Below are 280768 nucleotides of genomic sequence, written 5' to 3' on the forward strand. Positions count from 1 at the left end.
TCATTTTGCTGAGTGCTCCTTGGATGGAGCTGCATTGGCCTTGCCCTTGTTGAAGACTTGTTAACTTTGCCAGTGTATCCCACCGCTGGAAAAGTAACTTTTTAGTCCTCCACTAGGCCAGTCCCCAGCCAGCCACAGAGGCCCCCTCACCCCAGCCCGTACGTTCTTGTGCTCAACTTCCTGCCTTTCAGCCAAACCGTCCTTGTCACTCTCCATCCCCAACAGAAGTCAGCAAACCTGATGGCATTAAGATACTGCCTGTCCCAGCTTCACAAACAGAAGCCACTTTAGCACCATCACTGTGCCAGTCTCTCTCACAAAAAGCAGCCTTCCCGTGGCGCCTGGCTGGCTCGGTCGGTGGAGCATGCAACCCTTAGGGTTATAAGTTCGAGCCCCACATTGTGTGTATAGATTACTTAAAAAAATAAAATCTTAAAAAAAGAAAGCAAGTAAAAAACAACCTTCCCGTCTCCTAGTTTGTAAAACCTAGCTTTGCCTTTCCCTGTCGCCCATCGGGATCTGCCATGGACCAGACAGACCTTTAAACTTGGTTGTCAGCATGGCACTTCATCTGTAACTTCCTCCTCCACCAAGCTGATAAACTCAGGCAGGAAAAACTCCAATCAGATCTTCTCACCATCTGGCCTAACACTTCTTTTTTTTTTTTTTTTTTTAAGATTTTATTTATTTATTCGACAGAGACAGAGACAGCCAGCAAGAGAGGGAATGCCAGCGAGAGAGGGAATACAAGCAGGGGGATTGGGAGAGGAAGAAGCAGGCTCATAGTGAAGGAGCCTGATGTGGGGCTCGATCCCAGAACGCCGGGATCACGCCCTGAGCCGAAGGCAGGTGCTTAACCACTGTGCCACAGGCGCCCCTGGCCTAACACTTCTAGCTTCATATTTGCCGTTCCCAAGTCTTTCGTATTTCCTAGATTTCCCCTTTCTGTATCATTATTGGACATGTCCTTCCCAATCCTTGGGCTCTCCTCCACAAACGCAAAGGTACCCTATGTGGATCCTCCTAGGTGCTCTGTGTTCACCATGATGCTTTGCAAGTTTCTCCCACTAGTAGGTAAGGTACCAAGGAGCATTTGAACTCCCCTGGAATGGACACAGGCCAGGCAATACAGCAGCCTTTCAGGTGACCCTTTAAGTATTAAAGTGACTCCTCAAAATACATGTAAACACATATAGAAACCTTAAAAATTTTACCATAAGTGTAAATTGCAGAACTAAATAGCAATAAGAAACTTTCAAAAAGCCTCTAGAGATAGTTTATAAGATTTTTATTTCTTTTTTAAAAATGGACATTAATATTCATTATAAATTTTCATCTAAAAACTCCCAATTTAGTGAAAACAAGACATTCAATGGCACACTAGCAGCAGAAGGGGCTTAACTACTAATCATTTTTATAAAGTCCTATCTGTATAAAAATAAACCCTAAAGAGAATAAAGGTAAACACTAAAGAGAATAAGCTCAACTAAAGTTAATAAGAAACAAGTATAAACATAAATAATACCATATCTTAAACAGGAATCTATGAAAGTCTTACTACATAAGGATTTTCACTCCAAGTAGACAAAATACATACTAATCTACAACTTAGAGGATAGCAAGTTAATAGATTTTCTCTTACTTGAAGCCTAACCAACCTCAGTGACATTTCTGGATAAAGCATAAAGTTAGTACTGTACATTTTAAAAGGAACGGTCCAGTTGTGTGTTCCCGGTGTTTAATTCCTCCTCTTCATTTACAGTACTGGCAGCAGCAACATGCCGTGGATTGTCTAGAATGTCTTTGTCAAATCTGTCTGCTGACTCCTCTTGATCCTCACCTGTATGAACCTCCTCAATGGTCTGTGCCCTGGGTGTGGTTGTTAACAAGTCTGAAAGAGAAATCATCATTATGACTCATTATAAGCACCTGACCCAATCTTACCTGATAAATACAAAGCTCTCCACAAGCTTTTATCAATGTAAAGCTGAAGATTAAGTTCATTTTAACTGGAAAGAATAACAATGTAGTCACACTAATTTTCACTTACGAATTATTATTATCTTGGGTGAAACCTGTTTTATAACACGGTACCTTCACTACTTAACCATAATTCTTATTTTCCCATTTCAAAAGGAAAACTACATTGGAAATTGAGAAAGTATGCAATCTCCTTCATTCAAAACCAATTTGCATTTTTTTAAATATAGTTTTAATAAACTTGGTTGTCTAGTTTCCAAACCCAGTCTGTTTTAAAAACAGCGAATTTTAAGACAGTTTTAAAAGAGAGAAGAGAATGCATCACATAAGCAAACTGACAGCTAAGTGACACAATGCGATAAAAAGTAATTAAGGACCTACTTAAGTCACAGCAAATGGCTCTAAAATCCTCAAAGGGTGCAGAAGGCATTTTATATGTCTAGAAAGTACCATAATAATTAATGTTCAAAATTACGATCCTAAAGATAAAATACAGGGCGCCTCAGCTGGTTAAGCGTCTGCCTTTGGCTTAGGTCATGATCCCAGGGTCCTGGGATATAACCCCACATTGGGCTCCCTGCTGAGCGGGGAGCCTGCTTTTCCTTCTGGCCCTCCCCCCTTGTGGTGTCTCTCTTTCTCTCTCAAATAAATAAATTTTTAAAATCTTTTAAAAAAAAAGCAAGTCACATACTTAAGGAGTCAGGGAAGAATGTACTTTTGAAAGATTCAGAATCAAGTTGAAGTGATTAAAATAATTTTTTAAGAGGTACTCATCTATCCAGAAAACCATCTTGGACTCATTTATTCTTTGAGGATTCCAAATAGCTCACACACACACGCAGGCACGCTCACGCTCTTTCTCAGATATACATAATATATGAGATTTTTCTATTCCTAGAGGAATTTTATTTTACAGATTGTAGAGAAGTTAAAATTTCTAACATGCCCCTGATATATTAATGGTAGCACATAAAACCCAGCATAAAATGTACCATTTCCGAGGGACTGACTATTACTCAGGAGCTTTGCCTGCCTTCTCTCGAAGGCCAGTTGTTTATTTCTCTCAATTCTCTGTTGTTGTTCTTCTGTTAGGCTTCTACTTGACTCAGAAGCAAAATTCTCACTTTCCAGTGAGTTTGTCAAAAAGGGATCTAATTGGGTAGCAGTTACGTCATGGCCAAGATTTTCCCCTTCTTCATCTGCAGTAGAAATGAAAGTTAGTACATCTGTAGTTAGAAAAAGGGCTTAATGCAGCTTTTAGTTAAAAACCAGTTTAAAGTAACAAGGTATCAGAACTGAAGAAACTGTTTCTTCAAATTGCTCTGGGGTGTGATAATGTTCCAAATACCGATGACCCTTGAACAACAGAGGGGTTAGGGATGCTGAACCCCCAGCACAGTCAAAAATCCACGTAGAACTTTTGCCTCCCCCAAGGTTAACTACTAATAGCCGACTGTTGACCAGAATACAAATAACATAATCAATTAAGACATATTATCTATATTAAATGTATTATATACTGTACTTTTAAAGTAAGCTAGAGAAAAGAAAATGTTATTAAAGAAAAGCTTAAGGGGGAGAAAACACATTTACAGTACTGAACCGTAAGAAATCTGTTAAGTGGACCTGCTCAATTTCAAACCCGTGTTGTTCAAGGACACCTGTACGTGCTTGATTCAAACAAGTAAAAGGAATATTTATAAATCATTTTAAAGAGACATTTTAAATAGTCAAATGGAAATACTAGTTTAAAAATATGCATGAACAGAAAGCACAAGTTCTTAGATATGATTAGAAATTATCTTCTGCTTGGGCTAATGAACTTAAAAGAATTCAAACCATATTCTTGCTTTACATTGAACAAAAACATTTTAGTAGCTTGCTATAGTGTCCATATAAAACAGTAATAATTTTATATAAGCTATTAAACTCAGACACAAAATGAAAAAGGAGGGGTGCCTAACTGGCTCAGTCAGTGCATGTGACTCTTGATCCTGGGGTTGTGAATTTAAGACCCACACTGCATGTAGAGATTACTTAAAAATACCACCTTTCAAAAAAAAGTGAAAGAAAAATAAATTTAGAGATCTATAGGCCTATCTCCACGTTAATTTAAAGAACTGTGCTCCCTACATTAGTCCTATTACATTCTTAAAGCCTATATACCAGTTACCTCAAAGTAAGATGCTCCTAACATCCACAGAGATACAGAAAGTAAATATTGCGTCTTCCATTTATATTTAAGAATTCAGAAAAATTGAGCTCACTTAAAGGACAGGCAGTGACAAACTATCATTTATCTATATGACAGTTACTGTGTGGCCTGGATGCAGACAGCTCCACACACAGAAGGGCGGAAGAGCTGAGCCCTCAGTCATTTTTTGAATTTCAGCATACTGTGACATACAGCTGATTCTGATCGCCCAGTTAAGCAGACTGTCTAGTTTTAACACCAAAGCAACCCCAACAAAATGCACAAGTGGTAGCTTAAAATTTTTGCAAAATAACAATATATAGAAAAGAAGTTGGACAAAATAGAGACGCAAGGGAGAACTAAGAAAACAGCAAAGCTGACACTTCACCTTCTCCCTACATCATTCACATTAGAGGGTTAAAAAAAAAAAAAAAAAAGACACCATCTGATCTGACAAGTAGGCAAAAAAAAAAAAATCGTATCACCAAGACCACCATTTGAAATATGAATTTACACACACTAACCTTGTCCTATGTATATACTGTGCCTTGGGGTATTAGCTAATGTGTAGTAAAAACCATCACAACTAGCAAAACATTTAACACAAGACAAACCTATAATTATTCCAGTGAGGTTTAAAAATCCTATGATATTTTATTTTACAACGAAATCCCTTTTGAGGTTTCTTCCTTAACAATGAGAGACAAAAAGCAATACACTTTTCCTTCCTGACATGGAAAAAAAAATGTAGCAAGAAACTAAGATGCATTCCTTTGTCAGGAAATATTGATGGAATACAGAGAGAAAACATCGCTAGAGAGGTTAAGAAACAAGTATTAGAACCAATTATGCAATTTTGGGGTTTTCTACTATGCTTCACCTTGCAGGGTGTACAGGATTCCGAATTACTAATAATGACATACATAAACAACTACTGTTTTTGTGAACCATGAAAGGAAAGATCTCTTCAATAGCATATGGTCTCTTTAATACGTTTTATGGAAAACCAATGTGAACATAACCACTGGTGGAGCTTTGACTGACAAAACTGGGATAAAAAAATGAGAACCACACATGAAATTCACTCATTGCCACATCAACAGGCAAGCGATTATGGCAAACGAGTTTAAGACAAATATTCAACGTGCTACAGGATGCCATCATCTTGGCACACACAAACTAACAGATAAGCAAATACACAATAATTTAAGGGAAATAAGTACTATGGGGGAAAAAAAGGACAGGGGAATCAGGACCGAGGGTGGGAGTATGGTTTTAATAGTGTGGTCAGGGAGACTTCACTGAGTTGATATTTGAGCACAGTTTGAAGGGGTAAGAGAGCCATGCAGACTTGAGGGCAGGAAGGAGGACAAAGGATGTGTTCAAGGCAGAGTATAAGAGTGCAAAAGCCTTAAGACAAAAATGTGCCTGGGAGAGTCAAAGAACAGCGAGGAGGCAAGTAGTCACTAAAGCAGTTTGAGTGGAGAACTGTAAAAGATACATTCAGAGGCAAGGGAGCTGGGGTAAGGAGGAGATACTGTAGGGCCAAGGACATAAGGATTTTGGCTTTTGCTTTGGGTGAAAGAAGGAGCCACTACAGGGCTCTGAGCAGAGGAGCTACAGGACTATGTATCTGTCAAATATTAAAATTTATTTTTTTTAAAGATTTTATTTATTTGAGGGAGAGAGTGAGCCAGAAAGAGAGAGCATGAGCAGGGGGAGGGGCAGAGGGAGAGGGAGAAACAGACTCCCCACTGAGCAGGGAGCCTGATGCGGGGCTTGATCCCTGGCCTCTGGCATCATGACCTGAGCTGAAGGAAGACACTTAACCAACTGAGCCACCCAGGTGCCCCCAAAATACTAAAATTTAACCCCTGATTAACTTTAAAGAAAAACAATTGATTGAAAAAAGGTAGATGATGGGGCGCCTGGGTGGCTCAGTCGTTAAGTGTCTGCCTTCAGTTCAGGGCGTGATCCCGGCGTTCTGGGATCGAGCCCCACATCAGGCTCCTCTGTTGGGAGCCTGCTTCTTCCTCTCCCACTACCCCTGCTTGTCTCTCCCTCACTGGCTGTCTCTGTGTCAAATAAATAAATAAAATCTTTAAAAAAAGAAAAAAGAAAAAAGGTAGATGATAATTTGCTTGTGAACTTCAACAAAAATCCTTGCATTAGTGAATGGGATGGGAAAATGAATACCAAATGTTACATGCAGTTAATGATACTCTACTTCTATTTGGATGAATCTGAGTAAGGTAAAACCAAGATTTGGGGCAGGGAACGACTATCTACAACTGCACCCTGAAATCACTGATCAGGTATCAACCCAAAATTTTGGAAGAAAGAACATATTCAGTAGACTATTAAGCCACATTGCTGTCACTTTAAAACCTCATGGTAATCTTCTAATGAGAATAAAAATGTACATTATTGTGGCTCAGTTGGTTAAGCGTCTGACTTCGGCTCAGGTCATGATCTCAGGGTCCTGGGATCAAGCCCTGGCATTGGGCTCCACATTCAGCAAGGCATCTGCTTCTCCCTCTCCCTGTGCCCCTCCCCTGGCTCATGCTCACGCTCATGCTCTCTCTCTCAAATAAATAAAATCTTTTTAAAAAATGTGTTATTTATCATATCAGTAGTACATGTATTATAAAAGTAAATTAATAAAATGCTCAAAACACCTTTACTGTTGTAGTGCCTTATCCAAAAGATCTAGAGACCATTCTCTTAGGATACAGAGAAGACAGATTCAACAACAAACAAGGCTGTGTGACAGAGGCCTCTTCTATGTACCCAGCATTTCAGGAAACCTGTAATCCCATCGACAGTCCTGTGTTAATTTATGCCTCTGCACAAATGAGTCCCTCTCCAAAATCACCTTTGCCTGAACTTTACTGCTTATCATTCAAAGTACTTGTGATTTGTCCTCTGCTTTCTTTCCCCTTCCCTTGGGTAAAAGCAACTATGCTCTCCTTTGCACCCTACCCTGTGCCCTGTATCTGTCTCCAATTTCAGCACCTATCAGAATAGAGGTGATGTTATGTCTCACTCATTCATTAGTCTGCTAGCCCATGAACCAAGGGGTCTGATCTTACTCATCTTTATCCTTGAAATTCTAACACACACTATGCAGCTCAAAAACTGCTACCAAATAAACTACCTAATCCAGTGGTATGTGCTGTGGAATTTACTGTAGCTATTGATCCCTTTCCATATACCAAATCCTATGCCATCGATACATACCATATCTTACCAAAATATTAAATCTTGGACTATTTAAATCACAATTCTTCACATTTTTAAAAGCAATTTATAAATAACTTGGGAGGATTCTACAGGGAGCCTGTATTTTCTACCACATGTATTGAAAGTTTAAAAAACAAAAATGAACAAACATGTATGGAGCCATCGCACAGAGAATCTGATAACTATACAGACCCTGTCGGCAGGAACCATATGTTTTGATGTGTGTGACTGCCTATGGTTGCACTGTACAACTAACAAATGCAATCAATACCAGGAACAGTCACAGGGTCTTACTGAAGAACTACAGAGATCTTCCTCAACTAAAAATGGGGTTACATCCTGATAAGCCCATCATCAGTTGACAATATCTTAAGTTAAAAATGGATGTAATATACCTCATCTACTTTAAATGTGTTCAGAACACGGACATTAGCCCAGTTAGGCAAAATCACGTAATACAAAGCCTATTTTATAAGACAGTGTTGAATATCTCATGTAATTTACAGAATACTGTACGGAAAGTGGAAAACGGAACGGCTGTATGGGTACAAAACGGTTGTCAGTCTACCGGTCGTTTACCCTCACGATCACGCGGCTGGCTGGGCAGCGTGGCTGCTCCTGCCCAGCATCACGGCAGGGTATCATAGCACACACGCTAGCCTGGGGAAAAAGTCAAAATCTGAAATTCTAAGTATGGTTTCCACTGAATGCATAGCACTTCTGCACCATCGAATAATCGTAAGTCAAACCATTGTTAAGTTGGGGACTATCCATGTACAGGATCTGCACTCTTAAGAGAAATGTAAACTATTTCATCATCAAATTATTTTAATTCCCCAAAGCCACTTTTAATGGTGTGTATGTAGAAGACTACACCTTGTCATTTATTTTCATTAACCGAGCACTACAAAGGATCAATGGGTCATCAGTTCTCAAAGGCTCAACTTCTGTGACTAAATATACTTTTACAACATCTCTTAATGGCACTGCAGGCATGCCTTTAAGAAACAAGTGTCAAACATTCTAGATGTACCAAGGCATTTTAACTCATTCCTATTTACTGTAATTATGTTTACTCAGTTACCCAATATAGAAGAACCCAGTGCTTAATCTACCCCTGCCCCCAACTAGATCTATTTCTAAAAGCAAAAATATTATAAATAAACCTATAGGGGCGCCTGGGTGGCTCAGTCAGTTAAGCATCTGCTTTCGGCTCAGGTCATGATCCCAGGGTCCTGGGATCAAACCCCACGTCGGGCTTCCTGCTCAGTGGAGAGCCTGCTTCTCCCTCTCCCTCTGCCTGCTGCTCACCCTGCTGGTGCACTCTTTCTCTCTCTCTCTCTCTCAAATAAATAAAATCTTTAAACTAAGTAAATACATAAATAAACCTATATTCTTACCATTATTGCTAATAAAATCTTCATGTAAAATAGGCAGGTCAAGTCGAATTCGTTTTAAACAGGTCTGAAAATAAAGATATTTTTACATCTTCATCAGTAACATTTGGGGGAAAACGAGTATTCAATTCTTAGTTTCAAAAAAGTTGTTCTTCAAATAACTACTATCAATTTTTCTTCAACCAAGACAGATTTCAAAATGAAAACGCCCAACAGTGACTTAGCTTCAACTAAAATCCATCTGTGGCACTATTTAACATTATGAATGATATTCATAATAATCTCAATACCTACCTGAACTTCCTTTTTACTTCCCAGGTATTCAACTCTGTCAATAAAATCCTCGAATTGCAGTTTAGGGAATAGCCTATGTGCCCAATGCTCCATGTGTCTGATTAGCGTTTTCAAGTCTTCAGCCTGGCACATAAAAATAAAAATGCTAAATAGAAGACTCATTCTCACAGCTGACCTTGTCAGCAGATTTTAGAATTGAATAGTAATGCCAAAGTCACTGGTGTCATTTTATATTTATAAGGTTAAGAAACTTCTGAAGAAACTTTAAGAAGAAAACTGTTTTTTGAGCTTAGAGGATTGCAGTCTAGAAGAGCACTGGATATAGACTTAAAAAAAAAAAAAAACCCCAGTATGAAAATTAAATAAAAATTAAAAGATAATCATGTATCCTTTTTTTTTTTTTTAAGAATTTATTTATTTAGGGCGCCTGGGTGGCTGAGTCAGTTAAGCGTCTGCCTTTGGCTCAGGTCATGATCCTGGGGTCCTGGGATCGAGCCACATGCCCAGGGGAGCCTGCTTCTCCCCCTCCCCTTGCTCATGCTCTCTCTCACTCACTCTCTCTCAAATAAATAATAAAATCTTTAAAAAAAATTTTTTTTATTTGAGAGAGCGCGCATGCGCAAGAGAGAGCACAAGCAAGTGGAGCAGCAGAGGGAGAGGGACAAGCAGGCTCCCTGCTGAGCAGGAAGCCCGATCTGAGCTGAAGGCAGATGGATAATCAAATATCTTTTCAGAACTGTAAAGTAGTATGTGAAAATAAGCTTTAATAAAATATGTCAAGATGCCTTTTAGGACTAACTAAACAAAATGACAGGCCCCTAAATCATATATAGAGAACAAAGCATTGAGAATTCAAAACTGTGAAAATATATTTAGAAATCCCCAGGGCAAAGTACAAAGACTAGCAACAACAGTTCAAACGTTCTCAGGGCACAATTCCTCTTTATATATGAAATTTCAATTTAATATTAAAATTTTTAAAAATGTAAATGAAAAAGTTTAATAAACTGGACTAATGAATAACAAAATTCCAAATTCCTGGTTTTAATGTAAAATATTTTATTCTTCTCTTAACAGTATTTTAAAGATTTATTTATTGTTGAGAAAGAATGTGTAAGGGACAGTGGGGAGGGCAGAGGGAGAGAAATCCCCAAGCAGACTCCCCACCGAGCGCGGAGCCGGACGTGAGGCTCTCTTGATCTCACAACCCTGAGATCATGACCCAAGTGGAAACGAAGAGTCAGACACTTAACTGAACCACCCAGGTGCCCCTAAACAGTATTTGAAAATAGAATAGTCAAGGGGCGCCTGGTGGCTCAGTTGGTTAAGCGTCTACCTTGGGCTCAGGTCATGATCCCAGGATCCTGGGATCAAGTCCTGCATTGGAATCCCTGCTTAACAGGGAGTCTGCTTCTCAGATAAATAATAATAAAAAAAATAGAATAGTCAAAAGCACAGGCTCTGGATCCCACTATATAGAATCAAATCTCAATCCTGCTACATAATAGCTGTGTGACTTTAAGCAAATCACTTTGCTGCTGTGCCTTCTTTTTCACGTATAAAATGAGAATATTATACACACTTTGTAGGGTTATGAGAAATAAGTAATACAAGTAAAGTGCCTGACACAAAGTATATACTCAAATACTGGCTATTACTGTTGTTACCCGTTCTTTCTAAGAAGCCAATGGTCAACCCTACCAGTAACTAAACATGTAATACTGAGAGACTGTGCTTGCTTCAGCAGCACATATATTATAGTAATACTAAAAGCAAGTGTTATCCTTCTCATTCTGATAATAAAGATAAGTTTGTTTGTTTTTAATTCAATCACCTAAGATTATTTTCCAGTTGTTGGGGGTAGCTGGTCAGTCACCTCACAACATCATGTTAGACCTGAGGGTCACAAAAGAAACACCTAAATACACCTAAATATGTCCCAAGTCATACATGGAGAAAAAAGCAGTGAGGATTCAACATTATGACAAAACAGTAAGAATCTCCAAGGGCAAAGTACAGAAGACTAAATAGCATAAACTCACGAAGCCCACCCTCACCCAGTGAAGAAACACAAAATTTTTATCCTTCATATAAACTCATTTATTTTAATAAAGTACTTATTATGAAAACGATGAAGACTTCATTAAATTCAAAGCACCAATTTCATCATTACAACTTGAAAATTTCAACAAGGACAATGAATTAACTGAGATGGTCTGGGTTTTTTTTTTGTTTTTAAGTAAGCTCTACGCCCAACATGGGGCTTGAACTCACAACCCCAAGATCGAGTCCCATGCTCCACTAACTGAGCCAGCTAGGTGTCCCTCTTTTTTTTTTTTTTTTTTTTTGAGATGGGTATGCTTTTAAAACATCCTGATTTACATTTAGTTTTGTGGCAAAATAGGACACAGACTTCTATTCTCTTCCTATCCAGGGAAGCTGAGCAAAGGTACTACAACTTTTCAGTCTCCCAGCTTTGAGATCTTAGATTTTTTGTTTTTATTTATTTTTTTTTAGGTAAGCTCTACACCCAGGGTGGGGCTTGTATGCACAACCCCAAGATCAGGAGTCACATGCTCTACCAACTGAGCCAGCCGGGCCCCCCTCTTGGGATTATTTCTGACTTCTTATTACCTCCTTATATCCAATTGTCTACAAGTACTACATGTTGTTTATCTCTCTACTACTACCCTATCAGGCTACCTTCACCTTGTTCACCTTCAGCCTGGTAGTGTGACAGTATCTGAACCGCTGTCTGCTTCCAGCCTCTTCCCTCTTTCCCACTACGCTGCATACCACACTAAGATGGTGCCCACTGTTGTATTAACATTACTCTGGCTGGGCTATGAAAGGGGAAGTCTAAGCTCTGCCCTTAACTGTTGGCATTGGACACTTAAAACTCTAAAAATTCCCAGTGCCTGGGTGGCTCAGTCAGCTAAGCGTCTGCCTTCAGCTCAGGTCATGATCCCAGGGTCCTGGGATGGAGCCCTGCATCAGGCTCCCTGCTCAGTGGGGAGTCTGCTTCTGCCGTTCCCTCTGCTTGTGCTCACTCTCTGTCAAACAACTAAATAAAAGCTTTAAAAGAACTCTAAAATTCCATTTCCTTAACTAGATAATGGGATCAACACACCTACCCCACAGGTTTAAGAATTAAAGAATATATTTGAAAATACTTCATAAACTGCAAAGCTCTACAAAGATAACTGCAAAAAATTGTATCTACACTCTACTTTATTCAAAGAGACTTTTAGGGGTGTCTGGGTGGCTCAGTCAGTTAAGCATCTGACTCTTAATCTCAGCCCAGGTCTTGATCTCACGGTTATGAGTTCAAGTAAAGCATGGAGCCCACTTGAAAAAAAAAAAAGAGAGAGACTTTTAAAATATAGATTTAGACAGTGATCAACAGTTCTTAAATGTCTTCATTTTTCAACTTAAATGATGCCTATTACAAATCAGACACATGACAAGATATGTGTCATACTTTGGGGACACTTAAGTGATTGATACAGGTAAAGTCTTTGCTCTCTTGAAACCTAAAATCGCTCTTTAAGGTAGACTAAGTCAATTTTATTCCTAGAAATTATAAAGTACAAACTGAGAGCTTACAAACTTAATTATGATTTTCCTAAAGCCACATAGTGGCAAAAATGAGACTATAAGACATGTTTTCTGATTCTTCAAGTAGTGCCCTTTCCACCACATCTTAGTTTCTCAAGAGATATAATGATAAATGATAGTATTTGTGAAACATTCTGAGATTCCTCAGAACATGATAACGGGCCCACAGTTCTACTGATATTTGAAAGAACAAAGAATAAAAAATCAGACATTTCTTACCTCATGACCTTTACCTTTAAATTTTGCCTTATCAAACACATGCCTCAATGCTGGAAGCCCTCTCTCTGAAATTAATCTGTGAAGAGAAATATGTTTTGAATTTCAGTTTTTCTAGAGCCATCAAGGCCAAAGCAAAATCATAAGCAGAAAAAATATTATCTGCTGAACTGAAAAAAAAAATGTGCCTGGCTGGCTCAGTCAGTTCAGCATTCAACTCTTGATTTCGGCTCAGGTCATGATCTCAGGGTCCTGAGATCAAGCCCCACAGTGGGCTCCACACTCAGTGGGGAGTCTGCTCAAGATTCTCTCTTTCCCTCCTTCTGCACACCCACCACTCTCTCTCAAATAAATAAATAAATCTTTAAAAAAAAAAAAAAGACAAATATCTGATCTCCAAATCATCCCAACTAAAAGTTTTTAATATAAGCAGGAAAAAATAACATAAAAAAAAGAATAAATGTTTAAGGAAATAGTAAATGTACCTCTGAGCATCCAGCTTGGGTATATTCCGTTTAACTGTTCTCTTTGGAGGTACAGGAACAGGTACTCCTCTCCCTGACTCTGGTGAAATAGACCAAGATTTAATATTACTTAAATAATTTAAGCCTCAGTTATAAAATATATCATTCCTATGCTAACAGATGGATAACTGAACACAGGCACTTTCTTCGAACTCTATACAGACCTTCATCAGCTTCAGCTCCTTCACCATCTTCTCTCTGTGGAGAGGCTGGAGGTGGAAAAGGAGGAAAAGTTTCATCTTCCACATGTTCATAATCTGGTAGGTCAATCAAGCCATTCTCCTGTGGCTCCAGCATCTTTTCCTCTACAAGAAAAAAATAAATAAACATGTTTATTCATCTAAGTAGTCTCCCTACCACACGGTTAAGTTCCACCTGCAGGAAAACGCATGTGTTTCCGTCAGTTAAACTGTATTTCAAACCCACGTCATGAAAAGAAGTGGAGGGACGCCTGGGTGGCACAGCGGTTAAGCGTCTGCCTTCGGCTCAGGGCGTGATCCTGGCGTTATGGGATCGAGTCCCACATCAGGCTCCTCTGCTGTGAGCCTGCTTCTTCCTCTCCCACTCCCCCTGCTTATGTTCCCTCTCTCGCTGGCTGTCTCTATTTCTGTCAAATAAATAAATAAAATCTTTAAAAAAAAAAAGAAAGAAAGAAAGAAATGGAGACTAGTTATGGGAAAAAACAACTGGGTTAGAAATCAGAAGAAGTGAGTTCTAACATACATCCTACCACCCAATAACTGCATGATTTTCAATAAATTATTTTACCTCAACTGTTGAGTCTCCCCTCAGAGGGTTTCAAACTATGGTCCAAATGGGTGTGAAATAGGCAGGGTTCAGGTACCTCACCCCCACTTTAACCAGAGCAGCTTTTAAAAAAAAATCTGTTTACATATTCATCTTCTAGTTAAGGTTTCCTTTCACGGAAGGGAAATAATCCTCAGGCTGATAACTTGAAAGAACGCTTTTCAGTACCATTGAACTTGACCTCTTAGCAACATCTGAAGTATTTTTGTTCGCTTCTGAAACACAGTACTTGGTTTTCCTCCCTTTCTGGACACTCCTCCTGGATCTTCTGTGCAGATTCATCTTCTCCTAACCTGGTCAGTAAGCCTTCAAGACTCCATGCTAGGCCCTCTTCACTTCTTGATGCCCATGGTTTTAATAATCATTTATAGACGAATATTTATCTCTAATTTTTTATCTCTATCCTAGGCATCAAATCTGAGCTCCAGATCCCTACTTCTCACTTTACAGCTCTTCAATTTCACAAAGGCAACAGCAACTTCTCATGTACAAAACCAAATTTCTGAATTTTTCCAATTCAGTGAGTGACATCTATCCAGCCATGCAAGTAAGAAACCTGTAAGTCGGGATGCCTGGGTGGCTCAGTCGGTTAAGTGTCTGCCTTCAGCTCAGGTCATGATCCCAGGGTCCTGGGATCAAGTCCCATATTGGGCTCCTTATTCAGCAGGGAGTCTGCTTCTCCCTCTGCCTGCTCTGCGTGCCACTCCCCCTGCCTGTGCTCTTTCTCTCTCTGACAAATAAATAAATAAAATCTTAAAAAAGAAAGAAAGAAACAAAGAAACAAACAAACAAACAAACCTGTAAGTCATCGTTGATACTTCCTTCCCCTATCCTACATATCCTGTCCATTTTACGTCCTACACTTCGGTTAAGTCTTTCAGTTCTCCCTAACTCCACAATCACTTCCTAACATTTCTTCCTTTGGTTACTCCATTACTCATAACCACTTTTGCCTTTTTCAAACCATTCTCCATATAACAGCTAGACTGAAGCTCTGGAAATGTAAAGCCAATCACATTACCACTTAGCTTAAATATTTCAGTAGCTTTCTACTGCTCTTGGGCTAATGATAAAACTCCAAGGCTCTGCCTGGTTTGGCATCTTTCTACTTCTCCAGACTCACTTCACAAACTCTTCATGCGGTCTTCTTTCAGTTTCTTTAAAGAGCCATATCCCTCAGGCCTGAGTCCTTTACTGTTTCCTATCTTGAAGGCTCTTCCCAGACTCCTTATCTCTTTCAGATCTTGACTCTCACCTCCTCAGATAAGTCTACCCCAATTTCCCTGAATTAAATCCTCCTATAATAAACATTCAAAGTGTCAAGTATCAATTTCTTTTTTTTTTTTAAGATTTTATTTACTTATTCGACAGAGATAGAGACAGCCAGCGAGAGAGGGAACACAAGCAGGGGGAGTGGGAGAGGAAGAAGCAGGCTCATAGCGGAAGAGCCTGATGTGGGGCTCGATCCCATAACGCCAGGATCACGCCCTGAGCCGAAGGCAGACGCTTAACCGCTGTGCCACCCAGGAGCCCCTCAAGTATCAATTTCATAGCACTTACCCAGTTTCAATATTATGTTCCACTTCTGTGATTTGACTAATGTTTGTCTTCCATACTAAACTGCAGCTCTAAAAAGGCAAAGACCAGGTGAGTCTCTTTGTGCTCTACCACTGTATCCCCAAACCTGGTTATACAGCAGGTGCTCCATAAATATTTGTTGAATGAAGGAATAAAAATTCCAAAGCTTCCCTCAAACTGTAAAACTAGTACAGCTAGATGATCCCTAAAGTCTCTCCAATTCTAAATTTGCATGACCACAGACACCTAAAAACAAAACAATGTATCAATTCCTGATGATGACCCACCTTATCTTCAAGTAAGGTTCAATTAACCACAGATTTTCAAAATTGGAAAGGCAGGACTAGAGGTCATATAATCTAAAGTAGTTTCCTATCTACAATAAGTATATTCAAGTTAAGTTTAATTCTAGTCAAGTTTCTTTGGGAAGAAATGGGGTTCACACTTTTGACAAGAGCCAGCTGTGAATTTGATGGCAGGGCACAAACTACTATTTGATGGCAGGGCACAAACTACTATTTGATGGCAGGGCACAACTACTATTATGTGTAGCAAGATGCAGTGTAAGGAACTGGCCAAGCACGGGGTGGGGTTTGTCAATACACTGGTGGTGAATAGGGAGCTCTCTCTCTTTCACTTCTAGATGGTGGTTGCATACTGTTTTTAGACACTGAAATTCCCTTACCTTACCCCCTCTAGTCCTCAAACTCTCACAGGAGTGAAATAACAAGTTGAATATCCAAACTCCAATTCCTTCCCAGAACCTTAGGGGTCCAATGTCCAACTTCATCCAAATTATCAAAACAGCAGCCCGAGTCGAAAGGGAAGTCCCGCCAGACTGACTCCATGTCTTCCTTTGCTAGCCACCCTAAAACCACTTTCCCACCCCATTCCCCCCCACCACCCTTCCCATCCCCGCCCCCCCGGTCTCCCTTCAACTTCATTCATTCATTCATCCCACATTCACACGACGCTTTCTATGCCTAGACGCCCCGGTACAGAAAGTAGCCAGGGACGTAAAGGTGGACTGATGCACGTTCCCTCCCGCTAAAAGGCTGGGTTTGGCGAGAGGCGGACCCGAAAGAGAAACGACAGGTAAAAGTGCCCGCCCTCTTCCCCACAGGTCGGGGCCTCTCCGTACCGCTCTGCCCAGGCCCATCTCAGTCTTTTCCCCCAGCCTCCACACTCCCTCCCCGCGATCCCCCAGCACCCGTGCTCTCCGCCCTCCACGCTCGACCGCCGCTCCCCCGCAAGCCCTCCACTCGCCCCGTGCCCGCTCTCACCTCACGCGCACTGCGCCGGCCACAGCGGGAGGCTAGGCGCCGCGGCCAAACCGCGTGGATCGCGAGACTCTGGAGATCCCGCCGCGAGAAGAGGCCTCGGCGTTTGGCGCCAAATCTGCGCAGGGCTTGGGCGGAGCCCGCGGGACCCGCCTCCCCACGGGTGCCGCCCACCCACGTCCGTCCCCGCCTTTCCGGGGTCCCGCCCGCCCACCGCGCCCCTCCCGCCGCTTCCGCCCTCCGGAATTCCTCAGAGGAGGTGAACTTTATTTGCTTAAAGCTCGTTTTTTTGTTGAGCTCTAGGCGTTTTAGACTTTGGGGAATGGTCTGTTTTCTGGAAAACTGGCTTGTGGATGGAGCAGAAAGAATAGAGCCGAAAGAATTTGATAAGAAGCTACCGATTCTTCGGAGTTAATAACAATTCCTTGAACACTGAGTTTTATTGCTTATTGAATAATGAGCTGAGAAGAGAGGTGGTAAAGAGTTAGTGTTAGGAGTGTAGACACAAAAATGTAAAAAATACGTTACCTTTATTTTTTTATTTTTTTGAGTTCAGGGGCGCCTGACGACTGGCTCAGTCGATAGAGCGGGGGACTCTTGATCTCAGGGTAGTGAGTTCAAGCCCCACTTGGTAGAGTTTACTTAAAAAAAAAGTGAGTCCAAATATATTCGTATTTACTTATATGCCCGCACATACACGCAGGTGAGAAAAATAAATATATAACTAATACTTGTGGGGATGGGAACTGGGCATATGGGATGAGGTAGGTGGGGGACTTAACTCTGTACCTTTTTTTTAAAGTAAGCTTTACCCCAAAATGGGTTTTGAACTCATGACCCTGACATCAAGAATCACTCGCTCTACAACCTGAGCTACCCGGGCGCCCCTGCACCTTTTTTGAACATAGAAATACATTAACTATTCAAAAAGAAAAGTTACCTGCAGCAAATACAGCATCAAGATTTGACAAACCATGAAGATGAGTAGTGTTTGCAACATTATTCTCTCTACTTTTCTATAGCTTTATTTTATTGAAATTATAAAAGAATAAATCAAATGTGTGAGAATAAGATAAAATAAATTGCAATATATTATCTAAAATTATGTATACAAATATGTACCTGTACATTTTCCTTAGTTTTATGATTTATTTCTATACATTTATGTAGAAATATGTATAAAACTCATTTATTTATATCTATACATGCAAGATAATATATATTAATATTAAGCAATTAAGAAAATGAACACTGGAATGCCTGACTTGTTCAGTCGGGTAGAGCATGGGACTCTTGATCTCCAGGGTTGTAAGTTTGAGCCCCATGTTGGGTGTAGAGATTACTTAAAATCTTTAAAAAAAGAAAGAAAGAAAATTAACGTTAATTTGAAGGGGAACTATGTCAACTTCAAAAGTCTGAATAACTGAGACAAGAAACATTCTTCCAATTATCTAGATAATAGCCTATATTCCACGCAAATAAAGTAAATGTAAAAGCACTTCAAGAAATTGAAAAGTTATACCTGTCCCCTCACCCACTCCCACACACAAAAGCCCAGAGCAAAAGCTCTGAGGGTTTGAACCTCAGTTTCAACATTTACTACTTAGTGACCTTGGCCTGTGCTTCCATTTTCTCAGTATTAATAACAGAACCTACTGAATAGGGTTATGAGGAGGATGAAATTATAGTACTTAATGTTACTTTTTATTATCCATAAAATTTTTAGAATGTTTGATCCTTTGAGAAAATGTAAAGACCTTGGTAAGTAATTTGTGGGCCCATGTGACTATAACTACCACTGACATATTATTGTCAAAGTCTAATTGTCTTTTTTTGTTCATATGTGAGGAATACTAGAAATATATTTTCCATAGCAATTTTGCCAGAGATATAAAGATAGCTATCCCATGGACCATGTCATTAGCATGCTTTTAAAATAGCTTAATGGTTTTTCGTTTCTTTGGTTTAAAGATTTTCCTTTAATCTCTACAACCAACGTGGGGCTGGAACTCACAACCCAGAGATCAAAAGTCACATACTCGACTGACTGAGCCAGCCAGGCACCCCAAGAGTTTAATGTTTTTAAAAGTGAGTAGTATTTTTTTTTAAGATTTTATTTATTCATTCGACAGAGAGAGAGACAGCCAGTGAGAGAGGGAACACAAGCAGGGGGAGTGGGTGAGGAAGAAGGAGGCTCCCAGCGGAAGAGCCTGACATGGGGCTTGATCCCAGAACGCCAGGATCACGCCCTGAGCTGAAGACAGATGCCTAACGACTGAGCCACCCAGGCGCCCCTAAAAGTGAGTAGTATTAAAGAAAAAGACTATTAAAGAGCAAAGGTTGAGTGTGGAGTGTAAAAGTTTTTCTGGCAAGCAGAGAACCCACCCAGTCCAGAGATGAGGTTTGAAAAAAGAGGAATGGAATACATCTTTTAAAACCAAAAGACTACGAACTATTTCTATCTCACATTAAAAAAGTGAAGTCTCAGATTCTTGTTGATTGGTTGGTGTTATTTGGGCTTAACACTTAGGTGAGTGCTGGGCTGGCTGGTGGTAGTGGTCTGCTGTGTATTTGGGGACTGTGTCTCAAGACGGTGGCATCTATTTGTCCCTGGCTTGTACATGACATGCCCAAGTTGGGATCATATCAACCAACCAGGTCTACATCAGCATTAGCAATTAAGATGGCCAAGGCCAGAAATAATAAATTCAGATCCTATTCAGCTACAAATAACAGAAAAAAAACTAAAATAAACTGAAATAGCAATAAACAAAATAGAAAGCTTATTTGTTTCTCATATATAAGAAATCTGAAGGGGGAAGCCTGGGTGGCTCAGTTGGTTAAGCACCTGCCTTTGGCTCTGGTCATGATCCCAGGGTCCTGGAATCGAGTCCCACATCAGGTGCCCTGGTCAGCAGGGAGCCTGCTTCTCTCTCTGCCTGCCACTCGCCCCACTTGTTTTCTCTCTCTCTCTCCGACAAATAAATACATAAAATCTTAAAAAAAAAAAAAATATCTGGAGGAAATGAGTCCACAGTTGGTAAGGGGTTCCATGGTGTTAGGAATCCAGGCCCCTGTCTTCTTGGGTTTACCACATAAGCATCTCATTCTCAAGTTCACCTCGTCGTCCGAGATGGCTTCTAGAGCTGTGAGATCAAGAGTCACATGCTCTACAAACTGAGCCAGCTGGGTGCTCCTAAGCTTAATCATTTTTTATGTTTCTATTATTTTCTACTATTTTCTTCTATTAATCTCTACAACCAACGTGGGGGCTGGAACTCACAGTCAGCAGGAAAGAGGAAAAAACAGCACTTTTTAAGAACATTTCCCAGAAACTGCATACAATCCTGTTTACATCTCATTATGCAGAATGTAATCACATGGCCACACACAGCTGCAAAGGAGACCGGGAACATAATCTTTACTGCTAGTGGTCATGGCCCAGAAAAAATGTAGGGTTTCTGTTACTGTGGAAGGGGTAAAAAGATGTTGGGGGACATAGCCAACTGCCTCAAGTAACAAAATAGAAATAATAAAATGAATACATTTATTTTTCAAATCTACAATTTTGGAGTATTTCCAAAAATACTAAGAACATGAATAGCTGGTACTTTCACAATAATGCACACAAACAATCCTGAGCATAAGAGGACTATTACATCACTGTGCATTGTGTTACGCCTTTTGGAATCTTTCCTAGAATACATTCTTAAGCCACATTATTAGCTCTACTAAGAACTTAAAAGTCTGACGTGATCAAATCACTTTATTGCTCTGAGTCCGTTTGCCCTTTTGTAATACAAAAGGTGTGAATTAGATGATCCCCAAGGTACTATTTTAATGGAGGACACGGAATAGTAATAAACCAACAGGTACCTCTTGAGTACTCTTTTAGGTAATAAATCAAATGAGTTCATATAAATTTTGAATATGCTATGTTTGGGGACTCCCGTCATTTTATGAGTTTATCCCTAAGATGAAAGTTGAAAACTTACCTCTGCAAGGTTCCTTACTGCTAGATATACACTGGTTGCCCCAGTTTCCGCAAATGAATGAGATTTTAGGTCAGAAAAGGGTGAAGTGAAGACAGAGGCACTGTTTACAATCTGTTCTGACCATCCCCCCCCCATAATAATAATAACCACGTTCCAAGGGCAGCAGGGCTAGAGGTGCTAGTGGTCATGCTCAGCATCTAGCATCAGTGGTGAGAGTGGAAGTCCACTTTTGCTCAGTGGTAGAGGCACTTGTACCTAACCGTGGACTTACTACCACCAGGCTTCTGGGGTCTCCAGTGGAGCAGCAGAATAACACAATTTTGGCATTAGTACTGTGTAGCTCCCAAGCCTAATATTTTCTGCCCACTCAGATTGTGGGAGCCATCTGTATCCTTTAACACATTTCTTTTCTATTTAAACTAGTAATGAGAGGAGACTGGATTCTGTTACTTGCAATGAAGAACCCCAGTTAACACACGTTGACTAATTATAAATGATAAAAGAAAAAAAGACAATATACAATTAAATGCTGATTTACTTGGAACCCAAAAGTTGATAAGCGCTAGAAGAAAGATGAACAAGAGCTGGAGTAATCAGGAAACACTTCTGGAAAGATCCAGAGCTGGAGCAGAATCTTAGAATTTACTCCGATTTGGATATATGTATGGGAAATTGCCCTAAGATAAGGAAAATAATAGAAACATAAAAAATGATTAAGCTTAGGAGCACCCAGCTGGCTCAGTTTGTAGAGCATGTGACTCTTGATCTCACAGTCTTGAGTTCAAGCCCCATGGCGGGCATGGAGCCTACTTTAAAAAAAAAATGATTAAGCTTCAATAAAGAAACTGATCTACTCGACTCAGATTGTGTTGGTGGGAAGAATGAAACAACAAGATTAGGATAGCTGTTTTGAACAGAGGGTTCTCATTATAGATTCTGTTTTTTCATAGCCCCTGAAGATTTTAAATATTATTTGTATATAATTTTTGATACCTATAAAATTGTCATATTCATGTATGTTATAAAATATAACAGTAGCATACACACACCTGTCAACATGCCATCCAACCTAAGAACTATTCCTAGCTATATGTTTATCCCTTCTCCCATTCCCCTGACTCTCCCATCCCACTGAGACCACCACTATCCTGAATTTTGTATTTATCATTCCTTTAAAAACTAGTTTTAGTACGTATGTATGGGCCTAAAAATGTAAGCAATATGTTGTTTAATATTGCTTCTTTTTGAGCTTTATACAAATGATATCAAAATACGTAATCTGCTTAGTCTTGCTTTTCTCACTCCATATTTTGTTTTGTGATTGTTCCATGTTGTTTCAGACAATTGTAGTTTAGAAATTTGTCACTGCTATATATTATTCCATTATCGGATGTGCCATGATTTATTTAACCATTTTCTTGTTGATAAACATTTGGAATGGTTTGAGGGTTTTGCAACTATGAACAACAGTGCTGCTATTGAGCATTTATATATGTGTTTCACATATGCATTCTTAGATGTGTATTGTTACATGTGTATTGATTGTCATATGTATATTGATTTATATGTATGTAAATCAAAGAAGCAAAAACCTTGAAAAGACAGAGTGGGATCCAGGTCATAGAGGGAAGAGATAGGAGGAGACAGCATGTCTCTCCATTCTGATATGAAAGATGAAAAGCTTCGATGTAGGTGTGTTATTAGGTTTGTGATAGGAAGTTAAGGATCAGAGAGGATGACTGGGTCACTCCATGGTCATAGTTTTCCCAGGTAAGGTAAATGCAATGGAAAGAAAAAGGGACAAGGGACTTGAAGTATTTGCAGGAGGTGATGGACATTGGAATCTGCTCTGAACAGAATAATGACAGGAGGAGACTGAGTGAAAACAGAGGCTTAAAGGAAGCTGAGCTCTGGATGCTGCCTCAGTTTGTTTCCGGGAGAGCTCTCGGCCAATTATGGTCAAAGGGTAGCGTGTTGAAATTGATGATATTGAAGGCTGTACCATGCAGAGGCCCAGAGTATCAACTGGGTCTCCCTACTCCTCAACGGTTAAGTACAACTGTCTCAAATCCCCATCACCTCCACTGCTTGTGGATGTTCAAGGCCCTCCCATGATTTTTGTAAATACCTAGTGAGCTCTAGGTCCTCAGGGTCATCTGGGCCTCCAAGAGCCTGAATCTCACATATTATTTCTGTTCTGAAACATTTCAGCTTAGGCCCTTTCTCCAGTTCCAACAATAAAAGTCACTCATTTAGTAGATGTAGACACTCTTGTAGGATTCCTGGAGAGAGGGTTACATTAAATCTAGCAAAACCCTCATCTCCATACCACCTTCCCCACTTTCCTCTCTCCTTCCCATCTCCTCTGTTGTAGATGCTGTCTGTGTTCTGCCTTCTGAAGCTTGAGACCAACTGACACCTTCAGGATAGGACTGGGAGGCAGTGTATGTGGGTGCTCACAAGTTCAAGCACTTATTAAAATACAGGATTTCCCACTGGACAGCAACATGCAAAAGAATGAAACTGGACCACTTTCTTATTCTATACACAAAGATAAATTCAAAATTGGTTAAAGGTCTGAATGTGAGACAGGAAACCATTAAAACCCTAGAAGAGAACACAGGCAGCAACCTCTTTGACATCGGCCAAGCAATTTCTTACTAGATACGTCTCCTGAGGCAAGGGAAACAAAAGCAAAAATAAACTATTGGGACTTCATCCAAATAAAATTTTCTGCACAGAGAAGGAAATAATCAACAAAACTAAAAGTCAACCTATGGAATGGGAGAAGATATTTACAAATGACATATAAAGGGCTGATAAAGGGCTAGTGATCCAAAATATGTAAAGATCTTATAAAATTCAAACTCAAACACCCAAAATGATGTTAACAAATAATGCAGTTAAAAAACTGGCAGAAGACATGAACTGACATTTTTCTGAAGAAAACATACAGATGGCCAACAGACACATGAAAAGATGCTCAACATTACTATCAGGGAAATGAAAAACTACAATGAGATATGGCCTCACACTAGTCAGAATGGCTAAAATTAACAACACAAGAAACAACAGGTGTTGGTGAGGATGCAGAGAAAAGGGAACCCTCGTGCTCTGTTGGTGGAAATGCAAACTGGTGCAGCTATTCTGGAAAACAGTATGCAGGTTCCTCAAAAGGTTAAAAATAGAACTACCCTACAACCCAGCAATTGCACTACTAGGTATTTACCCAAAGGATACAAAAACACTAATTCAAAGAGATACATGCACCTCCATGTTTATAGCAGTGTTGTCAACAATAGCCCAATTATGGAAAGAGCCCAGATGTCCATCAACTGATGAATGGATAAAGAAGGTGTAGTATCTGTATACAATGGGATATTACCCAGCCATTAAAAAGAATGAAATCTTGCCATTTGCAACGATGTGGATAGAGCTACAGAGAATTATGCTATGTGAAATAAATCTGTCAGAGAAAAACAAATACCATGTGACTTCACTCATATGTGGAATTTAAGAAACAAAACAAACAAACATAGAGGGGAGAAAGAGAGGCAAACCAAGAAACAGACTCTTAACTCTAGAGAACAAACTGATGGTGACCAGAGGAGAGGTGGGTAGGGCGGTGGGTTAAATAGGTGATGGGGATTAATGAGTGCACTTGTAATGAGCACCGGGTGTTGTATATAAGTATTGAAGGACTAAATTCTACACCTGAAACTAATATTACACTGTATCTTAACTAACTGGAATTTAAATAAAAACTTGGAGGAAAAAAAATACAGGATTTCACAACAAGAAAGCTTCTCTCCCTAAGAGGACATTAGCACTATCAATTAAGGTAGTAAAATGTTATTCTCCTTCATCCAAATAGAATTTAATGGAAATGAAGAGTGATTAGAAAGTATTCCCAAAGTGGGGTGGAGTGGAAGCAAGCCCTCAGCTATCAGACACACAGAGACCAACACTATTTGGTTTTCATGTCTCATGTTTCCAGTTATTTCTTCTATGTTCCCAATAGTAAGATATTTTGTGATTCTTTTTTTTTTTTTTTTTAAGATTTTATTTATTTATTTGACAGAGACAGCCAGCCAGCGAGAGAGGGAACACAAGCAGGGGGAGTGAGAGAGGAAGAAGCAGGCTCACAGCAGAGGAGCCGGATGTGGGACTCGATCCCATAACGCCAGGATCACGCCCTGAGCCGAAGGCAGACGCTTAACCGCTGTGCCACCCAGGCGCCCTGAGATATTTTGTGATTCTGAAAAATATTTGAAAAAAGAAAAACACTTGGGTTTATTTGACTCTTTCATAATTTTAAAACATTTTATGATCAAATGTCTCATAGAAGCACTCTCACCAGGTGAGGGAGCTGAGGAGCTGTTCTTTAAACGTTTTCATGAGTAGGAGTGTGTTTCAAACATTCAAGGTTGAAGAAGTGTTATTCAAAACATGGAAAAAAATTTCCCTGAGCGCATTCAAATAGCAAAAGTGTCTTAGAACACAAATAACATGAACTACAAAAAGAAAGATCAATAAATTTGACTTCATCAGAACAAAACATTTGTTCTTCAAAGAAAGTTAAAAGACAACCCACAGGCAGGTAGAAAATGGCTACAAAACATACATTTGACCACAGACTTGTATGCCGTATAGCATATATAAAGAACTCTTACAAGTCAACAATAAGACCAACAACCCAGTTCAAAATGGGCAAAAGATTTAAACATTCAGTTCCCCAAAGAAGATACGTGGATGTTAAATAATCAGGTAAATAAGATGCTCAGTATCCCTAGTCGGCAGGGAAATGCCATTAAAACCACAACGAGAGGGGCGCCAGGTGGCTCAGTTGGTTGAACATCCGACTCTTGATTTCAGCTCAGGTCATGACCTCTGGCTTGTGAGATTCAGCCCCACGTTGGGCTTGGCCCTGGGTGTGGCGCCTACTTGAGATTCTCTCCCCCCCCCCCCGCCCCTCCTCTTCTAGAAAACAGAACAAAACAAAACAAACACCCCCCACACAATAAGGCTATGCATCCACTCGAATGGCTAAAACTTGAAAAGACCAATCATACACATACTGACAAAGATGTGCAACAACCGAACTCTCCTCCGATACTGGTGAGAACTGGAAAATAGTTTAAATACTTTGGAAAATAGTTTGAAATTTTTTAAAAAGTTAAACGTACACCTACTGTATGACCCAGCCATTTTACTCCTAGGTATCTACCCAAGAGAATGAAAACATATCCATGTAAAGACTTGTACATAGATGTTCCTTTATTAATAAGAGCTAAAAAACTTGAAACAACACAAATGTTCATCAAAAGGTGAATAGAGGGGCGCCTGACTAGCTCAGTCCATGGAGCATATGACTCTTGATCTTGGGGTTGTGAGTTCGAGCCCCACATTAGGTAGAGATTACTAAAAACAATAAACTTAAAAAAAAAAGAAAGAAAATAAATTGTGGTACATCCATAAAATGACACACTACTCAGCAATCAGTGAACTATTGACAAACACAACATGAGTGAACCTCAGCAATTATGCTGAGTGAAAGAATCCAGACATATAATTCAATTTATATAAACGTCTAGAAAATTCAAACTATACCAGGGCAGTGGGGAGATGAGGAAAGGATTCTAAAGGGGCATGAGGCAGGATGCCTGGGTGGCTCAGTTGGTTAAGTGTCTGCCTTCAGATCAGGTCATGATCCCAGGGTCCTGGGATTGAGTCTTACCTGGGGCTCCCTGCTCAGTGGGAAGCCTGCTTCTCCCGCTGCCTGCTGCTCCCCCTGCTTGTGCGCTCTCTCTCTCTCTGACAAGTAAGTAAAACTTTTATTTTTTTTTTTTAAGATTTTATTTATTCATTCGAGACAGAGAGGTACAGAGAGAAAGAGCACGAGCAGGGGGAGAGGCAGGGAGAGGGAGAAGTGGACTCCCTGCTGAGCCGGGAGCCAGATGCCACTGATCCCAGGACCCTGAGATCATGACCTGAGCCAGAGGCAGACGCTTAACTATCTGAGCCACCCAAACACCCAAAAATAAAATCTTTAAAGGAGCATGAGGCAACTATTGGGGTATGATGTTGCCTTGATTGTTGTTGCCTTGATTGTATTGATGGTTTCTCCACATGTAACAAAAATATTCAAATTTTATACTTTCTCTTTTTTAAAAAGATTTATTTATTTATTTGAGAGAGAGAGCATGAGCAGAGGGGAAGGGTGGGGGGCAGGGAGAGAGAGAGAGAAGCCGACTCTCCACTGAGCATGGAGCCCCATGCAGGGCTCGATGTAACAACCCTGAGATCATGACCTGAGCCAAAACCAACAGCTGGGCACTTAACAGACTGAGCCACCCAGGCGCCCCCAAATTTTCTACTTTCAATGCATGCCATGTATTTTATATGATCATGTCCCAATAGATTCAAAGTATATAAGAGATGTTTTTAAAATCTAGAAGAAAATACCCTCAATAGTATTTAAACTAATTTCATTATACTCACCGAGTTCCTGGTTTTCAAGGGTATATAGCACTGAATTCCTCTTACCTTACGGGAATTGAATGAGTAATTGTTTTTTTTCTCATTGTTACTTTTAATTTTTTGTATGAAAAAACAAACAAACAGAAACAGTGAATGGAAGTACCGCAATTGTTAGGAGGGAAATTTAAAGAGCCACATGAATTAGCTGATTATTTCATTTTGTAATTGTTCTCTCCAGTGGTTTTATTTAACCCTTCAAGGTGAGAATGCTTCTATTTATGTTTACCTTGCAAACTGGTTAAATGGCTTTAAATGAAACAAAATAATTTCATGTGGAAAGAAACCATACAGTTTTTATTGCCGACAAGGGCAGAAAAGTTAACGACAAAAAGTTTTGAGTAAAAGCCTCGGAATGTTCATTTTTTTATGAGAGGGCACCGTAGCACATTACAGATCGAGTTTTTTTAGAAACTTGCTAAGGATTTTTCCTTCTCTAAAATAGTACGATTTCGTAGTTATTTTTACAAAGACTATAGGAAGACATATGAGGATAGATTCTTCGGTTTCAGTGAGCTCTCAGGTAGGTACCTCATTGCTACGGAAAGAGCCTGGGGCTGTTGAAACAGTAGACCTGGATCCTGACCAATATTTGATACTAATTTATAGTGTAACCCAAACTTTTCTGGTTACCAGTCTCTTCTATAAAACAGAGATCACACTGGATCATACTACTTCATCTATGTGCTTCAAGAGATTCTTTACAGGACCTGGTCAGAAAGAAAAGGGAGCGATCTCATCATTCAACAAATATTTATGGATTGACTGTATGCCAGGTATGGTTCTCGGAGCCAGTGATGAGATGGTGAACAAGACAGGTGTCCCTCTCTTCCAGCAGGGAACCAGAAAGTAAGTTTAAAACAAAACAAAACAAAACAAGTAAGATATTAAGAAGAAAATAAAATGGTAATGTGACAGAGAGTGACTGGAAGGATAGTGTAGTAAGGATGCGGAAGTGACATTTGGCTGGATCTTATGGCAAGAAGTACCCAATCAAGCAAAGCGCTAAGGGAAGATGGCTCCATGCTGAGTGAACAAGAAGTACAGAGGCCCCAAGGCAGGAACCAGCAGGTGTGTTCAGAAGGAGGAAAGATCACAGTGGCCAGAGTTAGTGACTAAGGGGGAAAGTAGGATGAGGTGAGGTGTGGAGGCAGCGGATCTGGAAAGTTCTGATAAGCGTTTTGGAGTTGGATCCATTGGTGGGCCGTAAGCAGTAAACTAATTTTCGTTTGTTTATTTTTTAAGCTCCTCTAGTTGCTCTATGAAAAATGGGCTATCAGGATGTCAGAGGGAAAGTGGAGGGCCAGTTAGGATTCTTACACGTTTGGGAGATAGAACTTACAGGCAGGCCCACCCCTGATGTTTGTAGGGCCCAGGGCAAGAGAATAAATGGAGGCCTAATACCAAATGATCACATATGTAAAGGTTACGAATCCCAGGGGAGATCATTAGATAAAATATGTTATCTTATCTTGAAAAATATACTTTCATAACAAGGTGGAAGGCGAAGTTAGGATTCAGATTTCTCAGATTCCTTGGAATGCCATAATGAGATACAGGGATTGCTGGCCGCTAGCCTTCCTTCCTCTGTCTGCTCTGCCTTCTCTTCCCACCTCCAGTTGCACCCCACATTTCAAAGACCCTCACCCAGAGGTACGTGGACATCTAACCCACCAACCAAACTCTGTCTATCCCTTCTCCAAATAGGTTCTTGGCCACCTGCTGGATCTGGGGGAGTCTATGCCTGGGTGGCACCACTCTGTTCTTAGGAGGATGGACAGAAGAGAGGCCCCTGCAGGCTCTGGGAGCAAGCTGTGCACTGTTTGGACATGGAATTCTGGAGTCTTGGGTGACTAGAGAATGGTCTAGAAAGTGGGGGGCACAGGCCCTATGGAGGCATGACCCCGTGGCCCTGTGGACTCCTTACAGTGTAAGAAAGGGTGTGGCCAGACAAGGGCCAGAGTGGGGCCTCTGAAGCTCAGGGCCAGAGCAGGGCTACTTAGTTTTGTGGGTGGTACTGGAAAGAGAGGAATCAAGATGGTTACAGTGGGGCGGGGGAGTGGAATCAAGTGCTTCAGTTCAAATGTTTTTAGTTAGAGGGGCGCCTGGGTGGCTCAGTCAATTGAGCATCCAACTCTTGATTTCAGCTCAGGTCAACATCTGCTATTTGACAAGATACCAAGACTTTTAAAACATCATTAAACTGGAAATCAGGAGACATGTCCCTGTTCTACCCCTAACTAGACATATGACCTTAAAGCATACCACTGAACACTCTGAGGCTGTGTTCCCATTTATAAAAGGGATAAAATGGGGTGATTGGATACCGTGACTTTTATGGTCCAGCTAAAATTCTAAAAGGAACTCAGTATCCCATTCTCCATATGCAGAAGTCACATATCAGATGCCAGTCTAGGATCCAGTTATAAAGATCTATCTATTCAGAGAAAGCACACACAGGGCAAAGATAATCAGCCATTTGGTTTAGTAGTAATTATAATGATACTACGATGCTATCATTATAATAAAAATTACAATACTTTGTATTTTATGAGGCTGTACAGAAAACAATCTGGCGTACTGCAGAGATTCTTTGCTCCTTGGGAATACATACAACTGCAAAAGACATTGATGTATCAATAATTATAGCTCAAAATCTCATAAAATATATATAACCCCTGGACTACATGTCATGCACAGTTCCTTGTTGAAGATGAAACTCTTTTCAGGCAAATTCTCAGCTATCTGTAAGCTGACCGGCGTTTGAGCAAGAGTGTGAATTATAAAAAGATTGCCAGTCAGATGTTAGGATGATTCTGCCTGTGGAAGCCCTGTATACTCTCATCACAGCTCCCAGATCACTGTAGATCAAATGGTCTCTCTCGTTTTAAATTTCCTGCTTATACTCTTTGCAAAGCACTTGGCAGGAAAAGGTGATGAAGGGGTTTTCTACTGAGTAGAAGAAAGCATGAAAAAAAAAGGGGGGGGGGGGAGGCCAATGATGACAAGCATTCAAATGAATGTCCTAGGAAAGAGATTTGTTTAATCTCAGACCAGATTTGAGAAAAAGAATATCCGGGATCCTGGACTGTGATTCCAAAGGAAGTCAAGACTTCCGTTTCCACAGCTGCCCTGTAGGAAGCTGGTATGTCCCCAGTATATCTTCTTTCACTGTGCTACCCAAGGGTGAAAAGCAAAGTAGCACATCTCTCAGATGCCAAGCCAGGGTAAGGTCCCTGCCCCCACTCCCCTCCAAAAAAAGGTGCCGGATCTGACATCCTGTCTGGTTGAAGCCACATCCTTAGAGAGCAATTACATTGCGTCATTCCTCACCTTGTTGAGGCCTCTTTTCCTTTAAATGAAGGGCAAGTGACCATTAAAAGTGGTTCCCAAAATAACCCAGTGGTTTCATTGCATTCGGAATGTCCGCCATCCAGAACTGAGGAAGCGGATGTACCTCTGAAGGGGGAGGGGAGGGTAGCATTACCCTCGGCGCTGTGACCCTTCGCTCTGTTACTCAGTAGCAACAGCTGCCAAACTCACAGGAGCTGAAAAATCTAGACAATGGATTACATTTCTTAGCTATTTATTTAAACCATTTAAAAATCAGCCCCACCCTGAATAAATGAATTATAGGCAAACAAAGTTAATGTTAGTGAAATTAGCGTTTGATAAAGGATCAGAGTTCACTTTTGACTAAAGAGTAGGAAACTGTAGTATTAAAACGAGAAAAAAGTGGAAGGTTGAATTTTTTCATATAGAATAACTTCTATTTGCAATACCTTGGCATTTAATTTTTTTTTTTTTTTTTTTGAGAAAGAGAGCATGGGGGGTAGGTAGAGGGAGAGAGAGAGAGAGGGAACGGTTTTCTTTCTTTGTTTCTTTCTTCCTTTCTTTTCAAAAAAAGATTAATATTAGAGGGAGAGAGAGAGCATGCGCGTGTGAGCTGGGGTAGGAGTTGAGGGAGAGGAGAGAGGGAACCCCAAGCCGACCACCCACTGAGCACAGAGCCCAACCCAGGGCTCGATCTCACAACGCTGAGATAATGATCTGAGGCAAAATCAAGAGTCGGACACTTAGCTGACTGAGCCACCCAGGTGCCCCAATACCTTGGCATTTTTTATTTTGACTCTCCCAACTGAATTTTGCATAAGAGAATAAAAAAAGCTTAATTTGTAAGGAACAAATACGCACTTGCCTCTAAAATAAAGCTCATAAATTGATAAAGTTCATTGATCCTATAACACCAAGCCCATGTGAGTATGGCTAAGCTAAACAGGAGACTCCATAATGTAAACAGAAGTTATCATTCAGCAGTGTATCATGAATGGTTTTGAACTTCCTTTTTATACTTTTCTAGTTTCCCCCCCACACAATACACTGGAATTCGTTATATAATTTTTTAAAAACCCACACAGTTTGAAACAAGAAACACAGGATGTTCAGAAGAGGTAATATTTTAATACGATGAAAGACCTTATTACTCTTTCAATCACAAAAGGAAAGCAAAACAAAACAAAACACATTTTGACCTATTTTCGGGGAGAAAAAAGTTTTATCGTGATTTCTTTTTTTAATCCCAGCTTTATTGAGATATAATTGACATGTGACATTCTGTGAGTTTAGAGTGTACAGTTGCTGATTTGATACATTTGTATATTGCAAAATGCTTACCACCATGGCGTTAGCTAACACCTTCATTCTGTCACATAATTACCATTTCTTTTTGTTATGAGACTATTTAAGATTTACTCTCTTAGCAATATTCAAGTATATAATATAGTATTACTAGCTACAACCGCCATGCTGTACATTACACCCCCAGAACTTGTTAGTCTTGTAACTGGTAGTTTGTACCGTTCGATCAATATCTCCCTATTTCCCCCTCATCCCCGTCTCTAGTAACCACCACTTTATTCTCTGTTTCTTTGAGTTTGGCTTTTTTAGATTCCACCCAGGAGATATCACACAGTATTTGTCTTTCTCTGTCTAACTTATCTCACTTAGCGTAATGCCCTCCTGGCCCATCTGTGCTGTTGTAAATGTCAAGATTTCTTTTTTCTTGTGACTGAATAATATTCCACTGTGTATATATTCTTTATGTATTCATCCATTGACAAACACTTAGGTTGTTCCCATATCTTGGCTATTGTGAATAATACTGCAATGAACATGGGAGCGCAGCTATCTCCTTGAAATCCTGATGTCAATTCCTTTGGATAAATACCCAGAAGTGGGATTGCTGGGACATATGGTAGTTTTATTTTTATTTTTACTTACTTAATTTATTTTTGAGGAACCTCCATACTGTTTTCCATACTGGCTGTATCAATTTGCATTGCCAAAAACAATATCCAAGGGTTCTCTTTTCTCCACACCATGCCAATGCTTATGGCTTGTTTTTTCGATGATAGCCATTCTAACAATATCTCATTGTAGTTTTGATTTGCATTTCCCTGATGATCAATAATGTTGAGGAAATTTCTTTTTCTTTTCTAATTGTTTTATCGAAGGGTAACATACATCCAAAAAGTATGTAAATCATAAATGGAATACACTTGTATAACCTAGACCCAGATCAAGAAAGCAAACATTACCAGCACCCAAAAAGCTCCCTTTAGGGCCGCCTGGGTGGCACAGCGGTTAAGCGTCTGCCTTTGGCTCAGGGCGTGATCCCGGTGTTATGGGATCGAGCCCCACATCAGGCTCCTCCACTATGAGCTTGCTTCTTCCTCTCCCACTGCCCCTGCTTGTGTTCCCTCTCTCGCTGGCTGTCTCTCTCTGTCAAATAAATAAATAAAATCTTAAAAAAAAAAAATCTCCCTTTAACTCACCTGCCTGTTACTCTGCTCCTCAAGGATAGCCACTATCCCAACTTCTAATGCCATAGATTAGGTTTGCCCACTTTGTACCATACATATTTAAGTTATATATTAGTATTAATTTTTTGTGTCTTTGTGTCTAGTTTCTGCTCAACAGGATGTTTGTGAGACTCGTTCGTATTGTTGCAAGTAGTCGTAGTCTATTTTCACACAGCTATAGAATATTTCATTGTAGGAATTTACTGCAATTTATCCATTTATGGCTGATGGACATTTGGGTTATTTCTCTGATTACTATTACAGATAGTGTTACTATGAACATTCTTGTACATGTTTTCCGATGAACATATATATTGATTTTTCTAGGTGTATGCCTAGGAGTAGAATCTCTGAGTCATGGGGTAGAAGTAAGTTCAACCTTAGTAGATATGGTCAAACAGTTTTCCAACTGGTTTCACACATTATTACTCCCACTATTGGGGTGAAAGTCCTCTCCTAGTTGCTCTATATCTTACAACATTTGATATTATTTATCCTTTTCGATTTAGCCAGAATAGTGGGTGTAGTATCATAGTGATTTTTTTCATTGTGATAAAATATACATAAAATTTTACCATTTTGACCTTTTTTAAAAAAAGGTTTATTTTTAAATAGAGAGAGAGCATGTGTGTGTGTGTGCGCGCACATGGTGTAGGGGAGGAGCAGAGGGAGAGGGAAAGAGAGTCTAAAGCAGACTCTGTGCTGAGCGCAGAACCTGACACTGGGCTCAATCTCAGGACACCGCGATCACAACCTGAGCTGAAACCAAGAGTCAGATGCTTAACCAACTGTGCCACCGAGGCATCCCACCATTCTGACCAATTTAAAGTGTACAATTTAGTGGAATTAAGTACTCACATTGTGATTTTAATTTGTAGTTCCCTCATAACTAAGGAAGTTCAGCATCTTTTCATGACTATTGACCATTTGGGTATCTTCTTTTATTATGTGCCTGTTCAAGTCTTTTACCCATTTTTCTATTGGATTGTTGGTCTTTTTCTTGTTCACGTGTAGGAGTTATTTATTTACTTATTTATTTGACAGATTGAGAGAGAGAGCTCACAAGCAAGGGGAGTGGCAGGCTGAGAGAGAGGGAGAAGCAGGCTCCCCACTGAGCAGGGAGCCCAATGTGGGACCTGATCCCAGGACCCTGGGATTATGACTTGAGCTGAAGGCAGATGCTTAACCTACTGAGCCACCCAGGTGCCCCTATGTGTAGGAGTTTTTGTGTATTTTAGACATGAGGTTCCCCCCTCCAACATATGAATTGTAAATGTCTTCTCTATTTTTACCCTTTTTTGAAGGTCAGAAGTAATTGACATTAATAGAGTCCAATTTATTGTATTTTTCCTTTATGATATTTTTGTGTGTGTGTGTCTCATTTAAGAAATCTTTGCTGAGGTACACTTGGCTGGCTCATTCATTAGAACATGTGACTCTTGATCTCAAGGTTGTGAGTTCAAGCCCGAGGCTGGGTGTAGAGCTTACTTAAAACCAAAAAAACAAACCTAAAACAAACAAAAAACTCCCCAAAAAAATCCTCCCCCAAAAACCTTTGCCTACCCAAATGTCATGAAGATATTCTCCAATATTTTCTTCTAAAAGCCTCATTTAGTTCTATAATCCATCCAGAGTTGATTTGTTATGTATGGTGTGATATAGGCGTCAAGACTTACTTTTTCTCATATGGAGAGTCAATTGACCCAGCACCATTTATTTAAAAGATCATCGTTTCCCCCACTGTATTGTGTTGTCATCTTTGTCAAAAATCAGGTGATCAAATATGGGTTTGTTTTCAGACTGTTTATTCTACCCCATTGGTCTACTTGTCTGTCCTTATGCTAGTGCCATACTGTCTTAAGTACTCAAACTTAGATGGATCTCAATATCTGGTAGTATAGATCTTCCAGCTTTGTTCTTCAAGACTGTCTTGGCTATTCTTGTCTCTTTCCCCTGAATTTCTTTGTTGATGTTGTTGCTTTAATAACAGCTTTATTGGGAGATAATACATACATACCATATAATTCACTCATTTAAAGTGTATAATCCAATGGTTTTAATAAATTCACAGAGATGAGCAACCATCACCACAGTCAGTTTTAGGACATTTTCATCACCTTAGAAAGAAACCTTATGCCCTTTAGCTATCATTCTACACTCCCCAGTTCATCGGCCCCACCAAGCCCTAAGCAACCACTAATCTACTCTCTGTCTCTGTAGATTTGCCTATTCTGGACATTTCACACAAATGGGATCGTACAATATGTGGCATTTTGTGGTTGACTGCTTTCACTTAGCATCATGTTTTCAAAGTCATTCATGCTGTAGCATGAATCAGCATTTCCTTCCTCTTCATGGCTGAGTAATATTCCATTGTATGATTATGTCACGTTTTATTTATCCATTTGTGAGTTGATAGAAATTTGGGTTGCTTCCACTCTTTGGCTATTATGAATAATGCTTCCACAGATGCTTACATCTGTGTGTAAGTTTTTGTATGGATATACCTTTTTCATTTCTCTTGAGTATATAGTTAGGGGTAGAATTTTTGGGTCATATGGTAACTATATTTAACTGGGGGAATTCTCAGACTGTTTCCCAAAGTGTCTACACTAGTTTACATTCCCATATTGTTAAAAAAATTTTTTTAATGTTTTTAATTAAATTATATGCATAATAAAAAATTCAAACAGTACCAAGGGCTACAAAATGAAGAGGAAACCTTGCTCTCTTTATATACTGTGAACACCTGGGTGGCTGATACCCTGCTCTGGGCCACCAGGTACGGGCGCTTACTTTGCTCTGCCTGCTTGATACCTTTAGGACTGAATAGGAAGGGGGAAGAGAAGGACTGAATAGTTATTTATTTATTTATTTGAGTGGGGAGAGAGAGAGAGGGAGGGAGGGGCAGAGGGAGAGGGAGAATCTCAAGCAGGCTGCACACCCAATGTGGAGTCCCATGCTGGGAATCCCATGGCCCCATGACCGCAAGATCACGCCCTGAGCCAAAATCAAGAGTCTCATGCTTAACCAATTGAGCCACCCATGTGTCCCTGAATCTACATTTTAAAAAATATGTATGGTGCCTCCTTTACTTTATTGAGCTCTTTATTCTATCTTATTTCTTCAAGTTTCATATAACTGGAATCATTGGTTTAAAGTTTTTTTTTTTTAAAGGGGGGTTTCAAGGCTTTAAAAATATTATCCATCTACTCTCAAAAAAGGTTGCTCCAATTACAATCTCATCAGCATCGAGTACCCATCTCCCTGTACCCTCATCAGATCAAAAGTGTGTATTACAGTTTTATATAAATCTACGTATTTATTTGCCAGTTTGTTAGGCGCAAGGAGTCTCTTGACAAGTTTTCTATTTCCTCACGCTCCCTCTCCTCTAGAAATGAGAAGAGGTCTTTTTCCTTATTCATTTTATTATTTCATCTCCTTCAACGTGACTCGGCCCCAGGAGGACGCTCCAGTCACCGCAGAAGAGGAGACCGCCGGGCACCGGGCCACGTGAAGCCCACCTCTCGGCTAGCTCTGCGAACCAGGATGCAAGACCTCCTTTCCCGGTGGGTCTACCTGAGTGCCTCGTGGCAGCAGAGGGCGCTATAGAGCCAGCGCCGGACCACGCCCCCAGGACAGCGTGCCGCGCCCCCGTGACGTATTTCCGCGTCATCTGCCGCCGAGGCGTGTTCCCATTGGCTATCGGCGAGGCAATAGGGGCGGAGCCCAGTGGGTGTGTGGAAAGCGCAGCAGCCCCGGTGGAGGGGCGAGGCTTCCCTTTTCCCCGCCCCTCCTCCGCCCTCCATTCCCTCCCTGGGACGGCTGCGCGGAGCGGCTGGAGCGCGCTGCCTGCGACGGCTGTACTTTCCGGGCTGAAGCAGGAGTAGGGCTGTGGCAGTGTCGGTCGAGCCTGAGGGACCGGTTGACTGAGGGAGAGAGGGAGGGAATCCCGGCTGCCGCGCTGCGCCGGCGGGGAAGCCCTTCGATTCCCTGCGCGCCAAGGCGAGCCCCGGGCAAGTGGAGCGGGGGTCCCCCGAGACCGCCAGCGGCCCCTCGGCGCTGACGGGAGTACGCGGGGCTCGCCCCTCGAAGGCAGCCCCGGGGCCCGCGGCCCCTACTTGGCCGTGCGCGGCGGGCGTGGGGCAGCTCAGAGTGAGGAAGCAAAAGAGGGGCCGCCCTCCCCTCGGAGTTAGAAGCGCCTTCCCGGGTCCAAAATGCCCAAGAAGAAGCCGACGCCCATCCAGCTGAACCCGGCCCCCGACGGCTCCGCGGTTAACGGGACCAGCTCGGCGGAGTAAGTCTGGGGTGGGCGGCGAGCGCCGGGCCGGGCTGCGGAGGCCCTTGCTGGGGTGTAGGAGCCGAGTCGGGTGTGCGCTGCGCGCGGGGCTCCGCTTGGGTTCGTCACGTACGTCTCAGGCTGGCAGGGGCGAGGAACTCCCGGCCGCCAAGGTATCGGTGACTAAGCACAGATTGTGTTCCTGACTCAGACCAGTCAGTGGACCCACCGGGTCCCGATTTTCCCCCTCTGCCGACCCCTTGCAGTCATCCTTGGCCACTGGCCATTCACTTTCTCCCCCTCAAAGATGAAAACTGGTTCATCCCCCGCCCCTCCCCAGCTGTTTTTCCCAGATCGTCTGGGATCCTGGCCTGTGAAAGGGAGAAGGGAGCAAATGTCTTGGAAGGAATTAAAATCGCATCTGCGTCTCTGAGGCCGGCTCAGGGTGTGGAGTGTGGAGTTGGGAAGAGCAAGCCGCGTCCTCACCTTTGTGCTTGACACCTGTGGGCCGGGAATGCCTCGTTGCGGCCACTGGCTGGCTGGCAGGGGCGTGTGTACACCGATATCCCCGTGGCTTTTCCCTTGTCGACTTCGGGGGCTCCAGGTCCTTGGCCTTCTTCCTGGAAACTATCTTGTCTCCAAGGGAGCTGCTTTCCTCTTCATCTGACCCTTCATTCATTAACAAATCGCTCCTCCCAGTGACTCTCCTGGCTTTCCGTAGTTTACCAGGAGCCCTAAACTGACCTGAGACATGAACACCCATAGCCCTGAAAACCACGCGCACGGGTGCTCCATCTCTGCAGCTTCCAGTGTTGCTCACAAACCAGCACTTTATCTCATGAAACAGTGATGAGGCTGTTTTGTGGGGTATTTCCGAACTCCCACAACTCTTTTTGCATCCTGAGTAAGGGACAAGACTGTGAGGGAGAGAGACCCAGCTAGCTGGAGAATTAACCAGAAAAGATTTGGTTCTTAATCTTTATCTGCACACTGGAGATGTATGAAAGCTAGCTCATGAAATGAATGGAGTAGGCCTGAACCGTCTGCCCTTTGGTGATTTCTATAACCTTCCTTTCTCTCTTTAGATTTTGATAGCCTGGGGACCTACTGGCTTGGTGACTCTGCCCATCCTTGTAATGATCACGAGGCCAATGGTGGGCCTGTGGTGTGAACTCAGCTAGTTTCCTCAGACCTGCTCCCAACAGATGCCCTTCAATACTATAATGTCTCTTTTGTATGATATTGACTTGTACAGGTCCGATTCTATGCAGACTGTCGTTCAGACTTACTGTAGAGAATTTTACCTTTAAAACAAATTGACATCCCCCCAGCACAGGGCAGGACAAGTTTTGACCAGAGTGGCTGGTTGAATGTCATGGCCTGACCATCGTGCTTCTGTTTGATTTGGAGGTAGGTACTGAGTAGAAGTACCTGTTGTCATTCTCTTGTTAATTGTGGCACCGCAGCTGTATTCTTGCAAATGCGAGGAATCTGGGGCGCTCGGGTGGCGCCGTTGGTTAAATGTACTACTCTTGGTTTCAGCTTGGGTCATGATCTTGGGGTCCTGGGATCAGGCCCGAGTCAAGCTCAATGAGGAGTCTGCTTGAGGATTTTTCTCTCTCTGCTCCTCCTGCTCGTGTTCTCTCTCTAAAATAAATAAATCTTAAAAAAAAAAAAACAGGAAAAGAATAAACTCCTCTGGAGTTGGTGGCAGAAAAGTTTGGTGGGGGGGGCGCCTGGGTGGCACAGCGGTTAAGCGTCTGCCTTCGGCTCAGGGCGTGATCCCAGCGTTATGGGATCGAGCCCCACATCAGGCTCCTCCGCTATGAGCCTGCTTCTTCATCTCCCACTCCCCCTGCTTGTGTTCCTTTTCTCGCTGGCTGTCTCTATCTCTGTTGAATAAATAAATAAAATCTTTAAAAAAAGAAAAGAAAAGAAAAGAAAAAAGTTTGGTGGGACTGGGAGATTCTCAGCAAGTGGTTAGAAGGTTGGACTCTGGAGTCAGGCTAAGTTTGAAGCCTGGCTCTGTTACTTGGTGGCTTTGTGACCTGGGACAAGTCTCAGGCTTATCTTAGAGATAAGACTTAGTTAAGGCTTAGTTAGGTTTAGTTTTATCATCTGCAAAAATGGAGCTACTGATAGAACCTACTTACGGTAGTTTGAAGGTTAAATGAGCTAATACATGGTAACCCTTCCGTAAATGTTAGCTGCTAGTGCCTTTGTTACTGGGTGAATGTTGAGAAAGCTGAAGGAAGCTGGAAGGTGATTTCCGTGCATGGTGGTGGATATGTATGTTAAGGTGCCTTTGCTTCTGGATAAGCGAATCGCCGTGATCGCTTAGTTTTTGTGCCGTCTGCATCTACCTCCATGACTCATTGCTGTGTTACAATAGGAGGCATCTTTGTGTAGGCTGCCTGAGACAAACAGGGACTGTTCCCCTACATTTCCTGGCACTAAAGGGAGGAAAGCTGTACACATCTTCATCTTTCATCTTCGAAGTGTTTCTCAAGTAAGGCTGCTGTTCTCGTGATTTCTGTGATTAGACCAGGGCACAGTTGTGAACATTATCATGTAATGTAAACTAAAGAAAAAAAAAATCCATTGACATTAAGGATCTCTTGGTACTCACTTGGCAAGGATACTTCTCTTCTGTGGCTCCTTGACACTTTGGGATTTACCTCTAACTTAGCACTTAACGCATTCAGATGGAGCTGGGTTACATGGGACCTGAAGTTTATGCAAGTTGCCGGGATCCTTGAAGAAAAAAGAGTGTAAAAATACCTCTTTTGCAAATTTTGTAAAAATGTATGAGCATATTGCAAGGGTACTAAGTGTTAGCATGAAATAAATTGGAAATAAGATCATATCATTCCTGTTTCAAATGTTTTCATGGTTCCATTGCAGTTTGAATAAAATCCAGAATCCTGTTGGGCTGTGAGACCCAGAGATCTGCTCCCCCATGGCCCTCCTACCCCCATCTCTTTAACCACATTTCCTGCTGCTCCTTTCTTCCACCATACTAGTCCTCTTTCACTTCCTTCTTGGGATGGTCTGTATTCCCTCCAGGCCCTTGCACATGCTGTTCCCTTTGCCTAGAATGAATCATCCCTTCCTCTTCCCAAGCTGGGAAGGAAGTTATCATCATCTCTACCTAAATGTCATTTCCTCCGAGGTGTTCACAGACCACCTAATCTCTGAAGGAGGTCGCTTTCCCATGTCATCTGAATTTTTTTTTTTTTTTAAGTAGGCTCCACCCTCATTGTGGGGCCAAACTCATGACCTTGTGATCAAGAGAGTTGCATGCTCTACCGACTGAGCCAGCTAGGTGCCCATCACCTGATTTTTTTTTTATGACACTCATTCACTGTCTATAATTTTTTACTAGGATATTTTAAATATCTCCCTTTTCTGTATACAATAAACTGTGAGGTTAGGGCTGCCTTTTTCTGATTCATTGCTCTTTAAGTAGTTCCCGGAATACAGTAGCTGGTGCATAATAAGTGCAAAAATGTTTGAGTAAATCAGTGAGTGACTTAAATTTTGAATATTTGCACAATGTGTTTAACAAATCTTTTTGTGCTTTTTCATTTTTTTCTTTTATTTTCCCCTTTGCTGTCATTTCTCCCTCCCCATTTCCTTTTCTTTCACAGGCACTCACCCACTCTAGGATATTTAATATATGGTCTTATGGTTCCACTCATTTGTTGGGTATGTATACCTTTGGGAGGAAGATGGTACTGTTTTGTGTGTTTCTGTGCTGAGAGTGCTGAGTGCAATTGTGCTGTTATTTTGCCTTGAGAAAGGAGATCCTGCCATTTGTGACAAATGGATGAACCTGGAAGACTTTATGTGAAATGAAATAAACCAGACACAGAAGAAAAAATATACTCCATGATCTCACTTACATGTGGAATCTAAAAAAAGGGGGGGAATAAATAGAAGCAGAGAGTAGAAAGGTGGTTACCAGGGGTGGGGAGGGGGGTGTTGAGGATACAAAGTTGCTGTAGGATGAATCATCCTAGAGATCTAATGTACGACATGGTGACTGTAGTTAATAATACTGTATTGAATACTGGAGATTTGCTAAGACAGTAGATTTCAGGAGCTCGCATACACAAGAAAATGGTAACTGTAAGGACATAGATATGTTTGTTAATTAGCTTGACTGTAGTAATCTGTATGTGTATCAAATCTCATGTTGTACACCCTAAATATATTCAGATTTTATAAAAATTACTGTTGTGCTATAAATATGCCTCAGCTGGGATAGATTAGGTTGTGTTGAGGTTATAACCAACCAAAAAATCAGTAGTTCAACACACTTGCAGGTCAGTGGGAGTCTGTTCATTGGATTCCATTAGGGATCCAGGCTTACGGAGGTTCTATCTCTGAAATATGCTCACGTGAGAAGGGCATCTTGTGAACCACGTTCTGGCTCCTGACGTTTTTGTCCAGAAGTGACACAGGTCACTTTTGCTCTCATTTCATTGGCCGGAGCAAATCACATGGCCATGCTGACCTTCAAAGGAGGGGTGTTCTTGGAAGGAGGAGAACCAGGAATATTTGAACAAAAGCAATGACCGTCCCCCAATTTTTTTGCAGTTTGTCTTTACTTTTTTTTTTTTTTAACATAATACCATGTTTCTGAGCTATTCATGATGCTACATGATGCTATTCATTATTTCTCTTGGTTGCAGAGCAGTCATGTGCATGTACCCCATTTTGCTTATTATCCTATGTCAGTTCCCTTAGAATGAGACAACTGTTTTCAACCGTTTTCTGCATCAAACAGTACAGTCCTTGTGCACGGCTCCTTTTGGACCCTTGTGAGAGTTTCCTGTGGAATGTTCTCAAGTGGGATTGCTTGGTGTACCTTATGTCTCCTTCCACGATGAGGCACATATTTAATCTCTTTGTTTCTGAAAGAACACTTTTTTTTTTTTTAAAGATTTTATTTATTTATTTAACAGAGATAGAGACAGCCAGCGAGAGAGGGAACACAAGCAGGGGGAGTGGGAGAGGAAGAAGCAGGCTCACAGCAGAGGAGCCTGATGTGGGGCTCGAACCCAGAATGCTGGGATCACGCCCTGAGCCGAAGGCAGACGCTTAACCGCTGTGCCACCCAGGCGCCCCCACTTTTTTTTTTTTTAAGATTTTATTAACATAAAACACGAGGCTTGAACTCACAACCCCAGTATCAAGAGTTTCATGCTCTACTGACTGAGCCAGCCAGGCACCCCTTAAAGAACACTTTTAATCTCCATGAGGAGAAGCTTGAACCCTGAGAAGAAATCCCAGCACAGGGCATTTCCTGAAACCTCACTTTTTCGTTGACTTTAGGCAAGTCCTTTGTACTTCCTGACTTTTTGTTTGTTTATCTGTTCAGTGCAAGGGGGGCTTACAGAATCTTGACTTTAATGGCCTACAAGGTCCCACCCCAACAGGTCCTTTGTTTTCTTCCACTGCCCCCCTTACATCTGCACTCCAGCCCCCTTGTGCTCTGGTGTTGGTCTGCAGTGAGTGGGGCACATTCCCGTCTCCGAGCTTTTGCATTTGCCATTCCATCTTCCTGGAAGCTCTTCTAAAAAACGTGCTTCCTCATTGCCTTCAGACCTCTGCACAAATGTCTCTTCACGGAGGTCATCCTTGACCACTCTGTCTAATCTGTAACATAGGTTTCTCCCTGCCTCTGCCCCTTCATTGTGCTCAGTCTTTCCTGTGATAAGTGTTGGTCTGCTGCCCCTGCCTCGCTCATGTGTAAGCTTCACGAAGGTGGGGGCTTGGCTTTGTTCCTTGGTCAGTGAGTAGAACAGTGTCTGCTTCTCAGTAGACACCTGCTGATGAAATGAAGCATTCCTACCCTGAAAGAGTATCGTGAAGATTAAACGAGGTAACTCCTATAAAAGTGCTTTGAAGGCCATAAAGTGCTGAATAGACAGGAGGGTGTGTTGCTTTGCCTTAGTGGCATCCACAGATTTTGGCTTTTGAACTGTTTCACCATAACCCTGAAACGCTCAGACTGACTTAATAGTTGCGTTCAGAGCATAGTTCCTATACAGAAAAGTTAAGACAGATTGATACGCTTTTCAGGGGTCTCTGATGGCCTTTTCTGGGTTGTGTACCATGATAAGTAGGGAGCCTTTAACATGGTTTTAACTCATTCTGTAGTCGTGAACTTGGACGTTTCTGCGTCTTTGTTGCTGTAATAATACTGGTGCTGTCATTTGAGAACAGCTTCAGGTGAATAGTCAGGCCAGCTGAAGCCTGTGTTCTCGGGAAGAATGCCCCTTCTGTTGTTGCAGCAGGTACAGAAGGGGAAAAAGAGTCCTACAGATGACTTCGCCCGTGGCAAGGAGATGTGGGGGACCCTCGTTTGAACATAAACTCTTAGAATATTCTACTTTCACTTACTTGCGCATCTTTGAAAGAAAGGGAGAGGGTACTTTAGTAGAGTAGCTATTGGCCCTGCCTTACCCATCTAGTTTGATTTTTCTCTCTCCCAGTTCACCTGTTGTGATCCGCACTGACCCCTTTACTGTCCTCCCTTCACCCCAGCATACTGCTTCCCACCTCTGTCTGATCTTGCTCACATGGTTTCTTTTGTCTGGAGTGCCCTCCTCCACTTTCCTGTGTGATTGTATTTTTGTTTTGTATTTGTCAGCACACTTTAGCTTCTGTGAGGGCAGGGACCATGACTGTCTTGTGTACTGATCTTTCCCCAGCATCTAGCAGAGTGTTTGAAATGAGTGAATGCTGCCCATCTTTCAAGACCTAGCATAAATCTCATCTCCCATGTATACATGTACATAATTTTGAGATTATGTGGTATTTTCTGAGTAACTCCATGCTATTCTAGGACCTGTCTTCAAGACTTATACTACTACTTTTTTTTTTTTTTAGATTTTATTTATTTATTTGACAGAGATAGAGACAGCCAGCGAGAGAGGGAACACAAGCAGGGGGAGTGGGAGGGGAAGCAGCAGGCTCATAGCGGAGGAGCCTGATGTGGGGCTCGATCCCATAACGCCGGGATCACGCCCTGAGCTGAAGGCAGATGCTTAACTGCTGTGCCACCCAGGCGCCCCAAGACTTATACTACTTCTTAGTTGTTGATCTTGGCTATGTCATTTAACTTCACTGAGCCTCGGTTTTCCTTATTAGTAAAGCAAGGATGATAATGTAACAAACCTGTGAGGAGGGCAGGCAGATGAGCATCATCCAAAATAATGTATATGAAAGCACTTTATGATTACTGGAATGCTGTTCAAAAGGGAAATGTTGTTAATGATGCCACTTTGATTTCTTCCTTCTCAGAAAGCTGTTAATCTTTTGTTCTCAATACCAAACCACAAATGTTGATAAATCATGTTAATTTGGACATTTTATATGCTGCCTCTCTTTTAAAATCTAAGCCAAATCTGTATCTAATCAAGCCTTGAGACCTAACTTCCTGTTTACAACAAATGTAGGGACAGAGGAACAAGTTAAATGACACCAGGAGGAAACCATCAGACAAATCCAGGATGTGGAACATTCTCTGTGACAACTGACCTAGTCTTTTTAGAAAGTCACTGTCATGGACAAAAGTGGGGGGAGTGGTGTGGTTCTAGAAATAATGGACTGAAGAGACATGCCAACTAAATATAACGCATGAACCTCAGGTGGATACTGAATCAGAAATGAAATAGACCAAATGCATTCTTGGGACAATTTGGGAAATTTGAATAGAAAATTATTAATTTTTTAGATGTAATGTATTATTATGTAGGAGAATGTTCTTCATAGGTGATGCGTGAGACTCACTTTGAAATGGTTCAAGAAAAAAACGCACATATACGCATTGTAGATAAAGCAAATGAGGCAAAATGTTCACAGTTGTTTAGTTGGTTAGTTTGTGAGTTTCATTGTTTTATTCTTTCCATTTTGCTGTCTGTTTGGAAAAATTCATAATAAATATTTAAGGAGTACCCAGAGAACCCAAAATTCCTCCTGAGTCTTATGCCTTTTTTTTTTTTTTTAAGATTTTATTTATTTATTTGACGGAAAGAGAGACAGTCAGCGAGAGAGGGAACACAGCAGGGGAGTGGGAGAGGAAGAAGCAAGCTCCCAGCGGAGGAGCCTGATGTGGGGCTCGATCCCAGAACGCCGGGATCACGCCCTGAGCCGAAGGCAGACGCTTAACTCACATTTTCTCTTTCCCCTTTTGTACTTCTGGTCTATGTTGTGTAATGAACATCACATTAAATGCGGTATCATTTTAAAATCATAATGCTTTCTTATTCACTACATGTTCCTTATATGTCTTTTTTCCCTTAACTTGATTAGGGGCCATACCTTTTTGGACCCCTGGGTTTATAACACTGCTGATACAGTTAATCATTATTGGTAGATTGGATAAAACCAAAGAAATGTTTGTTTATTCATTTTTTAAAAAGATTAATTATTTTCGAGGGTGGGGAGCAGGAGAGAGGGTCTTAAGCATATTCCACACTGAGCACAGAGCCTGTCGTGGGGCTGCATCCCACACCCTGGAGATTAAGACCCCAGCTGAAATCAAGAGCTATCAGGTATCTGACTGATTGTGCCACTGAGGCACCCGAGAATAATGTTTAAACAAAGAAACTGGGGTGTCGGGGTGGCTCAGTTGGTTGAGCGTCAGACTCTTGGTTTTGGCTTAGGTCATGATCTCAGGGTCCTGGGATCGGGCCCCATGTGGGGCTCAGCACAGAGTCGGCCTGAGATTCTTTGCCCCTCCCTCTCTCGCTCCTTCTGCTCCTCCCTCCCCTCAAATAAATAAATAAAATCTTAAAAATACAAAGCAAATCAAAAACAAACTGACAACAAAAAACCTCTTTGCTAGCTTTCCTCGGTAGAGTTGGTAGTATTTCCACCACCTCCCCAGGAGGCACAGGTCAAGCAATGGTGCATGTTTCTGACGTGGAGAAAACAAACCCAGAGAACACACAGGCTGGGCAGAAAATGAGGTTGAGCCTGAGAAGAAAGCGTAAGGTCCCAGTTTTGTTTCTGTTTTCTTCCAGAAGCTGCCAGTTCTCAAAAATCATCTTACTGTCTTACTGCTGCTTGATTGTGTTTTTACTTCATGTCCTGTGTCCTGGTTCTGTTGCCCGAAAGCCTGTGAGAGCTGTTTGGAGGCTCCTGTGCTTGTTTGCTGAGTTAACTCCTCCCAGGATGAATGGTGTTTTGTTTTTTAAAGCAGCAGGTGTTCTCTGGCTCCTGGTGCAGGACAGACTGAAAGAGCTGATCCTGCCTTGGATTTCTCAGTGTAGTTCCCAGGGGAGTCCTGCTTTGATGTCAGCAAGGGAGTCAGATTAAGAAGAGGTTCCAAGGGGGTTAAGAAAAAGTGCAGAAGGGTAATGTGACCTCTTTTCCCCTCACCCCTTCTTTGAATATTTGCCTGCTTAAGCACAACTCTAAAAAATTTGAGTATGTTAACACCTTTTAAAGAAGGAAACTACAGGCATTAAACTTTTAAGTTTAACTTTTTTTGGGGCATTCCATTATATACATGGCTGTGATCAGTTGATGAAGTCCCCCTCCAACCCCCCCTCCCCATTTTTACACATGGACATAATCCTCATGCTTGTCATTTATTTTTGTCCAAAGAGTAGAATTTGATAGAGTCTGGCTTTATAAATGATACTTTGTTGATTAGGTGGCTTACAGATTTTTGTTTTTTGAAGATTTTATTTATTTGAGAGAGAGAGAACGCGTGGGGGCGGAGGGCAGGAGCAGAGGAAGAGAGAATCTTAAGCAGATGCCCCCTGAGTGGGGAGCCTGACTCGGGGTTCGATCTCACGACCCTGAGATCCTGAGATCATGACCTGAACCGAAACCAAGAGTTGGGCACTTAACCGACTGCTCCATGCCGGTGGCCCCCTGATTTTTATTATGTACCGATAGTCTGGTAAATGTTTTGAACCATTTTGTTCTGCTTTTAGATTAATTCATACACCAAATCAGAGGCAATGAACCATGTTGCCGCTGTTGTTACGTATTAACAGAATATGTTCCAAAAAAAGATGGAACCAGTTATATTTCAACTGTTTCCTCAAGCCACAGAAAGGGTTTTTTTTCTCCTTTTTTTTCTTTTTTTTTTTTAAGCTCCGTGATTTTTGATAGTTTAATAGGTGGAAAGGGCTCCTTTGAAGGTCCATCTGCTTTACTTCAGGTGTTAGCCAGGCTGTATTTTTGAAATGGGATTATTTTCTGTATTTCATCAATTCCATTTGAACTAATATTTATTGAATGCTTAATGTAATTGGCTCTACTAGAAGCTGTAGGCAGTCGAGTAAGATTGTCTTTGCCTCCAGGGATTTTAAAATCTCATAGGAGGACAGGGAGAGGTCGCAGGGGCACAGGAAGGAAACAAACGGCTGCAGAGTAAGAAAAGTGCCCTGATGTACAAAGAAAGTACTGTCCGAGCTCGTTGAGAGGAGGAAGAAGGCACATCCAGTGGGGGAGATGAGGAGAGCCTTCACGGAAGAGATGACATTTGAGCTGGGTCTTGAAGGATGGCTAGGATTTCCATGGGGGGGGGGCAGGGCAGGGCAGGAAGAGAGCGCAGGACGAGCCACTTGACATAAGTGGGAAAGCCTGGGATGCGTGGAGGAGCCGGCAAGCAGTTGAGTGCACCGATGCCTGGGAGCGGGTCGGAGGAGATGAAGGGGGAGAGGTAGGTGGGCCGGTTTTGTGGTACCCGCTAGCCATTTCGAAAAGTCACATGCAAACTTTTCTTCTCTGGGGATTTTTTAATAGGTATGTCTAGATAGTTTTTATGTGCTTTGTATTTTATTTGTTCATTCATGTCTTTTATTAATCCCTACGCAGTCAGTTGTCTTGTGGTTTGTTGAGGTCAATGTGCTTTGTATTTTAAAATGTTATCAATTATGTGGCTACTGCGTTGTCCCGTTGGCAAGGTTTTCCTTTTATGTTGTGTTAAAAACATCCTTATTTATTGTCTTTAAAAGCATATCTTTTGTATGGGATAGCCCTAGTTTTCTTTAGTATTTAGACCTGTCTCTTCACAACTTCGTGTAAGTATGTGGGTTCTTTTTCTTATAGCCATTTCTCTCTTATATGGCTAGTTCTGTCCCATCTGGAACTTATTAATGTGTTTTGTGTGAGGAACAGGTCTAGTTCTCCACAATGAGTTCTAGTATTGTATAGGTAGATAAATTATATTTAAGAAACTATGTTGTATTTTCAGGTTTACTTTTAGTTGGTCTTTAAGGTATTTTGATGTATTTCTAAAATTGCCTTTTAACTCTTACGTAGTTCTGATAGGTTTTTTTTTTTTAATTTGTTAGGGTTAATGAACACTTTATTACAAAAAATTTTTTTTTTAGGATTTTGGTTTTTTTAGTAATCTCTATAGCTAGCTTGGGGCTCGAACTCATGACCCTGAGATCAAGCATGGCATGCTCTACCAACTGTGCTGGCCAGGTGCCCCTAATGAAAACATTAACAACTTTCCTGGTGTACCTTTCCATTTATTAAGGTCTCTTTTCTCTCGTGTTATAGTTTCTTCTGAATAATTCTTCTGGGTCCTGAATTAATATTTCAAAGGCTTAACATTTTGATGTCATTTTTTTAATGCCATTGTGATTGAACAGTTTTTAATTTGTATTTTCCGTCTTGACCGTGGTTTGATTTGTATGAACTGTTTATATCCTGCAGCTTTGTTAAATTCACTCATTATAAATTTTTTGGTTGAATGTATATGCATTTCTAGATTTACTAGTGTCATCTTTAAAACATAACTTATTTTTTCCTCTGAACAACTTTATATTTTATAGCCATTTTGCATTGCTCTCAATAGCAGTCCTTGTGTCCCAGGGGAACACTATTAAGTATAATGATGCTTCCCAAGGACCTTCTGGGCAGGGAACGTTTCTGCTTTTTCCAAAGAGCCATGAAAATAGGAAGCAGCTGCCTAGCTTAATAGAAGCAGAGCCTGTTTGGGCTGGATGGGACCTTACAGATCCTTTAGCCCCCTCCCTGCATTTGCGAAATGAAACCAGACCCAGAGAGGAGAAGGAACCTGGTGGGAGCTCACACAGCTGGAACGGAGGAGTTGGTTTTCAGGCTTGGATTTTCTTATTGGTGTATGTATTATATGTTTTCATTTGGGATACTTGGAAAGTTTTCCAACCAAGTTTACCCAACACCAAATTTTGGAAACTTTATCCAGTATCGTAAAAAAATTTTTTAAACTAATAATCTGAATTTTATCAAGAAATAATCAGAATTTTTTTCGAGTAATAATCTGAAGCGCTTGAGAAGGCACCCCTCTATATCACCATTCTCTTAGGTGTTTGAGTGAACAGGGAATAAGGAAATGAGGGGAAGAAAGGGTATTTTAATCCAGGATCCTTAGTAGGAGGGCCTATTTTTAAGCTTCATAATGTCAGTTTTAAAAGCAGCGGTTTTCAAAATAACCACAGACAAAAGTCCCCTTGAAATGAATGCCTTTCTGGAATTGACCTATTTTGAGTTTAACTGTTACCAAGAAAGGTTCAGAATCCTGAATGCTCTTATGTGCATTTACTTTTCAGACAAAGTAGAACAATAAGTTGAGTGAATGATCTACGTGGGTTCCAGGTTCAGGTTAAATCTGGGAATATGGGAAGTTGTAAGAAGACATGACTAGCCAATCATATTGTACTTACAGGCTTGTCTGGATCCAGGATAATTATAAGCCCTTCTTTATTGAGTTGTAACTTACATTTCCAGGTTAGTTTTAAAAAATTACACCTTCACCACATTTGAGAGTCCAGAGTCAAAGTTATTTGCCCAATTTGATTTCGTACCATCCATCAGTAAACGGTCCTTCCAGAATGGCCTGTCGGGGGAGGCCTCAGAGGTTAGCAAGAATTCCAAACCAACTGTAAACCTTTTGTCTGGTGGCTTACTGGAATCCAGATTGAAATCCTACCAAAATGCCAGCCTGTATTTCAGCTTCTTCCCCCCAGCCCCCAACAGGAAGAAGGCAGCGGCTTAACATTCCAATAATTATTAATAGAAAATTAATCCTGCTGCTTTTAGGCATTCATTTATATCCACTATAAAACTTGGTCACTGGCGCCGTGGAAAGGTTCCATTCACTAGAGGACGGGCCTGTGGAACACTTGGACCAAGCTTTTTTTTTTTTTTTTTCTAAGATTTTATTTATTTATTCGACAGAGATAGAGACAGCCAGCGAGAGAGGGAACACAAGCAGGGGGAGTGGGAGAGGAAGAAGCAGGCTCCCAGCGGAGGAGCCTGATGTGGGGCTCGATCCCATAACGCCGGGATCACGCCCTGAGCCGAAGGCAGACGCTTAACCGCTGTGCCACCCAGGCGCCCCTGGACCAGGCTTTTAACACATACTAATTTAGGTAGAGACTGGGGCACCTGGCTGGCTCAGTCAGTAGAGCATGCGACTCTTGATCTCGAGGTTGTAGGTTTGAGCCCCATGTTGGGTACAGAGATTACTTAAAAATAAAATCTTAAAAAAATTTAGATAGGGACTGCAACATTTTTTAAATTTTATTGGAACACTCCCTTCTAAAACATAGTCTCTTTTGCCTTGTTTTATTTTGGTAACTAAACTAATGCTGGGTTAGCCATAAATGTAGCTTGTTGCATTTCTATTTCTGAGTATTCTGAATCACCGAGCAATTACAAAATGAAAGGTTATCCTAAAGCGTTTCCAAATAAAGAAACCATAAAATATTAGGGGAAGTCAAGGGGAGAGTTACAGAGGGAAGTACCAGAACCACCAACAGGTGTTCTGGTTGCATAGAACAAAGCGTCAGTGTGGTATGCCATCATGGGGAAGAGTTTTGTGAATTCCTGAATGCTGGTGTGATGTGGCGGGGACACAGGGTGAGCGGAAGTTAGCAGTTCCGGAGGTGCAGAGGACTTGGCTTACTGGCTGGCCTACAGCTGAGGACCTGAATCAATTCCTGAGCAAGTTGCATTCTTGAAAGACAAGGGCTGCATCTGTAGGAGCACAGCTGTTAATCTGTGGGGTAATAATTAAGTACAGGTCCTAGATCAGGAAGGAACAGTAGGATGAAGTCCAAAGACATGAAACTTGTATCCCCGAAGGACACCATAACTGGAAACAGAACTAACATTTATTGAGATCCTGTCTGTTCTATTTGCATGCATTATCTTGAGTTTGCACTACAATTCTGCAAGAAAGGTCCTAATATTCTATTGTATGAATAAGGAAAATAAAGTACATGGGAGTTAAGTAATTTGTGGAAGTTGGCACAGCTAGAAAGTGGTGGGACTAAGTTTAGAACCCAGGTCTGGCCTACTCAAACATCCAGGTTTTTCTCACATGGCTGTCCAAAGATTATGTAAAATGGTAGAGGTCTTTAAAAAACAAAATTTTTTAAGTAAGCCCTACACCCAGTGTGGGGCTTGAACTCACAACACTGAGATCAAGAGTTGCACACACTACCGACTGAGCCAGCCAGGCACCCCTCTAGAGGTCTTTTTAGAGTTGTACTCTCCAGAGCTGGAGCCACTACCATCTGTAGCTATTGAAATTTCAGTGTACTAAAATTCAGTGAAATTTAAAAATGAAAATCACTTCCTAAGTCGCACATGGGAAGAGTTTCAAGGGCCTGAGGCTGCATGTGACTAGTGGCTACTGTATCAGAGAGCACAGATTAGAACATTCCCGTCGTTACAGAAAATTAGTGCCTAGTGGTCATCCAGTTTTATCCTTTTATTTATTTTTGCCTCTTTTTTTTTTAAGATTTTATTTATTTATTCGACAGAGATAGAGACAGCCAGCGAGAGAGGAAACACAAGCAGGGGGAGTGGGAGAGGAAGAAGCAGGCTCCTAGCGGAGGAGCCTGATGTGGGGCTCGATCCCAGAATGCCGGGATCACGCCCTGAGCCAAAGGCAGACGCTTAACGACTGTGCCACCCAGGCGCCCCTATTTTTGCCTCTTATTTTGTGGAGGAGAAAATGAGGGACAAAGGAGGGACGTAACGTGTTCTGTGTCCTATGTCTGGTTAATCTGGGCCTTTGGACTGATTGCCTGGTGGCTTTCCCATGGTTCACACTCTTCCTTTAAAAACGATTAACAGATCAGAAGTGTGCAAGAGGAGTGACTGCCCCACTCTCCCAGCCTTGCCTGGCCTTCAAACTAGATTGTTTCTCCCAGACTGCAGCCCTGTGTTTTCCTAAGTTCAAAGGGCATGTCCGGATTAGTTGCCTCTAGGAAAATGAGAGATGTTTGTTGGAAAGGAATTCCATGCTTAATGTATGAAACAGCACTTTGATTCCCCCTGGTTCGTGCTCTGCCTTCCTACCAAGCACTTTGTAACTGAACTTGCAGCTGCCAGCCATTTGTCTCCCAATCAAGGCCAACTTCAAAACAGTTCAGATGGCAGAGGTAGGTATACTTTGAATAGAAGCAGCTGCTTGTTGATTCGAATGGCTTTTGTGTGAGGGTCAAATAGATTTAGATTATGACTAAAATTACAACAATAGGTTTCAAACTTCTGTGTTAAGATTCAGATGTATTAACATTCATTTAACTGATACTTATTACGTACCTAATATAGACCAGGCACTGAGCTGAGAAATGGATGAAATGGACTTCTGCTGAAGATGGAAAAAGATGCCCGTGTTCCGGGCCAGTCTAATGCATTTTAAAATCTTGCCTGAATTTTATGGTCGGCATTTATCATTCATGTATTTACCTATTTAGTCCTGAAATGCATTGAAAACTCCAGTTTGGATCATTGCTTTGAAGTAAACTGAAGAGTCATGTGCAAATGTCCTTTTAGTAGATGCTGTTAAAGACATTTAAATTATACATGCCAGTGTCTAAATGACAGCCTAAAGTGTTATGTGTGTGCGTGTGGGGGGGATGGGTACGTGGGAACAAAAGGGAGGCATTGTACTGGGGTAATATTTTTAGGAAGCCTTAAATGTGATATTTGATTTCAGTATATCACACTCATTGGTTTAGAAAGTTGTGTTTTAGAAACAAATTAAAGTTTGGGTTTTTTCCCTAAAGAAATGTTAAAGTCACATGCATGAGTATGGTCAGAGATTAAAAACAAGTTGAAGTGATGGCCAGGTATCCAGGAAAGTGCCTGTCTTTTCGGAGAGTACAAAGGCAGAGGTGGAGAGGACATTAAAGATGGCAGGCACAGCTGGAAGGGGTCCCAGGGAGCCCTGATGTCTGGTCTTTCTCTAACTGCCTGAGGTGGTGTGGTGGTGATGTTGGCGGGAGGGTGTGGGCAGAGCACCCAGCCGACTCCTTGTATAGTTTTATAGAGTAGGGTCTCATTTCTAGAAGGTTGGGAATGGGCTTATGAGAGTTTTGGAGTCAACAGGCCCAAAGGGAGGGTGGTCTGAAGAGGACATACTATACCCGTCTCATAGTTTGGGATGCTAGCAGTGCAGCGAAGATCCCAGCTTCCCAATCAGGTTTTAAATAATTGTTTCTACCTCTCCAGGTGTTTCACTGAATCCAGAAATTAACCCTTCTTCCAGAGGGCTCTGGAAGTCTGCAGGCTTGAGAATTGTCAGGCTGCGGTGCTTTTGAATAACAGCGCCTTGTGTAGAGAGAAAGTGAGATCTCAGCTCCTTCCCTGGGAGAGCTGTTAACTTGCCATGTGACCACCCTGTGCCTGCTTCTCTGCAAAGTGGGCTGATGGGAATGCCTTCCTATCTTTCAGGGTTTATGTAATGAGTCCACATGACCATACAGGTCACCACTGAGCACATTTTCAAGCTCACAGTGGATATCAAGTAGATTAAATTTTATTAAACGAATCTTGAAGGTCTCTCTTAGCAGTCCTCTCTTTGCAGATAAAGAATCCAGCTGCAAAGAAGGGCTAAAGGGAGTTGGCCTGGTCACACAGTAGGTTCTACTGTGAATGGGACTTTTGAGTAAGCATGGCCTGGAGACTGTGTGACACAAGAAAAAGGCTTTGGAACCGGCAGACGTCAGTTTGAATCCTGACCCTGCCTCTTACTCTCTTGAGTGATCTTGTGCAAGTTCTTTCACATCCTTGAGTCTGTTTGCATATCTGTAAAATGGGCATAATGGCACCTACCCAGCAGAAAGATTTTTAGACACTCCATGTATGTAAACTGGTTTTTGTGATTCACAGGACTAATGATAAGGACTAGGACTACATTCCTTACCAGGGTGTCTTATTCTCTATCAGGTGAGAAGGAGAGAAAATTCTCACCTTCCAAAGCACTTCCAGCAATGGGGCTCTGCAGCTGTTCTTTATCTAGACAGAGACCATGGTGGGCATACTTGGAATTTTGGGGGAGGAAGCAAAATAATTATTTTCAGGGAAACGGGAGCCTGCAAAAGGTGCCCAGGAAACAACTGCCACACAGCACATCCCAGTACAGACTCCTCCTGGCTTCTCCAGGACCACTGTCTGCCTGGTAAGAAGAAGCTCCGCTTTCTTCTCCAAGAGATTAAAGAGGATTTCCTGGTGTGTGTGTGTGTGTGTTGTGTGCGTGTGTGCACACGTATGCGCGCACATGTGCAGGAATAGGGAGGGGTAGACACATAAAGGGAAGGTAACACTCATGTGGTTCAAGCCAGACGTTGGGGGGTCTGGTCTAAGTGGCTCTTGGGTTCTACTTTTTCATGGTTCCTCCAGACGTCTTCCCCAGTGGGTCCTGGTCTCTGCTCAGACTGTCTTTTGGGGTTTCCCTTCTCTACCTTTCAGTCCATGTTGCAATCCTAATCTTATGTCAAAGCTCACTTTGTAGGTTGCCTTTTCTTTTTTATTTTTTTTATTTTTATTTTTTTTAAGATTTGTTTATTTAGAGAGCGAGTGTGAGTTGGGACAGGGACAGAGGGAGAACCTCAAGTAGACTCCCTGCTGAGCCCAGTGTGGGGCTTGACCCCACAACCCATGAGATCAGGACCTGAGCCAAAACCAAGATGCTTAACTGACTGAGCCGCCCAGGCACACCTCTAGGTCACCTTTTGTGTAAATCTGTCACAGACCTGTCCTCCACCCGACTCCAGGCAGTGGTCATTTTTCCACACTCTAGGGCAGTCTGTGCATATCCCATCACGCTGCAGTTGTTCGTGGAACTCCGGTCCAGTTGGACTGAAATTGGGGAAGCCTGGGATTGTGTCTTATTCATTTCTGTCTCCAGTGCATGGCATGTTCCCTGCCGTCTGGTATGGTGAAATTTTGCTGAGTGACTAACTCCTGACATGGCAGGAAGGGCAGGGGGCAGAAGACACTCCTCTCCAGAGGTCAAGGATCTGCTAAGAATCCCTGCAAAGTCTGACTTTGACTTATTTTGATTATTTTCAGTTTAATATTTTGGCACAAGAAGGTCACAGTGTTGGTAGTAATCATAGCATTTGTTCTGTGAGGCTTTGTATACTCTTCATTTTTTTTTTTTAAATAAAGTTATCTCTGTGTCCAACATGGGGCTGGAACTCATGACCCCAAGATCAAGTGTCCCATGTTCTACCACGTGAGCCAGCCAGGCGCCCCTACTCCTCATCGTTTTTACATCCCTTTGTTTCCTCATTCAACCACATGAGGCATGCGAAATACATGTTATCTTTACTCAACAGATAGGAAACTGATTCTGGTTCAGGGTCTTGTCTGTGTCACACGGCAGCTAAGAGTGCTTGCAGTCCTCTGTACTGCCTTTTCAGCCAACAGCCCCTTCCTTGCCCAGAGGGGAAACATTTGAGAAGCATATAGTAGCGGTGGCCTCTTCCCTATTCTATGGTGTTCCCTCAGCCCCCTGCCTGGCGCAAAGGAAGGCTCAGGGAATGTTTGGAGCTGGATGCGTCAGCGAGCCTCTTTTGCATGCTGAGCTGAACATAACTTATCCCCAGCAAATGTTGGGCTCCTTGATGGATATGTGACATTGGTGGCTGAATATACATGGCACCTGTGGCTTTTCACACTCTCCCCCCACGCCTCTCCAGGGACTGGGATAGGACAGATGGTCATGGACACAGGATTCTCAGCTCTGCATCCTCTCTGCAAATCACATTTGGGGAAAAGTTAAGTTTGTGCAATAATACAATTTCGGTAACACGGTTTCATACAGCCGGTGAGTTGTTTAACACTCTCTGGATAAATCACACTTGAGCAGAACCCATTTGGGAACAGAGTTTAATTTCACTGTGGGTGGCTGTGATTCCCACCCACCAGCCCTCCCACCCCCCTAATAAATCTAGGCTGATAAGGTGAATGCAGCTCTAAGCCAGGCTATTTCTGGGCCCGGGATAGCATTACATTGTATTAATCATCCTTTTCACCACCAACATCTTTCATTCCTTCTCCCCCTGAGGATCGCTGCTTATCTGTCCTTAAATGTTATAGATGGAGAAGACCTTTATAATTCATCCTCCTGGATGTGTGATGAAGGGTTTGAGGCCCAGAGAAGCCAGGCAGCTTATGGCTAGTGAGCGACAGCCTGAATGGAGATCCAGGACCCCCGACTTTTCTCTAGTGCGGGGCTCCTGTTTTTTGCCCCGCCCCACCGCCCACCCTTTCATTCTGTTTTACAGCCAGGGGAGAGTCTGTGTGTTCAGTTTAGAATGAATAAAGGTGCCGGGTTCACTGTTAAATGCCCCCAGCATGGAGTGAATTCATTTCCTCTTAACCCTTACCGGCCCCTCTTGACATATCTTTGGTAAGGGCCATTAAAGTCTTGACCGATTTCTGTACGGTCAAGGGCAGCCTAAGGGTAACCCTGTGTGGGTTTGACTGATAGGATTTAACTTTTTTTTTTTTTTTTAAGATTTTTATTTATTTATTTGACAGAGACAGCCAGTGAAAGAGGGAACACAAGCAGGGGGAGTGGGAGAGAAAGAAGCAGGCTCCCAGCAGAAGAGCCTGATGTGGGGCTCGATCCCAGAACGCTGGGATCACGCCCTGAGCCGAAGGCAGATGCTTAACGACTGTGCCACCCAGGCGCCCCAGGATTTAACTTTTAGGGGGAAAAAAAAAAGGGAGGGATGATAAGAGAATGTAGAGAGAGAGAAAAAAATACTGTTAAATTCTCTCTTAATAGTGTACCTTTTGGGGGCGCCTGGGTGGCTCAGTGGTTAAGCGTCTGTCTTCAGCTCAGGGCGTGATCCCGGCATTCTGGGATCGAGCCCCACATCAGGCTCCTTTGCTAGGAGCCTGCTTCTTCCTCTCCCACTCCCCCTGCTTGTGTTCCCTCTCTCGCTGGCTGTCTCTATCTCTGTTAAATGAATAAATAAAATCTTTAAAAAAAAATAGTATACCTTTTGGCTCGTTGGCTCTAAAAATCACCATGTTTTCATGTTTCATATATGGCAGATAAGACATATAACCCAAGAACTGTTGAAGATTATTAAAACGTACAAAAGGTCCAAGCCTGGAGCTTGAAAAATAATACTTCTGATTTGTCATAGAAGCTTCATTGTTCTATGTTCTCCTGTTAATGGAGCTGGGGTGTCTTGGGAGCTCAGCAACTGGTGTGCCATTGAGTGCTCTCTGGTCCTCCCCTGTCTGGGGGGCATACTCTTTGTCTAAGTGGGAACTTTTGGGAGGGACACATATGCCTGGCCAGCCAGGGGGGCCCAGTCGACCTGTATGGGGGTGATGTATGGAAGCCAGTTGTAACACAGCAGAAGATAATTTTCCTCTGTACAGGATCTTACATGTAGTAGGTAGGTAGTGTTTATTGATTTCTTGATTTAAAAAATATATATACTTTTTTTTAAGATTTTGTGTGAGAGAGAGTGAGTGAGAGAGCACGAGAAAGAAGGCAGAGGGCCAGAGGGAGAAGCAGATTCCCCACTGAACTGGGAGCCTGACATGGGGCTCGATCCCTGGACTCTGGGATCATGACCTGAGCTGAAGGCAGATGCTTAATAACCGACTGAGCCACCCAGGCGCCCCTATCTTTTTCTTTCTCGACTACACAGATCTCAAGTCTCTTTAAGGGGAAAAGAGGAGCTTAATTATGCCCTGCTCCCCTTCTAATACTGTAACCAGCTTCCCCACAGTTACAGACTCTGTTCTGGAACTTAGTGGGCACTCTTGCTTTGTGTTGTAGGAGTGATCCCTAGAGGCAGACCGCTGAGGTTGGAGTCCTCCACCCCTGAACAATTATGTCAATTGGGCTTCTTAAGGTCTGTCATCTCTAGCTTCCTCATGAGTAAGGGTGGGGGTGGTAATAATACCTAACTTGTAGGGTTGTTTTGAGGGTTAAGTGTGAAGTCTTTAGCATAATACCTAAATCATAGTAAGCACTCAATAAAATGTTACCCATGACTTTGTACATTTCCTTTGGGGTTTCTCTGTCAAGTTTATTGCCAGTGTTTGGGAGTCTACCCTCTCCTTTAAGGTTGAAGTACAATATTATCTTGTCCATGAGACTTTGCCTGGTCTCCCTTAGAAAACTTCCTGTGGGGCTGTCCATGAACTACTTGGGAGACAAACCACTTTGTGTGTGGGTGTGGGTGTGTGTTTGGGTGTGAGAGAGAGAGATCTTCATATATATATATATATATATATATATCTGTTGTTTCATTATCTACATTGTGAGCTTTTGGAGACTTACAGTTTTGTCTTGATGGCCCATCTCTAGCCCAGGTCTGGTGTGTAGTAAGTGGTCAGTAAATGTGCAGTGAATGACTGTTGGTACTAGCTTACAGAGCTCATGTGGGACAGGAGATTTGCTTCATTGGGTTTTCCCCGATACCAAATACAATATTATGTGCATTGAGTTTCTCTATAGCTCTTCTTGAATCATTTCTCCTTTTTAAAAAGATTTTCATTTATTTTAGAGAGAACGCGCGGGCGCGCGCTTACACACACACACACACACACACACACACACACACACACACGTGAGTCGGGGGAGGGGCAAAGGGAGAGGGAGAGGGAATCCTCAGACAGACTCTCTGCTAAGTGCGGAGCCTGATGCAGGGCTCCATCCCAGGACCCTGAAATCATGACTTGAACTGAAATCAAGAGTCAGTTGATTTCTTCTTTTTGTCTTTTTTTTTTTTTTTTAAAGATTTTTATTTATTTATTTGACAGAGATAGAGACAGCCAGCGAGAGAGGGAACACAAGCAGAGGGAGTGGGAGAGGAAGAAGCAGGCTCCCAGTGGAGGAGCCTGATGTGGGGCTCGATCCCATAATGCCGGGACCACGCCCTGAGCCGAAGGCAGACGCTTAACTGCTGTGCCACCCAGGCGCCCCATGTCTTTTTTGACTGATTAAGCAAAGCTGGACCATTTGGAGCCCCCAGGTGGGACCAAGGGATGTGGCTCCTGCCAGTAGGTCAAGTGCTTAAATTCAGTGCATGGGATGAAGGAAGTTGGGAGTCTTATCTGATCGTATGGATGCTAGTTACTAGACTGTAAATGACCGTGGTGGGTGAGGATGTCATAAATATACTAGTGGTTTGGGGGCCTGAAGGAGTTAAACTCCTCTCAGAATAGCCCAAGCAGCTCCTAGGAAGTAGCTTCCGAGGCAGGATGTGGCAAACCAGTGTGTAAATGAGCCCGTTCTCCTTTGGAAGAAAAGGAAGTGGGTGGGGAGAAGTGAAGAGGAAGAGCTTGGTGGACAAATCTTTTTATCTGTTGCTGTAAGAACAAGCTTCTCTTTTGAATGCCAGCCAGAGCCTGTAGAATTTTAACCCCACGGGGCCAAGGTCCAAAGAATGCTTAATGATGCTGGTCTTGCAGTGTTCTTGTTTTTCTCCACAATACCTCAAATTTAATATGCAGTGGAGTGTTGTCTTGGTAGGTTTTGTTTTCTAATCTTGATTACTGGTTATTATTTAATGCTGTTTGAGGATTCACAGTTAATGTGAAGTGTCATCACAGTCACACTCTTCAAACCAAGAATCAATTTATTTATTTATTTATTGGCTTTTATTTTCAAGTAATCTCTACACCCATCGTGGGGCTCAAACTCACGGCCCTGAGATCGAGAGTTGTACGTTCCACCAACTGAGCCAGCCCACCACCCCTAACCAAGAGTAATTTAGAAGAAGGTTTTTTGGCTCTTTGATGTGTTTACTTATTTATCTGTTTCAGAACAGGTTCTCACCACAGCCCCTTGTGATACAGGACCAGAGTGTGCTCTCATTTCAAGTTTCAGGGTTAGATGGCCTGGTACCGGCTCTGGACCTCCTGACTTCAAGTTCAGGGTTGTTTCCATAACCTTGGTACCTTTTGTTAAAAGCGTCGTTTATACATTGGAGGAAAATTATTCACGGTGCAATGTGGTGACTAAAAAGAGCCCTCTGGGATTCAGTAAGGTACTAGGAAATGCAATAGGTGAACTGAATTGGTGAGCTTCAGGCATCACCGGAAAAGCAGCCACCACTTGTATATGGATTGAATAGACAGCAGTATTGCAGGTCCGTGCTGGGTTTGGGACTGGGATCCGGGACTATGGATTGGTGTGTGAGAAATACTGTCAGAGGCTTTTTTGAGTCTGTCTTTGGGCAAGGTAATGAGAGTTTAATTATCTGGAAGAGAAGTCTCCTGTGGGCTTCCAAGGATTTGGAAAGCTGAGCTCAGCAGCTTTTAAACTTCAGATTTCTACATCCTGTTTGTCTCAAGGAAGCTAGTATGTCTCCTGAGATGTGCGCAGCTCTTGACTCCACTTCTGTGAAGGTTCCAAACTAGAATTTTTGCACTTATCCGTATGTCTGTTTTGCACAAGCACATTGTAGGGGATTTGACTCCAAAACCACACACTTAAATTGCATCCTGGTCAAATTGTGATGTATCTTAGATTTTTAAATATAAAAAAAGTGTTCTTATGGCATTTGAAATTTTTTAAAATTAAATTAACAAAAATTAAAAAATTAAAAAAAAAATCTTGTGGCATTTTTAGAAGCTAAGCTTGTCAGGCTGCTCTTTCCTGAGCCCTGAACACCCTGAGGCATTCTGGGCTGGTGTGCTGGGACTTTTTTTGTCGTTGTTGTTAACTTAAGATTTTTATTTATTTGTCTTTTTGAGGTGTAATTGACATATAGGTGTGCTGATTGATACACTTATGTGTTGCAATTATGATTACCACCATAGCCTTAGCGAACATCTCTATCATATCACATAATTATCATTTCTTTTTTGTGGTGAGAACATTTAAGATCTTAGCAGTTCGGCTGTGCATTAGGTCTCTAGGACCTATTCATCTTCCACTGCAGGTTTGTACCCTTTGACCAACATCTCCCCGATGTCCCTTGCTTTTCCTCAGACCTCATTCTTCAGCATGGTGTACTGTGCCCTTGGTGGTCTAGCCCCCGCTTACCCTCCGGCCTCATCTGTACCCCCTCCTGGATGGATGCACCTGCTGTCTGGCCACTTGGAACGGTTTGTAACTTTCAGCACCTTTTTATTTGTGCTGATGCCCAAGGCTGGAGTGCTTTTTCCCCCTGCTGCAAAAACTTGGATTATCTTTCAGGACTAAACTTGGATGTTTCATTTTTTCCTTCTCTTTCCCTTCCTCATCTTAGATGGAATGGGGCATCTTATCTCTGTTCTCACAGGCCCCTGTGCCGCTTCACTTTCGGCATTATGATCTGCCTTACCCTGTAGTCCTTTCTGTACTTGTTGGTATCCTTCCCTGTGTTTTGCTTGCACTGTGATACCTGTTTCTTTCATCTCTACATCTTTTTTTTTAAGATCTTATTTATTCTTTGACAGAGAGCACAAGCAGGAGGAGCGGTAGGCAGAGGGAGAGGGAGAAGCAGGCCCTCTGCTGAGCAGGGAGCCCGATGCTGGGCTTGATCCCAGGACCCTGAGATTATGACCTGAGCCGAATGCAAACTCCTTGTGCCCCCCTCCCCCACACCCCCAATGCCTGGTGAGGGCAGGGGCCTAAGTCTTCGTCATAGGCACCTTCCTAGCCTCTAGCACAGATAGTGCCTGTCACACGGTGGGTGCTCTGTGATAAATCTGTATTGCGTTTTCACAGCTGTGGGCGTAAATGGGTATAAGGCAGATGTCTGCTCAACTTCCTTATCTCCTGCCCTCCTCTAGATGGAAACAGTCCTGCAGATTTACATTCTCATGGTCACTTTTGCCTCTGTAGGACCCATGGTTCCCTTTCTGTTTTTTTTTTTTTTCCCCTCTTCTTTTTACTCTGTGTTGAATCAGCTTGTATTCTGGCCCTTTTTCCCTGGTTTCCACCAAACAACAATAAGAATAAAATATACACAAAGCTATTTTCATGCACGCAGATTGGACTGAAGGTCTGGGGTAGGGAGGGTGTATTGCATTATAGCAATAAACACAGCTTAACATCTAGTGGTGTTAACTATCTTTGGTCTTAAATGACCTTTGCCCCTTTGCCGTGGTGCCTCCTTTCCTCTTGTGCCACTTTATAGCCACTCTCTAAACAGGCTTCTCCTATCTTATTCTGTAGCATAAATCGTTTCTCCAGCTCCACCCTGTGTGGTAGTCAGGCCTGCTTCTGCCTGTGCCATGGCTGAGGATCAGGCCCTTTTCACTTTGGGCAAGCCTTCTGGTCCTCTGGTAGACTCTGCTGTGAGGGGGGTTTATTAGCACAAACATTTACCTCTCCCCTTCTTTCAGAAGGCAGAAGCCAGCACAGTTAGTTTTGATTTTAATTTTTGTTCTCTCTGGTCGGTGATGTTACTTCTGCCAGGTAGGTTTTGAGCCTACCAGGCCAACTGCTATTAATTTGAGGGCCTGACTCTGTTTTCTACAGAGTGAGCACTCGTATGGACTTCTAGTCATGGTCCTGAGAGCAGGGTCTGTGCGCATTGCCTGACAGTCCTGTAGGGAGTGGGATTTTTTTCCCAGAGATGATGTGTGCTCACAGGTGAGGTTTGCTGACCCCTCTTGTGGGTACTTTGATTAAGAAGGGCCAAGCTGTCATAAACATGTGTTCGTGTATTTGAGGAAGGAACGGGTCTGGAGAACTGATGATTTCTCCGTGTGGACTAGAATTGGAGACCCATTTTGAATCTGTGTTTCTTCCGACTGTATCTTCCTGCCTTAGCTGTGCTTCTGAGCTTTGGCTCTTTCCCTTGTTGCCCGGGGGACTTGACTGTCCTCATGGTTTGGGGTTATGAGGTCTGAGATGATGGTCACATTGGGTCCTGTACCTTTTTCTCATCGAAGAGCAGCTTGCACTGCTGATGCCCAGAGCAGCATGGGCTATTACTACATAGGCAGTTTCTTCCTTCCTTTCTCTTTTTTTAAGTAGGCTCCATGCCCAACATGGGGTTTGAACTCACAACCCTGAGATCGAGTCGCACGCTCTACTGGCTGAGCCAGCCAGGCGCCCCTACATAGGCAGTTTCTAAAAGGTCTTTGTCTATGTCAGCTTCTTAAGAACAGGGAATGGGTGGGGTCAAATACATGATCTTTCTAAGGCTACAGTCAACCAGCTTGTCCTTTCAGGAACACACCCATTGTGTGGCCACCACCAGACCCAGGGATCCCTTTCTTCCTCGGATGGTGACTACATATTTATTGGACGTTCCACTTGGGTTATCCATGGTATTTTCTCCCTTCCAGTACTCCCTGCCGCCTCCTCTCCACCCTGGCTCCCTCAGTACCTTGGTTGTCTTCTGGCTATGTGAATTTTTACTGCTTCTACCGTGTGCTGGGCAGTGGCCTTTCTCTTCCCTTCCTGTCCCACTTAAAATGACTCAGCCTTGCATGTTCCTCTGAAAGGAATTCCGCTCTGGGTAGATTTCATTTGTTGCCTTTCCAGGAACCTTTTAGTAGAGTAGAGCACCGTTCTTTGCCTCAAAGGAGTAAGTCGCTAACAGGTAAATTTACCTGTGTGATCGCTGATCGGGTGGGGGATTTGTTTGAAGGACATGAGCTCTTTGGCTCATGGTGTGGAGAAAAGATAACTTTTGGAGTTCCAGCCCTACCTAGTCTTAACTGCTCCTGGCCTCCATTTCCATTTCTGTAAAATGGGAACATACGTAATTTTTAATGTTATGAGGATGAAGTGAGTTAATGGGAATAACATGGCTAGCGTTTAAGAATCTCAGGTCTTACCTTCATCTAAATTTCATTCTTTATCAGACAATTATTGTGTCCCTCTTTTGTCCTCACCAATTAAAGGCGTTATTCCTTTTTGTCCTCCATCTTCTGATCTCCCCCGCCCCCCACCGGTCCCCAAATTTCATCACTTTTTTTTCTTTTTTTTTGGTACTTCTTCAGAAGACTGAGCCTTTAGAAATTAATTCATATGTGGCTAATATGAAACAAATTTTGTCCATCGGAGCAGAAGAAACCATAGTCTGTCAGTTCTTTCAAGCAACAATATGACACCCCCTCTCCGATTCAGGATGTTGTTCAATATTTAAGAAGAGTCTGTGTGAGTGGGTGGTCCTGTCACTCCAGAGGTTCCTCTGTGTGGGTGTGTGCGTGTGTTTTTCAGCGTGACTCTCTGCAGAAACACGCATGGGAAGGCAGTTTGTATCATTTCAGAAGCCTGTCTGATTTCAGGGAGTAAGTATTTTCGGGTTTTGTTTGCTTTTGTTTTGTTTATCAAGGGTAGGAATATGTGATTATTTATCCTTTTTTTTTCTTTTTTTAAGTAGGCTCCATGCCCAGTGTGGGGCTTGAACTCATGACCATGAGATCAAGAGTTGCACATACTACCAGCTGAGCCAGCCAGGCACCCCTGTTTATCTTTTTTTAATTAAACCTGTTTTCTTGACTTTGAAAGACGTTTGTTGATTGGCCTGGAAGCTGCTTGACTGAAATTGAGATTAAAAAGAAACACTTGTCCTGACCCTCATTTTCTTTTTTTCTTTTAAGTTATGTTCCTCTAACACTTTTTGCGTATCACAGCCTTAATCTCCATTTTTTACAGGGCAGACCACACTAGAATGCCCTTTCTCCTTCTTTGCTGTCTAAATTTTATTTATCCTTATAGACCCATTCGGGTCTCCTCTCCCTATAAAACTTCCACTGTTACGCCAGGATCTCCTGAACTATAGGGCTGTGTCACAGGCCTCTTGAGAAAATTAGGGGAACTGCAAGGCAGTCTTTGCCCCACAGTCTTTTTTGGGCGTGGTAGTGAGACCAATGGAAAGGAATAAGGGCAGTATTTTTTTTTTTTTTTTTTTTAAGTAGGCTCCACGCTGGGCTCGAACTCACACGAGATCAAAGAGTCAGAGAGTCCGACTCTCAACCGATGGAGCCACTCCAGCGCCCCAAGGCAGTATTTAACTACATTGTACATTTTTGCCAGATTATTTATTACATGAAAACATGAAGGTGCAGGAATTTCATCAGTAGAGTGGGGCTGACAGTGGTGATCACATCATGGTGTTAGATTAAAGGGGCTCGTCTACCTTTAGCAGAATGCCTGTCGCGCAGTACTCAGTAAATCAGTAGGGAGGACTATCAAATTAAATGTTACCCTTACTAACCAATACTGTTAAATACTTGTTTAGCACCTTAGATGATTTCAGCATTTTTTACATTCCACTCTTCAGTGATCTCTGCAACAGCCGTTTTTTGTATTTATTTTTTAAGTAAGCTCTACACCCATTGTGGGGCTTGAACTCACGACCCCTAGACAAGATCAAGAGTCGCATGCTCTACCAACTGAGCCAGCCGGGCATCCCATCCACAACAGCCCTTTGTTTCTCATCGCATTATTGGCTTAAAGTGCCCTTAGCTGCCTGTATTCCTCTCCCTGCTTCACAAAGGGCCTTCTGGTGCCAAAATGCCTGCATTCTCAGAGAAGGCCTGCAGAGATAAAACTGTCCATAAGAGTCTCAAAGGAAAAGGCAGTGAGGATGGGCATACGGTCAGTGGGGTGCACGTGTGGACAAGCTGCAAAGTTGTGTCCTTGGAAAATTGCAGGACGAATCTGGTATTAGGATGAGAACTTTAGCATTGAAAGGGACGGCGTTCTGGGATCGAGGCCTGCATCAGGCTCCTCCGCTGGGATCCTGCTTCTTCCTCTCCCACTCCCCCTGCTTGTGTTCCCTCTCTCGCTGGCTGTCTCTCTGTCAAATAAATAAATAAAATCTTAAAAAAAAAAATGAAAGGGACTTTAAAGGCCACGTAGTTTAACTAGCCTGTTTTACCTGTGAGAACAATTGAGGGGAAAGTAACATGAATAGTTCACAGACTGAGTGCTTTCCGAGTTGAACCCAAGTCTTCTGACTCCCAAAGCCTTATTTCTTAAGCAAAGAGTATACGGCAGCCACTTGTGTGTGTTTTTTTTTCCCCTAGTAGTTTTATGTCCCGTTATGAAAGACCAGCTCTGTGCTGACCCAGAAGCAGCTGATTTCCTACATATGTCACTGGCCCTGGAAGTGGATCTGGGGGCTGCTTTCAAGAACGACTGTGAGACTTTGCTCACCTCTACGTCTGTCAGCAAGCAGAGGAGAGTAGGCGGCCAAGATACGATTTACATTAGCAGCCAGCATCAAGGAAAAGGGAAAAAATACTTCTGCTAAATTCAGTGAAGCACATTATGAACCAGGCAAGGGAGCGGCTGTACCGAAGCATGTCTTCCCACAGCTGCTTAAGAGTCTAAGCCCAAAGCTGGGTTCAGCACCAAGACAAAGCAGAGGTCTATTGCTGGAAGAGGAGTAGGAAGCTTTCTCCTGCCCAAGAATTGCCACGGATGCAAGGTCGTTTTGGTTGCCATGGAGAGGAGGGGAAGTCCATGTTCACAGGGCCTATTTAAGACGAGGCTGGCCCAGGACTGGAGAGAACTTCCCTGTCGCTACCATAGGCACAATGGCTGGCTTCCCGTGCTGTGTAGTTTGAGGCCCATGGTCATTACTTCTTGTCCACATGTGCACCCCACTGACTGTTTTCCCATCCTCACTGCTTTTTCCTTTGAGACTCTATGGATGGTTTTATCTCTGCAGGCCTTCTCTGAGAATGCAGGCATTTTGGCACCAGAAGGCCCTTTGTGAAGCAGGGAGAGCAATACAGGCAGCTAGGGGCACTTTAAGCCAATGATGTGATGAGAAATAAGAGGTGGTCACAGATGATGTGAGAGTGTTATGTAAAAGTCATTGCCCTCAAGCCCTGGAGAAGGGGCACAGGCATGGAGAAAGATCCCACTCTGTGGCCAGGTGTCACGGGACAGTTTAAAGCTGAGGGAGGGGTAGGAACACTGAGACAAAAAAAAAAAAAAAAAAATCTCTGCAGCCCAGGTTCTGCTCTGAGCACAAGATAAAACCCATTGCTGGAGAAATTGGCAGCCTGTGGTGCATGGAAATTACCAGTGTTCACCAGAAAACCCAAACCTAACTTAACTCCCAGCGAATACACACTAACAGCATGACGGAAGAATACGCCCATTTCTAAGCCTAAAGGTGATGTGCCTCAGTCCTTATTCTTCTCTTACAATGTGTACTACTCAGTGCAATATTGAAAGACACCAAATCAAGAGAGAAACAAACCTGCAAGAGATGAGGCCGTCAGTAGAACTAGACTCGGAGATGACCCAGACGTTGGAATTAACGGGCAGGGGCTTTAAAATAACCTGTGATTGTGGACAACATGTGTGACCAAATGAGGAATTTCAAAAGAGATGGAAACAGGGGCGCCTGGGTGGCACAACGGTTGGGCGTCTGCCTTCGGCTCAGGGCGTGATCCCGGCGTTATGGGATCGAGCCCCACATCAGGCTCCTCCACTGTGAGCCTGCCTCTTCCTCTCCCACTCTCCCTGCTGTGTTCCCTCTCTCGCTGGCTGTCTCTATCTCTGTTAAATAAATAAATAAAATCTTTAAAAAAAAAAAAAAGAGAGATGGAAACTAAAGATAGATTAAGTGAAAATGCTAGAAAATTTTAAAAACAGACATCAGAGGTCAACGGGTCTGTCAGCAGAGTGACTGGAGGGAACTGAGGGAAGAATCAGTGACCCTGAAGATAGGTTAGTAGATATTACCTAAATTGAGATAAGAAGTATCCAGACTGAGACACAAGGAGGAAAGGAAGAAAAAGAAATCAGATCACAGCATCCAAGATAAATGTATGTAGAGAGAAGAAGAGATAGACATTGAGAGACAGAGGAGACAGACACTGACCTGACTGGAACTTTTTCAGGAATTGGCTTATGTGACTATGGGAGCCTGGGAAATCCACAGTCTGCACGGTGGCCTGGCAGGCTGGAGACCCATGGCAGATTCGAAGTCCAAAGGCAGCCTGCTTGATAGACTGCCTTCTTTGGGGAGGTCAGTCTTTGTTCTGTTGAGGCCTTAAACTGACTTGGGTGAGTCCCACTTACATTACGGAGAGTAATCTGCTTTACTCAAAGTTCACCAATTTAAATGTTATTCTTATCCCCCCCCCCCCCCCCCCCGCCACAAACCTCGCTTGCTTAGAAACATTCTGAATAGAGTTTGACCAAATATCTTAGCATTGTGGCCCTGCCAAGCTGACACATAAAATTAACCATCACATGTCGCCTTCTGGTTACTGCCCCCACCCAAGAGCATGTTCACTTTTCTACTTTATAACTGCATAGGTTAGTTTTGCCTTTTTTTGAATTTGACATAGATGCAGAAGAACACATACTTTGTTGTTCCATCTGGCCTCTTTCTTATGTAATCCTAGAATTTTATTGCCTAGTCAGTTGAGCAGACCTTCCCAGACTGGCCTGCAGGGTTGAGGGGTAAGGGTATAGAACCCCTTCTCCACCGTGCCGTTTGGGGCTGGCCTAAACTGCACTCCCTAACACTGATGGGCTAGCCTCGGGTGGAGTCTGGGATTGGTTAGCTGTGCCTTTGGCCCTCTCTGCCTTCCCCCTTCAGGCCCATTCTTCTTCCCTCCCTTATACTCTTTGTTGTTTTGTTTTGTTTTTTTAAAGATTTTATTTACTTAAATTAGAGAGGGAGAACATGAGCAGGGGAGGGCAGAGGCAGAGGGAGAAGCAGACTCCCCGCGGAGCAGGGAACCCAATGCAGGACTCGGTCCCAGGACTCTGGGATCATGGCCTGAGCAGAAGGCAGACGCTTAACTGAGTGAGCCACCCAGGTGCCCCCTTCTCTTATACCCTCTGTAACCCCCACATACCCCTGTCCATGGTTTGACTGTAGAGAACCCTAAAGCCAATTCTTCTCTTTTCCCCCCTCACATTTCCCTTCTTTTGAGGATCTTCAGCTTTTCAACCTGAGCACACACTCAGTCTTACTCTGTACTTCCTCAGCTGCTTGTCACATTGACAGGCTTGGATCTCAGAGACACGTAGACGGCTCTCCCCTCCCTTCTCCTCCTCCCCATGTACTTTTTTTTTTAAGGGTGTGGAAACTCGAGTACCAGAAAGGGTGGTAGCTTTCCCAAATCTCACAGGTGGGGGTGATAGAGGCTGAGGATGGAGGGGCTGCAGTCAGTCTCTTGATGCTGTTTGCCCTTGGCTTGGTTCTTCTGCCTGCCTTCTTCCTTGACGTGCCCCGAGAGCATTCCTACCTGCCAGATGTCACGGGGGAGAGAGAACTTCCCAACTCCCTGAGCTCTCTGGGGATACCTGCCTGCCTGCTCGGGGACCCTTTCTCTGCTCCAGCTCGGTGATTCATTGTCATCCTCTGCTCTTCCCTCTCTGCTCCTTCCTGGCAGGGCCTGCCACCCAGACTAGAGCAAGGCTCAGGCTGGTGACAGACCACTGGCTGGTGTTTGTGTGCTGCTGTGGCCCATTTCTGTCTGGGGTGTGGCGGTTTGAAGACCCCTTTCCTTTGCCTAGATGTCCCCTCCCTCCCCCTTAAACCATTCCTTTAGGTCAGCTTCCCATTTCAGTGACCATCAGGGTTGGAGATGACAGTGTTGCTCTGTTCTAGGAGCTGGGAGACCTGCCTGCCGTGAGTAAGCTGTGTGACTTTGTCCTCCCTGGACTTCCGTTTCCTCACCTGTATAATAGTTCCGATCAGGTGGTCTTGAAGGTCCCTCCCTGTGCTCCGTTTTTCTGCTGCTTCCTGATGTAAACCCCCGAGCCACAAATGCAGGGTTCCAGTTGTGGCAGCACGGTTAGGCTTAGCAGATGGGTGGGATGAGGGAGAGGGAAGGAGCCTTCTTGCCCATGGGATCATCCTTTCTCCACCCACTTCATTGTGCCTCCCTGGTGTTTTCAGAACACAAATGACAACCCTTGTTTTTCTCCACATTCCTTGCTCTTCTCTGCATTCCCATTTCAAACCTGTAATCTTCTTGCATCCTGATGAACTTGTGTTTACTGTAAGACAGCCAGGGTGCAGGATTCATGTTGCCGTGAGTTATTTTGCCTCTGCTCTGGTGCATGGGATGATGGGAGACAGACATCACAGCTGGTCCCCGGAGAGGGCTGTGTGTGTGTCAGATATGTATTGTTCTGGGCTCCAGTGTCCTTTCCCGATCCATAGTCCTAGTTTTACTGATTTCAGTTAAAACCAAAGATTGTGCAGGAGACAGGTCCTGGTCCTCTGAGATTTGGAGACGTGTGGTGTGGTTGAGGGGTGACAGGCCCCTCTCTTCCTATTTCCTTTGCTGGAAGCATTTCAGCTTGGGGTGGGGCAGGGCAGGAAGGAGCCTTGTTGAACATCACTGACTCCCCGTACAGGAGGAGCGGTACTAAACACTGCTACGGTTTTGATTGATTTCCTTTTAATGAGTACTGAAAGCCGTTTAGATGCCAGGATTTTCCTTTCGCCTTCAGATAAAATCCTTTGTCTCACATTCTCTGCAACTGTTCTTAAGACACTTTTCAAGGGTTTTAAGAATTGTGACAGGGAAAGGCAGTAACTTCTGGATTCCACTGTTGCTGCCTGGGCAGCTCCTCCTCGTCCTCCAGCCTACTGCACTTGCCCTAACACTAGTTTAGAAGCGGGTCAAAATTCCCTTGTTCCTCCCCGTTAGTTTTCCGTTCTGGTCCTCCCCTGGTGAAAGAAGCATGGAGTTGTGACTCCATTTGACAGAAGAGAAAACAGATATGTATCAGAGTTAAATGAGTAGTCCGTGGTCGCACCGTTGACTACTTTGGGGTAAGAATCTGGGGTTCCTGCTTACTGATGACTTTCGGCTTGGCAGTACTGTTCCACCCCCAGTCATCAGAAGAGCCAGGGCACCACAGGTCAGAGTCTTTGCTGTGTCCCTCTGTGGCTCAGCCTTCTGAAAGCACAAATCAGGAGCCAGCTCCTTAGCTGGTGGGTAGGCGGTTAGAAGGTCGAGCATAGAAGGTCGAAGAAGGAGGAATCCCAGATTGAGTTTTTCTTCCTGAAGGTGGGAGAATTACTTATTTCTACAGAGAGTCAGGAAAATGAGCCGACTCAGCATTTCTTCTTTTCCTTTGCCAGTTGGATGGGGTTTCTTATGGCCGGTCTTACTTGTAAGACAACGTTCGCTTGATGTGCAGGGCAGGCAGGACTGCATCTGGTGCAGAAGGCTCTTTGTGGAGGTGCGCCATCTTCCTGTACGGTCGAGCCCTGCTGTGGCAGATGCCCCACGCTAGGATCTTACCTGGGTCTGCAAGTTTCCTCCCTTGAAAGCACTGAACTTTTTGAACAAGTAGTATTGCATTATGGTTGAAATTAGAGATGCTCTCTGCCCAGGTTTCCATCCTTGCTCTGTTGCTAACTAGCCGTGTGACCTTGGACAAGTCACTGTACCCCTCTGTGCTTGAGTTTGCTCTCTGTCGTGGAATCAGCGCAGTAGCACGTGTAAAACAGTACGCAGTGCTGTGAGGAGAGTGATTTCCTTCTATTCAGTCCTCCCCCCTCCCTCCTGCCTGCTCAGCATGCGTGCGTGTTTGACAGAAGCCCTTGGAGTGGACGGCTGAGCCCTACAGGCAGCTGGAACCTCATTGAGGTTTGAGCTGTGGGGTCTGTCTGCATTTGACAGGAGTCTCCGAAGTTGTCATTGATGGGTTCCTCAGAGTCTGGAAACCTGAAGGTGTGCACGGTGCCCTCCCAGCCATGCTTGTTCCGGGTCCCTACCCCTGAGAGACCGGGGCAGCTGGGAGACGTAGCTGAGTCTTCCAGCAGGTGTGTTCGGGCCGCGTAACAAAATGTCATAGACTGGTTGGCTTAACAGAAAGTTGTTTTCTCAAGGTCCTGGAGGCTTGCAGCCCAAGATGAAGGCGCGGGCGTGGTTGGGTTCTGGAGAGGTGTCTCCTCCTGGCCTGCAGACAGCCGCCTTCTCTTGGTGTCCTCCCTCGGCCTTCTTTGGCGTATGTCCAGAGGCAGGGAGGCCACCTCTCTTCTTATGGCCCCCGATCCTATCTGATGAAGACTCTACCCATATGACCTTATTTAACTTTAACTACCCCTTCAACGTCCTGTCTCTAAACATAGTTTCACCGGGGGTTCGGCCTTCAACATAGGCATTTGAGGGAGGCAGTTCAGTCCATAGCACCAGCCTTCCTTCCCCAAGAGCTACCCGGTGAAGACACTTGGTGAAAACAGCCTGGGGTCCTCTGTAGCCCCGACATGGTTCTTTCTAAGGCATGTTGGATCTTCCCCTAGACCAGGGAGGCAGGGAATCTGGATCTCCCTGCCTTCTTGCGAGTTGGAATAGAGGGTGAATGGAGAGTGGAAGATTATGCTTACTCCTACCCTTCGAGCTCAGCGATGGCGTGTATGTTGGGGGGTGGGCACCAGCCTTCGGATGTGTGATGATGCTCTGTCTCGTCGCCCAAGTCGTTTGTTTAGACTGGGACTAAAATCACATGAAAAAACACAGTGGAAGCTGTCTTTACCACCGTCCCCTTACCGAACTCCCAGGAATAATGAACACTTTTCCTTTCTCTGTAAAACACTCAGCACTGCCCACAAGCGTGCTGAATGCACAGCTCGCAGGCTGCTCTCTGCCCTGCCCACTCGGCTCGGCACCCACGGGCTGAATTATGTGCTTACCAAGAGCCGGTTTGTTCCCAGAGTCATTTGTACGGTTGTGGCTGGTATTGTAATTAAGTAACGTACTTAAATATCAGATAAACTGGTGAAATATGCCTGCTAATGAAGTGGTTTTCCCCCCTTTTGAACGCTAATTAAAAGCTGTGGAAAGACTCAGTAAGCCCAACTCACTTAAAACATGACTATAAAATTAGGTGAGCATTAAGATTTGGGGAAATCCTAAAACTCTTTCAATTTTATGTTGATATGCTGTGTCTGCATTTTTACTGCACTTTAAAGAATCAGGCATTGGGCATGATGGCCAGTGTATCACGTTCTGGTTCACGTAAGAAGGATGGTGTGGGGCTCTTACCAGTGGGATTTTACTCAGAGAGGGCCTTGCCCTACCTACGTTAGAAGATGGCTGAATAAATGGACATTTATATATATTATGCAAAAATAAACATTTTGGGTATATATTTTTAGGATTTCTTTCTTTGATTAACCTGGTTCCTGCCCCGATCACATTAGAGAGAATTTCTGCTGTTGCCATTCAGTTTAGAGCCTGTTTTGATGGTTTGGTTTGATTTCAATGTAGTGGCTTTAGGAAGTAGATTTTATTTTGTGTATGGTGCTAACTTAATAAATCCAGTACTCGTAGGGCTTTTGGAACTGGGTTTTTAAAGCATATGAAGGTGGCTCGTTCTGGATTTTAGCAGATTCTGTGGTTCCTTCTGTAGACTTGCAGCATAGTGCGAGAGACCCAATTTCCTCATTTGACAAATAAGGAAACCGAGGCCTCGAGAGGAGAAGGGTGTCAGTGAGGCGGGGCGTCCGGTGGCAAATAGTGAAGCCCGCAGAGCCACCAATGCATGGAACCTTCCCCTGGGACCCCTGCGTCTGTTCTCCAGTCTGGCCTGGAAGCTGGAAGTGCCCACCACACAGATACTCCTCTGGGGGGACCCCTCTGATGCCGGTTCTGACTCGTGCTCCCCCTTTGGGACAGGACCAACCTGGAGGCCTTGCAGAAGAAGCTGGAGGAGCTGGAGCTCGATGAGCAGCAGCGGAAGCGCCTGGAGGCCTTCCTCACCCAGAAGCAGAAGGTCGGGGAATTGAAGGATGACGACTTTGAGAAGATCAGTGAGCTGGGCGCTGGCAACGGTGGTGTGGTGTTCAAGGTCTCCCACAAGCCCTCCGGCCTGGTCATGGCCAGAAAGGTGAGGCCACTCAAAATAAAAGAAAAAAAAAAAAAAGGACTGAATCAGGTCGGCCTTGGTGAATAGGTGATTGGATTATCTCTTAGAAGATCTGGGGCCCGGGGCCAGTGGGAGGAAGACTGACTTTTCACTCAGTACCTTTTTGTGCTGTTTGAATTTGGAGCTCCTGTTATCTGTCAGATTATAGGATAAACACCCCGATGATGTGTTAGTGTATTTATCCTACCCCCAGACTGGAAAAGAACAGCCAGTGACCTTCCTTTCCGTAGCTTTCTGCGTGCTCTGGAAATAATGCAAGGGTGCCTCTTTGCCATTATCCTGTGCAGGAGAAGCTGCTTTCATTTAGCCAGCCCCGGTGATGTGCCAAACACTGATTTCAAGTTGTTTGCCCTTGCTCCAGCCCTGCGGGTGCTTCCCCCGCATCTCGCTGCAGTGTGACGTCTCTGCTCCCCGCCGTGGCCGGTGGTGTTGGAGCTGGACGTCCCGTCCACTCGTGGGCCTCCTCTTTCGAACACGGCCCCTGCTGTGGCTAGGCCGGGCTCTTCTGTGTTTCCCGGCACACCATCTTTAATCCCCTCCGCATACGTTTGCTCAGGCCGCACCTTCCCTCTTCTGCAACAGTGCTCTCTTCACGACCGCCTCTTGTCTAGCTTTCACTAGCTGCTCCAGCCCACACCGAGAACCACTGCTCCCATGTCCTCTGGCACTCCTTGTCTCTGACCCTGGCTTGCAGCTTAGTCTTACTCAGTAACCATTTCCTACGGCGGCTGTGTCTGTCCCCTGTCTCCCTGGATAATACCAGGGATGACATGAGGGGCACGTAAGGTGGCACTTGAGGCCCTGGCTGACTGTCCACCACCTCAGGCTCCAGAGGTCAAGGGCAATCTCCTGGGCAGCCTAGGTGCGCATACCCAGTTCCCTGTACCCTTCCACTCCCATGGCCCTCAGGTGTCAGGTCCTCAAGGCTGCTTTTCCCTCCTCTTCACAGGTTCTTTTGGAGGAAGCCCTCCATTCAGCTTTGTTCTTGGGAGGGGTGAGCCCCCCCCCCCCCGTTGGCTCTTGGAGCCGAGGCACGGCCGCCCTCCCCTGGTCACCGCTCCTCCAGTACCAGTCCCTGCCCGGATAGGTTGGCACCGAGTACTTCGGTCAGACAGAAACTTGTTAGTTAAAACTTGCCTGTTTCTTCTCTTCCAACCTTTAAGAGCTTAACCAGTGAAGAACATTTCCATCTGCCCATCCGTCCATGCATCCATATGTTTTTCAAGCCTCTCTTCCTCCCATCTTTCTTTCTGCAGCTAATTCACCTGGAGATCAAACCTGCAATCCGGAATCAGATCATAAGAGAGCTGCAGGTTCTGCACGAGTGCAACTCGCCTTACATTGTGGGCTTCTATGGTGCGTTCTACAGCGATGGCGAGATCAGTATCTGCATGGAACATATGGTATGTGGCCACCTCTCAGCCTCTGGGGCGACGGCCTGGGCGTTGGATGGCTCTGGGCTCGTCTTTGGTTTGGGAGGCACCCAGCTGCTTCCCTGTTCCTGTCTGAATCCACATCCCTGTCTTAGGCATCTGGGAAGCCTGACTGAACTTGGAATAACCAAAGACCACAGGCCTCTTTCCACGGCCCCCTCCTCTCTGCAAAGAGAGGTGGCAGCAGTCAGATATCCCTGGTGGCTATGTCCAGAGCACATCTCCCAGTTTTCTTGTCCCCACGATTTTAATAGGGGTAAAATCTGGTTAGTATGCTTTAAATCCATTTATGATGTGCAGTGTTGTGTGCTGGGTACCCAGTTCTGGGGTTGTGGAGATGAGACATCCCTGTCCTCAGAGTCTGTAATCTGCTTTAAAGACAGTCTGGAGGGGTTCTTCGGGCATGCGGGGAACCAATACCACCTGATGCGCATCAGAGAGGGCAAGTGAGGGGGCACTTACGGGCTAATTGTGTGGGTGTGAGCTGCCAGTCTTTATACCGTTAGCTGCCTGGAGTCCCTTCCTCCTCTTCCCGGTGCCTAACAGTAGCAGTGACGGCATCCATGACAATAATAATGCTGGCAATACGGATTAATGTGTTGGGTGCATATCATATCATGTACTATCCAACGCAGATTAATTTTTTATTGTATTTACTCCACAACCTCATTGGATGGGTAGATCATCTGCATTTTACAAATGAGGAGACTGAGGCTCGGAGAAATGAATGACTTGCCCAAGGTCATGCAGCTAGTTAGCGGAATTAGTAGAATTTAAACCGAGGCTGTTGGACCCCAGTGCCCGTACTTTGTTGAATGCACTGGATAGCGACTGGGGCTCTGTTTCCATCCTTGGTGCCAGAATTTCAGAGAGAGAGGCTAGCTTCGTGATCGCTATTTTTTCCTGTCCCCATGAGGCAACAGGGGACTTTGGAATCCAAGATGTTTATTCATATCTCCCTTCTCCACAAAAATCCAAGTAGACACTGTCTCGTTTGCCACTGTGTCTCCAAAGCCCAGAATAGCCCTGGCACACAGCAGGTGCTCAATAATGATTTTGTTTACAGACTGTCACCTTCTCACCAAGACCTCGGGCAAGTTTCTTTCTGATTCTCTGTTTCCTCGTTTTGTAAAATGGCCATTACTCTACCTACCTCGTTGTAGATTAATCTTCGAGGATTAGTGGAAATAACGGAGTCAGTCTGGGCCCACTGACTCCAGGCCTGTCTTCTGCGAACAGTAGTACTCGCTTCATTCTCGCTGGGGCTGACAGCTCGGAGACCAGGCTGACGTGACCGAGTGTGCGCACTTCTGGCTGCTGTGCTCTCAGTCCTTGGGCTGGCAAAGTGACCCTCAGCAGCTCTGCTTCCTTCCTGACCCTGGATCTGCCCTGAGCTCTGGAAAGAGAGCCCCGGTGCCTGGTCTCAGTGAACTCCAGGAGCACCCTCCCCGGGAGCTTTGTTCCTTGCCGGTGCCCCATTATTTTGAACTTCTCCCCATGGTAACGATTGGGAAGTGCCGTGCACACTCTTGCAGGCGTCTGCTGACTGGTGTGGTGCCATGTGGAATGTAGACGCTGAAATGTCTTCTGCGTGCCTGGAAGTTACCGAGAAAGCTCTCGTTCCTCTTGCTTGAACGGGAGTGAAGCAGCCTCTGGGCAGCACGGGAACATTTCTGGTTTGGTCCTCACTCAGTCTTGGGGTGCTGGTATTTTCCCCTTGGGTCTTAGCCTCCCTTTGCTGGGGTGCAGCGCAGGGGGAGGGGGCTGTTCCTTACGCTTTGGGTTTCTTGGGCTCTTTGTGCTGATGATGGTTGGTTTTCTAGCTCTAGCCCCGAGTTTTGGATGAAGATGTGTAACTGGCAGTGGAGGTCCTTGAAAACTAGAAGGGGAAGAGGCTGGAGGTAATGGTGAGAAAGCAGTGACGGGAAAGGCCAGAGGAGCCTTTTTCCTCTTAGGTGTGGCCACAATAATTGACGGCGGGTGGGGGCATGGCTAGACAGAATAGTAATTAGCTCTCCCATTTTCCACCACTTGGCGAGTCCTTTCCATGTTATGTAAATTGTTAATCACATCAGCCCTCTCCTGTGAGACACAGTGTGGAACAACTTCCCCACGGTGGTGGATGGAGGGAATTAGGCCTCGAGAGGCTTCGTTATTAGTCTACGTTCTATAACCAGTAAATGTCAGCTTAATTCTAACTAGTGACTCTAACCAGGTCTGCTTTCTTTAAATTTCGTGCTGTCTCAGGATTTTCTCATCTGTGCAGAGAAATGTTTGGACCAGCTCTTCTCTGGGGGCTCCCCCCGCCGCTAACCCCTCGAATCTCTGTGGTTTGGGGCACTTGTGACCAGTCAGGGTCTACATTAGTTAGCGTGGGTTCGCCTTCACAAACATTTACTTGTAGTGCCTGTAATGTGCAGGGTGCCGCGGGGGCGGCTGGGGGGATGGAGACTCTGCTCCCCAGAGCTGTTCACAGGCTGGATGGCTGTGCTCTAGGGCCTTCTTAGGTGAGGAGTGTCAGTGTGGATGGAAGGGCTTCTGAGCACTGGCTCTGTGTCATCTCATGCCTGCTGTCTTCTGACCCATCAGGTAATTTCCTGAGTTACCTCCACGTTCTGTGTCACTCAGCATTCGCCCTTTGTTAGAGGAACCAGGATACTATTTATAGGGTGAGCATCGTTGAACTCCAGGGTGCTTACTTCAGAGGTTAGGATTAGGCCCCAAACATTGATAGCCAGTGGCCTTTTCCTTTATTCAGAACATGCTGGAACCTGTTCTTTTAGCTTTATGTCGCCTCTTGCCACGTGGAGTTCAGTCTTTTTATTTGTCTTAAATGCACCCGTAGTGAGGCTTCCTCATTCTGGAATCCTTTATTCACTCTGGATTCATAGATACTGATCACAACTTGCGTGCCTCTTGCTCTGTCCTTCCCACCCAGCCTTTCCCTCCAGGAGGACAAGAGGACTCAGGACATGACAAGGGTTAGTTTCCCTTTCTCTCAGTCCCTTTCCAGCATCTGCAGGTCAGTTTTCCGCTCATGGATTTGGCCCTGTGGGCAGGGTGGGGTCTTCCCACATATGCAGATGTCTCTGGAGTTACCCCGGGGAGCCTGAGCCTGGAAAACTGGCCCTCAGAAGCTGGGAGGGTCAAAGCCTTTTGAAGACCAGGCACAGTGTCTGGCACCTGTTGGCTGAAACGTGTTGAGGGGCCGAGTGAAGGAGGCCCAGATGCGGAGGGCACGGTCAGGCCTGGGGCGCCGCAGGAAGAGTTAGGCCTCGGGTGTTCCGTTCCTGGGTATCCACAGGCCCAGCTGGACAGGTCTGCTGATGCTAGTGGAGAGGTCAGAACGCCAGAGACGGGGCCGTGCAGTGAAGCTGCTGCGGCCTGGAGTGCAAGCAGCCACGCTCCAGAGGAGCTTTCTGCTCTAGCCCTGGACGCTCTCACTGCCTCTGCGTGCCTGAGCGGGCCTTCCTGCAGGAGCGCTCCTGTCCTGGCCTCCCCTGACAGGAAAACTCTCTGACTCTGCCAGCAGCCACTTCTCTTCGGGGATTTCTGTTCTGTCTCAGCTTCCACATTTCAAAGGTGTTGTCACGTAGAGCTCTGTTCATGAGCCACCTCCCAACTTCGGAGATTCTTGGCGTCTATGTCACTGTCTCTGTGTGTTCTTTGTCACTCACATTTTCCCCCAACACTTTATTGAGACAGTTGCAAACACAGCAAGGAGTAATGTACACTGTGAAACCCCCGTGCAGTTCTGCAGTCACCACTCTGCCGTATTTGCTTTACCACATATTGCCCACCTAATCCCTTGCTCGCATCATTTCTTAGATGCATTTTAAAATGAATTTGTGTCTCTGGCATCCATTGAGCCCCATCTTCTAAAGCACTCAGTCAGGGGCTGACCTTTGCTAGAAGGAAGCTGTGCTTGCACTGCCCAGTCTGAATTTTTGAGACCCGAGGGGTAAACGGATGCCCCTGATCAGGATAGGAATGCTCCTGCCTTGGGGGGAATAGATTCCTGCTCAGGGGGTAGCTGAGCAACCAGAGAACTCAGGGTTCAGGGTGGATGGTTCTCATGCAGGAGTAAAAGCTTTTGAGCTTTTTTTTTTTTTTTTCCCTCCATAAAGCATTTGTCTCTTCTATAGAAAACCTTCACAAAAGCACCATTGATTTACTTAATAATTAGCTTCTAAAAATAGGCACAATTTCATCAGCTTTAGTCAAGGAAGGCAAGTCCTTGGCAACAGTGAAGTGAAATTAAAAGGTTGTAAGGTGAGTTGCAGGCAGCTCTGGGTAATTGTGACTGTGGTTCATGCTTCCTAAATCTCGCTAATAATCACATTGTTCACACTGTAAGTCTGCTTATAGCTGGGAAGGAGGCGAAAGGAAAGAGAGCCAAGGTTTCTTCCTCTTTAATAGGAATATTCACCACAATCCCCAAGGAAGCTGTGAGCCAGGCTGCCCTCTGTCCTAGGCTGTGGAACCTGAGAACCGAGGGGTTAGCATTTCTACCTCATCTGAGTCAGATTTTTTTTTTTAATGTTTTCTCCTCAGTGCTTCTTCTTCTTCTTCCTCTTTTTTTTTTAAGATTTATTTATTTATTTGACAGAGACAGACAGCCAGCGAGAGAGGGAACACAAGCAGGGGGAGTGGGAGAGGAAGAAGCAGGCTCCCGTTGGAGGAGCCAGATGTGGGGCTTGATCCCAGAACGCTGGGATCACGCCCTGAGCCAAAGGCAGACGCTTAACGACTGAGCCACCCAGGCGTCCCCTGAGTCAGATTTTGACAGAGTTGCTTTGTTACCTAGTTTTAACTGCATGGTCCTCCCTGATAATTAGGCAAAGCCGATCAAACAAAGGATCTGAAACCACATCCAACTGGAAGCAAAAGAGAAATGGCTCAGGAACTTTCTGCACTGGAGTCCCTCTTCCCATTGGTAAAGGAAATTGAGAGGTGCTATCATGTTTCTAGAAGCCTGCTGACTTGGGTGTGGTTACCTGGGCTCTGATGTCCTGATTTGGCCACGAGGGGCCTATGGCATTGTGAAAGCAGCCAGGCTCACAGGGTGACTCAAAACTCAGCCCGGATCACAGCGTGGGTAGGGCTCTTCCAAGGACTCTTGGAAAATAAATGGGTTTGTAGGGGCGTTCTGTTTGGTTCTAGATTAATGATTCTGCTCATGTCTGTGTGGGAATTCTGGCACATAGGATATTTTAGGTTGAATTTCAGAATCTTCCATTGTGCTCTTTGGTTGATTGGCCCACCCACCATTACTTCTGATTGGAAGACAAACCTGTTTGGGGTACTGGTGTGCATCTGACAGGTCACACCTGCATTGCTTTCTTTTCCGTCAGCTTCTGTGATCCAGAGTTGACCGTGACAGAGAGTGATTGGTCCAAATGCTCCTTTCCATAAGCCTAGGATTTTTAAGTGGATAATCTATTTTTAGCATTGTTTTAGGAGACATTTCTTGAGAGGTCTGTATCCCTGAATGAATCTTATTTTCTCAGCTCTTTTAGAAAGAAAGCAGTGTGGTATCTGTCTTAGCCTTTGCACAAACTGGACACTTGGTACTGTTAATTGATTTGTAGATTTAATTCTCCACTTTCATAAAGGAATTCAGTAATTTAAAGAGGAAAACATTTATTCATTGTGGAAAATTTAGAAATAAAAAAGCGCAAAGGGGGCGCCTGGGCGGCACAGTCGTTAAGCATCTGCCTTCGGCTCAGGGCGTGATCCCAGCGTTCTGGGATCGAGTCCCGCATCTGGCTCCTCTGCCGGGAGCCTGCTTCTTCCTCTCCCACTCCCCCTGCTTGTGTTCCCTCTCTCGATGGCTGTCTGTCTCTGTCAAATAAATAAATAAAATCTTTAAAAAAAAAATAGCACAAAGAAGAAACTATCACACAACAAAAATCCCTCATCATCTTACTACCTAGACTAGAAATAACCATCGGTAATGTTTTGGATGTTCTGGTTTTGTGTGTGTACATGAACGCTTGTTTATGTCTGTAAAAGTGGGAATATGGGGTGCCTGGCTGGCTTAGTAGGTTGGGCATGTGCTTTTGGCTCAGGTCATGATCCCAAGGTCCTGGGATCAAGCCCTGCGTAGGGCTCCTTGCTCAGTGGGGAGTCTCCTTCTCCCTCTGCCTGCTTTTCCCTGCCAGTTCTTTCCTTAGCTGCTTTGTCCAGGAATCATTCCTCCTCTGAGCATCTGTAGTGATGTCTGTTCTCCTCATTCAACTGTTTGTTCCCTGCCTTGTATGGTGCAATTGCTTGGTCATAGGGTGGCTCTATTTTTCACTTTTTTTTTTTTTTAAAGATTTTGTTTATTTATTTGACAAAGATAGAGACAGCCAGTGAGAGAGGGAACACAAGCAGGGGGAGTGGGAGAGGAAGAAACAGGCTCACAGCAGAGGAGCCTGATGTGGGGCTCGATCCCACAATGCCAGGATCACGCCCTGAGCCGAAGGCAGACGCTTTAACTGCTGTGCCACCCAGGCGCCCCTCTATTTTTCAGTTTTTAAGGAACCTCTGTACTATTTTCCAGAGTGGCTGTACCAGTTTGTATTCCCACCAACAGTGTAAGGGGGTTCCCCTTTCTCTGCATCCTTGCCAACATCTGGTGTTTCCTGACTTGTTAATTTTAGCCAACAAATGCCATTTTCTAAAGTGAAGTCAGAATTACTTTCTTTTCTACATGTGTAACACTTTTCTTAATAATTTATTATTTTATTATATTAAGAATTATATATTTACCCTTCTAGTTTGTACATTTATTTTTTTTAAGGATTTTATTTATTTATTTGAGAGCGAGTGAGAGAGCATGAGCCGGGGAGGGAGGGTAGGGAGAAGGGGCAGAGGAGCAGAGGGAGAGGGAGAAGCAGACTACCTGCTGAGCAGGGAGCCCGACATGGGACTCAATTCCAGGACCCCTGGGATCATGACCTGAGCCGAAAGCAGACACTTAACTCACTGAACTACCCAGGCGCCCCTGTGCATTTATTGAGGATGGGAACTAGGTCTTTTTTTGTACCTCTGTCCTCCATAGAACCTATCACAGTTCATGACACTTGGTAGGGTTTATGGAATGAATTATTGCTTTCTGTGACATTTTTCTTTTGATTTTATTAACTATTATTTTTAAGGATAATACCAAATGCAAGTTGTGACTTACATGCTGGTGCTAAAATGGCTGACATTTATCGAGCATTTACTGTGGGCTAGATGACGTCCTGAGTGCTTTATACGTATTAGCTTGTTTAATAGCCCTATGATTATTCTAGTAGACTTAAAATATCACCCCCATTTTACAAGTTGAGTAACACGGTCAAAGTTCCCTTGATAGTAAGTGGCAGAGTTGTGGGATGTGAATTTAGACAGTTTGCCTCTAGAGCCTCTGGTCCTAACCGTATACTGTTCTGTCAGTTCAGTGCAAACCTTTTTTTTTTTTTTTTTTTAAGATTTTATTTTTAAGTAATCTCTGCACCCAATGTGGGGTTTGAACTCAAAATTCCAAGATCAAGAGTCATGTGATCTACCCACTGAGTCAGCCAAGTGCCCCAACAAAGCTTATTTTGATCCCTGAATTGGTAGTTGTTTAACGATTTTTTGTACGATTTGAGTTTTTGGTTATTTGATCCCTCCCACAATGTTTTGCATTTCTGTCTTTGTGGTCTGGAACAAATCAAAGGGTACCCTTCCAGGGGGATTTGGCACGTGTGAGATACACTTCCCTGCTGAAGTTTAACACTTGAAAGAATAGTTAGAAACACTGTCACTAAATGGACTGGTGTTCTTTTTCTTAGGATGGGGGTTCCTTGGATCAAGTCCTGAAGAAAGCTGGAAGAATTCCTGAACAAATTTTAGGAAAAGTTAGCATTGCTGTGAGTATGTTGTGCGATTTTTTTCTTCCAAGCCCCTCTCGTTGAGAAGTTAATGAGTTGGCAGGAAATAGACAAGGGAGGAAGATAGTAAGTCAATCAAGGGAAAGTTTATAAGAATAGTAGGGTCTTCTTGCTAGAATTTTCCCTGTCTAGATTCTACATACAATATTCTCTCTCTCTTTCTCTCTCATCAGAACCAGAAAAGTGACTTTCTTTATATTAAAATCTGTGTCTGCAGAAATAGGACAGGGTGTCCAAAAGAATTCCCATTTGCAGCGTGAGAAAGCCTCTTTTTATATTGCAGCTTTAGAAAAAAACTGAATTCGAGCACAGGGGTTTTTCAAGTTGTCTAAACTTGCAATAATCAGTGTTGCTTAAAGTAACTCTATACCATGTAAAAAGGTGGTTTCTTGATAAGACAGGTTAAAAATCGAATAAAAAATAAGGGAAGAAGGCAAATTTGTGACGTTAGATGAAATATTTTCTAGATCATTTTAAAATACAGAGGCCGTCTAACCACCCCCATTTCAGTTTCCCATCTTGTGATATTGTCTTTCCTCTAGGTAATAAAAGGTCTGACTTACCTGAGGGAGAAGCACAAGATTATGCACAGAGGTAAGAAGTTACTTGCTAGTTATTATGTTTTCAATTTTAGCTGAAATCGAAAAGTTGTTGCATCCTCTTTTGTGTTTTGGTGTAAAAACCATTGAATAGTGTTTTTAATCTTTATGACAAGTCTTTGACTAGTTCGTTAGTTATTTAGTTTGAAGTAAGCTTTATGTCCAACATGGGGCTTGAACTCGTGACCCTGAGATCTAGAGTTGCATTCTCCTGACATGCAGTCTGTAGACATTCAGGTAGGTGTGGAGGGATATCTCACTGTGATCTGAATTTACGTCTCCCTAATGACTAATGATGTTCAATGTCTTTTCACGTGCTTATGTGCCCCCCATATATCTCATCAGTAGGGCATCCATTCAAAGGTTTCCTCTTTTCCAATGGGGTTATCTTTTTGTTATTAAATTTTAAGAGATCTTTGTATATTCTAAACAATGCTACTTGACAGATAAATGTTTTGCCAATATTTTCACTTAGTCTGCGACTTGCCTTTTCGCTTTTGTATCTTTTGAAAAGCAAATGTTTTTTATTGAGATGAAGTTCAGTTTCTTGATTTTTCCTTTAGACTTTGTTGTGCCTTTTGTGACCTATTTAAAAACTCTTTGCTGAAACAGATGGCACTATGATAATGTATGTTCTTTCAGAAGGTTTATGGCTGTAATAATATAGTTAGATCTGAGGCCCACCGAGAGTTGGATAAGCACGGGCTCATTTTTGTGCATATGGATATACAGCCGGTGGAGCGATATTTGATAAGATTATTCTTCCTCTATTGAAGTACCTCGGAATCTTTGTCAAAACTCAACTGACGGTACATGGACATGCCTATTTCTGAGTTATTCCTTCTGTTCCATTCGATCTGTTGTGGTTAGCTTCACACCACCACGCCACCACTGATTATCGCAGCTTTATAATAAATCTGGAAATCAGGTAGTCTCAGTGCCCCAACTTTGTTTTTCTTCTTCAAAGTTGTTTTGGCTGTTCTAGCTCCTTTGCATTTCCATTTCCATTTTAGATATAATTTGTCGAGTCTACAAAAAAAAGGTTATTGGGATTTTCAGTGGGATGGCCTTCAATCTACAAATCAGTTCAAGCAAAACCGACACCTGAACAACCCTGATGGTGGCGGGTGCATAACAGCATGAATGCATTTAGTGCCAGAACTCTGTGCTTAAGAATGGTTAAAATGGTAACTTTTATGTCATGCATATTTTATAGTGTTTGAAAAAATACCAATTTTAGAACGTATCACCTAATCTACTTTGGCTCCTAAGCTGGCCGGTCGATTCCCTCAGCCCACCTGACTCCGCGGCCCTCCCTCCTCGTACCTGTCCCCGCTAGCACACCTTGGCCGGACGCACGTGGTCCACAGCCCTATGGTCTCCATTTTTCTGTCCTCTGGCTACCTCAGCTTTTTAATTTTTTCCTAATAAACTTGACAGAGGTATAATTTATATACCATAAAATACAGCCACTTTAGCGGAAGGTCTGCTGTTCGGTAAAGCCGTGCATGCATCTACCACCACATTGAGATAGAACATTTGCACCACCCCAGAAGTACCCTTGTGCTTCTGTTCTTCATTTCTCCTTAGACCCTCGGGCAACCACTGGTGTGCTTTCTGTCACTATAGATTTGCTGTTGCTTTCTCTGTTTTACATAGATGGAAATAGTTTGTACTGTTTTTTTTTTTTTTTTTTTAAGATTTTATTTGAGAGAGAGAGAGGGAAGGAGGGAGTAGAAGGGGGGTAGGGGCAGAGGGACAAGCAGACTGCCTGCTGAGCAGGGAGTCCGATGTGAGGCTCGATCCCAGGACCCTGGGATCATGACCTGAGCTGAAGGCAGACGCTTCACCAACTGAGCCACCCAGGCGCCCCTGTATGATTCCATTTATATAATTCTAGAAATTACAAGCTGATCTGTAGTGATGAAATGTAAACCACTGGTTGCCTGGGGAATGAAGGAAGGGGGGAAGGGAAGACCTAGAGGGGCACGAGGAAACTTTGGAGGGTAATATGTTTATAATCTTGATTGTGATGATGATCACATACATATATTCATCAAATGATACACTTTAAGTATATGGGGTTTATTGTATGAAAGTTACATACCAATAGGGGTGCCTGGGTGGCTCAGTTAAACATCTGATTCTTGCTTTCAGTTCAGGTCACGATCTCAGGGTCATTCGTGGGTGGGATCGAGCCCTGTTTCAAGCTCTGAGCTCAGTAGGGAGTCTGCTTGAGATTCTCTCTCTCCCTCTGCCCCTCCTGGGCTTGTTCTCTCTCTTTTTCTCTCTCAAGTAAATAAATAAATCTTTAAAAAAGAGAAAATTATATACTAGTAAAGCTGTGAAAAACCAAAAAAGAAAAAAAAAGTGAAGTTGCTGAAAACAGTGATAAAGCAAGTTTCTTAAAAGCAACCAAGAAAAGGGACAATCACTTTGAAAGAGGGTTTAGTAGTTTCTTTTAAAATTAAGCCATACAACCAATCCATCAACCCCACATCTCAGTATTGACTTAGAAATGAATACATTTGTCCACATAAAGACTTGTGCACAAATGCTCATAGCATCTTTATTCACAATAGCCCCAAACTAGAACAAACAAAATATTCATCACCAGATGAGTGAATAAACACATTTTGATATATTTAAACAACAGAATGCAACTCAACAATAAAAATGAACAAACTGTTGATACACCTCTCAAAAACATTACGCTGAGTAGAAGAAGCCCTAGACAAAGGAATACATACTGTATGATCCCACGTGTATGTCTATCTAGGACAAATGTAATTAATCCACAGTAACATAGTAAAAAGTAGATTACTGGTTGCCTGAGGGTGTTGGGGGCTGGAGTGGGGATCGCCTTCAAAGGAATATGAGGGAACTTTCTGGAGTAATCAAAATATTAAATCCTGATTTTGGTGACGGGTTCACAGGTGTATACTTTATACAGAACGCGTCAAACTATACAGTTAAAATGCAAAATTGTAGAACGCTTTCTACTTTCTAACTGCGCTAGCTACCATTTTGTCCTTTTTTGTAGTGACAAGAAAGGTATCAATAAGGAGGTACGGTATGACTTGTGTGGGGAGCAGTTTTCCAGCATTATATGGATCTTGATTTTGTTTTTTTTTAAGACCTCTGAATTCCAAGATAGAATATTCTAGTGTACTTGTTTCTAGGAAATAGGAGTAGCTGAAAGGAGAGGAGAAATTAACGTTTCTTGAGCATGGGGCTGTGTTCGAGGGCTGCAAATGACATAAATCTCACTTAGAGGGACCCAAGAGGGACCGTCAGTGTTGTTGAAGGGTTGGTGGAGGAAAGCCATTGTATCATCTATAAAATGGAATCCTCTTGGCTACTCCTAGGTTGCTGTGAGGATTCAGGAAATAACATTCAGAAAGCAGCTAACAAAATGGTTTGCATAGAGGGGTCTAACGTAAATTGCCTTCCTTCTGCCTTTATGTAGTTTGTGAAGAAATTGATACCCAATAAGACTGAATTCCTTTTATGAGCTGGACCTTTGTGTGCTCCTCGCTTTTGCTTATTACTGCCTTTCCTGGGAATGCTTACTCCCCCCCCCCCCCATTCTCATACCTTTTCTAGGCTAAGTCTGCTGGTCTTTTCAGGTATAACCCTGAGGCTTGGGACTCTGCCAGTTAAAGTTCAAGTCTTAAGTCTCTTACATGTGGGTTATATAAACTCTGAGTTATTTATTCGTCCGTAAAATGAGGAGAGTTCATGGCAAAGGGCAGTAATTGCAAATTACACATGTATTTCGTATATTTGTGAGAATTAAAAGGGCTGCCTCACATAAATCATTAGTAAATAATGTTACTGTTTAGCTTAGTTATATTGTTACTATAGTAATAATGTCACTGTTTAGTTCAGACAGCTCTTCCAAGAAGCGTTCCCATGAACCAGCCCCTTCCCAAAGCAGATGAAGTGCTTTGCGTCTGTATTCCTTTGGCAAAGTGTCCGTCCCTTTCTTACTGTGATAAATAATGACTGTTTATCAAGGGCCTGTAATATACCAAGTGCTGTATTATGTGCGTTAGCTACTTTTCTCATTTATTGGTCACAGCGACCTCGGGATAGGTCTCTTTTGCCTGTATTGCACATGTGGAAACTACGGCTCAGAGTTTGTTATTCTCTCACTGGTCTGTGAGTGTCTTCAAGTCAGGGGCCGTGTCTCATTCATCTCTGTATCCCCAGCCCCTAGCATAACAGCAGAGAATGGCTCGCCCTGCAAGGGTTGTTGAACGGGTGGATGTGTGATTAACTTGTTCCAGAACACACAGGAGTCAACAGTGAAACTGGGCCAAGAAGCGTGTCTCCTGCTCCTAACACAGTCATTAATCCAGGCCTGTGTTTTTCTCTTCCCGCTGCCTTCCACGTCCCGTGCTCTGGGTGTTTGATGGAGAGCTCGAACGTTATTTCCAGAGAAAGGAAAGTTTCAGCTCCTTCCTGGAATAACCAACTTGCTTTTCCCTTTTGCCTGGTGCTGCCCCCACTTTCTCAGGAATTTCTTTTCTGGCTCCGCCAGTTACCGCTCTTTGGCATGGAGAGCTGCTCTGTGAGCCAGATGGGTCTCTGGACAGATCTCTCTGGTGGAGAGTTCGTTCCTTGCTCAGCCAAGAAGGGAAGTCACTGGGACTTCTGCTCCAATGTGCGGCGTGCGCAGACAGCTTGGCCTGGCTGTCCGCGTTTCAGACTCCCGCTGTCGTGCGTCTTCTCCAGAAGCCCTGAGAGAATTCACTGGGAGGCCCGGGCTGAGGAAGGGTATTCTTGCACAACGTGATTCCTGAGCAAGAAGAACAATGAGTCGATGATTCCTGGAAACCTGAGTTAGGGTGACAGTGGGACAATCAGTCTCCCTGCCTCTGTCTTTAGGCTTCCTTGGTGCCAGTAAGTTTTTCCTCTGGTCTAAATATATTCTTTTTCTCATGAAATCTAAACTCCGTTTCTTCTCATTATGCCCTTGAGGAGAAATGGGGAAGAATGAGGAGGCTTTTTCTCTGCCTCACATGTTTCTTTATTCCTACTTGTTGATATTGATTCACTGGTGATGTCTTACTGAGTATTTCAGTCAGCTTTTGCTGTGGAATAAACCAGCCCAACACTTAGTAGTTTATTTTTTTCTTTTCCTTTTTCATTTTTTTTTATAAAGATTGTATTTGTCAGAGAGAAAGAGTGAGAGCACAAGCAGGGGGAACAGCAGGCAGAGGGAGAAGCAGACTCCCCACCGAGCAGGGAGCACGATGTGGGGCTCCATCCCAGGACTCTGGTATCGTGACTTGAGCTGAAGGCAGACACTTAACCGACTGAGCCACCCAGGCGTCCCAGCACTTAGTAGTTTAAAAATAGCAGTGTATAGAGGCGCCTGGGGTCTCAGTCTGTTGAGCATCCGGCTCTTGGTTTTGGTTCAGGTCATGATCTCATGGGTCGTGAGATCGAGTCCCATGTCAGGCCCCGTGCTCAGCTCGGAGTCTGCTCAAGATTCTCTGTCTCTCTGCCCCTCCCCCTGCTCTCTCTCTCTCACTCAAATATCTTTAAAAAAAAAAATAGAGAAAAAACAGCAGTGTATTACTCTCTATAATTTTGTGGGTTGGTTGGGCCTCTTGCCTCATGTTTTCACTCATCCTCTGAAACACTAACGCCCTGGCTTCCTTCCACGATGGTCTTGGGGTTGAAACTAGTACTGAAGTAGTAGGAGGGGGTAACCCTAATCAAGCACCATTTAAACCTCTGCTTCCCTCAGGTTTGTGAATGGCCTGTTGGCTTTAAAAAAAAAAAAAAAAAGTCACGTGATCAAGTTAGGCCTGAAAATGTAGCGGGATAGCTTCTGTCTCCTTGGGAGCAGCTACAAAATATTATGGCCACAGTTTCTTCATTCTATCCTAGTGACAAAAGGTCAGTGTTTGAATTCTGCCTGTGCTACTTAATGTGAAACCTTGGGCAAGTTATTTATCGTCTCCACACCTCAGGGGAATGGAGGAAATCGTCTGCCTCCAGGGCTGTGAGGCTTGAGACAATGCCTGCAAAGCGCTTAAAATAGTGCTTGACTGACCTCGTCCACGTATATGTTAATTCGCAGATGAATTAGTAGGTTTTTATGGTTGCCAGACGCTTGTTTAAGCGCCTCAAGACGCGTAAAGGTTCAGAGAAGTTTTTGAGAAGCTGGACCCACACACTTGAGCGGGGCAGGGCCCAGGGCTCCTCTGGTCGGGAGGCTGGGCTGCGTGAGCAGAAAAGCCGCTGCGCTCAGCCCCCAGCTAGCTTCCACCGGTTGCTGCTGCTGGGCCCGGTCGGCCTTCTTAGCCTCATGGCCAGTGTGGGACTAATGTCGGTGATAGAAAACTAGGCACACCTGTGCTCACCAGTTGCTTTTTCGGTGAGAGGAAGAGCCATACTGGTAGTAGTTGGGGGAGACTGACTGTTTTCAGGTGCCATTGAGGTCCTGTTTTTCCAGCTAGGCAGCGGTCTCTTGAAAGTTTTTCATTTATCTTTAGTCGACTGGGTGAGTTGAGGGCCCCTTGGTCCTAGTGAGATACCCTGCCCGGGGCGTGCATGTGGCTGGCTTTCCGACATTTCTGATGTGTCCATGCTGGTGCGAACCAGGTGGTCACCCTCGTTGCTGAAGTGATTTGTCTTTGCTGCCACAGAGCGGGACTTTGTGGGCAGGACCAGGAGAGCTGATGTTCCCAGTGTCTGAAGTGATGGCCAGCTGTTCTGGACTCTTCGTTTTCAGGGAACCGGTCCGCTGTGATCCTGTAGCCGGGGCGCAGGGGTGCAAGAGCACCGGGCTCTGGGGGTTCCAAACAGACCAGGTTTGGCCACCGGCTGCTGACAAAATCCAAAGACAGAGGAGGGACTGGTGGTGAAAAAAGAAAGGAATTTATTCCAGTGAGGCTGACACCAGGAAGATAGTGGGCTAGCGTCTCCAAAGTGCTGAAAATACTTTCAGGTGGGTTTTTTTTTTTTTTTTAAGATTTTATTAATTTATTTGAGAGAGAGAGTGAGCAAGCAGGGGGCCACAAGCCAGGGGGAGAGGCAGAGGGAGAAGCAGACTCCGCAGTGAGCGGGGAGCCCAATGCGGGACTTGATCCCAGGGTCCTGGGATCGTGACCTGAGCTGAAGGCAGATGCTTAACTGACCGAGCCACCCAGGGGCCCCACTTTCAGGTTTATATAAGGAAAATGTGGGACAAAGGTCGGTGGGTACATGCAGATGGGCAATAAAGGTCAGGTTGATCATTGTCTTGGGGTCAGTCACACGGGGTCTTGCTGGCGTCAGGGCAGTCCCTGTTGCTTGAGGGGATAGTTCCCATCATAGGATACTTTGCCCTGCAGGTCTTTTGCCTGAGTTAGAAGATGAGCTGGAAAGAAGAACTTCATCAATTAGAAAGAACAGACTGAGGTCAAGTAGTTGAAGTCCTCTGTGGGTCTGTCCTGGTGTTGTGTAGACATCGTATTCTCTTTCCCTTGGGGGTTCAAAGGGTGAAGCAGCCTGTGTGGCTCAGCCTGGAGTGTATGGTTTGTGGGCTGTTGATCAGGGAGTGGGTGTTAGATCTCTGAGCCCCCCAGGAGTTAAGTTGTGTCTGGAATCTCTGAGTAACGTTCTGGTGTATAGTCATGGGTAGGTACATGCATATGTTCCTCCATGTTTATTTGCCCTTCTTCTGACTGTTGCTTCCCCCATCCAAGGAAAGCAATATTTGTATAATATTCATAGAATACCAAGTGCAAGGTATGAGTGAATCACTACAGAGGGCATAAAGATGGCTCAGAAATGAATTGTGTCCTCCAGGAGCTTGGAGTCTAGTAGGGGAAAAGGGATTCTAAATACATGGTGGAACACAGCCAGTGTCATTTTTTATGCATAAATCGCTACCCTGCCAACTTGCAAATAGAATTTGATGTGATATAATTAGTCAGGATTCTTTGGTTGTGTCAGAAATCCAATGCAAGATTACTTAATCAAAATAGGGAATGTATTGGCGTGGGTTACCTGTTGGAAGGCAGGGATGAATATGGGGTTGAAATGACAGTCTCAGGACCCTGTTACCTCTCGGCCTTACTCCTCTGGGTGTGGGCCTCCTTTACAGTTGGAGTCTTTTCACTGGGGGCGGCACGGACCGCACTAGCCCCAGGCCTTAATGCTCTGTTCCAGAGAAAGAGCTCTGCCCACTCTCCTGCAGGCTTGAATCACTGATTGGCTGTGCTTGGAGTGCCCGCCCACTTCGGGGCCAATCACCGTGTTCCAGGGCCTAGTTAGTCTGGCTGGCCATCTGGGATTCTAAGCCCACACCCTGGCGGCATAGATGGGGCTTCTTGGTTGGCACCCTAGCAGAAACACTTGTTGGGAGGAGCATACCCCAAAAGAAAAGAGGGGTTTTATTACTAGAAGGTGGGGAGGAGGAACAGATGCTGAAAGCTAGCAAATTAGGAAGAAAAATTATTTTTCACTACAAATACGATTAAGCACTGGGTCAGAAAGACAAAAAACTGTTAACAGATCAAAACAATAATTAAACATTTAAGCAGAGGTGGGCAGACGGGTGGCCCACAGGCCACATATGGTCTACTGCCTATTTTTGTAGGGCCTGCAAGCCCAGAATTGTTTTTTAGAATTTTGTGACATGTGATAATTTTGTGAAATTCAAATTTCAGTGTCCATAATGAAGTTTGTTGGAACATAGCATGCTTATTTAAGTGTTTTCTGTGACCGTGTTTGTGCTATAATGGCAAAGGTGAGTGGTTGCTTGTGAAAGAGACCGTATGGCCCTCAGAGCCTAAAAATATTTGCTCTGTGGTCTTTTACAGAAAAAGCTTCCTGACTACTGAGTTTTAAGGGGGAGGTAAATTCCCTGACTGTGGAAACTTTAGAATTTAAGCACAAGACTCAGCCCTAAGGTTTTCAGCCCTGAGTTCTTGGTGAAAACATGATGGACGGCATAGGTAGGAGAGACGGTTTTTCCCTGATCCTGAAGCTTGGAAAGGAATTAACCACAAAGGTTTCGAGGTGGTCTTCCCACTCCCTGTGGCAGGACCGCTTAGGTCTGGTGCACGAAAAGCTGACTCAGGTGGTTAGGCTGTGAGTTGCGGGGCGGGAGGTGGGGGTCCTAAGGATGCAGCCCTGCTTCCTGCCATAAGAGAAGTGATTCCCGTTGCCAGCCTGTCGTTCTTTTTATCCCACTCCACTAATCAAGGTCTTATCTTGAGCAAGACTCTGAAGAGACATTATGTAAGTTAAATTGATAGTTTATACAACCTGTCTGCCTTGCAGTTGCTGGCTGATGAAGATTAATAAATGCCAAGACTAGTTTTAAATGTTGCCTCAACTGGTGTTTCTTTTCCTCCGTCAGATGGGGCAGCGTGTGGCCTGCCCGATCGCTACGTGCCGTGTGGGATGAGTGGCCCGGGCCCGCAGCGCCCTGGCACGGCCGGCCTCGATCTCTGAGGGGCTGCACGGCCCATGGCTCTCTTCAGAGCTAGAGGAGCTTGTACTGGGGGCCGTCCGGCCAGGAGGACGCTCGGCGAAGGTTCCTTCTTGCCCAGGGAGCTGTCAGGTCCGAATGAGTTCCGGCTTCTGCCGAAACTCTGAGAGTGTTTTTGGATCCCAGTCCTGGGGGCAGCTGGGGTCTCCAGAGCATGGCGTGGGTGCACTGGCAGCAGCCTCCGGAGGAACCTGTCCTCAGCCAGGTCAGGGTTTAGACTCCTGACGTCTTCCTCTCGCTGTGGGTACCGATAGGCAAGACTGGGAGTGGCCCAAGTGTGTTTTCGTTCTGTTGTTGTTTTACAGGCTGTTTGTGGCGGACTCACCTGTGGTGCGTTTCTGAATGGCTTCTTCTGTCCTCCCTGCCGGGCCTTTTCTGGTGTCCTGCCAGGCTTCCCTGAGCAGAAGGGCACGGTGGCCCCTGAGGCTGCACAGGGGCTTCTGTCCTGACTGCAGTCCCTGTCTGGGTGGCAGGGGCGTGTCCCCTGCGCCTGCATCTGTAGGCTGCCCTGGGGCGTGCGGGAGGTGGCCGAGCTGCACTCCTGCTTCCTTTCCTCTAGTCTTACCCATCAGTCATGTGGTGACAGCCCCAGGGCGGCAGTGAATTTACAGGAAAAACCGACGCCTTTGAACTCTGTCTAGACTGCTCCACCTTACAGATGGAGAGAAAGTAACAGAGAGTGGCTAATTAGTAGCTAGGATCCAGCATGCTGGTGTCTTGGTGAGAAATGTGAGTCACGTTCTCTCTAGAATTATCTCAGCCGCTAGACCCACAGCGATGGATTATGGCTCCAGATGAGTGTCTCTTAGCTCTTCAAGCGAGGCAGATGGGCCGTTGGCGGAGGGCGAGTGCTTCCTCCGTCCCCCAGGGAAGCACGGTGGAGGGGGCGTGACACGCGCTGAGCTTTGCAGCGAAGGGAGACGTTACGCAGTGGCCGTGTCAGGGGAAGGAATCCCAGGTAGAGGGGACACAGGAATCGTGGCGCACTGGCAGAAAACACAGGAAATAGCGAGTCGTTCGGGTTGCGTAGGCTCCTGCCGGCGAGTGGTGGGAGTCCGGTGAGGAACGCTTGAAGCACTCGAGGGGGGTCTTTCCCAGTCCTGCTCAGGAGCTGGACATGATCATAGACGGTGGGGAACAAGGGAGGACTCCTAACAGGGAAGGAAGGGGAAGAAGAGGGCCCTGGTGCTGTGGCTAAGATGAGCCGGAGGGGGAGAGTGGTCAGTTAGGAGGCCGTGGCCGTGGTCCAGTGAGAGGGAAGGTGGGTCCGAGTCAGGAGAGTAGCTCGGTGTGGGGGGAGGGGAGCAGGTGGGAGAGAGGTGGTCAGGGTTTATTCCGGGAAGCCCCTGGGGAGCAAGGGCAGGTGCTGGTGCATTCAGGTGGGGAGGGGAAGGGAGTTACAAGGCTTGCTCCGTGACCCTTCCCAAGCCGCCTGTGGTGCAGGGGAGCGTGAGGCCCAAGCTCGGGCCGCAGGGCTGTACCTGGTCCCTTTAGGAAAGGCCTGTTGGCCCAGGCTGAGGTAATCCTGGGAGAGCTGTGTCCTGTTCCTTCTCACGTCACAAAGCCTCATTTCTAAGGGAAAGCCGGGGCTGGGACTGCCACTCTCCTCAGTTACAGGTAACTTCCTGAGGAGGACCATGGACCCAGGAGAGCGTGTCTGATTCAGCAGTCTGGTGACCAAGCAAGAGCAGATGTCATTAACCATCACCCAAGATGGAGCCCAGCTTAGGATGCCCAGCACCGCAGAGTGACCGCGTAGCATGAGGCGGGCAACCAGCGTGCGGCTTGATAGCACCAAATTAATGAGAAACAGATGTGGTGGGGTTTTCTGTTTCCATTTGGAAACAGCACATTTCCAGGTTTATCACTGGAGAGAAGTGTCTTCTGCCTGTGAAGTGTGTATGGTGCTGTCATTGGATGGTAGTGGCAGGCACTGAGTCCCTCTTTCTCCCTCATCCTGGCTGCCCACAGAACCTTATAGAAAGTTCCCTCCAGCTCAGTCATCGGCTCCCTGAGTGATCCTGCCGGAGTCATCATCTCTGAGCCTCACCTTCCCCCTTCATGTAGGGCTAATCTCTCCCTTCTCCATCTCCTGGAACTGTCCTCAGGATCAGATGAAACCCTAGGAGCACGTGTGTGTAACATTTGCCTCAAGGCTGTGGTGTTTAAAAGTCCATTGAACATCAATGCTGGCCTCCTAAGAAGCTTCTAGTCCTGACTTGGAGCTCGTGAGTGGTAGAGCCAGGATTCAAACCAGCTGTGCCAAACTCCAAAGTTGGCGGTGCCATTTCCACACCACACTATGTGCCCACTATTAATAATGTAATTTTTGACACCAGTTCATAAGGACCAGTGAATAGGAGGATTCTTGCTGGTTAGTGAACACTAATTAGCTCAGACAGTAATGGAAGCAAACCCCAGGGAGGATGAGAATGCAGCTGTCCTGAGGGATCATGGTGTCCAGGGCCTCAAATGTCATTAGCTGTTATATATGTGTAAAAGATGCCCTTAGCACTGTCATTGGTTTCTCTTCCCGATGTTGACTTTATTCTGTCCTTTTGGCTGACTACTGTGTGGGAAGCATTGTCTCTGGCTTTTGTCTGATTATCAGGGAAGGAAGAGCCCCTCGCCTTCTGTGATAAAATCCTGAGGAAGGACTGATTGGCCTGCTGTGGGTCATGTGCCTGGACCTGCTGGGATCACCTTGGTGGGGGATGGGGGCAGTGAGTGACCTGCCCTGTGTCAGGGCCCGGGGTCAGTGTTTTCTGTGATGGCCACGTGGAGCCGTTGGCTGGCGGGAAGGAAGAACACTTCTCCCAAAGAAGAGTGTGTGGTGTGGGGAGGGCTCTGGTCAGGAGACTCCACAAAGACCGTCCCGTCCATCTGGCTCACATTTGTCCTTAAATCAGCAAACACACTCTGCTAAGTGCCTTTTTATAGGGGCCTGTCCCAAGTTGAGCTAGAAATGACTGATGAGTGGCCTCTTGACCTTCTTTCCAGACTTCTCTGGAGCATGATGGGGACTTGTGACCCAGGCACAAATGGTCATGTGTTACTTTGGTGCAGTCTGGGCCACCATAAATACAGTGATGTTACTAGAAATTCTCTCTCACTTAGCATCTAAAATGAGCAGCTCTCTAGCTCTCTCTACCTTTCCTTTTCCCAGTGTCTTTTCTCCCCCTCTCCTGCTGCTGAGCAGACTTAGCTTTCAGCAGGTCAGAACAGGTTTTTTAGCTAATTTCCCTTTTTTGAATTGTGGAGAAGTATCCAAGTTAGTCAGCGTTGTTTTCCTGCCGGCAGGTGGGTGATTGGCTTTGTGATAGACCACCGATCTGCTGTCCTCTGAATTAGGCTGCAGCCTGCAAAGGGAAATGTGTGCTTGGAGGCAGTTTCTTTATTTCTGTCGTTTTAAAAAGATTTTCTGTATTTATTTATTGGAGAGAGAGAGAGAGAGAGAGAGCGTGAGCCGTTTGAGGGGCAGAGGGAGAAGCAGGCTTCCCACTGAGCAGGGAGCCTGATGTGAGGCTCGATTCTGGGACTCCAGGATCATGACCTGAGGCGAAAGCAGATGCTGAGCCGACTGAGCCACCCAGGAGCCTGGAGTCAGTTTCTTTTAATGGAAAAGTTACGTTGGGATCTTTGGCAAGGGACATCTGTCTCCTTAAGCCTTGATTTCTGTATCTGTAAAATGGGGCTGCTCTGTCAAATATTATTAGGGGGTGATTGAAAATGAGAGACCAAGAACCAGGACCCATAAGCTTTTCCCATGACTGCTCCTTTTTCTTTTCCTTTTGCTGTCTCTTCCCCACCCCCACCCCCGACTTTCTTGAGTATAACCCCTATACCTTTTGCTGTGGCTTTTGTGACATCCTGTTTTAAAAATGTTGACCATTTCTTAGAATGGCAAGTACTAATGAAAACCAAATTCTGAAAAAGAGAAATGGATTCTGAACGCTCCCAGTATTGTCTCATTTAATTGTTAGCATTTGCGAGCCTTTCGGGTCAGGAGACGAACATTGAATTTGCAGAAAGGGGTGCGTAAAGGTAGAAGATGAAAGCATTTCGTAGCTAAGGAATCTCGGGAGGGAAGAAGAGAAATTCAATTGCACTTGGACTTGGTGGCCTGGGTTGTAAGAAGTGGAGCGAGAAAAGTAGCTGCTTGTCAGGACCTGGCCCACGTGCTCCGAAAGTTCCCTGGTTGAACTCCGTTGTTAGGCAGCAGGAGGTGGGAAGCGGCCTCCGGTTCCGGTTCAGCAAGTTTCTGCATGCGGGACAGTGCCCCGGAGCGGAGGAGGACGCGCTCACTCACCCGGAGCAGAGAAGCCTTCTCTCTCCCAACCGGACATCAGGGATTTGTCAATCCCAAGTCCGATCCTGTTCCCAGATAAAGCTTGTTACGTCTATAATGTGAGTGACCCTCTTCCCCAACCACGGCCTTAAAAATACCGAGAGGTGATCGGCCTGTAACACCGTTGGTTCCGGGCGTACGGCTTGCTGATCTGGTGGGTGTATCTGTTGGGAAACGATCACCGCAGTAAGTTGAGCTAATATTCATCGCCACGTGATTACATTTATTTTTCTTGTGATGAAAACTTTTAAGATGTCCTGGCAGGGGCGCCTGGCTGGCTCGGTCATGCAAGTCCTGATCCTGGAGTTGTGAGTTTGAGCCCTAGGTTGGGTGGAGAAGAGTTCTTTAAAAAAAAAAAAAAAGATGTAGTCTCTTAGCAACTTTCAAATGTACGATCCAGTATAGTCAACTACAGTCACCATGTTGTACGTTACATCCCAGGAGTATTTACCTTATAACTGATGTTTGTACCTTCTGACCACGATCACCGGCACCTGAATAATGGCCTTGCTGAAACTTTGGAGTACCGCTCACCATCTGCCCTGTCATCTAGGCTCTGAGAACACGAGCCCGAGCACTGCTGTAGCCTCTGCGGTTAGCTCCGTGCGTCATCTTGGCGGACGCGCCCCTGACTCGGGGCCTCTGCGCTTGTCATCTGTACACGGGGGTGGACGGTGCTTGCTTCTCGCCGTTGCTGAGGGTCAAGGAGGACTGTGCATTTAAAAGGCCCGGCATAGGAGGTCCTCGATGACCCAGAGCTGGTTGTGGTGTCTCCCCAGGCCCATCCCCCCACCCTAGCCTTGCAGCTACATCCCTTCTCCTTGGCTGGGGGAAGGCCGCGAGGGGGGAAGCTGTGCTCCTGGGGAAGGTTGGGTGGGAGAAGGAGGTTACAGTGCGTGGCTAATTGAAGGGTTTGGGCTTTTCTCTGAATGTTAATTATCTTTGCTGTTTAATTGGCTCCCTGAGGTCATGGCTGAGGTAACTGGAGGTGGCTCTGTGGAGACCATGATTTGACATACCCGGGTCGGCCACCTTTCCCTTCTGTTTCTTCACCTTTAGAGAAGGGTTAAGAGGGATCTACCAGGGTTGCTCAGAAGAGGTCATTTGAGGCCTAAAGTTACCATTTAAAAATCTCATTTGCCTTTGTTTCTTTAACCTTTCACTCACTTATCCAGAGTCATCTCACTTTTGGATTTAGCCTTTGTCACACACCAGCCGGAGTCTGGCTTCCAGGTGTCACCCAGCTTGCTTCTCTGGGGCCCTCATTTCTTTTCTCCTCCTTCTGTTTCCCCTGTGCTGCGCATTCCCTCCCCTGCTCCCCTGACCCTCTCTCCTTCATGCCCCATCTCCTTCCATCTTGCGCCCCTGCCCCACCCCCATAGGGAATGCAACTTCCTGTGATATTCTTCTCTGTCAAACAAAATGAGGTTACTCGAATATAGGACCCTTTGGGGGGCTGACGCTCACCTTGCTTCATCTGCCTGCGAAGGACCTTGCCCCCTAGTCAGGCTGACGTTGAGCCTGGCTGGTTGGAAGCATTCAGAGTTGGGAGCATTGCCCTTACCATTATACCCACATGCACTCGTTCTTGTCACTTTTCATGTTCTGTCTCCCCTGGTGATGATGGCCTTGAGGACATGGACAGGAACTGGGTCCTTTTTACTTGTCGCTCAGCTGTAAGTGTTTATAGAGTAAAAAAAATGATCCACCGAATTACTTAATCCAAACCCTTTGTTTTACAGGGGTAGATAATGCCCAGAAATTAAGTTAAAATCATGTGCTTTTGGGGGAAGAATCAGAAGGCTTTGCACAGTGGTTATTACTGGGGCAGAAAAAAGGAGAGAAGAAAATGCTTCATCCACTTAGTTTTTTCATAAAACCTCCTTGTTTGTTTTTGGAGAAGGAGGGCTTACCCGTCCTCATTGTTGCAGGGGCTGAGCAGGGTTGGGGCCACAAACCTTCGCCTCTCAAAAGTTCCCTGGGGAAGCTTGTCAGTCAGCCTGGAGACCCCGTGGATGCTGGATGCTTCCTTCACAATGCAGCCTAGCCCACCAGGTTCTGGGGCTCCTCCCAGCCTCGCCCTCTTGATATTGGGGGGGTGAGAAAGGGAACCCAAGGCCTGGAAGAGGCCTCGGGAAGTAGAGGGGGCCTGGGCCTGTGATTTGAACAGTGGCTGAGGTTGCAGCTGGGAAAGCTGTGGGAGGGAGCCCGATGAAACCAGCCTCCCAGGGCTCTAGGAGGGTGAGTGGGAAAGGCGCACGTTTCACCTGCAGGCGTCAGCACAGTTAGAGGGGCAGCCTGAGCTCAGGGAGGTGGCCCCGGGGGGCCTGGTCGCAGCAGGAAGCTGGAGAGGTGAGGTGGGAGCAGTGGCAGGCTTGGAAAGGCAGGCCGAGAGGCAGGCGCTGTCCCACCTGAGGAGGAAGACAGCACAGGACAGAGGACGGAGGGCAGGGACTGTGGAGAGCAAAGGTGGGATGCCGAGAGGCGGAGAAAGCAATCTGTGTGGACTTGTGCGACATGGACCTCTTCTGCCCCCGGAGAAGAGCCTTGACTGGCCTGGGGCCGCCGGGGGAAGCACGGCCGGCCTGGTGGCTCAGCGCCTTGCTCCGGAGTTGAGTGATCTAGAGGCCCAGGTCTGCAAGCAGCTTCTCGTCAGCCCTTCCAGGTCACCGGGTGTGGCCGTGTGCCGTGCGTGTGGCTCCCCGGGTGTGCCTCCCCCCAGTCTCTGCAGACTCCCAGGCGGTGTTGTTCCCCAGCGGTGGGGGAGGCCGGAGCTGACAGCCAGGGATGGAGGAAAGCGGTGTTATGTAAGTTTGGAGAAGAGGCTTGCTTGCTGTGTGAATGGAAGGATCCAAGCAGTGACCGAGGCCGGGCGGCCCCTCCCGCGCAGCGGCTGCAGCCTGCAGACCAGCCTCCGAGCCGGCAGAGGAAGGAGCACCGGGTGCGGGGCGCCTGGGTGGCTCAGTCGGTTAAGCGTCTGCCTTCCTTCACTCCAGTCGTGGTCCTGGGGTCCTGGGATCCGGCTCCCTGCTCGGCGGGGAGCCTGCTTCTCCCTCTCCCTCTGCTGCTCCCCCTGCTTGTGCTCTCTGTCTCTCTCAAATAAATAAAATCTTTAAAAAAAAAAAAAAAGAGAGAGAATGAAAACCCGGGTGGGAGTGGAGGGGTGGGGGCTGCTCTCTGTCGCGGAGGGAGGAAGCAGGGGTCTGGTGCTGTGAACGGCTCATCAGCTCATCGTGGGGGGCGGCCTGTGAAAGGATCCTTTGTCGCTGTGTGCCGTGTGCTGTGTAAATGCCCACCCCGCACCAGGTCGGTCCTGGGCACCATCGGGTGAGGTCACGAGCGCCAGGACTGCTACCGCCGCATCACGGACAGGCGGGCCGGCGCTAGGGCAGCAGAGGGACGGGCTCAAGGCTGCAGGTGGCCGGGCGGGGATCTGAACACAGGTCTCTTAGGCGGGGCTGCTCTTTTGTTTGAAAACAGGGCCTAACCTGCCTTGGGCACATTCGGGGGCTGAGAGAGCCCCCAGCTTGGTGGTCCAGGTGCAGGGGAGAAGGGCCGGAGCCTTCGGTGGCACGTGTGAAAAGCGGTTGGTGTTGGAGTGGCCCGCGTGTGCTCTCCCCACGGCACCTCCCTCGAGCAGCGTCTCGCAGCCAGCTGTCACCAGCTCTGGCCTGCCGCCTGCTGTCCCCGGCTGCATCCTGAACACTAACCTCTGGGTTCAGGCGTCTGTCCTCTGTTTGAGGAGGGCCACAGCCCTGTGTGGATGGGGACCAGTCGCTCCTCAGCTGGAAGTATTTGTCGGAGCCTGTCCTAATTCTGGGTGTGGGGAAGAAACTGAAGACAAGTCAGTCCCCGACGACCTGAAGTTGACGATCTCCCCATGTGTCTGAAGTGAGTCCACAGGAGGCTGCATGGCCGGAAGTGGCTGAGGGGAGCAGAGTTGGGTCATGTGGGAGGGGGGTGGGTGGGAAGAGGACAGGCCTAGGTATCAGAGAAGGTCTGACTTCTAGTTCCAGCTGCACCCAGTTTTGCTGTGTGACCTGGGACAAGTTCCTAGCCCGTTCTGGACCTGAGACTGAAGGGGAGGAACCAGATTCCCTCTCAGGTTACTTCTGATGTCTGTGTGTAGGAGACACAGGGAGGGCGCCAAGGGGTTGGGAAAGGTCTCGTGTCTGGTGCCATGATGAGGGATGGGTCTTGGGGAGACCACACCAGTGGCTCTGAGTGCGCGTGTGTGTACACGGTGAGTTCAGAGCCGTTCCTTCGCAAGGGTTTTGGAGCCCCTAGTGTGTGCCCGTTCCCGTCCTGGCTCCAGGCTTACAGTGGGGAGGCTGAGCAGGGTGCGTATGACTTGACCCAGCCTCGGGAATGAGGGCTGAGGAGGGCGGGGCAAGGGAAAGATTTATTAGGATACAAGAGGGTTGTTTTTTTTTTTTCCTTTTTCCACTTTACCCTTGGAAAGATACTTACATAGACGTGTTAGAATCTCTTTAAGGATGAATACAAGCATATATCATTTTATTGTGCTTTGCAAATATTGCATTTTTTACAAATTGACATTTGCATCGGTCCTTTGTCAAGCAAGTCTGTACCATTTTTCCAGCAGCATTTGCTCACTTCATGTCTCTGGGTCACATTTTGGTAATTCTTGAATTTTTCATTATCATATTTGTCATGGTCTGTGATCAGTGAATATGCCTTGCCGGAAGCTTAGGTAATAGTTAGCATTTTTTAGCAATAAAGTATTTTTAAACTCAGGTATGTACATCTTTTTTTTTAGACATAATGCTGCTGTATACTTAATGGACTACCGTCTAGTGTAAGCATAACTTAAAAAAAATATTTGAGAGAGAGAGAGTGAGAAGAGCAGAGGGGTGGGGAGCAGAAGGAGCGGGAGAAGCAGACTCCCTGCTGAGCAGGGATTTCCACCACCGCCCCCCCACCCCGGACTCGGGGCTCGATTCCAGGACCCTGTGATCATGACCTGAGCTGAAGTCAGCTGCTTAACCAAGTGAGCCACCCAGGTGCCCCAACATAACTTTTATATGCACCAGGAAACCCCCCAAAATTCATTTGATTCTCTTTATTGTGATACTTTCTTACGGTGGTCTGGACCCGAACCTGCCAGATCTCTGAGGTGTGCTTGTAAAAGCATTCATCTGAGAGTACTGAAAGGAAAAACGATAAAATGGGGGTATGATTCTAGTCATTTTGGCTTATGGGGATTTGGTTTTTTCCTCTAATTCTCTAGATATTCTATAATAGTGTCTCTCTTACTTCTGTCAAAGACTGCCTGTCTGGTTTATGCTTTGCCCCTGGGTATGGCCTGCTTATTTAGTGGGTCTCATTGCTGATGTCTGCCCACAAAACCCTGGCCTGGGAACTTTTACAAGTCCCAGCCTCATTTCCCCACCTGTAAATGAGAACAACTTGACCCTGCTTTGCTCACTTTACAGGGGAAATGGGGAAGAAAAACATTTGGAAGTTCACCTCCCTCTGCAAAGGGAAGGGCCAGTGACCTGCTGGTGATGGGGGCAGCCGGGTGGGAAGTAGGGAGGGTCTGAGTGCAGGGAAAGGGTCGGGGCTGGTTCTGGGGGCACTAACGCGCCTGGGCCCCACAGGGCAGCGAGGGGCTCTTCTGGACTGACAGTCGGCTGCCACTCAGGAGGCTGTTTGGGAAATGACTTCTGAGAAAGTCCATCATGAGGCAGCTCCCAGTCTCTGCCACACATACTCAGAAAACCCACATGCTCTGTGCTTGGTATCACAGTCAAGAATCGAAGTTCGTGCCCCCATCCCAGCTCTTTAGTCTTTGGTCTGTAGCCTCAGCAAGCATACAGGTCTTATTGTGTTTTTCTTCCTCCCTTATGATCCAACCATAGATACTCGGTCTTGCCAGTAAGGGTGACTGAAGCAACAGAGTTTGAAATCGATTATTTATGGTAACTGACCACCTCCTGTGGGTCATGTGTTCAAGTCTCAAGGAGTGGAAATCCACCGACTTTCTGTCCTGCTTGTACCACAGGTTGGCATTTCCTCTCCTGACCATCCTTTCCTGAACCCTGAACAAGGGGGAATAAGGGACCTTGGTGTCCAGTGCTTGCAAGCCAGGGGCTGGCTATGCGATGGCTCCAGGTCCTTGGACTCACGGTCAGGGCTGGTCTGTCTGGATGGTGTTGGCCCTTCCCCTGCCCCAGTCCACCTGTGTCAACTCCCACGTTTTCTGTGTTCTCTCCCCTGCAGATGTCAAGCCTTCCAACATCCTCGTGAACTCCCGTGGGGAGATCAAGCTCTGTGACTTTGGGGTCAGTGGGCAGCTCATCGACTCCATGGCCAACTCCTTCGTGGGCACAAGGTCCTACATGTCGGTATGAGCAGCGGGTTCCATTTCTCATGCATCTTGCCTGGTGGGTGGCTTCCCCCATGGAGCCAGAACCTGAGCTGGGCGATGGGGTGGAGGAGGAAGAAATGAGGGAGGAGGCATCACCGTCCCTCCCTGAGAACGTGGCAGCATCAGCATGTTCTCCTCTCGCCCCCATGCCACGAGCTTCGCGGGGGCAGGCCACGGGTGGCGGTGGGGGGTCGTCTCAGTTGTCCCTTGGTGCCTGGCATCTGGTAGGTGCCCGGGGAGTGCTTGGTGAGTAGGCTGATGTTTGGTTGACCGAATGGGTGGGTGAATGGCTGGTGTGCTCCAGAGAAGGATTCAGAGAGGGGGAAATGGGACTCTGGGTGAGTGCCGGCGTAGAGGGGCGTTAGGGTGAGTGGGGACCTCCATGGAGGTGGCAGTGAGCGCAGGCACGGATCAATCCGAGGGGCAGACGCAGAGGCTGGGGCATCCCAGCTCCCAAGGTATTTTCTGCGTTCTCTTCCACATCCTTGAGTGATGGCATTTGTTCTCTGTGGGTGCCCCGGGAAGTGCGGGTGATTGCTCGCTCCCGTTCTAGAGATGAGGAAAGCCGGATGCAGAGCCTGGATTGAAAGCCAGGTCTCCTTGCCAATTAGTCCCCTTTGCTCAGCACGTCCTCACTTGCCTCTTGGGTCCAATTTGACAGCTCCTTCCGGCCTCCATGTGTGGAAGTTCATGCCCACATCCTCCTTCCTTCTTGCCCGCCCCCTGCCCCCACCTGGACAGCCACTGTCAGCGTGACTCGCCCGGTGCCGGCCCACATTTCCACCCCCTCCACTCCTGTGGCACACGGTCTTTAAGAAACATGAAACCGGTGGGCCCTTCAGCTTCTTCCCTAAGTGTCTGAGAGCCAAGCAGCTAGCGTTCTGGGCCACTCACCTGCCCACAGCAAAGTTCACAATCAGTCAACAGGCCCTGGGACCTCTTGATCCAGGGTAAGTGGTTTGGGTTTTTGTGGTTATGTGGTCAGTTCCAAAATGGTCCAGTGTCGGAGTTAGTGAAAAATCCTATGGGAGATATTAGTGATGTCCAAAAAAACCCGTACAGTGGTCAGAATGAAGATTTTTTTTGTAGAGTTCTTGAAATACATGTGCTATTTCAGTTAACGCTGGGTAAGAATAATGCTTTGTACTGTGTACTTTCCCCTGACTCTTCCTGCCAGTAACAGCCGTATTTGTGTAGCATGCTGCAACATCTAACGTACATTTCCATTCGGTGTCACCTCCTCAGTGACCCCCGTAAGGAGAGCAGCTGTTTTGTGACGTCCGTATTGTCGTCATCATCACCCTCATCAGCTTCACTTCGTAGGCTCGGGATCGTGTAGTTTACAAGTCGCAGAATTGGGACTTGAACTCAGGTCTCCTGACCCTGGATCCTTTGCCTTTTCTACTGTTCATGTTGTCCAAGGACAGTCAGTGAGTCCATGGGGGATGCTGGTCTTAGAGCTCACCTTTCCCGACTCCCAAGGCCGGTGCTCTTTGTACCCACTGCACACTTCATTCATGACCCACGTTCCAGGAACCGCGTGTTTCAGACCCAGATGACAGGGTGAGCCTCGCAGGCTGGGCTTTGAACCAGCTTCCCTGCTCGTGCAAGGCAGTGACGAGGCTGGGCAAAGCGGGGGGCAGAGCCGGAGCCACGGTTGAAGCGGCAGCCGCGGTGCAGGCGGGGCGGGCGGGGGGCTGTTGGTTGAGGGCAGTGAGGAGGCGTGGGTCAGGGCCACAGGAGCCAGCTAGGATTTGGTGAGCACAGTAGTTGGAGGCAGGTCAGAAACCAAATTAAAGCAGTTAGCGCAGGTTCCAAAGCAGATGAAATGCATCAGCAGATCCAGGGCCAGGGCCAGGGCCAAGACCAAGCAGGGCAGCCCACTCCCTGCCGTGCAGACAAGCCTCAAAGGGGCAGGCAGTCCGGAGGCGTCCCCCGGAGCCTCCGTGGGGACTCGCCTCTCCCTCTGCTGCGTGGGCCCGGATTCGCTCACAGGTGACCAGAACTGCGTCTGTCTCTCCCGCAGCCAGAAAGACTCCAGGGGACTCATTACTCGGTGCAGTCGGACATCTGGAGCATGGGGCTCTCTCTGGTTGAGATGGCGGTGGGGAGGTATCCCATCCCTCCTCCAGATGCCAAGGAGCTGGAGCTGATGTTTGGGTGCCAAGTGGAGGGAGATGCGGCTGAGACGCCACCCAGACCAAGGACCCCCGGAAGGCCCCTCAGCTGTGAGTGGCCTGTGCTTGGACTGGGGGCAGGGGGGCGGGGTCCCTTACTCCTGTGGGTTTCTGGAGGGCTGATTCTCTGCACATTGTCTCAAGACTGCCTGTCTCTGGATGCCAGGCTGGGGCCAGGGCGGGAAGCAGAGCAGGGGTCCCAGGTGGGTGTTACCTTACGTTACTGCCAGCATCTTCTCACCCTTCGTTGAGTGCTGGCTGCGTTCCTGGTGCGGCATTTGGTACTTTGTATGCAGTATCTGATTTTTAAAAATGATGACATCTTTTTTTTTTTTTTTTAGGTAGTTTTTTGTGTTTTTTTTTTTTTTGTGAGGTAAACTTCCCACAACATAAGATGCACACTTTAAAGTGTACATTTCAGTGGATTTAGTATATTCTTCCATGTTGTGTGACCATCACCACTGTGTAATTCCAGAACATGTCCGTCACCCTAAAAGAAGCCTCACCTCCATGAGCAATCACTCCCATCTCCCCCCACCCCAGCCCCTGGCAGCTGCTAATCTACTTTGCGTCTCCACGGACTTGCCGAGTATTATCTGATTTTAATAGCGGTCGTGTGTGAGCACTGTTACAATCTCTGTGTTAGATGCGAGGACACGTGTCAGGACTGCACACCGTAAGTGGCCAAGTCTGAGTCCTGGGTACCGGGCGCTGTGCAGCACAGCCTGCCTCTCTGATCATGCGTACTGAGCCGTAAACCTGGTACTTGGAGGAAGATCCTGGCCCAGCCACCGTCTTCTGATGTACTTCCTGCCGGGACATGTGTGACCAGGAGGACCTGGTGTCTGTCCCTGGGAGGCCCTCATGGGAGAGGGCCTGTATGAAGGGAGACACAGCGGATGGTAGTGGGTCACTGGAGGGACTGTGGCTGTGGTCCCTGAGGCTGCCCTGGGACTCTGGAAGATAAAAGGAAGAAACCCAAGCTCAGGGAGATTTAAAACCGGGTCCTTGACTGACTTCGTTACTACCTCATTTACCCCCTCTCAGTGTAAGGAAGAGAAGGGCAGACATAACGATTACCCATCTCCACTGTACCAAATTCACTACTAAGCTGTCAGTGGGTTTGCCTGAGGTCGCAGGCCTTGGCGGCGGCAGAGCCCACACTCCTACCCTGGCTGCCCAACTCTGTGGCCTTGGCTGGTCCCCTCTGTGGTCAGCCTGATCTGTGGCTCTCGTGTCTCTGCTTATCATCCACGACCCTGTTCCGGTCCCCAGGACCCCTGCTCCAATCCCTAGTCTCACATTGGCCAATAACTTCCTGTTTTCTGAGATGTGTTTTTTCTTCATCTGTAGCTTACGGAATGGACAGCCGGCCTCCCATGGCGATTTTTGAGTTGCTGGATTACATAGTCAACGAGGTAAGTACTGCATGGCTTCCCTGACCTTGGAATGTGCTTCTATTAGGGAAAGTCAATTTGATTGGGATACCTGAGTTGGTTGCACAGTGGGGCTTTTGGGGCCCCGAGGGGATTCTTGTAGGGCGTCCTGCTGTTGGAATGGAGTGGTTGGCTGAGAGGCTCCAGGTGTCCCTTCCCCAGGGAACATCCTTGGGTGGCTCTGAGTTTCTCTCCCTTTCTCAGTCAGGAGCCTCCAGGGTGCCCATTCCATTCTTTCTGCTTCATTCACCAGGCCTTTCTTGTGCGCTTCCCGTGGGCTACGTGCGCACTGCTGGGGTCACTGTAGGGATGAGGTGGGGGCCACCGATGGAAAAACAGAAGTCCCTAGTAGTGAAGATTGTTAGCTTCATATGGGAGGCAAGGCAAATACATACATACGTAGGGTAGGGTTTTCCCTTGTAAGTGCCATTAAAAACCAGATGTTAAAAAAAAAAAAGTGTAGCAATAGTATGGAAAATATTCACTATAGACGTGTGAAAAACAGTACAAAGTACTATGTATACTGTGATTGATTCTTTAAAAAATCTTTATAAAATATGTGTGTGCATATAAAGTCTGAAAGTAGTATGAAACAGTGGTTCTGTCAGGGTGATGCAGTTTCTTTTGGCTCCTTGCTGCTGGCTGACTTTGATGCAAGGAGCACACATGATTTGTGTGACACATACACCAGTATGTTTAAACGAAGAGGATCGAGGAAGAGAGCGACCAGCCTTCCAGTCTGGGATCGAGGGGGTGGGAAGCGGCGGACTCCAGCAGTGCGGTGGCACAGAGGAGGGTGGGGCAGGGCTTCGGGATGGGACGTTCGGTGGCCGGGCCCGCACGGGTAGCACGGGTAGCAGGTGAGAAGGGACCGGCTCTGTGAGGTTGGGGACACTGCTGGGGTACCCGGTAAAAGGCATGGTCCTGTGCTCTTCTTCCTCAAGAGACTGGCAGAATAACTTTTCCTACTTCGCTCTAAAACCATACCTCAAAGGGTCCCCTTGTCCCTTACAAACTCAACAGGCACAATCCTGCTTCACCCCAGCAGTTAATACGTCACTGACCAGGGAGGTTAACGGACCTCTCCTTACCGTCCAGCTTTATGCTAAGCACCCTGGGACATGGAACAGAGGTTCAGGATGTGATCTCAGCTGCTGAAGGACTCAAGGAAGGCGGAGGGCCTTGCATCTGTGCTGGTCAGGACGGCCACCCTCTGCTGCTGGGGCCTGAGCTGGGTGGTGCTGGGGGTGGGGTGGGGAGGGAAACATGTCACGGGAGATGGCCTGGCTCAGTAAGCCGCTGCCGGTCCCCTGCTGTGCCCTGCTTGCCTCTGGGGGCCCAGCTGGCTTCGTTACCCCCCTCACAGGTGAGGAAGCTCAGGCTCCAGGTAGCTCAGGTCCTTCCCACCTAGTGCTCTTCCTTCTTTACCACCCACAGTGCCAGCCCCCAGCCCCCCAGAACGCTGAGCTGCGTGGTGGCAGGTGCGGGCACCTCGCAGGCCCCGCTTTGCCCGGCCCCCATCCTACTCAGGACTAGCGTGGCCTCGGGGGACCAAGCTGTCCGTCTCTACCCTTGAATGTTCCCTTTATTCCCCTCAGCAGCAGCGACGGCCTTCAGGGTGGGCCTGCGGGCTGGGTTTTAGTCCCTCAGGTCAGTTGGCCCTGCTGTTCTGCTAAGGCCTTCGGGGTGAGGGGGGAGGCAGTCTCGGATCACCTGTTGATCCGGGCTACCCATCAGCGCAGCGACATCCCGGGCACGGTCTGGGAGCCCGCACACAAGGAAGCGGCACTCAGCCCTGGCACAGGTCCCGCGCAGGCGGAGCGCACGAGCCAGGTGTTCCAGGGCCCTGTCCTGTGTAACCCTGCGTGACCGCCACTGCGTACCCTGGGGAAAGGAGAGCTGTTGCCCTTGCCCGTGTCCTCGAGCTGGTGCCTGCACATGGCTGCATTCCTGGGGTGAACGGCCAGACAAGATCCAGCCTTCTGTCACCTGTTTTATTAACCTTGCTCCACTTCTTCAGGGCTCAGACAAGGGTACATGTTTTATTACTATTTAGGTAGCTTGTGACATGCAAGGGCGCTGTGGGCCTGGGCTGTGCCTGGGGGTCTGCACAGCTCCCTAGCTGCTGCCGCTCGGAATCGCTGGGGAGTCCTCGCCACACTCCAAGGCTTACAGTTGGGAGTATCGGCGGGAAAGGGTCCCAGAGATCGTGCGGCCCTCCTCATCTCAGAGAAGGACAAACTGAGGTTCACAGAGAAACAGTGATTTGTTTAGTCACTAGACGAGTGGGTGGTAGAACACTAATTGGGCCCCAGTTCTAAGTGTGCTTTGTGAGACCAGTGGTTCCAGCCGGAAGACCCCGCAGGCAGCCCCTGCCTCCCTGTACCTGGAGAAGGGCAGCGCTGCCCAGAGGCCTGCAGGGGAGGGAGTTTGTGGGGACTATGGGTGGAGAAGGAAGCCAGGCCTTTCTTATGTCTTGACATGTATTTGCAGCCTCCTCCAAAACTGCCCAGTGGAGTTTTCAGTCTGGAATTTCAAGATTTTGTGAATAAATGGTAAGTCCACTCCTTGCCCTCGGGAACAGTACGCTGGTTTTGTCAGCCTCCCCATCCAGTCTTGGGGAGCAGAGCTCTGCCCTTTTCCTCGCACTTCCAGAGTGCCATGACTTCGGGGACTGGTCGGACTACAGCTGTGGGTAAAAGTTGCTGCTTTTGGCACCTGCTCTGCAGGGACTGGCATGTTGCTTTCTGGACTTCGTTGAATTCGGCAAGCACTTGCTAAGCTGCAGGCGTGCCGGCGTGCTCGAACAGGAAGGCGGAGAAGGCGCGCGCAGTGCTCAGAACCTGCGGGCTGTGGGGAGGGCGGGCACATGGTCTGAGTGATTTGAGCGGGAACCAGTGCCCGGCAGTCTCTCTCATATTTTCTTTCAGCTTAATAAAAAACCCCGCAGAGAGAGCAGATCTGAAGCAACTCATGGTAAGTCCACTGATGTCCAATTTGTACACATCCTTCTGTGAGTCACCTGCCCAGGACTCCCTGAGCCCATTCCCTGCTCCGCCTTGACCCCTGTGCTCCCGCTGCCCCTGGGGCTGCAGGATCCCACACGGCAGCCTCCTGTGTCCACGCAGCAGTGTGAAGGCCGAGCGGAGGGCAGGACGTCCATCCGTTCCTTTGTTCCTCCTAGTGACGCCGTGAGGCACTGAGGGCAGAGCTCCCAGCCCCAGCCCCGGCGGAAGAGCGCAGGCTCAGGGCGGCCAGTGAGGAGCTGAGGCCTCACAGCTGGGGAAGCGAGCAGAGCAGGCTTTCGTGGCGGCAGCTGGCCCCTTCCGTGTGCCCCGACTGCTGCCCCAGCACACGCTCCAGGAGCTCCTTCCAAGCGAAGCTCTGGACCCAGGATTCTTGACCTTTCCTTTTGGTTTTTAACACCGCTTTCTCTCCGTTTCCCTGCACGCAGGTTCATGCCTTCATCAAGAGATCGGACGGGGAAGAAGTGGATTTTGCAGGTTGGCTCTGCTCCACCATCGGCCTTAACCAGCCCAGCACACCGACCCACGCAGCCGGCGTCTAAGTATGTGGGAAGCAGCGAAGCGCGAGTCCCCTGCCCAGTGGTGTGCCATGTCGCTTCCGGGCCTCTTGCCCGTGCCTGTCTCTGTTCAGACGTGCATCTCACCTGTGACAGAGGATGAAGAACACAGCATGTGCCAAAATTCTATTTGTGTCGTTTTTAATATCACTGTCTTTATTCTTCCTGTTCTCTCCCTAAGTGGATCGGCTTTGTGCTTGGGGCTCTTTTGGTGTACGTCGATCACCACACGTGCAGCGTTGAACTACATGAAACCTGGGGGGCCGTGGGTAGTCATTCTTACTTACTGAAAATCGCACTGCTCTTCCCTCACCGTGACTGGCTAGCTGCCTGTATTTTCGGGGTTCTCTGACACTTGGTGGTACTGCATTCTTGCCAGGCGCACCTTCTGTTTGAGTGGGAAGGGGCCTTGGAAGATCTTGACAGGCAGTGCATGTGAAGCATGCTTTGCTGCTATGAAAAAGAACATCGGAAAGTATATATCATGTTATTTTATTATATATTTTTGCTTTTGGTGTAGAATGAAGCAATTTCTATCAAAATCCAGCCAGAGCCCTTCACTGCCATGATAGCCAGGGCTTCACCAGTCTGTCTACTGTGATGATCTGTAGACTTCTGGTTGTATTTCTATATTTATTTTTAAATATATTATGTGGGATATTTAGTGGTTTATGTCTCTTTAAGTTTGAATTAGTGTTTCTAAAATGGTGGTTACTCTGAATGTTACAAATGGATCAAGGCATTAAAATGTATGAGATTTATCTTTCCCCAAATCCAAGTACTGCTGTTATTGTAAACAAGTGTGTATAGTGCCTAAAAATTGTACGAAAATCCTTTTAACCATTTCAATCCAGATGTTTAACAAAGCTAATCTCTTATTCTAATAAATATACTATCAAGTTAAAAGGATGGAAAAAATGCGTCTCCTTTTGTGGTAGGATTTTCATGGTCTCTGGTACACATACACAAGGAAGTCCAGTGAGTTCGCCAAGCCTTACTGTGAGGGCACAGGCGGAGACGGGGAGGAGGCTGGAAGGCAGATGCCACACCGAGGACAAGCCCGGTGCTCTGGACTACTGGATCTTCCCATGATTCCAAGTTCTGGACTCTGTCCAACTCTTCTCTCCACTCGTGTGAATCTTCCAGCTACCTTTCCTGTGGACCTGTGACTAGATCCCATCTCTTCCTGCCATTTCTACCCAGGGAAAAAACAGGAGCCGAGGTGGGGTTGGGGCATCACCGGTGTGCTCCCAGGGGCACCTGACTGGTGTGGGAGCCTCCGCCCAGTCCCATGCTGCTTTGCTCAGCGGTCTCCCCTCTTTCACCAGTGACTTCTTTCCACTTTTCTGGAGAGGAGTGGACCTGGTGCTGGCTTTGTCCTGCCTGTGAGGTAGCAGGGAAGTCACAGAAAACAGAGCCACATCCCAACTGACCACTGATGCCTTTTCTGACCAAGTGACTTTTGGAACTTCAGGGTACACCTGATGCAGCCCGGTTGGCACCTCTTCCCTCATTTTCTTCGAGAGGGCGAGTTATAGAAAACCAAAAAAACCCCATCTTTAGAAACAAAAGGCCTATTTTGTTTTCAAACTGAAAACGGCGCCTGGGTAAATCTCCTGAGGAGGGAGCCCCGCCCTGGACCTACGAGGGCTTGTGATACAGCCAGGATTTTAGATTTTAAAACCGCTGAGTGCTACATATACTGCTGCCTCAGCCAGTCCATTTTTTCTTGCCGGGAGGCTAACCTACACGTCTCAACATCCATTCAGATCGAGGTTTAAGACTCACACCCTGTGTCTTTTGCTAATGGAGAGGATATGACCGAGAAGTTCTCACTAAAATGCGCAAACTGCATCTTAGGAGGAAGGTGTAACCTAGAGTCTGATACCTGGATCTGAATGCTTTCATGTTCAGTGTCTCTTGAGGGGTGTTTTAAATTCTCTATTTACATCCAAAAGTGTGTTACATTTTGAGAGTCAAAAAGGTTTTTTCCTAGTAATTTTTACCAAGAATGATCTTGTTCTCAAGAATGATGTTACCTGCCTCGGTCTTGTTTTGAGTTCCTTATGTCAAATCCCTTCTTAGACTTCCTCTTGCTCAGACAACACCACAAGCTGGATTTTTACAGGATACCCTGTAAGCACCCCACGACCACCTGTGAAAGTGCTGGGGCGGGTAGGAATACTGTCATCTTACCCACAGGACTGAGAGGTGCAAAGAGTTAAGGCAAGCAGCCAGTTAGTGGTAGAGCTAGACTTCAGAGCCAACTTTTCTAGCTCTCAAAAACCCACGCTCTTATTTTAAATAAAACCCCCAAGTGTATAGCTCGATTGCTTTTCATTGCAAAAGCAACTTTCTCACTGTTTTCCAAGAAGCATGCCCATTTAAACTGCTATTTCCTTTAAGAGTAGCTCAAAATAACTTTAATGAAATGCTGATTAATAAATATACTCATGTTCTTTTCTGGAACAGTTACAGAAGAAGTTCTGCTTGAGGAGGGTCTTTGTGTTTGGTCTGGCTTTTCTGTTGCTTGGGTAGGGCAAATTACTTTTATAAAATTAAGCAACTACTTAACTGTATATTCACTGGAAGAGGGCAGTACGCAGAAGTGAATCTCAATTCTAAGTACCAAGTTTTAACAACCGTTATTCCGTAACTGTCATTATTACAAAACCCCAATCTCCCAGGCACAGTGATTTAATGGCACCTTTCCTTTCTAAGTCCAGAAATGGGTTTTAAACCATCCTGCTGTATTTTTTGCTCCAGGGGACGAACTGACCGTTTTCTGTTACTATCTGGAGACCAGGAAGCTGCACGACAGCTCTTACCTGCACCTTTTTCCTAAGTACATCGTACCACGGTGCTGTCTGAACCTCCGCGTGGGCGCAGCCCACCAGTATTCCCACCGCTCCACCGAGAGGTGGCAGCAGCTTGTGCTCTCAGGTGGCCCTCCGTGCTCCTCACTTGTCATCTTTCTCTCCTAGCCCGTGGCCTTGCTCTGCTCACAACGGTTCAATGGCATGCAGATAGCCTTTAATTGGTGTTCTTAAAAGAGGCATTGTTGACTGGAAAGGCTGGCCTGTATTTAAACTCTGCTCTTTGTGCAAATGTCAGACTTTCTCAATAGCATTTTAGAGGAAATTTTCTGTTTTGAGTAAAACTACTAAATCTGAGCAGAATACAGTCACAGCACCACCCATATTGCCCAATGCTAAGACACTGCATCTCTGCTTTTCCATGTCACAAATTTTTGTTAAAGCGCTCTGAAACTTGAGTTCTTGACGGAACCGTTTTCACAACTACACATCCTAAAGTTCTTGCTTCCTTCTAAAGCAGGCTGGGGGCCCATGGAAAGAAAATAGTTTTGAAGAGACGAAGTTCCTGAGATGTAGAAATAATTCCTATAACTAAGCTTGGCTCCTCCTTACCCCGCTTCAGGGGTCTGATTCTTCTTCTTCCTCCTCCTCCTCCTCTTCGGGCACACGGCTCCTCGTGCTCAACTCCAGTGCAGTCTGGTTGATTGACGCTTCGTTGTCGACATGCACCAACATCTGCTTTAGGCAAGGACATTCGGGATTAGTAGGAAAGACACTGGCCTCCGACCAAATTCTTAAATATGTTTTAAAATCAAATCTCAGTTGCATCTTCACCCCCAATATTTATCATCAGGAGGTAAGGCCACTTCCTGTTTCTCCAATTTCTACGCTGACCCCTTACCCCCACCCTCCCATCGCCAAAACGGGAGGGGTGTAAACGCCCTGGATCTGACAGGACGTCACCTCGCCTACAAACATGGCTCCTACGCCAGAATTACGCCGGCCTAGATGTGCTACTTTCAGATGGTTTGAAGTGGCTTAAATACATCTGGGAGAAGAAGTGCTCACATACGGTGTATTTAGAAGAATATTGTACTAGTTTACTTGAGGGCATTAGTAGGAGAAGGAGCTGTTGAGGACTGGAACTCACTTTTCAGCACTAAGCTTTGCAGCTGAAGCTACACTCTGTTAAATCCCAGGCTCGCTTACTCATGAAGCAGTGGAAGTTTTGACAAATGCCTGCAAAGCTCTCCCGCGCTCCCTGGGTTCACTGGAGCAACGACAGAGGTCAGATGACTAGAATGGTGCAGGCAATACAACAGCATCTGATTGATAAAGTGTGACCAGCTGGTAGAAAGGTGGCTGCTCCCTGTCTAAAACAGTGATTTTTTTTTTTTTTTTTAAGATTTTACTTATTTATTTGACAGAGATAGAGACAGCCAGCGAGAGAGGGAACACAAGCAGGGGGAGTGGGAGAGGAAGAAGCAGGCTCATAGAGGAGGAGCCTGATGTGGGGCTCGATCCCATAATGCCGGGATCACGCCCTGAGCTGAAGGCAGACGCTTAACCGCTGTGCCACCCAGGCGCCCCCTAAAACAGTGATTTTGAAATAGCCAGTTTATTAAACGAGAACATTCTTTTTTTTTTTTTTTTTTTTTTTTTTTAAGATTTTATTTATTTGACAGAGAGACAGCCAGCGAGAGAGGGAACACAACCAGGGGCAGTGGGAGAGGAAGAAGCAGGCTCCCAGCGGAGCAGGGAGCCCGATGCGGGACTTGATCCCAGGACCCTGGGATCATGCTCTGAGCCAAAGGCAGACGCTTAACGACTGAGCCACCCAGGTGCCCCTATACTAGAATATTCTTTTTTTTTTTTTTTTTTTTAAAGATTTTATTTATTTATTTGACAGAGAGAGACAGCCAGCGAGAGAGGGAACACAGCAGGGGGAGTGGGAGAGGAAGAAGCAGGCTCATAGCAGAGGAGCCTGATGTGGGACTCGATCCCGGTACGCCAGGATCACGCCCTGAGCCGAAGGCAGATGCTTTAACGACTGCGCTACCCAGGCGCCCCTATACTAGAATATTCTTACAACCAATTCCCTGAATCCTCTGGGCATGATAATGTAATTCACAAAAATTTTTGGCCTCCAGGAAGTATCAGAGCAGAATGCATTTTGCATTCTCTCCCTAGGCCCACATTTGATTCAACTTACATCATGTGACTGTTCAGGTGCAGGCTGAGAAGAGGGCATCTCATCCCCTCTCCTAGAACTAATCATTGATTGGAGGGCTAATTCCTCAACCTAGAAAAGAAGAGGTGAGGACACTTACTATTTCACTGGGCTACCGACACGGGTAAAATTTGCTGAGCATGCTGTCAAAGGCTGGCACCATGAGGAGAAGGGAAAACAGTGTCACCTCTGTGCAGCTCTAGAGGGAAGGGTGGGGCTCTTAATCTTTACCCACATTTTAAGGAAGGGAGCCAAGAAAACCTCCAGCCCCTTTCCCCTGGGTGTACAGGTGTCTCAGCTGAGCCAAGACTTTCATTCCCGTAGACACAGCAGATCTGGGTAGAAAAGCCAATTGTGCCCTTAAAGAAGCAAGGTGTCTTCTGATTCCACAGAGGGCCAATTCCCGAGACTACAGATTTCTACGCAGTAATGAGAAAGTGAAGGCAAGGAGAACGGAAAGTGGAAGTGTTTCCTGGAGCATAAAGGGACTGAGGCTTTAGAGGTCGTTGTCGTCATCATACGCAACACACACCCACTGGGCACTCGTACAGGTACTGGGGATACAAGAACATGAATAAGTGCAGGCCATTACAACCGTCCTCAGGAAAATACTATTTTGATATGTCACAGCCGTACAGTGCTTTTCAGTTTACAAAAGGTCTTCATAACCTGCATCTCAACCTCATTTGCACTTAAAGATCCTGAAAAAGAGTTCTAAGTCGCCCTTATCAGGATCCTCTCACTGGGGCTAAAGAGAGTGGATTAGGGACAGGTATGGGAAAGGGCCCTGGAGCACCTAAATCTCGTCCAGGCCGCGGAGTCCGTGACAGCTGCCAGAAGAAAAGTTATTGGGAACCCTGCGACAAGCCTCTTTCCTCAGGGCCTCGCTTTCTTTCTTTGCACAACGGATCCACGAGTCTCTTCCGGCTTAGCAACACTGGAGCTGTTTCAAGCGCCGAAAGAAGCTAGTAAATGGTGGCTAGCACGTGCTGAAGGAGCCAGGGAGGAAGGGGCCCGGGCAGGGAGAGCCTAGGCCAGCCTCAGGGAGGTCGCACCTGCTCAGCGCGTGGTGGGCGGGGCACCTGCATTTACGGGTGTTGGCCGTGTGGCGGTGGCCTTGCCCCACGTACAGATCGCTGGACCCCAGCCTAGCCCTGCAGGTTCAAGACTCTGAGAGAAGTGGGCCCGCAGAATCAAACACGCTCCCCAGGTGCTTGTCAACCACCAGGTGGACGCCGCCGACGCCTACGGTTCGCGGGGCGGCGGAGTGGAGGGGCGGCGGAGGCGGGGGGGAAGCGGGGTCACCTTGAGCCGGTTCAGCTGGTCGTGCAAGGCCGCCTTCAACCGCAGCAGCGTCTCCTCCTCCTTTCGCAGCTCCTGAAGCCGGCTCAGCATGGCGCCTCCTCCTGCCCGCCGTCGCGCCGGGCGCTCGGTAATGACGTCACGAGCGCCGCGTTCCCGGAAACGGAGCCGCGGGCTGGGCGGGGCTGGCGCCACGTGGGCCACGGCGCTTCCGGCCGGCGTCGGCACTCTCGCCGGCCCCTTCGCGGTGGCCCTGCTTTACCCACCGCAGTCCCGGGTTTTTAACGAGAAAACCCGAGTCCCGTGATCATCAGGAATCTAAAGCACAGGGCGTGAAGCCATAAAGAACTTGGGGGGTAAAAATGGTCAAGTACCCAGTTTCAAACGCTTCTTTTGAGTACTCCCAAGCATCGAACTTTAAATTTTAGTTTTTGCAACAAGTGGCTCTTTTTAACTCCACAAAACCTGCAGATCCACGAGGGCAGAGACCCAACGCAGGAGCATCTAGCACAGAGGCGCACGAGGCCTGTTGATTTTTGCAGGCAAGGATTCCTGGTCACATGAAAGTGGTTCCTAAGCAGCTGTGCAAGTTACAGCAGGAAAATAACGCAGTGCTAACAAATTCAATTGGGACGCGGTGCCTTTAAGTGCTAAGGGACAGAGATCTCTATCTGCAGATCAGAGCATACACCACCCGGATGTGGATAATATCAAAGGAAACAAACCAGATACAAAACAAACCCTGACAAGAGACAAAACAGCCTGGGACAGGTCAACCCTTAAGGTGGTTAAGACACGCTGACAAAACAGGGTAGGAAAAAACCCTCCATGTCCTTTTGGGTACACTTCTCTGCAATATAGTGAACATATCCCTCCCTTTACTAAATCTGCGAAAACCCAAGTAGTTCTGAAAAATGCTTCTGACACTTCCATACTATGGGTCAAAATAACGAGGGTAGCATTTCCTCTAACTGTACTCTTATCACATTAAGTTCTAATAGGCACCTTTGTAGAGTAACCAGCAATTTATTGCAGTCCCTCAAAAATATAGATTCTGCCCTCTTGTGGTACTGGGAAAAAAAACCCCTCTTATGTAATTTGCCTATTTTCCAAGGTGCATTTTTTGTCTTTGGAAGGAGGAGTGACGAGAGAGCGCTAGCCTGCAACAGAGTACAGGATGGAAGAGGGAAAGAATCCCAAGCAGACTCCCCACTTAACCTGGATACTGACACTGGGCTTGATCCTATGACCCATGAGCTCTTGACCTAACCCCAAAACTAGGAGGATGCTCAACCCAGTGAGGCACCCAGGTACCTTGAGGAGTGCTAAATCTTCTAACAGCTTCTGCACATTTGAGAAGTCTTTTAACCACCAGGTTCTCAAAACGTTGTTATTTACAAATTGGATTTATATCTGGATTTATGCAACGTTCTTCTTCACATTCAACTGCATGGATTTACTATAAAGGCAAGGCCCTGCTTTACACCAGACTACAAAATGCAACCAGAAGGCTGGAATTATGGGAGAAAAACAAAAATATTCTAACCAAGATTCAAACACACTCAACAGGTCATGTTTCTGGCCTTCATCGTGGGATCTTTATTCAAAATTAGCCATCCAAAATGATTTGACTTTTATAGAATAAACGTAAGTTTTTAGGCAGCAGGCTTCTCCGCAGTGGGTTTCTTTTCTGTAGGCTTCTTGTCAGCTGCTGGTTTCTTGGTAGCTGCAGCCTTTTTACCCACCACAGGTTTCTTCTGCTTCTTCACACCAACAGCCTTCTTTCCTTTCTTCCCTACCACAGGCTTCTTGCTTGGAACCCCCTTCTCATCTGATTTGGCTTCTAAGGCTGCTGCTGCCTTATCCATACGGAGTTTGTGCTGCAACAAATTAAAGAGAAAAACCCAAGAATCACTTCTTTCTAAAATAAGTTAACCGACCACCAAAAACCAAATTAGCACTCACATTCTTGGCCTGGCGAAGAATGGTGTTCCGGCGCATGGTCTTTGCGTATGGGTTTAGCTTCAACATGATTCTCAGGTTCTTCAGTGGATTCTTCTTCAGGACCCTGCGATGAATCTTCTTGCTATAAAAAGGTACCATTATTAGTATTTTATTCACCTTATCTACATTTTTGAAATAACCAACAATATGAGGCTTTAGCTAGAGTAAGTATCACAACTTTACCGTGGTGCTCGGAGGGCTCTTTGAATCTCTGGACTTTTCAAGATTCTGCTAAGGTCTGTATTAAGCATCTTATGCATGGGAAGGCTGAAAAGAAAAAAATGTTGATTTCACTACCACTGTTCAGAATACCTCACCATTTCACAACATTGAATCTGTACGTAAGGGGATATGGCCACATATCATCATCCATTATTTAGAAAACACGCACACCAATTCCGAATGTAAGTATCCACAGCATGAACATCTGTGTTCAATATATGAACACGAAGAACACTCACTTGTAGTTACTCTTGAGGGAGGCAGCCTTACGCCAAGTGCCATAGAGATCGTCTAACTTGCGGAAAGCACTTTCAGTCCAAATGCAGAAACGTCCCACATGCCCACCAGGAGCAAGTTTCAAAATGTTCAGTTTGCTTACATTAAGTAAAGTAATTCCTTTTGAAGGGAAAAGAGAATTAGGGAGCCTGTAGTTTACATACAAGAAACACAAATCACGTTTCTGACTTATGTGCATCAGGTATCCGAGAACCGTTACTAATCAGGCACGTTCGACCATCTCTGGTGCACTCATTCAGCTGAGAATCAGAAGTTCCACATAATCATGTGTTTCAGAAACACGGACCATAAAGTGGAATCTCATCATAATAAAAGCTGAGGAAGCTTGCATCATACGGGCAATTGAAGTAAGCAGTACAATTACCAGGGATGTTTCTGAAGGCCTTGATGATACCGTTGTCTTCATTGTAGATAATGCACGGTCCCCTGCGCTGGATACGGCGACGGTTTCTCATCTTGCCCTTGCCAGCTCTCATTCGCTGAGAGGCATAGACCTAAAAAGTGAGAACACTTCGTATTTTAAGATATGAACCCTGCAATTGATCTTCAAAGTTAAACTCCACTTTACAGATGATGAAAGGAAGCTACAACAAAGTGCTCAACATTAACGCATAGCCATAAATGGCAGTCAGGATTCAAACCCAAGTCGTAAGGCTTCAGGGTGCTTGTTCTCGCACCCACTGAAGTTATACTTCCAGACATCTCTTGAAATTTAAAAATCTGACAAATTTGTGTTAAGGACCATCAAAATGGAAATTTGTTCATTAAGCCTACCTTTTTGATATCATTCCAGGCTTTAAGTTTCTTAAGAAGCAAAACAGCCTCCTTGGTCTTCTTGTAACCTTCAACTTTATCTTCAACCACCAAAGGAAGTTCAGGAACTTCTTCGATACGATGACCTGACAATGCCAATTAACACCAACAAATACCTGGTTACCCCGAACCTTTTGAAAAATCGAGAAACATTTCATAGAATCCATAAGAGCAAAATAGCATATGATGTGCCAAATCAGAATTTCCACAAATATCATGTGTTTCAGAAACACGGACCAATTAAGTGGAATCTCATCATTTTGAGTTAAAATAGAGTAGGCACATGAAGTTAGAGTGGGAAGTTTTCTAACACATGAAATCACCACATTGCAATTAGTTCACCAGTTATTACACAGTATTCACTATGACTTAACCATAGATCAACGTAGTCAGAATTATTATCTAATAGAAATTTAGTCAGGGACTCTGGGATGAACAGAATCTACATATTAACATGAATGAAATGGGTCAGGTGGGGAGAAGGGAAAAAAAAAAGGTATTTTGTATCATTCCTGTAATATGAAATATACAAACCTTTAGACATGACCAGCGCTGGTAGGGCTGAGGCAGCCAGGGCAGAGCAGATGGCATATCGCTTCTGTGTTGTGTTCACTCGGCGATGCCAACGGCGCCAGGTTTTGGTTGGTGCAAACATGCGGCCTCCACGACACATCTATTATCCCAGTTAAGAATCATACTTCTTAAGAATTTTAGGAATTAAAGAAGGGTTATGTCTTGCTCAGTAAGTATTTTCGTCACCCTTCTGAACCAGCTTACTGACAGCAGGCAACTGTCGCTGAGAACAGAGTAAGACGCAAATTACGACATCATTGCAAGCAAAACTTCCTAATGCCAAGCTCCTATCTGACCAGAACAATGTTTATCCTGGACACTATTAATACGTTGTTCGAAACCGCTAACATGAATAAACCAGGTCCAGTCTGATAAATTCCACAAGAGCTGACCAATCCAGAGTGAAACAAAGGATACATTTCCAAAAGCACCCTGGCCAGAACGGTGAGTCCCACCGCCTCGAACTCTGGGAATTCGAGCCACAGCTCTGCCAGTACCCCAAGACTCAGCACTGGTTTGATGACCTGAAATTGGGAAGAAATACGTTTTAGCTGCTCAACCCTACCAATCCAGGAGTATCATGCATGGCAGCAACAGCATCAGAACATCCAGGAAAATCATGCTGATTCAGAAACACGGACCAATGGAGTGGAATTTCATCACTGCTGTTAAGGTCTTATAACATCAACCCTTGAAAAATCCATACCTGCTAATTCACTGACAGCATATGGCTGTCTGTTGTTTTTGCGCAAGTTGGTGTGAACAAAGTTCACGATATCAGGTCGAATGGGAGCCTTGAACACAGCAGGCAAAGTAACATTTTTGCCAGATGACTCCCCCTTTTCGGAGTACACAGATATCAATGGGCGAGCACACGCCTGGGGAAAAGAAAAAGGTAATTTATATTAACAGACTATAGCAGAAACACTATTCTCACGTGTTATCAACAGTACTTTTTAAAGACTGAATTACAGGAGATTCGAATTTGGGCAGGTAGACAACGCTTAGAACTGAAACAAAGGCTGTTCCCAACACATCGCGTTTCTGTTCCCCACACATCGTGTTTACTAACTTCAATAAATTCTTAAAGGACATTTAGAACCTCAAAATCTACCACAAAATTTATCATTCAACTTTCAACCTAGGCTGTACAAAAGAAAATGATCAAACCATACTGTAAGATTTAAAAATGCTATTTAACGCCACCATCTGAACTTTTACCAAGTGTCAGCAAATCTGGTCTACAACAGCTCTACTTCAAATTTCTGCCCTTGGCCCCCTTCATCCCAAACAGATCTCACGAAACTTACCAGCAAAAATACTGGTCATGTTAATTTTGCTCAACCTTCTCCAAAGACGTACCACCTGAAAATAACCCTACTGAAGTTCTGAGGATGGCCTACATGATGTGCTGGACCTCATCTCCCTAATCTTTTCCAGACATCACTGTCCCTACACTCAGGGCCATACCCCTTCTGCCTCAGAAATAGCTGTCTTCATCTTCAACAGGCTCAGCATGCTTCCTCACGCTCCTTCAGGCCACCTTCTGGAAAGTTTCTCTGATCACTTTAAGGCCCAACTACTGCATCTACTCCCATTGCCCGTGTTCACAATTACTACCATTGAATATTTCTATGTTATTTTGTTCAAATCACGACACAAGCATCACAAACGTTTTCTGTTTTTTTTCACTGAACTCCCCAGGGCACAAAACACTACACAATACAAATAGCAAACGTTATTTGTGGAAATGCAGTGCAAATGACATTAGTCATGCTATGAGCTAAGAATTCAAAGGTTTAGGGGACACTAAGCAGAACAATTTTTAAAGACGTTTGGAAAGCTTTTGTAGAGGCTCTTCTTAGATGAATACATGAAAATTCAGAAAAAAGTGGATATACAAGTCTTTCACAATGTCTCTCTTCAAAACACGAAAGTATTTCTTATTGAACAGCATGTGAAAATACAAGTCCCAAAACTGATTTTCACCCCGATTCAGCCTTAGGCCCCAAGAGTTTGCAAATTGTCAGCAGAACCCATGCCTTCTACGATACAAGGAAAACTAGAATCCCAAAGGTTCCTCTGCACCTGAGAACGATCTGCTGTCGCCCTGTGCTGGGACGCCCACGTTGCCTCTAAAATGGCTGCCGTAAAGCCGCACTACCCAGCTCCGAGCCTCGAACAGACGCCTGACACTCATCTCCTACTCCTCGCTTTCTCGCTTTAAGACTTTATGCCCCAAACGCCTAACCCATTCCTGCCAGAACCCGACAGCAGAGAAAAGCCCACCAGAGAGAGCTTCCACTCACCATCGCGGGGAGAGGAGAGGGCCACGCTCCTCTCAACCCGGCGGCTCCTTTAGGAAAAGGAAAGACCTAGCACTTCCGCTCTATATGTAACCTTCAACTCGTCCGCCAACCTGCCCCGCCTCAGAACCAATCCAGAGACACAAAATATCGCTCTACCTCTGTATAAAAATAATAAATAGCGTGTTATTTCTTTACATGCATCAAACTACGGTATCTACTGACTTCCAAAGCCAACAAAAGCGCTTAGAAACAAGGGACTCCTTTTCGCGGAGTAATCCATAAGGAGGCGTGGCAACTCTCGCGAGACGAAGTGTCTTTCCCCCCCCCCCCCCAACCACTGCAATTTATTTTAACTTTTTCTTACGGGAATGGAAAACTGCTGGGACAGAAAAAAAACGCTGTGTGCTCTAAAACAAAAGATAATTTCGTGGGCTGACAGGGCCTGCCGGGGGTGGGTGGGGTGTAAACGTAGTCCCGGCGAGGGGGTCATGACCCTGGACGTCAGCGGCGGCGCGCAGTTCAGTTTGGCTGTCTCGGGTCCGCAGTCAAGCTGGGGCGTGATGTGGTCCCGAATGAACCGAGCTGCTGAGGAGTTTTACTCTCGTCTCCTGCAGTGAGTTGTAGCCGGTGCTGTTGCCTAGGGTGCGAGGGCAGCACTTCTCCCTGGGCGTATTGCTTGGTCCCCGCTACAAGCCTCTTGGCCCTGCCTTGCCAGTTCTCAATGGCGCGCAAGTTACAGACTGAGGCAGCTTTCCTGGGGTCTGGGAGTTAGGGAAAGTCTGGTTAGCTGCTCCAGTGTGGGGTTGGCCCTGTGGGGATTTGCTTATAGTCTCGTATAGGAGAAAATGTACGTTTATCAATCGGGGTGGAAGGTGACAAGTTTTTCGATAGGCGCTTTATTCTATTCATGCCGTAAATGCACGGAACTTAGGATATGTTAGGGAAACCTCTCAGGATACAGAAACCTAGGTGTTGGCATCCTTCATCTGTTTAAAGCCTTTCTGGTGTGAAACGTATTGTCTCTTCAGAATAATTATTTGTGCTACAGTTGTAATAATAACGTAATAGTGTGTTGGGGTTTTTCAAGTACCTTTATTTCACTGTGCTCTAAGATTTAATTCTTAAAGTGAAGTGCTAGTACAAAAGGGGATTCCATCTAGTTCTGCATCCAACTTTACAATCGAATCCAGCAGGTCTCAAATTTGAGGTTGCACCAATCACTTGGAGGGTTGTCAAAACACAAGATTGCTAGGCCCCATCTCCAGGGGTTCTGATTTAGTAAGCCTGGGTGGGGCCAAAGAATTCTGACAAATTCCAGGTGAAACTGCTGCTGGCCTGACAGGACACTTTGAGAACCACTGATGTGATCTAACCCCTTATTTTCTAAATGCCATAATTTTTCATTATTTATCTTTATTGCTTTTTCCCTGCTTACAAAAGTAGTAATGTAGCACCTGGGTGGCTCAGTCAGTTAAGCATCTGCCTTTGGCTCAGGTCATGATCCCAGGGTCCTGGGATAGAGCCCCTTGTTGGGCTTCTGGCTCTGCCGGGGAGCCTGCTTCTCCTTCTGCCTCTGCTGCCACTACCCCTGCTTATGCTCTCTCTCTGTCAGATAAATAAATAAAATCTTAAAAAAAAAAAAAAAAGTAATGCTTGCCAATTTTTGAACATTATAGACAGAGCACTAGGTTCTTTTTAACTAATAATGTCTTGGATGGCTTTCAGTATGACACCTTATCGATATATCTCATTGTTTTTAACTGCTGTGCAATATTCTCTGCCTGTCTTATGTTTATTTAACCACTTCCCCATTGATACAGTTTTGTTTAGACCCTTTATAGTTCCCAATTATTTCATGGAGCTTTGTCTTTTTCTCTACTTGTAACCACAAAAGTCTCTTTTACTTCTCTTGAGTCCTTTACATGCCTGTGCATCCAGTTGCCTACTGGAAATTTCTACGAGACCTCAAACTCATTATCTGCAAAACCGAATTCATCTTTCCCCAGCAACCTGACACTCTGCTCCAGAGTCCTTTCTCTGAATTAAGAGTTCCAAATCCAAGATTTCCACCTCCCCTCCCCCATTCCATCTAATCACTCACCTGGTGCACTTGTTTCCCCTCTATCTCTACTGCTTTTGTTCAGGACATTGTCACTTATTCACAGCGATTTTCCTAGCCTCCAAGTTTATGCCTTCCATCTCACAGTCAGAGAGCTATTTCCCATTTAAAATCTTTTAGTGGGGCACCTGGGTGGCTCAGTCCGTTTAGTGTCTGCCTTCGGCTCAGCTCATGATCCCAGGACCCTGGGGTCGAGCCAGAGTCGGACTCCCTCCTCAGCAGGGAGCATGCTTCTCCAGAGTCTCCCTCTGCATCTGCCGCTGCCCCTCCCCGCTGCTCATGCTCTCTCTTGTACTGTCTCTCTCTCTCAAATAAATAAAATCTTTAAAAAAAATCTTTTAGTGAGCTCCTCTCGGCTTTCAGGATAAAGTTGTAGTGATACAGCAACATGTCTCCCATTGTGCTGCCACGGCAGCCTGCACTCACCTGTGTTGGAGCACCCTCACCCTGTAGTCTAACTGTTGGCTTACTCTTTGGACTTCCGTCAGACTGTGAACCAGGGACTATGTTTTCGTTGTATATCCTGGACATCTAGGAAGAGTGCCTGCCTGTAATATACATGATTGTTGAATAATTGATTAAATAACATCCCTCAGTTGTACACAAAGGGCAAATATCTTTAAGAATAAATCACCGTCTTGTCCAAAATGGCAAATGTGAATCGTTCAAAGGCCTAGCTCTCCTGTTTTTATTTCAGTAAGTCAGAATAGATCAAATAATAAATGGTATCTGAAACAATTCCATTGGGCTTAGTTAGGTCTCTAAAGATTGTGTCTCTTTCAGAGTGTAGGTCAGACTGATGTGCATTGTGGTATGTTTAATGGTTTATAGTTCACATGCTTTGGGATGACTATTTTAGAACTTTCTTGAATGAAATGATAATTATTAAGTGATATCCGAGAGTTTTGTGCTTACATTTTTAAAAGGAACTTGTTTAACGTTAACAAATTTTCTCAGTTTTTAGTGACAGCTCATAAAAACAGAGGGAGGATAGATGTTTTTATTTTAGCCGTAGAAGTCTAGGACTAGGAACCTTAAATAACTTCTTTGGTTATCCACTGATTCAGTGGCAGATCAGAATCCAGTGATTTTTACTTCCCATAAGTTACATGGTAAATTACATTTTAATAGTAATTGATGATGTGTTTTAGAAGATGAGAGAGTAGAGGTAGGTAACCTGATTTCCTGCTGCCTCTGAGAAGCCTTTGTGCCCAGTTGTGGGCAGCAGTCTATTAATTTCTACCACATCTCTTTTTTCTCATTTTTTTTAAGGATTTCTATTTATTTATTTGCCGGAGAGAGAGAGCAAGCACAAGCAGGGGGAGTCGCAGACAGAGGGAGAAGCAGGCTCCCTACTGAGCAAGGAGCCCTATGTGGGACTTGATCCCTGGACCCTGGGATCATGACCTGAGCTGAAGGCAGATGCTTAACCGACCGAGCCACCCACTAGTCCCTTCTCATATTCTTTTTCTGCTTTTTCCCCCTCTTCCCAACCATGCCTTAGGGCTGCTATGACTACTTTGCACTTTGCTTTTCTCACTGGTGTCATGCAGAGATAAAGTGATAACTACTGAATTTAAATGTCAGAATACTGTAGCTCTGTTTCTCACGTGTAGTTCTTCATTTCAGGGAGTTTGATGAAGAAAAGAAAGGAATCCATAAAGATCCATTTATCTATGAGGTATGAACAATTTATTTCGTTTTCAAATAAAACTCAGTAATCCTAACATTCTGCTTTTTTAAAAGTTGGGTTCACTGAAGTTATTTAGAGTAAATCCCCCCTTTAGCATACAGTTCTATGAGTTTTTACAAATGTATTCCGTCATATAACCACCCCCATGATCAAGATCTAGAACATTTCTGTCACCTCCAAAAAATCTCATGTCCCTTTATAATCAGCCCTTTGTCCCTGGCTTTTTCCAGAACGTCATATAAATAAAGTCACACAGTATGTAGTCTTCTGGGTTTGGCTTCTGTCAAGGAATGTAATGCATTTGAGATTCATCAATGTTTTGTGTGTCTCAATACTTCATTCCTATTTATGGTTGGATAGTATCCCATTTCATGGGTGTGCGACACTTACCCACCCACTTACCAGCTGATGGATACATGGATTGTTTCCAGTTTTTGATAGTTATGAATAAAACTGCTATAAATATTCATGGATTTATTAAGCATCTAATATATGCCCGGTGTCCCATAGCTGAAGTCCCCATAAGGTTTAATCTATAAAATAATTAGTGAACTAAAATTAATTATATTAATTACATGCTAAAAAAACAAATAAGCTGGAGAGAAATATATATATAATACATAAAAAGTGCTTAAAAATCGTTAGGAAAAATGACAACTGTAATAGAAGAATAGACAAAAAACATAAATAAGTAAGCTCAGAAAGAAAATTACAAGTAGAGTTATTTCTTACTGTTTGAATTTTCACTAACCAAACTCAGGAATTAAGTATAGCTAGGTAAATGTATTAATCCCTCCCCATCGGAATTCTTGGTTGATATGTATATTAGTTTCCTAGGGCTGCTGTAACCACAAATTGGTTTGCTTAAAACATCAGAAATTTGGGGCGCCTGGGTGGCACAGTGGTTAAGCGTCTGCCTTCGGCTCAGGGCGTGATCCTGGCGTTGCGGGATCGAGCCCCACATCAGGCTCCTCCGCTGGGAGTCTGCTTCTTCCTCTCCCACTCCCCCTGCTTGTGTTCCCTCTCTCGCTGGCTGTCTCTCTCTGTCAAATAAATAAAATCTTTAAAACAAACAAACAAACATCAAATTTATTCTGTTGCAGTTCTGGAGACTAGGACTCTGAAATGGAGGAGTCAGGAGGGCCACGCTCCTACTGAAGGCTCTAGGAAAGGATCCTTCCTTGGCTCTTCCTAGTTTCTGGTGGTTTCCAACAATCCTTGGAGTTTCTTGGCTTATAGACACATCACTGTAGTTTCTGCCACCGTTAATGCATACCATCCCTGTGTGTCTATGTCTCTAAATCCTTCCCTCCTTGTAAGTACATCAGTCATTGGATTTAGGCACCCCCCCCAATCCAAGTTAATTCTCAACTTGATTACATTTGCTAAGACCCTTTTTCTAAAGAAGGTCACATTCAGAGGAACCAGGGGTTAGGACTTCACCATATCTTTTGGGGACATATTCAATCCACAACAGTACTTGAAACTCAAGAACCTGGTAGATTAGAATAACACAGCATCCTTTGCTTTCTGAACTTGGTATCTAAATGCTTTAGGATCCAAACTGAGAAATGAAATGAATTGAAGTAATGAGAGTTATTTGTCAATGACCAACCTTTGAAAGACTAGTCACCTTCATTAGTAATCAAATAAATGGAAAAAAAAAACCCAGTAACAAACAAGATACTCTTTTTTGCTGTGAGACGGTAAAAATAAATAGTGAAAATACTCAGTTGCCGTAAGTGATGGGGATGCAAATATGTGGGGGCACCATATTTGCAAGGCAATCTGACAAAGTATTCATCTTAAAGTAATTCAAGGATGTCTATTATTATTTGTTTATTAGAGCAGATAACTTTAAAGTGTCCAAATGTTGAACAAAATGGGATTAATTATATGATGGTAGAACCAAAGAACACTTAATGGATGGAAAGAGGTGTATGATACAGAATATCGTATTTTTATTAAGCAAAATCCTATCTAGATATCTAAATACTGAACACATTTTTACTTAAGTAGATTTATTTCTGTGTCTGGAAGAAGATCTCACAAAGTAGATGCCAGCCATGCTAGTAACTAGTGATTATCCTGGCTGGTAGGGTTATATGTGAGTTTTAAAGAAATGGCTTAGGTATCTATTTTCAGACCTTTCTGCAATAAACGTGTTTGCAATTGAAATGAAAAAATACATAGTTCCTAGAGATTGATAAAAGTTCTAAATTCCATAGTACAATCAGAAGAAAAGGTCATATTTATAAAGTGCTGATTATATGGTATGTTATAGTAAATAAAGTGTGAGTCAAGGAAGAGGACGTCGGTGTGATCCTAATCAAAAGAAGGCTCCCCAAGGCAGGGCGCACTTGAGGGAGGCCTTGAAGCATGTGTAGAGGCGAATAGAGCTAGGTTTGTCCAAACATGAAAACCAACATGGCAAAGAATAAATGAAATCTTCTCTTTAGAACATTCTGTCTTGTTCACATTCTCTTTTTTAGCCACTTACGTAGAACTAGTCTTTCTGTGTTTAAATATTTGTACTAATATGCATGTGTGTATGTAACATTGCTTGACATTATCTATTTTTAATAGGCTGATGTTCAAGTGCAGTTGATCAGCAAAGGCCAGCCGAACCCTTTGAAAAATATTCTACATGAAAATGATGTAGTATTCATCATGGAGAAATTGGTAAGGAGTGCTTGGGCTTTGCGCTCGTTTAATTCTTTTTTTTTTTTTTTTTAAGATTTTATTTTTAAGTGATCTCTGTCCTCAACGTGGGGCTCTAACCTGGAGATCGAGTCGCGTGCTCCGCCAGCTGAGCCGGCCGGGCGCCCCTGTGCTTGTTGAACTCCCAGTAGCCAAAATCAGTTTATTGGGAATGATCTCAAATGTGCACACTTTTGTTTATCAGCACGTTAGTGAAAGTGAATTCTGATTCTTTTAGAAGTAGATACAGTGGTGTCCAATAGAAATATAATGATAACTGTGTAGGTAATTTAAAATTTTGTAGTATCCTGATTTTAAAAAAGTGAAATTAATTATCCTACAGTAAAATCGACTTTTTTTCTTTTGTTGGTCCACCACAATCAGGCACAAAACAGTTCCTTCACCCCAAACAACTCCCTCATGCTCTCCCTTGAAAATCCCCCTGGTAACCACTGATCTCTTCTCCCTTGGTGTAGTTTTATCTTTTTAAGAGTGTCGTGAATGGAATCATACAGTGTGTAACCTTTTGAGTCTGGCTTCTTTCACTCTGTATAATGCCCTTTGAGATTCATCCACGTTGTATGTGTATCAGTGGTTCATTTCTTGAAATTGCTGAGTAGATTCTGTGGTTTGAATGTACCACCGTTTATTTATCTAGTCACCCTTCAAATGACATTTGGGCTGTTTTCTGTCTCCGGTGATCATGAATAGAGCTGCTGTAATCATTTTTGTATAGATTTTTTGTGTGAGCATGTTTTTTCTTTACAGTAAATACCGAGGAGTGGGATTGTTTGAAATTAGGTTTAATAATGCTTTTTACTTAGTCTCGTATATCTGATAATACCATTTCAATGCATAGTTAATATAAAGATCATTAATGAGATATTTTAAGTTTTTTCCCCCCGTATTGCATCTTCAAAATCTGGTGTGTATTTACACTTTTCACTGGTCTGGCCCCATTTCCAGTACCCAGTAGCTGCGTGTGGCCAGCGGCTGCTGTACTGAACAGCACAGCATAAGGAGCTATGACTCATGAAGTTCTACTTTAATTTTTGTTTGTGGAACGTAACAGAAAACTTCTTATCTCTTGCATCACTTTATAATTCCAGCCTGAAGCCTTTGTGTTTTAATTATGGTGTTTTGGCAGAGCAATTATAGTGATTTTTACTGAGTGGTGGTAATGCTGTCAGGTTACACAGTTGTTTTGAGGCCAGAACGCATTCCTTTGACTACATTGTTTCCTGAAGTAGATTGGAACAGACTCTAATAGGGGAAAGTGGAGGTACTTTTAGAAGGAACTCTTCTGTTTGTTTTAGGACCCTCGTGCTATCTGGTGAAGGAACAGGGAGCTTTTCATTTTAATGCATACAAAAGCTCTTTTTGAGGAAGGGGGGCAACTTTGTCTTTTATGTTAATGAAAGGGTGTTATTACAGTGCTTATCTATAGTGGACAGATGCTTGGGAAATGATGATAGGTGAGTTATGTGGTTGAATTTAGACTTCTGTTGTGGGGAGAAGGGAAAATGTATGTAGAGCAAAAGTCGAAAAAACGAAGATGTTCAGATGAAGATGAGTCACCTAGGAAAAGATAAGAATGACCCAAGGGGGGGCGCCTGGGTGGCTCAGTCGTTAAGCATCTGCCTTCGGCTCAGGTCATGATCCCAGGGTCCTGGGGTCGAGCCCCACATCGGGCTCCCTGCTCCACTGGGAGCCTGCTTCTTCCTCTCCCACTCCCCCTGCTTGTGTTCCCCTCTCGCTGGCTGTCTCTCTGTCAAATAAATAAATAAAATCTTTAAAAAAAAAAAAGAAAGAATGACCCAAGGGGGATGTGGGAATGTGGGTTGGCACCCTAGTGAGGACGCAGCTTGCCGTTGTGGGAAGGTCCCTGGAATTGGGGCCCTGGCGTTTTTGGATGAGGAGCAGTCAAAATGGCTGTTGTATCTGCAAAGATCAGTAGAGCTTAAAGCATGAATTTTAGGTAGATGGCTATTAAACAGAAGGAAAAAATGACATTTTGGGTACCACCAGTTCTAGGAACTCTTTGAAAAGCCAGGCCTAGAAGGGACTGAGATCTGTGATCTGGCAAAAGAAATTCAAAGTTGAGGAAATATCTGGGTCTGAGACCTATTAAGCAGGCAGAGTATTTACTGCCCGAAGAGCTTAATGGAGAAGATCCCGAGTTTTGAAGTTAGACTGTCTAGATTCAAATCTTGCGGTTGCCACTCACCGGCTGTGATTCTGGACAAGTAAATAAAAAGCTGTTTGCTACCTCGGTTTTCCCATCTATAAAACAGAGCGAAAGGGGCACCTGGGTGTCTCAGTTGGTTAAGCATTTAACTCTTGGTTTTGGCTTGGGTCATGAGCTTGGGGTCGTGAGATCGAGCCCTCTGGGGCTCCATGCTCAGCACAAGTCTGCTTGAGATTCTCTCTCTCCCTCTCCCTGTGCCCCTCCTCCCCTAAATAAATAAATAAATAAATAAATAAATAAATAAAATCTTTTTAAAAAGAGTTAATAATAGTATCTAATTCAGGGTTTTTATGAAAAGTAACAGAAAACTTAGAATAGTAGCTGTTACAAAGTAATGCTCAGAAAATGTTAACTCTTGTTGTTATTGGCAAGGCTGAACTATGTAACTATTTAAACATGGAGATATTAGAAACACAGATTTCAGAACCCTGTAACACCAATGAGAGCTGCTAGTCCTAAGAGGAGTAGATTTAAGCAGTAAGGGCTGTGGCCCTTTGAGTTTTGGGAGTGAAAAATCAGGAGTCTTCTATGGGTTTCTCTTGGTATTTTGTCCTTGGCTCATCATTGTATACATGTTGGAGCACTTCCTTTTCTAGTGGCATCAGATACTTCCTCTATGCATAGCAACTGAGATCGTCAGATTTTTATAGGACAGCAGAAATGCTTCTGATGGCAAGATTTGTTGGTACCAGACTGGTCTGTAGCTGTGATTCTTGCCATCGCCCAGTCATTTGTGCTTAAGGGTTTGGAAACCAGTACATTATGTTCTAACATAGTGAAGAATTGACTGGTGAGTGTTCTTTTACCTGGCTAAATAATTAAAAAATATTTTTTAAGCCTTTGGACAAGGAAGAAACAAGTCATGTTGAAGAACCACAATGTGAAGAGACAGCTATTTCTGATTTCTCTACTGGGGAGAATGTTGGACCACTTGCTTTACCAGTTGGGAGAGCAAGGTAAGTTTTTCTTAGCATCGGGCTAGGAGTAGGGTTGGAGGCTAGGATTTAAATGAAAGTGTTCTTACAAACATTGGGGGGAAAATATGTATCTAGTTCAGGTCCTTCCCTCCCTTCTTCCCCCGCCACCTAGACATGACACCCAAATCTCCAGGGGATAGCTTTACTTGAATAGCCCATAGGTGTCCCAAGCATGACCAAGAAGACCATGTCAGGGTCCCTTTCTCCACTCCCCCATACTGTTCGTTCTTGCTTCTCAATTGTTCTCTTTGTATTTGGTTCCCCTCCAGTCTTTCATCCTTGCTGCTGCCAGAGATCTTCATAAATCACTGGAAGCCTGATCATGTTGCCTCCTTGCTTAAAAATCCTTCGGTGGTTTTTGTTGCGTCATGATACAATCCAAATTTCTTATGAATGACACATAGGAACCTTCACTGTCCAGTCCAGAGCTCTGCCACCAGGGGAGCCATTCCCAGCGGGCGTTTAGAAACATGCAGGGGTACTTTCTGGTTGTTACCGTGACTGAGGGGAGCGATTGGCCTGGGCTGTCCCGCACGAGGAGGAATTATCCCACCCCGATGCCAGCAGTGCCCCTGTTAGAAAGCCTGCTGCCCCCGTCTGCCTGGCCAGCTTCACTTTCTGCCTCCCCGCTGTGTAGCCACTGGCAGCTCTCCCCGGCTGGCCCGCTCACCTCCCCAACCAGAGTTTTTGCCATCAAGCAGTTCTGGAGGATATACTTGTATATAACATTGGACGATAAGGACTATAATAATAATGTTCACAAAGTGACTTTCCTTCTTGATGGTTTTTGTTGGTTTTGCTAGGCAGAAGCTTTTAACATCTTTCTGTAGTTAAATTAGTGTTTTATGGCTTCTTGATTTTAAGTCGTGTTTGGCCTTTTTTCTTTTCTCCCTGACAACTTAAACATTATTTATTGGTGGTGGTTTCTCCATCCAGTGTTTGTTAGGATTTATCCGTAGGCTTATCATTGCCTTGTTTTGCATCTGGAACCTTCCTTTTGGGATTACTGTATTTCCTTTCTGAAGTACAATCCCAGAAATCCTTTGTTGAACATCTGTTGGCAATAAATTAAGTTTTCATCTCTTTGAAAAATTTCAAGTTACATTTTTTGGTAACTTTTAATTTTGATACACTTTCAAATTTGCAGAAAAGTTGAAAGAATAACACAGGAACTTCTGTATACCCTTGACCCTGATTCACCAGTCGTTTACATGTTGCTGCGTCTGCTTTGTCAGTCTCCCTCTCCTTCCTCCTCCTCGTCCTCCCCACTCTGCCGCTTTACATACTCCTATCACCCACACATGGTTTTTTAATGAAATCTTGAGAGAATGTTGGAGACGCTGTGCTCCTTTACCTCTACATACTTCACTGTGGATTTTCTGAGAACAAGTATATTCTCTTACATAACCGCAGAACAATGATCAAAGTCTGGAAATTTAACGGTTACAGTACTATTATCTCATTCACAGACTACTCAGTTTTCTCTAAGTATTCCAGTGACTAATGAGCTCAAGCATCTTTTCATGTGCTTATTGGCTCCTTTTTTTTTTTTTGCCCCAACTTTATTGAGGTATAATTAACATATCCTACCTCTTTCTTTTGCTTCATCTAGCAGCCTACTTTCCCTCCTGCTGACCCTCACCCCCACCCTATCGGACTCCCCGCTTGTGGATGGCTACATTCTTGTCACTTGCTGGGGCAGGCGTCTTCATCTGCCCGGTGTGCCCTTCTCCCACTTCTTCACTGGGTGAAATATTTATGTATTTTGCTGCTCAGTTTCCCGATTTTTGTTTCTGGGATACTGGGGTATTGGGATTTATAATTAGAAACATATTTGGTCTTTGTCTGCTGTTCCTGGCACAGAGTTCCTAAAACCCTTAGAATTTCCTCAGTGAGGAGAAAGAGAAAGGTGTCTTCTGTTATGTTAGTGAGGTGGCTTTTGGGGCGCCTGGGTGGCTCAGTCAGTTGAGTGGCTGGCTCTTATTTTTGGTTCAGGTCATGGTCTCAGGGTCCTGGGATCCAGCCCTGCGTCAGGCTCTGTGCTCAGCGGGGCCTCTTCTTGAGGATTCTTTCTCTGTCTCCCTCTCCCTTTGCCCCTCCCCCTGCTCACATGCTTTCTGTCTCTCTCTCTTAAATAAATAAATCTTTAAAAAAAAAAATAAGGTGGCTTTTGGAAAGCCCCTAGGTAATGCGGGGCTTGGGGGGGTGGTTGGTAGGGTACTAACCCTGTGATTAGAGGGTTAGAACACTCAGCCCTACCCCTCCCTCCAGGGAGGGGAGAAGGGCTAGAGATTGAGTTCAGTCCCCAATGGCCAGTGATTAATCATTTCATGCCTATGTGACTAAGGGTTCATAGAAACCCAAAAGGAGAGTGTTTGGAGAGCCTCTGGGTTGGTGAACAGGTGGCGTTTTGGGGAGAGTGGCTCACTAAGAGAGGGCATGGGCGCTCCGCGCCCTTTCCCCATACCTTGCTCTGTGCATCTCTTCATCTGGTTGTTCCTGAGTTACGTCCCTTTTATAATAAACCAGTGATCTAGTAAGTAAAGTGTTTTTCTGAGTTCTGAGTTGCTCTAGCAAATTAATCTACCCAAGGAGGAGGTTGTTGGAACCTCTGATCTCTAGCTGGTCAGTCAGAAGCACAGGTGGCAACCTGGACTTGCACTTGGCATCTAAAGGTGGGTGGCAGGGGTGGGGGCAGGCTTGTAGGACTGAGCCCTTAACCTGTGGCATCTGATGCTGTCTCTGGGTGGCTAGTGTCGGAATTGAGTTGAATTGTAGGACACCCAGCTGGTGTCAGAAAATCACTTGGTACGAGGAAAATCCCCACACATTAGAGTTGGGTGCAGAATGTTAGTTGGTGACCAGAAGTAGGAGCAGTGTCAGAATCGTAGATACCCTTCATGATATCTTTGGAAAAGAAAACTTGATTGATGGACAGTTCCTACTTCACAATTTATTCTTCTTACTCTTGTTTTCAAGGCAGTTAATCGGACTTTACACCATGGCTCACAATCCTAATATGACCCACTTGAAGATTAATCATCCAGTCGTTGCCCTTCCTCCCCTGTGGGTAAGGTGTGACAGTTCAGATCCTGAAGGGACCTGTTGGCTGGGAGCTGAGCTCGTCACCACAAATAACAGCATTACAGGAATTGTCTTATATACAGTCAGTTGTAAAGGTGAGAGCTCATTCATCTTAACTTTTATGGGGCGGGGTGTATTTATTTATTGGTGTTGTTACTGTGTTGTGGTTTTCACTGAAAACTATTGTGAAGAGGGAAGTGCGCACAGTGGAACGTGTTAGCCACCAGGAACGTGTACGCTACCTTGCAGCGTACAGGAGGTATTCCAGAAACAGATCTCCAAAAGTCTGAACAGGAGTTTATGCCTTTGTTAGTTTTATTTGGGTTTCATTTGGTTTATATGTGCGTGTTTTTGGAAATTTTCATTGGAGGATAAAAAAGTAGAATATAATTACAATGTAATTCCAATCTCATAGTAGATGCTTAATTATATTTTTGTTAGTAGCGTTCTTATTAAATCCCAAAATCAGATTTGTGTCCAATGTGCAGGAAACCGAATCTCTGGGTCACTGGGTTTGAAGCAGAGAAAGTTGTATTATCAGAAATGCAGCGCATTGAGAGGGCAGGGAAGTATCCCCAAATCCGTCTTCCCGACTGAGGTTAGAGCAAGTTTTTTATGATCAGAGGGGTTGAGATTGCATACATATTGATGAAAAGGGCGGGGGAAGCTTGCGACTGTGCTTTAGGAAAGATGGAGCATGCGCACTGAGCAAACATAGGTAACACCTATCCCGTGTTCACTCTGGGCTGGAGATTAACACCAGAACAAGGCATGATTCAGTCCCTGACACCATTTTAGGACAAGGAGAAGGAGCTATGGGCGTGCCCCACGAGCGTGTAGAAACTGGTTGACAGGGGTCTTGGGCTCATTCTCTCGGGTAAGGGATGCAGAGCCTTGCTTGTTCGTAGGCTGGAGCCGTATCAGTTGACCTCGAGTCCAGGCTTCTGCAGAGACAGCTAGTGGATTTGTTGTGGTGCCCTCAGAATTTGAGGGGTTGTCATCTTCCAACTCTAACGGTGTAATTTTGAATTGTACCTTTAAAATTATTTTTTCTTTTATGTCTTATAGCTGATAAAAATTACTCTGTAAATCTTGAAGACCTGAAAAGTTCACATAAGAAAAGACACCACTTATCTACTGTAGGTATTTCTCTCTTCTGCTCACATTAGTTTCTTCAGACTGTTATGGACCTACCTCCCTAGTTTAGTGGTTTTTTTCACTACTAATGTGACTAGATGGGTTTTTTTGGTAGTATCAAAATCTTTGTGTTTATTTTCATTTCAGCTAATGACTAAAAATAGATGCTGCCTTGCCTTTTAGCCAGTCTTTGTGATGAGAAAATTATCTTATTTTTCCATTCGGGATAAAAGTGTGGCGCTTTTTCTTCTGCTGGGAAAAGAACCAAGGTAGCTTTGGTAATGGGCCTCTGGCTGTGTGCAGTGCAGCTAATGGTGGCCGGATGGGCTCTTTTCAGGTAACAGCCAGGGGCTTTGCCCAGTATGAGCTCTTTAAGTCCGCAGCCTTGGATGACACACTTCCTACATCACAAACTACAATCACTTTGGATATTTCCTGGAGTCCTGTGGATGAGATTCTTCAAACCCCTCCACTTTCTTCAACTGCAGCTCTGGTAAGAGTGAACCCTATTTTGTGTTGAGTTTATTCAATGCGGATTTACTTTTAACTTGCTTGTTGCTGGTGCTTCATGCTTCCAGCCCCAGGCCCAGCCCTGCTGGACAGTTCTGAGAGGCCCAGCTTACCCCTGACATCTCACTGGGACAGCCAGTGGAGGTTTGGCCGGGTGACCTCATCTGTCAGTTGCCCACAGTGGCAATTATGTAACTTAAGAATTTTCTAGCACTTAATAAATTCTCTTGAGTTGGAACCCAAGTGAAATCAAAGACTTATCTCTGCTATTCTTAAAAGATTGCAGATATTGGCAACACATGAAGAGCCATTACACTATTAAGGCTTTTCACCTTATATTTACATTTCTAGGACTCTGTCTTAAGTTAATCAGAATTGGTAGCAAAAATATCTGTGCAAAGATATTCCACACAGTGATAATAACTGTGTTTCCAAAATATTAAAAACAAACCTGAATGTTCAATAGGGAAGTGCTTAACATAGATTTTCCTATGAAATGCTATACATTCTTTAAATATCATGCTTTAAAGTGTCTTTAATGGTAAGAAATGCTTATTGTTAAGCAAATGAAAGGAAAATATACGAAATTGTTTATACAGTAGGATCTCAACTATGTTTTTGAAAATTGTGTACACAGAGACCTGGATGGTGTTAATAGTGGTTCCCTCAGGGTGCTGGGATTATGGATAATTACATTCTTAATGCTTTTCTTTTCCTGCAATAGGAATTTACATACAATGGCACTTACTTTTTTTTCCTTTTACCCCCCCCCCACCCTTTTTTTTAAGGTTTTAGAAAATTCCTGAAACTTTGACCTCTGGCTAGGACAGCACATTGTTGGTTTAGCTAGGAGTCTACTGAGCATATTTATTAGGGGGTGGTTATTTTTGGTATGTGGTAATGCTGAGTTTGTCATTGGGCCTTAAGATGTATTTATTTACATTTCTCCCACTTTCTTTTGGAAATTCAGTAGGAAAGGGCAGGAGAGGGTATGGGAAGAGCAGTTGTTCCACATAGGCACACTCCGGTATAGAGAGAGGGGCTGGTGGCATGAGTTTAGGTTACTGTACTGGGAGGGACAGGATCTGTGGCGTCTCTGGGGGTGATGTTCTAAGTGCAGTATTACCCTACTTATTCAGTTCATTAGTGCCTTATGAAATACGTTTTTTAATGTGTGGGGAGTTTGAAATGCAAGTAACCGTGATCATTATGCAGAGAAGATGGGATTTCCAGTGAAAACTGACTTTGGGAACTTTTTAGAATATTAAAGTGGAATCGGGAGAGCCCAGAGGTCCTTTGAATCATCTTCAGAGAGAACTGAAATTTCTCCTTGTGAGTACCCTTCTGGAATTTGTGACTTGCATTAAATTTTATGTTTTCATAAAAATGTTTGCTAATATTGTTACTTGGTTTTGTGTTCAAAATTTGTTCCAATTGTTATGTATTCAGTAGATACTCTCGGCAATTTGGGCAATATGAGTTTACTGCATGGTAGTATAATCTTATATCTTATAAGTTTATAAGATAAGTATGTAAGTATGTAAGATTATAAGTATGTATAATATATACTTATACTAAGATTGTAAGTATATAAGTTATAATCCCAGGGAGCATTAGTTAATTAAGAGCTACACTTCCACCTTTTTACTGAAATATTTGGTTTTTATTCATACAATGGATTCCCCTCTTTTTAGGTGGGTCAGCTGCCAATTTATTCCAAATGCATGTATAATCTGCTTATTAATAACTGGGATTTTGATTCATGCTTAAGATTAGTGAACACGTGTTTCAAGAATTTTATGTCTCAGTGAGTTTTACTCTGTTCTATAAATTGAATCCCGAGGGGGTGCCTCATTTTAATGCAGTAGAAATTTGCAGTGTCTTAGCCTGGTGTCGAGAGCCATTTACGTCCAGTCACTGCCCCGGATTGTTTGTTTTTAACAGCTTTATTGAGATATAAATTACATCCCATAAAATTCACCTGTTTCAAGTGCACAATTCAGTGGTTTCTCATATACCCACAGAGTTGTACACCCGTGACCGTATATGATTTTAGAGCATCTCCATCAGAAGAAACCCCGTACCCATTAGCAGTCATCTCCCGCCCCACCAGTCCCGCAGCCACTACCCTACTTTTTATAGTCCTTTTACCACATTCGTTCATCCACTCATCAGCTGATGGACGTTTCTGTTGTTTCTACTTTTTGACTCTCATGAATAATGCTGCTGTGAGCAGTCTTGTGCGAGTTTTGTGGGACATACGTCTTCACATCTTTTGGATGGAGTTGCTGGGTCAGTGTGATAACTCTGCCTTTAAGCTTTTGAGGAGCTGCCAACCTGTAACTGTTTTCCAAAGCGGCTGTACGATTTTACATTCCTACAGCAGTGTGTTTCAGTTTCTCCATATCCTCGCCAACACTTGCTATTGTCTTTTTATTATGATTATTATTAATTATTTTCTCCATCCTAGTGGGGATGAAGTGGTATCTCATGGTTTTGATTTGCATTTCCCTGATGGCTTACTGACTTTGAACACCTTTTATTAGCTCCTGCTTATTTCTTTAACTCCATCTCACACCCTACTTCTGTTCCCACCGAACCCCTAACCCCGGCCTGCTTATCGTACCTCTGTCCTGTCACGCTGTCACTTTGTGGTGCGTGCATCTTGGGCTGCCTCGTGTGCCCTTCTCCCCCTACCCCATGCTGGATGAGCTCTGTGACATCCTCACCTGGGATGACAGCACTGATCCCCCAGAATGGCTTCTGCTGCCTGTGCTCTGTGTGGTCGAACACAGTGATCGGTTTGCTTCTCTGTCTCCCCTCCTGGACTTGAGTGCCAGGTACTCTGTGTGCCCGCAGCCTCTAGACAGTACCAAGCGTTTCTAATACCTTCACCTCCGATTATTATTTCCCTGTTTGTATGAAACTTGTTTTCTTTTTTCTCTCTTTTCTTTCTGGAAAGCTCCTCTTTTAGGACCCTTCCTGTGGGCTTCCATCACACTTCTGTCCTCATGTCTCTGCCCTTCTCTCTCCACACCCTGGCAGAGAGAGCTTGTCGTTCAGTGATTTGTTTTTCTGAGGGAACTCCAGACTCTCTTCTTCAAGCTGATTCCATTTCCCTTCCTTCCTACTTCCACCAAATTATCTCCCGGTTGAGTAGAGGGCTGTTGCTTCAAACAGTATTTCCAAAATGAAACTTGAGATCTTCTCCAGACTAGATTCCTTACAAATTCATGAAATCTTAGATGTGCACATGGCTATAGTCTCTCCCAAGTTCAGTCCCCGGTATTTCTGTAAATAGCTACGATTTATTTTATTTTTTCCCTATCTCCCTTCCTCTCTCCTCTCTTTCTCTAATACACTCTTCTTTTTTTCCTTTAAGCTTTTTCTCACTGCCCATCTTGGTTAAAGCCCTTATCACCTGCCTCCTAGACCACTCTACTGGTCATTATTGCTTTTCAACAGGGACACTATGGGCATTTTAGGCAGAACCATTCTTTGTGCTTTGGGACCATTGTACACATTGCACAATACTTAGCATCCTTGGCCCCTACCAAACTAAATGCTCAAAGTGCCCTTGTACCCCAGTCATTGTGACACCAATAGCTATCTGCACATTTTTCCAAAGACCCCCCGGGGGTGAAATTGATATTACCTCTATTGAGAAACATTGTACTTTCTCTTTTCCTTAGAATCCATCCTAGTTATTTCTGACATGAATTCTTAACTACTTGATCATGTCCTTTTCCTGCCAAAAAATCGACACTGGCTGTTGTCTTTCATATGAAAAAAAATTTTTTTTCGGGTTTTAAATCTGTTTTTCTTTCTAGCCCCTGTTCCTTCTAATCTCATTTCCCACTGTTCCGTGGGTGATTTCTCCACCACGGCTGGACCTCGCCCAGCCCTCTTCATCTTACTCCCTGCTCCTTCCCTGCCCTGCAGCCCCTGGTTCCCACATTCGAGTGCAGCTGATGTTCCACATTGTTCCCCTGGCCATTCCAGTCTCCCTTTCCTTTGGTGTAGATGTTATATGTACAGGCATATGCATTTATATTATGTTTATATAAACTTCCACTCAGTTTCACGTTTTTTTGTTCCCTGATTATTGCACCTGGATTATCGGTCCCCTTTAACCAAAATTACAAGCATTTGCAGGGCAGGCTCGTTGGCCTGGAATCCTTGGTAGCACTGACGCACATGGTGTCACCTTAGAACACCGTCTTTGGTACCAGACTGCTGGTGTGTGTCTTGGCACTATCAGTAGTGTGTGACCTTGAGCAAGTTACTTCACCTCTCTTGGCCTCAGTGAAATGGGGATGATGGTAATCTCTGCCTGATGGGGTTTTTGTGAGGATTAAATACCATACCACATATAAAACACTTAGAACTGCGCCTGGCATGTGGTTAAACGTTCAAGAAATGTTATAATGACTAATATTATTATTAAATATATTCCTACTGATTAAGCTATGTTTTTTTTTGCTAAAAAAATTTCGGATTTCTTTCTTTTTAATCTCTCTTAGGTTTTGGTTAATGGTTTGCGGACTGGTGTAACCGAGTGGCCCGAGCCTCTGGAAATAAAATCTGCTGTTGAACTTGTGCAGGAATTTCTGAATGGTCCTTGTTTTCCTAACTCACTCTCTGTATATTGTTGATTTTTCTTAGTTGACAGTTTATACTTTTTTTTTTTTTTTAAAGATTTTATTTATTTATTTGACAGAGACAGAGACAGCCAGCGAGAGAGGGAACACAAGCAGGGGGAGTGGGAGAGGAAGAAGCAGGCTCATAGAGGAGGAGCCTGATGTGGGGCTCGATCCCAGAACGCCGGGATCACGCCCTGAGCCGAAGGCAGGCGCTTAACCGCTGTGCCACCCAGGCGCCCCAACAGTTTATACTTTCTAAACCTAAAAATAAGTTGTCTTTTTAGGCTTGGTATTCTTTTTGGCTGGGAAATTTATAAAGCTGTGAGATCTGTCATAGTCGGAGGGACAGATGAATTACTAACAGTAGAGGTCTAAGTAATTTTAATAATTAATACTGAATTTAGATTTTATATACCACAGCTGTCTATGAGATTGTAGGAAAAGAGGGATGGAACAGAAAGCTTTGAGCACCTACCATGTGCCCAACGTTGTGTGTCAGGGGCTTTCAGTGTATCTCAGTTCATCCCCAACCCCTACCTACCTGCCGGGTGTGCATCATACCCTCAGTAGAGAGTCAAGTAATTTGCTAAAATCCCTGGTGATACTTATGTCCTCATTTACCATTCAAAAGTAGGATTAGGATGGAAATAATTTAGAGAGCAGAAAAATAAAATCTAGAGTTAAGAAGCTTTTCCTCCTCTCTAGACTTAAATAAGCTGGATGGACTTGGTGATTCTACAAAAAAAGACACAGAGGTAAGCGATTCTTACCAGTTAGATATATGCACTGAAATAGCTTTTAAAATTTGGTTGTGCTGCTCTCTTTCACGACATACCATTCCAAGTGGATCTGGTGTAGCCAAGGCAGCGTTTTGAGGGTAGTTTTTTGTTGGTCTTTAATGTCAGCACTGGTGATTGTTTTTCTTAAGAACTAATATGTACGTATCACTAATTAATCAACTGCGGGGAAGCAGAAATGACTCTGTCAATATGCTATAAGATGGTATTATTATACTAACATACTATGAGATGGTATGTTAATGTGCCTTTCCTGGTATCATTAAGCTAAATAGGTTGTCATTTGATGAAATAGGAGAATGAAGACAAATGTCATTTAATTATTTTTGCATCGAAGGAAAGTTGAATGCTTGCTTTTAGGCATTATACTTTTACAATAATTTTAGGGGTCCCATTTTTCACTGTCACTTGATTTATATCTCCTCATGAATGAATGAAGGTGTAGAAAATTCATTCCCATCTGTGGATCCCCATTTTCTCAGAGCAGCATTTGAAAGCTCACTGGCCTTAAACTATTCCTTTTCTTTTGTAATAAACTGAGTATTCTCTGATGCTGCTTTTTCAGACAGTGAAGCATGACAGTGCTGCGGTTGACCGCTCCATCGAGTGTCTCTTCACAGTACGGGGGGATCTGGATTTTGCTGAGCAGCTGTGGTTCAAAATGAGTGGTAGTAGGTGTCTGTCATGATTATGAAATAAAATGTTTTCTGTCATTTGTTAGGTTTACTTTTAAGTCTTTGAAAATAATACAGGACTAGCGTACTACTAGTCTTGTGTGGAAGGCTGGTTCCTGTTTTTCTCAAATTCTTTTTTTTTTTTAAGATTTATTTATTTTTTTGTCAGAGAGAGAGCGAGAGTGAGAGTGCAGCAGGCAGAGGGAGAAGCAGGCTCCCCTCTGAGCAAGGAGCCCAATGGCAGGACTCGATCCCAGACTCCTGGGATCATGACCTGAGCCGAAGGCAGACCCTTAACCGACTGAGCCATCTAGGCGTCCCTTCTCAAATTTCCTTTTTTTTTTTTTTTTAAATATTATTTATATATTTGACAGAGATAGAGACAGCCAGCGAGAGAGGGAACACAAGCAGGGGGAGTGGGAGAGGAAGAAGCAGGCTCCCAGCGGAGGAGCCTGATGTGGGGCTCGATCCCATAACGCCGGGATCACGCCCTGAGCCGAAGGCAGACGCCCAACCGCTGTGCCACCCAGGCGCCCCCCTTCTCAAATTTCTAATAATGTATTGACACATACTACTCAAGAATTGTACTAAGATAAGGCAATTCATAGAGTCTGTTCTTTTCTCCTGCCTTGAGTATAAGATGTAGGTGGCTTTTATGTTACATTTATATGAATCAAAACTTCCACCTTAGTGGAATTATAATTATTAGAAAAAGGAAAAGATATTCCTTAATATTGCACTGTGTTATTTTGTGACAGTGAGTTTGCTCTCTTACTTTAGAAATGTGTTAAATCTTTCTTTTTGCCTTTAATTTCTTGCCCTTCCCCCACCCATAAAGTATAGATACTTCTATTTATTTGTGTATCTTTAAGATTGATGATGTATTTGATCTGCAGAAATACCATGAAAGTAATGTTGGACTGACTTGTTTTCCAAGGTGTGATTTCATATCAAGACTTGGTGAAGTGTTTCACGCTGATCATCCAAAGTCTACAACGTGGTGATATACAGCCATGGGTAGGTTTAGTGGTGTGTGTTAGAACACTTTTTCAGCTGCATAGCATGAAGGTTAAGGCATAAGCCTGGAGCAGACTGCCTGAGTTTGAGTCCAGCCCTCCGTCTTTCTTAGCTGTGTAAACTTGGGCAGGTTTCTTTACGTCTCTGTGCTCCAGCTTTCTCATCCGCACAGTAGGGGTAGGAAAAGTACCTATGTCACAGTGTTGTTTTAGGGTTAAATATGTTAGTTCATGTAATGCACCTAGCCCCCAGCTCATAATTAAGTGTTCAGTATGTGTAAGATACTAGTACTGTCGTTCTCATATACTACTGATGAGAGCACAAATTGGGATATTCTCTATAAAGCAATTTTGGATAATGCATTGAGATCCTCAGAATGTATCATACATGCCCCTTGAATCATTAGTTTTTTTCTTAGGATCCACCCTAAGCTCATACATAGGAGAACATGTATCAAGATTTTATGTATTAGAAGAGTCACCACAGTGTCATTTATAGTAGCAAAAAGTTATGAATGATGTAAATTTCCCGTTAATGGACTACGTAAATAATAATGGAGCCACATAATGGCATATGTGATCATTGCTGAAATGATGCTGACCGATGATGTGGAGGAATGCTTACCGCCTGCTGTAGAACGAAAGGACTATACGCTATTGCATAAAGAAAGTAACTTTTGGAGTGAAAAACCCGGAAATAAGTATACCAGAACGTTGTGGCAGTTGCCCCTGGCGCTGCGGTTACAAATGAGTTTTTCCAACTGCATTCTACATTTCTACACTTTATGGATTTTCCACCGTGAACTTGTGCTTTTACAATAAAAAAAAAAAAAGCTAAGTAAAAAAAAACTAGAAACCAAAAGATTCCTCATTTCATAGGAATTCTTTGAAATAGGGTAGCTGCCAATTCATAACTCCAGAACTTGGAAACTTTCCTGGGTGTGCACCGAGCTCCATTGCAAAGCGAAGGCATGTGAGCGCTGCCCCTGACTGGGCCGTGGCGACTGGAGGCATTTTAACCTCTGCTGCTGAGGTTTTCTCACGTGACTTTCTGTGTTTGTGAGACGTTTGCGAGTATATCCCTGCCGTGTGCAATGAGTGCAAACAACACGGAAATCATTCTTACTAAAGCAAGGAAAACGCCGAAGGTTATGCTGGAGATGAGAGGTAACAGACATTAGTGAGAAAATGTCCAGTATTTCAGGTATCTTTAAAATGAAGTGTTTAACATTGGTACACGTGTTCGATCTGTAAGTTCACAGCTCTTCTTGATTTGCAGATGAGCTAGCTAGTACGTTAGATATTGTAGCCAAGGAGCTCCTTCTGACACACCCAGAACAGCGAGGGTGGGAGTTGTCCCGAAGTAGCAGGCGTTCTGTGCAGAGGAAGATGTTCAGTGTTGGGAAAGATGCCCAGTAGCACTTACTCAGCTGGGAGAAAAGAAGTCCTAGTTCCACAGCTTCAGTGGACCAACTGTGTCTTCTCTGTGGTGGAATTGTGTCTGGGGGGGTAAGTTGAACCTCTTCATAGTTGCTTGGGAGTAAAGCAAACCATATAGGAATGACACTTCAGGAATGGACGTGTTTGTAACTTAGGGCTTTTTATTCAAACAGTTGATGGTATCAGGAGACTAAAAATGCATGCTTATCATTTTTAGCTTGTAGTTAATACAGTTTGCTTCTCTTTTGTTTATTGGATTTGATTATGTTTTGATTTATGGCTTTATAATTTTTTTTTTTTAATTTCTAGCTCCATAGTGGGAGTAACAGTTTACTAAGTAAGCTTATTCATCAGTCTTATCATGGAACCATGGACACAGTCGCTCTCAGTGGGACTGTTCCAGTTAAGATGCTTTTGGAAATTGGTCTGGACAAACTAAAGAAAGACTATATCAGTTTTTTCATAGGTGAGTCCCTTTCCCAGCTCAAAAAATTAAAATGCACTTCACAGTCATCAGTCATAGGTATTCTCAGATGTTCTCTTTCTACTTGGCCCTAGTCATTTACAGCCCTGGCTTTGCCCCTGGTTCCCTGTGAGATCAGCACTTCTGTTCTCTGGCTCTTAGTTTCCTTCTTGATAATGATATTTGATTAAATAGAACTCTAGTTTTTGTTTGCTTGTGGTTTGAGTTCAAACATTTTGAGATCCTCCAAGGTTGGTGTAGTAAATAAAAAAACCTTTTTGTGGGGTGCTGTCTTAATACGCAGCACTTGGTTGTTTTTATTAGAGACAAGCTGTGATCGTTACAGAATAGTATTAATACATATTTATGGTGGAACGTGCCAGAAAATTGGGCCATTTCCGAGGAGCTCTTTAGCTTGACCATCCCTGTTATATGTGAGCTCTGAAAAATTTTACTTAGGTTCCTTAACAAGTAACGGACAATACCCAAAGCTTATTTGCATTTATGTATTTTTTCTTGTAGGTCAGGAACTTGCATCTTTGAATCATTTGGTGAGTTTGGTTTTTTTTTTTTTTTTTTTTTGGTTTTTCTTTTATTCATTCTGCCGGCAGATACTGAGTACCTCTTCTGTGCTAGCTAGCCTCTGTCCTAGGACCTAGGAAACATAGATAAGTAGACAAATAAGTAAATAACAGATAAAGTATTCTTTATTTTCATGAATCCCCCCTAGTCATTTCATTTGCCTCTTTTTATTTTAATATGGTTTGACTCCAAACTTTTTTTTTTTTTTAAGATTTTATTTATTTATTCGACAGAGATAGAGACAGCCAGCGAGAGAGGGAACACAAGCAGGGGGAGTGGGAGAGGAAGAAGCAGACTCATAGCAGAGGAGCCTGACGTGGGGCTCGATCCCGTAACGCCGGGATCACGCCCTGAGCCGAAGGCAGACGCTTAACCGCTGTGCCACCCAGGCGCCCCTGACTCCAAACTTTTGACACAATAGTCCTTAAACTTGGAGAAACTCCTTGAAGTCTTATTGAATTGCTAATTCCTGGGCCCCAGTGACTCCATAGGCGTGGGGCTCGAGAATATGTCTTTTAAAACAAGTCCTCTCCTATTTCAAATGATTCTGATGCTTTCCCCTTATTGTATTCATTCCCTGTTACTGCATGACAAATTACAGTAGTCCCCATCTATCCATGGGGGATTTCCACGGGCAGGACTGAATCCTGTGTATACTGTGTCTTTTCCTATACACGCTTACCTATCCTAAAGTGTAGGCACAATCGGAAATTCACAGCAATAACTAAAAATAGAACAATTATAATATACTGTAATAAAAGTTATGTGGTGTGGTCTCTGTCTTTCTCAAAATATCTTACTGTACTCACGGGTCTTGTGATGCGAGATGATAAAATGCCGATGAGCTCGAGTGAGGTGAATGATGTAGGCACTGTGACCTAGCATTAAACCACTATTGACCTTTCAGGGGGACCGAAACTGTGGAAAGTGAAACCTTAGATAAAGGGGGACTCCTGGAATACAAACGTAGAAGCATAAATGAACACAGATGTATTACATCACAGTTTCCTGGGGTTGGGTATTGGGCACATTTTAGCTGGGTCCTCTGCTTAGGGTCTCACAAGGCTGAAATCAAGGTGTCAGCCATCTGCTTGACTAGGGAAAGATCTACTTCTGAGTTCCCTCATTTGTTGTTGGCCGAATTCATTTCCTTGTGGCCCGATGACCAAGATTCCCATTTCTTGGTCCAGAGCCAGTCTCAGGTCTCAGGGGTTGCTTGTGGGTCCTTGCCATGTGGCCTTCTCCACAACATGGTGGACAGTTTGTCTTCAGAGCCAACAGGAGAGCATCTCTAATGCTTCACCTTCTCTTAAAAGGCTCACCTGATTAGGTAGGTCATAATGATGACCAGGTGATAATCTCCCTTTTGATTAACTCAAAGTCACTCGTTTAGTAACCTTATCATGGCAGTAACATCCCGTCATATTCACAAGTTCTAGCCTCACTGAAGGGGAAGGGATTATACAAGATGTGTACTTTAGGCAGTGGGAATCTTGGGGGCCATCGTAGAATTCCACCTGCCATATTTACCATGCAGTATTTCCTTAGGATCTGTTCTCAGAAGTAGGATGGGGTCTGAGCATTTTATGAAGCTTGACATACATTGCCAAGTTTCTCTTTTTAAACGGTTGTACCAATTTAGCAATAATAGATGTGAGTGGAAGCTTATCAATACACTGGATTAACTTCTTGGTACTTGTTACCTATTTTTAGGGGTGGACACTTCCATCAGCCCGGCAAGGGTATTGAAGTTAAGAATTAGCTTGTGGGTTTGCCTGTCATGCCATCTGGAGAGCTTGGTGGGTGGTATTAGTTACCCACTCAGGCCTCCTTGGTAAGGCAGTTCTCGGATTTGTTTTGACCAGAGAATGTAACGGTTCGCTGAGAACATTCTCAGTAACGACTTCACATATAGTTTAGTCTAAAGAATAATAATATTGAAAGGTGGTAAATTCTCTCTGGCTGCCTCCAGTTTTTTTCCCTGTTAATCAAGCATAGTTGAGGTTTAGCAAGCCTAGCACGCTTTGTAAGGATCGTTCTTGTTCTGTAACTCCTATTTTGCTTGCACTGTTTTTCATTCCAGGAGTACTTCATTACTCCATCGGTAGACGAACAAGAGCAGGTGTATCGTGTTCAAAAACTCCACCATATTCTAGAAATCTTAGTCAGTTGCATGCTTTTCATTAAGCCCCAACACGAGCTCCTCTTTGCTTTGACACAGTGAGTATTGCTGGCTTGTTCCCGTCACATAAACATGTATTCTCTTGTGAAATAGCTGGAGCCCCAGGGTGTGCGGTTTTTCTTATCAGTTAGGCTGGACTCTGTACAGCCTGTCTTCACGGTAGCAGAATGGTTTTCAGTCCCTGTCAGAGGAAGGGAAAGCCTTTGGATTCAGGGCTCAGGTTCGACACTTGGCTCTAGCACTTTCTGACTTCCTGAGGGGGGAAGTGTGTTTGCTGCCTTGTGTGTTTGTTGTTGGGGTTCAATGATGGCATGTGTATAAAGTACCCAACACCTAGTAGGTGCTTCATGACTATTTTCTTCTCTTTTCTTTCTGTCCTTCTACGTTGGGGCCAAACGAATCATTGCTAGATCGTCATATGGTAATTGAATGGAAGCAACTGTTATTACCAGACCTCTGTCAACAGCACTGCTGTAATTTTAGAGGTTCTGCTGATCAGTTTGACTAGAAACAGTTTGGCACGATCCTCTTACGTGGGTTGCTGGTGTCTTAGGTGTATTTGAAGCTTCAAATTGGAAATGAGTGACCCATCCGATGGATGGGCTGGGTTTCTCCCCGTGGAAGGAAATGTACCACAGCCTTTCCCGAAATCAGAATTTGTCTCAGTCGTATGCGGAAGAGTTTGAAATTGTTGTTTACAGAATCTAAGATTTATTTTCATTAAAGATGAATAGATAAATGAGTTAACTCTTTAATTCCCCAGAGTCTGAAAACCATGGAGGCTATATCGTCTCTCTCTTGCTTCTGTTTTGATTTTCTTTTTCTGATACCTCTTTCTCTCCACTCATGCCTTTACTTTGGCTCAACTTAAATTATTTTATGTTTGTGAGAAATATGTCTTGTATTGATGTTCAAAAATTGGGAAAAAAATTGAATGAGATTTCCTCTCAGAGTCAAAAACGACGGAACTTTTTTGTCAGGGGGAGGGTGCGTTATTTTGTTTACTTTTGTGGCCCTGAAATTATTCTTTTGTTGTTGTTTTGGTTAGTGGTACTGAATGGAGAGTTCCCCTTATGAGCTTTAGATTACCAGAAAGCCTTTATCTCCAAGGGACATTTTTTTCCAAAAGAGGTTATCGTTGTTGGTGTTTGTTTGTTTGTTTTAGATCCTGCATAAAATATTACAAACAAAATCCTCTTGATGAGCAACATGTTTTTCAGCTGCCCGTCAGACCAACTGCTGTAAAAAGCTTATATCAAAGGTCAGTAATTTAATAATTAAATTATACTTTAAGGAGGGGGTGCCTGGGTGGCCGTCTGCCTTTAGCTCAGGTCATGTAAAAAGCTTATATCAAAGGTCAGCAATTTAATAATTAAATTATACTTTAAGGAGGGGGTGCCTGGGTGGCCGTCTGCCTTTAGCTCGGGTCATGTTCTGAGGGTTCTGAGATCGAGCCCCATGTCTGGTTCCCTGTTCAGTGGGGAGTCTGCTTCTCCCTCTCCCTCTTCTTCTGCCCCTCCCCCTACTTATGCACATGCACTCTTTCTCTCTGTCTCTCAAATAAATAAGTAAAATCTTTAAAAAAAAATTGTACTTTAAGCCTGGCTGTCTTTCCTGGGCAGTTTCTGTGTCCTTTCACTGGGGATCTCATGACCAAGAGCTGCTCCACCTCTGAAACCTTAATCATCTCTGTCCGGCTCTTTGACTGTCATCTGATAGAAGTTGCCCCCTCTCCCAGACCTTTCTTTCGTCTTTTCTCTTTCTACCCGTAGGCCTCTAGTCTTTCATTTTTCTCTCAGTCTGTAATTCCTCCACAGTATAGGGCAGAAAATATACCAGAAGGGAAATGACAGATTGGGAAGGAAGTGATCAGGGTAATGAGGACAAAGTCAAGGGTATGGCTGTGGAAGTGAGAGGGTTTAGGACTGAGGAAGTGTGGGAACTGTGAGGCTAAGGTGATGGATTGGCCATCCACATGGACTCTGACGTTGCCTCAAATGATGGTCTCCCTGGCTCTTCCGTCTGCATGCAATGTACTTGAAATTTCTCTTCTACTGAAGCCCCTCTGTTTATACCCTCCCTCAGTTTGGTTCCTTCTCAGCCAAACCCTGTCATTCCTTGAAACTGCTCTGGCAGAGGTCTCCAGTGACCTCCTAATTGCCAAGTCCAGTGGACAACTTTCTAGTAAAAGAGTGTATTTTAGTCCTTTGTGTCATTAGCTGGCCCACCAATTCTTTCTCCTTATAAGTCAGCACTCACAAGGCTGTTTGGCATTTAACACTATTCCTTTCTTGGACCTGTCCCCTTGCTTCATTTCTGTGACATAGCTTCTGTCTTAATTTTAATTTTTTCTTTCTGGCCCACCACCTCCAAGACCGAGAGTAGATCTCTCTTCAAGTTCTTCCTCTGCGTGCTTTTCATGGGGGTTTTCACCAGAACTCCACCTTCTGCCTCCTTTTCTTCCTACTTTCAGTCTTCCCTGGATGATTGTGTTCATACCGAAGGCCTCGCTTCCACGGTGCTAATGATGATTTGTAACTCATATCTCTAGCTCCTCAGCTTTAGGCCATGTTTCTAGACGCCTGTTAGATGTGAATGCCCATTGTCAGTGTCTTGTAGGTAGTTCTGACCAAGACCCAAAATTTAGAATTGCTACCTGTCCGTCTCTTCTTCCCCTGTGCCTCTCACATTAGGACTTGGCTAATGAGTATGGAAGAAAGGAAGGGAGGCAGGGAGGGAGTGTGGGAAGGAGGAAGGATAGAAGGATGGATGGAAGGAAGGAAAGGAGGGAGGGAGGGAGGAAGGAAGGAAAAGAAAATAACTGGGGCTTTTTTTCCTCTTTGATGTGTTTTCTTTCCTTAGTGAGAAGCCACAGAAATGGAAAGTGGAAATTAGTGGCGGTCAGAAGAAGGTGAAAACAGTTTGGCAGCTGAGTGACAGCGCACCTGTAGACCATCTGAGTTTCCACAAATCTGGTAAAGATGGTTTGTCATCTATTCAGATAAATTCTTCCAATGGAAGAGAAACCGAATCTTTACTGGCACAGTATGAGAGCTCTCATGTTCAGTTTTAAGTAATTTTCCTGAACTCTAGGTGTACAACATATTTATTCTGGAAAAAAACCCCGGAAGAGTGCTTTTTCTCATTATCCTGGGTAGAGGAACTTTTGTTCAAAGAGATCAAGCAATAGGGATACAGGCGTAATAATAGATTATAAGGTTGGGATGCCAACTCATTCTTCTGTGTACTCTTTCAGTGATGAAATTTCTGCCCTAATGTCTTCTCCAGAGGGCTGGAAGAGGGTTGATACTTCTAATGTTCTATCAAAGATGGTCCGTGTCAGTCAGAGAATGTGTGTGGGCCCCGGGTGTGAGAAGTTGGCTCCAAGTATTTTCCTTCAGCAAGCACCTGCAAAACTATTATCTTCGTGTGTGAGGAGTGCATGATGCTGTCCTCTCGTATAGATCTTAAATGGCTGCATTTCAGATATTGCGATGGTTATCCAAAATCAAATCTGATAGTTTTAAGAGAGAATCTGAAAAGATTTCAAAAGCCTATAGTCAGCCACTGCTGGATGTTGAACTGCAGAACTATACAAATAGTTCTATTTTAGAGATTGGTACCTTGCAAAATTATTTCCAGAAAATGTTCTTCTCCCTGAAATGTTTTTTGATTTCAAGCATAATGGAAACTTCTCTGTTCATATGGCTGAATGAGACCAAGTCCTAAAGAAACTGAAAAATTTTCCCGAGAACCATCAGTTAAAATCATGCTGTCTTTTGTAAGTGTGATATGAAACCCGAAAGATATAAAGCTTGAAAATCAACCATATAAAATTAGAAAAATTTCTGCATGACAAAAAGTACCAGGGGCAAAACAACAAGTAATAAACTAGGAAAATAAATTTGCAGCTCATGTTCAGAAAAGGGGCTATGTTGCCTAGTATAAAAAGAACTTTCAAATCAGTAAGAAAAATATATTAATAACCCAATAGAAAAATGGGCAAGTAACATGAACAGTTTACCAAAAAGGAAATTCAGATGTCATCTTCAAAACCAAAGGTGCTCAGCCCCACCTATAGTAAGAGAAATGCACCTTTATATTCCAGAGATACCATCCTTACCCTGTCAGATTAGCAAAGACCAAAAAGTTTGGTGTCCCAGTACCGGCAGGGATGTGAACCAGTGATCAGCCTCACACACTGCCTGTTGGGGTGTAAGACTGTACAGATCCTGTGGAGAGCGATACCCACCAAAGTTTAAAATACATTTTGTAGACCAGTAGTTTTATTTGTAGGGATTTATTCCATACATAAAGCCAGACATGTGGAAAAAGACCTATGAACGACTGTGATGTTGTTTACAGTAGCAAAAGCCTGGAAAAAATATGGAGAATGGAGCATGAGAAAAGATCTGGAAGGATACGATGAACTTTTAACCTGGAGGTGTGGCATGATGGGGGCAGGGGTTGTTCTCAGCTTTGGGGGAACATTAAAATCATTGAGGGAGCTTTTAAAGTCTTCATACCAAGACCAAGTGAATCAGAACCTCTGGAGCTAGTAGTGCCTGGACATCAGTGATTTTCCGCATTGGCCGGGTGATTCCGTTGTGCAGCTAGTTTGAGAACCACCAATTTAAGCATTTTGTTTCTCTACATATGTTGTTTCAGTTTGGTTTGGTTTTTTAAAAGACCTATATTTTATGATTAAAAATAAAGTTTTAAAGCTGTGAACATATGTGATACATTTTTGGAAATGCCGTTTTAAAGTAAGTTTTATTACATAAAGATTAAACCTGTTTTATGAGGAAATTCATGCAAGATTAAACACCTTTTTTCAATGATGCTGAGTAAGTGAAATAGATTAAACGTACCTTCTAGAGTCTTTGATGCAGATTACTTGAAGAGTGAAAGTTACTTTAGAGTTAAAACAATTTATTGATGCATTATTCCAATGACTCCGTCTATGAAAATAAGGAATTTTTTTTTTAGATAGGAATTCTTATGAAATCGTATATTTTTGCATGCTTGGAAAAGCACTCATACTCCATTTTTGCTAGAACTTTATAACCTCTTCTCCGCATCTTACGTTCTTGATGTGTTTATCTAGAAATTATTCAGTCACTTCCAACCCAAAGACCCACTGGTGAAGGAGGCCCTCACTTGTAAGCATCATGGGCTAGTCAAAGACCCAATTGTAGATACTAAAGCCCAGTTATGATTTATTTTTGCCAAACATCATGCGCATTTCAGAGGTTAGACTTCCTGCCTCATTGGACTGAGCACTTAGGTCACCTAAGAGCTTTTCAAGATGTCTCATGTTGTGATACTGTTGAGTAAAACATTGAGATCAAAGGCAGAAAGATTGAGAAGAAGTGTCATGGGAAAGAGAATAGTGATTTGGGGTGAAGGTAGCGAAGAACAGTGTCCGAGAGAGTGCTGCTTGCCCACTGGGCACTCCACAAATGATTGTTGAGAATGGTGAGAACGTGGAAACCAAAATGTTGGACCCATAAGAACGGGGACATAATTTCATCTAAATGTTAATGGTACCATTTATTTCTTAAATACAGCAGTCTTCAGAGGAAAAAATGCATATATGTCTGGCCCTAAGATTAGAAATCCCAAGTAGAAATTGTTTTCTGAAACATATGTTAAGATTGGAAAAAGTGTTTAACCATAGTGGATGAGGCACAAAGATAAAGCAGTAGGTTCCCAATTTAAAAATGTAGAATTTAAAAAGAATCTGCTTTGTATTTTCTTTAATCATGTTTTCTGTACATCAAAGGGTTTACTATTTAAAGGAATCATCCCTACTGGGTTTTGTCTCATAAATTCTAAGTAGAAGACACTTGTCATTCAGATTCTCTCTTGATTACTATAAAATTCAGCAGTATATAGTAGAAAGTCTAGCAGGCTGGTAAGCAGTTCTGGTCTCTGTCCGGTTACAGATGTTTCTGAATTAACACTGAACGGTAGCCTGGAAGAAAGGATGTCCTTCACTAACCTGGTTACCTGCAGCCAGGTGCACTTCAAGTGAAGTCTGCTGCTGGAGTCCTCTGCAAGGTAGTGTGTTCACTTTGTGTTCCCTCCGAATACTTTGTAATGTATTATCTTATGTTTCAGTTTTTTCTACAACAGAGTTGTTGATTTAATCCATTTGGAATATGGATTGTTTTTCAGTCATCACGCAAGAGGCTCACCAGATGTTCTTGAGCAATGCAAGTCTTTAATTTCCTTTCTGCCTTCTGTAGTCAACTTAATAGGTCAGGTTAATCCTCAAACCAGAAAAACAAAAACATTTTTTTGAGTGCTAATGTCTTTGCATTTTAAATCTGTATGTGTGGTAGAGAGTTTGATTTCAAAACATTGATGGGAGAGAAAAACCCTAAACGAGCTTGTCGATTTGACATTGAAAGCAAAGTTCTGTTAAAAACAATTTTACCTCAGCACCCTAAGGTTTTATAGCAGCATTATCAACAATAGCCAAACTATGGAAAGAGCTCAAGCGTCCATCGACTGATGAATGAAGAAAGAAGAGGTGGTATCTATATACAATGGAATATTACGCAGCCATCAAAAAGTACGAAGTCTTGCCATTTGCAATGACATAGATGGAGCTAGAGTATATTATGCTAAGTGAAATATGTCAGTCAGAGAAAGACAAGTACCATGTGATTTCACTCCTGGAATTTAAGGAAAAAAACAACAACAACGGATGAGCACATGGGGTGGGGGAAAATGGAAGCAAACCATGAGAGACTCTTTTAACGTTAGAGAACAAACAGGTTTGTTGGAGGGAAGTGGGTGGGGGAAGGGCTAGATGGGTGATGGACATTAAGGAGAGTACTTGTGTTGATCACAGGGTGTTATATCTAAGTGATCAATCACTAAATTTTACTCCTGAAACCAATATTTTACTGTATGTTTAACTAGAATAAAATAAAAATTTAAAAAGAACAAAACGGTTTTACCCCAGCCCAATTGTAGCACTAAAGCCCCAGATGTAAATACGCTTTTTAAAATGTTTGAGATAGGGGCGCCTGGCTGGCTCAGTCATTAAGCATCTGCCTTTGGCTCAGGGCGTGATCCCGGCGTTATGGGATCGAGCCCCACATCAGGCTCCTCCGCTATGAGCCTGCTTCTTCCTCTCCCACTGTCCCTGCTTGTGTTCCCTCTCTCGCTGGCTGTCTCTATCTCTGTCGAATAAATAAATAAAATCTTTAAAATAAAATAAAATAAAATAAAATGTTTGAGATAGTAGTAACCAAGAGAATTAATGCAACAGCATTTTCTACTGTCTTACTGTTTTTGTGTTTTAGAAACAGTAGAATCAGGTAATGAGTAAAATGCTTCATATCATTCTTAAGCCATGTTTTGTCCCCAAATAAATAGATGTCATTTAATTTTAGCATTTTAGCATCACTAAAGCATGAAGTGGACCTTTATTTTAAAAACCCTGAATATCTAGTTACAGAAGACATATTACATATGTAATATTTCTTTGTGCATTTCACTGAGGTTGAGTTTAGCGCAAGAAAGGTTATGTGTGTGTGCTCACTTACTTGGTACCCGCCTAATGTATTTTCCTAGTTGCTTGATAGAATTTAGAACCTGAAGGGGGGCGCCTGGGTGGCACAGCGGTTAAGCGTCTGCCTTCGGCTCAGGGCGTGATCCCGGCGTTGTGGGATCGAGCCCCACATCAGGCTCCTCCGCTGTGAGCCTGCTTCTTCCTCTCCCACTCCCCCTGCTTGTGTTCCCTCTCTCGCTGGCTGTCTCTATCTCTGTCGAATAAATAAATAAAATCTTTAAAAAGAAAAAAAAAAAAAAGAACCTGAAGGGATTGTTATCTGTAGATGATTGACTCTGTCCATTGTGCATAGGGCAGTGCTAGGATGACAATTATTTCCACATTAATATTTCTGGATAGATTTTAATTTTTATTTATTTCTTTGAAGATCTATTTATTCATTTAAGGGGAAAGCATGAGCAGGGGGATGGGCAGAGGGAGAGGGAGACAAGCAAACTCCGTGCTGATTGGGGAGCCCCTGTTGTGGGCCTCGATCCCAGGACCCCGAGATCATGACCTGAGCCAAAATCAAGAGTTGGTTGCCTAATTGATTGAGCCACCCAGGCGCCCCTGGATAGATTTTTATAAGGAAAAAAAAATCGAGTATCAAAACACTTGGTGCACTATGATACTTTTTTTGCCAAGTGAAAATAGATGCATAACAGACAGCAAAATATTAACATTGACTTTGACAGGTGATTTTTATTTCATTTATGCTTATTTTTATTTTCTAATTTTTAAATCCCAGCACAAGACCAAAAAAAAATTTTTTTTATCACAGAGCCTGAAAACAGAAATATATATAAACCTTCAAAGCAGAGAAAGGAGGAAGAGCCTGGAGATTCTCGAGGAAAGATGAAGCTACAGTTGGGTAACCCTGTCTCAGCTCTGGCTCCAGACGAGGAGCATCAGGAGAACTGCAGAGATTAGTACACACAGGGTGCAGACTGTAGGTACCACGATCTCCGTCACCATCTGCATGTGGCTTAGCAGAGGCTCTGAAATGGGAGAGAGAACACCACGAATGAGCAGGTCATCATTTCTGTGGATATAGGCTCATCCTGAAAGATTCAGCTGTATTGGGAAAAACTTGGCACATGGCGTCATCAGGCTCTGTAATCATTCTCGCTTGCTCTAAAAGAGAACATGGTGAATTCAATGTTTTTTAAAAAATTACTTGAGGGCTTTAAAAATTTTTCGCAAAGTATGGGGTAAAGAATGCCTACATTTAGTTCTTCTATAGATATTGGAATAAAGTCTAAGTGTATGTTATACTTACCATAAATTCATGTGAGGATATTAACAGGCGTGTTCCACGGTTGCTGTAGTTTTCACTGGGGGGTGTTTGTGAAAGAAAAATCCTTGGGAAGCATCTGTAACCTTTCAAAGATGTTATTGTGTGGCTTAAGAGGTGTGGGAGTTCCATACTGAAAGTTTCTGTGGCAGTTCTTGCGTAGTTAAGTAATAATCTTGAAGAGTTGAAAGATAAGCATGTTTCATGTACACGATTATAGTAGTGGACATTTATGTAATTCCCACTTTTAGGTTTTGTGCCTGGCACCCTGGCTACCACGATACATAAGGCGTGAGGCCCTGCTCCCACAGAATTCATAGGCTCAGCAGTACATTCTACATCATGTGTCTAGGTGATAAAATACCAGTTTATTTTGCTTTAAAGGAATATGCCTCCTTAATATTACCTGGTTATTTAGATGGGAGCAGGGCACAGTAGTGTATTGGCCTGTAAAAACAGCTGACTTAGGAAAAAAAAAAAACAGCTAGATTGGTAGGATTTGTTTCGTCTATTACTTTCCACCTCTGATACCACATTAAAGATGGATTCGTTAAGGGGCGCCTGGGTGGCACAGCGGTTAAGCGTCTGCCTTCGGCTTAGGACGTGATCCCAGCGTTATGGGATCGAGCCCCACATCAGGCTCCTCTGCTATGAGCCTGCTTCTTCCTCTCCCACTCCCCCTGCTTGTGTTCCCTCTCTCGCTGGCTGTCTCTATCTCTGTCGAATAAATAAATAAAATCTTTAAAAATTAAAAAAATAAAAAATAAAGATGGATTCGTTAGAACAGGAAGTATATTTCTCTGACTGCCGTTAGGGAAAGACAGAATTCAAAGAAACACATGCTGCGTGCTGGCATTCGGTGATGTGTGGATGCGTCTCTGTTATTCTACGTCTCTGAGCCTCTTCATTCCCATTGCACGAGAACCCTTGCCTTCCGTGAGGTCGGGGACCTTGTCTGGTGTATTGCTGGGCTTAAAACACCCCCTAGCTAAGTGTGCTCAATAATTACTTGCTGAATGAGTAAATATATCTGGAGTGTGCTTTGCCTTTTTTTTTTTTTTTTACTTGAATATGGTTGCATTTTTCTGTCCTTCCACAAAGCCCACTACAACAAAAATAGGTGTATAACTGGCTGTATGATTCAGAAAGAATAAAATTAGGGTGGATAAAATATTTCTCTTTTGTGGTAGATTTTTAAAATGTTATTTGAAGTGCTTATAAAACAGAAATTTGACATTGTTTTAAAGTGAAGGAAAACATTCATTTTTAATTGTATGTTTCGGAGTGATTGACTTCAGCTAGATCCACGTTTTGAGGTTGTGCTTGTCATGTATAATTATGTGCCTTAATTATCAAAGGGAAAAATTAAAATATACTCACCTGCAGCAAGCATCTGGTTGTTGATAGAACAAGTTTCCAAGGCTTTGCGGTACCAACTTTCCACCTAATAAAAACCCACCAGATAAGTAATGTCATCTTAGGCTAATTTTTTGCTGTTCCAAATAGCTTTTGAAATAATGTGGGATTAAAAACATTCAAAGCTGCCTGGAGTTAAATTAGTTAATTAAATACCTATGTGCATCGTTGTGAGGGGGTCAAAACAAAACAAACCAAGGGGCGCCTGGGTGGCGCAGCGGTTGAGCGTCTGCCTTCGGCTCAGGGCGTGATCCTGGCGTTACGGGATCGAGCCCCACATCAGGCTCCTCCGCTGGGAGCCTGCTTCTTCCTCTCCCACTCCCCCTGCTTGTGTTCCCTCTCTCACTGGCTGTCTCTATCTCTGTCGAATAAATAAATAAAATCTTTTAAAAAAAAAAACAAAAAAAACCCCAAAACCGGTCTTTATTCTTGCGGAGCTTACAATCTAGGGCTTTTCTAGAAATGCCAAACTGGTGAATGCTTATGAGTCACTGTTTGTTCCTGGTGCCACTGGGCTCATCCTAAAAGCATGTTGGTAAACAAGTGAGATTTATTTTTAGAAATCGTCTTTATTGAGACATTCTAAATTATGATTTTTATTCCCTGCCATCAATAGCAACATAGAGAATGGATAGAAAAATTTATAGGTAACTGAAAATGTTTGGTGTGTTTTAAAGGATTGCTAATATTAAGTTTGATTATTTTTAATCCCATTTTGGAACTCGTGGGAAAAGAAATGAAAGTTATGGTCATGATACACTTAATTTTCCTGTTTCCATATATGTTGAAGAGTTAAGTAGGCAGTATTTGTTTGCATTAAGACGTAACATTTAGAATAACATTTAACTAGAAGTGTCTACCGACGCTCATAACCTAAAACAAATAGGACTTCTGCATAACTCCAGTTTGCCCGTCGTGCTCTGCAAGTTAGGATTGAATTTAAAGTGAGGACTGAATTTTAAGGCGTGTTTACCCCATTCTAAGCAAATGAGCAAAGAGGTGGCACAAGTTAGGGTAAGAGTCAAAGGCCCATGTTTCCAGGGGCGCCTGGCTGGCTCAGAAGAGCACATGACTCTTGATCTTGGGGTTGTGAGTTTGAGCCCCACATTTGGTGTAGAGATTTTTTTAAAAATCTAGAACAAGTAACATCAATAATTAGTCCTACCTCTCTTGAGTTGGGAAACCCATTGGCAGTGATAATCTTCTTGTAATATTGAACTGACGCCTTTGGGTAGCGTGGCTTATTTCTGTTGTTAAATTCCACGTAGTACAATCCGTATCTATCTGCGTATCCTTTCTCCCATTCAAACTTATCCAACAAAGACCAGGAAGTATACCCTTTTATATTAGCACCATCTTTGATAGCTGCAGAGACATTTTGTTCCGTTTTTAGTATATTTCACTTACTCGGAAAAATAACATTGGGAAGATAATTTTAAATGCATTCATTTATGAGATTCAGAAACAGAGCATTTGTTACCAAACAAGCTATTACCAAATTCTGTCCAAGTTAAGTAGAAATATGTGAAGGCAGTCTTGGTTCGTAGCTCACCTTTTAGCATTTCATTTATGTAGCCCTTAAGGTACTGAATTCTCCACTCATCACATAATTGCGTACAGTGTAATATTTGAGACGCGCCGTTTTCTGTCACATAGATGGGGGGATTGCCGTATTGAGTCTGAAAGTGAGTCATAGGAATATCTTAAAAATTCTGACTTCCAAGTGGGTTTCTGCGTCTGAGGCTCATAGGGGAACGGCGGATTCAAGCCCGCCGTATTCGAATCGAGAGTATTTAGCGATTAGTAGGTGCCGGTTCACACATTTGTTTGGAGGTGAATGTGGACAGGAGCAAGTTCATATGAAAGACTACATTTCTCAGTGAATCAGCATCATCGTAGAGAAAATGTACTTCAGGTCTTGTTCTTTCCCGCATAGTTCATTTCAAGTGAGAAGGGCCGCCAGATAACTAAATGTGGGACGAGAATTTGTAGCTACAGTTCTATACGTTGGGACGGTTACTCATGGTGGGCATTAGTCTCTAAAGCCTATGTGTCTAGTAGCCTCTGAAGTAGAGGGGACTGAGTTTCACTTTAAAACATATGCACCTAAGTGGAATTAAAAACTTCAGAAAATGTAGGCACCTGAGCTTAAGCTGTAAGATCATGAATTGAGGTCAGAAATGTTCATTAGAGGGGCACCTGGGTGGCTCAATCAGTTAAGCATCTGCCTTTGGCTCAGGTTATGATCTCAGGGTCGTGGGATCGAGCCCCACATCTGGCTCTCTGCTCAGCGGGGAGCCTGCTTCTCCTCTCCCTCTGCCTACCACTCTGCCTACTTAGGCTCGCTCGCTCTCTATCAAATAAAATCTTAAAGACAGTTTGGTGTATATATGTGGTTTTTTGGGGCGCCTGGGTGGCACAGCGGTTAAGCGTCTGCCTTCGGCTCAGGGCGTGATCCCGGCGTTATGGGATCGAGCCCCACATCAGGCTCCTCTGCTGTGAGCCTGCTTCTTCCTCTCCCACTCCCCCTGCTTGTGTTCCCTCTCTCGCTGGCTGTCTCTATCTCTGTCGAATAAATAAATAAAATCTTAAAAAAAAAAAGTTTCATTAGGGGCACCTGGGTGGCTCAGTCAGTTGGACTCTTGATTTCAGCGGGGGTCATGGTCTTCTTCAGGTCATGAGAGAGGGCCCGGAGTCGGCTCAGCAGGGAGTCTGCTTGTCCACCTCCCTCTCCTCCCCCAGCGCGTGCTTACTCACACACTCTCATTCTTTCTGTCTCAAATAGTCTTTAAAGAAAAAAAAAATTCATCAAATAGCTTAATGTGGTAATCACCTGAGCGAAGTGGAGAAGCCTTCTAAATCCCCATGGTACAGAATAGAGCCACTTAGACCCCAGATCAGGCCAGTTCGGGTCAACCAGTTCTACTAAGTCACGATCATTCTGGTAGCTGGGCCCCTGGCGGGAGGGGTAGTTCCTTTCTGTGATGTACCGAGTAGTAAAATGGCCTAATCCCAAGAAATCAGATGTGCCTTTAATGTAGCCCTTTTCCTGGAGTGAGAACACAGGTAACCTTGACATATCCAGGCCTTGCTCTGCACTCTTTTTCCCTATTGAGAGAGAAAAATCGAATTTAACAAAGTTTGGCTTTCTCACAATCCTTTTTTCTGTTAACGTACCATGACGACACTGGCATGTTGACATAAAAATTGTTAACCAGATCCTAGGCTTTGAGATTCGTTTGTATGGAAAACATAACCTTAGCCTTTTGAACTGGAATTTTGACATTTGAATACTACTCAAAATGTTAAAAGTTTATATTGCTTGAAAATTACATTTCCATAGATTGCTCAGTGAATGGTATGCAGACAACTTTGTAGCTATATGGAAGAAAGTGCAGTTGGATTCCTGTATTATTTCTTATATCAAAAATTAGTAATTTTGGTTGTCCCTGGGAAGAGAAGTGGAAGGCCATTCATGGTGCGAATGGTGGTGTAGGGGGACATACAGTCACGTTCATGCACCGTTGTAGTGTAGGCTGGTACGATCTCGGGTTGGGAAATTTTGTCCTAGTGTTTAAAATTGTAGGGGCGCCTGGGTGGCACAGCGGTTAAGCGCCTGCCTTCGGCTCAGGGCGTGATCCCGGCGTTCTGGGATCGAGCCCCACATCAGGCTCCTCTGCTGGGAGCCTGCTCTTCCTCTCCCACTCCCCCTGCTTGTGTTCCCTCTCTCGCTGGCTGTCTCTATCTCTGTCAAATAAATAAATAAAATCTTTAAAAAAATAAATAAAAACAAAATTGTAAAAGGGTGAGTCCTTTCACTGGCCAATTCCATATCTGTTTATCCTGTGTTTTACTCGCACGTGTAAAAGGATGCGTGTACGAGGATCTTCATTGTAGAGTAAGTAGCAAAAGATTGGAAACAACCTAAATGTCTTATCAGGAGAGACTGATTAAATGATTTGATATCCATCCATACGACAGCGTGTAGTCGTAGGAATGAATGAGCACTTTATATACCAACATGGAAAGAATGCCAAGATACGTGTTTACATGAAAGATGCAGAGTGCTGCGTAGAGCAAGTTCACACACGGGGCAGGAGTGTTTCTGCTCACACGTGCACAGCCCATCTCGGGAAGTGTGCTCTCTGCTGGGGAGGATGGGAGCAGCGGGGACAGGGAGGGAGGGAAGCTGGACTTCTCACCTTGTGCTCTCTTGTAATTTAAAAACTTTGAAACATGCATAAAACCTTCGTATAATCTATGCAAAAAAAAAAAAAAGCTTTAAATGAGTAAAGAAAAGTAACATTTGTAGGAGTTGTTCTAACATATAACCATAAACATGTTTCCAAAGAGGCTATTGGTTCAGATTAACTGAGTGAAAAGCTTGTATTATTAAATACTTTAAGATCCTAGCATGTTATTACTTTCAGTGACATTCAGTAACTTGAAAACCACAAGCCATTGTCCCTGGACTGTCTAACACAGTGGCCACTGGCTACATGTGGCCATTAGATGATACATCTTTAATTCAATCACACCGAAGGACTGAATTTTAATTTTTAAAAATTTAGATAGACACAAATGACTACAGGCTATTGTATTGGACGGCGCAGATACAGAACATTCCATCATCACCGGAAGTTCTGTGGGACAGCACGGGTCTAGAATTACATTGGTTCCTCTATTGCGCTTTTGAGACGCCTGAAAGTAATTTGTACAAGACCTCAGCAGAATGCTTTCAGTGAAGAAAGTATTAACTGCTCAAAGGATCCTTCTTTCCATGTCGTACCAGGAAAAATTCAGCCCCGTTTCCATTTGAATTACCACAAAATTGGAGTTGGTGGGGTCTGGAATTGGCCTGAAGCCCCAGAACTCTTCTATGACAAATAATCAATTTGGCTTCTTTAGTGCTGTCCTGCTGTGGCTCCTGCCAAGGCCTCTGAGGGTCCTGGGAGGGCATGCCAGGGGAGTGATGGGCTGTGCCCGCAGGGCAGGGCAGGGGCCGTGCCCTGAGGGCTTTTCCCCTGGGCATCTTGACATCATTCGCAGGATTTTGAACCTATGTGTATGGACATGTCACAGAACTGGTTATTGCCGAGAGATTTTTAGAGATTATTTGTCTAATCCTTCATTTTCAGATGACAAGAATGACACCGAAAGAGTTTGTAAAACGCCTTGCCCAGGGTCACTCACTGGTTAGAGCAGAGATGGAATTAGAACCTTCTGCACCTATTCCAGGTAAGTCTGATAAATGGTGCTTTAGAAAGGGAATTTTTTGAAATATTGACAGTTCTTCGTCAAACATCCAAAATAGCGTTGCTGCGTGAGATTGTAACCTAGGTCAATGCCACCCGTGTCTCTCTTTATAGGGGAATGCAGACTGCTACCTCTAAGTAAACAGAGCGAATACTTTGATTCCTGTGGCCAGACACTGCTGGTTTCCCACCCAATCAACAGTCCCGTGGCTGTCTTCTTTCTTTCCCTCTTCCTCATCCTCTTTAAAGAGTTCTGGCTCCCCAAGCCTCTGAGGAAGCTCTAGTCCCAGTGGCCTAGGACATTCTAGGGCATGTGACAGTTCCGTCCCTTGAGGACTTCCCTTGAAGGGAAATCAGTTGTGGTTGGAGACTGTTTTCTGGGAAGATTTTCCTTGTTCTTAAAAATGGGTATGACCAGCTATTTCCGTTTTTCTGCCTCTGGGTGTTGATAAGATATGATGCCCGGGGGCGCCTGGGTGGCTCAGTTGTTGGGCGTCTGGCTTCGGCTCAGGGCGTGACCTCAGGGTCCTGGGATCGAGCCCCGCATCGGGCTCCCTGCTCCACTGGGAGCCTGCTTCTTCCTCTCCCACTCCCCCTGCTTGTGTTCCCTCTCTCGCTGGCTGTCTCTCTCTCTTAAATTAATACATAAAATCTTAAAAATAAATAAATAAATAAAAGATATGCCCGGAGCTGCTGCAGCCATCTTGTGGCCCTAGGGAGTAGTTGATGGGCTGGCTAAAGGTGCCAGAGTGAAGGATGTAATTGGCCTCAGTCCTTAAAGACATCCCTGAAGGCTGGTTTAACTGGCCCTGGATCGCCCTTTCCTGGACTCAGTATCTGAGATGATAAATTCCCTACTTTTCAAGCCATTTTAGTCGGCGTTTTCTGGTATGTGGCACTTAAAAGCACCCAAACTGATAGAGCCTTGTGAGCTCTATGCGTCTTTATCCTCTTCTGTGACATTGTGGAAACCCGAGCTTGGAAAGCATTTCTCAAGTGACAGAACCAGTGTGAGAGCTGGGACTGCCTGCGACTGTGCCTTTGACTTCTCTCTCCTACTTCAAGTGAAAGGGAGTGGCATGGGACGAAGGAGACAGGAGAGCAGAACGGAGAACAGCTCTGTTTTCCGCTGGGTTCTGAAATTCTCAATCTCCATGTCTGGGGATTTGTCAGGGGGTCGTTCCTCCCCTCTCCCCAATTCAAATACACAGTTCTCAGTTCCTTGGGGGCTGGGTTCTCCCTTGAGTGCCTCACCGGAGGCCTGTGTGTTCTTCCAACCCCCTGCCTCTCCATCACCTCACGTGGGCTCAATACTGTCGCTGTGGTGCCTGCAGCTTAAAAATGTGACTTGGCTCACCGATCCGGTCCTTCATGACTTGAGGGTAGTCTCCGGCATAGATGGGGTTGGCAAACCAGCCCAGGCAGAACTGGAGGTACCTCTCGGCAGCTTCTATGTCTTTGGGGCTGTTGATGTCCACGGGTTCCCCCCAATCGCAGTTTAATGAGATCCCCACCAGACCTTAAAAGAAAAGACGGGGGTGGCAGGTGCAAATGGCAACCCCCCCCAGGGCTGTGTCCTAGCGCATGGGTGGTGGGGCTCACCTCGCTGCTTGCTGCGCCACGTGCTGTTGTAGGAGTGCCAGGCTTGGGCGTGGGCCTGAAAACGGAGGGGTGTGTCAGAGGTGCCTGGCTGGCACGTTTCTCTCCTGCCTTCTTTCCCTCTGTCCAGAGATCCCATCTGATGGAGGCCCATCTTTTCCCTGAGTCCAGCCTTGATGATCCCCATCCCATGTCTCCCTCCCTCTGGCCGCCAGAGGCACGTGTTTTCTTTGTTCTGTAGAGAAACTTGGTCTCTTTCTGGCACAAACACGTAAACTACCTCTTGGTGTGATTTCTTGTTCTGAAGACTTTTGCTAAAGTTTCTTGTTTTGTTCCTGCTCGTCTTCTCTAGTAACTGGGCGTAGGTGCTTAAGAAGTTTGGAAAATAGCAAGCATCTGGAACAGTCTTGAGAATGGAATTCAGAATGTGCCGACCTGCCTTCTCTCCATACTGTCAGTGACCCACTGAGGCCTTCAGAGATCTACCCTTTAAACAGTCACAGTTTAAGGGGTGCCTGTGTGTGGGGCGCCTGGGTGGCACAGCGGTTAAGCGTCTGCCTTCGGCTCAGGTCGTGATCCCGGGGATCGAGCCCCACATCAGGCTCCTCCGCTGGGAGCCTGCTTCTTCCTCTCCCACTCCCCTGCTTGTGTTCCCTGTCTCACTGGCTGTCACTATCTCTGTCGAATAAATAAATAAAATATTTTTTAAAAAAAGGGGGGGTGCCTGTGTGGCTCAGTCAGCTGGGCATCTGACTCTTGATTTTGGCTCGGGTCGTGATCTCAGCGTCGTGGGATCAAGTCCCGCGTTGGGCTCCCGGCTCAGTGGGGAGTCTGCTTGAGATTCTCTCCTTCTGCTCCTCCCCCTGCTCGCTCGCTCTCTCTCAAATAAAGAAATAAATCTTAAAAATATATATGTTCACAGTTAAGAACTCATAAGCCCAATGGAGAAAGGATGAGAAAGTCTCTCCCTGACAGGAATTTGAGAGTCTTGTGTGTCACTCACGGGCCCCCCGACTTCTGCTTGATCAGATTGTCCCCCTTCTGCTGAGAGTCCGCTGGGGCCGTGCTGTCATGCCTCACATCCCTGCTCCCCAGGCAGCCATGTCCTTGTCTGTGTCCTGCACTGTGACCCAATCCCCTCCCCCCACTCAAGCCTTCCCAGCAGCCTGGGAACTCACGGGTCACCCTGCAGCACCTCCTGTGTCCTTCCCTTCCGAGCCCTGACTGAGCTTGGCTGCCCCAAAGACCACCTGTGCTGCAGCTCTTTTTCCCTCACAACCCCCATCCCCTGGGGTAGTGGGTCGTGTCGGCCTTGCTCTTTATCACTGCTTGCAAACTATTGCTCCTTCCACAACCCCGGGTCCTTTGAAGTCCACACTGTGAGACAAACACTCCTAACCCCTTGGTACTGTTGTCCTTCACCAACCCCCAGTTACTACTGCTCATTGATTGAAGACTTCAGCCCCTAGTTCACGGCATCCTGCCCCTTGCTCTTGTCACCATTCCTCACAAGACTGCTTAGACCTGTAGGTGACAAGTGTTACATGCATGCACTCCATCCCCTTGACTGGATTGTAAGCTCTAGAGAGCAGCCACCGTATGGTCCCGGTGGCGGTGTCCAGCACTGGATGACTGGGCAGCAGCTCTATAGATCCTCATGGAATGCGAGTGAACGGTGCGAAGGTGTGATGGAATATGCTGGAACCACACAGAACTGAGCTCAGGCTCAAACCCCCGGGGCAGGCCGAACTGACACTGGGGTCTGTCCCTCCACCCCGAACCCAGCCCTCACTCCCAGAAGGACCCACCTCACCTTAATGATGTGATGCGCTGCCCTGTACAGGCCCGTGCCGTGGAGCTGCAGGCCTGGAGCGTGGCGGCCCGTCTCGTAGCCTTTCTCTGCCATCGTCTACGGGGATGGCCCGTGGGGACCACAGCACCCGTGAGAAGGGGTAGGAGCGCTCTGGTCCGGAAGGGGGGTTTCCCGCCTGGACAGGGCCCTGCTTACCCGAGGATCACTGAAGGTGATCCAGTGCTTCACCCGGTCCCCGAAGGCCTCGAAGCACAGATCGGCGTAATCACCGAAGTAGCTGACCATGCTCACATTCTGCCAGCCGCCGTGCTTGACCTGGAGCAGCTGCGGACAGGGTGCAGAGAGAAGCAGCTGCCCCACGGGTCTGTCTCTAGCAAAGACCTTGGAGTCGATAGGCCCGGTGTGTGGGAGAAGTAGGGTGATGCCCGGCACAGAGGCTGTCGAGAGCAACGGAGAGCCAAGGAGCGGGTCTTGGGCGTGACAACCAGTGATGAACCATGAAGCAACATCAGTGGGGACAAGCTATGTGGCATATACGATCAAGAGGGAGGGAACAGAGAAAGTTCGAGACTCCCATGCTTAAAAGGAAGGTGATAGATTGAATATTTAAGAACACTGGCCAAGGCAGAGAGGTCTGCTGTTGGGAGAAGACCCTCAACTATACATCCAGAAGGAGACATGCTGCGGGACACGGAAGCTCCGACTAGGGTTTTGAGGGCCGTGCAGATGGGAGAAACGTCAGACGCTCTCTTATGAGGGTGGGTTCTGCCTTCTTCAGTGGAGGACTGTCTGCCAAGCAAAGCCAGCTGCTCGTGAAGGATTTTCCCAAGATTCAGCCTTCCTTTGAGAACACCTACTGAGCTCTCCCTGGTGGGTTGGAGGGCATGCTAGAGGGCCCGGTGAGTGAAAGCAGTTAACCAGGGGAGAAGCTAGAATGTGGTCTCCAGTTTGTCTCCCTAAAGTCGGCTGTATACCCCCAACCCCAATTTAGAGGCTTCTGGTGGCTCACCCTCCAGAATGATCCCAGTCACCTTAGCTCGGCAGTCAAGGCCTTCCAGGCCTGACCCCAAGCCGCACCTCCCACCTCTACCCCTCTAACTCCTGCCTGCTCCCCAAACTCTTCACCCAATCACTTGCCATGCCCCTCTCTGCCCCTTTGCGTGCTCCCTCCAACCAGAACACCCCTTCCACTTCACGCACCCCAACCCTTCAAAGCACTGACAGGACCCCGTCCTCTCCCCAGAGAGTCACCTACACGTCCCCTCTCCCAGTAGGCCGTGATCTCCGTGGGGCCTTGCAGAGTGAAGGCCAGAGTTGCTTGACCAGTGATGTCCGACAGTGACCTTGAGATTTAGCAGGAATTGCTGGGGGGCTGTGCTCAGATGATGCGGCTCGAACGCGTTAATTATGCCATGTCATCACATCTTACTCAAAGGAGGTTTCTTTTTAGTTTGACTTGTTTTTAGGCCAAATATTTTGAGAAAACATCAAAATCCACACTTAGCACCTATTACGAACATCAGTGAAATCAGCACGACGTCCCTCCGTGGGTGAGTCAGAGTTCTTGGCTTGGCTCCCATCTCCCGGTCCAGACCCCAGCCTTTGCCCCACCTTGGCAAGCCCTGTCCCCCGCCAGGGGCCGTCTGCCGAGCTGAGCCCACCCCCAGCCTCACCTGCGGGAGGTCCCAGTGGTGCAAGGTCACGACGGGGGTGATGTTGCTCTTCAGAAGGGCGTCGATGAAGTCGCTGTAGAACTTGATTCCCCGCTTGTTCACCTTGTCAGCTGAAGGCGAGATAAAAGGGGCCATGGCCTTCCAAAGTGCAGTGGCCTCTCTGGGACCCGAAGGCACCCCCAGCCCGCCCGGTCCCGGGTCTGAGGGAAGGCGTGGGTGCCCGGCTGCCTGCAGAACTGGGAGGGCTGCTGCCAGGGAAGCCACGTCCCAGGGCTGCTCTCCCTCCCCAGCACTCTGTGGTGTCCCCGCAAAGCCGACACAGCCAAAAGGGACCACGCTTGGGCTTGGGAAGGGCTGCCCCGTCTCACCTCGGACGCCGGTGGGTAGGAGCCGAGGCCAAGACAGGGAAAATCGGTAGTGGCTCACGTGCAGCTCCCTGAGCAGGACGATGTCCTCCTGTGCAGACAGGTGGGAGGCAGGGCAGGGTCACCTAGGGCTCTGCGGGGGGTGGGGGGGTCCCGCTGGGGTCCCAGGCCACTGCTCACTCCTGTCCATAGCTCCTCATCTACACGATAGGTGTGAAAGCACCTGCCCCGCTTTCTCCGGCCAAGAATCAAATACATGCAGGATGGGGGGGTGCTTTGAGATCTCCATCGGGGTGTTCCTAGTAAAACTGGGGGATGAATCCTCCAAGAAGTCAGCCCAGAGAGGAAAGTGGGTCCTGAACAGAGGGACTTCCTCCACAGGGGCCAGTCACAAGCAGAGACCAAGGGCTCAGGCCCCATGACTTATAAACCCCGGGGTCATGGTATCAGCCGCTCAGCTGCCCGCTACTTGGATGAAGGCCCTGGGTCAGGTGCTTTCCTTTCCTCCAACATTCACTCTCCCGCCTCCTGCACATCCCCCGCCAGCCCACCAGTCCCCAGTCCCCAACGGCCCCCCTTTTTCCTGCAGTGGGATAAGGGGTGCTTAGCAGAGCACTAGATTGACACTGTTCCCCAGGCCCCCCTCATAAGTCACTGTCCACCTCAGCCAGGTGTGTCCTCACCCCCCCACACACACACCTGTCACTCACCTGCACCTTGTAGTACCCATCACAAGCCACGTCTGCTGTCTCGTCCCCAAGCACCCTTCCCTTCCCACTGTGAGTGAAGGCGTCCCAGATGCTGGGCCCTTTCCCGTCCTGGTCCCAGGCTCCCTCTGTCTGGAAGGCGGAACTGCCCACGCCCCAGGAGAAGCCTGCAAGTAGAGACCCCAAGCTGGGCCGCTGGCCTCCTCCCACTCCCCACCCAGCCTCTGGACTCTGCCTCCTGGGCCCCAGGGCAGGCCCCCTCCCCATGGTCTGCCTCTGTCTCCCTAGAAGTGGGACCCTGTGGGGCAGGGGGCGGGGAGGACCTAACACATTTAAAACAGTCATTTGCACGACTCCAGTTCTGATTAACATTCACTCTAGAGTAAGTTTTAAAAACATCTGTTAGGCGCATCTTCTATTTTCGAACAACCATGTGGAGTTATTTTTCCCATCCTACCTGTCAGGAAGCTAACACACCAAAGTCTTGGCAAGCCAGCCAAGGTGGGCAAACTGACAGACAGACGGACAGACCAACAAAGGAATGGACATACCAAGTGGGAAGGTTCCATAGTAGAAGGAGGCCTCTTCTGGGGATCCCTTCCTGGTGGCCCCCAGCCTGGACACCAGCAGTAGCACCCACCAAAGTGCGACAACCCGCACTGGCTTCATGGCACCCGGCCCTCCCCCATTCCTGAAAAAGCACACCTGACAGGTGGAGGCCCACGCAGCCAGGGCTGGGGGGCCGGATTCCAGCTCGGGGGCAAAGGCCAGGAGGGGAGGAGGAGGGGAGCAGGTGGGGGTGCTTTATCGAGAGCAGCGCTGGCTCACTTAGGGCAGCTGGTCCATTGCTCCGCTGGGAGCCACCAGCAGAGGCCGAGGCTGAGCACCAGGTATAGTTAAGGAGGAGAGGAACACGGGGCTTGGGGGGCTCCGGGTCCGATGCGCCAGGCTCCAGACCACCCTGCTCCCTGTCTGAGGGGGGATACCTGGCCCATACCCCGTGAGAGGCCCTGATCGCATGGGGAAACCACTTCTGCCTTAGGGAAGCTCCAGTTGAAGGGGGGGGGTCCAAGACAGCCCATAGACCCCCTGAAGCACCCCAACTATGCACTGTGGGAGAGGGTGTGGGGGGACAGACCTCTCCCCAAGCCGGGGATCATGAGCAGGGTTGCCATCCCAGGGCCTCCGGTCCTGAGGGTTAGGATGATGCCTCCCACTGGGATCCCCTCTGTGGTACAGCCAAGCCGGATTACCTGGGATCGTCCTGTGTCCCAGACACCCCCAGAGTAGCAGTGGCAGCCAGAGCGCTCTCACGCTGACTGCAGGCCTGTGCTGCCCCTGAGAGCAGAGCGCACAGCTCAGCGAAGGCTCTGGTTGGGGGTGTGGTCAGTGGCCTAACCTCCCCCTACAAAGAGCTTCAATAGCCCCATTCAGTGGGGAGGGCAGGAATGCTGAGCTGGCCAGTGGGGCCTGAGTCAGCTGCAGGGGCAGCTTGGCCCCGGGCCCTGGGGCATCCTGTCAGCCCCCTGTGAGGGCAGAGGGGCAGAGACCTGGGCCCCCCAGCCCCTTCTGGGCCTGATGTGCCCCGTTCTGCACACCTTAGCCTGGGAAGCTGGAGGTGGGGCTGGCCAGGTGGGGAGCAGCATTTGCAGACGCCTCTCCTTGTGTCCACCTGTCCGTGCAGCCAGAGAAAACTCACAGCAGAAGGCGAAGTCGGTTTTTCCACCTTACCTTCTTTGTTTGGACCCTTCATTCATTCCTTTCCTCACTCACTCAACCAGGATTCCCTGCTGGAACACCCTCCCCGGAGGCTCAGCCCCTGTGGCTTCCCATCGTGGCTGCCCAGGTCCCCCGTGGGACTCCCTTCACCCCATTCACCTCCAGCTCCCCTGCCTGTACGGAGCCTCACTGGGGCTCTCTCAGCTGGATGCCCCTTTGCCCTCAGTGGTTGATTAATCTCTTTCTGCCAGAGTGGAATGGGACTTGGTCTGTGCCCTCCAGGGGCTCGAGGTCTGGTGGGGGAGGAAGGCAGGGATTGGGGGGAGGGAAAGCGGTTCTAAACACTGTACGGCAGGGGTGGAGTGGGGTGCGGGGATCACGAACGACTCTACCGGAAGGATGGACGGGACACTCTAGAGGCTCAGGGAGGTGGGACTGGCTTCACGAGGAAGGGGACATTGGATATGACATGTGAAGGCCGCGGAGATGTTGGCTAGGTGGCGTGGAGCTGGGAAGGTGTGGGAACTGACAATGGAAACAGTCTGAGCAAAGGCCCTGAGATGTGTTTGGGGAACTGGGAGCTTAGTATCTTCTCTCTTGCATCTGTTGTGCGGTGCCTGGGCAGGCAGGGCTGAGTCCTCAGGTGAGCAGGCCGCTGGACAGCCACCCGAGTGTCCATCTCTCCTGCGGGTGGACTGCTGGGCGTCCAAGGCCAGGGCTGGTGCCTGCCTCACCGGGCTCTGGGCTCTGGGGACTCTGCTCTCTGGGCTGAGGTAGGCAGGATATATAAAACTTTAAGAGCTGATGTCATCTCTGAAAAATGCCCCCTTCCTGCAGAGCCAGGGGCCCAGTGTTTGTGTTGGAGGGGATGGTCAGCCTGGCCGGGGCTGCTTGGGGGCTGTCTGTCTCTACTGTCCTATTCCTGTTCTCTCTCCTTCCACCAGCTCTGAGCCTGGCTCTGGCTGGAAGGACCTGGGTCTCAGAGCTGGCTGACTCTCTACCACCTCCCTCCCCGTCCAGTCCAGGGCTGCTTGGGTCCAGCCTGAGGCCTGCAGCAACCAGGGCAGGACCCTACCTTTGGGTCTGAGGTCCCTGGGGGCCAGGCCAGGCTGAAAAGCAGGTGTGCTGGAGGGCAGGTGGCCATTGGGCCCTTATAGCTCCTTCTTTCTCTCCCTGCAAGGGGCTGCAGAGCTGGGGGCCCTCTGCCAGCAGCCCCTGCAGGATCCAGCACGCAGCCCAAGTTCTGTGGCTTTAGGAAGGGACTTAGTAAAGGCTGGGCAGCACCGGTGGGTGCCGGGCACTCGGGTCTGCACGCGGGACAGGCCCAGCTCAGCCTGCTCTGTAGCTCAGGAGCCTTCAGAGCTAAGGGAGGGGCTGGAGTGGGAAAGACGCTGGGGATTTAGGAAAAGAGATTTCTGCCTCCATGTAGCCAAGAAGGAGCGGTGGGACCCAGTGATGGCGACTTTCTCTCCGGGACCGAGACTCCCTATCTAGAAAATGTGAGCAGCTCTCTCAGGGTCCCCTGGCTGGCACCGCAGGGCCTAGCAATGCTCTTCCCTGGCCATAGGAGCTAGTTTTCCTCTCTCCAGAGGGGCCTCTAGGCTCCATCCACCACCACCCCCAGCCCTGCAATGCAACTCAGCCCTGTCCAGCCCTGACCTGAGGGGACCAGTCCCAGGAGACAAGGTTCGGTCCTGGCGTGCTGTGTGACATTGGGCCACCCATTGCCCCTCTCTGGGTTTTTGTTTCCTCCCCTGTAAAAACTAAGGAGGCTGGCTACTAGTTGTCTGGCCTTCCTTAGCTCTGAGGTTCTAGTAAAGAGGTGACAGGCCGTTTTTAGGTTGTCTTGGTCTGGGTTTTGTAGGAGGCAGGAAAGCTGGTCAGAACAGTGCTGACGATGCTGGGATGGAGGTGAGGGGTTTGCGGGGATGACGGGAGCACATCAGGAGGGTGTGTGTGTGTGTGTGTCCATCCAGGGAATGTTGGGGAAAATGGTATAGATCTATACCTCAGGGTATAGATCTGTCCAGGGGAGCAGGTGCATGGGGCCGGGAGTGGGGTGCTTGGCTTGTAAGGAGCACTCTGGGCCCGAGTCAGACTTTCCTCTGTGGCTGCAACAGGGGCAAGTTGTCTGTGACAGGCCTATGGGGCAGGGGGTGGGGAGGAGGGTAGAAGGGATGGGGTGAGCGGCTTGTGGAGCAGAAGAGGGCAGTGGTTCGGCTCGAAAACTCTGGAGTCAAACATAACTTGGCTTCCCAGCTCAGCATCTGGCAGCTGAGTGTTACGCACACGTCCCTGAACCTCTCTGAGCCATTTTTCATGTATAAATGGGGATGACGCTTCCTAGCGTCACTTAGACATTAAACGACACGAGAGATGTAGGTGCTTCCTGCGGGGCCTGGCAGAGAGAAAGGCTCCGGTAAATGATCCTGTCACCAACGCCACCACGCTCTCAAGGCTGAACCCCATGTACGGGGTGTTCTGGGTGAGGCACAGCGCCCGATGGTCTGACGAGGGGTCTCCGTGCTCTGAGGGCCTCGTTTGTTTGGGAGCTGCCCCAATCCTGCCAAGCCGCGGGCTCTGCCGGAGCCAGGCCCCTCTGTCCCTGCGGAAGGGGAGCTCTGCGTCCGAGAACCCTGATCGCTGCCCAGGGCAGTGCCCCGGGGTCTGCGGACTTGGAGGGCGGCTGCTAGCTCGGGCCGTGGGAACAAAACGTAGGGCCTTTTCCCTTCCGGGTATGGATGGTAGCTTCCAGAGTCTGCTTCACTTCTCAGAGTGCCCAAACTTTCATTATAAAAGTGTTCAAACACGCAGGAAATTCGGGGCATTGCACATTTCACACCATGCGTCCGCCCAATGTCCACTGAGACTCTATTTTACTCTGCTTTGCTTTATCACGACCTCTCCTCCGCCTGCCCGCCAGCCACTTGGCTTCTCCCGTGCCTTTCCCAGTAAGGTACAGATGCTGGGTCACCGCACCCCTAAACACTTCACAGGCGTCTCACCAACTGTATTTGTTTGGGGCTCTTTTCTCTTCGAGGCAAAATCTCCCAGTGAAATGCATGCATCTCACGTGCACTATGCAGTGAGTTTTGACAAAAGCGGTCACGTATCGCCAAACCACTGCGTCCGACTCTGAGTCACACTGCATCTTTCAGAGGACTTCTGGGGGAAATTCCTGCAGGTCTGAAGAGCAGGAATCCATGCCTTGCTTCCCTCTGCGCTCCGACCACCTGGAAACGCTGAGGTCCCTCTGGGGCCTGCCTCAGCCTGTGCCCAGACCCTGACTGATGCATTTCTGTGTCATCTCACTCTCCCTTCCCCCTCATCTCCCGGCCTGTAATTTTTAAATCCTGAGATATCTACAACTCTGCAAGCTGGTTCTCAAATCCTTTTTTTGGAACAAGACTGAAGGAGTGCTGCGTAAATAATCATGTTGGAATCTTCGGGAGATTTCAATGGTTTGTGGTATCCAAATATGTGAAACTGGGGCTCTTCCAGGACGTCTGGAATGAATTGACACTCTATCCACAGAGCATGGACCTGTGTGTATAGTGGGCATGTGCACACACGCAGACACGCACACATTCACACACATACCCATGCACGTGCACACACACACACACGCGTGAATACTCTTCGTGGTCCAGACGTCGGCACTGGCTGTGAAACCGCCAATTCTAAATCAGAGGAGCCCACTCAGCAGTGGCCTTGCTGCCCAGGACCCTTGCAGGGCAGATGTTGGGGAGGGGCTGGCCTTGGATGGCTGGAGGCCATCCCCTGTGAACAAGGCTGATGATGGTGACTGTTCTGGAACCAGGCTGCCCCGTGGGCCCGCTTCCCCACCCAAGAGCTCTTTAGTCTGAGTTCATATGCTGATGGCTTCCCGGGTCCTGCCTGGCGTTTTCTCCCCTAGCTCCACTCCTGGGGGACCCCCCCGGGCCAGCTGCTGAAGACCCCAGCCAAGCGGGCTCCAGTTCGTGGAGGGTGGAGAAGGTGAGGACTGGAGCAGGGAGAAGTGGAGACTCTCAGCGAAAGTGGGAGAAAAACCTCCATCACTTTTCCTTCCTCAGAACCTTCTCGGGCTCTGTCTGCCAGAGCCTGCATCACAGACCTCATGTCATGTTTACTGAGAAGCCTGTTTGATCAGAGTCTCTCTTCACTAGACTCGCATTGTGTCTGCTCTCATTCGCGATCAAGTATTATTTGTTTAAGGAATGAATGGATGAAGGTGTTTTGGGTTCTGCCTTCCTCCTTGCACAGAGGGCATGAGAACAAGCTCAAGGGAACATCCCTGGGCAGGAAGTAGGCCTGGGCGCAGGGCTGCTGTCCTCGAGGACGGGCCTCAGAGCTGCTTAGAGCACCTCATCCAGGAGGAGGCGCCAGCTTGGAAGAGGCTCCGATGATCTCAGAAAGTTCCTGAAACAGTAGCCAGGGAGCCAAAGTTTTAAAAACAGTGAAAGATTTTTTTTAAATTATTTATTTATCTATTAGAGAGAGAGCACAAGCAGGGGGAGTGGCAGGCAGAGGGAGAAGCAGACTCCCTGCTGAGCAGGGAGCCTGATGTGGGGCTTGACCCCAGGACCCCGGGATCTTGCTCTGAGCCGAAGGCAGACGCTTAACCGACTGAGCCACCCAGGCGCCCCAAGACAGTGGAAGAATCTAAGACTTATGTGTGTGTATGTGTGTGTATAGTATAAAAATAATGTATGTGTAAAAAAAATGTAACTTTTAAGATTAAAAAATTACACAGAAAATACACAAATAGATTCACATTACAAAGCAATGGCAACCATCCCTGAAATAAATGGGACAAAAATGGTTGAGGCCCCTTCTCCTAGTCCCCTTCTCCCACCTTTTCCCGGAGACGGCCATTTCCAACAAGTGGCCGCATCCCTCCCGGCGTTTCCTCTGTGTTTTCATACAAAATAGGCTCATATACGTATAGGCCCCTTTGATTATTTACACCAGTGGAGACAGGTAGGTTGAACTGTTTGGCAACTTGCATTTTTCCTTTTTATAGTGTATGTTGGTGATCTTTCTGGATCAGTGCACCCGGTGCCTTCTCATTTGTTTTAACGCCCTCACAGCGTTCCATCGGGTGGATGGTCCATAACTGATCTAGCCAGTCCCCTGTTAGGGGGGCTTTTTTTTTTTTTTTTTTCCGGATGCTTCGCTCTCACCAAGAGCACTGCAGTGAATACGCCTGTACATGTAGTTTCATCCTTTCGTGGGCACACCTATTCCTAGAAGTGGAATTGCTGAGTTCGTTGTGACTTTGACGGATGTTGCCAGCGCATCCTTCATTAGAGGTAAACCTCATTCTTTTTAACCGAAGTGTATTCGGTGTCAACGTTTAAGCAACGTAGCTAGACAGAGATGAGAACGGAACCGCGGCTCGGTACGTGGGAGCCAACGCAGCCTGTGGCTGGCGGCTGGGGAAGGGCTCGGCCCCGCCGGGAGCTCAGGGGCGAGAGGGAGGGACATTTGCTCCAGCTAATCCCTGAAGAGACCATCACTGGTCCAGAGCTTTACAGTGTACAGAGTGTATTTCTGTGTCTAATCAATCTCGCGTAACCCTACTGAATGAGAAAGGGTAATATCACCTATTTTCGTCCCATTCTGTGGATGAGTAAACTGAAGGTTGAAAGAGCCACAGTCAAGGGACCAGCACGCTCAGGCTCTGAGACTCCAACGCGTCAGCTGCTTTCCCCTTTCACTTCCCGGGTCTCTCCACTCCTGCCATGCCCTCTACACCAAATCCTCTCCAGATAATGCTGCTTTCAGGATGACCCCCCCCACCAAGCCACGTCCTCAGGCCCCAGGGAACCCAGGAGTATGTAATGAGATGAGAGGTGGTTAGGATTTGCCTGAAATACGCCCCTGAAACTGTCCCCAGGGTGAGAACGGATAGATTCTTATCTCTTGGACAGGCTCAAGGACAGATGGTAGGAACTGGGCTCCTTCTACCCAGCCCCTTCGCCCCCAGGGCCAGAAAATTAGTTACTTAAGTTTGAAGAATAAATAACTGGGGGGGGGGGGGGAAGATGCATAAACTAACACATGTATGGAAAAGAAAAAGACCTAAATTATAAAGGTACTTCCCCATTTGGTTTTTTGGTGTGTGCCGTTGACCCTTGAACAATGCGGGGGGGGGAGGGGCACTGACCCCCAAACAGTCGAATATCCATGGGTGGCTTTTGACTCATCAAAAACTTAATAGCCTACTGTTAACTGAGAGCCTTACCAGTAACATAGTCAATTACCCCATATCTTGTATGGTCCCTGTATTATATACAGTATTCTTACAATACAGTAAGCTAGAGAAGAAAATGTTATTAGGGAAGTCATAAGGAAGAGAAAATACACTTACAGTGCTGTTCTTGTTTACTGATACTCTTTACAAGATGAATAGTCTGTCCGTACCTACATCAATACTGTCTTACATGATGCAAAGTGCTGTAAATGTTTGACATACTGATAACACCAGGCATCAGAAATGAAAAGATAATGTCGGATCTGTGTTCGTGTGCATAAGGCTTGATAGATTTTAACTTCGCAATAGGTTTGTATCTTAGGGTAGAGTGGTATCCACATCTATTTTATGCATTCATGACATTCCTTTTTCTTAATTTTTTTGATCTTTCTAGGCTATGTGGTTCATCTGAGTTTTTTCAAATTGCCACAAACCTCCAAAAATTTTCCAATGTATTTCATTGAAAAAGAGCTGTGTATAGGTGGACCCATGCAGTTCAGAGCCATGTCGTTCAAGGGTCAGCCGTAAATGTGTTAACAAATTTCTTCCCCTCGTCTTCCCCTGTCGTATTCTCACTCAGCGGTGACCGCCCTGTGAACCCAGTTTTGAATCCTGTTGTCTTCATTTCAGTTAAGATCATCAATGCGTCACGTGTGCTTTACAGTAGGCAGCTTCTAAGATGGCGCCCAGCGATCTGGATGGGGTTCCAGACACACAACCCCAAAGTATGGCACCTTGGCATATTGAATAGCTGAAGCTGAAAGAGTCTGAGAAGACAGCAGAAGCAGGAAGGTCACCTTCCCTCTGTCCTCCTCCCCTGAAACAAGTCAGAAACCCTCCTGAGAGAGGTGCCCTCCCCGTAAGGGAAGAGAAGACCACTGTCATCTCCGAGGACAGAAACGCCACAAAGAATCTGAACACACAGGTCTTGCTAAGTTTCCCCCAGTTTACTACACTGGCCTCACCTTCTCTGACCCATCATACTTCCACACGACTGCCCACTCTTCATCACCCAGCACAGATATACTCAGATCTGGTTTTTCGGGTCTTCATTTCCTTAGGAAGGATCCTGTGTCATAGGACACTTATATTAAATACACTTGTATGCTCTTCTCCTGTTAATCCGTCCTTGTCAGTTTAATTTTCAGAGCCAGCCAAGAACCCCGAGGGTGGAGGAAAGCTTTTCGCTGGTGTTCACAGGCTAGTGTAACCCTCTCCCCTTGAAGCTGGGCTAGACCTAGTGACTCCATTCTAATGAATAGAATACAGCAGAAATGAGGGGAGGTCACCGCCAAGATCAGGTTACAAAGGCCCGTGTGCCTTCCAGGTTGCTCACTTGCGCTGAGGGAAGCCAGCCGCCATGTTGTGGGCTGTCCTAGGGAGGGGCCCACAAGTTGAGGAACTGACGTCTCAAGAGCCAACAAGAACTGGCCAACAGCCACGTGAGTGACCTTGGAGATGGATCTTCTCCCAGTCAGGCTTTGAGGTGACGGCAGCCTTCTGAGGGACCCTGACCCAGAGGCTCCCAGCCGAGCCACAGGAACTCTGAGACAGAAAATGCCTGTTGAGCCACTAAGTTTGAGGGTAATTTGTTACTCAGAAATCGGTAGCTAGTCCACATTCTCTGGTCTACATTTTCCTATTGTGGATGTCTGGGCTGTGTTTCACTTCTCGTTAATACAAAATTCACTTAAGTGAATATCTTCCTGTCCAATGAGACTTTTCCGAATGTAGCATGATTTCCAGAGGGTGACTCCATTGGGGAGATGATGGAGGTCAAAATTAAGACATGTATAATTTTTCGTCAACATCCCCAAATTGCTGTCCTCCAAGGAAGGGGTGACCAAGTGGGGTCATTAGGAGTGCCCAGGCCCCCATTTCCACACAGCCTTAGCCAGCACCTTTCTTAGTCTGCCTGACGATCAATGTTTCCAGCAGCAATCAGGTAATAATCAGATCTTCCCTGCCTGCCTCCCATGGTTATTGTCCAACCTGAAATCAAAATCGTGTCAATCCAAAGTCCCCTGGATTCTGTACGGTGCTCTGTAAGGTTGAGAGAGGATATGGTTTTTGCTTAGAATCGTAGGACTTCTCAGAGCTCTGCTTATCCCAGCCTCCTCCATTTTATAGGAGAGGAAGCAGGGGGTCAGAGATGACCACGGATGTGCTCAGGATCACAGCTAATTCATGGCAGGGCAAGGACAAGATAACTCAGGTCCTTTGCCTCCCTGCATCGAGCTCCTCCTTCGGACCCAACTTCCGCCCCCTCGCATTGCCTGAACCAGATCTTCAAGCGGATCTGTAGGTCTCTCCTGCGGCCCCTGGGGATCCAGAAAATAACCACATTTCAGGAAAAGCTGGCTCCAAATCCTTCCTCCCTTTGCTGACCTGGCTATCCAACAACCCCCCTCATTTCACTCCCTGAGTCCAGTAAACTACCCCGTGTGGCTCTGCCCGGCTCACTCCTGCATCTCAAGGCCGGCTGGCCCCTCGGCTCCAGCCTCCTTCTCTCTCCAGGCCCCCTCTTAGGCTATGAACCCCAGCCCGGTTGTTTCCATCCCCCTGTCACCATGGCCAAGAAAACAGGAAGTGTCTGAATCACCCGTTGTCCCTTGGGCTTTGGCTGTCTGGGCCCGAGTTCTGGAGTCAGGGAAGGACAAGGAGGGAAGAGGTTGGCTTCACAGAAGCCTACTGTTTTGTGGAGCCCCCTTTTCCAGCACTGCCTTCCAGCTTGGGGGATCCCAAATAGCCTGTGGGCGAGGAACCTCCCCGGCTTTTCCTGGGATAAAAGCGAGAACACTACCTCAAGATTTGGAATTGAAGGGTTGGCTCTCTCCCCACTGGCTGCGGACCCTCGGGCTCGTCCGGTGGTTCTCAAGCTTGGTTGTTTATTAAAATCACCCGGAGTGCTTTAAAGAAGACCGACCCCTGGGCTCCAGCCCCAGAGATTCAGGTTGAATTTTTAAAAGGTCCCCAGGTAGTTCCAAAGTGCAGCCAGGCTTGGGAACCACTCCCTGAGCCTCAGTTTCTCGCCTGTCAGGGCTCATGATGCCTACTTTCCACAGCTGCTGAGAAACAGGATATCCTGGGTGCGTTCAGGGGCCTTGAATGTAAACACTAGTGTGATAAGTCTTTATATGCCCACTTGTGGGAGGGCCTGAGCAGAGGTGGGGTACCCTGAGGGTTCCCTTGGTCTTGAGAACCCAGGTCAGGAAGACAGTGGCAGGACATTGATGAGCGTGCTAAAGAGCACGAGCCTGTCTCCTGTCCCCTGTGGTCGTGCTCCAAAGTGCCCAGCACCTGAGCAGAGGCGGGGGGGGGGGGGGCAAACAGCAGGTGTCACTCGAGGCCCAGCCCCCAACGAACTGTTGGTCCAGTGGGGGGAGAAAAGCAGGCGTGCGATGGCTCAAAATACAAAGCAGAGGGATAAAAGTGTTCTTTTATCCAAAAGATGGCCAATGAGGAAGCCAAAAGCTGACAATGAGATGTGTTCTCGCTGGAGGGAGTAAGGAAGACTTCCTATAGGAGATGGTGTCTATGCCAGGGGGCTCCTGCAGGGTCTGGGACCTCCAGACTGAGGGAAACGCAGGACCAAAGGCTGAAAGATAGGAAGGAAAGTACATTCAAGATTTCCCATGGCCACCCCGGGGGCAGGACTGAGCATGGAGGGGGCAGGACAGGCAGGAGGCCAGTCACCTGGGCAGAGGCCAGCCTTCCCTTCCAGCCCTTTCCCCTTTGGGAACACAAGTATATACCATATGATTCCATTTATGAACCCCAACAAGCACATTTATTTTACCGTGTGATCTGATCACTCCATATTCCAAGTATCTGTTTTTGATATCGATGGTTTCAGCGGGACCTTGGCTATGTTGTCTTATCACCTGTGAGCCTGGTTATCTTTTTTTTTTTTGAATTATTTATTTACAAATTTCTTTAAGTTTTTTTTAAAGACTTATTTCTTTATCTGAGAGAGAGAGAGAGATAGAGAGAGCATGAGCAGGGGGGAGGGGCAGAGGGAGAAGAGAGAATCTCCAGCAGATGCCCCGCTGAGCGCAGAGCCCCACGCGGGTCTTGATCTCATGACCCATGAGACCGTGACCTGAGCCGAAACCAAGAGTCAGATGCCACCCAGGTGCCCCATTGAATTTCTTTAAGTGTTTGTGCCTGGTTATCTTTGATTGTAGGTTGAACATTTGTTTGAAACATCACCCTTGGAAATTACTTGACACCTGAAATGATGCCATTGTCCTTCCGTTAGGATTTCCGTTAGCTTCTTCCAGGCATCCGGGGCACTGGCCATCTCGGATCGCGGTAGTTCAGTTTTCAGGCTTAAGGACTTCGTGATTTCCCCCGGGGAGTTCAAAGCCGGAATATAGAACTTGCAAGGGCCAGTTTGCTTCTGAGTCACCTTGACTCAGAGAGAGTGCAAGCCTTCGGATTTCGCAGTCCTGAGTGGGGGCTAGTTCCCAGGTCTCTGCCCTGGCTTCTGTTCCTTGACACCCCCCACCCTGCTCTCGGCTCTGCCCAGCTTCCCGGCCACCTCCTCCTGATTGGCCGACTCCACGGTGGCAGAAGGGGCTCCTGATGCTGGGCGCACTGTCCAGGCATTTTCTTGATATCTTGCTGCCTCTTTGATGCTTTTAAGATTCTTTAGACTCTTGTGGCCAGTGTTTCTAAGTTGCTTTCAGTGGCATCGTTGGTCCAGACATCTAAATCTGCCTTAACTGAAAATAAAGGTCCTCTTCTAATTTGATTCTACCAGGATAGTGTTCCTACTTCATTTTTTAATCCCGTAATTGTACCTCTTTTTCTTTTAAATCGAGAAGATAGTCAACTGCGTATACTTATTTGCGTTTTCGGACAATACAAAACATTGTTCAAAACGATAAAACCAAGATGAATTAAAAACACGCAGTGAGAGGCATGCACCCTGCATCCAACCGATGCGCTTGTCCTGGGTCTATGCAGTTCTTTGAGACCTCACTGCCGTCTTTCCTCAGGCTGCTGGGACTGTGCCCCAGGTCCGCATCCTTCCTGTCTAGGCTGTTCCCTCCAGGGGAAATAAAACTGGGGGTACCCTTCGAGACTTTAAATTCGGTTTGCAAATCTGATTCTACTCATAAGCATCATATTTTAACCATCTCCTTTGAGACATCTTTGAATAATGTTTGGTCCAGTTTATAAACTTAATCAAATATCTTAAAATATTTTATTTCTGATTTTTTTTTCTTTTTTTATGTAGGCTCCATGCCCAGTGTGGGGCTTGAATTCACAACCCCAAGATCAAGAGTTGCTTGCACTAGCGACTGAACCAGCCAGGTGCCCCTTAAAATATTTTAACCTTTATTAAAAAATCAGACTTCTTATTTTAGTAGTTCAATTTCTGAGTGAACCAACAAGAGCTTTTCTCCTGAGTATTAAATAATCTTTATAGAACTAGAAGTTAAACTTATAAAAAAAGATCTAAATTAAATAATAATGAAAATTAAAATATGGTGAAGTTAAAGTTCTCTTACATGTTCGAATATGCATAAACTCGGTAAGATTTCAACTTAAGATAGTTAAATTATTTGGTTATGTATGTTCAATTAATAATTATAAGGCTGTTGCTCTGAAAGATCACATTACCATTTACATTACAAGCTTCATAGAGTAACAAATACACACTGATGACCTCAACACGAAAATATCAATGTCATGGTCAAGTAGCCCACATCTTTGGAGCTAATGTTATACATGCTTCCCAGACCTTCTGGTGCAGTTTCCCCCCAGGCAGGCAGTCTGATTGGATTTTGTGTTTGACCCTTAAATTAGTGTGATAGGCAGAATAAGATCTTCCCTCCCTGAGATATCCACATCCTTATCCCCGGAACCTGTGAATATGTTACCTTACATGGCAAAACGGGCTTTGCAGGTGTAATTCAGTTAAGGATCTTGAGATGGGAAGAGTACCCTGCATTATCCGGGTGGGCCCAGTGTAATCACAAGGGTCCTTAAAAGGGTCGGGGAGCAGGAGAACCAGAGAGAGAGGTGATAACCAAAGCAGAGGTTGGAGTGATGTGATTTCGGCTGAATGGGAGCCAGGAGCCAAGAGATAAGAGCAACTTCTAGAAGCTGAAACAGGCGAGGGGGCAGATTCCCCACCTAGAACCTCCAGCAGGAATGCAGTCCCGCCAACACCTGATTTCATCCCCGGGAACCATGTGGGACTTCTGACGTCCAGAGCTGTAAGATAATACATTTGTGTTGTTTTAAACCATTAAGTTCGTGCTGATCTGTTACAGCAGCAATAAGAAACTAATACGGTGTACAAATACGATTCACTTAACCCTAAGATTTCTGCATTCAATATGATCCCGAGATACATAAATATCCGTTCTACTGAATTTTAAGGACTTTTGAATGATGACAATAAAATTACATTATAAAGATAAATGGAAGCTCAAGTTTGTCTGCACAATTGTGTTTGCCCAGCACACTCTGTTCCTCACTATCCCTCATCCTGTGTGGCTGTGCAAGCACTTACTGAACGTGATCGTTCGGGTTTGTTTCTAATCAGGGTTCACATTCTGCAGCAGACAGTCTTAGGTTCTTGGAATGTGGTTTCTGCAGCTACTGGGGCTTCTTGATGATATTCAGAGACCCGAGGACTGTTGTAGATGTCACTTCTATCAGCGAGTATGTGAGCAAGGTCCCCAGAACACCTGTGGTGACAGCTGCAGAGAGTAATCATGATGTGGTGTGGTAAGTGCAGGGACATCCAGTCGTGCAGAACATCTTCCAAAGTCGGGGGGGGGGGGGTCAGGGCGACCAGGGACACATGGGCCAAGAAGGGACAGCACATGGACTGAAATTGCATGGCTGGGAAACATGAACGAAAGGTTGCCATGCCTGGGGGACTCTTGGTGGGGAAGTGAGGAGACCCAGGCTGGGCCTGGTGGGGATCCCTCTGGAGCCTCGCCCCTCCATCAGCTTGGATTCACGCAGGCTGGGTTTCAGTCCCAGGCTTGTCTTGTGCCTCAGTTTCTTCATCTGAACAGTGTTATTCATGCTAGAACCTTCCTCTCCACTGGGAGGCAGGAGGCCACTGGAAGGGTGGGGAGGACCACCTACGTCTAGGGAGGTAAGTCTGGCTCCAGCCGGTGTGGCTACTGGGGGGATCGGAGTCCACTCACCTTTGAGGACGTCCCTTGCCTGCTCCCCACTCCTCCAGGCCCAGACCCAGGCCTTCACTTGCACTGATGACAATACTGTCAGCTGACCCAGTGAGGGGTGTGTGAGACTCCAGACTAAACCGCATGGACCAGAATCTGGGGGTGTGGCCGCTCTGGGAATCTGATCACTAGGGGACCCTGGAGCCGCAATTGAGTTGAGAACTGCTGGGTCTATCCTCAGAACTCGAGTCTGGGTCCACGAGGATTGCTCCTGACCCAACTCCTTTCACAGACAGGCTCACGCCTCAGGCTGGTGCTGGTTATAGTGACCTTCTCCAGGTCTGCCTTCCACACGGTGTCTTTGGGGCTTGTGCAGAATGCCCAGTTACATTTTAATTCCAGATGAGCAACATAGGCTTTTTTTAGTATTAAGTATGTTCCAAGATTTGCATGGGACGCATTTACACTGAAAATATTACTTGTTGTTTATCTGAAATCTAAGTGAACCAGGCATCCTATATTTTACCTGATAACCCTATTGCCCAGGCCTGAGGCATCTTTCCTAGTTGTTGAGACACACTCATGCCCCTGGTGGACACCCTGATGTCTTTGCCTCTGTCCTGGAGGTTTCTCACCTGGGCCTGACATCACTGGCCGAAGTATCCAGGGAAATCTTGCAAGAGGTGGCTGCCTTGAAGAGTGAGTGGGAATGAAGCCTGGAAGGTGTCCGCGTAAAGCGGGCCAGGCTGAGAGAGGCCTCCTTCTAGGCTCTGACCCCCTTAGTCTCCCATGGAAGGGGGAGAGGATAAACGCCATCCCCTGCCCTCCCCTGTCACCTGCCCACCCCTCCGCCCAGGGCTCCAGGATGGTGGGAGGGCTCAGAATTAGTGATGGTGAATCTGGAGGGAGTTCTGGAAACAGACATGGCAAGATAAGGATCCCTCCAGATGGATCTGCCTGACATCAAATCATCTAATCCAAGGCCTCCTTTGGGCCTGTTTCCTGGGAAGAGGGGCTGCTGGCCTGCAGAGGGCGCCCTCCCCCCACAGGCCAGGAGCCCACCTCCCCAATGGTGCTGGTGGTGGTGCTGAGTGATGAGTTTGGGCAACAGGTCAGGCCCAGGAGGAGAGCACTCACCCACGTCAAAGGCTCCTAAAATCAGACCCACCACCTCCTACTACAAAATATTGTGGATGCCCCTTTTACCATCCTGAAATGAAATTCATAGATATTACCAACCCAGAGGCATAAATAAAACGCAGATGTACGGCTTTAATTGGAATAGAAAGGAGAAATAAAGAGAAAGCAATTGAGAATAAAATAAAATGTATTTCAGTCTGTAAATGTTTAAGCATGGCTACACGAGGAAGGCCTCTGGCTTTTAGCTGTAAACGGAGCACTGAACGTGGCAGGTCAAACACAGGTGCGTACAGGGCAGTTGTTCAGGTGAGTCAAATACCTGCCAAGATTTTCTGGAAAAGGAATATTTCTTTCCTTTAAAAAAAAAAGTTTATTTATTTTTAAGTAATCTCTATCCCCAACTTGGGGCTGCAACTCAAGACCCTGAGATTAAGAGTTGGTTGCTCTTCTGACCAAGCCAGCCAGGTACCCCTGAAAAACGAATATTTCTTGATAAAATTCCAAACCAAACAAAGTACAGATCTCCCCTGGATTTACTTAGTAGTTGTCCTCCTAGAAAATTCCGTGTATGCTTTTAGAGCCATACAACAAAATACTTTGTGTTGGTATGTAAAACCGAGTTAGGTTCTGGCCATGGAGATTTATCAATAGGTTTTTCACCCATATGAGTCCTGCAACAGTTCTTCCTTGCAGAACCATCCCCCTGCCCAGCAGTGGTACTCCCCACCACTGCTGCGACGACCAACCCAGGTACCCACAATTCTACAAGACGTGTCCTGGGGCCGAGGCCACACAGGGAACCAGGAACCGCCAGCTTCCAGCCTGGCCCCCTGCCCTGCAGCCTGGGCTCACTGCACCCCCAGTTCACAGACACTCTGAACTCTGCTAGCTCCTGGGGTCTGAGCCAAACAAGGTGGCCCACAAGTAGTTCGGGGTACGGGGGGGAGGCAAAGGATACAGGATGGACTGCCCTCTACATTCCCTTCTTTCCAGGGACTCCATCTGGAGCGGGTGGGGGAGGCGACAGCCACGTGTCCAGGGCTGGTGGACAGCGTGACGCGGCTCCGAGATACCCTCTCCCAAAAGGACTCACTGCGCCGGCTGTTGGGAGTGCTGTCCGCCCTTCGGGGATGGCCCCGGCTGCTGAGCTGCTCCTCTAAGGTTACCCCTACTTCCAGGCGGCCCCCATCCACGGACTTCCTAAGCAAGGAATCTAAAGGCCTGGCCATCTCGGCCCCCGCTTAGGACACCTCTGAAAGGCACAGGTGCTCCAGGGCTCCCCAGGGGTCGGACCCGTACCGCGGCTCTGCTTCTCCCTCCGCCCACTCCTGCTCTGGCCTCTCGCTTCCACAGGTGTAGATCCCAAGGCCTCGTCAATCAACTCCGGGACCTTCAACTCCAGCTGGGAGCCTTCTCGGAGAAGACAACCCGCAACACCTGGCCACGGGCCGCGCTGGGGGATTGTGGGAAGGGCGGGGCAGGAAAGGGCGGGGCAGGAAAGGGCGGGGCAGGAAAGGGCGGGGCAGGAAAGGGCGGGGCAGGAAAGGGCGGGGCAGGAAAGGGCGGGGCAGGAAAGGGCGGGGTCATTCCTGCGGCCGGGTCCTCAGAGAAAAGGACCCGCTAGGATAAGTGCAGACAGAAAGGGAGTTAGTAGAGGGACTGGCTGGCGCGCTTGTGGAGGCTGAGGCGTCCCACCGTCCGCACGGCAGCCGGTGGAGTTCCGGTGGAGTTCCAAGTGCAAAGCTAAAAGTCTGAGAACCGGGGAGCCCACAGTGTAAGTCCCAGTCTGAGTTCGAAGGCCCAAGGAACAGAAGTGCTAATGTCTGAGGACAGAAGACGGGTGTCCCCACTCAAGGAGAATGCAAATTCACCTCTCGTCTGTGTTTTTGTTCCACTCAGACCCTCAGATTGGAGGATGATGGCCCCCCATACTGGTGAGGGTGGTCTTCTCTCCGTCTGCAGATCGCATGCCAAGTTCTTCTGGAAACGCCCCCATCATCACACCCTGAAATAATGTTTTACCAGCTATCTGGACATCCCTTAGCCCAATCAAGTTGACGCATAAAATTAGCCATCTCAGCCCTTCCAGAGGAGGTGGGCTTTGGGCCATCTTGACGGACAGTTACGACTTAAAGAATTTGGGATTTAGAGGGCAAGAAGGGCATCTCAGCTGATCACTACTACCATCCTTGCCGATGGTAAGTACTCATTTACACACCTCACGTGAGCAGGGAGGCCTCTGTGGGGGGAGTGGTGAGGCATGGGGCTCTGATGGAAGATGAGGCTGGACTGAGTGGGAACATGGGCTTTATTTGGAAGGCAATGGGGAGCTTGAGAGCAGGGAGAGCTGTTGCAAGATAGCATTTTTAGAAAGGTCTCTGTGGAACAAATGCATGTTGCATTAGAGAAGTTTGAGGCTATTGCTGATGTCTGAGTGAGATCCCACGAGTTCTGCCCAGAGCTGTGGCCATGGGACACACGCAGCAGATGACTGGGTGAAGAGTGGGGGGAAGGGAAGGATGGCCCCTAGCCGAGAGCTGAACATGTGGAGGACAGTCACTGGGCAGGTGTGGATGGCTGCAGGGGATTCTGTAGTTTTTCCCAGTCAGGGGCAGGGGTGAAGTGAGCCTTTCCTTGTACAGGGTCTGCCTGGGGACCCATCAGATTTGAGGACCCCAGTCCCTGTCATGGTTGGCTTGAGGGGAGGGCCAGGAGAACAAGAGCTGGTATATCAAGGTAACACTAGCTAATGTAACATAGAACACCCCTACCCCCAACACATGCACACTCATTTCAGTGCCTTAACCCAATACAATGTTCACCTGCGTACACCTGCAGGTGTTTCTGGTTGGCAGGTGGCTCATCTCCGTGGTGACCAAGGTTCCTCTAGTGTGTGGCTCTTTGAGCTCTCAGGTCCTCAGTGTTCCCTAAATTCAGTGGATAGATGGGGAAAAGGGGGGGCACACCCACTTCTTAAAGGCCTTGACCAAGAAGTGACGTGCATCACTTCTGTACACATTCCACTGGTGAGAACCAATCATGGAGTCTCACTAGATGCAAAGGCGGCTGGGAAATGTAGTCCATGGTTGGGCAGCCACTTCCCAGTGACAACTGCACACGGAAGAAGGGAGCAAGAGTGTTGGGTCTACAGGTAGTCATCGTTGCCCCATCTGGCAGTGGGGCCAGAAGGAGGAAATGCCCCCAGTCTCCAGCAGGCTTCCAGGAACAGGTCTCCACAGTGAGTGCTGAGGGCACTTTGTGTACCTTGTGGGTAGGATCTGCCCACAATAGGCTGGGGGGTTGGCAGGGTGTGTGGAACGTGACCCTCATATGCTCCGTGTGTGATGTGGCAGTCGTGGGCTGTGTGTGTGTTGTGCACAAGGGCGGTATTAGTTTTCTAAGCAGCTTAAAGCAACGTGCGTTCATTAGCTCACAGTTCTGTAGGTTAGAAGTCAGGTGGGGATGGTTGGGGTCCTTGCTGAGAGTCTTACAAGGCCAAAATCAAGTGTGTCTGGGCTGGGCTCTTCTCTGGAGGCTCCAGGGAAGATGTGCTTCTAGACTCACTCAGGTTGTTGGCAGAAGTCTGTTCCTTGTGATTGTAGGACTGCCTGCCTGTTTCCTTGCTGGCTGTCAGCTGGGGGTCGCTCTCAGCTCTAGAAGCCACTTTCTGGTCCTTGCTTGTGGCCCCTCCACTTCCAAAGCCAGCAACCGTGTGTCAGATCCTTCTGGTGCTTCAGAGCTCTCTGATGCCCTCTTCTTTTTTAAAAAATATTTTATTTATTTATTTGAGAGCACGAGCTGGGGGAGAAGCAGGCTCCCCGTGGAGCAGGGAGTCCAATGTGGGGCTCAATCCCAAGACCCTGAGATCATGACCTGAGCCTAAGGCAGATGCTTCATGACCAAGCCACCCAGGCGTCCCGCTGATGTCCCCTTCTGCCACTACGGGAAGAAAACTTGCTTTTAAAACGCTCTAGTGATTAGATTAAGCCCGCCCAGATAATCTCTTTCGCCGAGTGCCATAATCACAGGAGAGATAGCTCATGTTCATAAATACCACCCACGCTCAGAGGGGAGGGGGTCCGACAAGGTCAAGGGTCAGTGGGGATCATTCTTAGAATTCTTCCTCCTACAAAGGCTGGGTTTGAATGCCTTTGATCCTAGTTTCCTCCTCTGCAAAGTGCAGGTAATTGTATCACATGAAGATATGGTGAGAATTAAATTCATTTATCCATATATATGAACAAACATTTGCCAAGCACCTTCTCTGTACTGGGGGCCGCTCTGGGCACTAGGGATCGGCTGCAAACATGACAGGCAAAGGTGACATGCAGGAACGGCCAGCAGCCCAACTTGGCCTGTGCTTGGGCAGCAGTCCCAGAGTCGCTGTCCTGGGGCTGACATTTCAGGCCGTCGCCACCCCTCTCCCCCTGCAGCCTGGCACAACCTGTTGCGCCCTCCCTGGGCCCAGGAGCAGACATCTCCCAGTTGTTGGGAGGATAAGCCACCTCTCCTGAGCTCAGGCATGCAAAGTGGTGGCAGCTGCAGCATGTCCCTCCATCAGCTCCATCCAGGGATTCAGAGAATTCATCCGCAGATGTCTCCTGGGACATTTAAAGCAATTAAGACAATCCCTACTGACTGCCCACTATGCTGTGCTTCCTCCAGGCCGCCCTCCCAGATTGCCTGTGGTGGGGCGCCATCCCTCTTGGGCGACCACAGTCCAGCCTGTTCCTCTCCTGCTGCACAGTGCCCCACCCTCCCTGTCCTACTCCACTGGGGGGCCATAGCTTACCTCCATTCCTGGTTTCTGGCTGGAGGGCTGCCTGGAAGAGTTGCCTGAAGAGGCAACTGATTGAAGTCCTGTCGGTTACAGCCTTGGCCCCTGTACCCCCAGCTTGAGAGAAAACAGAGGCCAACATAGAGGCTCTTGCTTTCAAGTGGTGGCTCTAAAGGCCTAAGCTCTCACCTTCCTCTGCCTGCAAGTCCCACTTAAAGGGCTTCTTCCTGCACATCTGCCCCCCACCCCACCCCAGATCCCCTTCTTGCCTGAATCTTCAGTTCCAGTCCTATTTCACCGCTTGCTGTCACCCAAACTCGAAGACCCTCGCCATTTCCTCAGTCCTAAGAAATCCTTCCTCCGTCCGCCCCACAGATGTCTGAGGAGTGAATAATTGATGGTGGCTGATGAGCAGAGCGGGAGGAGGGCTGGTTTGAATCCTGGCTGTTCCTCAGGGACTCGATGGAGAAGGCTATGTTCACTGTAGTGGGGGCCCCCAGAGTCAGCTGGTGCCTCGTTGTGGTGTAGACACTCTGGAGTGGAGAGCTGGGGGCGGGGGTGGGGGGCCAGGGGCTGCTGGCATGGGCATCCGAGTACAGAGAAGGCTCCTGGACAGGAGTCAGGCTGAGGGACATGGCCCAGGACAAAGCTTGGCTCTCAGAGGGGAGGGTCATCTAGGCACAATGGAGGTCCTTGGGTTGTCACTGGAAAAGGAAACTTGTTGGTTCTGACCAAGAGGGGCCATGGAGGAAGAACATTTTTTAAAAGGTTGGAAAACTCATGTTTATTCACTGTTCTTTCCTGTGAGATCATGAGCTATGCTTTGGGAGCCTTAAAACCTAAGAGAACTTGGCAAGGGATCCTACAGGTGGCCTTGGCAGGTGGGGACCACAGCCTGGGAAACATGGATGGGTTGGTTATACACAGATCTGAGCTCCGAATGACATGATGTCACTGGGGGGGCCCTCCTCCCCCAAGAGCAGGGGCCTCTGCTAACCCTTAGCGGACACTCACAGTTACAGATAAAGGAGATGTATGTATGGCCATACCGCACGTGCGCGCTCATCTCCTTTCTGGGGACCGTCTGCCGCTTTGCCTTCAGCCCAGAGAGTAGAGAGCCGGCCCAGTAGAACGGATCATTGAGGATGTGCGGGTTCCCTGTGACAGCCCAGTGTGAGAGGCTGCTGACCTCAGGGAGCAGGAATGCAGGCTGTCTGAAATCATGGTGATGATGGACAGAAGGGAAAAGGCTGCATTCTTTCCTCGCAAAGAGCTGCCAGGCGTGAGCACACATGTGTGTATGTGTGTACGTGTGTGCGTAGCAGGAACCCAAGAGAATGACATTTCAATGGCTGAGCTCCAAGTCCGCTCCCAAAAAAATGTAAAATTAATGTAAAATTTGGTCTTGCTTCCTGCTGTGTTCCCAGTGCCCTCAAGAATGACTAGCTGGCTGGAGCTCGGGGACTGATGCAGGTGGGCAGCGCCATTGGCGTGCTCAGCCAGGGCTCCTGCCCGGACTGTCCCCACCGGGTACCCTGCTGTCTGCCCAGAGGCCTCCTGAGGGTCCTTCTGGTTTGTGGCTCTGCCATCCTCGATGCCCAGCCTCCATCCTGAGCTCTAAACTGAGTGTTGGCCATGTCCCAGTTGTGGGGAGGGTAGATGGAAGCGGAAGACATGCTCTTCTTCTCCGAGGGCAGATGGAAGCCGGGCCGATGACCAGCGCTCATGCCCAGGAAGCCAGAGCGCAGTCCCGTGGCCCACCTAGCGACCAGGCAGGGGTTCTGTTATTACAGGAGGAAAACGAGAGTGGATTTTGGATAATAGCATTTTGTCCACAAAGCAAGAGAGATGGAGGGTGGCTTGGAGGCTTGCATATGGAGGCAGGGAGGCCAGGTAAGAGGCTTTTGTCATAAAATCCAAGTGAGAAGTCACGGTGGCCTGGACCAGGAGGTCGTCTCTGGGGTGAGACCACAAATGGAAGGATTCAAGAAATATTTAGGAGGTAGAACCAACAGGATTTGGTATTATTATTATTATTTTTTTAAAGATTTTATTTATTTATTTGACATACAGCCAGAGAGAGAGGGAACACAAGCAGGGGGAGTGGGAGAGGACGAAGCAGGCTCCCAGTGGAGGAGCCTAATGTGGGGCTCGATCCCAGAATGCCAGGATCACGCCCTGAGCTGAAGGCAGATGCTTAACGACTGAGCCACCCAGGCGCCCCAGGATTTGGTATTAGTTAAATATTGAGGGTGAAGGAGTAGAAGGGGTTGGGGGTGATTTCTGTATATCCAGCATGAAAATTGGGCACATTCATTCAGCAAACATTTATGGACTCGATCACACATGGCAGGGACCGTGCCTGGACAAGTGTGGCACTATCTCTGTCCTCGTGGGGCATTGGGGGAGAAAGAGTCACCCCCAGGAAACACGGGGGGGGGGCAGCAGTCAGATGCTTGGAAACCAGTTAGGGTGGACAGGATTTCAGGGGAAGCAGAATTTACCTTCGGGCATGGGGGTATTTGGTAGGGCTGAGCTCTCCTAGAGGAGGAGGCAGGCATTCCAGAAGTAAGCAGGAGGAGCCAAGACTTGGAGGGGGCCCAAATTATCAGGAAAAACTTCCTAGTGATGGTTGTGGGCACCATGATATAGAGCAAACCCTTTGGAACCAGATGGACCTGAATTCAAATCCTGCCTCTGTGCTCACGTGTTCCTGGTGGAGTTATAAATTAGATCAATCTCTATTGTAGGCTATTTGGCATTATCTGCGGAAGCCACAAACACACATATTCCTCAACCCAGCAGTCTGCTTCCAGGAAGGTATCCTACGGATGATACCCAGACATGTGGGGAGCAATACATAGACAAGGCTATTTATTGCAGCATTGCTTTTGGAATGGCAGTAAGATTAGAAATAACCCAAATGTCCATCCATATAGGATGGAGTAGAGAAATGATATGTTTATGCAGTGAAGAAGAATGAAGTTCCTTTCAGTGTACTAAGATGGAAAGCTCTCTAAGATCTATTGTAAGTGATAAAAGCAAGGCACAGATCAGTGTGTAGAGTTTACTTCTATTTCGGTGAAGAAAAAAGGTGGGGAGGGAAGGATATCAGTCTAAATATATCTGTATTGTTTTTATATTCGCTTGTATATGCACGAAATATCTGTGGAAGGGACACACAAGGTCAGTAGCTTCCAGGACAGAGAATTAAATGACTGGGAAGCATGGTTGGCTGGCAGACTTTTTACTCACTCTTTTGTACATTTGGAGTTTCAGATTATGTGAATGTATTTTTTTTAAGATTTTATTTATTTATTTGAGGTAGAGCACACACGCATGAGAGTGAGCGTGAGTGGGGGAGAGGGGCAGAGGCAAAGGGAGAAGCAGACTCCTGGCTGAGCAGGGAGCCCGACATGGGGCTCGATCCCAGGAAACTGGGATCATGACCTGAACCAGGGCAGACGCTTCATCGACTGAGCCACCCAGGCGGTGGGGCTGGATTCTAACCCAGGTCTGATCAGCACCTGGGACCCAGGTCTGCAGCAGGCCGTCAAAATCAGTAACTTTGGGCTTGGCAGATGCTTTCTGTAAAGGGCCAGAGAGTAAACATTTTAGGCTTTGCAGGCCACTCGGCATCTGTCCTGTCTGCCCCACTTTGCCGTTGTGAAAGCAGCCACAGGCAAGCTTAGACAAGTGCATAGCGTTACGTCCCAATAAAACTTTCTTTGGGGACACTGAAATCTGAATGTGATATAATTTTCTTGTGTTGTGACATTTTATTCCTCTTTTGATTGCCTCTCCCCGCAACCATTTAACAAATGTAAAACCGTGTGTAGCTGCTCTCTGATAGCCTGTACAAACACAGGTGGTATGGGCCCCGGTCCGTAGCTGGCAGATACTCTGCCCAGCCTACCTCTCTAAATGATCTGATGACCAGAAAAGGCACCACTGGCACTAAGGCCTTCCTCGGGATGGGGTTCGTCCCCCACACACCAGCGGCCACAAGGCTAACACCTGCCCCTCACTGTCTGGATGCTTGTCTCCAGAATAGAGGGGGAAGGGGCAGGGCCTGGGCCCTTCCCTGATCAGTCCTGGCCCTTTGAAGACCTGGTTCATTTTTATTTTTATTTATTTTTTAAAGATTGATTTATTTATTTTAGAGAGCTGTGGGGCGCCTGGGTGTCTCAGTTGTTAAGTGTCTGCCTTCGGCTCAGGGCGTGATCCCAGGGTCCTGAGATGGAGCCCTGCATCAGGCTCCTCCACTAGGAGCCTGCTTCTTCCTCTCCCACTCCCCCTGCTTGTGTTCCCTCTTTCGCTGACTGTCTCTCTCTCTGTCAAATAAATAAAATCCTAAAAAAAAAAAAAAAAAGAGCGAGCTGCATGAGTAGGGGGAGGGGCAGAGGAAGAGGGTGAGAATCTGAAGCAGACTCCACGCTGAGCACTGAGCCCAACGCGGGGCTCGATCCCGGAACCCTGAGATCAAGACCTGAGCCGAAATCAAGCATTGGACGCTTAACCAACTGAGTCACCCAGGCGCCCCGACCTGGTTCATTTTTAAATGAGGAACAGGCTGTGTGAAGGGCCTGACCTTTCCAAATCTGTCCAGAAACTGAGATCTCTCTTGAGGCCAGAAGTGGGGGCAAAGTTTGGCCCCCAACACTGCCCCTCTTATGCCCTGTTCTCTACCACTTCCAAACCTGCTTCTGCGCCAGTCCTGCCAGGGCCAGCTCAGGTGGTGGCTGGGGGGGGGGGGTAGGGGGCAGGGGAGGAAGGGAGACCTGGCCAGGGCTGCTGGAGGAGGCCACAGTGTTATCCGGGGCCTGCCTTCCTCTGGGAGGCAGGGGGCAGGGAGATTTTATTTGAAAACCTGCCTCAGAGTGTGGAGGGGCTCAAATGAGCAGGAATGTACGGACTACTCCCTTCAAAGGAGCCTCTTTCAATGCTAGCTACTCTTTTCTCCACTCTGTTCTTTTTGGCTGGTCTCCTCTGCGCAGCCCTCTTTTCTTCCTCTTCTCTCTTGACCTCCATTTGTTTCCTTCTCCCTGGTCCCCTCCCAACATGGCCTGAGTGCCGCTGCTGAGCCTGTGCTCACACAGCTCCTTCCTCCAGGAAGCCCTGAGTCCCTTTCCCTGCCTGGACGTACTGTCCTTTCAGAGAGATGCCACCTGCTTCCTCTCCCGCTGCGGCTGGGGTCAAGTCTTCCTGGGGGATGGTCGGCCTTCTGAGAACCACGGCCCGGATTTGGTGCTCCCCAGTCTGGGACTCCAGACCCCACCCCCCGTCCCCCAGCTTGGTGGTCAGGGCCTTTCGTGATCTGTCTCCGGCTTTGTTCCCTCCCCTGCAGCCCTTACAGCCTCGGAGGGGAGGGAGTATAACCCCCTGCTGTCCAACAGGAATATGACTCGAGCCACAAGTGTAATTTTAATTGTTTTAATAACCACTTTAAAAAAGTAAGAAACAGGTGGAATTAATAATAGCTTAGCCCATCATATCCACAGTGTTATCATGTTATTGATTTAACAATGATTTAGATACTTAATATTCTTTGTTATCTACTGCGTCTCAGAGAGCACGTTACCTTACGCTCACAGTGCATCTCAGGCCCCATTTCAGGTTCCCAGTGGCCACATGTGGTAGGTGGCCCCCATGTTGGACAGCTCAGGCCTAGCCTAGCCCTGACCCCTAATCCTTACCCCTCAAAACTGCATGAGTAACTAGCGGCTAAGTGTAATACAAGGCCCTGTTCGTGATGAAACTTGGGAGTTTTCTTTTTGCTTGGATTTCACAGGGAAGAGGCAAGTGGCGCCTTGGCAAAGGGGGTTCGTGCCTGTTGGAAGGTCCGTAGGGGACAAGCAAGTCTTGCCCAGGAAGGTGGGGAACGGGCTGCCCTCTGTGTGCGAGTCAAAGCCCAGACGCTGTGATATGGGTCCGCAGAGGAAACCAGGTGGCTGCCTGGGGTGGGAGGGCAGGTGCTGCAGGCATCTCGTTCTCAGGCGGACAGGGCAGTGGGCTCTTGTCAATGCCAAGCTTTGAACCAAGCTCTCTGACCCTGTGGGGTCCCGGCTGGGGGCAGCCATCTCCTGTTAGGGACCTCAGGGAATGTTGCTGGAAGAGGGGGCTGTGTCGGATCTGGGTCTCTCCTCCTCTCCTTTTGGCACTTCCGTCCATCTTTTCCTGTCTTTGCCCCCGAGCTCATGAGCTGAATGTCCCCGGCTGAAAAGGCCTGCATCTGCCTCTTTCTCTCTTGAATACCCAGGCTCCAGTTGGCTCCAGAGGAGCATCCTGGGAGAGGTGGCCAGCAGAAGCCAGATACTGGCCACCTGGAGCCCCGAGTGCACCTGCGGGCGGCCCCTCCCCCACCCGGGCCCTGGGACCAGGCAGGCGGCCCAGCCCACCTGAATGCGGCTTCAAACACTAGCCCCTTCCACTCAGAGTCACTCACAAAATGTGTGTGAGTGTGCGAAGGGGACTGGGACTGAGGGTGGGGTAGGGCTGTCTGGGGCGCAGGGCTGATGGCTGGGGTCTCCAGGACTGGTCTGGTATAAAGGGACATTCATTCCTGACAGGTGTGTGCTGGGCCTAGGCCTGGCCAGGGCCAGCCAGAGCTTTCGGCAGGATTTAATCAGGGCTGAGGTGGGCCCCTCCCTCCTGAGAGCTGGAGTTGTGCTCTGGCAGACATCACTGTGTCGTGCTGGAACCCGACGTGGGGAGGAGTAAGCCAGCCTGAGCCACCTGGCCACAGAGCCACATCACCTGGGTGACCAGCTGGTGCAGCCTCTCGTGGTCCAGATGGGCAAACTGAGGCCCCAGGTGGCACGAAGAAATGAAGGCTGATTCAGGGCCAGTCTATGAGAATTGGGGCACTGACGTGGCCTCATTACCCCTGTTTTACAGATGGAAGAATCAAGGTTCGAAGCTTTATGAGCTTGGCCGAGGCTCACAGCAGGTAGGTGGTGGAGCGGGCTTTTCCCACCCCAGGATGGGGACGCAGCTGTGCCTTTCGATGGGTTCCTCTTTCCCTCAGCTGCTCTACCCTCAGTCCCTGACTGAGTTTAGGGACAGGGAGGGGGGATTTCAGGGAGTGACCCGGACAGTGTAACCAGTGTGTCTCGGGCTAACAGTTCAGGTGAGCAAGAAATTTATTTTTCTCTCGTTCTATTTACTGTCCATTGCAAGCCCTTTTTGGGGAGCGGGGGAAGCAGAAGGGGTCACGGTGCAAGTGTAACTTCAGACAGTGTGGGTTCTTCTCCTTTTCCCCAAGGGGTGGTTTCAACTTGATGGGCAGCTTTCTCCTCACTTCAGTGCCGCTTTTGGGGACCCGGGGATCCTTCTGTGTTTCTAAAGACTTGCTGGGACCCAGAAATTTCTGAGACTTGCTTATAGAACTTTCTATAGATGTCTAGACATCTCCCCCAGTCTAGACATGCTCCCTTAGAAACTACCCCTTCTAAGTGAGGCTCTCCTTCATGCCTGGGATCTCACATGCAGCGTGAGCTCAGAGTTTCTCAAAATGTCTCAGATTTCATCAATTGGTCCCATCATCCCTCTTTCCTGCAGCCCGGGGGCTTGGTGGGCAGTGAGGGATGTGGGGAGGTTGACCACTGCACTGACCACCAGCGTGTGCTGCTCTGCTGATGGGGGCAAGGCTGCATGTTGTGAGGGTCCTTGAGGGTCGAGGTGGCCTTCCACTCTCTTTCTAGGGGAGCATGTCCCATCAACAGTCAGCTGTGAGTCCCCAGGGCCATGAGGGTTACCGTGGACCAGCTGGGTTCTGGAAGCCCTCTGGGCCTCTGGGTTCCCTGATCAAGCCTAGGCACAAGGGGCAGACTGGCTTCCCTGAAGGAGAGGGGACAGTCTTAGTTTGCCCAGAATTAGGACGCTGGTTCTCAGGGCAAAGGACTTTCAGTACTAAAACTAGGATAGTCCTGGGTAAACTGAGATGAGTTGACACCCTGTCTTTTTCCCTCCCTCCGTCTCTCTCCTTCGGCCTGCTATAGCTGGACTGGGGAGGGGAGGAAGGATCAAAGGACCTTCATTTCTGTATTCTATGCTTGGGGTAAGGTTCCAGGCAGACCGGAGGGGGACAAGACTCCTTGGCGAGTCCAGCCCAGCCGTCCCCACCGTCTCCAGTCCCAGTAAAGGAGTAAGGTTTGTTTCTGGTGCTTCCTGTCTTCATGCTGGGCTGCTGCCAAGCCTGGCCTCCTGTTGAAGGCAGTCCTAGGGACTTATGGATCCACACGGCCAGGACACAAAGCCCCTGGGCCCATACTGCCTCACTCTGTGACCTTGGGCAGGTCACTCCTCTTCCTTCTCGCCCCAGTCTCCTTAGCTGTGAAATGGACGGTTGGATTTAGAAGGTCTGTTGAGGCCCCTTTAGTGTTTTGAGCCCACACTGATGAGAACCCTGACCCTGCTCGCCATATGTAGCCCTGGAAAGTCTAGCAGGAGGCCAGCAGCTTGAGCTATTAGGCTTTGGGAAGGGCAGGCCAAGGACAATGTCCTGCGGGTCTGGACCAAGGAAATAAATTAGTCCTGCACCAGGAGCGCATTGGTTAGAGCTAGGGGCCCCCTAGGACTTGGACTCATCCAGTAAGTCCAGACTTCCTCACTGCTAGAAGCAAACAGAAGTAAAGCGAATTGCCTAAAGTAACACAGCAAGTGGGTGATCCAGCAGGCGTTACAGGCCTGGTCTGCTGGCTTCTCCCCAGGGCTGTCTTGGCTCCTTCTTGGGACCACTAATATTACAAAGCCCTCCCCACATGGAATGTCGCCTCCTGCCCAGCACACCCGCTCCTCAGCTTCCTGAACCTGCAGCACTTAGACCCCCAGATCTGGAAGGACCCCACAAACATGGGGGGTGTGACGGGTGTGGCTCACCTCTGAGCTAGCTGCTGGAGATGCCCCCCAATCATGGGGGAGGTGGGAGGTGGGGAGCAGCTGGGGGATTTAGGGGTGGGGTGCAGAGCGTGGGGCCCTGATGGCTGTGGGGTTTGAATCTGGGTCCTTCTGAGCGGGGGCTTGGCTTTTACAGAGGTTCTCAGACGTGAATGCCTAATATCTTCAGTAAATAGCAATGACAGAGGTGATAGTAATACAGGATTCCATTTATGGGGCGCTTACCCTGTTCCCGGCTCTGTTCTGAGTGCTTTGGTGCATTTGGTGCTCACAACAGCCCTACAGGACAGGGGGTCTTATTATGACCATTTTACAGCTAAGAAAACCAGACAGAGGGGCGCCTGGGTGGTACAGCGGTTAAGCGTCTGCCTTCAGCTCAGGGCGTGATCTTGGCGTTGTGGGATCGAGCCCCATATCAGGCTCCTCCGCTGTGAGCCTGCTTCTTCCTCTCCCACTCCCCCTGCTTGTGTTCCCTCTCTCGCTGGCTGTCTCTATCTCTGTCGAATAAATAAATAAAATCTTTAAAAAAAAAAAAAAGAAAACCAGACAGATCGAGGTCAATACTATCACATGGTCACGTCACTGAAGACGGAGGGTGGGGGGAGCGAGTTCGAGGTCTTATTCCCAGGACGCTGAGTGGTGCGGAAGGTCTTGTTCTGAAATTTAGAGACGAGTTTGCATTGTAACACCCAGCAGTGACAGTTTTAATTTGAAAATCGTGTTTTAAATGACAGCTGTTTTAGACCAAATCTTGGCATCAAATTAAAACTCTGGTGGGGGTTGGCTTTGTATTTCCTGGAACACTTGGCCAGGCTGCCCCCAGGGGGCACTCATGCCCCATCCAGGAGGCATGTCTGGCCAGAGATACTGCCCCTGACAGCATGCAGGGCCCCCAAGTCGAGATTCTTCGGAAGGGCAGGAGATACTCAGCGGAAGTACAGCACCAAACTTTTAACTCCATAGTATGGCTCCTCCCCTCATGAGCAGAGGCTCCCCCCCAGAGTGGTGCGATGATGGGCTTCAGGGAATCTTTGTGCAAAATGATGTGAGGGGGACACATAGGGTATTTCTAGGGAGAGAGCCCCAGGCTTTCATGAAGTATCACAAAAAAGGCTGATATACCTTCATGGTTAGGAACTCTGCTCTGGGTTCCAGAATCCCAGGACAGGGGTGCTCCCTTCCCAACCATGGCTGGTCCCTTTGGCATCACCCCGGCAGGGCAGGCCATGCTGACGTCTCTAAGCACCTTGAGAAAAAGCCAATAGAGCCTTCCATTCTCTTCCCCAAAAGTGGGAGACTTGCAGAAAACGCCCTACCCATCCTGCCCCGGCTTGAGCAGTGTCTGAGGGCGGGAGGAAGCCCAGTCCCCCTGCTGCTTACTTGCCTTGTGAGTTCCCCTTCTGGGCCTTAGTTTCCTCACTTATAAAAGGAGGGATGTGAATATCTGCTTTGTAGGGTGTTCTCAGGATCAAAGCCAAGTCTCATAGGTGGGGGTCTGTTGCCCCTGCAGAGCTGGGTACCGGGGAACTTCTGGGCTGCTCTTGGCTGGTGCTCCTTTTCCAGAGTCCAGGCCCTCCACCTGCAGAGCAGAGACAGTGGCAGAGCAGAGCCAGGAGCAGAACATTATTTGCTGGCCAGGCCTTCCTGGCTGTAGCAGGACAGCCTTTGTCCCCCTCCAACAGGCTGCTGGTGTAATCAAGCTAGAATGTGAGCTCCCCCGGGGTAGGATCTTGTCTCTTCCGTTCTCTGCTGTGTGCCCAGGGCCTAGAACATTATGCCCCACACAGGAGGTGCTCAATGAGTATTTGTTGAGTAACAGATGGGGCCATGGGGAAGGGGTAGCCAGACAGAGCTGGGAAAGTGTGGGGGAGGGGCTGTGACATTTTTATACCCAAAGGCCCAAGTTCAGCTCTGTTACCAACTTTCTGGGGGACTGTGGGCACCTTTGTCCTCTCCAGGCCTGTTTTCCCATCTAGAAAATGACGGGCTGTCCCAGAGGGCTCCAGGCTCCATCCAGGCCCTGTGCGTTGGTGGGAACCATGACCACACCGTCTTGAGAGCACGATTTGAGAGAGGGAAGCGGGGAAGGCATGAGCAACCCAGGAGTTCTGAGGGGTCAGGACAGGGGGGCACTCTGTGGTCAGACCTAGACCTGGACCTTGGCAGCTGGGGCCTGCGGGAAGCTTTCTGCTGCCTCCCACAGGACGTGCTCCCTCACTGGCCCCCAGTCCTTCACCTGCTCAGCTGTGGGAACACTTGTTCCGCTGTTTGCAAATGAAGCGACGCCAACACTGCCAACACTCTGGAAGCTCTGAGGAAAAGAGATCCTGTCTCTAGCTGGGACCCTGCTCCGCCCTTGGCCCTGGGTCGCAACGGCCTTCACAGTCCCCCAGACCCTGGGGAGACGGGGTTGATCCAGGGAAAGCCTTGGGTTAGCTTCGTGCTGGTTTGTAAGTCTCAGTGCTAACCCCACCGCTGCTCTCCTTTCTCTGTCTTTTCTGAGTTACTTCTGGGACTATAGCCTGATATGAAAACCTACCTGGGATTATAATTAGACATATTTTACTATTTAATTTAAACAATGTATTTCATCAGCAATATAGCATGTATTTTAAAATACTGGTGACCGATGACTTTTAAAATGAGGCTTCCATCTGTCCTTCTGAGAAAGTTCTAGCATGTTGCTCACTCCCCACCCCAACCAGCACTGTCTCTAGCAACCACTGAAATAGTAGTAAATACAACCCAATTGCATTGCAAATTACTTCGAACAAAAGTAGGACGTGCTTTTGGGTGAACATTGCAGAACTAGATGAGATTTTTTTAAAGATGAAAACTCTCCTTTCCCCTCCATTTAATAGAAACAGTTTAGTGTATCATGCCAGATATTGCTGTGCACATATGAACTATGCACACATTTATATAAATTTTTGTACAAATAAAATAATAGTCTACATATCATTCTGCAATGTATATACCCTTCCAGTCAGAACATGCGAGTCCCCCCTGTCGTTTGCATGGTCGCATTAATGGACATTTGGTTGGTTTCCAGTTTTCCATTATTGCAAAAAGTGCTGATATGACACTTTGTACTTAATCTTTGTGCACTTGTATGAATTTATCTTCAAGGCAACTTTCTAGAAGAGGAATTACTTAGTCCAAGGCTATATAAATTTAAAATATTCATAGAGGGGCGCCTGACTGGCTTAGTCGGTGGAGCATGTGACACTTGATCTTGGAGTTGTGAGTTCAAGCCCCACGTTGGGTGTGGAGACTACTTAACAAGAAAATCTTTGAAAAAAAAGAAATAAAATATTCGTAGATCTCACCAAACTGTCAAAATCACATTTTTGTCTATTTACATGTTCACAGTGTACAATTGCTTAATTCAGCACCATGACTAGACCATCTTGCCAATCTTTATCTATCTGATAGGTGAGGGTTGTATCTCAGTGTTTTAATTTGCATTTCTTCAACTAGAAATGGAGCACCACTGCTTGTATTTATGAGCCTTTATACTTTCCCTGGAATCCATTGCCCCACTTTTAAGTTGTCTACTTCTTATTGATTATAAAAGTACTTTACATATGAAGGACATTGTCAAATTACTCTTTGGCTTGTTCTAATTACTGGCAAATATTTTTTTCTTAATTTGTGTTTTATTGATTTATGTTTTATTTCCAAAATCTGTGTAGTAACAGTTATCAGAATTTTCTTTATGGAGTCGTGGTTTCTTGCTGAGTTGCATTTTTAATACCACAACCTCAGTGACTGGGATGGTCTTCAATCCACACCCTGAGATTTAGGGGAGGAAGTGTTTTGTCATTTGCAGCTGAAAAGTGAGTGGTGCAGAGGGTCTACAGATATCCGGGGCAGCCAAGAGACCAGATGGTGTGATGGAAAAGAAGTGTGGACTTTAGTACTCCTCCTGGCTGCCCTGTCCTCCCTTTGTGTGGGTTTTTCCAAATGCACAATGAAAGAATTGAACTCCCAGGTCCCTTCCTCTTTTAACATTTGATGAGTCTGTTCACACGTGGTATGTCCTCAGGCAGGGTGCTGCCCCTTTTGGGAATTATTTCTTGGCCTCCTTAAAGGGGGAGGTAGAGCGGTGCCTGGATGCCTCAGTCAGTTAAGCAACTGCCTTCAGCTCAGGTCATGATCCCGGAGTCCTGGGATCCGAGTCCCTTGTCGGCCTCCCTGCTCAGCGGGGAGTCTGCTTCTCCCTCTCCTTTTGCCCCTCCCCACCCCCCACTCATGCTCTCTCTCCCTGTCTCTCATATAAATAAATAAAATCTTTATTTTATTTTTTAAAAAGAAGGGAAGGAACACAAGCAGAGGGAGAGGGAGAAGCAGGCTCTCCACTGAGCAGGAGCCTGATGTGGGGCTCGATCCCAGGACCCTGGGATCATGACCTGAGCCAAAGGCAGATGCTTAACGACTAAGCCACCCAGGAGTCCCTAAATAAAATCTTAAAAAAAAAAAAAAAAAAGTGGCGGTAGAACAGGATGAAGGGTCCCCTATAGCTCTGCTATGACTCTGCAGCTGAGTTTCCCAACATTCAGCGCGCCTCAGAGGCACCTGGGGAGGAGTCAGGAATACCAACAGCCGGGCCCCCCATCGAGGACAATTAAACAGGAGCCTCTGGAGGTGGCGTCTCAATAGCTCCCAATGCTCCCAGCTGACTGATGCTCCGTGTGTCTGGGGTGAGCCTGAGATTGGGCATTTCCAGCAAGCTCCAGGCGAGGCTGAGGCTAAGGCTGCAGGTCCAGACCACACTCGCAGTAGGAGGCTGGCAGCACCAGCAACCCCAGGGAAGCTCCTTAGAAATGCAGTCATGGATTGATCCCCCAGTCTGGCTCCCACAGTGCTGCTGGGCTGCTTGGGTAAACACACTTATCTCCAAACGCAGGCCTGTGGAAGTTACACCGTTGTATTTGCTTTCTGATCATTTATCAAGCTGTATACTTATGATCTTGCCAAGGAGAAAGGGACAGCTTATCCGAGACCCTAAAAAGGCTGGGGGACCCTGATGCAGTCCAGGCCGTGCACAGACGGGCAGTATTTGGGAGTCAAGAGCGTGATGATGGTGCGTGCTTTTGCGCTCTAACACAGAAGGAAGAAGGGAGTGAAGGGGTCCAGCTCAGCTACCAAGGAGTTCCCTGGGCTCATGGATGTTTAAAGTGGATCTTGGGTGAGCCTCAGTCTTCTCATCTGTACAGTGGGGTTAGTGATGCCTCCTTCTCCAAGCTACTCAGTTTTGGGTCAAATAACCTTCAAGCAAAGCAGCTAACCTGGCACATAGTAGGTGCTCAAGTTGAGCCAATCCAGCCCTCCGTGGGCGCTTCCCATGAAAATAGGTTAGGGCCAGATCTTGGTGCTAGGGCCACACATCGTGCTTACTGAGGTCGGACAGACCTGGTTTGCCCCCACTAGCGCTCATTTCATCTCCGTGAACCTCAGTTTGCTTGTCCGTTCAATGCAGATAGTCAGACCACGTTGGCAGGGTTGTCGTAAGGATTAAATGGGGCCACGTGTGTGAAGTGTGGCGGCCAGGGTCAGGCCCAGAGCCAGCAGCTCTGTGTACCCTGGGGGGATTCCTGGCTTCAGAGAACAGAGTCCCCTTTGACTCTGCTGGCTACCGCGGTCATTACACACAATCACCGAGCGCTGGAGAGCAAACATCTTCGCCCCACCTTTTCCTTGGCTGCAGCCCCTCCGGCCCCGCCGAGTTTGGGTTGGCGGGCAGGGCGAGTGGCTCGGCTTTGATGTGAGTTGTGTTGAAGCTGGGAGATGGAGGTGTGGGGCTCCCAGCCGGGCCTTGGTGGCTCGGGGCCAGCTCCTACTCTTCACCCCCAGAGCCGGCAGGGCCCTGCTGCCTTGGGCCAGTGGAGGAAGGGGCTTGGCATCGGTAGCCCCTCACACCATCCCTAAGCCATGGGCATGCTTGTTATTCCCATTTTCTTGTTGGGGAGACTGGGAGAATTGCTCCCCAGCTCTGGGGATCACCAAGGTACACGGGAAGGCAGAAGCACCTCCTGATTTGCTGTGAGTCCGAAAGTCCAGTGCATTCTCTGGAAGGTGCTTCATCTACGAAAGACCCCCCGCTAGCCCATGCCCACACAGGTTTTCCTGGGCATCTGCTTTGTGCCTGGTCCTGCGCCCCTGCCATGGGAGCAGGGAGGATGAACCAGACATAATTTCTGCACAGACATGGGTTCAAGTCCCAGCTCTGCCTCCGGCTGGCTATAGGGACAGTTCCTCTGGACCTCAGTTTCCTCATCTGTCAAATGGGGTGTTAAAGGGAAAGTTTAAAATATAGTATTGGGCGTGACAGTGATTTTTAAAGCTGTACTGGCATTATTAACACTCATGAGCTAAACTCCAAGTCTCCGCGACTGAAGCAGGAAAAGCACAGGAGGGGGCGCGTGAGGGGCTCTGGCAGCGCTCAGGGGAGCAGGCGCGGGATGGGAGACGGAGGACGCGCTTGCAGTCGGAAGGCTGGAGGGGCGGAAGACTTGTCTTTCTGCTTGTCTCGCCTTTCCTGCTCATTTTTCAGAGGAGGAGAAAGTAGCCCAGAGCGGGGTTTTGCCCCAGGATTGGAGAGGCAGGAGCCTGTGCCAGCTCTGGGCAGGAGTTTCCAGTGTAGACTACTATGCAGTCCTGGGAAACTGCTTTAACCCCTCTGGGCCTCAGTTTCTCCCTCTGTCGGCCACACAGAGCGAGCTGCCAGAAGTGCCTTGCTTCTGAAGCATGAGTACCTCTCCTGGAATGACCCAAGGGTCCATCGAAGTGGTTCCTCCAGAACCAGGCTTAGGTTGGATCAGACTAACGTGGAAGGGGTCAAGTTGGGGAGCCCCTCCCAGCGGGGTCCCAGAAACCTGTAGGGGAGGAGGTGGCTTTGGAGGGGAGAGTGGCTTTGTCTCCAGGTGGTCCTGGGTCCTTAGGAGGTAGAGGAGGGAGGCGAGGATGCCGGGGGACCGCAGGCATTCCAATTCCAGGGCGGGACCTGATGTGAGGAGAGAAGCCCGCTGTGGGTGGGGGGGCAGGCCTGGGGTCACGAGGGGAGGAGGAAGAGGAGGAGGTGGGGGACCATTGCCAGCCAGGAAATGTCTGCCTGCTGGCATCAGGCGTTCCTGAGCTAGCGTGCTTCCTGTAAGCAGTGCACACGGGCCCAGTGACCTCACCCCTCAGACATTCGGGGACAGCCCCCCATTCCAAATAGCCCATCCCATGGTCCCCTGGGACTGCAAACGGGTGGTAGTGTGGAACTTTCAGCATTGAAACAACATCCATTCACTCAACAATGTTTACTGAGCACCCATTTCGCGCGGGCCCCGTGCCAGGCACCAGCTCACAAAGGGAAACTTCAGAGCTCAGTGGCTAATGGGCCTACTTTCTTCCAGACCGTCCCCTGCACCTGGAGCTGGTGCAGATCTCCTTGTGTGCTCTTTTGGTGGGGACAGTGAGGTCATCACTGATGAGGTAGGGTCCCTAGAGTGGGTAAGCCCCCGAGAGGCGAGATGGGGAATGGCCCGCCAACACGGGTTTGGCCCCACTCATGCTAAGTTGCTGCACTGGGGGGTCTGTATCCCCCAACAGTCAATAGGGTGTCACCGCCCTCACTTACAGAGACACAGTTGAAGCCTCTTGCCTCAGCCAGCAGGCAGGCATTCTGGAATCCATCTTACGCCCGCTTGACCTTCATAGCAATCCTATGAATGAGACCCCGTGAGCCCCATTTGACAGATGAGAAATCCGAGCCTCAGAGAGGCTAAGCGACTTGCCCAAAGCCACTAGGTTGTTTCAAACTGTGGCTAGGGGCTCAGTTACGCTGGTTCAGTGTCTGAGGTCTTCACAGTCAGGAAAGACCCAGGACTGAGTCCTGGGCCCAGACTCGCATGAACAGTGTGACCTGGAACAAGGTCGCTCACCTGAGACTGTCTCCATCCTGCCTGGACATTCTGTCTCCTGGGAGCTCTGTTCCTTCTTGGAGCAATTTGGGCTGCGCTCAGGGGGTTTCGCCTCCCAGAACTCTCCGGCCACATGGGACCTGGAGAAGACCTGAGCCCGTTTCTCTTCCTCCAGGTCTAACCAGGTCATTGGCAAGATTTGATAGAGTGTAGACCATTTTACTAGGCATACTGGGCAGGGCGAGGTGGGGAGGAGGGAGAGGAGAGGAAGGTACAGCTGAAGAGCAGGACACAGCACCCTGTCACCTTTCCTGTCCTCCTTCGGGTACCGGAGGATGTTGGCGGTGAGGAAGGACCATCCTGTGTGGACTAATGAGACCAGTGCAAGCCACCATAATGACCACCTGTGTTCACACTTTGCCGTGTGAAGATACCACATGTCTTAACTCATCCCAAAGACAGCTTTGTGAATTGCTGGTAGTATCCCTCGTCTGCAGATGAGCAGATGAGGAAAATGACCCTTGGACAGATTGACCCAGGGCTCCTGAGCAAATGAGTGTGTGGGATTTAAGTCTCTGACTCCTCTCGGGAGGCTTCCAGAGCCAGGCAATGGAGGGGGCAGGTTCTTATCAAAGAAAAGGAGAAGGCTTTGCTTTTTATAATGGTGTGGCATTCTTACAAAAGCTTAGAGGCAGGAGCGATAGAAGTCGTTGGAATAAAACAGTCAGAAAGTCCTGCACCATGTCTACCCTAAACCCCATGGCTGCAGTTCCCACAGCCTCACTTGGGCTGACAGGCTGCCTTCCCCCTGAAACAGCACCAACCTCAGGCTGTCTAGATAGCGCTGGGGACCTGGCAGACTTCTGGCTGTCGTCACAGCCCCCTCAAAACTTCCAGTTTGCCAGCTGTTAAGTGGGGATATCGAGAAATGGAGTGACGAGAAGATTGCATTGGGCACAGCCCGGAACGGCTGGCACAGCAAAGCTCTTCCAGTTGACTTCATTCCCCCCCCTCTGAGGGGCCGCAGCTTCCCCCCTGCCTGCTTGGAGATGGTATCAGAGGAAGGGGAGGCAGTTCAACTCTGTGGGAAGAATTTGGGGCACTGGCTGCAGAGAGCTGACTCTCTCTTGTACCAGCCTTGATCAAGTCTGCCACTTCTCTGACCCGCAGTTTTCTCGTGTGTAAAATAATGCCCGCCACCTGGATGAACTCTCACATGGCCATAGGTGTTACCCACAGAGGGGAGATTCAGAGTCACTACAGAGGGGTAATGGTAACCCAGAGGAGTGCCTCAAAGTTGGCGACATCTCAGGGTAACGGGCAAGATGCATTGCTGTGAAGCTGGGGAGAGGGTTTCTAGCACCTCCCAAAATCGAATCACCTGCATTATTAGTTACCCAGACAGAAAACCTGGCTCAAGTCTTCCTACAGGGAAACAGTTGCTCCAAGGAGGAACATAGCTCCCAGGAGACAGAATGCTTAGGCAGGATGGAGGCAGAGGCCTTGAAAGGAGAGTAGGCTGGACTCTGGGCTCCTTCTGGTTTCCCTACTCTAGTTTAATTTAGGCCAATGCAATCAAAACTTCTTGAGCTTTTGCTATGTGCGGGTACCATGCTAGGTACTTTGTAGGATCAGGTGAATCATGGATCAGACATTAACTCTGCCCTTCAGTAGCTTACAGTTGAGTGAAAAGAATTAACGATAATATGAATAAGATCTCTCCAAGCCTCCTGCCTCACGGCCACCTAGCACAGCCCTTGGTACATCATAGTAGGCGCTCAGTATATGTTGACTGACTGTGAGCTATGAACTGCAATAGGCAGCAGACTCAGGGTGGGTCTTTTCTATAGGGCTTTGACGGCTGCTTAAGAGTCCTCTGCTCCTCCATTTGTCCGTTGATTCTTCATCAAGACCGATGAAGACCGGAGTAGGGCAAAACCCCAGCTTCTCCCCACTCCTGCCACCAGCCCTCCTCTGAACTCTGAGGAGCCTCCAGATGTCAGGAGGAAGTGGCCAGGCTGCGGAAGGCAGGCTCATTTCCAGTGTGGGGCCGGGCCGCCAGCCCCGGGTCCTGTTTACACAGCAAGGCGGACAGGCCGGCCGGACTTGGCGGCAAATGCGCTTCTGCCTCTGAGAACAGAAGAGGCTGGCAGAGCCTGGCCAAGCCAGGCGCGGGGAGGCCCGTGCCAAGGGGAAAGTCAAATGTAAAGAGTGTTTCCTCCTGGCCAAGCGGTCGCAGACTTTTGTCTCCAGTCTGCGGGCAGTTCCTCCAGTGATTCATAATCAGCGGGAACTTAAAAATAAACCGCACCTCGGCCTCGCACCACAGCCTGGCCGGGGCCTGGGGGGCTTGGGAAACTGGGAGGTTGAGGAAAGGCCGTGAGAAGGCCTGGGGGCACCTGGGTGCTGCTGGCTGCCAGGCAGGGGCATCTCCGGCTGGGCAGAGGCTTGCCGTGCTGTTGCCAGCAGTCACGTTTTCCACCAGAGGACTTGGAAATTAGGCCACTGGTCTGGAGCAAGGAACTCTGCAAGGCCTGGGGTTTCATCTGCCCCCCACCCCCCACCCCAAAGTGTAGTAGACGAAGCTAAGTAGAATTTTGAAACAGCTGGGCTTTAAGACTATTTTGGATATAATTTCGAGTTTATGGAAAAGTTGCAAAAAAATAGAACAGAGAGCCCCTGCGTAACCTGTAATCAGATTCATCAATTGTTTACGTTCTCTCCCATTTTCCTTCGTCATTCTTTCTCTCGTATTTTTTTTCCCCAGAATCATCTAAAAGTAGGCTTCCAGCATCACCCCTCTCTGGCCCCCATGCGTTCAGTGTGCATTTCCTGAAACAGCCAGTGCTTGAATTCCTGACTGACCACTGACTAAGTGTATTCCAGGCCGAGCTGTTCAAGTCCCGCATCCCCCTCTGTGAAGTGGTGCCGTGAGGGCCCCTCACTGCGGAGAGGACGAGAAGTAACTGGAAACATCTGCTGGAATAATAATTATAAGCACAGCTCATTATCATGTGCAAAGCAACTTGCACACATGATGTCATTCAGCCTGCACCACATCCCTCCTTTGCCAATGAAGAAACGGCCTCAGAGACGGCGTATAATTTGTTACACAGCGAGCTAGGCTCTGCTGCCGACAGTAAGCACTGAATTGCGGGCCTGTCCTCTTCTATATATATATATATATTTGCTGTTTATTACAATCAAAGGCAGGACTTCCTAGGGCCTCAGTCTCCCTGTTGTGCTGTGGGCACAGGGATCTCTGGGGTAGGATTCGAGATGCTTCCGCAGCAACCCAGCGCTCCGGATCCCTGGAGACCAGGTAGAAAGGAGCGCTTCCTGTGTCAGGGACAGAGTGGGAGCTGCTCCAGCAGCCAAATAGACTTCTCTGAGTTTCTGGCCTTTCATGAACTGGGGTCAAAACTCTTGAAGATTGTCTCTGGAAACTCCAGGCAATCTGACCAGAAGACCCTGAGCCTCCCGGGTCTCCGGACGTCCTGCAGTGATGAGGCATGGCCACCAGAGGGCCCGACACAGGCCACTGTGCTCTCAAGGAAGAGACCTGTCCTATGTCCAGTGTCTGTCTTAGAGTGGCCGCTCTCCTCTGAATATGTTCATTCTGCCGTCCCATTAGCCTCTGGCTGCAGCCAAGGAAACTGAGACTACGAGGGGCAGCGACGCGCCGTGGTCACTTGGCTCATCCTTTGTGCTTCCCAGGGCTTGTTACCTTGGTTGAGTAACAACAGGAGTGTGGCAGTTGCTGTATTTCTCTGGACCTCCGTTTCCAGGTGTGCAGAAAAGGACGAGTCACTTCTGCCTGGCTCTCCTCAAGGGGTCTGGGTGTCAGGTCAAACACCCAGGCTCGGTTGCCTCGTCTCTGAGACTGGTGTTAACAGTAGAGGCTGTTACACGTCGTCGCGGGTACAATCAGTGGTGCACGTCCGAAGTGCTCTGAGGCGTTAAGCCTGCACGCCAGAGTCTGGCCACCTACAGGTGAGCTCTGGGCCTGCCTTCAGCTCCCAGAGCGACCTCATTTATCAGCTGCAGTACTGAACAGCCCAGGACTCATCTCACCTGTGCCCTCCATTCCTCAGATTGAGGAAAGTCCAGAGAGGGCCAGTGATTTGCCCAAGGTCTCATGGTCCCACCTGACCACACCATAGCACACATCCCCTAACCCTAGGGATGGCTGTCATGAACTCTTCTCTCTGCCCAGAGACCCAGCAAAGAAGCCCATGTGGGGAAGTACTGATACAGCCAAGGGAGGAACAGGCACGTAGGGGCCACCAGGCCCTGGAGGGCAAAATGCAAATAGGCTCAGTTCAGAGCCCATGGAACCTCCCTTCTCCTGAGGGACAACCAGCCCTCCCTCACCCCAAGGTCTTCCATGGAAAAACCCCTCGGGGCTCACCTGCCCAGACCCTGGGGGGAACATTTAAAAAGTTTAAACCCTCTCCAGGAACATGCTACATTTCTATTCATACAGTGTATCTATGATTTTATTTATGAAATAAGGCTTCTGTTCTCTGTTAATTAGTGGGCTCATGTAAAAACCCTCTCCCCTAGCTCAGGATGTGGGGCACAGGGGAAAAACCAATAAAAATATAAAAATATGGAATTCCAGATGCACTGGGCCGGACCAGGCTTCCTGCCTGGGAGTGGGGGTGGGGCGCACATTATCCCATATTCGTAACTGTCCAGAATCCCAGGCTGACACTGTACATATTAGGGGAAGCACATGCTAGAAACTTGAACTCATTCATACTTCACTGTAACTGGCTGATGGAGTGGCTTTTCCTTGAGCAAGTCTGGATGGGGAAGAAGAGAGAGCAGGGCGCTGAGAGCCCGGGAGTTGGGATAGGGAGAAACAGGGCAGAGGGTTGGGGGTGTGCACAGAGAATGGAAGTAGAGGGCCCCAGAGATTGCCCATATTACCCACCTGCCAGAAGGAAATGGGAGATTTGTTTTCAGGAGAGGCCCACCTGGGTTGCAGAGGGCACAGATAACTCACTTTCCATGAGTCAGAGTTTGAAACGGGGTGGGAGCAGGGGTGGAGAAAGAAGCATACCTGTGACCTAGAATTTCCCCAGCAGGAGGAGTTAGCCAATAGGCCCAGCCTTATCCATCTCTCTGCAGAGCCTCCCAACTGGCCTGGGAAGCAGGAACTGGGAAGTCATCTCTGGTTCTCTCCCAGTAGGCTAAGGTCCAGAGAAAGAGAGGGGCTTGCCCAATAGTGGTCAACTGAGTGCCAGAATGCCTAGAAGACAATCAAGGTGTCCTACTCCATTGCTTTTTACTCACATTCTGCCTGAATCTGCAGTTAGGCCAAACCAATTTCTGCCTCTGTGCCCCTGGACAAGTGAATGAACCTCTCAAGCTCAGTTTCCCTCATCTGTAAAAGGGGAGTGATATCTCCTAACTCCTGGGGTTGCTGACAGGATGTGACACTGTATGAAAGAGTCTGGCACACAGTAGGCCTGCAAGTAATGGTAGCTATATTACAGAGGAGTTGAATTTTACTTGGGGTACAGTTCTTAAGGCAGCTTAATGCACAAAGAAAAAAAAAATCCCCTTGAAAATCTTTTCCTAAGTTACCATGAAGAGTTAAATCCTTATTGGGGGTTCAGTGGGGGAGAAAGAGGAAGGCTTTAGGACTGCCCAGGAGCCAAGACGGTGAGTGAGGCATTGTGGCAGGCAGACTGTATATGGAGGAAGGGGTACTATGGAGGCCTGGTCAGTATAGGAGGGTCGGTGCCAGGATGGGCAGGACCTTGAACGCCAGGTGATGTCAGGACCAGCTTGCCGTTGTCTGGAGATGTTTGATTTTGGCAATGGTCTGTTTCAGGGAGGTTCCGTGTGTGTGTGTGTGTGTGTGAGAATTTCCATCCACTTCCAAAGTTGTTTCTCTGTCGGAGAGCCACCCGTTTATGGCTCCTGGCTGCCCCAGTGCGGCCTCTCCCAGCCCTCCTCCTCCCTGGCTGTCTGGCAGCCAACTGAATTTTATGTGGGGAATTTGAGGAATTTGAAAAGGCAGAATGCAAATGCCGCTGGTGGAGATTTCCTTGTCAGCCTCCAAGGGGGAAAAGCCCCCTGTTTGTGGGGCAGTGGAAGACAAGTGTGGAGCTCTGGGTCCGGACCCCGGCCCGTGGCACGCTCGGCAGCCAGGCCAAGTTCCTTAAGCCCCATCCCTGAAAGGGGGGCGATGTCACCACCGGGGAGCCGTGGGGGGGCCAGGCTACCGCACCGAGAGCGGGCCTTGCGCCCTCAGCGCGCGTCCCCTGCCGCGTGTGGACAGGTTCCTCACGACCCCTCGGCGCCCTGGTTTTACCGAGGAGGGAGTGGAGTCCCAGGGAAGCCTTCTGTCTGGGGCTCCTGGGGCAGACCTGGGCCGGGGCCAGGATCCCAGCGCCGCTGGGCGGGGGGGGGGGGGTACCGCCTGAGGTCGCCGGGCGGCCCGGGACCCTGCGCCGCCCCGGACCCTCGGGGCCGCCCCGCCGCCGCCCCCGGGCCTGCCCGCTGCGGGCGCCGGAGCCGGGAGCCGGGAGCCGCGCCCGGCCGGGGCGCCTCTATCTCCCGCGGCCGCGGCGTCTCCCAGTCTCGGCCGCCCGAGCGCCGGGCGTTATCTGCTCTCGCCCGGCCGGGCCCCTTCCCGCCTTCCCGCCTTCCCGCCGGGCCGGGGCCGCCTCGGCGACGGGCCGCTCCCGCCTTATCGGCCGCCCCCGCGAGCGCGCTGCCCCCTCCCCTGCCCGGGGCGCCGGGGATGCGGCCCTGCCCCCCCACCCCTCCCTCCCCATCAGCCTCCTCCCCAGTATGCCCCCTCCCCACCAAGCCTCCCTCCCCAAGATGCCCCTTCCTCCAGCCGCTCCTCCCAAAGCTGCCGCCTCTGGGCCGAGCTGCGGGGAGCCCTTTCCCCAAGGCGCACTGCATCAGAATCGGGGTTTTGTCAGATTTGTCCTTTCCTGAAAAGATAAGCCTGTGCTTAATCCCATTTCAGTCACGTTTTGAAGGATTTCCCAAAAGAGACAACGTGATGCAAAACAAAACAAAAAAACAAAAGCGCCCAACTTCTAAACCCAATAGACTCCAGGGCTGTCTTGAGAAACCAGAGTGCGTACCTACCAGATCTTTCTAAAATGCTTGGACTCAGGGCTCAATGTGTTAAGTGCAGCACCCCTTGGCAGCTCAGTTTCCCCACCTGAATATTTTGAACGTGAAGCTCCCCTCCCCTGGTGCAGAGAATGTGGGTACAGACCTCTGTAATAACGATTTGGCAGTATAGATGGAAAGCCATAAAAGTATTCATACCCTTTGACTCAGTAATCTCTTTCTGGGAATGTATCCCAAGGAAACAGTTCAGCGTCAGCAAAAGAAAAAACAAAACAAAACAAAAAGCTACGGTGCATCAACATGTTATTTGTAAAGCTAGGACGTGTATCTTTCTAAGTGCAAAATAGGAATATACAAGTCGCTTGGAACTGGGTTTGAACCCCCCATGGTCACCCGCAAACCTTGAGTGATTGTCTTCTCACCGAATTTCCCTTTTTGTGTCTGGAAAGTGGAGAATCCCACCCCTCAGAGGACTTTTGTAAGAATTCCAGGAGACAACCTGTGACACGTCTAGTACAGGGTTTGGGTAGAGGAAGAAAATAAAAAATGTTTATTTTTCCTTTCTCCATCCTTACAGACATGAAAGTTGGGGATATTTTAAGCCGCATGTTAAATACTAAAGAACGTGCGTCTGGTGGGGAGAGCTGGGGATCTTGGAGTCCTTCAGTATTGGATTAGGTCAGAGTCCTAGCTGCACCACTTACTTCCTAGCTGGGTGATCGTGACAAGAGAATCAAAGACGGAATAGAACGTACCCCCGAACTGTCGTGAGAGTTCCACTAGGTACTGTACACAACATGTGTGCACCCGTGCCTGGCACGTAAAAAGCACTCAATATTTGGTAGCTATTATTATTAAATAGTATTTAAAACTGGAAATAGGGGCGCCTGGATGGCCTGGTTGGTTAAGTGTCTGCCTTTGGCTCAGGTCATGATCTCAGGGTGCTGGGATCGAGCCCCACGTGGGGCTCTCTGCTCAATGGGAGTCTGCGTCTCCCTCTCCCTCTGCTGATCCCTCTGCTTGTGCGCGCGCTCTCTCTCTGTCAAATAAATAAATAAATAAAATCTTTAAAAAAAAAACAAAACTGGAAATCACTTCAGTACCCTAAAATACTGCAAGCTAAATAAGCCAGTGACTCTTTGAGTGGAATCTGATACAGTATTTCAAAAGAGTAAGATAATTAGTATAAACTGATGAGGAAGGATGTATAGGGTCAGTGCAAAAAGAACATTGCATCTATCTGGATAAGTGGTCTAAATATGAAAAATCACAAGTAAAAATATAAGGTGAATGCTTTAGGAAAGGTCTTGTGTAATCTCAGGGGGTAGGGCTTCTCAAGAAGCCAGGGACCCATGAGCATGAAGGAAAAGACAGATTAGATCAAATAAGATGTTTAGAGGTCTACATGGTAAGAGACTCCACAAGCTAGTCTAGAGACAGTAGTAGATGGGGAGAAATATTTGGTATGTATAAAATAGATAAAGCCACCCTGGGTGGCTCAGTCAGTTAAGTATCTGCCTTTGGCTCAGGTCGTGATACCAGGTCTTGGGATCAAGCTCTGTGTTGGGCTCCCTGCTCAGTGGAGAGTTGCTTCTCCCTCTCCCCACCACTTGTTCTCTCTCTCTCTCTCTCTCTCTCTCTCATTCTTGCTCTTGCTCTATCTCAAATAAATAAAATCTTTTAAAAAAATAAAACAGATAAAGGGTTCACACCTTTCATATCCCATTTGATCCATCATGTGGAATGTCTATAAATTAATTGGAAAATGTCAAACAATAGAAAAATGTACAACATCACTTCACAGATGAGGAAATGCAAACATGAGAAAGGCACACAACTTTCCCAGTTTCTGGGAAATGCAAATAAAAATATAAACTAGGGGCGCCTGGGTGGCACAGCGGTTAAGCGTCTGCCTTCGGCTCAGGGCGTGATCCCGGCATTATGGGATCGAGCCCCACATCAGGCTCCTCCGCTATGAGCCTACTTCTTCCTCTCCCACTCCCCCTGCTTGTGTTCCCTCTCTCGCTGGCTGTCTCTCTGTCAAATAAATAAATAAAATCTTAATCTTATATATATATATATATATATATATATATATATAAACTAAATACCATTTTTCACCAAGCACTGTTAAAGTAGAAATGGGCATGCCCTTTGCCCCACCAGTCCCACTTTCAGAACTTTATCCATAAAATCTATCCATAAGAAAAAATATTTTTTACTATAGTGTTTATAGTGGCAGTCTCAGTGTCTGCCTCCAGGGCATAGGTAGATAAATTTGGTTACATCCAAACTGGAGAATTCTGTGGACTGTTAAGAATGAGCTCGTTGAAGAAACAAGTGTTGGCAGAGATGTGGAGAAAAAGGAACCCTCGTGCACTGCTGGTGGGAATGCAAACTGGTGTAACTCCTGTGGAAAACAGTTTGGGGGTTCTTCAAATAATTAAAAATGGAATTACCATATGATCCGGGAATCCCACTACTGGGTATTCACCCAAAAAATAGAAAAACAGTAATTCAAAAAGATATATGCACCCCTATGTTTATTGCAGCATTATTTACAAGAGCCAAAATGTGGAAGCAGCCCAAGGGTCCATCGGCTGATGAATGGATAAAGAAGAGGTGGTAAATAGCTACGATGGAATATTACTCAGCCATAAAAAAGAATGAAACCTTAACCATTTGCAGCAACATGGATAGATCTAGAGAGTATAATGCTAAGTGAAAGAAGTCAGTCCGTGAAAGACAAATACCATATAATTTCAGTCATATACGGAATCTAAGCAAAAAACAAATGAACAAAGAAGAAAAGAGACAAACACAGACTCTTAACTCTAGAGAACAAACTGATGGTGACCAGAGGGGAGGTGGGTGCGGGGAGGGGTGAAATAGGTGAAGGGGATTCAGTGGACACTTACCATGATGAGCACTGAGTAATGCGTAGAATTGGTGAATCACTACATTGCACCTGAAACTAATGTAACACTGTGAACTATACCAGAATCAAACAAACAAACAAAAAAGGAATGTGCTTGCTCAATCCCATATGCAGTGACTTGTGGGGTTGTCTGTGATATTGATAGGCAAACCAAGGCAAAAAGTAGTACGTAAATTATGATCCCATTTTGTGTTTTAAAAAGCCTGTGTGTGTGTGTGTGTGTGTGTGTGTGTGTGTGTGTATGACAAGAGCAAGCTTCCAAGCCTCCAACCAGGGTAAATATTTGGTTATGTTTGAGCCTAAGGAAAAGTGGGTGCATGTATGAAAGAAAGTAGTAAGTGGTTTTGCCCATTATTCTTTTCTCCCCCAGTTTTGCTGAGCTATAACCGACATGTTGTGTATGTTTCAGGTGTACAACATGGTGAGTTGAGATATGTTTTATGTATCTCACATATATATATGATCACCACAATAAGCTTAGTTAATTTTTAAGTGTCCAGTACAATAGTGTTAACTCTATATATTTTGTTGTGCAACAGACCTCTAGAACTTTTTCGTTTTGCGTAACTGAAACTCCATACCCGTTGAACAATTCTGAATGTCCCCCTCCCCTCAAGCCCCTGGAATCCACATTCTATGTTCTGTTTCTATGATTTGATGACTTTAGATACTTCATACAAAAGTAGAATCATGCAGGGATTGCCTTTTTTTTTTTTTTAAGACTCATTTGAGAGAGAGAGAGAGAGAAAGCACAAAAGGGGGGAGGGGCAGAGGAAGAGGGAGAAGCAGATTCCCCGCTGATCAGGGAGCCCTGAGCCGTGCAGGGCTGGATCCCAGGACCCTGGGATCATGACCTGAGCGGAAGGCGGACTCTTACCTGACTGAGCCACCCAGGCACTCCTAGAATTTATCTTTTTTTGACTGACTCATTTCACTTAGCATAATGCCCTCAGGATTTATCCAGGTTGTAATGTCTGACAAGATTTCCTTTTCTTAAGGCTGAAAAGCATCCATTGTATGTATATACTACATTGTTTTGTCCTTCTACGGACTCTTGGCTATCGTAAATAACGCAGCAATAAACAGGTATATGCAAATGTCTCTTTGAGATACTATTTTCAATTCTTTTGGATATATACTGAATGTTTGTGTCCTCCCAAATTCATATGTTGAAACCCTAATCCTACTGGGATGGTATTTGGAGATGGGGCCTTGGGTGGTGATTAGGCCACGCTAGTGGAGCCCTCATGGATTAGTGGAATTAATGCATTAGTAGAATTAGCTCTCTACTCTTCCCGTGCCAGGATCCAGACATCAGCAGTCTGCAGCCCGGAAGAGGGCCATGGACAGAACTTGACCGTGCCGGCGCCCTGCTCTTGAACCGCCAGGCTCCAGGACCGATAGAAAGAACTTTCTGTTGTTAGTAAGCCACACAATCTGTGGTACTGTGTTGTAACAGCCCGAATGGACTGAGACATATGCCACGTAGTCAGGTTGCCCGATCTTCTGGTAATTCTATTTTTACATTTTTGAGGAATTGCCATACTGTTTTCCACAGTGGCTGCGCCATTTTACGTTTCCACCAAGAGTGCACAAAAGTTCCAGTTTCTCCACATCCTCGCCAACACTTGTTATTTTCCAGTTTGTGTTTTTTCTTTGTTGTTGTTTTTTTGGGGTGGGGGGTAGTGACCATCCTAACAAGCGGGAGGCAGTTTTTCGTTGTGATTTTCATTTGCATTTCTCTGATGATTAGTGATGTCGAGCATCTTCTCACGTGCTTGCTGGCCATTTGTGTGTCTTTTTTGGAGAAATGTCTATGCAAGTCCTTTGCACATTTTACGTGGGGTTATTTGGGGGTAGTTTTGCTGTTTAGTTACAGGAGATATTTATATATTCTGGTTATGAACCCCTTACCACACATATGATTTGCAAATATTTTCTCCCATTCTATAGGCAGCCTTTTCACTCTGTTGGTTGTTTCCACTTTGTTTTCTGTGCTGCGTGGAAGTTTTTTGGTTTTATGTAGTCCCACGTGTCTGTCTTTGCTTTTGTTGCCTGTGCTTTTTTTGTTGGCAAATCCGATGTTGTAAAGCTTCTCCCCTATGTTTTCTACTAGTAGCTCTGTAGTGTCAGGTCTCATACTTAGGTCTTTATTTATTTTTTTTTTTAAAGATTTTATTTATTTATTCGACAGAGATAGAGACAGCCAGCGAGAGAGGGAACACAAGCAGGGGGAGTGGGAGAGGAAGAAGCAGGCTCACAGCAGAGGAGCCTGACGTGGGGCTCGATCCCATAACGCCGGGACCACGTCCTGAGCTGAAGGCAGATGCTTAACCGCTGTGCCACCCAGGCGCCCCCATACTTAGGTCTTTAATCCACTTTGAGTTGATTTTTGTGTAGAGTGTAAGATAAGGATCAGACTTCATTTCTTTGCTCGTGGATATGCAGTTTTCCCAACACCATTTGTGAGGAGACTCTCCTTTCCCCATCATGTAGCCCTGGCATCCATGTGGGAGATCATTTGATCATACACAGGAGGGTTTGTTTCTGGGCTCTCTGGTTCCGTGGGTCTAGATGTCTGTTTCTGCTCCAGTACCATATTGTTTTGTGCATCATAGCTTTGTAATACGTTTTAAGATCAAGAAGTGTGAGGCTTCCAATTTTGTTCTTCTTTCTCCCTCATATTTTAATGTGGCAGATCTCCAGCAAGTACATTTTGAACTCTTAGCCCTGAGAAGGCTAAGAAGGTCCAGTGGAAGGCCATGGAATGGATTCCCACCTGGGGAAGTGCCCACTGGTGCTGGCTGTTAGCCCCTGACATTGGGGGCCCACCCAGCCGTCCACCATTGTCTCTCTCAGTCTGCTCAGCCTGCGACAGTCCCACGTTGGCTGGCTGGTGGGGGTTATGTTACTTTCTCTTTTTCTTCTTTCATCCCTTCTTTCCTTCTCCCACCCTCCTCCTCTCCCTCCTCCCATCCCTCTTCCCATTTCCTTCTCTCCTTCCTCTTCTCTTCCCTTGGCCCTTCTAGCCCGGCTGAACCGGGTGACCTGCCTAGAGTAACCTAGGAGTGAAGCAAAGCCCAGTCCTCCGGATCCTCCTGACCTCTGTCTCTCTCCGCAGGGAAGAGAGGAAGGAAGTAGGGAAGTACCATTGTCCAGGCCCTAGGCTAAGTACTTCTTCACCCTAAAGCTGGGTTTTTGTGGGGGTTTTGCCTCCACTTGCTTACCTGTAGGTCTGCAGAGGAGGACGCTGCAGCTTAGCGGCTGGTACGCGGGCTGGGGTTCCGCCAGCTGCAGTCCTCGCGAAGTGCCTCACGTGGATCGTCCACGTCTCCTCCAACGGCACTGTGAGGACAGTGATTATGCCCCCATTTTCCAGATGAGGAACAGCTGGCTCCGAGCCCCAGGTCACACAGTTGGCTCATAAAGGAGCTGGGGTCCACACCCAGACCATCGGGCTGTCCCGCTGCTGCCGCTAGTCACAGCGCACGTGGCCCCAGGCCCTGGTCAGCCCCCTCCCCGCCAAACCTCCGGGCAGAAGCCATTCAGGCGGGTGTCCCAATGGCCGTTTTATTGGGACTGATTAGGTCAAGTTTTTTTTTTTTTTTAAGATTTTATTTATTTATTTATTTGACAGAGATAGAGACAGCCAGCGAGAGAGGGAACACAAGCAGGGGGAGTGGGAGAGGAAGAAGCAGGCTCATAGCGGAGGAGCCTGATGTGGGGCTCGATCCCATAACGCCGGGATCATGCCCTGAGCCAAAGGCAGACGCTTAATCGCTGTGCCACCCAGGTGCCCCTGATTAGGTCAAGTTTTGATCGTGTCACTTGTCATCCGTTTACAAACGATGGATGGAGGCTGTAGCTTCCAAGGCGCAGTGTGTCCCCTGATCTCAGACACACAGGGGCACGTGTGAGCCACGCGGGCAGGGAAGCCTCGAGCAGTGTCGGATTTGACCATGTTGTGGGGAAGGGCGTTCTAGTTGGATGGGATGACGATTAATGTGAGAGAACATCAGCTGACACTTACCCAGGCGATTGCCCTGCTTGCAGACTATTCTAGGAGCTTTACATCTACTAATTCAGGACCCCCCAAACAATCCTGTGAGGTAGGCACTTTGATGACTCTCACTGACACGAGAGGCTCGGAGAGGCTCAGGACACAAGGCCGGCCGGCGTGAGGAGGGGCTGAGCCAGGGCTGAGGTGCCGGGACTGCATGGTGGACGGAGGCTGTGTGTTTAGGAAGGACTTTGTTTTTTTACTTCTAAAGCAAAGGGTGGGTGTGGGGGCCTCCTCTGTTGAAGGGATAGCTACCCAGAGCTCTTAGGCCTACAGAAGCCCAGTCATTCCTCCTCTGTAAGGGCCCCTATAAAATGGGACAGTGATTATCTCCCCCCACATTCTCTCCTTTCCAAGCCCGCCCCCTCTGCCCACAGTAGAGAGAATTCTTAACTTTGCAGCAAAACTCTGGGGCATGAGGGGCCCTGTTCCCAGGAGGGACCCCGACTCTGGCAGCATGGAGCTAAAGCCAGTCTCTCCTCAGGCCCCTGCCAGCCCCGTGTCCTTGGTAGTCTTGCCCACTGTAGGGCTATGGGAGCCCGGGGGTTTCTTCCTGCCCAGCTTTCCCTCTGCAGGAGCCCATGCAGGTCACCCGGGAGACCCAGGAACAGTGGTGCACCCACCGTGTCCTGGGTAAAGACCCTTGAATCCTGCCCCCCCCCCACCTCTCCTCACTGTGTGACCTTGGAGCTTTCATTTGCTTCGCTGGGTCGTTGTGAAGATTAGATGAGTTTCTGTCTGCGGAGGCTCTGAACACTGCCTGGCCCAGACCGATTGCTGTATGAGTGGTGCTTTTATTTTCACGATGCAGCAAGTACTTAGGGAGCCGCCGAGTGCCAGGCTCCAGGCTAGGTGCTGGGAGACTGGGATGGATGGGGCAGAACCCTCCGGGCCCTCATGGGGCTCGGTGTCTGCTAGGGTGACCATCTGTTCTGGTTTGCCTGGGCCTGGGGCCTTTCCTGGGATGTGTGCTTATCAGCACCCAAACTGGGAACCTTGGTGGCAATCTGGGACAACTTGGTCACCTGACTGTCTAGTGGGGACACAGATCATTAAACAGGCCATCCCAGGTAGTCATGGTAAAGAAGTCTGGGGTGTCCTGGAAGCACCAAATGGGGGAAGGACTGAAGCCTGGGAGCAGGGAGAGTTTCCAGAAGCAGAGCGTTTAAATGGAGACCTGGAGAATGAAGAAGAATGAGCGAACAAGGAAAGAAGGGTGTCGGGGGATGGGAGAGGGGAGGACAGTGTGCTGGGCAGGGGAATGGCATGTGGGCAGAGCTGGGGGCTGGTAGGAATGGGGCACAGGACAGTGTGGCAGGCCTCCTCGCTTGTATACCCACACATCTTCCAATCGTAGCTGCCTTGGGGGGAGAGTCCTGGAGGAGGGAGTGCTGTACCTAGGGATAGAAACCCGATGGAGCTTTAGAAAAGGTTATGCTTACACCAAGAGATAAAATCATCTAAACCAACAACCATGCATGCCTGTGTTCCTCTACGTCCGGCTCCTTCCAGCTGGGGGCCTGGAGGCAGTGGCTGTAAGAACCCCTAGCAAAGGCCTTCCCAGCCTTGGGGGACCAGCCTGGCCCAGGAAGGGGAAGAGGCCACAGCCACACTGTCTGCCGCCTGGGCCTCCCCCCAGGACCTCTGCAGACAGAACTAAACAGGCCGGCTTATCAGCTGTCGCCACGGTGTCCCACCCAGCTGAGCGGGGCTTGCTGCTGGGAAAGTGGCCCCCAGCCTTTTGCCAGGGACAGCACTGGCCCAGGGTGGGGAACCAGCGGGGGTGTTTTCCCAGGGGTCAGCCTGGGGTAGGGGTGTCTGGTGAGTGTGTAGAGCTGGGCCCGGAGCCTGGGAGTTGGTCTGCTACAGATTCGCCGGGGGGTTTTACAGAATGAATTTGGGATGTTACTTTAAAATTATACAAGTGATCCCAAAATGTATTCTCCTTGTAAAATAATCAGGCACCTCTTCAGCGCGTGAATAATAAGTTCCCCCTCTCTGGAAACAGGCCCGTTGGGTGCTGGGTGCAGGCTGTACTTTGTAGCATACTCCCCCTCATTCAGTACTTACAGCCTCTGGGGAGGCAGGCACCGAGCCCCAGCTGGGTGGAGGTTGTTCTGGGCCCCAGGGCAGGGCAGCAGCAGAGCTGTCTCTGAGACACCTTCCCACTTTCTCCCAGGAGCTCCTCAGCAGCTCCTCATTGACAGGTGGGGACACTGATGTCAGAAAAGCGTCATCTGGCCTCTCTAGGCCTCAGTGTTCTCATCTCAGTAATGGGTCGGACATTTTGGCCCTGCTTTCGGGGTAGGCACGAGGATAGGCCAGGCGTCTGTTGTGCCCAGGGATAAAGGGGTGGGGAGTTCTTCCTCTGTTTACCTCTCTTCTGTCTATCCCAGGGCCCCAGCTGGGGGTAATAGGGGTATTGTCCCCAACCACTGCCTTTGTCACACAAGGCCTGTCAACCCCCACTGGGTTTGGTCCCCAGACACAGCACATCTTGCCTCCCCTGGCTGCCCCCTGGCTTCTTGAGCAGAGAGACCAGACTGTGGCCTGCCTGGTCAGCCTGGCTGGGCCAAACCCTTGTCTCTGGGGGTGAGGAGCAGAGCTGGGAGGGGAAAGAAAGGAGAGAACAAGGAGGGGCCTTCAAAGGGATAGTTTAGACAGATCAATGGGGTCTGGAAGTAGGAGGTGGGGGGATAGAGTCAGGACAGAGGGGAGGGCTAGGGCTGGGCCCCCAACACCGCAGGGGCTCCCATACTTGACTCACCACCGCTCTTGTGTGGTTGGGGGGTATACCGTCTACCTGGACTCAGGCTAAAATCTGGGTGTACTGCTGGCCCCTTGCTCCCTGAAGACAGCCAGTCACCAAGTCCTAGGACTCCTGCCTCCCCAATATCTCCCTAGTCTGGGCCTACTCCCCATGCTCTGGGGCTCAGGCCTCTTTTCCTCCTGTCAAGACCTTGACCCTGGTTCCCCAGCAGGCCTCCCCTGCCAGGAGCTCAGTCAATGTTGGGTGGGTGGACAAGAGTGAGGACAGACAGAGCTGGGTGCTGAGGACAGGGAAGTTGGGAGCATGGGGGCCCCCTCTTTAGGGAGCTCCCAGTGATCTGGGGCTGGGGGCATCCCATTCTGGTAGAGAACACAGGAGTATGTTCCCAGAGAGGACTCGGCACCTCCCAGCCCAGAGCCTCTCTCAGGGCAGGCCCAGCCAGGACCTTCTCAAGCAGGGAGGGCACTCCTGGCCTCTATGGCGTGTCGCTGGGTGGCATCATCGTCTTGCAGCTGTTCCCAAATACTCCCACGAGGTCCCTCCCTGGCTCGTACCCTCCCCAGCCTGGCACAGCCTGCCGCAGGACGTCGGCTCCCTGTGGCCAGCCCCCCGCGCCTCCCCAGGCTCTTGTCTCAGCCCTGGCTTCCTCTGCGCCTCGGCTCACAGCCCGGGCTCTGGCCACCGGCCCCCTGAAGACGCCGGGCTGTTCCCTGGGAGTGCCCTACTTCTCCTCAGCCTTTGTGCCGTAAGTTCTGCCTGAGGCTTCTCCCCACTCTTCCTCCTGCAAAACCTTGCCCCCATCCAGGCCCCAGAATGCAGCCTCTTCAGGGCCCCTTCCCGGATCCCTTTGCTGACCACAGCCCTTAGCTTCCTCTGTCTGGCATTGAAGTTATTTTTTTCTGGTCTTATGTCTCCAGGAGCCTGGCAGGAGCTCCTGGACCCCAGTCTTGACACTTGACCATTCTCTGCTTTTTCTGTAGCCTGGGGACCTAGCCCCGCTCTGCCCAGGTTGTTGCCCTGTCCCAGCGGCAGACACCCGTCATCCCCTCCCAGGCAGGGCAGCTCGGGCTCTGAGGGGGCCAGCTCCGAGTTCCGATGTGACCCACTCCTTCCCGGCTGCGAGGCCTTGGACAACCAACTTAGACTCTCTGAGCCTTGATTTCCCCTTCTGAGGGTAACGGTTGAAGCCACCTCCAGGAGTGCCGTAGACCCGGCCCTTCTTCTGGACAAGTCCCTCTCCTGGAGTGAGTGGCCTGAAGGGCCAAAGGACGTGTCCGCACAGAACCTACACACCCCTTTCCTCCCGACTACACTCTACCCCGGGGACTGGAGCTCCCTCCCAGATGGCCTTGCGCCCTCTCCAGGGTGCACCCTCCCGACGCACCCCTAGGCTGGGTGGTGCTCTCGGGGCGCCAGGTTTGGAGGTGGTATGGAGCTGGGGGTAGAAGAGAAGGGGGAAGGCTGGGTGGGGGCCACCAGTTCCAGGGAGACACTCTGAGGTATCAAGAAATCTAAGTGTGACCTTGTCCTCCCCAGGGACTCTGAAGGTACCTTTGCTACTGTGTCAAGGCAAGAGGATGGGACACTTAACTGAGTGTTGATTTGACTTCTAACTTTTCAATATTTAGATGTCGGGTGAGTGGGCCTGCGGCCCTGCAACCTTTAGGGGGGCCTGCACAGCTGGCAGGGATCGTGAGGGTTAAGCCAGCTGGCTCCTGCGTGTCGCTGGGAGCACGGCAAACACAGGTAATGCTAGTTACTATCACTGAGGACAGGAAAGTCTGGGAACGGGAGTGGGGCGGAGATGGGGCTGCCTTCGGAGGAGTCTGGAGCCCCAGCAGGAGCAGAGCTGCCCCTGCCTCTCGAGCTCACTGGCTGAACTCCCTACTGTGTCAGGGGGCCTGCAGGCCATACTGCAGCTGCTGGCAGCATGGCCTCCTCGCTCCTTTCTCTGTGGGCTCTCAGCTCCCCAGGTCATCACGGAGGGCCTCCCTGAGGAGGTGACATTTGCACGGGCCCAGGAGAGAGCTCACCAGGTCGCAGTGAGGCTGCTTATGTGAGAAAGACAATTTGTGTGCCCTGGAGTAAGAATCAAAACCAGTACTTTCATTAATTTTGTACCTTTGAAGACTTCATATTATTTTTTACCGTACAGCAATATATGGTCAATCGTTGTCAAAATGGCAGCTTATGGAGATAAGCGAAACCCCCCCCAAAAAACCCAAACCCCAAAAACAACACTGGCCACCCCTCCACCGGAACAAAGCCACCATGAACATTTTAAAGGTCTGAACTTCTCTGATGAAGCTCTCTGTACTGGGATGGCAGCGTTTAACTCTAGCAAACTTGTTTCCCTTGGCCAGTCCTCTCCCTGTCCACCAGGAACCCCCTGCCAGGTTTGCCCAGCCGTCCCTGGCCAGCCTCCCCTTTTGCCTGAATCGCCCGGCTGAGTCCAACACCTGAGACTTTGCTGAGGAAGTGAGTCAAGGCAGGCAGAGGATCAGGCAGAGTGATCATGGCCTTGACTCCGCTTTATGTGAGGGGCTGCTTGCCCAAGAATACACAGCAGCTTGGTGGGCCGGCTGGGGCAAGAGCTCAGATCGTCTGACTGCCAGGCTGGTGCCTTTCTCTACGACCACCATGTATAACCATGCCCTGCTCGCCTCCTCTCGGTCTGGTTCCTCCCCATCCATCCAACCTGCCTCCTCTAGGGAGCTCCCCTGACTGCTACCCTGCATGCTTTCCCTCCCTCCTGCAGCTTGCTGATAATAACTAATACACTGAGCACTTTGTGTGCTAGACGCCATGCTCAAAACCACAGGATAACCCGATTATCCCCATTTTACAGACAAGGAGCCTGAGATTTTGAGACATGAAGTGAATTGTCCCAGGTAACCAATTGCTGGCAGTGACTGCCCCCCTCCCCCGACCACTGGCTCTAGAGCCCCTGTCCTTGGCCCTTTCTCTTCTACTCTGCCTCTTTCTGGGAGGGGAAGTCTTGACTGCAGAACCTTTCTAGGCAGCTGGGTGCAGCAGAAAGAGCCTTGAGGGGACGTAAGATCTAAGTCACATGGCTTCAAGTTCCAGCTCTGGGGCCCCTGCCCAGCTATGGGAGGTGGGGGAGCCCCACCCCCTCCTCTGAAAAACAACATTGCATGTCTGTGCTGCCCCCTTACAGGCCTGCGTGAGTACCAGTGGGCAGGGGAAGGTCAGACTGATGGAAGCGTTTGTTCCCCAAATGTGAGGCACCCCTGAACTCCCAACAGCACTCCACACGCAGCTTTGCACGGAAAAGGAACTCAATCCGTAGACGCAGGGGGTTCTGTTTGCTGAGGGAAGTTTTGAAAACTAGAAGGAAGGGAGAGAGAGCCTGTCTTTCCCTCAATGTGGGGTGGAGGAGAGGGCCTGTCCGGGGAGTCAGGAGAGCTGGGCCCCCGACCCTGGCCCTTGAGAGTATGTGGCCTTGGCCTCCCTTCTCCTCTCTAGTTTCCAGGGGAGGAAGGGTCTGGGTCCTGGCTCAGCTCCTAGCTACTATGTTCCAGGTTCAGAGCCCAGCCCTTCCAATGGGCCCATCTGTCCCACTTGTAGGAAGCTGGCCTTGAACGTGAGGGGCTTGGGCCCTGCCCCTTGGAGCGGTTTTTTGTGTGGTTTGGGAAGGACAACAGGGCAGAAATTCCATGGTGGGTCTTCCTGGCAGGCACACAGAAGCATGATGCTAGCCCTAGGTCTCCTGTGGGCACCCCCGAGCCACCAAATGTGCTTCTAAAGACAGTGTGCATTTGGCCGGCTGGACCCAAGCGTCTGACAGGATCCTAGCGCAAGGAACGTGACCGGGTTCCTCCCGCTGGGGTCGGCGGGGGCCACACTGGGAGGGCAGTCGGGGAGGAGGGGCAAGAGGAACCAGGTGGTGATGTGATGTGGAGGACAGGGAAGGGAGGCAGCCGCCTCAGGGAGAGCCCTGCTGTGGGAGGCAGGTGACTTGCCCAGCTTCGTGAACTTGGGCAGGTGACAGCCTCCTAGCTTCGCAGTCGCTGCTTTCAAGTGGCGACAACGGTCTCTTTCTTGCAAGGATATTGTGAAGACCAGAAACGATGTATGTAAAACTGTTTGACGTCGAGCCTTTACACGGGAGGCGTAAAGAAAGAAAACCTTCAGGCCTTGGGGAAAGAATCAAAGCTAGGATTCCTGCAGCTTTTTGCATTTTGTCATTCAAAATTTTGTCATTTTGAAAATTATTTTTCTTGCTGTGAAGCAATGTACGATCACTGTCAAAATGCTCGAGTACAGATGGCCCCTGACTTACCTGGCTGGACTCAGGATTTTTCGGCTTTACGTGGGTGTGAGAGCGGTACACGTTCAGTAGAAGCTGGACTTCGAATTATGAAATTGGATCTTTTCCTGGGTTAGAGATGTGTGGTGTGATCCTTTCTGGGGACACCGGGCAGGGACGGGGCAGTGGCTCCCAGGCAGCCCCTCCAGCCACGCCATCACAAGGGTAAACAACTGATACGCTTCCCACCATTCTATACTCAGACATCCATTCTAGATTTTTCCCTTTCAGTACCAGGATTCAACAAATCACATGAGATAGTCAACACTTTCTTAGAAACTAGGCTTTGTCTTAGAGGATGTGGCCCCGCTGTAGGCTAACGGAAGTGTTCTGAGCACGGTTCGGGCAGGCGGGGCCGAGCTATGGTAGGTTAGACATACTGAATGCATTTTCGAGTCACCGTATTTTTATTTTTTTAAAGATTTTATTTATTTATTTTGAGAGAGAGAAAGCACGAGCGGGGGTGGGGGGTGGGCAGAGGGAGAAGTAGGCTCCCCGCTCAGCAGAGGACCCGATACAGGGCTTGATCCCAGGATCCTGGGATCATGACCTGAGCCAAAGGCAGATGCTTAACCCACTGAGCCACTCAGGTGCCCCTCACCGTATTTTTAACTCCTGATGAGTTTATCAGGATGTCACTTCCATTGAGGAAGATCCGTATAGAGATAAGGAAAAAAGCTACTGGTAATCTCTTTACCAATTATTATTATTGTTATTTATTATTAATTATTAAGTGTTAATGGTGGGATTTAGGGCATGGGAGGGGGGCTGACAGCCTTATATTCTCAGAGTGCCTCAAGTATTCTGCTTAGGCTGAATGGGTGAGCTACCCCCCTAAGGAGGGCAGTCTGGGGTGGGGAGGGGCGGTGGCTGGCACTGGATTTGGTGATGCTGGAAGCTGGCTTTGTTCTGGGAGGACACCTGGCCTCAGCCTGCTGCCGTGGCCTGCCCAGCCCCCCTCCCGACAGCATTTCAGTGACACGCGAGGGAAAAGGGCAAAGATTTAAGGATTTGGAACCCCACAGACCTCGGTTCCAACCTGGCTTTGGCCCTAAGATACTTTGTTTAAAATTTTTATTATTTCGAGGGCGCCTGGGTGAATTTGGCTTGGGTCGTGATTTCAGGGTCCTGGGATCGAGCTCCGCATGGGGCTCCCCTCTGCCTGAAGCTCCCCTTGCTTGTGCTCTCTATCAAATGAATAAATAAAATCTTTAAAAAAATGTATTTTATTATTTTAATAGAAATGATGTAAATGATTGTAAAAAAAATTTTTTTTAACATAGGAAAGCATGAGGACAAAACTACAAGCCTGAGCCCCCAGAGGCGGCCGTGGTTAGCTCAGGGAGCATTCCTCCAGTTGTGTCTCTGTGCCAATAGATGTGTGCGTTCACTGCTTTACATAAACAGGGTCAAATGCTGGATGCTGTGTGAGCAGTGTGTCACCTGCCTAATTCAGCCTCACAGTGCCATCTGTAGAAGTGTCAAGTGGAGACAGATGGCATCGCTGCAGCGTGGGGCCATTGTGGGGGTCAATAGAGGGATGCTGCTCTGTATTTCTAATGTGTGTGCCCCCCGCCCCCCAGGCCCGTCCCCATCTGTTGTATACCAGGCAATGGGTGCAGGGAGAGAAGGAGCAGTAGGAAGGCTTGCAGCTGAGACCGGGATTGAGGAGCTCACGTATCCCGGACCGTTCTGGGAGGCAGTGCAGCTCAGCGGTTAAAGAGAGTCAATGCCGGTGCCGGGCCACCTGGGTTCAAATCCTGGCTCTGCCACTTGCTGGCTACCTCGCCTAGGGCAGGTTACTTGATTTCCCTGTGCCTCAGTTTCCTTGTTTGCAAACCAGGGGATAATAACAGAACCTCGATCCTGGGCTGGCCTGTAGTTTAAATGAGTTCATTCGGAAGTGGTGGTTGTTATTAATGCCACTACTAGTATTACTCAGTGGCCACATTTCTCAGTCTGTGGAGCGGGGGGTCAGTGCCACGGAAGCCAAACTCGTCTGCCCCTCCCTCCTTGAAACTTGCCTGCTTTGGATCTTGTTCGCCAAAAAGGCACCCACCGTTTGGCAAGGTCTAGCAAGGTTTGGGGAGCAGTGATCACACTGGTATCATCTGTCAAGTCCTGGGCCCACGGAAGCCCACTGTTGTCCTTGGCTCCTGCTGGCTTTCCATCCCCCGGGCCAGGAGCAGAGCCAGAGAGACTGTTGTTCTTCTGCTGGTTGTTTTATAAAAACAGGCCATTTGCAGTCCTCTCAACCGCCCTGCCATTGTACATAGAGGAAGCTCGAGGCCCAGAGAAGTGAATGTCGTCACCCACGGTTAAGTGGCAAGCCGTGCCTCCCAGTGCAGACCACGAGCTCTCTTCCAGACCCAGGGCAGAGATCTGCCTGAGACCCGCCTCTGTGTCCACAGGGCAGCCTCTCCCGAGTCTAGGGTAGCGTGGCTCTGGGCTCCCTTCGTGCTTGTGTTCAAGGACCTGAGGAATGCATCCCCCACCCTCTGGTTACACTGAGGAGGAAGCTGAGGCCCAGAGGACTGGCTGGCAGCTCCGGGTCTCACTGTGAGCCAGGACGGGGGGCCGGAGCCCAAGCCACCTGGTGCCCGGGCCAACGCTGTGCCCCCTCTTCTCTCACCTCTCCTTCTGGTCGGCGCCTTTGCTGAGCAGGTCCACGGAGGAGCCAGGAGCCAGAGGGGAGTGTGTGGGACCAAGAAGAGGGCCAGGGAGGATGGTGCTTGGGGCCGGGTCTGAAGCACAGGACAGAGAATGGAATGCGGCTCAGGCCCAGACCCTACTCCATCGGTCCATCCATTGTGGGATGGAGGGGTGCGGAGGTAAAGGCCAGCCTTGTTCTTCCTGCTGTTGAGGAACTGCTGGCTCTTGTGCAGTTGGGGAAACTGAGGCAGAGAGCTTCAGAGCAAGATAGTGATTCATTTGGGTCCAGAAGAGTCCATACCAAAGCCTTCTGCTCTCAGCCCCTGACTTCCAAAGCTCTGGGGCAGGCACCCCACATCCTTGAGGGCACCCCCAGACCAGACGGATCTGGAGGCATGGGAGAACCCCAGTCTGCCTCTCACTTGCAGGACGATTGGAACACGTCATAGTCCTTCTCTAGGCCCCGTTTCCTCCTCTGCACGAGGCACTAAGGGCAGTCACTGGCCTCACTCGTCCCCCGAGGACTGGGATCATGGATGTGATTTTTCTTTGAGAGTTATAGAGCGAAGGGCACACATGGGGTTCATGAAGAGAACTCTGAAAAGCTAGAGGGCTAGGACTGGGGGGCCGGTGACGATCACTCCAGGAGAGAGGTTATTATGCAAGGTGTCCAAACTCTGTGTATGTGTTTAACATCACTCTGTTTTTCGTATTTGCTTATAATTAGTTTGTTTTCTTATTGCTCTCAAAACAGACTTTACCACAAGTATAAAGAAACAGAAGCAGGAAAAAAGGAAGGAAGGAAGGAAGGAAGGAAGGAAGGAAGGAAGGAAGGAAGGACCCCATGGTATCAACTCCCAGAGAAACCGTTGTTCATATTTTGGTGGAGCTCCTTTTTTTTATGCCTGTACATTAAAATATCTTTATGTATACATACATTGAAGACTATAGAATAATATTCTATATATTGTTACATAAATATAGCATTAATAAGCACTGACTGTGTGGGGGCCCTGCTCAAAACACTTTGCGTGCACTAACCTACTTCAGCCTCACGGCAATCCTGTGATACATGTGACAATTCTTACCACCACTTCAGCAAAGGGGAAACAGGCCCAGAGAAGTCAAGTGACGGGCCCATTGTCCCACGTGGCAGTGCCAGGAGAAAGACGGGCGCCAAGGACTGTGATCTCACTAGCAATGCCTCACGGCAGATGAGGTCCCGCGGAGCTAGCCCTCGGCTGGCCATCTTACCAATATTTCAGTAACATTTCGCCTTGCCAACACGTTTATTTATCCATAGCACACTTCGGCCCTCGTGGCTGTGGAGCATTCGTGGCTGGGTAGCTGGTTTGGGGAGCAGCCAACTCCTGAAACAACAGGTCCTGTGGTTTCAGGGACAGACACTGTAACATCCCGAGGTTCCTACCTTCAGGCCTTTGCCCCAAGTGGTGAGGCTGGGTGTGGAGCAGGAGGCCGAGGTGAGGTCTGTCCCCGGACAACTCTGGCTGAGGGGACTAGGGCCGTGGCTGGGGAGAGAGAAGGGCCACGATCCCAGGACCCAGGCACAGATCTGCCTGCACCCAAGCCCTTCTTTGCCTGCTCTTGGGGCCTCTTGCTGAGCTGGGATGGTTTCCCGAAAATAGACTTTATGACTTTGCTGAGCTGGCAAAGTGCTGCCCCTCCAGCCAGCACCCTCCCCCCCAAGGGAGGGCAGACCAGCAGCGGAGCGTGCATCGAGGCCATTGTGGCCCCAGGGCTTGCTTCATTCCCTGCCCTCCAGAGCCTGGATCCCTGAGAAGGCAGGGAGGGCCAAAGACTGTTCTTCTGGACCTGCGGAAGGCCTTGAAGAGGCAAGGAAGAGGGGTAGCTGCCTTGGACCCCAAGGTCATCTGATCTTGCTTGTCCTGTGGCAGGTGGAAACACTGAGGTCTGAGGTCTCACAGCAATGATGGATGGCAATGCCAGGCCAGATGGCCAGCCGAGGGCTCGGTCCGCGGGACCTCATCTGCCGTGAGGCATTGCTAGTGAGATCACAGTCCTTGGCGCCCGTCTTTCTCCTGGCACTGCCACGTGGGACAATGGGCCCGTCACTTGACTTCTCTGGGCCTGTTTCCCCTTTGCTGAAGTGGTGGTAAGGATTGTCACATGTATCACAGGATTGCCGTGAGGCTGAAGTAGGTTAGTACAGGCAAAGTGTTTTGAGCAGGGCCCCCACACGGTCAGTGCTCATTAATGCTAGCAGTTTTCTATCTGGCACCCAGTAAAAGCGTAAGCCTGCTTGTGCCCCCTCCCGCCCTCACCAATGTCTTCAGTCCCCAGGTTTTCTGAGCTGGCAGAACACAGGCATGAGGATGGCACCTTTTGGGGGCCCTGAGCTGAGGGACTCAAGATTATCTTCTTTATACTGTCTTCATTTGGGTTCCAGGAGCCTGGATTTTATGGATAGTTTTCTTTATTGTATCACGGGGGATAATCAGTTACCCCCTCTTAAAAAACAGGAATTGGACTTCAGGATGGTTCTAGCTCCTTCCAGTGCCAAAGCAGAGGATTCTGGGTTGGAGCCTGGAACAGGGCAGCTTGGCAGAGGGGGACGTGCTGGGTGTTATGGGCTGACTTGTGTCCCTCCAGAATTTGTACGTTGAGGTCCTAAGCCCCGGTGCCACAGAATGTGACTGTATTTGGAGATAGGGTCTTTAAAGAGGGAATTAGGCAAAAATGAGGTCGTTGAGGAGGGGCCCAATCCAATGAGACTGGTGTCCTTGTGAGGAGAGGAGATCGGGACCCACGTGGAGGGAAGGCTGGGTGAAGGCAGTCTGAAGTGAAGGATGGCCATCTGCTAGCCAGGGACAGAGGCCCGCAGAAGGAACCCGCCCTGCTTTACCCCATGGTCCTGGACTTCTAGCCTCCAGAGTTGGGAGAACAGAAAGTCCTGTTCTTGAAGTCACGTGGTCTGTGGTTCTCTGTTCCGGCAGCCTAGTAAACAAGTAGGTTGGAGGTTGTCTGGTCCCGTAAGGACTGTCTTTGAGTTACCAGGCTGTCAGAACCTCTTGACGACAAAGAACCCGTGTGCCCGATGCTTCCAGGAGAGGACAGAGTCCTTCATCATGGGGCCGATGGACCCTGGGATGATAAATATTGGCCCTACCGTGTGCCCAGCCCTGGCCATTCCTGTCTCCCTTAGTCATTGCGACACTTTGAGGTAGGTATTCTTGGTCCTGTTGTTCAAAGGGGGAAACAGAGGCTCAGAAAGTCACCTGGCCAAGGATTCCAGCCAGCCTTGGTCTGCTTCGCCCTCACCCGTGCTCTTTGCCCGCGTACCCTGGTGCCCTCCAAGAAGGCCTCCCATAGTGCCCTGTGCCTGTGTCGCGGCCAGAGCACTGGCACCCCAGCATCCTGGGGACAAGGGAGAACTGGGAAGGCCTGAGGCTCCAGGCAGGAGCGCCCTCCCCCAGCTTCCTTCAGCTCTTTTTTCTGTTGTTTCTTTGCTCAGCCGGGCCCTGTTATCTTCCGCTGAGTCTGACGCCTAGTTCTTCCTGTTTAAAATTCAGACTCTGGACCTTTCCTTTGGGGGCGGTTATGTGTTTGTTTTGTGTTTTGGAGCCCCCCCCCCCCCATCTGCCTTCGCCACAGCCCCTGTCTCTTAGGCCCTTAGGTCCCCAGGCTTAGCACCAGCCCTGTATCAGTACGTCAGTGCCCCAGTGAGTGAGGGGTCCTCCGCCCAGGGCCCTGCCTGGAGGCACTTCGGTGGTAGGGGAGCAGGAAGGCATCTGTTGCTCTTTCCCTCGCGTAATATCCAGGCTCCATTAGCCCTTTCCTGCTGCCTCCTTGTCACCCCCAACCCCTGCTCTACCCCAGCCCAAGCTGAGGGTCGCCAGGCTCCCGGGAGCACTCCGCTTTGAGCCCAGCACACCCCACGAAGGGGATTCAGCCATAGAGCAAGAAAAAATGGTTTGGACATGAGTCCCTTCAGGGAGCTCTAGTCTTGAGAGCTAGTCTCTAGCATGGGCTGCCTGCATGGGAGAGCACTAAACCCGGAGCCAGGAGACCTGGACTCCCATCTTGACTTTCCAGCCCATGCTGGGTGAGCTTGGGCATCTTACAGCCCTCTCTGGGCCTCCGCTCTGTCCCAGGAGGGTGTCTGAGGAGCCGAGCCGGCTGGCTCCTGACTGCCTTCTAGCCTATGAGCTAATGAGCTGTCACTTAGAATGACCTAAGGCCTTTCATGAGTTGCTCTTGGGGACTCCAGGTGGGGTGACTGTGGGAAGACACAGGGGACAGAGCAGGCAGGGGGAACGCTGTGTATGGCCTCCGAGGGGCAGACCCAGCACTGCCTCTCCCGGCAGCCTCCCTTCTTCCTGGCCCTCCGGTACTTCCCAGCCCCACAACAAACACCGGGAGGCCTCAGACTGGAAGGGAGACTTTGAGAAGATTGTTAACCTCTCTGGGCCTCAGGGCGCTCCTTCATCAAATGGAGATGATATCATCTTAGGGTTGCTGATGGCGCCTTGCCCGCAGGCGGTGGTTCTGGTGGCTCCTGGCAGGGGAAGGTATGTGAGGGCTCCTCACCTGACCCATCTTCGGGCACCCCCGGCCCAGGGACCATGGACTGAGAAGGGGGGACGCCCCAGTGGGACGTAGTGGCAGGTACCTCTCGAACCCCACCTCATGTCCTCTCGGCTCGCCTTCGAGCCCCGGCTCTTGCCGAGGCAGCTCGCCCTGCACGGGTATGAAGGCATGGCCCCTGGCCTCGCTGCGCCGCTGCTGCTTGCCTTCTGCCCCGGGATGGTCAGAACCAGCGGTTATGTCTCCTTCCAACTTGCGGAGGACTGATTCTGAGCATTCCCCCCAGTTCCTCCGAGGGGCCCAACAGGATGGGGTCCCAGTCGCCTGCAGTGGCGACCAGCTCACTCACACCCCTTAGATTGGCTCTCCGTCCTCCCCCTATTTCACCCATCCCAGTTCCTCGCTTCTGACTTTGGGGGGCATCTGAAGTGGAAGGTCCTCAGGGTCAGTGTGTGAGCTGCAGCCTCGTGCCTGAACACCTCACGCTGAGCCCGTGGAGAGTCTGGAACCTCAAGATGGAGCCCAGCCCTGTGGAGAGTCTTTCTCTGCCCAGGTTCTTCCTGCTCCTCTCACGGGTCTGGTGAGCCAGGGGTCCATTGACCTGTCTCGTGGTTGGAGCTCCTGGACGTAAGTGGCAGAGCCAGGCTCCGAACCCCCACCTGTGGCCTCCCAGTCCACACAGGGTTCGTTTGTTCCACTGGGTCCCCAAGGAAGGGCCAAAGCCCAACCAGGCTTTACTTCTTTTCTCCCTCTGTCCGTCGGTTTTAGAATACTTTCCTGGTTACTGATATTAGAAAAAAAAGTCTAGCCGCTCTTCCCTATCCCTTGGCCCTTCCCCTTTGAGCCCTCAGAGAAGGACCCATAGTTGAGGGACAGGGGCCCTGGAGGCCCCCGGTCAAGGAGAAAGCTCACTGCCCTTGAGAGCCTTGCAGAGGCCCAGCTGTCAGGAGCTGTGTTCTGAGTGGTTCTCTGACTCCTCAGACAGCAGAATCAGGCTTTGCAGACTTGGTGAGGTATGGGGTGGATGGGAGCCTGGAATTTGGGGCCGGAGAACCAGATCCTCGCCTGGCTCTGCCACTGACTGGCCAGGAGACTTTGGCCCAGTCAGAGGCTCCAAGATACCGCTTGTATATGAGGATAATCGCGAGGAGGCTCCAGTGAGACTGGGGGTGGGGGTGTGTGTGCTGGGGCCTGTCCCTGCTGGCCTGGTCCCCGTCCCCACCCCAGCCAGCTTGGGCATTAGGACGGGCAGGCACGGTGCTCACAGGCAGCCGGCTCCCAGCCTCCTGCCGCCAGTTCCCTAGGCTGCCGTCGGCACGTCCTGCCCTGCCCAGCCCGCCAGGGTGGCTGAGGGCTTGGAGCCGATGGAATCAGCGTGCCCTTCCCTCTTTTGTCTGCTGGTGCTTCCTTCCCTTTACAGCGTGCTTTCTTTTTTCTGGTTTATCAGGCCCTGGGGAAAGCGGGGGGCCAGCCAGACTCCCAGCCGAGCACCCCTGGGAGGCCGCCAGCCGGGAGCAGACGTCTGCATCCCTGGGGCCAGAGGCTCAGCATCCCCTCCCTCCACCTGACCCCAGCAGCTCCAGTCTGGTGGCGGGGCCCTCTCCCAGCAGGGGGAGGCCGCCCAGTGTCCCTGGGCCCCAAAGCTTCCTTTCAGGAGCTTGAAGCTTGGGGGAGGCTTAGGATACACTGAAGCTCTCTCTCTCACTTTAGGAGAAAAGAAACTGCCCACCTTGTACCCTACTGTGAAGGGGAGCTTTGTGACCGGGGGCACGCACTCCGGCCGGGAAGCAGGAATTGGCTGGAAGGGTCTGACTCCCAGCTTCGGGCTCCTGCCCTATCAGCCTGTAGCCGCCTTTTGTCTCCCTTAAGGCAACTGGCAAGGCAAAGGATCTGTGTTCTGAAAGTCGCCGCAGCCATGCACCCTTGCCTCGTCACTCACTAGCTGGACAAGTTAACGCCTGCGTCTCAGTTTCCAAGTTTGTACAATGGGGACATTGGTGCCTGCCTCACAGGCTGGGTGGAAGGCTAGAGGAGATAATGTGCATGATTGCCCACCCTGGAAAAGGCATTCCCACGGGGGCGATATTGCCCACCCCTCCACCACAGGAGGCGGAAACTGGTTCTGAGAGGTGGTATGAGAAAATCTAGAAGATCTTCAGTCACCAATATACATATGGTGCTTAAGCAGGTAGATGGTATAGCTGGAGTGGGAGTGATGAGAAAAGACTGTCTCTCAAGGCTCTTTGCTGGGTGGGGGTGGGGGTTATGAAACGAAGGTTCAAAATCACTGCCCTTGAGCTGGAGCTCGATTCCCCCCCCCGCCCCCCCCCGGACTTCTCCTCTCGTCCCTGGCTGGGCCCGTCCAGCACAGGCTTTACAGTAAGATCGGGAGCTAGATTACGCTTACCTTTTCAAAAAGTCGTGAGAACGGGCAGTGTGATCATCCAAGTTTGGACACTGGAAACCTCACTCATTTGTTCGTGCATGATTAGACATTTGCCCACGGTCCCAAAGTGACCCCGCAAGGTAGGGTATGAGGTGGACAATGACAGCCCTGGTCCCAGCTCTGAGTAAATAGCGGGACAGATGGTGGGGAAAGGTGACAAGTCCGTCCTGGAGATGAGACCGAAGCCCTGTGGGCAGGCTTGGTATGCTGGCGAGCTTGTCCAGCTCAGAGAAGAGGGGACACTTAGGATGGGCTTTGATGGATGGGTAGGAGTTTTTCAGGTGGAAAAGAGCAGAAGGAAGTGCCAGGTAGAGGAAACGGGAGGAGCAAAGATACAAAGACATGCAGGGGGTCATGAGTGGGACAGGAGTTGTGTGTGGGGGGGGAGCACTACATCTAGTTTGGCTTCAGGGGGCAGCCTTGTTCCTAAATCCTCTTTGGTCCTATTTTTCCCTGTCACAATAACCTTTTTACATACAGCTAATGTGTGTTCTTTGTAGGAAGGTTGGAAAGCCTGGAGGAGTGAGCAGAAGCTCCGGTCTCCCACTTGGGAGGGGAGTTTTGAAGGGGTCTCTGACTTTTTCCCATGTATCTCCCACTGCATCCGATGAACTTGCCCTGTCGCGGGAGGAGAGGACGCACGCAGACTCTCGCTCTCCCTGCCCGGCCCTGGTGTTTTAAGAGCATTAATCCATCTCCCTGCCGTGGGAAGAGTGGCCTTTCCCTCTTCACGGTGGGGAAACCGCGGCCCAGAGCAACTCAAGGTCACGCAGCTGGTGAATAGTGGGCCCTGCATCACAAGGTGGGCCTGTCAGTCTTCCGAGCCTCCTGTCACCGCGCTGGGGTCCGCGGACGGGCTTCGGGGGCTCCGGGAACTACCGAAGCTCTATGTGAAAAGTTAGACAGCTGGAGAGTTCTGTGGGGCAGGTTCAAGCCTTCATGAGACTTCCTGATGGCTCCAGGTCCCAGACCAGACCCACTTGGGCTCCCGAACAGTCCCCAGAGCTCACGGCCCTTCTCATGGGAGTCAAGGACACACAGCTCCTTGGGGGGACCCGCTGGGCACCACTGTGGCACAGGAGAGAGGGCTCAGAGTGAAAAGAGAACTAGGTCCCGTGGGGTCTCTTCTTTGGCTTTAGTTCCTGTGCCTGACTGGGTCCACCCTCAGAAAGTTCTTCCTCACATCTACCCTCATGCCCTCCTGCTGAGGCTCCAGCATCTTTCTTCCTGTCCTCTGTGCTTCCTGAAGGACAGACTGGCCCGGGGAGTAGCAAAAGCTCCAAGTTCCGGGGCGCCTGTACTAGGAAAGATAACTAACCAAATAAAGGTGGGCCGTAAACACCCACCCACCTACACCTACAGCCCCCCAACACACACACACACACTCTCTCTCTCTCTCTCTCTCTATCCTTGTAGGTCCCTTGGGAAGAGAGAGGGTTTTTGTTTGTTTGTTTGTTTGGTTTGGTTTTTTGTTTTTTCCCTGAAACACCTGTCTTCCATTGCCCCTGACCCTCAAGCCTGTAGCCAGCTAAGCCTGCTGACTCACACCACCTGTAGCAAAGTTTCCAGGTCCCTCGTGCTACAAGGCCATGCCAGCTGCACTTGGGGATTCTGCCCGGGACTTCCATCTCCCCATCTGTCACATGAAGGGGTGGGACAAGTTGATCTGTTTGGCTTGTCCAGCACTCACTCTGTGATTTCAGTGATCAGTCACCCATCACAGATTTTGTTCACATTCAAGTACCCACCACCACGGATGTCCTACCTCTCTTCTCGGTCGGACCTGCCCTACCCACCCTTCGAGGCTGTAGCAAAAGCCACTGCTTCTGGGCAGTCTTCCCCGCTTTTGCAAACCAGAAGCAGCTTGTGGTTGCTGCTGGATCTCCCGTTGCAGGGCTTTACCTTGACGGCACCTCTGGGAATTACGTCATTGCCGGCCCAGGAACAATCTGAAAGCTGGGGCTGTTTTGCTCCATCTGATTCCCCAGCACTAGCACGATGCCTGACGTGAAGACAATACTGTGAGTTTATTGAATGAGTGAACCAGTGAATGAGTGAGTGAGTGAGTGAGTCAATGAGTGGATGAGTCTTGAGGCACCTCCTTCCCCAGCCCCTAAGTATCAGTGGCTTGGAAAACCCCTCCCCGCTGCCTGTGTCTTGCGTTTTGGTGTAATTGGCCTATGGTTGGTATTTCATGTGGCTCAGCTGGGAAAGCTGGTGAAGTGCATGCACCCGTTTCTTTGCCTTGGCTGGCCTGCCATGATGCCCAACGCTGCCTTGATCTGGGGAGGCTCACAGGGCCCGGGGGAGTGGGATGGGAAAGGCTCGTAATGGTCTAGAGCTTCTGACTGCACCCAGCTGCTCAGGTCACCAGCCCCCTGGGCCAGCCTCCCGGCCATCTGGCCTGTCTCCAGGAGCCAGGGCACAGAGATGGTTTGGCTGGTGCTGAAGGCCACCAGTTCTGGTCAGCAGACAGAAATGACTCCTGAGAGCAACTTCTCATGGGAGAAGTTGCCCCAACCCTGGGGCAAGAATACAGTCAGGGAAACTGAGGCCTGAAGGCAAGAAGATTGCTGCCCCAGAACCCACCATCGAATGTGCTAAAGTTGTAGAAACTGAGTGGGGTGGACTCAAAGGTTGCTTGGTCCAATTCTATGAATTATTTTTCTCTACATTTGTCTTGAAAAATGGGGGGTGGTGTCTGGAAGGCCACTCACCAAGTGAGTATCAGCATAACTGCCTTTGGTCTTGTGGTTGTTGCATGTCAGACACTTCTAGAACAGCGTCCATTTATAAATGAGGGAATGTGGCTCAGAGAGATTAAGCAACCTGCTGAAGGTCGCACAGCTGTTAAGTGACACAGGCAGGACTGAAGTCAGGTCTAAGCAGACACTTGGGCTTGCACTCCCGCCCAGTTGGCAATAATGCCTCTTCGTCAGTTGCGGTGGACTGTGGACGAATTCTCTTGCTTGGTTTTTGTTTATCCGCATTCTCTCATTTTTCTTCAATGACCATGGAATACTTGTAGAATAAAATCAGCTAAATGAAAACAGCAGTTGTATGTGAGGTTGTATGTGTAATTGTGTGTTCTATGTTTTTGACTAGGAAAGGGGATCTGTGCAGTTCCAAGTGTCTCTAGGCATCATTGTATTCCCTCCTCTGAGCCGGTGGTATCATTCTTTAAACAACAGCACCCCCCCCCCCCCGCAAATTATTAAAGAGAGGCCCCACAATCTGCCCTCCCCACAATTTTTTTTTAAAGATTTTATTTATTTATTCGACAGAGATAGAGACAGCCAGCGAGAGAGGGAACACAAGCAGGGGGAGTGGGAGAGGAAGAAGCAGGCTCATAGCGGAGGAGCCTGATGTGGGGCTCGATCCCATGACGCCAGGATCACGCCTTGAGCCGAAGACAGACGCTTAACCTCTGTGCCACCCAGGCGCCCCTGCCCTCCCCACAACTTAGCCAACTGCAAAGTCACTGGTGCCTTTTGAAAACACAGCCCCTACTTAATTCAGAATGTCCCCATGCCCAGATGCCAAGACCACTGGGAGACCACTGGCCTGGGAATCTGGGAGCCCGAAGTCTGGCCTCAGGTCCTGCTCTATAGCCCCAAGCAAGCCCCTGCCCCACTCTAGGCCTCAGTTTCTCAATCAGTCAAGGAAGGATTGTACCAGCTGAGCTCTGAGGAGCCTTCCTGCCCTCACGGTCCTCTTTGTGGAATGTTCTGTCAACTGCAGAACCAAGGTAGAGATGAAAGTGCCTCGGATTATCCCAGGTCTCTGTGACAGGCAGAACTTCAAATAGCTTTACCCACCAAGCTATCAGCAGAGCAAAGCAGGCCACCCCCTCTGGGTAAGAGCCTTCTAGGTAATCCCTCCAACGTGTGTTTGTGAACACAGAGTTCGCTGGGGTCCTGTTTGTGTGTGCGGAGCATTGAAATGTAAATAAGTGCTCTCCACCAATACAACCTAGGCTGTCGGCCAGCTTATCAGGTTTGGGTGCTACATCTTGGGGGTTGATGTCTAAGAGGGAATCTAGCAAAAGAAGTGGCTGTTCCACGTCTATATCCTTTCTTGGAGAGTTGGCAATTGACCAGGGAAGATAGTGCCTATCAAAAAGGAGGAGGGATCTAAAGAGATTTTCAGGATGGGAGATGGGCAGTGTCTTCCTGAGCACCCCCACCCTGGCACTTCCATGTAAGCCAGTCCAGCTGACATGGAGGGTTCTGGGCTGATGGGGATGTCCCCATTTTTAAAGAGGCTCCCCCCTGCAATCATCCTGCCGGTCCAGCCTGGGGCCATGCTACTTACTCTCCGTCTGTCCCTGACGTCCCGCCTTTCTGTGGCCCTGACTCCCTAGACCCAGGTCCCTTTGGCCAGACCTCTTTCCCGTGGTGGTCCTGACTTCCCCATCCACCACCAACACCAACAGAGAAATACAGGGAGCAAGCGGAGCAGCGGTCAAGGGAGGCTTCCTGGAGCAGGTGTATCTGAACACAGTCTGTGGATGACCAGGCAGAAGAAATAGCTGGTGTAAAATTGTGTCTAGGAATGGCAGTGTGAGATGGGAAGGGCTGGCAGGAGATGAGAGCATAAATCTTGGACCCGGGAGGCCATGGATGCTGTGCTAAGGAACCTGGGCTTGTTATGAGGCTGATGGAGAAGCAGAAAGCCATAATGGAGAGGGGAGCTGGGGACAGATCAGTGTTTTAGAAGAGTCTATGGGAGGGAGAGGAGCAGATGAATTTGAGGTATGAGGGCTAGTGGGGGTGGGGGGTGGGAGGTAGGGGGGACCAGGTGTGAGTGAGAGAGAGAGAGTGGGAAGGGCCAAGGAGGACTCAGAGTTTCTGGCTGGAAATGCAGAAGAACCGAAGTGTCCTTTGGAGCAGGATGCTTTGACAAAGACATCTGGAGCAGAGAGCAAAGGTGTTTGAGAGTCATCTGCGTCCAGGCAGTAGTTGAATCTAGAAGCATGGGTGAGGCTGTCTTGAGAGAGTTGGGAGAAGGAGCCTGAAGCCAGTGTGGGGTGGGAGGACAGGAGCCTCTTCAGGAGCCTGAGCGGAAGCAGTTAGAAGGGGAGAGGGGTAGGGGTAGACGGCATGGTCTCTAGAATGCCATGGACAAGGACCATTCAGGGAGGGAGCAGCCAGCCGGACCCAAAGCACAGAGGGTCACGTGGATTTGGCCACACTCGGAAGTCACCAGTTGAACCTGTCGAAAGCTGTTCAGTGGAGGGGTGAAGCAGAAGCCAGATGGACCAGCTGAGGCCAAGCCCCTGGCATCTCTTATGTGGGCACCTGCCACAGCCTCCTGTCTGGTCTCCCTGACCTTACCCTCGAGTCCTTTCACCACACAGTGGCCAGAGGACTCTTGAAGATATCCCCAGGTCAAGGTGCTCCCAGGTTCCTGATGCTCTCTGCCTTCCCACTGCCACCCTTACCATGGACCACCTTGACTGTCCTGAAGCCTTATGCCTCCCCCCCATTTGTGTTTTGGGGATCCACTCTGAACAGAGGCTTGCTTCAACTTCTCCACTGGGCAGGGCTCCCCTTCGGCTTCAGCAAACAGGAGACCCCCACGGCCTACACTCTGGCCCCCCTTCCCCAGGGTCTACCCAGCAGGCAGATCTCTGGGCAAACTGCCTTCCTTCTAAAGGAAGCATCTCTGACCATCCCCCCCCCATCACACTCTCCAAAGTATGGCAGTTCTGTTTTCTACACACCGTGCCCCTTGCTGTAATTAAGTTCTTAACCGTGTTCCTTCTGTGTCTTTCTCTTTAGAATGCGAGCTACTGTGTGGAGCAGGGGCCAGGTCCCCTGTGCACGTTGCAACAGCAGGCTCAGTGCCTGGCTTGGAGTAAGTGCCTGGTAGAGTTGAATGAATCAGTATTAATGAATGAAAACACGGAGACAAAAGGATGAAAGAAAAACGCAAATACAAAAGGATTAAAGGAAGTATATTTGAGTGAGAAGTTGTAGGAGGGAGTGAGACCCTTGCAGGGGCAGGGGAGTGGGGGGGAGGGTGGCTTGGCCCAGCCACACCGGTCTCTCTGTCTTCCCATTTTAAAGGGTAAAAATGATCATAATTGTTGGGCACACAGTATGTGGTCAGTAAGTGCCGGTAACCAGACTGGCACCGCCCCCTCGGGACGGGGAAGCCCCCAGGACAGTGGGCGCCCACCCCCTCCACCCCTGCCCCGCACCCCACTGGCACCGCTCCCTGGAACCCAGCACACCCCTCTCCCCGCCCCCCCCCCCCCCCCAGGAAAGCCTGTTGGCAGTGGGACGGCAGGGCTGCTCCATCTCGAGCTCCAGGGGTGAGAACCGGGAGGGGGAAGCCCCCTCCCCAACCGCCCTCCCGCCGCCGGATGTTTGAGGGCGGCTTCTGTCATCCCGCCGGCCGGGGAGGGGCCGCCCGCGGGCCGCCGCCTTATCGCGCCCTGTCTCCGCGCTGTCTCCCGCCGCCCGGCCTCCCGGCTGGCCGGCCTCTCCCCCGCCCCCCCGCCCGGCTCCACGCTGGCGGGCTGCTCCCTGCGGGCTCCCCGGGGGCGACGCTGGGGTGGGGGCGGCCCGCCGAGCCGAGCCCCCGGGGCCTGGGAGAGTGTGCGAGAGGGCGGGGCCGCCGGCGGTGGCGCCCCAAAAGGCCGTGGGAGGAACTGGCCAACTTGGAGCCCGGAGGGCCTTTTTGGGAGATGGCCCCATCCCCATTTTATAGAAGAGACCCTGGGGCCCAGGGAAGGGCATGACTGGCCAAAGCCACCCCCTTGTCCCGGTTCAAGATCTTCCTCATCCTGGGTCTAGAAAGGCTTTCCCTTCCTAGTGTCTGGGTGCCAGGCGCAAAGGGGAGGGCCAGCTGAGCCCCAGAATGGGCCCACTTCCAGGGAGGCCTGTGGTGGCCCAGGCCCTGACACAGCAAAATGGCTGTGGAGATGGTTGGCTGAGTCCCCTTTCTAGCAGGGTCTCTCAGTTCTCTGTCACGCGGGCCACCTGGGCTCTGGTTGCTCCCCCTGTTTTGAAGGCCCTGTTCTTCTCAGCTTATAGGGATCTTTCCCTCTAAGGTGCCACCCAGATACCACCTTCAGCCCCTGAGCGATGGGGGACTAGAACCTCCCGTGTGAAAAAAAGACAGGAAGGCAGCTCTCTGCCCTCTCCCTGATGCAGGCAGTCTGAAGTAACCCAGGGCTTTGCAGGTGAAGACTCTTGGTGGGGAGTGGGGGGGGGGGAGGTGGAGATGGGGAGGGGGAGGTGGTATAACTTGCCCCCTGAGACTCTAAGGGAGGTCGGCCCTGCAGGAGATAGCTGAAGGTGAGTCTGAGCCCAGATTTCATGCAGCCACTCAACAAGCCCCTTGCCCACTGGCAGTGCCCCTTGTCAGCTAGAGGTGGTGCTGAGCTGAGGGGCAGCAAAGAGCTTGGCTGGGGAAGGCGCAGGCCCTGTGGAGTCCTGGCGGAGGAGAGAAGCCAGGGAACACCCAGGCAGGGGTGTTTGAGCTGGCCTGGGGTGGTTAAAGGCAAGAAGGTAGAGGGGAGGAAGGCAGAGAGCCCAGCACAGGCAGAGGCCTGGAGGTCCATACGAGGAATCTGGAGAGAGCACAGGGGGGTGGAGGGGTGACTGGGGAGCTGGAGATGACAAGGGAAGCGAGGGCCAGATTGAGAAGGCTCGTAGACGCCAAGGCAAGGACAGAAGAGCAGATTTCATATTACCTGTTACTTGACCACATTATTAAATTGATAAATAATAATAATAGCTGTTATGCCCATCTTAGAGACAAGCAAACTGTGGCTCAGGCAAAGGACTTGGTCAAGACGACTAGCATTTGAACCGAGATCACGTTGTACAAAAGCCCAGGTTGCTGCCTCCCTGTCACAGCCTCCAGGGCATGAAATTGTGGAGAGGTCCGTGGTTCCATTTGCTCCACTTTCCTCTCACCCTATTTTTCTGGAGGAAGACACCCAGGTCCCAACAGGAGCCAGGCTTGGCCCCATTTTCCTTCTTCCCAATTGGATGTCCCCACCCCCCGGTATCCTGCCTGTGTTCCCAGGCCAGGAGCTGGTTAACAACATAGATTCTCATCCCCCTGTCCAGCCTCCCGCCCTCCCACTTAGTGAGTTCTGGGCCGGGCCTGGGAATCTGTATTTTTGGCAAGCGTTTTGGTGGCTCTGGGTCTGCCGCTTGCCCTCAGGCATTTGGGACCCATAAACTTTTCCTTCAAGCCTCTCACTGAGCCTCCTCTCCGTGGGCTTCCTCCTTCCTCCTCAGCTTGCCCCCCAAGGGCACACATTCCCCCCATTCCCCTCTACTTGTGTGCACCCCAGGCCCTTCCTCTTCAGGCTCCCCTCTCTCAGAAAAGTGAAAACACATGGTTTCCTAGGCAACCGCATCCCTCCTCCCAGCTTGCCCTGAGACCTCCCAGCGTCTCTCAACTGTTCAGAAGAATATTTCAAATACCAGCCTCACCAGGCGGGGCCTGACAAAGGCTGAGTTCCCCTCAAGGCCTTCTCTCTGAGGGGCAAGAGCTCTGCTCCCCTCAAACCTGGAGGCCTGGGGTCTCAGGGCAAGTTCTGGGCCATCACCTTGGTTACCACCTAGGCCCGCTCTGTTCCCTAGCTCTCAACGGAGAGCAGAGATCCCTTGAATGGGGAGGTTGGAGCCTAGAGAGGGAAGGGACTCATCCAGGTCACTCGTCAAAACTGTGGCCCGAGTAAGAGGCTGGAGGGGAAAAGCAAGGTGGACTAGGTGCGTAGCCACTACCTGCCGGGCACCGCGCTGGACACTCCAGAGACGCTACCCTGTCACCCCTCCCCCAGCCCTGTGAGGTCAGTCTCATTCCCATTTTATAGTTGAGAAAACTGAGGCTCAGAGAGATGAAGTACCTTGCCCTGGTCACCCAGAAAGTGATGGCAGAGCCACGTTTCAGGAAGCCTGATCTGTCTTCCCAATAAGGCCACTGTCTTTGCACTTGGTTTCTGCTGTTCTCAAGGCTGGGCGGCGGTCCGGGGAATTATGGGGCTCTGTGAATTCCTTCCTGATTATTATTTTTACATTTCCTCATTAGAAGATTTGGCTGAAGTTCTTTGGGGGCTGGGCTCCAGATGAGTTCCTCTCTCGCGCCTTCTCTCAGCCCTGACCCCCGGACAATGTTTCTCATCCCAAGATGCCTTGAATTGGGTGGGGAAGGATAGAGAGGTGCCATCTGTGCAATTCACGCCGCCTCTCTGGGCCTCAGTTTCCCCACTGATATTGTGAGGGTGTTGGAATTGAAGAGTTTGAAGATCTGTCCTAGCTCAGATATTCTTGGCTTCTCACATCAAGTATCCGTGTGTGTGACTGTGCTCGCAATGGAAGGCAATTAGGGGTGTGTGTGTGTGTGTGTGACTAGACGTGTGTTTGGATGTGGGGGCTAGGGAGTATATGGGTGTAATTGTGTGTGTGAGAGTACATGCATGTGGGCTGTGTGTGTGACTGTATATGTGTATGGAGAACAGGGGCTGTGAATGCGTGTTTGGGGTGTGAGTATGTGTGCAATTTGTGTGTGTGTGTGCATGTATGTGGGTTGTGTTATGGGGGTCTGTGAGCAGTTTGGGCTGTCTGTGAGTATGTTATTGTGAGGGATTATGTGTGTATGTGGACGTGTGTGTGCATGATTATGTGTGGGCAATTTGGAGTGACTGTGTGTATGTGTGTCATTGTGTGTCAGGGGGCTGTGAAGCCCCTTCTGAGCCTGGTTGATCAGGACCTGGCGTGGGCAGGCTGGGCAGAGGAGGGGACCCCGGCTGCCCATGATGCCAGCAGGGCGGCGGAGCATATCCCTTTGGTAATCAGCTCCAGACGCAGCTGTGTGGACTCCCTCTGACAGGAGGACGCTGGAAAGACGTTCTGGCCCCAGCCAGGTCTCTTTGGGGGAAAAAATTAAAGGGGGAGGAAAAATTCCCAAAAGGCAGATCTTTATTGAAGCATTTCGTGACACGCACACCAACTAATTGATTTCCTTATTAGTAGCAGATTTTTCTCCCGGCCTTTTCTCCTGCCTGAACTTATAAAAATGAAGGGTGGAGAGCCAGCTCAGTACAGACCCCGGGCCAAGTTTCTCCGGGATCCTCCCAGGGCCAGGGAGTCAGCAAAGGCATGATGGGTGTTTGCTTTTCCAGGTCTGACTGTAGGTAGAGAGGGCCTGAGCACCTGTGGGATCAGGTTTCAAAAGCCTGGGGAAGCCCCCTTGCCATCCCTCAGTTTCTTCTGGCACCCCTTTGGCCTGAAATCCTACAGGTCCATTTACTGGGCTTCCTTTGGGCCAAAATGCAAATGTGCTCCAGCAGGAGCTCTAGGCCTTAGACCTAGTCATTTCTGTGTAGTTCATGCCGCAGGACTCTTGGAGCCTCCATTTTCTCATCTGTACAATGGAAGGCTCCTGTTACTGATGTTCCAGGGTGCTTGTGAAAATTAGATCAGGCTCGTGACTCCCAGAGCCCTTTGTAAATGTCAGTTGTTCCCCTTAAGATGACAGTGAACGGCACAATTCGAGGCCTGGGCATTCACAAGGTGGGGCGAGCCTTCCATTTAACAGAGTAAGGACACCTCCTTGTGTGGCAGCCAAGTTCGGGTAGGGTCTCTCAGGAGATCCTTCACCCTCCAGCCAGAAAGCCAAGGCTACCCCTCTGTCTGGGCCTATGACAGGGGTGGTGCAAGTTTTATCCAAGGGCTGGTGAAAAGAGAGGGAAGACAGTTCACTCAGATGGTTCCAACGGACGCTTCAGGCAGCCATTGTTAACCCCATTTGTAGGAGGAGGAAACTGAGGCACAAGGCAGTTGATAAACATCCCAAAGAGCACGTAACTATGAAAGGAGAAGCATTTGAACCCAGGCCTGAGCGGTTCTGAACCTATATGATGCTTTTAATTCATTAAAAAAAAATATGGCTCCTTACGTGGAGGTAGAGATGGAAAAGACAGCCTGAGCTCTTCTCTGCAGAACATCTCAAGAGACAGACAGATAAGGGAATGGGTATTAGGGATTGTGTTGTGACAAGTGCTGTGACGGCGGGAATACGCCTGGCCACTGGAAAGGGTACCAACACTGAGTAGTAGGATCAGGGAGGGCTTCCTGGAAGGGGTGGCATCTGAGAAGGCAGAGGGGCCTGATCCTGCAGAACTGAACTTCAGCTGGCATGCATGGGCATGTCCGTACCTGTGGTTAAAATATTGACGCACTTACATATGTGCTCTAAATTACCGATGCCAACGTCCCCTCCCAGCTCTAATGCTCAGGCTGCCTGGCCCCTCCCCTAGGCCCCTGGACTTCTCCATATCCAGACCCCCTTAATGACACATTCAGGACCCTGCTAGAATAATGAGTGAACATTCTGACTATAAAGGCACAGAGGGGGGCCCCAAGGCCAGGCTGGTGTCTCTTGTTCCAATCTTGTTCTCTCCCCCTGGCATGGGGGGGGGCCAGAGGCGGTGGCTGGAAGCTGTTGTCTAGGCTAGGCAGACAGGCTCGCCGCTTGACATGGCCCCTTCCATTCCACGTGGACTTCCTAGGAATGACTGGGGGCCTCTGTGCAGTTCCTGTTCCCAGCGGCTCTCAGTCGCCAGGCCCAGGGAGACAAAATGTCCCTGAACGTGGTGGGGCAGGGAGGGAACATTACGGGGTGGGTGGAGGAGGGCCACAGGAAGCACGGCAGGGACAGCCGGGGAGCTGGCTGCGGGGCTGGGGGTGACTCAGGAACTTGTGACTTGATAAGGTAAGATGATTCCAAAGGCACACAGCCAGAGTCCAGGGGCTGGTGAATGGCTGACCGGATGGGATTTCTGGCACCTGTTCAGACATTAGTTCTTGACTCCTTGCATATCTCCACACAGCAGAGGACCTTTAAACCCCCACCAGCCAAACGAGTTCTAGTCATTGGCCGTGTCACGTAGGTACTACGGCCCCAACTTCACAGAAGAAGAAACCGAGGTTCAGGGAGGTGGGCTAACGTGCCCCCAGGTGGCGCAGGAATGGCAGGGGAGCTAGAGGACACACAGACAGCTCGACTCCAGCGCTTGTGCGCAAACCAGGCTTCCTGACAGCACTGCCCCCAGGAACCAGGCACGCATGGATCCGGGTCTTCACATCCTTGCCCACAAAGCCAGTACCCCCAACACACCCTGAAAAGATCCCCAGCCAGTAGGGCCACTTTGCCATGAGAACACAGAGCTTAAGAAAATGCTTGCAACTGGGAAGAAGAATACGTCTTGGCCCCCCAGTACAGTAAGAACGCTGCAAATGAAATGAATAAACACAGTAAAAAATCGTATTTGTTCTAGGATCTGTGGGCTCAATGTGCCACATATTGAGTGGGGCGGGAGCCCCAAAGTAAGAGTGCCCAGGGCTGAGAAAAGGCTGACAAAGGCGCTGCCAAGCAGGGGTCCTCCTGCCTGCGTGTGAACACCCCCAGAGTGGTGGTGGGGGGTGGCTGGGGGTGCTGGCAGCTCCGACCCTCGGGGCAGCCCCGTCACCTTGCTCAGACTCTGTTTCATTCCTAGCAAAATGGGACCATGATAGTTGCTAGCTCACTCCAGGGTGATGGGAGGGTTAAATCCAATCCTGTGTGCAGAGCGCCTGGCCTGGCCCGTAGTTGGGGCTCTGCTATTGTTCTTGCCTCCTCAGGCCCTGCCCAATTTCAGGAAGTCTTTTTTGGCTGGAAACTTCTTAGGATGAAAGAATGTTGGAGAGAGAAGGCCATTAGAGATAAGGCAGAGCCAGCCTCTCACGTGGGAGGGTGACTTCAGGAACTCAGAAGGCTGGAGTCTTCAGCCCTGTTCCCACCCTCGCTCCGGACCTAAACTGCCCTTCCAGCTTCTCCTATCCAGCCTCAGGCTTTGATTAGGTTACACCCCCCTCACGAGGGTTCTAGAAGCCGAGTCCAGGTCAGACTGATCTCTGTGTTTCTTTCTCTCGTGTTTAAAAACAGCTCTGTTGAGATGTGGTTGACATACAATAAATTGCACGTACTTAACAGTGTACAACGTGATAAGTTTTGACATATGTTTACACTCATGAAACCATCACCGTAATCAAGAAAATGAACATGTCCGTCACTGCCAAGAGTTTCCTCATGCCACTTTGTAAATCCTTTCCTCTCTCCTTCTCTCCCCACCCCCACCTCAGTCCCCAGGCAACCTCTGAGCTGCTTTAGGTCAATATACATTAGTTTCCATTTTCAAGGATTTTATATAAATGGACTCAGACGGTATATATACTCTTGTGTGTGAGGCTCCTTGCACTCAACGCAATTATTATGGGACTCATCCATAGCGTGTATACATCAGCCTTTCCTTCCCTCTTATTGTGTAGTCGTATGCCATTGAATGCATATCCCCTAATTTGTTTATCCATTCACCTGTTAATGGGCATTTGGGATGTTTCCAGTTTCTTACTATTGTCAATAAAGCAGCTATAAAAATTCACGTATGGTCTTTGTCTGAACATAAAGCTTTCATGACTCTTGGGTGAACACCTAGCAAGGAATGGGACACTGAGTCACATGGAAGATGTACGTTTACCTTTTTATAAGAAACTGCCAAACTGTTTTCTGACACGGTTGGACCTTTTCATTCCAACCATCAGCACGAGGAAATCCTAGTTGTTCCACATATCAACTCGATATAACTAGTCTTTCTGGTTTTAGACATCTTAATAGGTAATAGGTATGTAATGATATCTTACTGTGGTTTTAGTTTACATTTCCATAATGACTAATGATATTGATTTTTATTGATAAATGATTTTTTATTTGCTTATTGGCCATCTGTATATCTTCTTTGGTGAAGTGTCTGTTCTAATCATTTGCCCATTTTTAAATGGGTTGTTTATTTTCTTATTACCATGTTTCGAGAGTTCTATATATGTTCTGGGTACAAGTCCTTTATCAAATATCTGATTTGCAAGTGTTTTGTCCTAGTCTGTGCCTTATCTTTTTATTCTCTTACCACTGCCTTTCAAAGGGCAGATGTTCTTATGTTGATTGATCAAGTCCATTTTGTCATTTCTTTCCTTGTATCAATTGTGTTTGGTGTTTATCTAAGAAATCTTTGCTGGGCGCCTGGGTGGCTCAGTCGGTTAAGTGGCTGACCTTGGCTCAGGTCATGATCCCAGGGTCCTGGGATCTAGTCCCGCATCAGGCTCCCTGCTCAGCAAGGAGTCTGCTTGTCCCTCTCCCTCTGTCCCTCCCCCCGCTCGAGCTCTCTCTCTCAAATAAATAAATAAAATCTTAAAAAAAAGAAAAAGAGATCTTTGCCTAATCTGAGGTCATGAAGATTTTCTCCTGTGTTTTCTTCATAGTATTAGGTTTTACATTTAAGTCTATGATCATTTTTGAGTTAATTTTTATATTTGGTGCAAAGTATGGATGAAAGATTTTTGTTGTTTTGTTTGGCATATAGATATCCAATAGTCCCAGCACCATTTGTTGAAAAGACTCTTGTTTCTCCACTCAGTTATCTTGGAACATTTGTCAAAAATCAATTGACCATTTATATGTGGGTCTATTTCTGGACTCTCTTCTGTTTCCCTGATCTATTTGGCTATCTCGAGGGTAAGATGCCACACCGTCCTTGTTACTGTAGCCTTGTAGTAAGTCTTGAGGGCACGGAGTGTGAGTCCTCCAGCTTTTTTTTTTATTTTTCAAAATTGTTCTGGCTATTTTAGATCTTTTGCACTTCCCTATAGATTTTAGAATCAACTTGTCGATTTCAACCAAAAATTGCCTGCTGAGGTTTTAGTTGGGATTGCATGTGAATTTGGACAGAACTGATATCTTAGCAAAATTTTGTTTTCTGATACATGAAGATGGTGTATCTTTCCATTTACTTATCTATGCTTTCATTTCCTCTTCACCCTATTTTGTCATTTTCACTAGACAGCACTTGCATATCTTTTGTTAGCTTTATCTCTATTTTTTAAAATTAGCTTCATGCCCAGTGTGGAGCCCAGTGTGGGGCTTAAACTCACGACCCTGAGATGGAGACCTGAGCTGAGATCAAGAGTTGAACGCTTAGGGGCGCCTGGGTGGGGCAGTCGTTAAGCGTCTGCCTTTGGCTCAGGGCGTGATCCCGGCGTTATGGGATCGAGCCCCACATCAGGCTCCTCCGCTGGGAGCCTGCTTCTTCCTCTCCCACTCCCCCTGCTTGTGTTCCCTCTCTCACTGGCTGTCTCTGTCTCTGTCGAATAAATAAATAAAATCTTAAAAAAAAAAAAAAAGAGTTGAACACTTAACCAACTGAGCCACCCAGGCGCCCAGATTTATCTGTAATGAATATTTTTAAATGCTATTTTAAATAGTAGCATCCTTTGTTTTAAATTTCAAATTCTGATTATTTACACTTTTGCTTTCAGGTAGCAGGAACTGGATTTGTCTTGCCCCCTGAAAATAAGGGGAAAATCAGACAAAATATAAGAAACAATGTCTGTCAAGATGTTGGATATCAGGCAATATAGGACAGTGATGGAAAACAAATGAGATGAGCTATGATTGCTCCAGATTACTGCCTGGAGAGCATTTCTATGCCACAGCAAAGGGACAGTAACCCAGGTAGAGCTCAGCAGTCACCCTGAGTTGAGAAGATGGATCTGGGAGTCCAAGGAAGCCAGGACAGCTGGAGTTCACAGGAAGGGTACTAGAGAGGAGGGAGCCACATGGGAAAGGTCAGAGTTCCCTCTAGTAATCAGTTGCAGACTGATCCACACATGTGTGAGAAAGTTACCTATGGCCAGGAAAGAAGTCCTAAAAATTAGAAAGAACAGTACCTGGAGCTCTTCAGGGCTCAGAATTGTGCCTGTGCCCAAAACATCATAACTCATGGGGCATAGAGTACTATGAAAGCTCTCATCCCAGCAGTGGGGAGACTTACCCCACACCAGACGCTACTCTTGCCTTGCCTAATGAGGCTTTAAATCAAGACCTAAAAGAATAAAACTCTTTCCAAGTAACATAAATTAAAAAGGTTTTTTTTTAAGATTTTATTTTTTTATTTGAGATAGAGTGCCAGAGAGAGAGCACAAGCTGTGGGGGAGGGGCTGAGGGAGAGGAAGAAGCAGGCCCCTGCTGAGCGGGGAGCCCAATGTGGGGCTGGATACCAGGACCCTGGGATCATGACCCCAGCCAAAGGCAGACATTCAACCAACTGAGCCACCCAGGTGCCCCCTAACCCATGCTATTAAGCTGGCATTACTCTCACAGCAAAACCAACAACATTACAAGGGAAGTATAGACCAATATCCTTTGTAGACATAGATGTTAAATAGCAAAATTTTAGCAAATTGAATTTAGTAATATATAATATTTCAAGTGGGGTTTATCACAGGAATCCCAGGTTGGTATACTATTAAAAAAATCAATGTAATTCACCATATTGACACCCTAAAAGTGAAAATATGATCATTTCAGTAAGTGCAGAAAAAGCATTTGACAAAATCCAACATTCATTCCTAATGAACTCTCAATAAATTAGGAATAGAAGGGAACTTCTCAACCTGATTAAGATCTGTAAAAATCCACACCTAACATCTTCATGATAAAAGATGGAAGCTTTCCCCCCTATGATCAGGGACAGGACAGGGCTGTCCACTCTAGTCAACATTTCTTTTCAACATTGTACTAGAGTTTGTAGCTAGTGTAGTCAGGCCAGAAAAAGAAATAAAAACATCCAGACCAGAAAGGAAGTCTGGTGGGCTGCAGAGGACCACAGACTTTTCTGGACCTCTCGGGAGAACGACAGTGTGTGCGCGCGTGTGCATGCACGTACATACATGTGCACGCGGTGTTGTGTTGGTGTATGTGGCACCTTGCTCCTCTGAAAAATCCCTCAACTTTGGGGAATGGAAAAATGTACCTCTAAGATTTGGCAGACAGGACCCATGCAACCCCTCCAGTTTCTCTTCGGTCTCAGGCTTTTTCTGAAAATTTCAGATGGGTTTTGCACTTCACTTCATTATATTTGTGCGATTTTAATAAAGAAGGAATATTTTAGGTAGCTAATGCCCAACCAAACATTTCAGTGGCAGCAAGGACGATCGCGTTGATCTGAATTCCAGGACCATGGCCGCCTGGATGGCGCAAGTATCTTATCGCGAGACGCAACGTTGCCAGGGCATGAGCGGACGATTCAGAGCATGCGCACGTGGGCGGCATGTGGGACTCTGGGCACGTGACCTCACTCCTCCAAGCCTCGCTCTCCTGCCCTTTACAATGGGGAGAAGCAGCTCTTCACGGCCACCAGCTCAGGATTGGTGCGCTATTGATAAGAGACGAAAACGCTCTGAGGGGCCACTTTCTTCTTGCCAAGTGGTCAACTGCGAGTCTTTGGCCGGCCCTCCTGTGTTCTCTTCCTTGCAGGTGGCGAGGGGCTGCTCCGAGGGAGGCCCCTGCCTCCTACCTGCCTCAGCCCTGGAGGCCTGCACGGTACCGGGGCCCAGGCTGTCCCACTGCCAGGTCTTTGGAGATGCTCCAGTGATCTCCTGGATATTTAGGATGGGGAGGTTTGAGGAACCATCTGAGAAACAGGTGTGGTCGGCAGAACCAAGCCGCCCCCCTCCTCGCACGTCTTCCCCAAATGTCGACGTCCTAATCCCCAGAACCTGTGAATTGTCCGTTTACATGGAGATGGGGAATTCAGGTTGCACGTGGAATTAAGGTTACTATCAGCTGATCTTAAGATGGGAAGATTATTTTCAATTATCTGGGTGGGCCCAAGGTGATCCCGAGTCCTGAAGCACGGAAGACAGAGGCCGCAGGGAGGAGAGAGGTCTGAGGAAGGGAGCAGAGTCGGAGCGGCACACTGTAAGAAGGACTTGATCTGCTGCTGTTGGCTTTGAAGGTGGAGGAAGAGGTCCTGAACCAGGGAGTGCGGGGGACTGCTGGGAGCTCGCAAAGCCAAGGAAGTGAATTTTCCCCTCGCGGGCCCAGGAGGAGCACAGCCTTGCCCACATGTTGAATTTTGAGACCCGTGGCAGACTTCTGACCCCCGGAACTGAAGGTAAGACATTTGTGTTAGGAAGTCTGTGGCCGTTTTTTATAGCAGCCATGGGAAGTGAATATATTCCAGAAGCTGCTGCCTGCCATCTTGCAGCCGTGCTGGAAACCCCAGCGGATTCAGGGCACAGCCTCCGTCTCTGGGCTTCACATGCACCCATACTCCACGAGTGGCCCTGAGGCCCAGCAGGCCTGTGTGTAGGCAGGAAGAGGTGCTGGCCAGCCCGCGAGGAGGCCAGAGCTCCAGCCGGGCCCGGACCCACCCAGAGCCCGCGTGGAGAGCAGCCTTGCCAGCTGCCGGGGGGAAAAGGAACCTTGAATCTAAATTCTGGGCTTGCCCTTTATTAGGCCTATGACGGTGGGCCTCTGTCCCGGTTTCCTTACCTGTGAGATGGGGACAGCAGGACACAGCTCCCAGGATCGTTAGAAAGGGTAAGTGAGTTCATGTAGAGAGCTCGGAACAATGCCTGACGCGTGATGCCCACAAAACGTGTTAGTAGTATTTGTATTAAGACGACGTGACATAGTTGCTGTCTTTAGGGGGTGAATGGTCTAGTGGGGAGACGTGTGTGTGTGGGGTGGGATGGGAGATGTGAAACGGGAGGGAGGCATCCTTCTTCTCTTGGGGTCCGGCTCAGGCGACGATAGAGGTCCGCTAAAGCTTGAGCTGAGCTTCCCCATCACACACGCATATCCCTGTTTCTTTAGTCATTCAACAAACCTTTAATGAGTCCGTACTTTATACCAGGCACTGCGCTGAGAGCACGGTTATGCGACCGTGAACAAGAGAAAGTCCTGGGGACAGGTGGGTGAAAGGGTTGGGGTAACTGGGTGACAGGCATTGAGGAGGACACGTGATGGAATGAGCACTGGGTGTTACATGCAACGGATAAATCACTAAATTCTACCCTAAAACTAACAATACCATGTATGTTAACTAAATTGAATTTATTTATTTATTTATTTTATTTATTTTTTTTTTAAAGATTTTATTTATTTATTTGACAGAGATAGAGACAGCCAGCGAGAGAGGGAACACAAGCAGGGGGAGTGGGAGAGGAAGAAGCAGGCTCATAGCAGAGGAGCCTGATGTGGGGCTCGATCCCATAACGCCGGGATCACGCCCTGAGCCGAAGGCAGACGCTTAACCGCTGTGCCACCCAGGCGCCCCCTAAATTGAATTTAAATAAAGAATTAAAAAAAAAGAGAAAGCCCTGCCCGGCACGGGCATGAAGCTCACAATGTGATGGACAACTCTGACAATAGAGACCAACAAAGAAATGCAAAAGATCAGGGGGCACAAATGTTCTGGTGGAAAATTACAGGAGGTAAGAGGGGCGAGGTGTGTATGGGGAACACTCTACACTGGATGGTGAAGGGAGCCGCAAGCCATTCAAATGGGATCAGAGTGAATCCTAGAGTTTCAAATCCCGGCTCTGCCACTGCCATGAGGCTTTGAACAAGTCCCTTCTCTCTATGCCTCAGTTTGCTCATCTGCACAATGGGGATAATAATAGTATCTACCTATAGGGTTGTGGAGAGGAGTATATGAATTAATATAGGTGAAATGTTTAGACAGTGCCTTGCACATTAGTAAGTGCTAGAAGTGTCTGCTTATTTGACTTCAACTTTTCTAGCAAAGGGAACAGCAAGGGTGAAGACCATGAGGTGGAAAAGGGTTTAGAATGTTGTAGGAGGAACAGAAAGTTCAGGAGTAAACAAGGGGATTGTGTCGAGGAGTAAAGTGAGGAAGGCAAGGGGTATGGGTAGCTACCCCTCCTTGGCCAGTCATTGTCCAGGGTCAGCTTGGCCTCCTTACTGCTCAGAAGCTTGCCATGGCTCCCCACTGCCTACCTGAGAAATTTCCACCTCCTGGTGTGGTTTTCAAGGATCTCTACATTTCACCTTCTTCTCTCCCCTCCAATCTGATTTGCCTGCCTCCCACCCCACCCTCTGCTCTGCTCAGTTGGAGCCTCTTATCTTCTTCCAGAAGTACTTGGTGTCTGCTCATCCAGGCTCTTCCTTTCACAGGGGAGACTGGAGCCCAGAAAGGGATGTGACCAAGCCAGGGCCACACAGCAGATTAGGGGCCAGGTCTGGAGCCCAGGTTTTCATGACTGAACCGCAGTTTCTAGTTTCCTAGGTGGGTCATTCTAACAGATGTTGTGCATATCACAGTGTGACTTGAGGAAAGGGTGAGAGGCAGGGAACGAGGAAGGTGGAATCCGCTAATGGAAATTACTTGTCCTGCAAAAACATTTGTGTCTGGGCCCCGTTAATGCTAAGCATGCTGTCCCTGAGAAACAAGCCATTTGTGAAGCTGGGACACTGAGGGAGGAGACAGCCTCCGACTGCCTTTGCTTGTGTCTACCTACTGCTTCCCCGGGAGAGCCGGAGAGCCCCATCGGCTAACTGGCTGTTGTTCGGGTCCCAGGGTTATGCGAGGGGGGCCTGAGGGAGGAGGAAGATGTAGAAAGGGGAGACCCCTCAGGCAAAAATGCCATTCACCACTTGAAAATCTGGGTTAGTCTATTGGGGCTGCCATAACACAACACCAGACGGGGGTCTTAAGTGATCGAAATTAACTTTCTCACAGTTCTGGAGGCTGAAAGTCTAAAGTCAGGGTGCCCCAGGGTAGGTTTCCTCCGTGGCATCTTTCTGTGGTTTAGAGATAGCCTCTTTCTTGCTGCCTCTCAGATGGTCTTTCCTCTGTGACCACACATACCCTGTGTCTCTCTGTGTGTCCAAATTTCCTCTTTTATAAGGATACCAATCATATTGGATTAGGGACCCCAGTGACAGCCTCATTTTAAGTGGAGGCTTATTTAAAAGCCCTGTTTTCAAATAGAGTGACATTCTGAGGTGTGGGGGCAGGGATTTGGTTTCAACATACAAATTTTGGCCAGGGGTGGGGGTGGGGTGGCAGGGGGTACAATTTAGCCCATAACAAAACCAAACACCAACCAATGCTTATCACTGGGCAGGGCAGCAAAGACTGAGAGGACTCCCAGGAGGGAGGCATCAAGGGTTGGACATCCTGGGAAAGTTTTGGTCATAAGAAAGAAGGTATTAACAAGGGCCTGGAAATACATGCAGGATGTGTTCTGGGTCGGGAGAGGGGGCGCCTGGGTGGCTCAGTCAGTTAAGGGTCTGACTCTTCATTTTGGCTCAGGTCATGGTCTCTGGGTCCTGAGATTGAACCCCATGTCAGGCTCCATGTTCAGCGCTGAGTAGGCTTGTCCCTCTCCCTCTGCTCCTTTCCTCGCTCGCTCACTGTCTCTCTCTCTCAAAAAAAAGATGTGTTCTGGGAACAAGTTGAGTTGTCTCGGAGAGTCCTGGGGCTGGTGGTGGTTCTAGGAGGTGAGCGCAGCGGGGAGGTGAGCTGTGAAAGGCCTGGGATCACAGGTGAAGGGCTTGATTCTATGGAGTCACTGACGATATTCTGAGCACAAGAAAGATGGTGGCTGTGATTTAAGCCAGAATCAGGGAAATAACAGATTAATGGTTTTCAAATTTGAGCATGCAGCAGAATCACCTGGAGGGCTGGTTATACCAGATTGCTGGACCCAATCTCCAGAGTTCCTAATTCAGTGGGTCTGGGATAGGACTTGAGAATTTGCTTGCCTGACAAGTTCTCAGGGGATCCTGCCAAAGCCATCTGTGTATCACAATGTGAAAACCACTGGAAGCTTTGCTAGAGGACAAGAGTGGCGGTGAGGAGTGGGCAGGGAGCGGTCTGTTTCGTCTCCCAACGCCTCTGAGGCACAAGCAGTGGAAAGTCACGCCCCCACCAACTGCCACACTTTACAGACACGGAAACTGAAGCCCACGGCTTTAGTAGGGGGTATTTCCAGGCCCTGAGCCTAGAACTTTGGGCCTGGGTGGCCCTGCCATCCGGCGCTTCATTCACGGAGGGTACTAGGGGACCCTCTCCTGGGTCCTCAGAACGTGCGACTGACAAGCCCGGTAGCGAGCCCCGGCGGCCCTAGCAGGGGGCGGAGCTTTCCTGCCGCCCTGTGGGCTATGTTGCCTCTGCCCGCGTCGGCCCCGCCCCGCCCCGCCCCAGACCCCGCCCAGTGTAGCCCCGCCCCCTCTGGGTAGCGTCCTTTAACCCGGTGCCGGGAGTGTGGTCGCCTGCCTGGCTCCACTGGTCTGGCTGAGTCAGGTTCTGCTGCCAGCATAGTGACCCTGGGACAGCTGAGAATGGAGACTGGCGACAAACAGGAGAGAGAGGAAGGGGTGTGGCCAGGTTGGGGAAGGAGTGCTGGACCAGGAGCCGGCCAACCAGGCTTCCGCGGGAGCCTCATCTTGAAGGACTGTGTGACCTAAAATAACTTGCTGAACCTCTCTGGGCTGCATTCATTCAACGAAAACTTACAGTAGAGTTGGTGCGCGCCAGGTGCTGGGGATATGGTGGTGAACAGGAGCCACGTGGTGAACAAGCCCTGGTTAAGGACGTGCCACTGAATCCCGGATTTACACCCTGCTGACTGGGTGACCTTGGGCGAGATAATCAATTTCTCTGTACTTCATTATCCTCGTGGGTAATTCGGGAGTAACACCTACCTCATAGGGCTACGAGGATTAAATATATGTATACATGTAAAATCCTAGGAGTAGTGTCTATTAAACACTATTATTAAGTGCATAAGAATCTTCATTATTAGCTATTGCTCTCTTTACCCTCCTGGAGCTTGTATTCACTGACTTTCATTTTAAAATTTCTTTTTTATTATGAACTGACATATAAAAAAGAATATTAACTCTGTGTTCCCATCATCCTATTTAAGAAATAAGGCATTATAAATACATTCTTTTTGCTCTAACTTAAATAAAGCCTTGATATTTTCTGCTCCTGAAGCCTCTAAAATCTCCTGCCTCCAACCCATTCTCTACAGTGCTCACGGTCGGTGAGAGATCCAGATAAAACACAAATTGGACCTGGTCATAACTCTGCTTGAAAACTTCCACCTCTAGGATAAAGTCAAACACACCCCCTTGACATTCAGACCCTTCCCTTCTGATCCTCGATGGCTCTTCCTGTTTGGTCTCTGCCACCCACTTTGGTAAGCTCCTCTTACCATTTCTTAAACATCCCTGTTCTTCGTATATGTTGGCCCCTCTGCCTGGGGTCCTGTGCATTCCTTCTCTCTCTCTCTCTCTCTCTCTCTGTCTCTCATTCCAGGAGAAGCACCATCCTTTGTTTCCACCCAGGCTCCTGTGCCCCTTCCCACTGGTGTGAGTGTGTGTCTGTCCTCCCCTAGACTGTCGGCTCCTGGCAGCAGGCCCTTCGCTCACCCATTTTCATCTGCTCTTGGAAACGCATGTGCCGTACTCCACAGTTGTGCTTGACTGTGTCTGGGGCACCGTGGTAAGGGTGGTCATGCAGTGGTTCCAGCGCCATCCTTTTCATGGGGAATTACAGTCCCTCAATAGTAGAAACCCTGGGGAAGAATACAGAGGTCATTAAATGGGGTCCCCATTTTAAAGCCACTGCGGCACAGTGCCACTTTCCTGCTGTGCCCAGTTCCTCCTCCCATGCCCGTTCCTGCTGCTCCTCGCTTCTTGCTCCATCCCCGTCTCCTCTCTCTGAGGACACTGGGTTCCTCATGATGAGTAGATCTTCCCCAGGGACTAGGATGTAGGCCATGCAGTGACTGTGTCATGGATCCAAGAGGCTTGTGGTTTTGGGGAAACCAAGTGGATGCCAAGCCTGGCCCCAGATAGCCTAGGTTCTAGGAGCAGGGAAGAGATGTTTCCAGAACAGGGGCTCCTAGTCTGTTTCCATCCTGTCAGATGTATTTGCAAAGCAGAGTCTCTTCACAGAAAGAGGGGAGTCTAAGTCCCCATTTAAGTAAATTGGGAATAAACTGGTAAGTGCCCTCAAACTCTAGGGAGGGAACCGGGTGGAGGAGGGAGAGGGCAGGAAGGGGGAGGAGAAAAGGGACACTTCTATGCCTCTGTGGATATTTTGAATTTTGTCCTGTATTCACAGCTGACCTATTTTTTAAGAGATGAAATCATATATTGGATGGTAATCAGAAGAGCTGGGTTCCCGTATTGCAAATACCAATTACCAGTCTGCTCACCTTGTCTCTCTGAGCCTCGCTTTAATAACCACCCAGTTCCCGGCTCAAAGAGTAGGCACAAGGGAGACCTTTGTAAACTTGGCGGGGCTGGGTGCGCTTAATTATTATTTACTCTTCATTCAGTTCCTCTCTGTAGACAATAACCGAGCCCTTCTCTATGGCCGCAGTGTATGGGGCTCTCTGTACAAGTGTGGGTGTGTATGTCCGGGTGTGTGCCCTTCTGGACATGTCGGGGTGGCGTGTGGGATGACTATGACGGGGTCCCTGCCTGAAGGAGCTTCGGGTACTGTGGGACAGGTGACCAAGTAAACAACTCCCACTAACGCCCTCGAACTCCGTTAAAGGCCAAGTAAAGGGAAGAGGAGGGAACATAAATTCAAGCAGGGGCCGTTGTACTGGCTGTTGGCCCTGCTTGGAATGCTCTTCCCCCAGGATCCTCAAGGCCCAGCCCCTTGCCTCCTTGGACTCTTGGAGCAGATGTCACCTTCTCAAGGAGGCCAACTTGACCGCCCTATTTAAAGGGCAACTCCACCCTGTACTCCCCAAGCTCATCTCTTTTATTTTTAGCCAAAGCCCTCATTTTCAATGACAGTAAAGTTACCTATACTAAAAGTAACTTAAAATACTATGTATTTTACTCATTTTAATGGTCTCTGTGCCTCATGTCCTTCATTAGAATGCAAGCTTCATGAGGGAAGGGACCATGTCTGTTTTGTTCACTGCTGTGTACCAGCCCACTCTACCCGGGCCTAGAACAGTACCTGGCATAGAGTAGGACACTCGGTACCTATTTGGGAATATGGTGGTGAGAGGGTGGTGCTCAGGGGTGGGTGGCAGAGCAGCCATGGCCATGCCTGGGGAGGTAGCCAGAGGCCCAAGGCTACAGATGGGGACTAAAGGAGTGCCCTGTGATGTGGCATCTGATGGAGATGTGGATGGTGGGGGCGAGAATGCTCCAGTGGACAGAGAGAGGAAGACATGGCCTGGAAAAATGCCTGAGACACTGTGGGGACCATTCTGTATGCTCCAAATTCTAGCTCTGTGCCCATGCCCTCCCTCTGCTACCCTGAAAAACCAAGCCTGTTGCTATGGGGGAGGGGAGACTCGGGGGCCCCACTGGTTTGTGGGGCAAGGTGATGGTGGGCCCATTTATGAAAACCAAAGGCCACTGGCAGGTCCCTTGCCTATGCTAGAGTACCTACGGGGGGCGGCGGTGTTTAGAAGGGAAGAGGCAGCAGAAGGCCCCGTGCTAGTGATGGTGGTGGCTGGATTGTAGACTCAGAGCAAAGATGTTTCTGTGAATGTCAAGAACAAAGAGCAGGGCCCAGGTAGAGGGCACTCTTGGGACCTGAGGCCAGAGGAGTAATGAAGCAGACACTGAGGCCAGGTTGGGAAGGGCCTCTAAGGCCAGGCCGAGGAGTTGGGAGAGAGCCCAGGAGGTCGAGGGAACACACGAGCATCTGGAGCTGAGAGTAGGAGGTGGCAAAGGAAGGAAGCTACATTCGGGAAGAATTGACACTCAGGGGTCTTTACCAGTCTTTACAGAAGGGAAGGAGGAGACGTCTCTCTAGGGCTTGGAGACAGAGAAGTGGGCAGAGCGGCCATTTCACTTGGGTGGCCCGTTCATTTACTTTATCAGGCACCTAATGTGTGTGGACTCTATGCTGGGGTCTGGGGGTGCCATGAAGAATCAGTCGTAAACTTTGACCCCGTGCGAGGGAGAGGGTACCCCAGGAGAGATGCGGCAGCTTCAGAGAGGCTGTGGTTATGCCAGCTCAGAGATCAGGGAGGGCTTCCTGGTTAGGAGGCATCTGAGCTGGGCACCGAATGGTGGTCAGGGGTTTGAAATCAGCTGATCCGTGAGAGAACATTTGACTCAGGAGCTCCAAACCAGGGGGTTTTGATGTGCGCTAACTATTACACTGAATTCCCCTAGCAACTCTCAGAAGAGGGGAGGGGACTTATCTTATGGATAAGGAAATAAAGATCTTGGAATAAAATCCAGAAAGGGCCAGTGCCCAGCCCTAGGTCACTAGCCTGAAAATAGCAGTTGGTTGGAACCCAGGGGCTGTTGGACTCGCAGCCAAGTGCTCACCCGGCAAGTCTACAGCCGCCTCTGGCTATTTGGAGTTCAATTCACTGCAGCTTTCCAAAGTGCTATGGAGAAGCCGTCAGCTAATCTTCAACCCCCAGGATCTTGATCTGCCTCTGCCTGACCCCAGAGAGGATCCAGGACACAGACCAGTGACCCAGTCTTGGCTCCTCAGCGGTTGGCCAAGGGCAGGCAGAGGCCAGAATGGAAAAAGCTCGTCAGCCTTTGAGTCTGAGGGCTTGTGGCTGGCTCCAGCCGTGCCGTGTCCTGCCTGTACAGCCTTCAAAGCACGTCACCTCCCTGGGCCCTTCAAGTCTGCTTCACCGTCAAATGGGGACGCCGTTCACCCCAGCATTCCCCACCTTTGGTGAGGCGAGAAACTGAGGACATGGTCGGCATGACTGTCCCAGAGAAGAGTTAGCCGTTATTCCTTTGAGGGACTGGAGGTTGCCTGCAGCACCCGAATGATTAGGAGAATGCACTCTGCCTCCCGCAAGCTGACTTTCTCGGACCTTACCAGGCCAGAGCTAAGTGGTTTCCGCACAGTAATTCATTGACTGGAGCGTGGATTGGAAAACACTGGAAGGAGCACTATCATGGATATGTACAGTCTGTGAAGATGGTGGTGATGACGAAGAGCCTCCCAAGGCGCTGTGATGAATGGATTCAGAAGTCTTGGAGAGCAACGGACAGCTTTGCAATGATGTGCGGCCCCGTGGCACACCTCTGGTCCTTCGCTTCCTTCAGCTAAGTGACTGACATCCTCCCTGCACAGGCAGCCAGCTCCCTACCCTCAGCCCCCAACCCCTGGATGAGGTATTTAGGCCCTGAGCCAGGCCAGCTCTAGGATTCCTATTCCCGGGCAGCTCGGCTGCGGCCCCAGGAGGACAGCCAACAAGGGGCCCAGCAGCTTATCGCTCTGTGGAGAGTCTCCAGCGGGCAGACTGTCTCCGCTGCTGCTGAGCCAAGCTGATAATGAGGACAGACCCTTGTGTTTACTGTGGCTGGGAGAGTGGGGCCTCCTGGGGGCGGCCCCGGCTCCTCTGGGAACAGACTGTCTGTTTGCTGAGATACCATCGCATTCCTGCAGCCTCGGCCACCCCAGGATGGTTGGGGGGGGGGGTAGTGTGTGAAGGGAGGGGAGGAGGAAATAGGACAGCTGCTGGCCCTCTGTTCCCCTGGGGCCCACACTGAGCAAGCCACCGCCCTGGGTCCTGCAGGGGTCTATGGTTTTCTGGTCTGCTTGCTGAGTACTTCGTAAAGGTCATTAAGAGCCAATGTGGGCACTCCACTCTACAGTTTACAGAGCTTTTTTTCTCAACAGTGATCTATTTTGCTCTTCCAGATAACCTTCCGTGTAGGTAGTCTGGGGTGATGAACTTTCCCAGAAGAGAGCTGCCTAGCCAGGCAGGAGCAGAGGCCAACAGCATGGGTGGACGTAGGGGTGGGAGCCCTTGAATGAGCCCCAGCTGACCAGGCCCACCCGCAATGGCAGCTAACACTTGGGGTGCTTACCGTGTGGCTGTGACTGTCAAAAGCACGTTAGATACATCAGCTTGTTTATTCTTCACCAACAGCCCTTAGGAGGTAGGTGCTATCGATAGATCCATTTACAGATGGGGAAACTGAGGCAGACCCAGGCAGAAAGTACGAGGGCTGGGATTTGAGCCCTAGCAGCATGGCTCCGGAATCTCCCATTTAACCGCCGGACTACAGACACCTCCAGCTTAAAGCCAGCTAGTGATAGGTCAGTTTCTTTTTTTTTTTTTTCTTTCTTTTTTTTTTTTTTTTTAAGATTTTATTTATTTATTCGACAGAGATAGAGACAGCCAGCGAGAGAGGGAACACAAGCAGGGGGAGTGGGAGAGGAAGAAGCAGGCTCCCAGCGGAGGAGCCTGATGTGGGGCTCGATCCCATAATGCCAGGATCACGCCCTGAGCCGAAGGCAGACGCTTAACCGCTGTGCCACCCAGGCGCCCCCAATAGGTCAGTTTCTAAGTGGCTTACGGAGGCCGTGGGCATTTCCAACGGCAGAGGTGGCTTAGCAAAGCAAGAATGGGCTTTGGGATTAGGCCTGGGTTCCACTCCCAGCGCTGACACCAATGAGCCCTAAGGCTGACCCTCCCCTGAGTCTCCATTTCCTCCTCTGGAAAGTGGAAATAATACCTGCCTTCGCAGTGGGTGTGAGAAATGATGGATGAGAAGTTTCTGGCACGTGGCAGATTTTCGTTAAGTAATTACTATTTTGACTTTGACAACTGAGCTGGGGAGGTGGCCTGCCCCAAACTGAGACTTCAGAAGAGTATCTCTTAGAGGCCCAATCTTCCTTGGCTATGGGCGCACAGAGGAGGAGTGACATCTAGTTGAAGGTTCTGGTGGTTTCAGAGGACGCAGCATGAGTGCATGGTTGGGACTCTGGCTTCAGAGCTCGACAGACTCGAGTTCAAGTTCCAATATCCAGCATGCACTCTCTGGGTGGCCTTGGGGAGTTGCTTAACTTCTTTGAGTCTGTAAAATGAGAACACTGATAGAACCTTCCTTGTAGGGGTGTGAGAATGGGTGGGATCATTCAGGGAAAGGAGCCCTGGGCACCCTGGCGGGCACACAGTATGTGCTTCACAAAATGACGCTGCCATCGGCGCTCCTGGGAGGGGTGGTAGAGAGAGGAACGGCCCCCAGCAGAGGCGCCCGTGGGCTAGTACCTGGAACCTGCGAATGTTAGGTTACATGGAAAGGGGAATTGTGCTTGCTGGTGGACCTGAGGTTGCTAGTCAGCTGACCTTGAGATGGGGAGATTATTCTGGCTTGTCAGCAGGGACCACTGTAATCATAAAGGTCCTTATGAGTGGAAGGAGAGAGAGCGAGAACACGTGTCAGAGTGATGTGAAGGGAAAGACTCCACCAGCCATTCTTGGTGCCGAAGATGGGTGAAGGGGACATGAGCCAAGCAATGGGGACTGCTTCTAGAAGCTGGAAAAGCTCCCTCGAGCCCCTAGAAAGGCTTACAGTCCTGCCAGGGCTCTGTTATTAGCCCAGTGACACCCATGCTGGACTCTAGACTTCTTCAACTGTAAGGTAATAAAATCTGAGTTGCTTAAAGCCACTAAGTCTGTGGTCATCTGTTACAGCAGCACAAGGGGACTAATACAGGGCACAAGTTGGTCCTTGAAGACTGGCAGGATGACAACAGGCAGAGGCAGGGCTTGGATGTATGAGAAGAAGAAACTGTACTCAACGGCCTTTAGGCTAGAAAGCACAAAGCATGTTTGAGGACTGGTGAGGAAGCCTGTTCGGTTCTTTGCACAAAGGGACACAATTCTCCATCCTTGCCATATCCCCCTTGCAATGTGACCAGGCAGCTCTCCTCAACAAGAGATGGAGGCTATCTCCCCATGCCTTGACTCTGCACTTGGCCCTGTGGCTTGCTTTGGCCAAACATATACACGTTCTGAGCCTGGGCCACAAGAGGTCTTATGCACTTCTGCACTCACTCCTGTGGTTTTTGAAACCCTGCCACTAGTCTTTGACCAAGCTCAGGTGTGACAGGCAGCCTCTAAAATGGCTCCCAATAATCCCCATCTCCTGAGATGACTGGCCTATGTAATCTGCTCCCATCGAGTGCTGGCTGGACCTAGCACCTCCCTTCTAGTGAACAGAACGCAGCAAAAGAGATGAGTTCACGCTTCTGAGATTGGCTTACAAAAAGACTGCATGACTTCCATCTTGCTTTCCCTTTCTTGCTCTCTTGCTGGCTTGCTTTGAGGGAATCCAGCTGCTGTGCTGTACGTGCCTATGGAGGACCCCCTCTGGCAAGGAAATGGTGCCTTTGGCCAACAGCTGGCCAGGACCTGAGACCCACCCAAATCCACATCAGTGAGTGAAAAGGAGGTCCACCCCTGGAGTCTTGAGACGACGGAAGTCCTAGTTGATAGCTTGACTGTAGCCCTGTGACAGTCCTTGAGCCAAAGATACCCAGCTAGGTGGCACTAGGCTTCCTGACCCCCAGGGACTATGAGAAAAATACCAGTTTGTTGTTTTGATCTGTGTAATTTGTTACGCAGCTGTAGATAACTAGTACACCACCACCCTGGTTGCTGGGCGATGAGTGACATGTGGCCCAGCCACTTCCTTTCACCCAGACAACCACTAGACATGAGAGTGAGGCCGTCCTAGACCAGCTAGCCCTTAGCCAACCTGTTAGTGGCTTACAGACGTGTGAGTGGGCCAAGCCAGGATCAGGGGTGCCTGGCCCAGAGTTGCTGAAGTTCTGGCTGACCTTGGACTTGGTAGCAATAATGTACTTTGTTGTTTTAAGCTACTAAGCCTTGGGACAACTTTGTACCCAGCAGTAGCTGCCTGATGTGTAGCCAGGGGGTCATGCATGCAGTAGGAAATGGGGCTGGGAAGCTGTGTAGGGGCCTAAAGGTGTCCGGCTTTGTGGCCAGGTGAAGGCACTTGGAGTTTAATTAGCAGGCAGTAGGGGCAGGTTTGGAGCAGGAGAATACGGTCATGACCAGAGCTGTGGTTGAGGACGTTTCTTGTGGCAGCAGGCTGCATTGGAGGCAGGGGGATCACTTAGGAGGCCGCTGTCATGAGGCAGGTGAGCGGTGATGGAGGCCTGAAATTGGGAAAAGGTGAGGAATGGGAGACCAGTAGAGATGAGATCATTGAAGACTGTTCTGGATTGGGTTGGGGGCAAGGCAACGGGAGAGTGGAAGTCAACACCCAGGTTTTGTTCCTGGGAGCCTGAATGGTTGGTGGTGCTGTTGACAAAGATGGGGAAGTCGTCATGGGGGATAGGGAGATGCCAGCTACCGGGATGGAATGAGGGTTCAGTGCTGAAGAAACCCTGGGAAGTGGCTCAGGAGACAGTGAGTCAAGGCTTCAAAGGGAGCTTTACCCCCTGCTAGTGTCCTGTTCGGTCTTGGGGAGAGTAGAGAATGCACTTTCAGTCGGGCAACTGAGACAGGTAGACAAAGGCCTAATTACAAGGGGGTGTGAGGGGTTTGGGCATTGCACGGGGGTGGTGAATGAGCCTGGGGTACTGGGGGGGGCAGCTGTTATCACCCCCTAGGATGGAGAAGTCCTTGAGGACAGGAGCAGGAACCAGAACCAAGAGAGAGTGTGGCTTTTGGTAGAAGATGCAGATGACCTGTGGCCACCCAGCAAGGAGAACACAGGGGAACGAGCACCCTGACCACTCCTCCTTCCTGCTGTTCCCCAGTGGCTGAGTCCAACCTGAAGGCTGAGGGCAAGGTTGCGTGTTGATGTGGTCCCTGTGCACCAGCCTCCCAGGACACAGGGGGGCCGAGTGGGAGAGGGGTGAGCAGAAGGTACCTAGCCACCTAACTGATGAGACTCCTGTAGCTTAATCTGTGACCCTGATCTGGCAAAGAAGACTTGAGGGGATATCTGCTAGGAGTTTCTGGGAAAAGGGTCTTGACTCTTAGGAAGGAGACTGCAGGAGAGCTGCTCTTCATTGTTTCTGCTGTGATGGCTGGAACTACAACAGCTATCTTGCCACAATGGGGGAGCCAGCTGCAGTCAGGACCAACCCACTGAGGATGAAAAGCAAAGAGATGGAAAGGACTGGGTCCTTGATGACCTCGTGGGACTGCTCTAAGAACTTGAGGTTCTTTTTTTTTTTTTTTTTTTTTCATGAAATAATAAAAGTTCTTATCATTAGAACCACTTTGAGTTGGATTTCCTGTTACTTGCAGCTCAAAGCTTCCTAAAGGACAGAGCTGCCTCCCACCCTCTCCAGGCCACTGTGCAAGCCCCCTGGCCACCCACAGCCTGCAGGCCAAGCCCTCCTGTTTCCCTCTGCTGAGCCCGGGCTTGCACCCACTGCAGCAGATTCAGTGCAGAAATGCAAATGGTTTTTTGGTCTGTGACGCAAGAGTCAGAAGTGGGCAATGGGCTCCTCTCTGCGGCTGCCCTGTAGCTACAGATGTCACCTGCAGCACGAAGACGTCCACAGAGGCAGGAGGGGAGGGTGGCAGGGCTGGGGGGGGGGCACAGGCCTTGTAGGTTGTCATAACCAGCTTCCAGTCTGAGTCTACTGCTTTCTAACTGTGTGACTTTGGGCAAGTTAGTTAATGTCTCTGAGCCTTGGTTTTCTCCCTGGAGTTGGTTAAGCGTTGAATTAGATAGCAGAAGAAAAAAACAACAACGCTGACATGAATCCTAGACCTGAGAGGCCGCCCTCTAACGATGTCCTCTCCCTCTCTCCCTGTTCCTTTCCACTGCTGGGTTGGATGTGAGGGGGGTCGGGAAGGGTCCAAAGGGATCTGGCAAGAGAAACACCCCAGTGAGTTGACCTGCCCCACAAAAGGCCCCCCTCCACGTGTTTTATGTATGTATGGATGAAAGAATAAATGGAAAAAAAAAGAATGAGAGGGCTAGAGAGACAGGGAAATTTCACCCACAGGGAGAAAGACTGATGGAGGGCTTTGTAAAATTCCCCAGGATAAAATTTGTCCCGCTGAAAATAAATCTTCCTTCTGCTATTAAAGAGAAAGAGGGAGAAATGAGGTTGCCATAGGCACCTACGAGTCTCTGCCGGGGGTTTGCAGTCCTGATTGTGTGGACCAGAATAGCAGATGCTTTGCTCACACTGGGCTCTCCAATTTGCCACAGACCTCACCACTCCCTAATGCCCTACCCCCCGTGTCAGTTGCTATTTATCATTGGGCTCATGCTGGCTTTCTCTTTCTTAGTGGAATTAATAGGAAAAAGAAATATTTCCTATGTCTGTTAAAAATCAAAAGAGTAAAAGATATACCAACAGAGACATGTGTTTCAAGGAAAATGAGAGTGGAAGTATATTTCTTTGGGGAAGAGAAAAATATTCCTAGCTGTGTATCACACAAGGTATATTGGAAAAAAGGCATCTGAACACACTATTAAGAAGCAGCTGACTTGCTTTTACTCACCACTCTGACCTGGTAGGCATTTTACTCGTTGTGCAGCTAACTGGGAAGACAGTGGGCCCCAGATCTCCCCAGTTCCGCACAATTCACCCCTCTCCCAGAGAGGAGAACAGCCCCATTTTGTCCAAACCTTCTTACCCCTCATTTGGAACGATGTCGCCCTTCTTTGTATTCGGGGCTTATTTTGAGCAAGTTCAAAACCGTCTTGCAAAGTTCAAGATCGTTGTGGCAGGCAAAAATGCAGTGAAATAGCACACCACTGTCAGTTAATTACTAAAAATCCTTTAATAGCTGACATTATTATAAATTATATACCCATTATGACAGGGACAATTGGGCTCTCTGTTTTTCTTGCCCTGCATTGGAACCCCAAACAATGCCGTCTTGTTGGGGAGAATGACCTGGGTGCACTTGGAGGCAAGTTGGGAGTTTACATGGGCTACCTATGCTGACCACAGAAGCCTGTGGGCCTCAGAGGACACCCTGTGCCTGGGTGGGGGTGAGGCCACTGCCTGACAAGGCCCCAGAACCAACCCTGTCTCCATTCCTACCTGCTGCCCCTGCTGCTATGGCAAAAGTCCCTTCCCCATGGGCCTCCCAACTCCCTCTGCGCTGTTCCCTGCTCCTCTCCATGTCTAGGCTTAGCTCAAAGAGCTCCTCCTCCAGGCAGCTTCCCCTGATTCCTCTTCCAAAGCTCCAGACACATGGTAGGCTGGTTCTTTTTTGTTTTTGTTTTTATTTATTTATTTATGATTTTATTTATTAGAGAGCGAGCGGGGGAGGGGATGCTGGGGCAGAGAGAGAGAGAGAGACAATCTCAAGCAGACTCCGCCCGGGGGGAGCCTGACACAGGGCTCCATCTCACGACCCCTGAGATTATGACCTGAGCCAAAACCCAAGAGTTGGATGCTTAACCAACTGAGCCTCCCAGGAACCCCAGTTTTTTATTTTTGTCAGGTTCACCTTACACGTCAACCTTGATGATTTTTTACAGATGTGTACACGGTGTGACCCCCTCCCAAATCAAGACGTAGAACTAACTCAAAAATGTTCCTGTGGGTGGGTATCCCTCCCGAGCTTGTAAAAAATGCAGCTTCTGACCTAACCCAGAGATTCTGCTTCAGGGGCCCAGGGGGGCGGGGTGACTGCCCCAGACCTTCAGGTGGAGGGGGCCCACAGCCCACCCTTGGGGAAACCCACTCAGTGCTTGCTGGGAAAGTCCTTGGTTCTTAGCTATTCCCCTCCTGTTAGGCGGGAGGCATGCTCTGGTCTTTTTCTGTCAGTGTGTCTGTCCAGCAAGGTTTCGGGCTGGGAGTGGCACCCACTGGGGGTGGGGTGGGAGTCTCGGCTGGCTGTAGTCTGAAGATGCTCAAGATGGGGGGCAGGGTGTCTTTAAGAAAAGTGACGTTTGCCCCACTGCCTCCAGCAGCCACTGAACGTTGGTGATCTTGGATGTTGTCAGAGTGAGAAGTCATCTACTGGACAAGACAGAACATTCCCCAGCTCACTCCTTCCATCGCAGGCATTGCCACGGATGCTCAGCCCTGCCCCCTGTTAGCATCCCCTGGGGAAGCTTGAAAGAGAAAACAATCTCTGGCCCCACATCAGAGATTCTGATTTAATGGCTCTGGGGTGGGGACCAGGCTTCCGTAGTTTCTAAAGCTCCCAGGTGATTCTAATGAGTGGTCAGTGCTGAGAACCCCTAAGCAGAGAGCCCTGACTTGGAATTTTAAGCTGTCTTTATCTTTCTGTGGGCAGCGTCCTTGATGCCCACCTGCACAGGTCTCCCTCCATCCTGGGGATGAATCAACCGATAATATCGGGCTATTATCAAGCACCTAATTGTCATGGCGGCACTGCATGTTAGCGGGGGTGGGGGGGCACTGAACCCAGGAAACCTTAGTGATTGCGTTCAGAGCCCCAGTGGGTGAGGCGGGAGTAGGGCTAAGGCCCATGTGGCTTTCCCTGGCCAGGCTGCCTCTGGAAGCAGGGCCTGCTTATTGACCACCAGCCATGCCCAGGGCACTGGTCCAGGGCCAAATTTATCCTTTACGCACAGCAGACACAGGGCCTAGGGCCCCATGATAATTTCAGGGGACTGATGAAATGTTTTCATTTTGATTTTTGTCTGAAATCAGAAGGAAAAAAAAAGACTAATAATAAATATATCACAAGGAATCTAGCCTGGATTACATTTGTCTTTATACCAGTACACTTCTAAAATATACTTTTTTTTTTTTTTTAATGGAAAAAAGGGCCCAGGAAGATGGAAGTGTCCAGGGCCCATGGAAGTCACAGTGCAGCCCTGCGCATGGTCCTGGGCTCTGGAAGCCAGGCACTGGCCAAGGTGTCCCTCAGCCCCTTCCCCAACAGAGCATGGCTGGTGCTAGTGGGGATGGAGGCCAGAAATGTTTCTCATGCACCTGCTGGGTGCCTAGCCCTGGGGAGGAAGCGAGAGCATCAGGCGTGTCCTGGTCGGGCTAAGAAGAGATGTACATTCGGGAAACCAAGGGCAAGATAAGACAGGACTTACTCTCCAACGGTGGTCAGGTCTTACTTGTATCTCTTCTTGTGTTTGTCATTTTGTCTGTCACTGGGTCGGGCCCTCTTTGGTTATAGAATTGTTTCATGTATTTAATCCTTCAACCAATGATTCTTTTGTTGATTTATTCCTTTCTTCAACCAATGTTTACTATATTCATAATTCACGTTTTTAAAAAAGATTATTTGAGAGCGAGAGCGAGAGCGAGCAGGCACCCCAGAGCTGGGGTGGGGCAGGGGAAGGAGCAGAGGGAGAGGGAGAGAGAAACTCAGGCAGACTCTGAGCTGAATGTGGAGCCCAACTCTGGGCTCAGTCTCACCACCCTGAGATCGCGACCTAAGCCAAAACCAAGAGTCAGACGCTTTACTGACTGTGCAACCCAGGCGCCCCAATTCAGTTTTTTTTTTTTTTAAATAAAAAATTGGATTTAGGGGCACCTGCGTGGCTCAGACGATTGGGCATCTGCCTTCGGGTCAGGTCATGATCCCAGGGTCCTGGGATCAAGTCCTGCATCGGGCTCCCTGCTCAGCAGGGAGCCTGCTTCGCCGTCTCCCTCTGTCTCTCCCCCTACTCTTGCTGGATTTCTCTCTCTCTCTCTCTCTCTCTCTCTCTCTGTCAAATAAAATCTTTAAAAAATATTGGATTTAATTATTTTTGGGAAGGTAATTCTGCCCATGGTGCAAAGATTCAGTAGGTACCAAAGAGGGCAAACCAAGAGGACTGGAGGCAGGAGAGAGGGAGGCTTCTTCTGGACTGAACCTTTGGTCTTGTTTGGAATTTGCACCACGCATAAGCAATACCTATTTCATGAATGACTTAAAACAAGCAAGCAAACAAAACAACCAAACATTTATGGGTTGAAAAATAATCTCTGTCTTACCTGGCTTCCGCCCCCAGCCGCCCACTCCCACAGACAGCCACACTGATCAGCTTATCCTGCGTCTTCCCAAAGACTTTGTATGTGTCTACACACGATACTTGAAACAAACTTTACACAAATTGTAGCATCCTGCCCGCATTGTTGCCAGTCCCTTGGTGTCTTGATCTTTCATCCCGAAGGCTGCCTCTTCTTAACAGTCGGATGATATTCCATCATTTATTTAACTAGATCCTCTACCAGGAGGGCTAAGGTTGTTCACAATCGCTTTCTTATAAAGTGACGTGGTAGAGCGTAACTCCCCGCTCTTTACGTGATGCAGACGAAACTGCACACACCGTTTCTGTCATGAGCAAGCACATCTGTATGCTGTCTGTAGAAAGTGGAGCCCCGGCGTCAACAGCCGTGGCAGTGCTACAGGGAGGGGAAGTCGGGACAGCTTCTATGGGGAGGCCAATTTGGCCGTATCTATCAAAACTGAAATCCCCATTCCCCCATTTCTAGCAGCTCCTGGGTGCCAGGCAAGGGGTAGAGAGGTAGAGGAGCGCTCAGGCTGAGCTCTTGAGGGGCTCTCAGATGCAGACAAATCCTTCCCAGCCCCGGGAAGGAGGGATGTAAAAATGCAAGGAAAATAGCTTAGGGCCTCTTACTGGGGAAAAACAGAGGAAACATTTGTTCAGAGGAGAAGAAGGAAGGGCATTCCAGGCAGAAGGATCAGCATGTGTGAAGACTGGATGTCACAGAGCAGGACACAGGGGAACTGTGGGGTGTTCCGTGGAGCAGGACCTCTCTTGTTGAGGGTCCATGTGGTGGGAGGGGAACATGAGTTGGGACCATGTGGCTCTCTCTGGCCGTGGTGGTGTAGAGGAATGGCTGAACGCAGACATGTCTTTGAATAAATTCCCAGTCCCTGAGGGACATTATAGAACTGTATGTATCGTCACGAAATGCCTTTGGCCTTTGTCCAGTAGAAACCTGTTGAAGTATAAATGAGCCATATCCCCGGGTGTTGGCTCTTCAGTGAGGGTCCCTGTATTCCCCTGAAGGCTGGGGAGTGAGCCTCGGCCAGGAGGCCCGGGGTCAGGCCTGGGGCGGTACTCCGATGCTGATAATGGTGCCATTCTTTGAAAGTCTCCCTTCTCTGTCAAAAGCTCACGGGAATCTTGCATTCTATTCCTTGATAGATCTGGGTTAGCTTTAATATTAAATGTGGAATACATTACAATATAAGAATAACTTTCTCCTAACATTTTTTTAAAGATTCTATATTTATTTGCCAGAGAGAGAGCACAAACAGGGGAGCGGCAGGTAGAGGGAGAAGCAGGCTCCCTGCTGAGCAAGGAGCCCAACACAGGACTTGATCCTGGCATAGTGAGCTGAAGGCAGACGCTCAACCGACTGAGCCACCTACGCATCCCTCTCCAAAAAGTTTAAGTAGGCTCCACACCCAGCGCTGAGCCCAGCATGGGGCTTGAATTCACAACTCTGAGATCAAGGCCTGAGTTGAGATCGAGAGCCAGACGCTAACTGACCCACCAGATGCCCCTTCTCCAACATCTTTGAGTCAAATGAGCTCTTTGACTTCAAGAAGCACCCCCAGGTGCCCAGTCTGAGAACGACGTGGGTTACCTATGGGTGCGGTGATGCAGCCGCCCTGTGGTAAATCCACAGTCCTCACCCTGACCTCTGCACAACTGCCTCCAGCCCTCGTAACAATCATGAGACTTGCAGCACTTCACTCAATTACGCCTGCCTTCCTTCCTTCCTTCCTTCCTTCCTTCCTTCCTTCCTTCCTTCCTTCCTTCCTTCCTTCTGTATTTCTGAAAGCTGATAATGTGCAGGGCGCTGCCCTCTCTCCTGTGTCATCCACACGGAGCCTAATGAGAGTAGCAGCTCTGAATGCTTTGCATAATACTCTCAGTCAATACTCACAATGGCCCCTAGGAGGTAGGTGTGATTATTACGGAGGGAGCGCTGAAATTCAGCGAGCGTGGGCAAAGTGACCAAGGCCACTCTCTAAGGGGCAGAACCAGAATTAGAACCCACACAGTCTGACCCTGGAGCCTGCCCTCTTACTTCCTGCACCACATCCGCTGTGCACTTGGGTTGAGATGCCGTAAGCACTGGGAAGAGGGGCAAGGAACCCTGGGAGTCAGAAAAACCTTGGCTGGATTCCTGGGTCCCTGCAATTGGCCCTGTGATCTTGGGTACCAGGTTCTCACCTGGTACTAGCTAATCTCCCCAGGCACCCCCAGCCCGGCCCCCTCTGCTTAGAAAGTGGAGAATTCGGTGCAGCCCAAGGGGTGTGATCCGTAGCACTGGAAAGGGACGATTCTCTGCGTTCCCTTACACAGCTGACCTTCTCCAGCTCACTTGTCACGGTGGGCTGCTGAGTCCTACTGTGTGGCAGGACTGAACTCCTCTCACTCCCACCTCGGGCAGGTAGGTCCACTTTATAGATGAGGAAGCTGAGTCTCCCAGAGGCTAGTTTTAACAACCCTGTTTACCCAGGTTTACCCTGGTAAAGACCGACTCCATGCTCATCCCACTAATCACAGCTATTATCATGCACTGAGCACTTATTAGGTGCCAGACACCGTGCTGAGCATTTTAGTCTTTAAAACAGTCTCCCAATAGTTTTATTTCTGATTACGTCTCAGGCTCCCCACCTGGAATCTATCACCTGGGCCTGAGCAGAGCACCTGGTTGTAGGGGTAGGGGTTATCCTAGGAGGCGAAG

At 47.7% G+C, this 280768-nt stretch overlaps 6 protein-coding genes and 5 non-coding genes across 22 annotated transcripts; 2 read left to right on the plus strand and 9 right to left on the minus strand.

The window, feature by feature from the left end:
* Positions 1-1275: 1275 nt before the first annotated feature.
* Positions 1276-17224, minus strand: TIPIN (TIMELESS interacting protein). 3 transcript variants are annotated; one of them, XM_026478352.4, is made up of 9 exons: positions 17135-17217; positions 15834-15901; positions 13631-13771; positions 13428-13506; positions 12946-13021; positions 9109-9231; positions 8818-8881; positions 2973-3179; positions 1276-1891 (listed from the first exon to the last, which is right to left on the minus strand). In XM_026478352.4, the coding sequence occupies exons 3-9, from the start codon at positions 13761-13763 to the stop codon at positions 1704-1706; spliced, it is 870 nt and encodes a 289-aa protein (XP_026334137.2). In that variant the 5' UTR covers positions 13764-13771; positions 15834-15901; positions 17135-17217; the 3' UTR covers positions 1276-1703. The 3 variants fall into 3 exon arrangements, with proteins under 3 accessions (XP_026334137.2, XP_026334138.2, XP_057159648.1); XM_026478353.4 differs by lacking the exon at positions 15834-15901 and having other exon boundaries at positions 17135-17224; XM_057303665.1 differs by lacking the exons at positions 15834-15901; positions 17135-17217 and adding an exon at positions 13893-14073.
* On the minus strand, positions 7566-7701 carry LOC113241046 (small Cajal body-specific RNA 14). Its single transcript, XR_003311402.2, has one exon. It is a non-coding gene; the product is annotated as a small Cajal body-specific RNA 14 (non-coding RNA).
* An 84-nt stretch (positions 17225-17308) lies between the features above and the next one.
* On the plus strand, positions 17309-113145 carry MAP2K1 (mitogen-activated protein kinase kinase 1). Of its 4 annotated transcripts, none has more exons than XM_057303649.1 (13): positions 17309-17390; positions 19264-19431; positions 36988-37093; positions 74620-74830; positions 76126-76272; positions 84108-84185; positions 84749-84800; positions 104896-105020; positions 107070-107271; positions 108574-108638; positions 111150-111211; positions 111587-111632; positions 112111-113145. In XM_057303649.1, exons 3-13 carry the CDS (start codon positions 37074-37076, stop codon positions 112222-112224), a joined length of 1122 nt encoding a protein of 373 aa, XP_057159632.1. In that variant the 5' UTR covers positions 17309-17390; positions 19264-19431; positions 36988-37073; the 3' UTR covers positions 112225-113145. The 4 variants fall into 4 exon arrangements, with proteins under 4 accessions (XP_057159632.1, XP_057159633.1, XP_026334140.1 ...); XM_057303650.1 differs by having other exon boundaries at positions 17319-17390; positions 36920-37093; XM_026478355.4 differs by lacking the exons at positions 17309-17390; positions 19264-19431; positions 36988-37093 and adding an exon at positions 37311-37821.
* SNAPC5 (small nuclear RNA activating complex polypeptide 5) lies at positions 110640-118731 on the minus strand. 3 transcript variants are annotated; one of them, XM_026478358.4, is made up of 4 exons: positions 118591-118731; positions 117268-117357; positions 115668-115790; positions 110640-112326 (listed from the first exon to the last, which is right to left on the minus strand). In XM_026478358.4, exons 1-3 carry the CDS (start codon positions 118678-118680, stop codon positions 115674-115676), a joined length of 297 nt encoding a protein of 98 aa, XP_026334143.1. In that variant the 5' UTR covers positions 118681-118731; the 3' UTR covers positions 110640-112326; positions 115668-115673. The 3 variants fall into 3 exon arrangements, with proteins under 3 accessions (XP_026334143.1, XP_057159634.1, XP_026334146.1); XM_057303651.1 differs by having other exon boundaries at positions 115668-115793; positions 118591-118704; XM_026478361.4 differs by lacking the exon at positions 117268-117357 and having other exon boundaries at positions 118591-118704.
* Positions 118732-120162: 1431 nt separating this feature from the next.
* RPL4 (ribosomal protein L4) lies at positions 120163-124912 on the minus strand. The gene is made up of 10 exons (XM_026478362.4): positions 124806-124912; positions 123203-123374; positions 122914-123020; positions 122458-122596; positions 121885-122009; positions 121475-121604; positions 121053-121209; positions 120775-120858; positions 120553-120673; positions 120163-120467 (listed from the first exon to the last, which is right to left on the minus strand). The coding sequence occupies exons 1-10, from the start codon at positions 124806-124808 to the stop codon at positions 120243-120245; spliced, it is 1263 nt and encodes a 420-aa protein (XP_026334147.1). The 5' UTR covers positions 124809-124912; the 3' UTR covers positions 120163-120242.
* Positions 121353-121422, minus strand: LOC113241043 (small nucleolar RNA SNORD18). Its single transcript, XR_003311399.1, has one exon. It is a non-coding gene; the product is annotated as a small nucleolar RNA SNORD18 (small nucleolar RNA).
* Positions 122116-122187, minus strand: LOC113241042 (small nucleolar RNA SNORD18). Its single transcript, XR_003311398.2, has one exon. It is a non-coding gene; the product is annotated as a small nucleolar RNA SNORD18 (small nucleolar RNA).
* On the minus strand, positions 122660-122758 carry LOC113241045 (small nucleolar RNA SNORD16). Its single transcript, XR_003311401.1, has one exon. It is a non-coding gene; the product is annotated as a small nucleolar RNA SNORD16 (small nucleolar RNA).
* Positions 123092-123163, minus strand: LOC113241044 (small nucleolar RNA SNORD18). The gene has a single exon (XR_003311400.2). It is a non-coding gene; the product is annotated as a small nucleolar RNA SNORD18 (small nucleolar RNA).
* Positions 124913-125159: 247 nt separating the features above from the next.
* On the plus strand, positions 125160-161767 carry ZWILCH (zwilch kinetochore protein). 3 transcript variants are annotated; one of them, XM_048222679.2, is made up of 19 exons: positions 125160-125418; positions 128554-128605; positions 131204-131299; positions 134403-134521; positions 137522-137721; positions 138695-138765; positions 139101-139256; positions 140534-140605; positions 143797-143890; positions 144622-144671; positions 145279-145384; positions 146325-146404; positions 148153-148309; positions 148829-148857; positions 150972-151108; positions 152236-152331; positions 153933-154045; positions 157019-157133; positions 159419-161767. In XM_048222679.2, the coding sequence occupies exons 1-18, from the start codon at positions 125174-125176 to the stop codon at positions 157105-157107; spliced, it is 1962 nt and encodes a 653-aa protein (XP_048078636.1). In that variant the 5' UTR covers positions 125160-125173; the 3' UTR covers positions 157108-157133; positions 159419-161767. The 3 variants fall into 3 exon arrangements, with proteins under 3 accessions (XP_048078636.1, XP_048078634.2, XP_048078637.1); XM_048222677.2 differs by having other exon boundaries at positions 125203-125418; positions 159386-161767; XM_048222680.2 differs by lacking the exon at positions 128554-128605 and having other exon boundaries at positions 125203-125418; positions 159386-161767.
* LCTL (lactase like) lies at positions 159417-173428 on the minus strand. Of its 3 annotated transcripts, XM_026478365.4 has the most exons (13): positions 173311-173428; positions 172763-172926; positions 172056-172143; positions 171688-171797; positions 170210-170338; positions 170015-170110; positions 168205-168259; positions 167960-168121; positions 164181-164455; positions 162900-163026; positions 162513-162712; positions 161312-161375; positions 159417-159635 (listed from the first exon to the last, which is right to left on the minus strand). In XM_026478365.4, the coding sequence occupies exons 1-13, from the start codon at positions 173426-173428 to the stop codon at positions 159520-159522; spliced, it is 1704 nt and encodes a 567-aa protein (XP_026334150.2). In that variant the 3' UTR covers positions 159417-159519. The 3 variants fall into 3 exon arrangements, with proteins under 3 accessions (XP_026334150.2, XP_044247911.2, XP_044247912.2); XM_044391976.3 differs by lacking the exons at positions 161312-161375; positions 162513-162712; positions 171688-171797; ... (1 more) ...; positions 172763-172926; positions 173311-173428 and having other exon boundaries at positions 170210-170299; XM_044391977.3 differs by lacking the exons at positions 161312-161375; positions 162513-162712; positions 170015-170110; ... (2 more) ...; positions 172763-172926; positions 173311-173428 and having other exon boundaries at positions 170210-170299.
* Positions 173429-280768: the final 107340 nt, after the last annotated feature.

This window comes from Ursus arctos, unplaced genomic scaffold, assembly GCF_023065955.2.
Source record: "Ursus arctos isolate Adak ecotype North America unplaced genomic scaffold, UrsArc2.0 scaffold_28, whole genome shotgun sequence".
Classification (NCBI taxonomy): Eukaryota; Metazoa; Chordata; class Mammalia; order Carnivora; family Ursidae; genus Ursus; species Ursus arctos.

Coding starts and splice junctions, on each gene's coding strand:
- TIPIN (XM_026478353.4), bottom strand. CDS start 13,763: ATGCTGGAGCCACAGGAGAATGGCTTGATTGACCTACCAGATTATGAA. Junction 9,232..12,945: donor TTAAAGGTAAAGGTCATGAG/GTAAGAAATGTC, acceptor TTTATGTGCCAG/GCTGAAGACTTGAAAACGCT. Junction 1,892..2,972: donor TAGTCAGTCCCTCGGAAATG/GTACATTTTATG, acceptor TTTCTCTTTCAG/ACTTGTTAACAACCACACCC.
- MAP2K1 (XM_026478355.4), top strand. CDS start 37,742: ATGCCCAAGAAGAAGCCGACGCCCATCCAGCTGAACCCGGCCCCCGAC. Junction 76,273..84,107: donor GTATCTGCATGGAACATATG/GTATGTGGCCAC, acceptor TCTTTTTCTTAG/GATGGGGGTTCCTTGGATCA. Junction 84,801..104,895: donor GCACAAGATTATGCACAGAG/GTAAGAAGTTAC, acceptor TCTCCCCTGCAG/ATGTCAAGCCTTCCAACATC.
- SNAPC5 (XM_057303651.1), bottom strand. CDS start 118,680: ATGCTGAGCCGGCTTCAGGAGCTGCGAAAGGAGGAGGAGACGCTGCTG. Junction 117,358..118,590: donor ACCAGCTGAACCGGCTCAAG/GTGACCCCGCTT, acceptor CTTCTTTTCTAG/GTTGAGGAATTAGCCCTCCA. Junction 115,794..117,267: donor CACCTGAACAGTCACATGAT/GTAAGTTGAATC, acceptor CCTTGCCTAAAG/CAGATGTTGGTGCATGTCGA.
- RPL4 (XM_026478362.4), bottom strand. Junction 122,597..122,913: donor GCCAGGGTGCTTTTGGAAAT/GTATCCTTTGTT, acceptor CTGGGATAATAG/ATGTGTCGTGGAGGCCGCAT. Junction 121,605..121,884: donor CCTGGAATGATATCAAAAAG/GTAGGCTTAATG, acceptor CTCACTTTTTAG/GTCTATGCCTCTCAGCGAAT.
- ZWILCH (XM_048222679.2), top strand. CDS start 125,174: ATGGAAAACTGCTGGGACAGAAAAAAAACGCTGTGTGCTCTAAAACAA. Junction 125,419..128,553: donor TTTTACTCTCGTCTCCTGCA/GTGAGTTGTAGC, acceptor TCTTCATTTCAG/GGAGTTTGATGAAGAAAAGA. Junction 137,722..138,694: donor ATATACAGTCAGTTGTAAAG/GTGAGAGCTCAT, acceptor TATGTCTTATAG/CTGATAAAAATTACTCTGTA.
- LCTL (XM_026478365.4), bottom strand. CDS start 173,428: ATGAAGCCAGTGCGGGTTGTCGCACTTTGGTGGGTGCTACTGCTGGTG. Junction 171,798..172,055: donor CCTACCCACCGGCGTCCGAG/GTGAGACGGGGC, acceptor TCTCGCCTTCAG/CTGACAAGGTGAACAAGCGG. Junction 159,636..161,311: donor CAACCAGATGCTTGCTGCAG/GTGAGTATATTT, acceptor CTCCCATTTCAG/AGCCTCTGCTAAGCCACATG.